Source organism: Theropithecus gelada, chromosome 7a (genome assembly GCF_003255815.1).
Source record: "Theropithecus gelada isolate Dixy chromosome 7a, Tgel_1.0, whole genome shotgun sequence".
In the NCBI taxonomy this organism is placed as follows: Eukaryota; Metazoa; Chordata; class Mammalia; order Primates; family Cercopithecidae; genus Theropithecus; species Theropithecus gelada.
This window is the reverse complement of record NC_037674.1, coordinates 3640521-3928878: the sequence shown is the minus strand read 5'-3', so window position 1 is coordinate 3928878 and position 288358 is coordinate 3640521. Positions and strand designations below refer to the sequence as shown.

The 288358-nt window shown below is 40.4% G+C and overlaps 4 protein-coding genes and 4 non-coding genes across 23 annotated transcripts; 7 read left to right on the top strand and 1 right to left on the bottom strand.

Annotated features, from left to right (window-relative positions):
• Positions 1-5611: 5611 nt before the first annotated feature.
• On the top strand, positions 5612-9216 carry NPAP1 (nuclear pore associated protein 1). Its single transcript, XM_025390831.1, has one exon. It carries the CDS (start codon positions 5770-5772, stop codon positions 9214-9216), a length of 3447 nt encoding a protein of 1148 aa, XP_025246616.1. The 5' UTR covers positions 5612-5769.
• Positions 9217-95911: 86695 nt separating this feature from the next.
• On the top strand, positions 95912-241634 carry SNRPN (small nuclear ribonucleoprotein polypeptide N). 13 transcript variants are annotated; one of them, XM_025389499.1, is made up of 13 exons: positions 95912-96128; positions 156076-156142; positions 181086-181199; positions 181533-181607; positions 224667-224762; positions 230400-230550; positions 237371-237516; positions 238377-238528; positions 239339-239450; positions 239912-240064; positions 240818-240956; positions 241244-241369; positions 241458-241634. In XM_025389499.1, exons 7-13 carry the CDS (start codon positions 237514-237516, stop codon positions 241493-241495), a joined length of 723 nt encoding a protein of 240 aa, XP_025245284.1. In that variant the 5' UTR covers positions 95912-96128; positions 156076-156142; positions 181086-181199; positions 181533-181607; positions 224667-224762; positions 230400-230550; positions 237371-237513; the 3' UTR covers positions 241496-241634. The 13 variants fall into 13 exon arrangements, with proteins under 13 accessions (XP_025245284.1, XP_025245281.1, XP_025245279.1 ...); XM_025389496.1 differs by lacking the exon at positions 181533-181607 and adding an exon at positions 102037-102144; XM_025389495.1 differs by lacking the exon at positions 95912-96128 and adding an exon at positions 128330-128534.
• Positions 162458-162564, top strand: LOC112628205. Its single transcript, XR_003120371.1, has one exon. It is a non-coding gene; the product is annotated as a small nucleolar RNA U13 (small nucleolar RNA).
• On the bottom strand, positions 175502-178985 carry LOC112628018 (40S ribosomal protein S27-like). The gene is made up of 2 exons (XM_025390796.1): positions 178950-178985; positions 175502-175826 (listed from the first exon to the last, which is right to left on the bottom strand). The coding sequence occupies exons 1-2, from the start codon at positions 178983-178985 to the stop codon at positions 175551-175553; spliced, it is 312 nt and encodes a 103-aa protein (XP_025246581.1). The 3' UTR covers positions 175502-175550.
• On the top strand, positions 217149-240048 carry SNURF (SNRPN upstream reading frame). 4 transcript variants are annotated; one of them, XR_003120164.1, is made up of 7 exons: positions 217149-217318; positions 224667-224762; positions 230400-230550; positions 237371-237516; positions 238377-238528; positions 239339-239450; positions 239912-240048. XR_003120164.1 is itself a non-coding variant. In XM_025389505.1 (4 exons), the coding sequence occupies exons 1-3, from the start codon at positions 217305-217307 to the stop codon at positions 230503-230505; spliced, it is 216 nt and encodes a 71-aa protein (XP_025245290.1). In that variant the 5' UTR covers positions 217180-217304; the 3' UTR covers positions 230506-230550; positions 237447-237515. The 4 variants fall into 4 exon arrangements, 3 of the variants coding, with proteins under 3 accessions (XP_025245290.1, XP_025245292.1, XP_025245291.1); XM_025389505.1 differs by lacking the exons at positions 238377-238528; positions 239339-239450; positions 239912-240048 and having other exon boundaries at positions 217180-217318; positions 237447-237515; XM_025389507.1 differs by lacking the exons at positions 238377-238528; positions 239339-239450; positions 239912-240048 and having other exon boundaries at positions 217180-217318; positions 237348-237373.
• A 3495-nt stretch (positions 241635-245129) lies between the features above and the next one.
• On the top strand, positions 245130-245204 carry LOC112628188. Its single transcript, XR_003120359.1, has one exon. It is a non-coding gene; the product is annotated as a small nucleolar RNA SNORD107 (small nucleolar RNA).
• Positions 245205-248170: 2966 nt separating this feature from the next.
• On the top strand, positions 248171-248237 carry LOC112628179. The gene has a single exon (XR_003120351.1). It is a non-coding gene; the product is annotated as a small nucleolar RNA SNORD64 (small nucleolar RNA).
• Positions 248238-249974: 1737 nt separating this feature from the next.
• LOC112628187 lies at positions 249975-250045 on the top strand. Its single transcript, XR_003120358.1, has one exon. It is a non-coding gene; the product is annotated as a small nucleolar RNA SNORD108 (small nucleolar RNA).
• The last annotated feature ends 38313 nt before the right edge of the window (positions 250046-288358 follow it).

Below are 288358 nucleotides of genomic sequence, written 5' to 3'. Positions count from 1 at the left end.
AAAAGAACCCTACAGAATCCACTACAAAAATTTTGTGATGTTTCTCCCTAAACTAGTTCCTAACTACCCTGTTAAAATTATTTAAATGAACAAAAATCTATGTATTAAGATACACATCAGGGAACTCTAAATACTGCTTCTCACAGTACCTTTTCCCAACCGTGCTGCCTTCCTCTTCACACAAATCTTCAGTTCAGAAACCCTAGGGATTAATTCACTAATCCACCCACACCTTTATTCATTCCAGAAAATTATTGATACCCTACCAAATGTCAAGTACTGGTTTACAGGTATATTCAAGGAATATTAGCAGCAAAAAAAAAAAAAAAAAAGGTAAATATTCCTACCTTCTATTTTGGTGGGGGATGGGGGCAAAAATAAACAGATGAATAAACAAATATATAAACATAAGTATACACATGTAAGTTAAATTTAAATAAATAGGTAAAAGGTGTGGGGGTTGCAATCTGAAATTATGTGGAAGGTAAAATTTAAGAAGAAGCATAATGGGATCCTAGGAAACAACAATGTGTATGTCTGGGAAATGAGTGTTAGAAAAGAAATGGTAAAGAAAACAGTCAGATGAGACGACCATGGGCAAAAGTGTTCATACAGTATTCTGGTAACAGAAAGGGTGATGTCACTGTGTAGGGGAGAGAGGGATCAGAGTGGAGAGAAAGAAATGAAGTCAGAAAGGAAATGGAGACCTCTGATTGCTAGGGTTTTGGAGGCATTTTAAGGACTTTGGCTTTTGCTTTGAGTAAGCCATTGAAGAGGCTTGGGTGATATTATCTGACTTACATTTCCACAGGATCTCTCTTGGATATCATTTTGATTAGAGACTGTAGGAAATTAAGGACAAGATTGGGGAGACTAGGCTGGGCGCATTGGCTCACGCCAGTAATCTCAGCACTTTGGGAGGCTGAGGCGGGTGGATCATGAGGTCAGGAGTTTGAACCAGCCTGGCCAAGATGGTGAAACCCCGTCTCTACTAAAAATACAAAAATTAGCCGGGCATGATGGCAGTTGCCTGTAATCCCAGCTACTCGGAAGGCTGAGGCAGGGGCATCTCTTGAACCCGGGAGGCGGAGGTTGCAGTGAGCCGAGATCGCACCACTGCACTCTAGCCTAGACGACAGAGCAAGACTCAGTCTCAAAAACAAACAAAAAAAAAAGTGGGGAGACGAATAATCGATTCAAACAAGTGATTTACTCAAAGATGTGCCTTCTGCTCAGTAAAGACATAGATCGGGGTTAGCAAAAATGACCCACAGATCATTTTGTATGTCCTATGAGTGAATAATGATGATTACATTTTAAAAGGGTTCTTGAAGAATAAAAGAGAGGAGGTAAAAGAGGAAGAGGAGCTACAGAAACTGCATTTGGCCCACAAAGACTTAAATATTTAAAACCTAGAAAATGTTTGCCAAAACCTGAAATAAAGCATCTGACTGGAAGTAGGTCCTCAATAACATTGGAAAGAGGAATACATGAGTAGGTTAGTTGCTGAAAATATTGTGAAGTAATAGATATCGAGAAACATCTATGACTTCATCCCCACCCTCACAAACAATGCCATTCATTTCCACTGAGCTAATGAAAAAATGTAGTTTGGTTTTCAAAACAGTTAACAAAAAAGCACTGTCTTACATTAAAAATGTCAAAAAAAATTATATAGTAACAAAAAATTAAAAGCATTTTCACAGTAATTAAAATTTTACAAAGCATTTCTATACTGATTATGTAATTTAATCTTCCAGTCAACTCCGTGGGATAGGTATTATTTCCCCATACAGAAATTACCATATCCTAAATCCTTAGTGACTGATTCCTCAGGAAAAGTTAGAGTCTGGAATGCTACATCTGTTAATACTAAGGGTAGTTTTCTCCTATGGGAAGTTTGGCTTCCAGAATGAACAGGAACTTTCAGTTCAAGGTGACAGACCAGGAACACATATTTACTTTGTGTTCCTCCTGAAATTGTACTTAAATAAAAGTATACAAGTACCAAAATTTAGTAGACCAATGAAAGCCAAGAGATTGTGGAAGTCATCAACCATAGAAAGGTCTTGATACATTTCTGAAAAAAAGTTAACTGGAAGGGAAATAGATGAAACAACCAAGGAAAGGCTATGCCAAGAAGGAGCGGCACAAAGTCAGTCTGTCCTTGCTGAGCCCTGGTTATAGTAAAGGGCAGAAGATTGTGGACAAATGTGAACCTGGAAGAGCCAATTCTTCTTAATGAATCCTGTGTGACTAACTGGTCCTAAATTTAAAATAGAGCCAAGAAGCCATTTGCTGACTAGAGTTTATAACTGCACTGGCCAATTGGAACTAAGCCAATGTCTTTCTTTCTTTCTTTCTCTCTCTCTCTTTTTTTTTTTTTCTTTTTTTGAGACTGAGTCTTACTCTGTCACCCAGGCTGGAATGCAGTGGCATGATCTCGGCTCACTGCAACCTCTGCCACCTCACCCAGCAAAGTAGCTGGAATTACAGGTGTGCGCCACCACACCCGGCTAATTTTTTTTTTTTTTTCTGGAGTTTTAGTAGAGACAGGGTTTCACCGTGTTGCCCAGGCTGGTCTCAAACTCCTGATCTCAAGTGATCCACCCACCTGGGCTTCCCAAACTGCTGGGATTACAGATGTAAGCCACTGTACTAGGCCAGAACTAAGCCAGTTTCAAACCTTCATTTGCCTAAAGAAACTTATGTGGGAACCTGGACAGGGAACTTTTGCTATAAAACCCAAGTCTTCCCTTTGTTTTCTGGAATGCACCTTTGTTTTGCACCAGAGGATGCAGTTTGCAAACCGTTCACTGGAACAAAGTCTCTTTCCTCCACATTCCACATTCTTTTTTCAGATAACTTTTCTTCACGAGAGAGGAGACCAAAATTATTTTAGGGAAAGAAGTTCATTTAATGAGGTTCGTGAGTCAGTAAAGTGCAGAAGATTCAGTGTGTCCTCACATTAACTCTGTATGACTTACAGTGGATTGTTGGCGAGGTAGTTCAACCACAGGGTGCTAGGTATGGTTTATTGTCACTACCACGATTCTATACAAAGCTGGCCACCCAGAGATTCATTTGATATGATTGGAGATTGGTGCTTTAAAAAATTATTAAATTACAAGTAATCTCAGCTGGCAATTATAAATTGTTGCTATTATCACAATATTTATGTAATTATTAAATTAAATTTTTGGAAAATATTTTGCCTTGACAGATTTCATCTCAACATGCTTGCTTCTGTCAAGTCAAATGATCTCAGAATAACCATTTGCCATCTAATGTTATTTTGCCTCACAAGGACAAGGAAGATTTTATATTCAAAAAAAAAATCTATTCCCATTTGACAAGAAAAATAAAGAGGTGGAATTTTCTGGAATACCCTTGTCCAAATTTCCTTTATTGTCCTGAAACCCCAATATTCATTATTTGTTTAATGAATTTTTCCCCTTTGGGGGAAAATGGCTGTAATTTATTGTTTTCAAATAAGCCTGACATTTCATCATCTTGTTTCAGAGTTCTTGTAGGAAATCTTTGTCCAAAATTTGTACCAGATTATTTTTGTTCAAGCAAATGAAATCAAGAGATTATTTTTTATTGAACTCTCCTCAAATGATATCAAGAGATTACAGTTAAATGCCATAACTTTAAACAATTTCTCTGTTCCCTAAGAGGTTAGGAAGGATTTATAATATGTCTCCTCTTTTGAAACAAAATTTGGGTCTGAGCAAAACTTTGTGTCCTAGAAACATAAGCTTTGTTGGATATGGAAGCCTACATTTACTCTGACATACTATAAAATACATGAGCAGAGGAATAAAATGGATTTTGTAGTATGTTAACTAGGCTTGATGTTATTTTAAATCAATTTTTTGAACTAAAAAATACATTAAAATATTTTTTCTGATCTCTGATTCTTGGTTCTGAACCTTCCACGTGTCCTATATCTGGCACACAACGTTAGCCCAAACAGAGCAAAGCAGTCCAGTTAAATGAACCAAAGAAACAAGATTAAAACTAGGTAAGGTCATATGTAGGATTTTCCAAATCTTTCTTGTGATGCTGAAACTTCCAGCTCTTAAGACAGTAACACGTATTTCCTTTGTCCTAACAACCAATATTAAGTCTCCTTCCTTGGGCATAAGAATATGTATAGTTATACTTAGGTGACAGTAATGTGTAGTAAAGAGTGGACCTCGCTGGCATGCTGACAATGACCAAATTGTGTTGATCATATTTTGATCGAATACATTGCTCCACTACTAACTTGCAAATTTCTAACATATTCCAAGAGGGCCAGAGAACTGGTTTATCCATTTGGATTAATCCACTGGTGAATTTCTTTCAGGATAGGCCAAAATGGATCTGGACTATAATCTTTACATATTTAGATCCTTCAAACTAGATCAAAAAGGAAATCTGGGCTGCAAGGCTCAATTAGAAGAACAGTATGGGATGCTGCTTTGCTGACTGTTGGTGGTCACTGCCCCCTGTCTTCAGAGGAGACTGGAGCCCAGCGCCTGCCATGATCAACTTATGAGGTGAAGTAAGGGCTTCCCCCTAGGCATGCATGTGCTTAGTACAGATGTGCTGTGTGCTAGGTACCCTAAGGACTACAGAAAATAATGAGAATACATGATGTGTCCATAACAAGGAGGCACACAGGCCAGAGCACAAGCTCTGGAATCACACAGCCCAGGTTCGAAGCCTGGCGAGGCCACTGCCATATCAGTGACCTGAGGAGCAGCCTAAGGCTTAAATGTTGTTGCTGCTGCTGTTTGGTGTGGGGGTGTGTGTGGTTTTGTTTTGTTTGAGACAGAGTTTTGCTCTGTCACCCAGGCTAGAGTGCAGTGAGGTGATCTCGATTCACTGCAACCTCCACCTCCCGTTTACAAACGATTTTCCCGCCTCAGCCTCCCTAGTAGCTGGGATTACAAGTGTGCACCACCACGCCCAGTTAATTTTTGTATTTTTAGTGGAGACGGAGTTTCACCATGTTAGTCAGGCTGGTCTCGAACTCCTGACCTCAGGTGATCCACCCGCCTTGGCCTCACAAAATGCTGGCATTAAAGGCATGAGCCACGGCGCCAAGCCTTAAATGTTTAAAACAAATTTATGAAAAGAAAAGCAGTGAAGAGGCACCGCCTGTCAGGAAGAGATGTGGTAGGGCGTAGCATCTACTCAGGACAAGGCACCATGTCCCCTCGTCGGAAACCCTCATGGCCTGGTTGGTGACCCTGGTGCCATAGAGAAGGCACACCTGGCTCCAGGCAGCACAGAGGCACTGCCAAGGTCCTGAAGGAGCCTGGGAGGATATGGGTTGTCCTGTGCTCAACTTCAAGCAGATGTACCCTCTGTGAACGGGGGAATGGGGACGGCCGACACAGGGCCACTGCGTGCGACAGCGCCGGGCCAGGGCTGAGGAACAAGCAGAGCCGGAGCCCAGGTGACGAGAGCTCTGGCGACGGAACCGCAGGCCCCAGCAGTTCCCTCACAGAGGCCACGCGGTGCAACACGTGCCACCAGCAGCGGGGCTTCCGGGGGTCCTGGGGCAGCTGGGGCCGACAGGGCGTCGCCCTTTGCCCTCTGACCCCTGCGTTTTGCGCCCCCGCTGGCGCGCCCTGGTTCTCTGAGGAACCTCGCGGAGGCGTCGCAGGCGCCCAGCCAGCCAGTTTGTGCTTGGTCGCCAGAGGAGGCGGTGGCTGAGGAGAGCCGAGTCCACCGCTGACCCTGTTGTACGGTAGGAGGCACGGCTAGCTCTAAATGGGCAATTTGTTTAGTAAATTTAGACCCGGGTGTCGCCGCCGGCCTGTACCAGGGCCAGGGCGTGGCGCCCCCGCTCCCCTGGCCCGGGACGCCTCCCAGCCCGGCCGGGTTCACCCCGCAGCCACCCCGCGCCCTTTCCGCGGCTTGTTCCGCCGGAATGCCCGTCGCAGGCCTTCGCCAGGCGGCATCTTCGTCGCCCCTAAGAGGCCGTGTCCTCTCCCGCGGGCTGCGGCCGCCCCTCTGGGGGTCCTGCCGGCTGTGGGCTGGGGGCTGGCCACGAGGAAGACACCCGTGCTGCCTACTCGGAACCCCCCGAGGTTCGGACACCCCAGCTCCGTGAGGATCCCTCCTCCCAGCCGCGCGTTCACCCTCCGGCTGCCTTCACCAAGTGAGCCGCCTGCGGTCACGGCCAGGAGGCCCATCCCAGCCACTCTCCCGGAGGAGACCGAGGTGCGGGCCCAAGAAGGGCCCAGAAGGGCAAAGACGGGTGAGGATCCGGTGCAGATCAAAGGGGAGGATGACGAGAAAAGGGCCCCCCTTAGCAGCGGAGAAGCATCGTCCACATCCAGGTCCCAGGGCACCCAGGAAGACCTCGCCTCCTTCATATGCAGCCCTGGGCCTCTGGAGGGAAATGTCCACCACAAGTTCTCAGAAAACAGCGTGAGTGAGAAGGCCCAGGCGTCTCCAGCGAGCTCCTGCTTGGAAGGCCCTGCCACGCCCAGCACACACAGCGAGGCCGGATGTGCCCGGCATCTTGGAAAGCCTGATCCGGATGCAGCAGCGCCCCCCGAGCCACTCGCGGGCTGCTCCCTGCTGCCACAGAAGTTGGCCAGGGAAGTGCCGAATGAAGAGCCACCGCCCAGCTCTCTAGGCTTGCCGAGTCCGCTGATGTCCGCAACGAGGATGCCTGATGGGAAGCCTTTCGGTATTCCTTCAAGGAGCGCTGCTCCTCCCAGAGCTGCCCGCAGCAGGCCCTGCAAAAGGAAAATGTCGATTCCACTGCTGCTGCCGCTGCCCCCTTCACTGCCATTGCTGTGGGATCGAGGTGAGCTTCCCCCACCTGCTAAGCTCCCCTGCCTGTCTGTCGAGGGAGCCCTACACACCTTGGAGAAGAGCCCTGAGTATAAAAGGAATAGCAGAATCTTGGAGGGTAAAACAGAGACCATGACAAACAGCAGCATCACCCAACCTGCACCTTCCTTCTCCCCATCTGTGGAGACTACAGACTCCCTGCCCCTTGCCACTTACACTGACACTTCACAGGTCCCAGCTCCTTTGCCCATCCCTGACTTGGCTGACCTGGCTACTGGACCCCTCATTCTGCCTGTCCCTCCACTTTCCACCACACCAAAAATGGATGAGAGAATAGCATTCACAATCCCTAACTCTCCTCTGGCTCTTCCTGCTGACCTTGTTTCCCTTTTGAGGGATCAATCTAATGAGAAAGGAGGCTCTTGTCATTCAGTCGTAGGAGCAGCGCCTCCCACTTCTGACCCCCCAACACCTCCTAGCCTCACACCCTTCTTCAAGCCTCCTGTCAGAAGGGAGTCCCCAATATCTATGCATGTGGATTCCCCTCCTCCTCTTTCCTTCCTGACTCTTCTTCCAGTCCCTTCCACCAGGACCTCAGTTATCACCAGCAAGCCTATGAATTCCACATCAGTCATTTCCACTATCACAACAAATACATCTGGCCACCTAACCTCACAGACTACGGTAGACCCTGAAGTAGTTAACATGGATACTACTGCCCCTTCTCAGGTTGTTATTTTCACATCTTCCGTAAGCTCCAGGGTGAGCTCACTCCCAAATTCCCAAATACATTGCAGTGCTGAGCAGAGGCACACAGGAAAGACATCAGTCTACACATCTCCACTTCCATTTATATTCCACAATACCACCCCAAATTTTAACCAATTCTTTGGAAAAGAAGCCACCCCTCAGCCCAAATCTGGGGCTCCTGATGGGCAGCAGCAGAAAGCTTCTCTCCCCAGTGCCTGTGTTTTTCTGAGCCTTCCCATCATTGCTCCTCCAGTCACCTCCACTTTAGTGAACAGTGCCTCTACAGCATCATCATCCAAGCCTCCCATTGAAACCAATGCTATGAATACCACTCCTCCCTCCAAGGCTGTCATCTTGCAGTCTGCCTCTGTCTCCAAGAAGAAGTACCTCCCATTTTACCTGGGGCTTCCTGGTTCTGGGAACACACGACCCAGTAGCAACATTGCCTCAGTCCAAGCTTCCACCAGTTTGCCTGCACAGTCAGTCAGGGAAACAACTCCAACTTCCAACTATGCTTTAAATCCAGGAGCCACCGCTCAGCCCAAATTTGGGGCCACTGATGGGCTACAGCAGAAAACCTCTCTCCCCAGTGCCCATGATTTTCTGAGCCTTCCTATCATGGTTCCCCCAGACACCTCCACTTTAGTGAGCAATGCCTCTGCAGCATCATTAGCCAAGCCTGCCATTGACGCCAGTGCTATGAATACCAGCCCTCCTTCCAAAACTGTCATCTTGCAGTCTACCTTTGTCTCCAGGAAGGAGTACGTCCGATTTTATGTGGGGCTTCCTGGTTCTGGGAACATACTACACAGTGACAACATTGCTTCAGCCCAAGTCTCCACCAGTTTTCCTGCACAGGCAGGCAGGAAACCAGTCACAACTTCCAGCCATCCTTTAAATACAGAATCTATCTCTCATTCCACACTTGGGGCCACTAATGGGCAGCAGAAGTCTGACAGTTCTTTTATTCTGGGGAATCCAGCAACCCCAGCACCAGCTATAGGCTTACCATCTCCCTCAGCCCAGCCACTGAGTGGCAGCATAATTCCACCAGGTTTTGCAGAGTTAACATCACCATATTCTGCATTGGGCACACCTATCAATGCCGAGCCTGCCACAGCAAAGACTTCTGGATTTAGAGTTGCCACTGGGATGCCTGGCACTGGAGACAGCACCTCACTGGTTGGAAATACTATTCTAGGCCCACAAGTGATTATGGGACCTGGAACGCCTATGGATGGTGGGAGCATTGGATTCACCATGTCTGCCCCAGGCCCCAGTTCCACATCAGGAGAACTCAGCACTGGACAAGAACAGAGTGGGACACCCAGCACCACTTCTGTTTTCCCATTTGGTCGAGTAGCCTGGGACCCAACTGGCCACAGCATGGCTGCTGCACCACAAGGGGCTAACAACATTCCTGTATTTGGATATACTTCTGCTGCCACCTACATTCCTGGTTTGGACACACCTACCCAGAATTCAGGCAGCGGTATGGGAGGGGATGGCACCAAACCCATGGTTGGAGGCCCTTGTGTTCCTGCTTTTCAACAGTGCATCCTGCAGCACACATGGACAGAGAAAAAATTCTACACTTCAAGCACCCACCACTATGAACAAGAAACATACGTTAGGAGACATGTCTGTTTCCAACTTCCATAAAAGCACCTGTGGTTCACCTGACCACACCACATCAGTTGTGGTTGTAAACACCAGCATTATCCCTTTGTATGGTCATCCTTCCAGTTTCACCTTCATGCCAAGCGCCTGCCACGTACCTCTCCAGAACTCAGGTTGTGCACCAGGAGGCGACGACAACATCCCTGTGGTTGGAGGCCCTTGTGCTCCCTTTCTCCATCAGTAAATGTGGGGCCCACCTGGACAAAACACAGGTGGTACATCTGCAGTGAATGCCAACATATCTTTAATTGGAGGTCCTTGTGTATCCACCTACCAACAAAGTACCTAGGGCCCATCTGGACAAAACACACAGATATACATCTTCCAGGAGTGCCAACATTCATTTAATGGGAGGCCCTCATGTGCGCATGTATCAAGAAATCACCTGGGGCCCACCTGGACAAAGCACAAACCATGCCATGAGGGGCAGCAACACAATGGCTGTGACTGGTTGTGCTTTTGGTCTCCCATTCACACAAAGCATCTGAGGCCCACCTTGCTAAATGCAGGTGGTGCAATAGGAGATAACCCCAGACATTCATAGGGAGAAACCTTTAGTCTCCCTTTCAGTAAAATACTATGCACCTGCCCAAGGTGCTCCTTTTGACTTTAGAGGAACCAGCATTGTTTTTGTTTTGTTGTTTGTTTGTTTGTTTGTTTGTTTGTTTTTGAGACAGAGGCTTCCCCCAGACTGGAGTGAGCACCTGAGGCCCACCTTGCTAAATGCAGGTAGTGCAATAGGAGATAACCCCAGACATTCATAGGGAGAAACCTTTAGTCTCCCTTTCAGTAAAATACTATGCACCTGCTCAAGGTGCTCCTTTTGACTTTAGAGGAACCAGCATTGTTTTTGTTTTGTTTGTTTGTTTGTTTGTTTGTGTGTTTGTTTGTTTGTTTTTGAGACAGAGGCTTCCCCCAGGCTGGAGTGCAGTGGCATGATCTTGCCTCACTGCAACCTCCACCTCCTGGGTTCAAGAAATTCTCCTTTCTTAGCCTCCCGAGTAGCTGGGAGTACAGGCACATGCCACCACACCTGGCTAATTTTTGTAATTGTGGCAGAGATGGGGTTCCACCTTATTGGTCAGGCTGGTCTCAAACTCCTCACCTCAGGTGATCCACCCGCCTCGGCCTCCCAAAGTGCTAGGATTACAGGCATGAGCCACTGTGCCCAGCCTAGAGGAGCCAGCATTGTTAGTTAAATACTTGTGTTTGGATGGCCCTGGTCAGAGCAACTGTGCCTGTGATGGAAAGCAGCCACTAGTGACACTTGTACCCGCCAAGGCCTTCATAGGAGCCACTAACTCATTTCTTACTTCTATCAGGGGTCTCAAGGAATAAGAAGCAATCTTCCTCCACATAAAGTTCTCATAAATTGACATTTTTTTCCAAGAGGAACAGGCTCAGTTCCCTCAAGTTAAACTCAGCCTGTTCTCTCCCTGCAGAAGCTGGAGGCCCAAAACTAGAGAGAGAGAGAGAGAAACAGAGAGATAGAGAGAGAGTTTGTTGGTGAGTGGAGCAGATGAGCCCAGTCAGAACCGCACTGTATTTTAGTGGTCTTCTACACTGTATAGAGGGTAGAGGAAATGTGTGTATCATCAGCTGTACCCTCTCTGACTTGACTGTTAACTTGGCTGACCCTACCTCTGGGACAGTTCTCTCTAGTCATGGACAGAAAGGCAAAATTCCCAATTTTGTGGACCCTACATTCTAGTTGAAAGGGAGAGAAGAAGCAACAAACATGGAAATTATCTGGTAAATTAGCCTGTAACAAATGCTATGGAAAATAAAGAAGTACATGGCGGATTGAGATGGTCGATAGAGAAGCAGGGGTTTCAGTTTACACTATGGACAAGCCTCACTGGGAAGGTAAATTTAAAGTCTAGAGAGAAGCAGTTGAGCCAGATACATGAGCAAAGACCATTCCAGATAATAGGAGTGGTCATTGCAAAGGCTCAGAGGAAGGATCCCTGGTGTCCTCATGGAGCAGTTAGTAAGGAAAAGTGGCTGGAATGAAGTCAGCAAGTGGGAGGGAGGGATAGAGAAAAGGAGGACAGAGAATATGTGAGTGGAATTCCTTCCTCCACTATTTACTAGTTGTGTAATTACAGTTGATTCAACCTTCAAGAGTCTCAGTGAAATCAGTACTTTTACTATGGCCTGTTTATTTCACAAGATTTTTGAAAGGATAAAATGAAATAATATGGAGAAATGACTTATAAGCCATTGTTGTAATTTGTTCTACACATAGGGATGGATAGATGGATGGATGGATAGATTAGATGCATAGACAGATAGAGGGAGAGAGAGAGAGAGAGTTGTGGACTGAATGTTTGTGTCCCTCCCCAAAATTCATATTTTAAAGCCCTAACTCCCAATGTGATGGTATTAGGAGGTGGGGCTTTGGGGAGGTGATTAGGTTTAGATGAAGTCATGAAGATGAAACCCCCATGATGGGATTTGTGCCTTTATAAGAAGAAGAAATACCAGTGCTTTCTCTAATTGCCATGTGAAGGTATACCAAGAAAGTAACTATCTGTAAGCCAGGAAAAGAGTTCTCACAAGAAACAGAATTTGCCTTTATCTTGGACTTCCCAACCTTTAGAATTGTAGAAAATAAATGTATATTGTTGAAGCTACCAGTCCATGGCATTTTTTGTAGCAATCAGAACTGACGAAAGAAAAGAAGAAAGAAAGCAAGAAAGCAAGCAAGGAAGCAAGCAAGCAAGAAAGGAAGGAAGGAAGGAAGGAAAGAAGGAAGGAAGGAGAGAGAGATGATAGATGATTGATAGATAACAGAGAACATATATATGTATGGTCAATGACTGAGTTCCTTAGGCAATGGTGCCTTGATTGCCTTTATTAGGCAATTCAAATAGAAGAATAGAAGAACCCCTTTTTATTAGCATAAAAGCATTTAGCATTTATGAAGCAAACACACATAAAAATATGATAACAGAGACTAAAACATCTGTGAGATTAGGCCTGAAAGAAAACAATCACAGAGAAATTACTGAATTCCTCCTATCACCCTGGGGCCTGATTCATTCACTCTGAGTTGTTTAGTACAGTTCCAGAGGATCAAAGCTCCTGTTTCCTGGCCAGATAATCACCTAACTTTTGTAATCAGAACTGCCTTTCAGAAGCAGAGTGGAAATCCAGTTTTCTTCTAATAGCCATATACCCTTGCAATATTACCAGGGACAAATTTTTAAAATTCATACTTCGTGACATTTTTTAGAAAGCCTCAAGCTAAATATTATGATCCTGGTAAGACAAACTTTAAATAAATGCGTGAGAGATATAAAGATAATTTTTGTTTTCATGTTTTGATGTGCTTACACAACTGAAACTATTTCTAAACAAATAGAAATATTGTTTGATTTTTTATTAAAATAAAAAGTGAACATAATATCAATTTGAATAATACTGAAATTCAACCTTCCTACTGCAGTTTCCTCCTCCAGAGATAGTTTTGCTACTTTCATGTTACTCCCATATTTCTGAGTTTGCTTTTTACTTCAACTGTTATGTTATCTTACAGATGACATTGTTTTTCCTAAAACTTGAAGTGCCTTCCTTTTTTTCTCCTTGAACTCTTTTCCCATTAGAAAAAAAATTGTTTTTGGTTTTCTAAAATTTTCAGATAGTATTGTTTACTTGACTGCATCCCTTCCTTTTCCAGAAACCTTGAGCCTCCTCCACTGGTTTGGGAGCAGTAAGACCAAAGTAAGTGTAAAAAGTAAAGTAGAGGTTCCTCTTCAAAGACTTTCCTCCCCATCTAATAAGAAATAAATAGTAACTTCTCTTAGAAGCAAAATTTATTCAAAGACCTGTGCTAACATTCTTAAATATCTTCTATCCATAATAAAGAAATCAATGTACTTTATGCTCTTAGCTCCACAGTTTAGCCTAAATATTTGCCCTGGCATGTGTATACTGGTCCAAGCATTAGGTCATAGCCTGTTCCTCTTCCCTATTTAAAAGTGTTTTTACCTTTCTCAGCATTCCACAAGTTACTTCCTCCTTCCTTTGTTCTCCTCTACCTTTGCCTCTTTTAAGAAGTTCTAAGTTGCTAGCCAATCGGGACAAATGCAGAATGTGAGGTCCCGTTCCAGCCAATGGAAACCGGACACAGCAGTAGGGTGAATGCGTCAGGTTATGAATGACCCTGTCTCCTTTGTTCTGTATACTGTCATGGAAAAACTGCTGGCGAGTGTACCCTTTCTGCAGGAAGTAAAAATGGCCTTACTAAATAAATTTATGTTCAAGTGCTATTTCTTTACGGCATCGAGGAACAAGCATTTCAAATATAAGGACATGGTCTCAGAAGAAAGAGGCCTAAAGGAGCCACCCAAACTTCTTTTAGTTTAGGCCAGAAATGCTCACTAATCACTAATTTTTCAAAAATGTCTAATTCTGGCTGCATCGTCCTAATTTCCTGAATCTATGGTAGAGCCAGGAATCTGGATTTCAGGCAGCACTCTAGGGAAGTGTGATTCACAGTCCATGTTTCCTATTCTTCCAAATACTGCTTCAGGCCTTACATGAGAGCTCACCAAAGTCCTCATTCATCTCATAAGATAAAAAAAATGTGTATAGGATGTGGTTCAAAGCCCTAATTAGTAATAAGTAGAGTATTTCCCTCATATCTGTGTCTCATGAACTAGAAAATGGCCTGTGGAAAATTTGAGAATTTCCAACTCATGGATGCATGTCTTTCTTGCTCTAAATATCTTCACATTAGAGGCCTAGAAACTGCACCCGACTGTGAGAAGCCTGTCCAGGACCTCCCTGAACCAGTCATTGCTGTGATCCCAGGGTTATGTGATACAATGAGGGCTTGCCAAACAGCAGTTCATTCTTTACCTGAGGCAGAGCTGGGAATGGCACTCTCAGAAGTCCCAGGACAGGAGTGTCATCGTCAGATGTGCCTTCCAGACAGGAAAATTGAGGCTCATAAAATCAAACAGCTGCTAAGTTTTACAGCCATGATCAAGATCCTGGATTTATCCAATGCGTGAAATGAGGTGTGGGAGGGACCAGAAAAAAAAGAAGCCAAACAAAATCTCTGCTAAAAAATTGTCTGTCTTAGGTAAATAGTACCTTTGCTTTAAATGCATACTAAGTTGTGAATGACTGATATCAGAGACTTTCTTGGAAGTAGGTTTTACAGGATGGAGGACAAATGAAAGTTTATGGCCAAAGAAAGAAGAGTCAGTGGGTTGGTGCATTGAAGTAAGTGGTTCCGAAAGCAAACTAGGTCAACTTTTTAACTGGCTAGTGAAAATGGGATTCGTTAGGCTGGGTTAAACAGAGGTTTCCTCAACTGAAACCACCAGGATACAAAAGCAAGGAGAAGACAGGAATAAATAGGACTCCAGCAGGCAGAATAGGATTTATTCAGGGCATGCAATGTGGAGGGCCCTAATGGGAACATGACAGTGTTGAGAGGATCCCATTCTCTTGGGAATGAAGCATTCCTACAGGGAGGGTGTCTGAGACTTCCTAGCATATGTCTGCTGTGCAAGTAATTACATTGTCAATTTAATGGTTTAAAAAATATTCTGGTGAGGGGAAGCATTAGTTCAAGACATGCTGAGATGTAACCAATCAACAGACCAGAAACATTGATACTTTATGGGTGCCTTAACTCCAAACTACTAAATGACCGTGTTTTGCCATCTTTAAGCTACAGGGGTTCTGGGCTTCAGTACTATATGCAGAGAATATTAACACCAGACATTGGTTGTTTAAAAATGATTATCAGGCTGGGCACAGCGTCTCATGCCTGTAATCCCAGCACTTTGGGAGGCTGAAGCGGGCAGATCACCTGAGGTCAGGTGTTCAAAACCAGCCTGGCCAACATGACGAAACCCCGTCTCTACTAAAAATACAAAAATTAGCTGGCCGTGGTGGTGTGCACCTGTAATCCCAGCTACTCCAGAGGCTGAGGCACAAAAATCACCGGAACCTGGGAGGTGGAGGTTGCAGTGAGCAGAGATCAAGCCACTGCACTCCAGCCTGGGCAACAACGAGACTCCATCTCAAAAAAATAAAAATAAAAATAAAAAACGAACTTGTCATCCTTACTTTATTATATTGCATCCTGGCACTATTAACCATCATTTTACTGCATACAGAGAGCAACTCTATACTTCATGCAAACTACATAGACTAGCATTTTCTTTGTAAAGGGAAAGGCAAGATGATTCTCAAAAGGAAACTGGAGGAATTCTGGGGAAAAAATAGAGGAGATAAGTGTTACTTGTTTCTCCTTCTTTGATGATAATTGTGTTCTGCTATTTTGTAAAGAAAGGTCTACATTAATTAGTTCATAATGTAATTAGCTTATTAACCACATGTAACAAGAAATAATAGAAAAGAAAGCTTAGGGTCCACATAGGGTGGTTCAACTTACTTAGAAAGGTAATTTACATCACCTATAAAGGGTACCTCTTCATCCTTGGGCTGTTGCAAGATAGTTGTGTCATGCAAAAGCGTCTGTTGTTTTTGCAGTCAGGAATCAGATGAAAGGGTTGAAGGCCAGGCTTATAAAAATGACTTCTCCTTGTGTCTTCACACTTTTCTCCTGTATTATTCCTATAGTTCTGTAACCCATGCCTCCGTAGAGTAATGACAGAATATAGCATCTCTGCCAGCATGAATGCTGCCATGATAACCCTGTCTCCTTCTTACCACTGGATATAAAGATTGGCTTGATGAAATTGGGATAAATTGTTCTCCAGAATACCAGGTCCATCTTCTCCATTCTCCTGCTTTCCCAGGTGCTTGCCATGGTACAGCCTGGGACTCTCTGAAAGCAGTAACCTGAGGCCTTAGTAGGTCTCAATCATTGTTTCACATCACTCAGGTATCATTCTGCCCTTCATTGTCTTGTGTACAGTTTTCTGCAAACCGTTATCTCATATCATCTTTCCATTTTTCATGTGTTTATATGAGATAAGGTTTGTCCCAATGCTATAGCTTTATCCACAACACCTTGGTTTCTTCCTTATACAATTACTCTATCATTACTGTACCGCTGGCTTGGCTATCTGCTTCCAGCTGGCAATATTAAGGTTAATAAAGAAGAAAGTGAATGAAATTTACAAAGACAGATAACTGTACTACCATTGTATTGCAAAGGGAAGGTCAGAATTAATCAATGCACTGAGTCTTAAGAGTCTCCATGGGGTTGTCTATGTCAATGAATGAATGTTTTAAGAAAAATCTAAAGGAAATAATAATATATTTGCCAATCAATTACACATACAATAGCATTCTTTTATAATTACAATAAAATCTTTTATATAATTATGAAGTTTTATTCACATAAAAATTAAAACAAAATGTAAATAATTCATAAATGAATCCATACATTTTTGGTAGCTGATTCTGATTGTTATGAATTGTATTTTCATCCAGAGTTACAGGTGGTATAACATCACCCACTGATATGAAGAATTATAGCAATGAAACATTACTTTATAAAGGAGGCTGCACCGTTACCTGTGATTTCTGCCTTTCTTATTAACACACATTCTTCAAGTTGTAATTCAGGTGAACTTTATTTATGCAGCTGAACTTTCCGGAAGATGACAGCATAAGATGTCAGGGAAAATTGTTCCATGTGCAGACACTAAAAACTATGCTATGGCTGCCACCAGAGTAATAATAATTATGATAAAATGTGAAAAAAAATACTAAAAGAGGTAAAATGTGGTGACTGATAAAGACACAAAAATATCTATCAAGAGAGCATATTGGTAAACTGAATCTTAGAGCACAAGAAGACTTTCCTTGATCTCAGAGGACAAACCTGTCCAAAAGGATAAGAAGTACAAATGGTTGAGAATTAGCATGGTCCATAGCAGGTCTCTATGGTGGTTTGAGAATGGTGAGGCTGGAGAAGAGGCTGGCTGAGGGAAAAGACAGGGCTCACAACCTGTCCTCATAACAGAAGAAAGTAAAATATATATATATATATATTAATCTTCAAGTTCAAAACCTCTTCAAATTGAAAGAATGTTGGAGTTTATTGGGAAAAATATAGATGAGGAATTTGACAGATTCATTCATTAGTAAAATCCAGTATGAAGGATAATTTTCTGTTGTTCTTTGTCCACTACCTGTGTGGGGTTCACAAGGGAGCCGCATCGAAAAAGTATTCATATTCTCTGGTATTTCACTTCAGTGGGTATTGACAAAACTTAACAGAAATGTGCACTATAGGTGAAAGAGCTGCCCCTGAGAACTCAGGGCAGAGGCATCAGACCTGGAATGGGACGAACAAAGGAGACCTCTAGGAGGAGGAACATTGGAGGTGATTCTGGAAAATGAGGAGCAGTGAGTCCAGCAAACGGGAGGCAAACAGAAGAGAAAGTGTGTCTGTGGCACAGGCCAAGCCATGAGAAGGGGCAGTGGATTGGAAGGACTGCTAGGATCAGTAATATATGAGGACAGGAGCAGGAAGGGCAGACCATGGAGGGACTGGGGATAGAGACAATGGATATGTTTCTTCATTAACATACACATGTTCACATATCTATTTCTCCATCTTCTCTTACATGTTCTTTGATATTCTCATGCAAACCTCATGATATTCTCATGTGTCTTAGCATAACATGTATTATATGACTTTACTGTTTCCGTCATAGGGCCTCTTTTAAATTACGTACATAGCAATAGCTACCGATCTAAATTTCTTTATATGTACAGTATTTGCCTACATAGTAAACAAACAAACAAACATCCCCCTGTGAACCCACAATATCTGAGATAGATCTCAACCAATTTAGAAAGATTATTTTGCCAAGGTTAAGGATGTGCTTGTGACACAGCCTCAGGAAGTCCTGACAACATGTGCCCAGAGTGGTCAGGGCACAGCTTGCTTTTATCTATTTTAGGGAGTCATGAGACATCGATTAATATGTGTAAGATGTACATTGTTTGGGTGGGGAAAGGCAGGACAACTCAAAGTAAGAGGCTTCCAGACCATAGGCAGATGAGAGACAAAAGGTTATATTTTTTGAGTCTTTGATCAGCCTTCGCTGAATACACAATTTAGTTTGGTTCGGTGAATCTGCATTTTTACATAAAAAATAGTGCAGTGGGAGCAATCAGATACGCATTTGTCTCAGGTGAGCAGAGGGATGACTTTCTGTCCCGCACCTGTGAAGACAAGCTGTCAGTTTACATGGCCGTGATGAAATTCAACAGAACTGTTTTAGGGTAAAAATCTCAAGGCCCACAAGGAATGTTCTTGTGGGCAAATTGTGAGGGGAATGTGTAGCTTTAGCTTTGTAGCTATCTTATTTAGGAATAAAATGAGAGACGGGTTTGCCTGACGTAATTCCCTGCTTGACTTTTCCCTTGACTTAGTGATTCTAGGGTCCCAATATTTATTTTCCTTTCACACCACTTTAGTACGCTTTTGGTTGATCGTTTCTGACAAGAAGTATCTCCTCATTTCATGGGGGAGTAATCTCTGTATGTTCTTGTCAGGTTCACGACTATGGCCATTGTCACACTTGGGGTCAGGTTCCAGCCCATGCTGAGGTCCTAAGGGAGTGGGTGGATGAGCAGAAAGAACACTTGGGGGGCCATAGGCAGGTGAAAGATGATTTTATTCAGTAGCAGCTCTCATTAACAGCTTTCTCACATTGTCCAGCCTGTCTCATCTGCTTCGTGCTGAGGCCCCCACACACAGATGTGCAGCCAGCTCTCCCTTGCCTTAAAGGTCAGCAGCTTAACTCTTTCTCTCTCTGGGCACAAGCAAGCCGAGCTGGGACCTGGCTCCCCTCTGTCTGTCTGCAAAGACGGACAGCTTTGGCTCTCTCTCTTTCTCTGGGTGCTAGTGCGTCTGCACAGTGTTAACAGGCCAATTACACCTTTTACAGACAATAGTGGCATAGAGCCAAGTAATGGCCTTCCCATGTTATGGCTACATGGCTGTGATAAGAAGTAGAATTACATGCCTGCACTCTAAACTCGCTGAGTCATGCAGAGTGTAAATATCTTAACTCGGCCTATCCTTGACCAAAGCACAGCCATGTTCCTTACAGCTCTTCCTTACAACTCTTAAGCAAGGGTTTTGTTTGGGATGTTGTGTTTTCCTTCTTAATTTTGGATACCTTTATGTTCTGCAAACTATTAAGCTATCAATATTTATTCCAAAATTCCAATTGCTTTATCTTTCATCTTGTTTTTACTTTCTTTATAATAAATGTATTTCCTTCTAAGTTCTGCTTTCATTGTATCTCACAAATTTCGGTAAGCTGTATTTTCACTTTTATTTATTTTATAAAAGTGTTTATTTCTCTTGAGATTTCTTCTTTGGGTCACATTGTATTTAAGAGTATAATGTTTAATCTCCATGTATTTTGGGATTTTCCAGTTGTCTTTCTGTTCTTGATCTCTAGTTTAATTTCATTGTTGTCAGAGAGTATATATTGTACAATTTTGATTCTCTTAAATATATTAAGATGAACTTTGTGTTCTAGAATATGTTTATTTTAGGCAAGATTCTGTGTGGGCTAGAGGAGAATGTATATTCTGCCTGTTGTGGAATTAAGTGGTCTATAGATATAAGTTATATGCAAATGAGTGATAGTGTTGAGTTCAAATATGCCCTTACTGATTTTGTGTCTGCCGAATGTTTCCATTTCTGATAGAGAGGTGTTGAATTTTCCAACAACAATAGTGAATTCATCTATTTTTCCTTACAGTTCTCTTACTTTCTGCCTCACATAGCTTGATACTCTATTGTTACCTGTATACATACTCAGGATTGTTAAATCTTCTTGGACAATAGATCCTTTTATTATTACCTAATGCCCTTGTTTATCCTTGATAATTTTACTTGCTTCAATGTCTGTACTGTCAAAAATTAACACAGATACACTTACTTTCTTTTAATGCTAGCATGATATATTTGTTTCATCCTTTTACTTCTAATTTGTATATGTCTTTATATTTTAAGTGAGTTTCTTGTAAACAACTTTAGTGTTTGTTTAATCCACTCTGACAATCTGTGTCTTTTAATTGGTGGTTTTTGTTTTTTGTTTTTTGTTTTTTTTTGAGATGGAGTCTCGCTCTGTCGCCCAGGCTGGAGTGCAGTGGCGCAATCTCAGGCACACTGCAAGCTCCGCCTCCCGGGTTCATGCCATTCTCCTGCCTCAGCCTCCCGAGTAGCTGGGACTACAGGCACCCGCCACCACGCCCGGCTAATTTTTTGTATTTTTAGTAGAGACGGGGTTTCACCGTGTTAGCCAGGATGGTCTCAATCTTCTCACCTCATGATCCGACCATCTCAGCCTCCCGAAGTGCTGGGATTATAGGCATGAGCCACCATGCCCAGCCTAATTGGCATATTTTGACAATTGACATTCAGTGACATTATTGATATAGTTGGCTTAATTTCTACCATCTTTTAGTTATTGCCCTTGTCTTTCTTCCAGTCGTTCTCTGCTTTTCATGGTTTAATTTGAGCATTTTATATGATTCAATTTTCTCTCTTTTCTTAGCATATCAGTAATCCTTCTTTGTATGTTTTTAGTGATTACCATAGGGACTATTTTTTATTTAGTAGATTTATTCTAAGAGATAACGCTTGGTAAAGTAACAATAGCAACAATGTATTTGATTAGGTATACTAATTTATGTTATATAAACACATGCATAAATATTTATAGAAGTATGCTTATATATAAGTGAAATTCATGAAAGAAATTATATCAAGAATGGAAGGAAAGAATTGAGGTATTCTGTCATAAAGTGTTGACACTACCTCTGAAGCAATATATTCTGATTTGAAAGGGAAATTGGATTAGCTTTAAATGTAATATTGCAAAGTATTGGTCAAGCTATTGGACCAGGAGCCTCAGTTCCTTGCTGGCTATTGGTCTGAGGCTGAATTCAGTTCCTTCCCATGCTGGTTTCTCCTAAATGGCAGAATGCCTCATCAAAGCCACTAAAGGAGAAAGTTTGCTAGCAAGACAGAAATCACAATCACATAATCATCCCAGTGACATCCCAGCACCTTTGCAATATTTTGCTGTTTACGAGCAACTCACAGTGTCTGTCCAAACACAGGATGAGACTATTAGAATACAAGGTTGTGTTTACCAATAAATTGGGATCATTGGATGCCATGCTAGAGTCTGCCTGCCATATGAGGTTTTCTCCAATCTGCAACATTTTTTCATACTTCACATATTTTAAATAATGTTGACGCTTTTGAAAAGAACTGGTCGAATGTATTGTAGAATGTCCTGCAATATAGATCTATCAGATCATGCTTGGGCTAAGGTTATGGCTTAATTTAGACACTTATATTTATCCAAGTTTGAAGACAAAATACCAAGCAATATACTATTTGGAAATATAAACTAAAAGATAAAAATAATTAAAGAGAAATAAGGAAATGACAAATAGACAATTCAAAATAATAGTAATCTTCACCAGGTGAGGAAACAAATGCACCTTGGGTATGCACACATGGGACATCAACAATATTGATAATCTTCTGTTTATTAAGTTTGGCAGTAACTGACAAAAAGGCAAACTTTTTTTATTTTAGAATAGTTTTAGATTTACAGAACAGTTGCAAAGACAGTACACAGTATTTACACATACCCTACATACAGTTTCCTTTATTATTTTCCTCATACATTAATGTGGCATATTTATCACAATTATTATCACATTAATGTGGCATAATTATCACAATTAATGAATCATTAGTACACATTATTATTCATTAACTTGCTAACTTTTTTCAGATTATCTTACTTTTTACTTAATGTCCTTCTTCTGTTTCAGTACCCTACCTAAGCTCCCACATCACATTTAGATATCATGTCTCCCTTAGACTCCAAAGGTTATGGTCAACTAATTTTACAAGGTTGTCAAGAAAATTCAGAAAGAAATATTTATATATATATACACACATATATTATATATGTTTTACATATTACATATACATATATATTATATGTTTTATATATTTATATATACACACATATATAAATTTGGATATCTCTGATATTTTTCTCATGATTTAACTATACTTACATTAATTTATCTATTTGTTGCTCACATTGTTCTAATGTTGGTCCTTGGAAATTGTTTTATATGATTCCTGTATCATTTTGAAATACCTAGATTATTATAGTTTGGTTCTTTGTTTGTTTCATTGGTTTGACATGTTGTTTAGCATTTTCTTATTTTTATTCATTACAAGGTACTTCTGGTTACTTTGCTTGGTTTCCTGCCCAATCCTAGTATACACCATTTCTGCATGAAGTCCTAATTCCTTTTGTTCATGAATGATATTAGAAGCAACCATTTGGCCAGTGAATGTACTCATTGCTACAAAAAAAGTATATTAATTTTAGATTTTGTCATCTGAAAGAGCAAAGGAAATAACCTTTTATCTATCTCTATAATTCCACCTTTCCAGAGTGTCTTATTAATGGATTTATACATTATGTAGTCTTTACAACTAGCTTTGTTCCACTGTAGCATATGCCTTTAATATTTGTGAAGTGTACCTCGTGATGATGTAGATTTGCATTTCACTAAGGACTAAAAATGATGAGCGTATTTTTATGTGTTTATTAGATATTTCTAAAGAGGTTTTGTAAAAATATATATTCACACAATCTACCCACTTTTAATTATAATATTTTATTTTTCACCAGGCATGGTGCCTCAAACCTATAATCCCAGCACTCTGGGAGGCCAAGGCAGGTGGATCACCTGAGGTCAGGAGTTGGAGACCGCCTGACCAACATGGTGAAACCCTGCCTCTATTAAAAATACAAAAAATTAGCCAGGCATGGTGGGGGACGCCTGTAATCCTAGCTACTCCAGAGGCTGAGGCAGGAGAATCGCTTGAATCTGGGAGGCGGAGATTGCAGTGAGCCGAGATTGTGCCATTGCACTCCAGCCTGGGCAACAAGAGTGAAACTCTGCCTCAAAAAAAAAAAAAAAAAAAGAAGAAGAAGAAGAAGAATATTTTATTTTTCATTTCTGAGTTGTAAGAATGTTTTATATCTTCTATTCAATAGACTTCTATCAGCTATATGTTTTGCAGATATTGCCTCTGATTGCTTGTGTACTCTTGATGGTGTGCTTTGAATTTGAATCCCAAAATTTAATTCTGATGAAGTTCACTTTACCATTTTTAACATGTGACATTTGTATTTTGTTGTGATGTATTACAAGCCATTGTTTTCCTAAGGCAACAAAATGTATTTCTACGTTCTCCTCTATGGGATTTGTACTTTCACCTCTTAAAACTGATTTTATATTTTTATGTATGGGTTAATTGTTGGACACTCAATTCTATTCCATTGACCTATTAGTCTATCCTTATGCCAGTAACACAATGCTGTAATTACCATCAGTTTATAGTAAGTTTTGAAATCAGGAATTATGAATCTAGGACTCCAAACTTTTTCTCCTATTCAAGATTGTGTTAGCTGTACCGGAGTACTTGCATTTCCATAGGAATTTTATAAACCGTTTGCCAAATACTACCAAAAAATTTTTACAAAGGAAGATAAGATTTCTTTTTTTTTTCTGGTAGGTATTATACTTTATTTTTTAAATAATTTTAATTTTAACTTAAATTCAAAGGGTACGTATACAGGTTTGTTACATGGGAATATTGTGTGATTGGGATACAAATGAGCCCGTCACCCAGGTTGTGAGCACAGTCCCTGGTAGTTTATGAACTCTACCCCCATCTCTCCTTACTCTACTGGACACCAGTATCTATTGTTGGCAATTTCATTTCAATGAATACTCAGTGTTTAGCTCCTGCTTACAAGTGACACCTGTAGTATTTGGTTTTCTGTTCCTGTGTTAATTCATTTAGGACAGTGGCCTCCAGCTGCAATCATGTTGCTTCAAAGGATTTGATTTTATTCTTTTTCATGGCTGTGTCCACGGTGTATATGGACCTTTTTTTTTTTTTAATCCAGTCCACCATTGATAGGCACCTAGGTTGACTGTACATCTTTGCTATTGTGAATTGAGTTGTAATGAACATACTAGGGCAGGTGTCTTTTTGGTAGAACAATTTATTTTCTTTTGGATATATACCCAGTAATGGGATTGCTGAGTCAAATAGTAGCTCCATCTTAAGTTCTTTAGGAAATTCCAAACTGTTTTCCAAAGTGGCTGAACTAATTTACATTTCCATCAACAGTCAGTAAGTGTTCCCTTTTCTCTGCAGCCTTGCCAGCATCTGGGGGTTTTGTTGTTGTTGCTTTTTTTTTTTTTTTTTTTTTTTTTTAGATGGGGTCTCCCTCTGTCACCCAGGTTGGAGTGCAGTGGCACAATCTCGGCTCACTGCAATCTCTGCCTCCCGAGTTCATGCCATTCTCCTGCCTCAGCCTCCCAGCTGGGACTATAGGCACCCACCACCACGCCTGGCTAATTTTTTTGTATTTTTATTAGAGGTGGGGTTTCACCGTGTTAGCCAGGATGGTCCCGATCTGCTGACCTTGTGATCCACCCGCCTTGGCCTCCCAAAGTGCTGGGATTACAGGCGTGAGCCACCGCGCCTGGCCTGTTTTTACCTTTTGGCAATAGCCATTCTGACTGCTGTGAGATGGTATTTCACTGTGGGTTTGATTTGCATTTCTCTGACGAATTGTGATGTTGAGCATCTTTTCATATGTTTATGGGCTGCTTATATGCTTTTTTGTGAGGTGTGTCTGCTGATGTCTTTTGCTCACTTTCTTAATGGGGCTATTTGCTTTTTGTTTGTTGAATTGTGTAAGTTCCTTATAGATTCTGAATATTAGACCTTTTTCAGATACATATTTTGTGAATATGTCTCCCATTCTGTAGGTTGTCTATTTACTCTGTTGATAATTTCTTTTGTTGTGCAGAAGCTCTTTAGTTTAATTAGGTCCCACTTGTCAATTTTTGTTTTTGTAGCAATTGCTTTAGAGGACTTAGTCATAAATTCTTTCTCAAGGTTGATATCCAAAATGGTGGTTTTGGACTGTTGACAGTGTGGTTGTTGTTTTTTATTAACATAATGCATTACACTAATTACTTTTGCATGTTGAACCAAAGTTCTTGGGATAAATACCCTTGATCACAATGTATAATCATTTATGTATCATATATGTTGTTGATTTGTTTATTAGTGTTTCCTTAAGGACTTTTGCCTCTATATTCTTTAGTATATTTGCCTATAATTTCCTTTTCTTCTAATGTGTGTCTAGTTGTGGTATCTGGGTAAAATAGCCTCAGAAAATGCATTGGAAGGGATTGCTTCTCTGTTCTTTTGTTTATTTGTTTGTTTTTGTTTTGGATTTCCAGGATTCTTGTAGTTTGAGGTTTTCCATATAAATATTTAACACATCTTGAGTCACTTTTTGCGTATGTTGAAAGACAGGGGTCCAGTTTCATTCTTCTGCATATGGCTAGTAGCATCATTTATTGAATAAGGAGTCCTTCCCACATTGCTTATTTTTATCAATTTTGTCAAAGATCAGATGGCTTTAGGTGTGTGGCTTTATTTATGGTTTCTCTATTCTGTTCCATTAGTCTACATGTCTGTTTTGGCACCAGTACCATGCTGTTTTGGTTACTGTAGCCTTGTAATATAGTTTGAAGTTGGGTAATGTGATGCCTAGAAGGCTAAGATTTCAATAGGGATTGTCTTGAATCTGTAGATCTATTTTGAATGTATTGCCATCCTAACACTATTAAACCTTCTGATCATTGACCATCAAATATTTTTTGACTTATTTAGTTTCTTTAAATGTTTTCAATGCCTTTTTGTTTTCAGTGCACATATCTTGTTATTTTGCTAAATTTATTCCTAAGTATATTTTGATGATATTTTAAATGGAATTTTTTTTTTAGTTTTACCTTTAGATTCTTAATTGCTACAGTATACAAATACAATTAATTTTTGTATATTGATCTTGTATGCTGCAACATTGCTGAAGATGATTTTTTAAGTTCTAATCATATTTTAGTATATCCTTAGATATTATATACAAAAGACCATGTTATTTTTGAAGAGAAATAATTTGAATTCTTTCTTTTCAATATGGGTGTTTTATATGTGTTTTTCTGGCCTAATTGCCCTCACTACAACCTCCAGTATAATGTTGAATATAAGTGGCAAGAATAGACATCATTGTCTTTTTTGCAATATTGGGGAAACTACTGAGCTATTCATAATAACACATGATGAGAATTTTTGTGGAGGCCCTTTTTAGGTTAAGAAAGTTCCCTTCTATCTCTGATTTGTTAAATGTTTATATGATAAATGGGTTTTAAATTTGTCAAATGCTTTTTCTGTAGCTTTTGAGATGACAGTGTGATTATTGTTCTTTATTAATATAGTGCATTACACTAATTATTTTTGTATGTTGAACCAAAGTTCTTGGGATAAATACCATTGATCACAATGTATAATCATTTATATATGTTTCTGATTTGTTTATTAGTGTTTCCTCGAGGACTTTTGCCTCTATATTCTTTAGGATATTTGCCTGTAATTTCCTTTTCTGATTTGTTCACTAAGAAAGTCCTTCCTTGAGGAATTTTGCCTCTATATTCAAAAGCTATAATTGTATATTTGTCTGTAATTTCCTTTTCTTCTAGTGTCTGTCTAGTTGTGATGTCTGGATAAAATGGTCTCAGAGAATGCATTAGAAGTGATCTCTGATTTTTGTTTATTTGCTTGCTTTTGTTTTGGTTGTTTTGAGAAGTTAATAAAGGATTGGTAGTAATCTTTAAAGTTTTAAAATAATTCAACACTGGAGTCATCTCAACCTAGGCAGGGAATTGAATCCTACCAACAATTACATGAGCTTGGAAAAGGAACCTTCCCATGTTAAGCCTTCAGTTGAGACCTTAGTTGAGACCTGAGTCTTGGACATTCTCTGTATCTGGATTCTTTACCTTGAAGAATTATAATAATAATTATTTTAGGAAGGTCTATACAGAGGTCTCTTGGTCTCAGCTTCTCATCTTGATGATAAGACTGTTGCTTTTCTTCCAGTGTGGGGAGGGCACCATTCACATCTCTTGCTCTTAAAACCAGATAATAGGTCAGAATGACCTTCTTGTACTTGCTGTTTTTCAAGTGCCTATAATTCAAAATACTCAATATACCAGAGTGGTATATGTTTAACTCCTTCATGTCTTCCATATGGAACTTCTTTAGAAGTTTCACATGTTAAATGCCTAATTTGGTGGCTTTGGAGAGAAAAATCAAGTTAACAGCTGAGTGGCAAGAGATTTACAAAGGTAGAAAATAACATAGATTAAAACAAGAATAAATAAGCAAGAAAAAAAAAAAAAATCTAAGCACACTGCACCATTTCCCATTAACCAAGTCTCTCATCCTTGGAAATAAGTCAGTCAAATAAAATTGTTGAGCCTCATTTATCTGACGGGGAGAGATTATCTTGTCTTTTAAAAGGGCAGGTTAGACACTATTTGTCTCATGTGCTTTACGTAGAAGCAACATTCTTCAACAATGATTGCACAAATTCCTCCTTGTTGGGCCTTCAGTGTGCATAGTGTGACAATTTTTTAAAGTATGACCAAATCTAAACTGTTAACTTCTGATTGGAGTGATTCCAATGATCGCATAGTGACATTAAATTCTTGTTATATGAAAACAGTGTTTTTCATATAAACTTGTCTATTCAAACAATGTTTCTTTCTTTCTTTCTTTCTTTTTTGAGATGGATTCTCGCTCTGTCGCCCAGGCTGGAGTTCAGTGGTGCGATCTCAGCTCACTGCAAGCTCCGCCTCCCAGGTTCACACCCTTCTCCTGCCTCAGCCTCCCGAATAGCTGGGACTACAGGCACCTGCCACCATGCCTGGCTAATTTTTTGTATTTTTAGTAGAGATGGGGTTTCACCGTGTTAGCCAGGATGGTCTTGATCTCATGACCTCATGATCCACCTGCCTCGGCCTCCCAAAGTGCTGGGATTACAGGTGTGAGCCACCGTGCCTGACCTGTTTCTATTTTTTTATTCAATTGTGTCTACTTGTTATGGATTAGATCTTGAAGATGAATTGCAGTTTACTCTGCAAAGAGGGAGAAACAACATGACCGAAAGCAAAAACAAAAATTGAAAAGAATAAAAATAATAGGGGACATTCATTGAAAATTTATTTCATGCTAGACATTTTTCCAATGGCATTACTTATTTTTTTTTCAACTTTTTAATTATACTTTAAGTTCTAGGATGCATGTGCAGAATTTACAGGTTTGTTACATAGGTATACATGTGCCATGATGGTTTGCTGCACCCATCAACCCATAATCTACATTAGATATTTCTCCTAATGCTCTCCTTCCCCTAACACCTCACCCCCTGACAGATGCTGGTGTTTGATGTTCCCCTCCCTATGTCCATGTATTCTCATTGTTCAACTCTCACTTATGAGCAAGAACATGCGGTGTTTGGTTTTTTGTTCCTGTGTTAGTTCACTGAGAATGATGGTTTCCAGCTTCATCCATGTCCCTGCAAAGGAAATGAACACATCCTTTTTTATGGCTGCATCATATTTCATGGTATATATGTGCCACATTTTCTTTATCCAGTCTATCATTGATGGGCATTTGGGTTGGTTCCAAGTCTGCTACTGTGAACAGTGCTGCAATAAACATACGTGTGCATGTGTCTTTACAGTGGAGTATTTTATAATCCTTTGAGTATATACCCAGTAATGGGATTGCCAGGTCAAATGGGATTTCTGATTCTAGATCTTGAGGAATTGCCACATTGTCTTCCACAGTGGTTGAACTAATTTACACTTCCACCAACAGTGTAAAATCATTCCTATTTCTCCACATCCTCTCCAGCATCTGTTGTTTCCTGGCTTTTTAACGATCACCGTTCTAATTGGTGTGAGATGGTATCTCATTGTGGTTGTGATTTGCATTTCTCTGATGACCAGTGATAATGAGCTTTCTTTCATATGTTTGTTGGTTGCATAAATGTCTTCTTTTGGGAAGTGTCTGTTCATATCCTTTGCCCACTTTTTGATCGGGTTGTTTGTTTTTTTCTTGTAAATTTGTTTAAGTTCCTTGTAGATTCTGGATATTAGCTCTTCGTCAGAGGGACAGATTGCGAAAATTTTCTCCTATTCTGTATGGTGTTTGTTCACTCTGATGATAGTTTCTTTTGCTGTGCAGAAGCTGTTTAGTTTAATTAGATCCCATTTGTCAATTTTGACACTTGTTGCCATTGCTTTTGGCATTTTTATTTGTGAAGTCTTTGCCCATGCATATGTCCTGAATGGTATTACCTAGGTTTTCTTCTAGGATTTTTATGGTTTTAGGTCTTATGTTTAAGACCTTAATATATCTTGAGTTAATTTTTGTATAAGGTGTAAGGAAGGGATCTAGTTTCAGCTTTCTGCATATGACTAGCCAGTTTCCCAACACTATTTATTAAATAAGGTATCCTTTCCCCATTGCTTGCTTTTGTCAGGTTTGTCAAAGATCAGATGGTTGTAGATGTGTGGCATTCTTTCTGAGGCCTCTGTTCTGTCCCATTGATCTAGATATCTGTTTTGGTACCAGTACCTTGTTGTTTTGGTTACTGTAGCCTTGTAGTATAGTTTGAAGTCAGGTAGTGTGATGCCTCCTGGTTTCTTCTTTTTGCTTAGGATTGTCTTGGCTATATGGGTTCTTTTTTGGTTCCATGTGAAATTTAAAGGAGTTTTTTTCTAATTCTGTGAAGAAAGTCAATTGTAGCTTGATGGGGATATCATTGGATATATAAATTACTTTGGACAGCATAGCCATTTTCATGATATTGATTCTTCCTTATCTATGAGCACGGAATGTTTTTCCATTTATTTGTGTCCTTTCTTATTTCCTTGAACTGTGGTTTGTAGTTTTCCTTGAAGAGGTCCTTCACATCCCTTGTAAGTTGTAGTCGTAGGCACTTTATTCTCTTTGTAACAGTTGTGAATGAGAGTTCACTTATCATTTGGCTCTCTGTCTATTGTTGGTGTATAAAAATGCTTGTCATTTTTGCACATTTGCACATTGGTTTTGTATCCTGAGACTTTGCTGATATTGCTTATCAGCTTAAGGAGATTTTGGGCTGAGATTATGGGGTTTTCTAAACATATAGTCATGTCATCTACAAACAAAGACAATTTGACTTCCTCTCTTCCTATTTGGATACACTTTATTGCTTTCTCTTGCCTGATTGCCCTGACCAGAACTTCCAATACTATGTTGAAAAGGAATGGTGAGAGAGGGCATCCTTGTCTTGTGCCGGTTTTCAAAGGGAATGCTTCTAGCTTTTGCCCATTCAGTATGATATTGGCTGTGGGTTTGTCATGAATAGCTCTTATTATTTTGAAATATGTTCCATCAATACCTAGTTTATTGAGTTTTTAGCATGAAGGGCTGTTGAATTTCATCAAAGATCTTTTCTGCATCTATTGAGATAATTGTGTGGTTTTTTCCATTGGCTCAGTTTATGTGATGGATTACGTTTATTGACTTGCATATGTTGAACCAGCCTTGCATCCCAGGGATGAAGCAGACTTGATTGTGGTGGATAAGCTTTTTGATGTTCTGCTGGATTTGGTTTGCCAGTGTTTTATGGAGGATTTTTGCATTCATGTTCATCAATGATATTGGCCTGAAATTTTCTTTTTTTGTTGTGTTTTGGTATCAGGATGATGCTGACCTCATAAAATGAGTTAGGGAGGAGTGCCTCTTTTGCTATTGTTTGGAATAGTTTCAGAAGCAATGGTACCAGCTCCTCTTTGTACGTCTGGTAGAATTCGGCTGTGAATCCATCTGGTCATGGGCTTTTTGTTGTTGTTGGTAGGCTATTAATTACTGCCTCAATTTCAGAACTTGTTATTGGTCTATTTGGGGATTTGAGTTCTTCCTGGCTTAGTCTTGGGAGGGTGTATGTGTCCAGGAATTTATCCATTTCTTCTAGATTTTCTAGTTTATTTATGTAGAGATGTTTATAGTATTCTCTGATGGCAGTTTGTATTTCTGTAGGATCAGTGGTGATATCCCCTTTATCATTTTTTATTGTGTCTGTTTGATTCTTCTCTCTTTTCTTCTTTGTTAGTCTGGCTAGCAGTCTATGTATTTTGTTAATTTTTTCAAAAAACCAACTCCTGGATTCCTGGATTTTTTGAAGGGTTTTTCGTGTCTCTGTCTCCTTCAGTTCTGCTCTGACCTTAGTTATTTATTGTCTTTTACTAGCTTTTGAATTTGTTTGTTCTTGCTTCTCTAGTTCTTTTTTTCTTTTTTTAGTTCTGCAACCTTAATTTATGTGTATAATATCTTTTTTCCATTATTAGGATTTAAAAATTTTACAGTTTTTGGTCTTTTTCCAGTGAATTTGTATAAATGTTGACTTTCCTAATATTGGAAGTTATATGATATTTTGACACTCAAAAACTCAGTGACAAAATACTACAGTCAAGCTAATTAATATATCCATCTCTTCACATAGTTATCATTTTGTTTTGTCTGTGGTGTGAATACTTTAGATCAACTTCCTTAGCAAATTTCAAGTATACAATACAGTATCACCAGCTCTAGTGCCCCTTCTGTACATTAGATCTTGAGAACTTATTCATCTTACATAACTAAAACTGTATGCCTTTTGACCAACATTTTCCCATTTCCCCCACCTCATTTCTAAATTCTAACGTCTTGCTCCCAGTGCTATTTCATTATTATTATTATTATTATTATTATTATTATACTTTAAGTTCTAGGGTACATGTGCACAACGTGCAGGTTTGTTACATATGTATACTTGTGCCATGTTGGTGTGCTGCACCCATCAACTCGTTAGCACCCATCAACTCATCATTTACATCAGGTATAACTCCCAATGCTAGCCCTACCCCCTCCCCATAATAGGCCCTGGTGTGTGATGTTCACCTTCCAGAGTTCAAGTGATCTCATTGTTCAATTCCCACCTATGAGTGGGAACATGTGGTATTTGGTTTTCTGTTCTTGTGACAGTTTGCTGAGAATGATGGTTTCCAGCTGCATCCACGTCCCTACAAAGGACACGAACTCATCATTTTTTATGGCTGCATAGTATTCCATGGTGTATATGTGCCACATTTTCTTAATCCAGTCTGTCACTGATGGACATTTGGGTTGATTCCAAGTCTTTGCTATTGTGAATAGTGCCGCAATAAGCATACGTGTGCATGTGTCTTTATAGCAGCATGATTTATAATCCTTTGGGTATATACCCAGTAATGGGATGGCTGAGTCATATGGTATTTCTAGTTCTAGATCCTTGAGGAATCGCCATACTGTTTTCCACAATGGTTGAACCAGTTTACAATCCCACTAACAGTGTAAAAGTGTTCCTATTTCTCCACATCCTCTCCAGCACCTGTTGTTTCCTACCCAGTACTCATTCAGGAGTAGGTTGTTCATTTCCATATAGTTGTATAGTTTTGAGTGAATTTCTTTATCCTGAGCTCTAATTTGATTGCACTGTGATCTGAGAGACTATTGTGATTTCTGTTGTTTTGCATTTGCTGAGGAGTGTTTTAACTTCCAATTATGTGGTCAATTTTAGAATAAGTGTGATGTGGTGCTGAGAGGAATGTATATTCTATTGATTTGGGGTAGAGAGTTCTGTAGATGTCTATTAGGTCCACCTGGTCCAGAGCTGAATTCAAGTCCTGAATATCCTTGTTAACTTTCTGTCTCATTGATCTGTCTAATATTGACAGTGGGATGTTAAAGTCTCCCACTATTATTGTATGGGAGTCTAAGTCTCTTTATAGGTCTCTAAGAACTTGCTTTATGAATCTGGGTGCTACTATATTGGGTGCATGTATATTTAGGATAGTTAGCTCTTCTTGTTGCATTGATCCCTTTACCATTGAGTAATGCCCTTCTTTGTCTTTTTTGATCTTTGTTGGTTTAAAGTCTGTTTTATCAGAGACTATGATTGCAACCCCTGCTTTTGTTTACTTTCCATTTGCTTGATAGATCTTCCTCCATCCCTTTATTTTGAGCCTACGTTTTTCTTTGCATGTGAGATGGGTCTCCTGAATACAGCAGAGCAGTGGGTCTTGATTCTTTAACCAATCTGCCAGTCTGTGTCTTTTAACTGGGGTATTTAGCCCATTTACATTTAAGGTTAATATTATTAGGTGAATTTGATCCTGTCATTATGTTAGCTGGTTATTTTTTCCCATTAATCGATGCAGTTTCTTCATAGCATCAATGGTCTTTACAATTTGACATGTTTTTCCATTGGCTGGTACCAGTGTTTCCTTTCCATATTTAGTTCTTCCTTCAGGAGCTCTTGTAAGGCAGGCCTGGTGGTGACAAAATCTCTCAGCATTTGCTTTTCTATAAAGGATGTTATGTCTCCTTCACTTATGAATGTTAATTTGGCTGGATATGAAATTCTGGGTTGAAAATGTTTTTCTTTAAGAAGGTTGAATATTGGCCCCCACTCTCTTCTGGCTTGTTGGGTTGCTGCAGGGGGAAAAGGTGGCTGTGGGCACAGCTTCAGCAGACTTAAACGTTCCTACCTGCTGGCTCTGAAGAGAGCAGTGAATCTGCTAGCAAGGTGCTCAAGCTGTGCTAAGGGACAGACTGCCTCCTCAAGTGGGTTCCTGATCCCTGTGCCTCCTGACTGGGAGACACCTCCCTGCAGCGGTCGACAGCAACCTCATGCAGGAGAGCTCTGGCTGGCATTTGGCAGGTGCCCCACTAGGATGAAGCTTCTAGAGGAAAGAACAGGCAGCAATCTTTGCTGTTCTGCAGCCCCCACTGGTGATGCCCAGGCAAACAGTGTCTGGAGTGGACCTCCAGCAAACTCCAGCAGTCTTGCAGCAGAGGGGCCTGACTGTTAGAAGGAAAACTAACAAACAGAAAGGAATAGCATCAACATCAACAAAAAGGATGTCCACACAAAAACCCTATCTGAAGGTCACCAACATCAAAGACCAAAGGTAGATAAATCCACAAAGATGAGGAAAAACCAGTACAAAAAGGCTGAAAATTTCAAAAACCAGAACACCTCTTCTCCTCCAAAGGATCACAACTCCTCACCAGTAAGGGAACAAAATTGGATGGAGAATCAGTTTGACGAATTGACAGAAGTAGGCTTCAGAAGGTGGTTAATAATGAACTCCTCTGAGCTAAAGGAGCATGTTCTAACCCAATGTGAGGAAGCTAAGAACCTTGAAAAAAGGTTAGAGGAATTGCTAACTAGAATAACCAGTTTAGAGAAGAACGTAAATGACCTGATGGAACTGAAAACCACAGCACGAGATCTTCGTGAAGCATACAGAAGTATTAATAGCTGAATCGATCAAGTGGAAGAAAGGATATCAGAAATTGAAGATCAACTTAATGAAATAAAGCGTGAAGACAAGATTAGAGAAAAAATAATGAAAAGGAATGAACAAAGCCTCCAAGAAATATGGGACTATGTGAAAAGACCAAACCTATGTTTGGTGTGCCTGAAAGTCACGGGGAGAATGAAACCAAGTTGGAAAACACTCTTCAGGATATTATCCAGGAGAACTTCCCCCTACCTAGCAAGACAGGGCAACATTCAAATTCAGGAAATACAGAGAAAACCACAAAGATACTCCTCAAGAAGAGCAACCCCAAGACACATAATCATCAGATTCACCAGCGTTGAAATGAAGGAAAAAAAGTTATGGGCAGCTGGAGAAAAAGATTGGGTTATCCACAAAGATAAGCCCATCAGACTAATTTTCTTATATTTTGATGGTTGCCATTCTGACTAAAGGGAAGAGATATCTCATTGTAGTTTTAATTTGTATTTCCCTGATAATTAGGGATGTTGAGAATTTTTTATATATCTGTTGACCTCTTGTATGTCTTCTTCTGAGAAATGTCTGTTAAGTTATTTTGCCCATTTTAAAATCGGCTTATTTTTTGTTGTTGAGCTCTTTGAGTTCCTTATACATTTTTTACATTAGCTCCTTATCAGATGTATAGTTAGCAAAAATATTCACTCATTCTATAGATTGTCTCTTTGCACTGTTGATTGTTTCCTTTGCTGTGCAGAGGCTTTTTACTGTGATATAATCTCATTTGTCTATATTGACTTTGTTGCCCATTCATTTGAGGTTTTATTTGAAAAACCCTTGCCTAGGGATTTTATAACTTATTTATGACCTATATGATGTTAGCTTACTAATGTCATTAAGTTTTCCACTCATGTTTTCTCTCAGTATTTCTATATTTTTGAGTCTTGTGTTATGTCTTCAATCTGTTTTATGACTTTTTTATTGCTTCTTTGTATTGTGAGTGATAAGGGTCTAATTTCTTTCTTCTGCATGTAGATATCCACCATGATTTATATGCAAAGGAAGCAAAGTCAGTATGTCAAAGCAATATTACACTCCTGTGTTTATTCATAATAGCAAAGAGATGGATCGGCCTAAATGTCTACAAACAGATGAATGGATAAAGAAAATGTGTTATATATACACAATTGAATACTACTGAGTCATAAAATGGAATGAAATCTTGTCATTTACAACACCATGAATGAAGCTGGAGGACATTATGGAAAGTGAAATAAGCTAGACACAGAAAGAAAAATATATCATGATCTCATTCATATGTGGTAATTCTAAAACATCATTCTCATGGAAGTAGAGAGTACAATGGTGGCTACTAGAGGATGGAAAGGGTAAAGGAAATTGGGGATGTTGAGACATTGGTCAGTGGGTACATAGCTTTGGTTAGATAGGAGGAATAATTTCCGGTGGTCTGTTGCGTAGTAGGATGACTAGAATTAAATGTAAATGTATTATATATTTTAAAATAGATAGACAAGAAGTTTTTGAATGTTCTCATCACAAAGAAACATACATATTTAAGATGATGGATATACTTACTCTAGGTTGATCATTACACAATTTATACATATATTTAAACATCACATTTTACTCCATAAGTATTTACAATTATTGTGTATCAAACATGAATTAATAAAAATGAGGCAGGTTACAATGCAGAAAAAAGGAAGTTAGAGTAGTGAAGCTACAAGTGGATTTTCTATGATGCCATGCCAAGAATGTTTCTGTGGCACTACTTTAAGAACAAAGGATCCCAAGTTTGTAACTTTGCTGACACTTAAGATGGAGCGCCTGGTTGCAGAATGTGTTGGGTATCAGCATCCATATGGTCCTGACCATCTATATGGGAATTCATAACATATCTTGTCACCACTTAATATAAAAAGACCATTGTTGTTAAAGGATGATGTCAGAGTGGAACTTGTACCCCACCTGGTTAAGGTTTACTGTATCTTCTCATCTGTCATGTTGGCATCTGCTCATCTCTATTTTTCATGTATTCAGGTCAGTTTGTAGGAGCAAAACACTTTACCACTTTACAAAATAACTAATATATGAGGCCTTCAGTTTGCCTTTGGCAGCAGTAAGGCTTAGTATTGTCTGCCAACCAATGAGCCCAGATTTTTGATATATATATAACATTTGGCGTTTGGCAGCTCAGTTACACCAGTTTTCCCAGGGCTGGTTTTTGTGCCAGCTGTAACATCTGGTGATTTGTCAAGTGCGTGTATCATAAGAGTAAGTACCAGGAACATATAAAACCTTCATGAGAGGTTTGAGGATAACACCTGTGGATCAAACCACAGGGATTATTTGCAATATTGCCTTTGTATGGCATCTAGAAAGAGTTCAGCATTATGTCTGTTTTCCATGTAAAGTGAAAACTTCTCTTCTAATAACTTTACCTGCACAAAGGACAGTGCTTAAGCTTCCATAGAGGTTTATCTGCACCTAACTAACTCACCACATGAAAAAGTAGAGTACAATGTTTCATTGGTTGTGGATGCCATATCCTGCTAAACATCCATTTTATGGAGTTGCTACTGATATTGGCAGGAATTAAAATTTCTTCAGGTTCTTTTTTATTATCTAGATGTTAACCAGTAATCAAACTGTTAACATGGCCAGGGTTTGGAAAACTGGTGCAAAAGGTCCCATATCAGCACTTGACCTATTGAGAAATTGCAGAAGATTAATAATAAGAGCTAGACACTGAAAGAAAGTCCATGTTTGAGGATCAGAGAGAGAATAAGATAAATTGAGACAAGAAATATTTAGTGAGCCACAGACTAAATGACCAAGAAATGGGAAAAAATAAATGGGTGAGAGAATATTGTTAACTGGGAGAGTTTTGCTGTATTGTTATTGCTGTTTTGAAAGTAGGAAGGCTAAGAAAGGGGGAGAAGTGAAAAATATACAAAGTTTCTTGATCTTTGATCTTGGGAAAATCTGCTTACTTTCTGTTGCTGCCTGGGCCAACTCTCTTAAACACTATGCTGTTCTATAATGAAGAATGTGGGAAAACTTGCATGCCTTTCACCTAACCAACATTCCCAGCTGTACCATGAATAAAGAGGGAGGGTTTAGAACCTTAGAACATCACTGTTGATGCTTATTTCTCTAAAGTCCTTGTGAATCATAGGCAATCCCCAACATGTCTCCCACTTTATTTTTTATATACATTCTCAGTGAAACTTATTTGATGTCACACTTCCTCTTTTTCTTTCCCTGTTTTCTGGAGACTTAGGGACCTTCCCCTCCATCCATAACATTCAGTGCTGCCAGAACTCTGTAAGACATATCTGGGTTTCTCTTGGGCAAACACAAATGACCCAGTGGCCATCGTCCTTCCCCTGTAGACCACAACCTCAAAGAGTGGGGCTACAGCTGGTCCTGTTGAGCTCGGAGCCTCTCTGAGGGTTCTGCAGGGGCAAGGACAGGAATACATGTACATAGATATATAACATGGACCATTTGAGCAGACATTTACAAAACTATGTTGAAGGAATCATAGATTCCAGCCAATGTCTATAACCTTTGGGTAAGGGAAAATCAGACAATATGCTGAAATTCATTATTGCATATTAATGAAGTTGTTGGTCTCAGCATTCAGAGTGAGAGTGTTAGTGTTCTGTCTATACAAATTAATGCCTTTTTAAACCTTTCACAATTAGGACAAACTAATCTACAACAGAAATATTCATAGCTCATTTTAAGCATGAGACTCTGAGCAATTTTATCTTGTTGGTTTTCAGAAGAGTCTCTGTTCTTCCACTTTTGAACCAGAGGTTTGTCAAGGATCAGATGGTTGTAGATGTGCAGTTTTATTTCCGAGTTCTCAGTTCTGTTCCATTAGTCTATGTGCCTGTTTTTGTACCGGTACTATGCTGTTTTGGTTACTGTAGACTTGTTGTATAGTTTGAAGCCTGGTAGTGTGATGCCTTTGGCTTTGTTTTCTTTGCTTTGGTTTGCCCTGGCTATATTGGTTCCATATGAATTTTAAAATAGTTTCTTCTAATTCTATGAAGAATGTCAATGGTAGTTTAATGGGAATAGAATTGAATCTGTAAATTACTTTGTGCAGTATGGCCATTTTATGATATTGATTCTTCCTATCTATGAGCATGAAATGTTTGCCCATATGTTTGTATCCTCTCTGATTTCCTTGAGCAGGGGTTTGTAGTTATCCTTGAAAATGTCCTTTACCTCCATTGTTAGCTATATTCATAGGTATTTTATTCTCTCTGTGGCAATTGTGAATGGTTCATTCATGATTTAGCTCTCTGCTTGTCTGTTGTTGGTGTATAGGAATGCTTGTGATTTCTGCACACTGATTTTGTGTCCTGAGACTGCTGAAGTTGCTTATCAGCTTGAGAAGCTTTTGGGCTGAGTTGATGGAATTTTCTAGATATACAATCACATCATCTGCAAACAAAGACAATTTGACTTCCTGTCTTCTTATTTGAATACCTTTATTTCTTTCTATTGCCTGATTGCCTTGGCCAGAACATCCAATACTATCTTGAATAAGAGTGGTGAGAGAGGGCCTCCCTGTCTTGTGCCAGTTTTCAAGGGGAATGCTTCCAGCTTTTGCCCATTTAGTATGATATTGGCTGTGGGTTTGTCATAACTGGCTCTTATTATTTTAAGATATGTTCCTTCAATACCTAGTTCATTGAGAGTTTTTAACATGAAGGAATGTTGAATTTTTTTGCATTGATGTTCATCAGGAATATTAGCCTAATGTTTTCTTTTTTTTTTTGTTTTGCCTCTTCCAGGTTTGGTATCAGGATGATGCTGGCCTCATATACTGAGTCAATTTTTTGGAATAGTATTAGAAGGAATTGTACCAGTTCTCCTTTGTACCTCTGGTAGTCTTCAGTTGTTAAACTATCTGGTCCTGGGCTTTTTTTGTTTTTATTTTATTTATTTATTTTACTTTATTACAGCCTCAATTTCAGAACTTGTTATTAGTCTATTTGGGGATTCAACTTCTTCCTGGTTCAGTCTTGGAAAGGTGTATGCATCCAGGAATTTATCCATTTCTTCTAGATTTTGCACTTTATTTGCACAGAGGTGTTTATAGTGTTCTCTGATAGTGGTTTCTATTTCTGTGGGGTCAGTGGCGGTATACCCCTTATCATTCTAATTGTGTTTGCTTGAATTTTCTCTCTTTTCTTCTTTATTTGTCTAGCCAGTGGTCTATCTGTTTTGCTGATTTTTCCCAAAAAACAGCTCCTGGATTCATTGATTTTTTGAAGGGTTTTTCATGTCTCTGTCTACTTCACTTCCTCTCTGAGCTTAGTTATTTCTTGTCTTCTGCTAGCTCTGGGGTGTGTTTGCTCTTGGTTCTCTTATTCTTTTAGTTGTTATGTTAGGGTGTCAATTTGAGGTCTTTCTAGCTTTCCGATGTGGACATTTTGTGCTATAAATTTCCTTCTTAACACTGCTTTAGCTGCATCCCGGAGATTCTGGTATATTGTCTCTTTGTTCTCATTCATTTTAAAGAACTTTTTGATTTCTGCCTTAATTTTGTTATTTACCCAGAAGTCGTACAGGAGCAGGTTGTTTGATTTCCATGTAGTTGTGTGGTTTTGAGGAGGTTTCTTAATCTTGAGTTCTAATTGTATTGCGCTGTGGTCTGAGAGACTGCCCTCAGTTATGTTGCATTTGCTGAATTATGTTTTACTTCCAATTATGTGATCAACTTTAGAGTAAGTGTCATGTGGCACAGAGAAAAATGTATATTATGCTCTTTTGGGGTGGAGAGTTCTGTAGACATCTATCAGGTCTGCTTAGTCTAGAGCTGAGTTCAAGTCCTAGATATTTTTGTAATTTTCTGTCTCAATGATCTGTCTAATACTGACAGCAGGGCATTAAAGTCTCCCATTATTATTGTGTGGAAGTCTAAGTCTTTTTGTAGGTCTCTAAGAACTTGCTTTATGAATCTGGATGCTCCTGTATTTGGTGCATATATATTTAGGACAGTTAGCTCTTCTTGTTGAATTGAACACTTCACCATGATGTAATGCACTTCTTTGTCTTTTTTGACCTTTGTTGGTTTGAAGTCTGTTTCGTCAGAAACTGGATTGTAAACCCTGCTTTTTTTTCTCCTTTCCATTTGCTTGGTAAATTTTCATACATCCCTTTATTCTGAGCCTATATTTTTCTTTGCAGGTGAGATGTGTCTGTCTCTTCAATACAGCACACTGATGGGTCTTGTCTTTTTATCCAGTTTGCCATTCTGTTTTTTGATTGTGGCATTTAGCCCATTTACATTTAAGGTTATTATTGTTATGTGTGAATTTCACCTTGTCATCCTGATGCTGGCTGGTTATTTTGCAGACTTGTTAATGTAGTTGCTGCTTAGTGTCATTGCTCTGTGTACTTCATTGTTTTCGTAGTGGCTCGTAATGGCTTTTTCATTCCATGTTTAGTATTTCCTTCAGAAACTCTTGCAAAGCAGGCCTGGTGTTAATGAAATCCCTCGGCATTTGCTTGCCTGAAAAGAATTTTATTTCCCCTTCACTTATGAAGCATATTTTAGCCAGATATGAAATTTTAGAATGTCTTTAAGAATGTTGAATATTGGCCCCAATCTATTCTGGCTCGTAAGGTTTCTGCTGAGAAGTCTACTGTTAGTCTGATGGGCTTCCCTTTGGAGGTGGCCTGGCCTTTCTCTCTGGTTGCCCTTAACATTTTTTCCTTCATTTTGTCCTTAGAAAATTAGATGATTATATGTCTTGGGGTTTGCCTTCTCATGGAGTAGCTTCTTGGGGTTCTCTGGATTTCCTGAATTTGAATGTTGCCCTGTCTTGCTAAGTTGGGGAAGTTCTCCTGGATGATATTCTGAATTGTGTTTTCCAGCTTGATTTTATTCTTCTCATCTCTTTCAGGTACTCCAATCAGTTGTAAATTCAGTCTCTTTATATAGTTCCGTAGTTCTTGGAGGCTTTGTTCATTCCTTTCCATTCCTTATTCTCTAATCTTGTCTGCCTCCTTGTTTCAGCAAGATAGTCTTCAAGCTCTGATATACTTTCTTCCATTTGATCGATTCAGCTATCGATACTTGTGTTTGCGTGACAAAGTTCTCATGCTGTGTTTTCAGCTTCATTAGGTCATTGACATTCCTCTGTAAATTGAGTATTCTAGTTAGCATCTCCTGTAACCTTATTATGGTTTCTAATTTCTTTGCATTGGGTTAGAACATAATCCTTTAGCTCAGCGAAGTTTGTTATCACTCACTTTCTGAAGCCTACTTCTGTCAGTTCATCCATCTCAGCTTCAGCCCAGTTCTGTGCCCTTGTTGGAGAGGTGTTGCAATCATTTGGAGGAGAAGAGGCACTCTGGATTTTGGAATTTTTAGTGTCTTTGCATTGATTTTTCTTCATCTTAGTGGATTTATCTATCTTTGATATTTGAGGCTGTTGACCTTTGGATGGGGTTTTTGTGGGATCTTTTTTGTTGATGATGTTGTTGTTGCTTTCTGTTTGTTTTTCTAACAGTCAGAGCCCTCTTCTGCGGGTCTGCTGCAGTTTGCTGGGTGTCTACTTCAGACCCTGTTCACCTGGGTTTCACCAGTGGAGGCTACAGAACAACAAAGATTAATGCCTGCTCCCTCCTCCAGAAGCTTTGTACCAGAAGGGCACTGATCTGATGCTAGCCAGAACTCTCCTGTATGAGGTGTCTGGCTACCCCTGTTGGGAGGTCTACCCAGTCAGGAGGCACGGGATCAGGGAGCAGTTTGGCTGCTCCTCAGCCAAACTGCTCTGTGCTGGGGGCATCCCCCTCTTCCAGATCACCCAGACTCTTCAGAGAGAGCAGGCAGGAAAGATTAAGTCCACTGAACATGAGACCGAGGCCACCCCTCCCCGTAGGTGTTCTGTCAAAGGGAGGGGAGAGTTCTGTCTGTAAACCCCTAGCTAGGGTTGCTGGAATTCCTGCATGGAGGCCCTACCCAGTGAGGAGGGATGAATCCATGTCCCACCAGAAGAAGCAGTCTGGCCATGATTGGCTACAGCTGCTGTGCTGTGCTGTGGGGAATACTGCCTAGTTCAAACCACCCAGCCTCCCTGGCACTGGTAGGGGAAAACCACAGACTAGAGCCACAGTCATGGTGCCCCTCCCCTTCCCATAACTCAGCCATCTTAGGCAGACCCCAGGCTGTTGTGCTGGCCAGCAGGGATTCCAAGCCATTGGGTCTTATCTTGCAGGGTTTCATGGGAGAGGGACCCAGTGAGTGAGGCCACTTGTTCATTCCTTTCAATTCTTTATTCTCTAATCTTGTCTGCCTGCCTTGTTTCAGCAAGATAGTCTTCAAGCTCTGATATACTTTCTTCCATTTGATCAATTCAGCTTTCCATGGGAATGGATGGCTCTCTGGCCACCCTGGAGTTCCAGGAGCCAACAGAGTATATAAAAACTCCTGCAACTCAGTGCCTGCCCCAATGGCTGCAGAATGGTGCAGCTGCCATGGGTCTGCCCCGTTTTGTGCTTGGGACCCAAGGCCCTGGTGGTGTAGGTACAAAAGGGAATTTTCTGATCCACAGATTGCAAAAATTCATGGGAAAAGTATAGAATCCCAGGCAGGTAGCACTGTCCCTCACTGCCTCCCTTGGCTGGGAGAGGAGGTCCCTGGTGAACCAGCTCCCTGGTGAATCATCGCCTCACCCTGCTTCTCCTTGCTTTTCATGGGTCATGTCAACTGCCTAGTCAGTCGCAATGAGAAAATCTGGGTACCTCAGTTGGATATGCAGAAATCACTCGCCTTTTGCATTTGTCTCAGTGGAAGCTGAAGACCAGAGCTGTTTCTACTTGGCCATCTTGGCCCAGCATCTTCTCGCTTTCTAGCACTACAAGATGCTCCAGGTTAATTGTGTTGGTTATCTGCCCAAACCTCATAGTCACAATTTCTTCAAGGAATCCTAATTCTTTTAATTAATTAATAGTATAGGGAACAAAGTTCTGGGCAATAGGTGCACTCGTTGCTATTGGGAGTCTGTTGTTTCTAGGCTTTGTCAGCTGACAGAGCAAAGGAATATGTGTGTATACTAACTCACACATATACACATGGATACATGTTACTGCATTTGCCCATATATGTTTATATAGACTTAAATTGAATCCCTACTAATGTCTCAGCACCACATTATCTAATCCAGAAAAACATGAATCAGTTTCCCCATTTCAACTACTTGTATGTAAGCACACACTCTAATAATGAGAAAGTTGGCTTCATTTATTTAGTTATACGATACCAAAATACATGCATAGTGGTTTCACAATAGTTAATCCATACCTCCATGGAAAACAACTTTACCAACTAAAGTACAGTGGTTATGGACAACTCCTTTGACAATTAGTATATTCAGTTATTTTCTAAGTCATGTACATCACTCTTCCTTTTCTCCACTCTTCTCAGTGAGGATATTCCATCCATTTATTTTACAGTTATAGAATTTTTTGTATTCCTCTCTAGGATCCTCATCTTCTGGATGGATGGATAGATAGATAGATAGATAGATAGATAGATAGATAGATAGATAGATTAGATAGATAGATAAATAGATAGATATTTAGTTTCCATGCATTTGTGTTTACTCTTTGTAATGTGAAGTTCAGTAGGATTTGAGAAATAGTATCAACATATCATTAGAGTATCATAAAGAATAATTTCATTGCCCAAAATAAATGTTTTCTATTTCATCTATTCCAACCTTGCTCTCTCCCAAGCCCCTACTTACCATTCATTTTTTATTTTCTGTAATTTCACCTTTTCCAGAGTGTCATATAAATGAAATTATACAATATGCCTTCTTTCATGTAAGAATGTGCCTTTAATATTTGTGAAGTATAGCTCTTGGTGGCTGAGATTTGCATTTATATTTCACTAACGGCTAAAGGTAGTGAGTATCTTTTCATGTGCTTATTAGGCATAACTATAGCTTTTTTGGAGAAATGTCTGTTCACACAATTTACCCACTTTTAATTAGAACATTTCCCTTTATATTTTCGAGTTGCAAGAATATTTTACATATTCTGGGCAATAGGCCCCTATCAACTATATGATTTGCAAACATTGTCTCCCATTCTTTCATTTATGTTGATGCTGTTCTTTGAGCTACAAAATATTAAAATATTAATGAAGTTCACTTATCATTTATATTTTTCTTCTTTCATTTATATTCTGATGTAATATCATAGAAACCATTCTTTTACCAAAGGCCATGAAGATTTATTCCTATAATACTCTTCCATGAGATTTGTAAATTTAGCTGTTCCATTTAAGTCTATGCTCAATTTGTATAGTGTGGGAGGAGTCCAACTTGGGTGTGAATATCCACTCATCCCAGCAACATTTATTGGAAAAAAATATTTTCCATTTAGAGTTGACTTGGCAACCTTGTAAAATCAATTGACCATATATGCCAGGGTTAATTTTTAGACACTAAACTCTATTTCACTGACCTATATATTTATCCTTACACCAGTACCACAATGTCTTGATTACTATCAGGTTGTAGGAAGTTTTGAAATTATTAAATATGAGTTGAGTAATCCAACTTTTTCTTTAAAGACTGTTTTGTAGCACTTGCACCTCCATATGAATTTTAGAATTGCGTTGCCAATTGCTTGAAATCATGAAAAGAAAAAGCTAGGATTTTCACAGGAAATATACTGAATCTGTAGCTTTCTTTGAAAAGTAGTGTCACCTTAACAATATTAAGCCTTCTGGTCAATAACCTTGGAAATTTTTTTATATTTATTTAGAACTTTTTTTATTACTTTTTATTGACACATAATATTTACACATATATTTGGTACATGTCATAAATTTTACTGCATAAGATGTGTAGTGATTAAGTCAGGGTATTTAGGGTATCCCTCAACTCAAGTATTTATCATTCCTATGTCCTGGGAACATTTCAAGTCCTCTGTTCTAGCTATTTTGAAATATACAATATATTGTAGTTAATTATAGTCACCCTAGTCTGCTAGCAAGCATTAGAACTTCAAGAAGACAAATATCACATGTTCTCACCCATATTTGGCAGCTAAAATAGTGGATCTCATGGAAGTAGAGAATAAAATAATAGATACAAGAGGCTGGGAAGTGTGTGCATGTGGGATAAAGATGTTGGTTAATATGCACAAAGTTCTTTAATTTCTTTCAATATGCTTTGTACTTTCCAATGTACATGTCTTGCTCATATTTTGTTAAATATATTCCTAAATTTATTCTTCTTTGATGCTACTCTAAATGAAATTCTATTCTGAGTTTCATTACTAAACTGTTAATTTCTAGTATATAGAAATGTCATTTACTGGTACCAAAAGAGATATATAAACCAATGGAACAAAACAGAGGCCTCAGAAAGAATGCCACACATCTACAACCATCTGATCTTTGACAAGCCTGACAAAAACAAGCAATGCGAAAAGGATTCCCTATTTTATAAATTGTGTTGGGGAAACTGGCTAGCCGTATGCAGAAAACTGAAACTGTATCCCTTCCTTACACCTTATACAAAACTTAACTCAAGATGGAATAAAGACTTAATCGTAAGACCTAAAACCATAAAACCCTAGAAGAAAACCTAGGTAATATCATTCAGGACATAGGAATGGGCAAAGACTTCATGACTAAAACACCAAAAGCAACAGCAACAAAAGCCAAAATTGACAAATGGTATCTGATTAAACTAAAGAGCTTATGCACAGTGAAAGAAAGTATCATCAGAGTGAACAGGCAACATACAGAATGGGAGAAAATTTTTGCAATCTATCCATCTGACAAATGGCTAATATCCAAAATCCACAAGGAACTTAAACAAATTTACAAGAAAAAAAAATCCCATCAAAAAGTGGGCGAAGGATATGAACAAACACTTCTCAAAAGAAGACATATGTGGCCAATAAACATGAAAAAAAGCTCATAATCACTGGTCATTAGAGAAATGCAAATCAAAACCACAGTGAGATACCATCTCACTCCAGTTAGAATGGCAATCACTAAAAAGTCAGGAAACAACTGATGCTGGAGAGGATGTAGAGAAACAGAAACGATTTTACACTGTTGTTGGGAGTGTAAATTAGTTCAACCATTGTGGAAGACAATGTGGTGATTCCCCAAGGATCTAGAACCAGTAGTAACACCATTTGACCCAGCAATCCCATTTCTGGGTATATACCCAAAGATTATAAATCATTCCACTATAAAGACACACACACACGTATGTTTATTGCAGCACTGTTCACAATAGCAAAGACTTGGAACCAATCCAAATGCCCATCAGTGATAGACTGGATAAAGAAAATGTGGCACATATACACCATGAAATACTATACAGCCATATAAATGACTGTATGAGTTCGTGTCCTTTGCAGGGACATGGATGGAGCTGGAAACCATCATTCTCAACGAACTAACACAGAAACAGAAAACCAAACACCACATGTTCTCATTCATAAGTGAGAGTTGAACAATGAGAACACATGGACACAGGGAGGGGAACATCACACACTGTGGCCTGTCAGGGGGTTGGGGGATAGAGAAGGGATAGCATTAGGAGAAATACCTAATGTAGATGACAGGTTGATGAGTGCAGCCAACCACCATGGCACGTGTATACATATGTAACAAACCTGCATGTTTTGCACATGTATCCCAGAAAATAAAGTATAATGAAAAAAAAGTACCATTGATTTTTTTATTGACCTTGTATACTGCAACATTACTGAACTTGTTTTCTGGTTCTAGTCTTATTTGAGTAGTTTCCTTAGGATTTTCTCCTACACAAGATCATAACATTTGCAAAAAAAAAAAAAAAAAAAAGATTGTCTGAATTTCTTTCCAATCTGGATAATTTCTATTTCTTTTTCTAAACTAATTTCCCTGAATATATCCTCCGGTACAATGTTGGATAGGCGTGACAAGAGTGGAAATCTTCATCTTTGTTCTAATCTTGTGGAAAATATTGAGCCTTTCATGGTAGCATATGTTGTTATATGAGTTTTTTGTGGATGTCCATTTGAATTAAGAAATTTTATGTCTCTCTCAAATTTGTTGAGGTTTTTTTTTCCATGAATGGATTTAAATTGTCAAATGTTACCTCCACATCCTTTCAGTTGATCACCTGGTTTTTGTTCTTTAGGCTATAATATAGCACATTACCTTAATTGTTTTTATGCTTGGAACCAAACTGTGTTCTTGGGATAAATGAACTTGGTTATAGTAACTAATCCTGTTTTTATATTGCTGTGTTTGGTTTTCTAGTATTTTGTTTAGGCTAATGCCACAATATTCATAAGGATATTTGCCTGTGATTTTCTATTCTTGTAACATATGTGTCTAGTGGTAGTAAACTGGCCTCATAGAATGCACTGGAAACTGTTCTGTTCGCCTCTTTGTTTGTTACAAGAACAAGCTTAGCACAACTGATATTAATGTGGGAGACAGCATGGCCAAGATGATTTCCAAGTTGATTCAGAAGACATTAATCTGAATGAGAAAAAACTAGGAATACTTTTGTCAATGTACTTTGCTTATATTTTCCATCTCCTGTAATTGTAGAACTCACAAAAGGCAAATATCCACTTACTGATTTCAGTTCCTTTGGACACACACCTAGACGTGTAACTGCTAGGTCCTATAGTAGTTCCATTTTTAGTTTTTGGAGGAACCTCCATGCTGTTTTTCATAATAGCGGCACTAATTTGCATGCTGTTATAATAATTTGCTTTCTTATAACAGTATAAGAAAGTTGCCTTTTGCACATTTATGAAGTTGAAATAATTCTTTTCAATAATAATAAGACAAAATTCTAAGTGATAAATATTTGTATTATACTTTGTCAATGGTTTTATTCTTTCATTGTGACATATAAAGTAATGGTGCATCTTACAACTAACGCAAATGATATATCTTGCAATTTACTTGGACAACACTGTCAGTAGTAACAAATATTGGCTTAATGGTTAGTATATAACTGCTATTAGTCTACATGTTTCATGTATTATAAGTTCATTGAAGCTTCACAGAGTCTCAAGTGGTAGGCACTATTACCACTCCTGTACTCCTATGGTCCAGTTCCAATCTGATGTAAAGTTCTATAACAAAGAAATAGAAGCTTGAGATTAACTCAGTCTATCTCCAGAGTCGGTGCTCACATCAACTAAGTTAGAATATCTTTTCTTGGCCGGGCGCGGTGGCTCAAGCCTGTAATCCCAGCACTTTGGGAGGCCGAGACGGACGGATCACGAGGTCAGCAGATCGAGACCATCCTGGCTAACACGGTGAAACCCCGTCGCTACTAAAAAATACAAAAAACTAGTCGGGCGCGGTGGCCGGCGCCTGTAGTTCCAACTACTCGGGAGGCTGAGGCAGGAGAATGGCGTGAACCCGGGAGGCGGAGCTTGCAGTGAGCTAAGATCCAGCCACTGCACTCCAGCCTGGGCGGCAGAGCGAGACTCCATCTCAAAAAAAAAAAAAAAAAAAGAAAGAAAAAAAAAAGAATATCTTTTCTTCTGTATGGTAATTACTCTCTAAGTCTAGTTCCAGAAATCTTACTCTACCTCATGGTCATGAAGTTACTTTGCTAAGTTAAATGCTAAAATCTGTAACAAATTACTTTTACATTTAGGTCAATGATCCACCTGGAATTGAATTTCTGTGAAATGTGACATCAAAAGTCAGATTTTAGTTTCACTCTAAGGATATTTAATTTCCTAGAACATTTGTTGAAAATGTTATTTTCCCCCATTGATCTTATGTATAATTCACTTGTTTGTTTATGCACATGCCTCTATTCAGTTCTCTTTTCTCTTTTTCACTGACTTATTTCTCTTTGTGCAAATGCCACTGTCTTAGTTAATGAAAGACTTCACTTAACACAAGTAATTTCCCTCCAGAGCCCTGTCTCTTAATCATTGTGCTGTTCTGTAATGAAGACAGAGAAGAGTGAAAACTGCATGCCTTGTAACTATACAAATATTCCGAGCTGTGCCTCCAATAAAGAGTAGGGTTTAGGATTTTAGAACATTGCTGTTGACACTTCTGTCTCTAACGCCCTTGTAAATCTTAGGCAATCCTTCCAACCCCACTCACCCTATTTTTTAGTACATTCTCAGTGAATTTTATTTGACGTCACCCTCACCCATCTTCATTTTCCTTTTCTGCTTTTCTGGAGCCCTAGGGAATTTCCTAAAAGCTCCCCAGTGACAGCCAGGGGTGGCAAGAACCAAGAAGGATACCCCTGAATCTCTCCTGGACAAGTAGGGACAACACAATGGCCAAGATCTTCCTTCTCCAAACAATGCCCGCCAAGGACAGGGCCACATCCTATGCAGCTAAGCCCAGATCCTCTATGTAGGGTCTGCATGTCCAGCTGCTTCCTTCTCTCCCTTTGGGTTCAGTTGGGGAAGTCAGCCCTCTGATATAAAGCAAAAGTGTGTTCCAAAACCATTCTGCTTACTGACCAAGGACACATTACTGCTTCACTCCTTGCCTTGTAATATTATATTGGTTCTTGTTTTTGTTTAATTTGAAAATATTTTTAACATTTGTTTATTAATATTTTTGGCCACACAAACTTTATCTACAGTTTTTTTATTTTTGTATTGTATATTAATGCCTTTTGTATTTAATAATGCTACCATAAATGTATTTAATAATGCTACCATACCAAAAGGCATATATTAATGCCTTTTTTATTTAATAATGCTACTATAAAACATATTTAATAATGCTACCATAACTTTTCAAAATCACTTTTTAATTATTTTCATCTTTTCAAGCATCAGTCTTTCCTAAATTGAATGGGAATATCACTTGTTTTAGGGAAGACAGATGGTACACATTCTCTGTATTAGCCATAAATATCCTCTGAAATACCTCTAGTTGTGAAGAAGAGAAGACACTTGTCTAGCAGTCACAAGGGAAAAATGTATCTACAGCCTGATGCTTTAAAAGAGCTCTGAATGTTTTCATTGTATGGCCTAGCTTGTTCTAATTTTAAGAGATTCACAAAGGCAATAATTTGTATAGACAGAACACTGAGATGTAGACACCACCTAAATGCAGGCACCAGTCACTTCTTTACTGTGCAAATATGAACTTCATCATACTGCTTGCAAGAAATGTAAACACCAGCCACTTCTTTACTGTGCAAATATGAACTTCATCATACTGCTTGCAAGAAAATGCAAGATGGCAGTGTCATATAAAGTTGCCTTTTTGCAGTCAAGAATAAGACAAAATTGTTGAAGGCTGAGTTCACTCAAATGGCTTCTTCTTGTGTCTGGATTGTTTCCATAGTTCCTTGATCCATGTGCCACATCAGTGATGATGGCACATAGCAACCTTATCTCATGGGAGCTGGCATGAACACTCTTTCCCCTTCCTAGCACTGGACATGGAGAATGGCTTGATGAAACTCAGCCACCTTGTTCTCCAGACTCTCAGTTCCACCTTCTCAACTTGAGTGTCCTCCAAGGTCCTTGCCACACCACAGCCTGGAAACTCAACCATAACCCAAGGCTACAGCAGGACTCACATCATTATTTCTCATCTCTCAGGGATAACTGTCCTTTTTTTTTTTTTAATGGTCACGCTTTTGCAAACCATGGATTCCTATACCTGTGAATTTTTTGTTTTCACAAGGCATAAGGAATATCCAGTCGCTATTAGTTTTTCGATAACATTTTTATTCATTTGTGCAATTAATCCATCATAAGCGTACTGCCAACTGTATGTTTCTACTTGGCAATATTAAGATGAGTAAAAAAAAGATGTGAGTCAAACCCACAGAGAGAGACAAGTTAACTGACCCATGTAACATTAAAAGGGAGGTGTAATAGGAACAACACAACAAAGTTTGCTGCCTGGGCATTAGAGGTAGAACACCGCACCCAAATGGCTCAAGCTAGTGGCCAGAGATATAAGAACTTAGAGGCATCTCTCTCACCTAGCAGGCTGAGTTCCCACCTTCCTGCTGCTTTCTTTAAACATGCCACTTAGCAAGATGTGCAAATTAAAATTATATTATAATAGGGAAGACAGAGAACCTAAGCTCGGTGTACGTTATTAATGCAGAGGAAAAGTATTTAAGAACAACCTGAGTGGTAGGGGGTCAGTTTCTAAAGTGAGATGATGAACAAACTGTGTTCACCCAGAGGTTCCTTCTCAACTCAAGATGTCACGTTCACTAGGAGGGGCAGGAACAAAGCCCAGGTTGGTCAGGACTGTCTCTCCCTATCTCAGGAGATTGCATTCTGGGCTTATTCTACAGTTATTCTTGAGAATTGCGAGTAAGAAAGGGGGAGAATCCATTTGATTTACCCCCTGATAACCAGAGAACTTCATTAAGAACTGAAAAAGTTCTATTGTTCCCCATTGTAGTAATCCTCCTCCCACTCATAGCCTTGGCAATTATCGATCATCTTGATCTCAATAGATTTGCCTTTTCTAGAATGTCATATAAATGAAATCATTCTGTATCTAATAATTTAGGTATGGTTTTCCTCAATTAGAATAACACTTTTGAGATTTATCATATTGTTTCATGTATCTGTAGTTTTTCTTTTATGTTGACTTGTACTCTTTCACTATTCTTTCTTGAATGAAAATACCACAATTTGCTCATTATTTTTATGTATATAAAATGTTATCAATATGGATAACTTCATGGATATTTGAAGAAACAGTCTAAATGGTTATTGTAATTTCAAGTCACATCTTTTTAATGACTTTGGTATTGAGCATAGTTTGGACTTATTTGCCATTCATATCTATTGATTAATGGTTATCATTTTATTTTACAATGTTTATTAATTTATTATTCTTAAATTTAATCTTATATGTATAATTCTCTATATAGATTGATCACAGTTACACACTGAAAATAATATTTCATGGTGAGCCTCTGGCATCTCTTGCCATTTTCTTAAGTGACATTCAAACACAACAATTATAATAATTTTAAATTGAATACATTACCTTTTCTGCTTTATAATATTTATTTCCTATATACAAATTATTTCTTAACCTAAGGTCACAAAGGTTAACCTCTATGTTTTCGTGTATGTGTGCGTGTGTTTGAGACAAGGTCTCACTCTGTCACCCAGACTGGAGTGTAGTGGCACTATCTTGGCTTACTGCAATGTCCACCTTCCAGGCTCAAGTGATCCTCCCACTTCAGCCTCCCAAGTAGCTGGGACTACAGCCACCACCATGCCCAGCTAATTTTTTTGTGTTTTCATAGAGCCAATATCTCACCATGTTGTCCAGGCTGCTCCCAGACTCCTGGGCTCAAGTTATCCACTCCACTGGGCTTCCCAAGTAATAGGATTACAGGCACGACCCATTGCACCTGGCTATGGTTTTCAGAAATTTTCTATCTTAAGGTTTTACATTTTAATCTATGATTAATTTTGAATTATTTTTAATATATACTATAAAATAAGGGTGAACATTTTGGTTTTGATTCTTGGTATATGAATACTCAATTGTTCAAGAACCATTTGTTGCAAACTGTCCTTTCTCCATTAAATTTCTTTGGAACATGAGTCAAAAATCTAGCAACCATAAATGTGTCGGTCTATTTCTGGGTGCCAAGCTGTTCCATTTATCTAAATATATATCCTTACACCAAAGCACACTATCTGTACTAATACTGCATTATATTAAATTTTGAAATAGGTAATGTGAGTACCTCAACATTGTTCCTCCTTTTCTTAATGTGTTTGGCTATTCTACTTTTACTTTCTAATATAAATTTTAGAATCTATTTGTTAATTTCAAAAAAAAATTCATAATGGGATGTTGATTGGGGATGTAGTGAATGCATAGATTAAAATGTAAGAATCGCTCTCTTAATATTGACCTTCCAATTTATGAAATTAGTGTATCGCTATATTTATTTAGATCTTTGAAAACTAATCTCATCAGTGTTTTCTAATTCCCAGAGTACAAATTTTGCCCGATTTATCTCTAAGAATATCATTTTATACTGCTGTAAATATATTTTAACTTCAATACTCAATTTTTCATTATTGCTACAAGGGAAGACAGTTGATTTTCACCTATGCATTTTTGCAAACTAAGAAAATCTAGTGACAACCATGTGGTATATATATTGCTACATGTGAGGCACGGATAAATAAACAACAAACATTCATTTCTCCTATATTTGAGACATCAGTCAAGCTGATATTCAAACATATAGGCAATAAAAATCAGATTAGAGAGGCTGCATAGTTATGTGGAAATCCACAAAACGCATGTGCATACAACCCTAATTTAAATGGTCACTGAAGGTATCCTGCAGGAAGTAATTTAAGATTGAACACATGAATAAGTAGCTGAAAAACGATGCAAATTTAAGCTGGGAAAGACAAAAGAATGATTAGTATTCACGTAGAAACCACGACATGTATACAAGTCAAAATATTTGCGGCATCACAAGGAGAATAGCAATTTCAGTACACATGAAAGAAGTTACAAATCTATGTCAGGGCTAGATTTTTAAGAAATTATGTGGGGTTGAGCCTCAGCCCCTGCATTGGCAAAGAAAAAGTTTAGGTGATGAAAATAGAAAACCTGAAGTCCAGGAAAAGTGTCCACACAAAATTTTAGTATTTTCAAGGTAGAAGCTTCTCTTGACTGAGTTGAACTTCCCTGTGAAAAATACGAAATCAGAAAACGAACTCTCCACCTAGAAAACATTTCAGTACCAAGCATAGGTTCCTTTCACACCTAAACCTCTACTAACTTGCATTGCAGAAGTACCTGCTACACTATAGTTTTGGGCATGAGGGACCCTTGTGCTCACAGCGCCATCTAGCATCAACAGAAAGAGGGGGCTGATGACAATAGAAAGGGGGGCTGATGGCAGTCTTAATATCAGGAGGGGGGAAAAAAAAACACAAAACAAAACAGATGGCGGTCCAGCATCCAGGAACTGCTGTGTTCATTTGAGTAGGATTTTTCTTATATTCGTTTAAAAACTGAAACATAATTCATAATTGCTGCAGGGGCTAGGGGTGAAATTTAATTGGTAACTATTCCCAATAAAGACTCAGGGAATCCTGGCCAAGACCACTTTTCCTGTCATTTAACGCAAGGGTTGAAAGGTCGAAATGAATCCCATTACGCTAATTGATTTCATTTACAAACATGGATGTATAGGAGTGTGTTACTATGCACGGAATCATACTTCAGATGTGACTGTAAAACGAATTCACCTGACTTTGCAGTGTCCCATTAAACCCGAAACTGTGTGTTTCCATACACATCACTCTATTCGGCAGCACTACAGTTCATAAGATGAATATAATTTCTTAAGACTAAAGCCTTAACGGGTTATTATTCTTTCAAATGTTTTCTAATGTGATATAGATGTCGGGCGTATCCGCTCAAGTATACGTGGCGGGGCCGGGGTCCCGATCCCCCGTCGGCGCGAGCGGCGCCGCAGACCCCAGCTCCTCGGTTTTCACAGGGATGCCGGCAGGAAGTGCGCCATTGTCCGGCGCAGCGAAAGAGCCCGCATTGCGCTGTGGGAAGGTCACATGACAGAGGGGGAAGACGGTGGCGCCAGGAGCCGATCCACTTCGCGCCTGCGCGGCTCCGGTGGCGTGGAGGACGCAGGTCTCCCCTCACTGTTTCCGTTTCCGGGCGAGTCTGTTCGGCTTATGGCGTTTGCCAGGAGTCTCTTATCCGCCGCTTGCGCCGCACAAAACCTTTAACCCGCGTTTTACCCGTAAAAATTTTCCTTTTCAGGCTTCTTATCATTGTTTTGGTTCTTGCTCCTGTATTAACTTTGTTTTTGTTTTTGTTTGTTTGTTTGTTTTTGTGATGGAGTCTCGCTGTGTCGCCCAGGCTGGAGTGCGGTGGCGCGATCTCGGCCCACTGCAAGCCCCGCCTCCCGGGTTCACGCCATTCTCCTGGCTCAGCCTCCCTAGTGGCTGGGACTACAGGCGCCCGACACCACGCCCGGCTTTTTTTTTTTTTTTTTTTTTTTTTTTAGTAGGGACGGCGTTTCACCATGTCAGGGTGGTCTCGATCTCCTGATCTCATGATCTGCCCGCCTCAGCCTCCCAAAGTGCTGGGATTACAGGCGTGAGCCACCGCGCCCGGCCGTATTATACTTTGTTTTAACCTAAGGTTTGTTTCTTTTTCCCAGAAAAACACCTTGGTGTTTCTGCAACACCCTCTTTTCATAAACTGCACAGACCATGATTTTATACCCTTTTTTTTTAAATGTTAGTAATTTTCTTTTTTTTTTTTTTTTTTTTTTTTTCTTTTTTAAATAAACTTTTTTTTTTATGATTTTTTACCTTTTTTTTTTATTTTTTAGTATTTTTTTTTTTTTTTTTTTTTTTTGCATTCGTCTGAAAAATTGAATTATTTTTCAGTAATCCTGAAATTACTGTCATTTTTTAAGGGATACTTCTTTAATCATGTTTGTATTTCCCCTGAGATTCTCGATTGACTCTCTTTTATCTTTTCCAACTAAGTACCTGTCATACGAGAGGTATTGTGGGGGCTTCAAGGTAAAACTTTCCCCCAATGCCTTTATATACATTTAAAAATACCATTTTTTATTTAAACAAAAAGTTGTACGAGGGTGAAAGAAGTTTCTCAGCTATATGCTTTTCTCTGTATCCTGACTTTCCTTACTTCATCACTCTATCCATCACTTTACAACTAATCATTCAATCCCAAAATTGTTTTACTAATCGATTTGTTAAATTTGTGCCTTCCATTTGAAGAACCAGGGTTTACCCAAGGCCTGGTTTTTCCTGGGACACTGGGAGAACACAAGATCTGATTCCCAGTGCCAGAGAGATGGTCACATAGGAAGAAACAGGTCATGGGTCAGACAAGAGCCACAAGGGTATCTGCCGATGTAAACACATTTCCTGTTAGACGGACACTTGGTTATGAGTCAGACACTTAATGGCTTAGGGCGTTGGCCTCGTAAAAGAAGTATCCCATGAAAGGCACGCTGTAAACACCCGTTTCCAGCTCCCCTTCATCTCCCATTACTGCAGAGTTGATAGCCATTCTGGTACCAGGACCCGGATATAGTTGGGAGTTCTCAGAACCGGAGATCAGAGTTGGCCTGTACAGTACCTCTAGGAGTCTAAATAAGGGCTACCTACTGGAAGTCAATGAAACAAAGATTTAAGGTGGATCTAGATGGAAATTATATATATATATATATCAATTAAACTGCTATACATTGATATATATCAAACTGCTATACATATAATAGTCTGATTTTATACATATGAACTTGAAAGCAAAAATGAAAGTAATTCATAAATGAACTCGCAATATCTTGAAACTCTAATTCTGATCTGAAATGGACTTTGATTCAGAGTCATGGATGTCTTCCACCATCTGTGCCATGAAGAGAGATGCCAATGAGGCATTCCTTAGTAAATGAGGCTGCACCAGTCTGTGATTTCAACCTGTCCTGCTGACACCTTTCTGCATGTTTTGCTGCAGGTGACAGGAAGTAGCAGAAGGTTTCAAAACAAGTTGATCCATGTGTAGACAATGAAAACTATGTCATGGCTGCAAGCAGGCTAACAGAATTGTAATAACGTTTGACAGAAAATAATACAAAAAAAAGTGAAATATAAGAAGGATATGGAAATATTTATCAAAGGAGCCATATTAGTAGAGCTGGATCTTAGAGAACAAGAACATCTTCCTTGATCAGAGGGGCAAAACTTTCCAGAAGGAGAGAAAAGGAGCATGTGAGGTAGAAGTAGCATGATCCATAAGGGGGTCTCTACAGTGGCTTGAGAATGGGGAGACAAGAAGAGTCTGAGGGGAACAGCAGGGTTTATGCCTGTTCTGAGAACAGAAAGGAGCAAAAAAAAGTTCATTTTCAAGTTCAAATCCTCTTCAGATTGAAAGATAGAGTTAATTGGGGAAAAGACAAAAATACAGGTAAAGACTTTGAGAGATTCATATGTAAGATTAAATATTTTTTTTAAAAAATCTGTGTTGCTCTTTGGCCACTGCATGTGTTGGACTCACAGGGGAAAATACTTTTAAAATTTATGTCCTCTGATTTCAGTCTAGTGGGAATTCAGAAAACTTAACAAAATCCAAACTATAATTGGAAGTGTGCCCTTGGGAACTGAGAGGACAGGCATGAGACCTGTAATGGGATGGACAAGGAAGGCCTCTAGGATGAGGAACATTGGAGGAGATTCTGAAGATTGAGGAACAGTTTTTGACCAAACAGAGGAGGGGAATTAGAAGAGGAAGAAGTGTGTCCATGGCACAGGCCAGGGCATAAGAATGGGGCAGTGGATTCGAAGGAATTCTGGGAGTTACTGTTTGTAGATAATAGGAGTAAAAAGGGAAGAGCACTGTGGGACTGGATGTTAATCCAGTGATGTTTCTCCATGAACATATACTTGTTCAGACATCTGAGCCTAGTCTACATGTCTCCTTATGCTGTTTGATATTCTCCTACAAGCCTCATGATTGTTTTTGGTGTCTGAGAGCATAACATACGTTACAATTCCAGAAAAATACGCAAGGGCTGGGAGGAAGAAATTTGTATTATTTCACTCAAGTAATGTCCCATCACCTTTGTAATAGTCTATTGTTTCAGGCACATCACATGTCCTGTTCACTGTCAGGCGTGGAGGATTATACTACAGGGCTTTGTAAAACAACAGGTAGGGCTCATTGAGCACCATCTTATGGGCTACGTGTCACATTGGGTCTTTTCCAATCTGCTGTAGTTTCTCAGTCTATTTTGCATGACTTTGACACTTTTGAAAAGAACTTATCAGGAATTTTGTGGGGTGTCCCACAATATTGATTTGTCTCATGTCTTCTCATGATTAGAGTGGGGACATGGGTAAATTAAACATGTCTGAGTTTGATGACAAGAAAAACTGTACAATATACTATTAAGTAAGCTAAGGCTAGGCACAGTGGTTCATGCCTGTGATCCCAATCCTTTGGTAGGCTGAGGCAGAATTGCTTAAGCCCAGGAGTTCAAAATCAGGCTGGGCAACATGGTGAGACCCCCATCTCTACAATAAATTTTTAAAATTAGCCAGGGTTCGTGGCACTTTCCTGTAGTCCCGGCTACCTAGGAGGCTGAGGCAGGAGGATTGCTTGAGCCTAGGAAGTCAAGGCTGCAGTGAACCATCTTCATGCCAATGCACTGCAGCCTGGAAAACAGAATGAGACCATATCTCTCATTTTGGGGACATGGGGGGACAGGGTCTCATTCTGTCACCCAGACTGGAGTGCAGTGGCGCGATCTTGACTAACCACAACCTCCGCTTCCTGGGTTCAAGTAATTTTCCTGCCTTAGCCTCCCAAGTAGCTATGATTACAGGAATGTGCCACTACTGCCCGACTAATTTTTGTATTTTTAGTAGAAATGGGGTCTCACCATGTTGGCCAGGCTGAGAGACTGTATCTCAAAAAAGAAAAAAGAAATGCAAACTTAGAAAAATAAGCAACAAAGGGAAATATCAATTAGTAAACTTAGAATACTGGTAAACTTCATGGGGTTAGGAAGTGGATTGAATTGGAGAATTGCACACATGGGGCACTTTTGGTAATGTTCTGTTTATTAAACTAGGAAGTGATTTTTAAAAAATATTAATTTTTCTATTAAATATTTTTAAATACGTTTATATTTACAGAGCACTTTCACAGACAGTGCAGATGATTTATATATACCCCAAGCACAGTTTTCTTAATCTCTTAAATTAGTGTTGCATATTTGTCAAAATTAACAAACCAGTATTACATATTATAATTCAATAACATCACACTTTTGTTCAGATTTCTTAGTTTTCTTTTATTGTCAGTTTTGTGTTCTAGGATTTCATCCAGGATATCATGTATTCCTAGACTCCTTTTGCTTTGACAGTTTCTTAGACCTTTCTTGCTTTTGAGGCCATTGACATCTCTCAAGTGGGATTTAACTATTTCACTGATGTTTTTCTAATGTTTTGACTGGAGTTGTTGGTTTTAGGGAAGATTACAGATGGAATATGCCATTCTCATCACATCATATCAAGGGTACACACTATCAACGTGCTTATTACTGTTGATATTAACTTGATAATTTCCATGAGATAATTTAGGTCAGGGATCTCCATTTCTTCAAAGAATATAAGTTCTCTATATTGGTGAATAGTAAGGTAATTTTTGTTCCCCTTTCCATGTTGACCTTTTTAAAAAGAAGTCACTGTGCCCTGCACATATTTAAGAATTGGAAAAACATGCTCCATCTCCTGCTAGGCAGAGCTTCTACAATGCCATTTGTATTTCTTTGCCGTGGAAATTTCTCTATTCTACTCCATGCATTATTTATATTCATCATTTAATATATCACATAAAATGTATGAAATCACAAATATTTACTTCACACTGTAATTACTAGTTTATTGATTTTGTTCTAGAATTTGCCATGTAAGGTCTTTCAGATGATTCCTATACCATTTTGATATATCCATGTTGTTGCAGTTTGATTTTTGTTTGTTTGTTTGATTGCTTTGTTGGTTGTGTTACTGTTTAGGATTTTATTACTTTCTGCACTATAAAGTGCTCAAGGTTAATTGTGTTGATTCCCTACCCAAGCCTAATGTTCATAATTTCTTCAAGGAATTTTTTTTTTTTTTTTTTTTTTGAGACGGAGTCTCGCTCTGTTGCCCAGGTTGAAGTGCAGTGGCACGATCTCGGCTCACTGCAAGCTCTGCCTCCCGGGTTCACACCATTCTCCTGCCTCAGCCTGCTGAGTAGCTGGGACTACAGGCGCCGACACCACGCCCAGCTAATTTTTTTGTTTTTAGCAGAGACGGGGTTTCACCGTGTTAGCCAGATGGTCTCGATCTCCTGACCTCGTGATCTGCCCACCTTGGCCTCCCAAAGTGCTGGGATTACAGGCCGCGCCTGGCTGGAATTTTTCTTTTTATTGGTGTCTAGTATTAGAAACAATGATCGGGACAGTGGGTGCACTCATTGCTACTGGGTGATCTGTTGATTCTGGACTTTGCCAGCTGACAGGAATATATCTGCATATTAACTCCACAAAAACACATACGTAAAAATATATCTACATTTGTCTATGTGTATCTATATAAATTTAAGCCTGTATTCCTACTAATGTCTCCAGCATTATGTATTCTAATCAAGTACCATATGAATGAATCTACTTATTTTTACTACTTGCATGTAACCTCTCATTCTAACAATGAGAAAATTGACCCCCTTTATGAAAACGTTGAGTCTCAAAATATATGCAGACTGGTATCAGAGTTGGTCATTCATACTCCCATAGGAAAGAACTTTATAAATTAAAATGTGCAATTATATTATTCTATCTGCATTTCTCAATGGAATACCCCCATTCGATAATGTTTTAATTTGTATACATTTTTATTCACTCTTTGTGATATAAAGTTCCGTAGAATTTTACAAATAGTAGCATTAACTGACCATTTTAGTAGCATAGAGAATAATTTCACTGCTGGTAGTAGCATAGAGAATAATTTCACTGCTGGTAGGATATCTGCAATTTTCCTTTCCAACCCTCCTCTCACAAGCTCCTAGCAGCCTCTAATCATTTTACTATAATTTCAACTTTCACAATGTCATATAAATTATACTGAACAGTACATAGTGATGCAAACTACCTTCATTTTCTTATAAATATGCCTTTAAGATTAGTGAAGCAGTGAAGTATATCTCACAATGAATTTGGTCTGCATTTTACTAAGGACTAAATTTGTTGAGCATTGTACATTTGTATAACTTCTTTGGGAAAATATCTAGTCACACAAAAATTTTGCCCATTATTAATTAGGATATTTTTCTTTTTATTTTTTAGTTGTAAGAACATTTTACATACTGTGGATAATAGACCCCTGTCAGGTATATGATTTGCAAACATTTTCTCCCATCGTTTGGGTTATCTTGATTGTGTACTTTGATTAGTACAATTTTAAGTTTTGATGATTTCTTTTTGGCTTCTGTTACTTGTATTTTGATGAAGTATCTTAGACTCTATTGTTTAAACTAAGGCTGTGAAGACTAATTCATACATTCACTTTCATAGATTTTGTCATTTTAACTCTTACGTTTAGGTCTATGATCCACTTCAAGCCAATTGTTTATATGATTTGAGGCAGGAATCCAACCTGCAAGTGGATATCCACTTCTGCCAGCAAAATTTGTTGGAAGAAACATTTTTCCATATCGATATGCTTTTGCAATCTTTAAAATCAATTAAACCATAAATATAAAGGTAATTTTGTGGACCCTCAATTCTATCCAATAACACATATGGCTGAACTTATAGCAGGACCACAATGTCTGGATTACTGTCAGTTTGTGATACGTTTCTAAGTCAAGAAATATGAGTCAAGTACTCCAACTGTATTCTTCTGGGTTAGTTTTGGCTATTTTGGAGCAATTGCATTTTCATATGAAATTTAGAAGTAGCTTGTCAATAACTGCATTTTTTTAAAGAAGCAGTATTTTACTATAGATTCTATTAAATCCATAAATTCATTTGGAAAGTATTGCCATCTTTACAATATTAAGTTTTCTAATCATTGATCGTGGGATTTTTGTTTTTACACTTTTTAGGACATCTTCAGTCTCTTTCAATACGTTTTGTAGTTTTCAATGTACATATTTTACACAGATTTCATTACATCATTCCTAAGTATATCTCCACTTTGAAGCTTTTTTCATAGGAATAGTTTTCTGAGTTTCTTTTTTGTTTTTGAGATAAAGTCTCACTCTTGTCACTCAGGCTGGAGTGCAATGGCACAATCTCGACTCACTGCAACCTCCACCTCTGCTCTTAGGATCAAGTGATTCCCCTGCCTCAGCCTCCTGAGTAGCTGGGATTACAGGTGCCCACCACCATGCCCAGCTAATTTTTGTATTTTTAGTACAGACGGGGTTTCACCATGTTGGCCAGGCTGATCTCAAACTCCTGACCTCAGGCGATCCAACTGCCTCGGCCTCCCAAAGTGCTGGGATTACAGGTGGCAGCCACCTTTGTATACTGCAAAGTTACTGAACTTGTTTTTAGATTCTAATCTTATTTTAGTGAATTCCTTAGGATTTTCTATACACAGGATTATGTCATTTTCAAATGAAGATGGTTTAACTTCTTCCTTTCCATTGTGGATGTCTTACATTTTTGTAGCCTAATTGTCCTGGCTACATCCTCCAAAATTCTGTTGAATAGAAGTGGCAAGAGTGGACCTCTGTGTCTTATTTCTAATCCTAGAGAAATTACTGAGGCTTTCATGACACTGTATGTTGTTATGTGAATTTTTAATTGATGCTCTTTTTAGGCAAAGTTCCCTTCTATGCTTCATTTGCTCAATGTTTTCATAAATGCTCAAATCATAAATGGGATTCGAATTAGTCAAATGCTTATTCTTCATCTTAAGAGGTGATCATGTGTTTTTACTCTTTATACTATTTAGATAGTATATTTTACTAATTGTTTTTGTGCGTTTATCCAAACTTGCAGTGCTGGAATAAATATCCTTGGTAATAGCATATGTCCTTTGTCTATGGTGCTTTTGTGTTTTCATAGTTTTTCCTTGAGGAGTCTCATATTTATAAGGCATGTTGGTCTCTAATTTTGCTCTCTTATAATGTCTTTTTCCAGTTGTAGTATCAGGTTAACTGACTTCATAAAATGCATTGGTAATTACTCTCTTTTTCCTTTTTGGTTTTTTTTCCTTTGTTTGTTTTCTTCTTCTCTTGGAAGAGTAGTTAGTGAAGGATTGTTATAAATTTTTTAAAGTTTTGGTATGATTTACTAGTGAAGTAATTTCACCCTGGGCATGTAATTGAATCCTAACAACAAACTGTGAGCTTGGAAGATGATTCCTCTCCAGCTGAACCTTCAGCTGAGACTTCAGCCTGGACATCATCTAAACCAGGATTCATGCCCCAAAGAAACAGTGAGTAATATGTGTGTGTGTGGTTTTGAGGCACTTTGCTGTATAAATGAGTTATAGCAATAAATAAGTAGTGAACCTGACAGTATAGTGTGGCATCCTGGATTGAATCATTGACAGAAAAAGTGACATTAATGTAAAATCAGGTAAAGTATAAAGACAATCTGTATTTCAGTCAATGGTTTTAACCACATTCAGTTTTATTTGTTTTCACAACTATGTTATGGCTATTTAAGATGTTAAGACTACCCTGATGTAAATGACGAGTTGATGGGTGCTGACGAGTTGATGGGTGCAGCACACCAACATGGCACAAGTATACATATGTAACAAACCTGCACGTTATGCACATGTACCCTAGAACTTAAAGTATAATAATAATAAATAAATTTTAAAAAAAAAAGATGTTAAGACTACGAGAAGCTGAATGGTATGTAAAACTATACTCTCCTTATACTTTTCAGTAAATCTAAAATTATTTATTATTTTTAATTGTCAGATAATAACTGTATGTACTCTTATTCATGGGGTTAATTGTGGCATTTTGATATATGTATACATTGTGGAATGGACAAATTAGGCTAATCATCATATCCATTACCTCAAATATTTATTATTTCTTTGTGGTGAGAACATTTGAAATTATCTCTGTTAGCTGTTTTGGGAAATATACAACCCATTCTTATTATCTATACTTACCGTGCTATGAAATAAATCACCAGACATTATTCCGCCTGTCTAATAGAAACTTCACACCCTTTGACCAACATCTCCCCTTCCCCAACCACCCCTTCATAACAACTTCTGGTAAACACCATATCATTCTCAACTTCTATGAGTTTGACTTCTAAGATTCCACATAGAATTGAGATCATATGGTATTTGTCCCTCTCTGCCTAGCCTATTTTACCTAGCATAATGTACTGTAGGTTCATCCAAGTTGTTGCAAATGACAGAATTTCCTATGTTTTTAAGGCTGAATGGTATCCCATTGTGTATATATACCACATTTTTGTTAATCCATTTATCCATTAATGAGTTCTTAAGTTGTTTTCAAATCTTGGCTAATGTAAATAATGCTGAAATGAACATGAGAATACAGACATCTCTTCAACATAATGATGTCAGTTGTTTTGGCATATACCCTGGAAAGAGATTGCTGTATCATACAGTAATTCTATTTTTAATTTCTTGTGACACTTCCATAGTGTTTTCTAAAATGTCTGTGCTAATTGACATTCCCACCAACAATGTACAAAGGTTGTCTTTCTTCATTTCCTCACCAACATTTGTTATATTTCATCATCCTGACAATAACCAATGTAGCAGGTGTGAGCCAATATCTCGTTATGATTTTAATTTACATTTATCTGATGATTACAGATGTTGAAGAATTTTTTGTATGTCTTTTGGCCATTTGTATGTCTTATTTTGAATTCCTTTGCCCATTTTTTATGTTGTTACTTATACTCTTGTAATTAAGTGGTGCCAAGACGAGCTCAGTCGTGGAGACCCTAACCCAGCAGCGCTAGAGGAATTAAAGACACACATACAGAAATATAGGGTGTGGAGTGGGAAATTAGGGGTCTCACAGCCTTCAGAGCTGAGAGCCCCAAACAGAGATTTACCCACATATTTGTTGACAGCAAACCAGTTATAAGCATTGTTTCTACAGATTATAGATTAACTAAAAGTACTCCTTACAGGAAACAAAGGGATGGGCCAAAACAAAGGGATGGATCTGGCTAGTTAACTGCAGCAGGAACATGTCCTTAAGGCACAAATCACTCATGCCATTGTTTGTGGTTTAGGAACCCCTTTAAGCAGTTTTCCCCCCTGGGTGGGCCAGGTGTTCCTTGCCCTCATTCCAGTAAACCCACAACCTTCAACGTGGGCATCATGGCCATCATGAACATGTCACAGTGCTGCAGAGATTTTGTTTATGGCTGGTTTTGGGGCCAGTTTATGGACAGATTTGGGGCCTGTTCCCAACAAAGTAGTTTGAGTCTTATATGTTTTTTAAGTATTTCACAATTAAAATCTTATTTTACAAGTGTTATTTTGGTACCAAAAAAAAAAAAAAAAAACAAAAACAAAAACAAAAAACCAACTACACAGACATAAACAAATAACTTTCACAAGGTGATGATGATTCATTGGTTGATGGTCATATATGTAGGGAGAGAGCAGGAAAGCAGCTTCCTTATCTATTCACAATTCTAAATTCAGGTGCATCTGCTTCAGAAAGACACCATCAAGCTCCAGGAACTTTTCTCCTCTTTCTTTTTTTCCACTGGCTTCCCATTACATAGTCACCACTTTGAGTGTCAGTAATCACTTCTTCAAAGAAAGGTTCCTGTGTCTCACGTATCACAGAAAATCCCATTTTTAGAAGATGCCAGATAGTTTATCTACAAGATCCCACTAAAGCTCTTTTGGAAGGCAGGGATTCAGGACATTAGAAGGAAAGATTGAGAGATACCAATGACAAGGAACACAAGTCATGTTTCCTTGTGCAGGGAATCCTTCTTTAAGTTTTAGATGACAACTATACCTTCAAGACTTTGAGAGAACCCTGTGATAATGAAGTTATTTTATTCTATAGACTCCATCATGAATTTATTGGGAGCATGTGTTCTGCTGGGATTTTGTTGTGGAATTATTGTTGTAACCAAGCGAGTTAGAGAGAAACGTCACACTTTGAGACGAATTCAGGAGTCCTTTCTTAGCCAGCGACTGAGAGACGGCTAATGCTCGAAATTCTCTCAGCCCGGAAGAAGGGGCTTGATTTTCTTTCATACTTTGGTTTAGAAAGGGGAGGGGGGAGCTTAACTGTAGCAATCTTACAGAAGTAAAACAGACAAAAAAGTTAAAAAGACAAATGGTTACAGAAAAGCAAACAGTTCCAGGTGCAGGGGCTTTAAATCCATCACATGGTGATAGACGCTGGGCTATCAACCGGACAGGAACGTGGGGACTTAGGGTACTATCACCCGGACAAATTCCTGGGAACTGCGGACCTAGCTTGCCATAGCATCTTATCCGTTATTTGCATTTTTTGATGTGCTAGGAGTCAGCTTGCACAAGTTAAGTCCTTGAGGAAGGTGGTGGGTAAAGAGCCCTTGTTGTCTTGCAAATGAAAGAGCCAGATGGAGTCCCTCCACTTTCTCAACTAAGAGGGAGTGATTCAGGTCAATACCAGTTTAGAGTATCACATTATAGTGCCGAATGACAAGTCCAACAGCCACAGAATAGATATCATCATGGTCATAGGTGGGCTATGAAAAAAATAATAACTTTGTATACCTGATAGATTAAGCCAATCTCTGCTGACACTGACCCAAAAAAGTCAGAATGCAGTCCATTGAGGATACACAGTAGATGCGCACAAGGGGTGACCCACGGAAAACTGGCAAGCATGTTGATGAGCTCTAATGCCTCACGGTGATAGACTCAAAATTGTGCTAACATGATATTACAGGCACAGAGGACATAGTGCTAAGCAGCAAAACCCCAAATATTACTACGAAAGCATCACAGATATTATTTCCCACAACCTTCTAAACAACTTGTAAGCTGGTTTCACTGAGGTTACACTGCCCACCAGATTTCTCAGAGAGATGTCAATGTAAACATTGAAACTTCCCAAATAAGAGTACCTTATGAGGCAAGAACCCAACACCCTGTTTCCACCCAACAGTCTGAATAGAAGTTAAGAGTTCAATGAATACATAGCTTATATGTATGACATCAGAACATGCTATTAACTTAAATGAACTTACAACCTGAAAGTCTAGTTGCAAACACAGTCAACATCCAAAATTATAAATTACGTTTCTTCTTCACTTAATATATTCATGAAGAAACACAAAAACCCATTCCATTTTTCAAGTAGCTAACAGGAAAGTTGACCATAGTAACAAGTAATCCAAAGAACACATTTTATGAAAGCCACAAAACATCTACTTCTGCAGCAACTGATCAAGAGTGATTTGTATGATCACTATCCATGGGATTAGAAAGAGGAATGGAGGAAAAAATGAATATTAAATTGTTCTGGATTAAAGAATTGGATGTGGAATGCAGCCTAGAGATACTATTGTTCATATATATAACATTAGGACAGAAATTCTCAACTACAGCTTCTTCTAAGTCTGTAGAAATTAGCCCAACTGACTGTGCAAACATTCAGCTACCTCTATGCCATACCTATCTTCCTTCTCAATCGTTTTTCTGAATTGTATCTTATAAAATTGTTTCTCCACATATTTTGTATTTTTGTTATTTCTAGTTTGACCTTAAGGTATTCCTCTGGACAGTGTCTATAAACTCTAGCCCTGCCCAAAGGAGACTTAACACAATTTGGTCATGGATGTCTACTATGTACTTTTCACAGGATACTCCTTTGTCCTCATAGATGGCCAAATGCGTAAGTATCTGACCTGTGACCAGGTGTCCCTATCACAGGAAACTTCATTGTATTAGAAGATTCTCTCATGTTTCTTGTGTGATTTGTGTATGGTTTACCCACACCAAGGCTGCCATGCTGTCAGGGAGCCCTGACTGGGAAAACACTTAGGTTCAAGTGTGTTGGTTGAGTAAGACCCAGAGGAGGCAGCTCAGTAAAACACATGAAATAGCACGAGCAGTGCATTCCTTACACATCCCAGAGAAAAAAGGTCAGCATGCATCACATGACCAATGAGAAGGGGGGAGCCTTCCTGGACACACACTCACAAGCCAGTAGGGAGCAAAGAGAGAGTCAGAGGTAGGCCCAGTTGCTGAAGCCTTTATTGGAATCCACTGCATTACACATGCAGGTTGCTCTTGGGGAGTTCTAATTTCTGGGTTTACAGGAAGCAAGCATAAGTTCCATAGAGTCACACTGTGATGGACAGGTGGCTACTGCGGCATATCTGCTCAGTTCACATGGAGTAGGTGTACTCTGTGGGACAAGTCAATGTAACTGTATCAACAACTTTCAGGAACTGGGAGGAATTGAGGAACTTGAAACTGTGTCAAGGATGACTGAGTCCTGCTTGTGGTATATGCAAGTTAAGTATTATACAAAATAGATGCTGAGGCAGAGTAAAATTATCAGAATTTGCAACATATGAAATAGGAATTTCAGTAATCCACTATTAACTGCCTAAGAGTCATGCAGAAGGTAAGAGGACTTGGTTAATTTATATGAAAATATGTTTGAACATGTTTCCTCAAAAAAAGAACAAACTACAGCAGATCAACAACCATAATATTCCCCTGAGAAATGAGCAGTCACAGAGAAAAATAGTGTATCCACTAATGCTAAAATGCACATTTTCACACCTTTCAAATAGAGATCCGTCTAAAAGTTGATAGTATCAAAACACTGCTGGTCACAACACAAACTTTATGTGGTTGTCTTTGTATGTGTCACCTGAATCTAGTCTAAAAAGCTTCCTTGACAGCTTCTACTAATATCATCAAAACTTGCAGAGTAGCAGTAGATTAGAAAGATAATCTCACAAAAAGTATCATAGGAATTCCACAAGGAATGCAGCATCACCAAATGCTTCTGATTAGCACAGATGATAAGGAAGGAAGTCAGGCAAGATGAGATTAAAAGTGACTCGGAAGAGTTTGATCCAAATGGAAGAAATTTAATAATACCTTTCTTAGTGTGTTTTGCATAATTTTTCATCTCCCTGAATAAGAGTGATATAACACAAATATCCACATTTGTAAAGTTGAAAAGAGATATCATCAATAATTATGAGGTAAAGATTCTAAGTCATAAGAAGTATTTGTGTTACCATTTGTCAATGGTTTTATTCTTTTGTTGTGACAAAAATAATGATGTATTTCACAATTGATGCAAATGATATGTCTTTCACTTACATAGAAAACACTGTCAGTATCAGCAATACTGACTTTGTGGTTGACGGATTGACCAGCCATTAGTCTACAAGTGTTATGTATCATTAGTTCATTCAATTCTCACAACATCTTAACAGTTAGGCCTATTACCCCTCCCATGATACTGAATCTGAGCTAAAGCCCTACAGGAAAATAAGAGAAGTACCTTGAGGTTGGCTGTGCTGTGTTTGTCTCCAGAGTCCAGACATTCATTCAGCTTGCTGCTGAAGGACACGTTTTACAACTTCAAGCTTTCCTGGTACTATTTAGTCTTGTTGTTGTTTTGGGCTTGTTTGTTTGTGTTGGCATAAAAATACCTTTAACATTTGTTTGCAGTTTTCTTTTTTTAATTTCACATAAACATCCTCTAAAAAGCAAATTAACATTTTTGCTTTCTCTATTCATGCCTTTCTTTCCTTTATTTAAAAATGTCTTCGTAATTTTTTAAATATACTTTCAATTATTTTCATCTTTTCAAGTATCATTTTACTAATTGAATGGAAATATCACTTTTATTAGGAAAGACAAATGTTACACGTTATTTGTTTTAGTGTTCCACAGAAATTTGCTCTGAAATACCTCTGGTTGAAAAGGAGAGGGATACTTTTCTGAAAATCACAAGTCAAAATTCACTCAGAATCACATGCTTAAAAAGAGCTGCGATCATTTTCATTATATGATTTAGTTTCTTCTAATTGTGAAAGGCACACAAGGAATTAATTTGTGTATACAGAACACTGAGATTATTATTCTGAATGCAGTGAAAACTACTTTGCTGCTCTGGAAGTTAGATTGTCCTCATATTATTTGCTTTTCGTCTTACACAAATGCTATAGACATTAGTTAAGTCTTTCTTTGATGCCTTCCAACTGGTTTTTGTGAATATCTGCATGACATGTCTTTATACAGATAACCCATACTATAGATATGTATCCTTTTCCTACCCTTTGATGAGAGATTACCAAAAATTATTTCTGATTTGCCTTAAAATAAAAATGCCACTCAGGTGGTGCTGTCATCCATCTCCAGCCTGCATATAGTTTAATACTATGGTCTTATAGGAAGAGAATTACAAACTTTATTGATTTTGTATTATCAACTAGCAAAATATTTTTAAAAGGTTTTCATGCTCAAAGTTTTTTACATTTTTGTTTTCCTTGATTCAATCAATATTTTACCCACCTTTCTATTTCACTTCTATGTTGTTGTTTATTGTTTTAAGGTGAACCTTTGATACTCCTCTGAGTGAAGCGATGGGTGAGGGTCCTGGGTAGTGGAATATGGGATTCCTCAACCTGCATTAAACAGAGATTTCCATCTGAAGAAACAATTCAGGGCTCCAGAAAGCAGTCTGGGATTTATTTAGCACCTGAAATGTGGACTGTGCAAATACCAACAGGATTGTACTAAGAGGAACACATTCTCTAGTGAAGGATGCATTCTTGCAGGATGAGTCTCCAAGACTCAATAGCAAATGGCTACTATACAGGTAACGAAAGACTCAATCTAATGATCTTAAAATGATTATGGTGGGCAATTGTTCAAGATTTATGAGATGTGAGAAACCAAGAGACCAAGACTATTGATACATTATGGATATTTGTATTCTGAATTAATAGATAGACATTTATTTGCCAGGCAGTGTTGCAGGGACTCTAGTTTCAGTCTTCTATACAGAGAATTTAAAGGGCAGACTTTAGTTTTATCTACAGTATGCTTCACCTTTACTCTATTTGATAACCTGGCACCCTAACCTTAATTTCCTTGCAAAGTAAGAGTAATCCAGTGTTCCATGCAAATTGTTTAGACTGTGGTCTTTATGCAGTGAAGGACAGGCACAAGATGATTCTTAAGTTGGAAAGAAACTGGAAGTTTTCTAGGGAAACAAAGAGAGGGGATGAGACATAACAGTTTTTCCTTGTTTGCATGAGAAATTTGTTCTGTTCTTATACATATAAAACTCGGTCAAGTGCAATGGCTGACCCATCTAATCCTAGCAGTTTAGGAGACCAAGGCAGGTGGATCAATTGAGGCCAGAAGTCCAAGACCAGCTTGGACAATATAGCAAGACCTTATCCCTACAGAAAAAAATTAAAAATTAGCTAGGCATCATGGCACAAACCTATAGTCCTGGCTACTCAGGAGGGTGAGGAAGGAGGCTGACTTAAGCCCATGATTTCAAGGCTATAGTGAGCTATGATCACACCACAGCACTGCAGCCTGGGTGACAGAGTGAGACCCCTATCCCCTACAAAAAAGAAAACTCCCTTTAAATTACAGACGTTCTCTGAACTTACTTTGGGATGACATTCGCATCAACCCATCAAAAGTTGAAAATATTGTAAGTCGAAAATGCATTTAAATCACCTCACTGACCTAACATCATGGCTTAGCCTAGCCTACCTTAATGTGTTCAGAACACTTACGTTAGCCTATAGTGGGTCAAAATTGTCTAATATGAAACCTATTATATAAGAAATCATTAAATAGTTCATGTAATTTATTGAATACTGCACTGCGAAAAATAGAATGCTTATGTGGGTGATTGAAATATGGTTTCTATAGAAGGTGTATTGGTTTTCTGCTGTCCTACAGTCAAAATATCTTAAATCAAACCATTGCAAGCCAGAGAGCATTCGTATTAAAAAAACGTTATCTTTGTCAGCCACAAATGACAACACATAGTAAGAAATGTAGATTTGGGTCAAGATGTGGTGGTTCAACCTATTTATACACATTTCCTTCAATGCTAATGTTTCACTTTTCATATGGGCTTGTTGCAAGATGGTTGTGTTATGTGAATGCCTCTTTTTGCAGACATTAATAAGATGAACAGGTGGAAGACCAAGTGTATTCAAACGTATTTTCAAGTGTCTTTGTTTTTTTCTTGTGGACTGCTACTGTAGTGAAATTAGGCAAAATTGTTTTTCCAGACCCTCAGTTTAATTGTATCAACAAAAAAAAGTCTCCAAACATCCTTGCCACATCACAGCAGGAAATTATCTTGAAGAAGTACCTTGAGGTGATAGTAGGTCTCATGTCACTATTTCGTATCCCACAGGTATCACCGTCCTTCATTGCTTCACGCACAGTGTCTCACAAACCATCGTTCGTATAATTTGTCCACTTTTTTTGCATTTGTTAAGGCATATTAAACCCAATGAATTTTCCTACACTATTTTGATTCCTGGCCGGGCGCGGTGGCTCACACCTATAATCCCAGCACTTTGGGAGGCTGAGGCAGGCAGATCACGAGGTCAGGATATCGAGACCATCCTGGCCAACATGGTGAAACTCTGTCTCTACTAAAAATACAAAAATTAGCTGGGCATGATGGCACATGCCTGTAATCACAGCTACTAAGGAGGCTGAGGCAGGAGAACTGCTTGAGCCCAGGAGGCAGAGGTTGCAGTGAGCCGAGATTGTGCCGCTGCACTCCAGCCTGGCAACAGTGTGAGACTCTGTCTCAAAAAAAAAAAAAAAAAAAAAATTGATTCTTACCTTCTGCAATTCCTCAGTGATTACTGTATCCCTGACTAGTTGCTTCACGTTGCCAAGGTGAAAAAAAATAATGCAAGTGAAATGCTCAGAGAAAGATAATTGAACTGGCGTTTGTGACACTAAAGGGGAGGTCAGATTGGTCTTGCACCTTATCAACAAGAGTCTCAGTGGGTGTTAGCCACTGTGTGTCAATGAATGGAATATTTAAGAGGCACCCAAAAGAAAGGATAATGTCCCTGTTGATTAAACTACAGTCATGCTTCACTTAATGAAGAGGATGCATTCTTATAAATGTTTGTTAGGCAGTTTTGTCATTTGGGACCATCATACAGTATACTTATGCAAACTGTAGTAGGCTGTGCCATCTACTATGTACTTAGGCTACATGGTATCGCCTATTGCTCCCAGACTACAAATGTATGTAGCATGTTGCTGTACTTAATACTGTATGCAGCGCTAACAAAATAAGTATTTGTATATCTAAACATACCTAGACATTCGAAAAGTCACAGCAAAAGATACAGTACAAAATATTTTTTAGGGCCGGGCCCAGTGGCTCATGCCTATAATTCCAGCACTTTGGGAGGCCAAGGAGGGGGTATTGCCTGAGGTCGGGAGTTTGAGACCAGTCTGACCAACATGGAGAAACCCCGTCTCTACTAAAAATACAAAATTAGCCGGGGATGGTGGTGCATGCCTGTAATCCCAGCTACTCAGGAGGATGAGGCAGGAAAATTGCTTGAACCTAAGAGATGGAGGTTGCGGTGAGCTGAGATCGTACCATTGCACCCCATCCTGGGCAACAAGAGTGAAACTCCGTCTCAAAAAAAGAAAAAATATATATATTTTAAATTGTACACCTGTATAGGGCACTTATCATGAATGAAGTTTGCAAGATTGGATGTTCCTCTGGGTCAGTCAGTGAGTATGAAAGTGAGGGCCTATGGCATGCTTTACACTACTGTAAACTATATAAACACTGTGCACTTAGGCTACATTAAATTTACTTTAAAAATAAAGTAATTGGCCAGTTGCAGTGGCTCATGCTTGTAATCCCAGCATTTTTGGGAGGCCCAGGTGGGCAGATCACTTGAGGCCAGGAATTTGAGACCAGCCTGGCCAACATGGTGAAAACCCATCTCTACCAAAAATACAAAAAAAAAAAAAAAAAATTAGCCAGGCATCGTAGCATGCAACTGTAATCCCAGCTACTCTGGAGGCCGAGGCATGAGAGTCGCTTGAACCCAGGAGGTGGAGGTTGCAATGAGCCGAGATTGCACCAGTGCCCTCCAGCCTGGGTAATACAGCGAGACTCTGTCTCCAAAAAAAAATTAAAAACAGTTATTTTACTACGCCATTACAATGCCTACAACATCATTAGGAGATAGTACTTTTTTTTAGCTCCATAATAATCTTGTGGAACTGCCATTGTATAAGCAGTCTGTCATTGAAAAGTGCATTATACTTTGCAGCAGAAAAGTGTATTATACACGTAAGGCCCTATTTTATACTAATGGAAAATGCCCTTCTAGAACTATAAAAGCTTGAATTTTATTTACATAAAAATGAAAGCAATATTGAAATTAATTTATAAATGGATTTGAAAATATCTTAAAATTCTGAGTATGATGGTTCTAAATCAGATTTTAATCCAGGGCCATGAATATTTTAACATCACCCTCTGTGGCCTAAAGAGTAAAGGCAGGCTGGGCACGGTGGCTCGCGCCTGTAAAAACAGCACTTGGGGAGGCCAAGGTGGGGGGATCACGAGGTCAGGAGTGTGAGACCACCCTGGCCAATACGGTGAAACCCAGTCTCTACTAAAAATGCAAAATTAACCAGGCATAGTGGTGCATGCCTGTAATCTCAGTTACTTGGGAGGCTGAGGCAGAATTACTTGAACCCTGGAGGCAGAGGTTGCAGTGAGCCAAGTCGCACCACTGCACTCCAACCTGGGCGACAGTGAGACTCTGTCTCAAAACAAGGCAATGAAACAATTCTTAATAAAAGAGGCTGTGTCATTGTGTGGTTTCCACTTTTCCCGTTGACACCCATTATGCAAATTCTGATGCACATGATCTTATAAGAAGATGACAGTATAAAAGTTCAGGATAAATTCATCTATGTACAATGAAAATGAGCAATGAAAATGAAAACCAAATAATGACTGCCACCAGGATAACAGCTACTGTGATAAAATTTGAAGGAAAAAAAATAGCAAAAATGGTGAAATACAGCAGCTAGCAAAAATTTGGAAATGTTTATCAAGGGAGTCATATTAATAGAAGTGAATCTTGGAGAGCAAGACGATTTTCCTTGGTTTCTAAGAAGGCAACACTGTCCAGACGAACAGAAGAGGGGCAGATGAGGAGGACAGAGCAAGCAGCCTGGCCCATGAGAGGGCCTCTGCAGTGGATTGAGGCTGGAGAGGCTGGAGAAGAGGCTGAGGGGAAGTCAGGGCTCACATCCTGACCTGAGAACAGAAAGGAGCACAGGAAACAGGTTCATCTTCAAGTTCAACTCATTTCAGGTTGAAAGAGAGTTGTACTTTATTGTTAATTAGGTAAGAGCGTAGTTAAGCATTTGGCTGATCCATTAATCCATTTGTGAGATTCAATGTAAAGGAGAATCTTCTGTGTTGCTTTTTGTTTATCACATGTGAGGGGCTCACAGAGGAACAACATAGACAAAAGTTTCCATTTTCTCTGACATTTCAGTCAAGTAGTGATTCAGAAAATGTAACAGAAACTAAACTGTAGATGATTGATCAGCTCCTCAGAACTCAGGGGACAGGCATCAGACCTGGCATGGGATGGACAAGGGAGGCCTCCAGGAGGAGGAGCATTGGAGGGGATTCTGGAGAGTGAGGGAGCAGTGAGGACAACAGACAGGGAAGGGAAAGGGAAAAGGAAACAGTGTGTCCATGGCACAGGCCAGAGCGGATTGGAAGGACCGCTGGGATGAGTAACACCTGAGGAGGCAGAAGGGCAGACCACGGAGGGACTGGACAGGGGAGGGAGGGCCGCTCCCTGAGGACTGTATTCTGTGGGGAGGGATTTGAATGACTCAGTTTTCTTCTTTTAAATATTCCCATGCCGGGCGCAGTGGCTCATGCCTGTAATCCCAACACTTTGGGAGGCTGAGGTGGGCGGATCACGAGGTCAGGAGATCGAGACCATCCTGGCTAACACAGTAAAACCCCGTCTCTACTAAAAATACAAAAAAATAGCCGGGTGTAGCAGAGGGCGCCTGTAGTCCCAGCTACTCGGGAGGCTCAGGCAGGAGAATGGCACGAACCTGGGAGGTGGAACTTGAAGTGAGCCAAGGTCGCGCCACTGCACTCCAGCCTGGGCAACAGAGCAAGACTCTGTCTCAAAAAAAAAAAAAAAAAAAGTAATATTCCCCAAGTCCATGAGGTCAGAAAGACAGAACAAGTGAGGATGGTCCCTGTCCTCTGTGGAGAGGGGACCAGAGGAGTTGGTGCTGAGGAGAAGTGAGGGTGGAAAGAACAGAGAGGTTCCTGTCTGCTCATTTTGCAGGTGTCGGTGGGATCCAAGGATCTGAAAATTCACTGTGGCTGGCTCACGGCCGCCTGGCATCAATGCAACCACAGGGTGAGAGCAACCTCACAGGCAGCTGGAAATAAGGGGGTCCACACCTGGCCCCAGAAGAAACCCAATGTAAGGAACACAAGCACTGCAGGAGGGGAAATGCAGAGAGGGTAGGGGTGGGTGGGGTGGGCAGGCCTTTATGGGACTTTCTCCAAAGACATGCACATGCTCGCCCATCGGTGCCTGCGTGTCCCCTCACGTGTTCTTTGATGTTTTCGTACAAATCTCATTATTTTTTTTTTATGTTTCTTGGAGGGTCGCATGTATTTTGACTCTCTTCTCATATCCTTTACTTTGTATACATAGCAATACTTGCTTCAACTTATTTTTGGTGGGTTATTCATAATTAGTGTATTTCCCAACTTTGGAACCAAATTAATTTGCCCCGCTTTGCATGCTTAGGTGGATCATAGATTCATGTCTCCTGATTTCAGAGTGGATCACCTCTTCATGCCCATAAGCAAGCATTCAGTTTGGGGTATTGCGTTTTCTTAGGTAACGTTTGACAGGTTTATCCTCCATAAACTATTGAGTTGTCACTAGTCACTTAAAAATTCCCGTGGGCTTTATTTTTACTTTTGTTTTCTCTATGTTGGCATATTATATTTTTCTTCCGTTTACTTTGGATTTAACTTGATACACTTTTAAGGTTTCTAAGGTGAAAATTTTGATGACTAATTTTTAGATTGCTTCTTTTTTCTTTCTGTTTTTTTTTTTTTTTTTTTTTTTTTGAGACGGAGTGAGCCCGGGTATAATCTGGGCTCACTGCAACCTCCAACTCCCGGGGTCAAGCGATTCTCCCGCCTCAGTCTCCTGAGTAGCTGGGATTACAGGTGCACACCACCATGCCTGGCTAATTTTTGTATTTTTAGTAGAGATGGGGTTTCACCATGTTGGTCACATTGGTCTCAAACTCCTGACCTCGTGATCCGCTGGCCTCGGCCTCCCAAAGTGCTGGGATTACAGGCATGAGCCACAGCACCTGGCCAGATTTCTTCTTTTCTAATATATATGTATTTGAGGCTATAATATCCCTCCAAGCTCCCTGATCGCACCCCATGAATTTTGATAAGTTGTGTTTTCCTTTACATTTAGTTCAAAATATATTTTTAAATTTCTCTTGAGATTCCTTCTTTGACCCATGTGATAGTTAGAACTGTGTTATTGAGTATCCATGTATTTTACCAGTTATCATCCCTTTATTAATTTCAATTTTAATTCTATTTTGACCTGAGTGCATATATTATATGATTCCTTTTCCTTTACATTTGTTAAGGTGTGTTTTATGGAGGAGAATGTGGTCTCTCTATTGATGAGCGGTTCATGTGGGCTCGAGAAGGTTGTGTGTTCTGCCATCGATATGGTTTGACTGTGTCCGCACCCAAATCTCAACTTGAATTGCATCTCCCAGAATCCCCACGTGTTGTGGGAGCAACCCAGTGAGAGGTAATTGAATCATGGGGGCTGATCTTTCCTGTGCTATTCTCATGATAGTGAATAAGTCTCACAAGATCTGATGGGTGTATCATGGGTTTCTGCTTTTGCTTCTTCCTTATTTTCTGTTGCTGCCACCATGTAAGAAGTGCCTTTTGCCTCCCACCATGATTCTGAGACTTCTTGAGCCATGTGGAACTGTAAGTCCAGTTAAACCCCTTTTTCTTCCCTGTCTGGGGTATGTCTTCAGCAGCAGCATGAAAATGAACGAATACACCCATCATTGGGTAAAGTAGTCTGTAGATGTCAACTGTACCTAGTCTGTTGATGGTGCTGCTGAGTTCAGCCAAATCCTACTGATTCTGCCTGCTGAATCTATTTCTGGTGGAGGAGTGTTGAAGTCTCCAACAACAATGGTGGATTCGTCTATTTCTTCCTGTAGTTTTAACAGTTTCTTCCTCACGTAGATTGATGCTGTTTTGTGACTTACATACTTGTTAGGGATTGTTATACCTTCTTGGATAATTAACCTCTTTATCATTATGTTCTTCTTTATGCCTGATAATTTTCCTGCCCTAATAGTCCACCCTTTCGGAAATTAATATAGCTATTCATGCTTTCTTTTGATTACTGGTAGCATGGCATATTTTGTGTCACTCATATACTTTTAATTTAGGTATGTCTTCACATTTTTAATTGACATACAATTGCATGTATTTACTGTATACAACATTATGTCTGAAGTATTATATACATTGTGGGATAATTCTAGCTAGTTAGCGTGTTCATTACCTCACTCTCACCTATTATCTCAGAGATGTGAGGTGATATCTCACTATGGCTTTAATTTGAATTTTCTTTTATTTGTCTTTATATTTAAATGGGTTTCCTATATAAAACATACAGCTGGGTCTTTTTTTATTCACTTTGACAATCTGTGTATTTCATTTTATTTTATTTTATTTTTGAGACAGTCTCGCTCTATCACAGAGGATGGAGTGGAATGGTAGGGTCTCAGCTCACCGAAGCCTCTGCTTCCTGCTTTCAAGCAATTCTCACATCTTAACCTCCCAAGTTACTGGGATTACAAGTGTGTGCCACCACATCTGTCTAACTTTTGTACTTTTAGGAGAGACAGTGTTTTACCATGCTGGCCAGGCTGGTCTCAAACTCCTGACCTCAGGTGACACACCTGCTTCAGTCTCCCAAAATACTGGGATCATAGGCACCAGCGACTGCTCCTGGCTGACAATCTGTGTATTTTAATTGTTTTATTTTTACCATTGGTATTCAAAGTGATTACTGATATAGTTAGATTGATATCTACCATATTTGTTACTGTTTTGCATTTGTTGCCCTTGTTCTTTGGTCCTATTTTTGTCTTCCACTCATTTGCTGCCTTTTGTGGTTTAAATTGAGAATTGGGTATGATTTCATTTTCTCTTCTTTAACATCTTTTTTTTTTTCTTTTTTAGTGGTTGCCCTATGGAAGAAAAACTTTTATATTCCTAGTAAAATCTAACTTAACAGTTCGATGAAAGAAATGACAGCAACAATGTATTTAATGATGTATTATTAGGTATATGTCATGTGTGTGTACATATGAATGCTTATATACAAGTGAAATGTCATGACACTGGTAGGTGTTGGATTTAGTATGTCTCATTAGGTCTAGGGTAGGGCATGGGTCAAACCCAGCATGATGTTGGACCCAGCCAGTCTCAGCGAACTTAGCCCATTAAAGTCTTATCAGCCCAGGCTTGTCCTTGTCCCTGTAGAACATTTTAACAGCTCCTTTCTTGATGTGATTTTCAAGCAGTGAAATTACTGCTTTATATTTTCTTCTTTTTCCTATGACCACTCAGCCTTCCTATTTTATGCCTGTTTCTTTAACTAGGGGTGGAATAATCATTCATATTCTGGAAAGGGAGGGGATTTCAGGGACCCCTGGTTACTGTACCCTTTATTGCTTACTTGAGTTTGCTGGGAAGGGTCATGGATATGTCACCATGACAAAGATTTTGGCCATTTTCTCTCCCTTATTTTGGGGTTTCCCTGTGGTTTATTTGCCCAGTTCATGTTTTAGCTGTAATTTGGATTTTTTGTCCTCTTGCCATGACCCAGTGCTATTCCTATATCAGCGGGACATCAACAGTATTGATAATATTTTGTTTATTAAGTTGGGCAAAGGCTTAGGAAATAAATAAACTTTTTTAGAACAGTTTATATTCACACAACACTTGCCAAGGTAGTACAGTTTCCCTTATTAACCTCTTAGTTAACTATTATTATTATTAGTGTGGGACAATAGCAATAATTAATGAATGAATATTATACATTATTCTTATCTAACATACACTATTTATTTATTTATTTATTTATTTATTTATTTATTTATTGAGGCGGAGTCTCACCCTGTCACCCAGCCTGGAGAGCAGTGTCACAATCTTGGTTCACTGCAACCTCCACCTCCCTAGGTTCAAGCAATTCTCCTGCCTCAGCTTCCCAAGTAGCTGGGACTACAAGCGTGTACCACCATGCCAGCTAATTTTTGTATTTTTAGTAGAGATGGGATTTCACCATGTTGGCCAGGCTGGTCTCGAACTACTGACCTCAGGTGATCCACCTGCCTTGGCCTCCAAAAGTGTTGGGATTACAGGCATGAGCCACCGCACCCAGCTCACATGCACATTTTATTTAGATGCCTTAGCTTTCACTTATGTCCATGTTCTGTTTAGAATCCCATCCAGGACCCCACATTACATTGAGATGTCATATGTCTCCTTGGGCTCCTGCCTGTGACAGTTTCCCCCACTTGCCTTGTTGTTAAGAACACTGACATCCCTAATTAGGGATTTCTCTGATGTTTTCCTCATGATTTTACTGGATTTCTGGGTGTAAGGGAGGAGGAACACGGAAAGTAAGTGTCATTCTCATCATATCATGTCGAGGGTACACACTATCGACATGCTTTATCACTGTTGATAGTAATTTTGTTCCCCTCGGAAAGGGATTGTAGTCATATTTTCCCACTGTAAAATTAATTTTTCTCTTTTACTTTTACATTTTTAAAAATAAGTCACTATACGTAGCACGTATTAACAACTGGGATTCATGTTCCACTTCCTTATGATGGAGTATCTTTAAAAATAGTTGAGAATTCTTCACCATGTACAATTTTTCAATTCCTCACCATTTATCACATATTAATTCAATAATGTGTCTATACCATATAGAATATTGTATGAAATTGTGAATATTTATTTTATACTTTACTTATACTCATGTATATTATTGCTCACATTGATCCATTCTTGAGCATTGGAAGGTCTTTCAGTGGGCTTCTGTATCATTTAAAATTGCCAACATCATTTTGGTTTTAGTTTGCTTGGTTGATTGTGCTGCAGTTTCACATTTTCTTACTTTCAGGCAGTAGAAGGTACTCCAGGCAAAATTTTGATCACTTCCTGCCAAAGCCTCGTATCCACCATTTCTTCAAGCCTAGTATCCACCATTTCTTCAAAGCTTCCTAGTTTATTTCATCAGAAAGTGGAATTAGAAATGAAGATCTGCCCACCAAGTGTACCTCTTGCTACTGGAATGTCTGTAGATTCAAGGCCTTGTCAGCTGACAAAAAAAAAAAGAAATGTACGTGTGTATACAAACCTGCCTATATAAACATCTGTGTAAATATTTCTACATTTTTCCATATATATCTACATAAAGTTAAGCATAAATTCCTACTGCTATCTCCAGTGCCACATGATTTCATCCTGCAATACATGAATCTCTCCACCCATCCCCACTACTTACATGTAATCTCCGACTCTAGAGAAAGCTGGCCTCCTTTATGTAATAATCGAGTCCCATAATACATGCATGGTGGCTTCAGGATTATTAATCCACACCCCCATAGGAAACAACATTACCAATTAAAGTACACTGCTCATAGACAACTCCTTTGGGCATTAGACTCAGAATCTCCACTTATTTCCTAAGTTGCTTAGATCAGCTCCTTTTTCCCCCATTCCGTCAATGGGATTATTTTTATACATTTGTAATGCAGTTTTCTTATTTTGCCTGCATTTCTTCATGGGATTCCCCCAACCAAAAAATAATAATTTTTAAAAAATTTTTCATATATTTAGGTTCACTCTTTGACTTTTAAAATGCTGTAGTGTTTGAAAAACAGTATGATGCATGCAGCATTGCAGGTCCATGCAGAACGTCTTCACTGCCCTAAAGATATTCCACGTACTTCACCTATTGAGCCTTCTTCCTGCTTAGAAAGTTCCTAGTAAGCACTAATCCGTTTTACTATTGCCATTGTTTTATCCTTTCCAGAGTATCATATTAATGGAGTTACATACTCTGCAGTCTTTTCAAAGTGGCTTCCTTCACTTTAAAATATGCTTTAATTTTCTAAAATGTATTTTTTCTTTTTTTTTTTTTTTTTGAGACAGAGTCTCACTCTGTTGCCCAGGCTGGAGTACAGTGGTGTGATCTCACCTCACTACAACCTCCGCCTCCCAGATTCAAGCAATTCTCCCACCTCAGCCTCTCGAGTAGCTGGGATTACAGGCACCCGCCATCATGCCCAGGTAATTCTTGAATTTTTGTAGAGATGGGGTTTCACCATGTTGGCCAAGCTGGTTTTGAACTCCTGACTTTAGGTGATCCACCCACCTTGGCCTCCCAAAGTGCTGGGATTACAGACGTGAGTGACCGCGCCCGGCCATAAAGTGTATCTTATGGTGATTTTTTCCCTAAGAACTAATGGCATTAATCAACTTTTCATGTGTTCATTGGGCATGTGTATTGCTTATTTAGAGAAATGCTTATCCAAACAGTATACCCATTTTTAATTTGGATATTTGACTCTTGTCTGGAATTGTGAGAATCATTTCTACATTCTGTACAATGGACACTGATCAGCTATATAACTTACAAATATTTTTTCCCATTCTTTGAGTTATCTTTTAACTTTTTGATATTGTTTGTTGAATCACAACATGTAATTGTGATGAAGATCAACTTACCTGCTTTTTCTGTCACTTTTATTTTTGATGGTAACATAAAAAATAGTATCGTAGAAACCACTGTTTAACCTTGGCCATAAAAACATATTTCCATGGCCGGGCGCGGTAGCTCACGCCTGTAATCCCAGCACTTTGGGAGGCCGAGGTGGGCGGATCACAAGGCCAGGACACCGAGACCATCCTGGCTAACACGGTGAAACCCCGTCTCTACTAAAAATAGAAAAAAATTAGCCGGGCGTGGTGGCAGGTGCCTGTAATTCCAGCTACTCAGGAGGCTGAGGCAGGAGAATGGCGTGAACCCGGGAGGCGGAGCTTGCAGTGAGCCGAGATTGCGCCACTGCACTCCAGCCTGGGTGACAGAGCCAGACTCCGTCTCAAACAACAACAACAACAACAACAACAACAAACATATTTCCATGTTATCTTCTACAGGTTTTGCAGTTTTAGATCCTGAGTTTAGGTGTATGATATATTTTTAGTAAGTCATGTATATGGCATGAGGGAGGAGTCCAATTTAAATGTGGATATTAGCTTGTCCCTGCAAAATTTGTTGAAAAAAATACTTTTCACCAATTAATTGCCTTGGCAACTTGTAAAATCATTGATGATAAATGTCAGGGTTAATTTTTGGACATTTCTGTTCTATTTCATTGATCTATATGGCATTCCTTATGTCACAGGATACTTGGGGTGTCACTTCACCAGCCAGAAACCTCTGTGGCCAGCAGCACCTTCTTCCTGAGCATTGCTTGCTCCTGCTGGACTCATTCCTCCCACTTGGCCCAACAGGCTGAGCTCAGCTCATGCCACCTGCCCAGATCCCAAACCTGACAAGGGTGAACCAGGCAAAGAGTGGTGAGGACTGTGTGCGTGAGCAAATGCAGAGTCTGGCCATTGTGCACAACCAGACATGCTGGCTGCTTCAGAGGGACAGGCAGCTCCAGGCACCACCACAGGTGCCAGCTCTGTGCAAGGCTGCGGCTGGACCAAATGTACTACATGAGGCTTCTGCTGTGAGCACCTGCATCTGGACTAGGGGAAAGTGGTGGCACCTGGAAACTTGGACACACTAGGAACAACAGAACCCCAATCTCTTTGGGGTTCTGTGAATGAATGAGGGACACAGACAATGTGAGGGTGAGCAAGGTGGAGAGGAGCTTCACTGAGCAGCAGAACCGTTCTCAGGAGACGACCTGCAGTGGGCGGCTGCTTTCCGCAGGCAGGTCATTCATCATTTGCTACAGTCTTGCTGAGTCCACAGTTTTCATGTACCCAGAGGGGTGAAAGTGCATGCTGACTGGTCCAGGAGTGGCCATGGGCTGGCTCAGAAAAAGCAGCATAAGTTCTCACACCTGGCTGCAGACTCCATCCAGAACTGGCAACCTGGCCGCCAGGCTTCAGGTGTCCCTGGCTTAAAAGTGGGGTTTCACAAGGGACCTACCCCTTTCTGCCCAGGAATCTGCCTCCCACCATCAACATGCAATCCACAGCGCCCACGCTGTTCATGCCAAGCTCCCTTCAGCACCCCCCAGCTTCCCTCCCTGAGCTCCATGGTGCCCAAAGTTTCAGAGGGGGCCAAGGCAGCAAGAGGGACTGGTGTGTCAGATCCACCCGGAGCATGCACACACACCCAGCCACTGGAAGGAATTGGTTCCTTCCAGTGGGTTCGTGGTCTCGCTGACTTCAAGAATGAAGCCCGGGAGAAACATTTGCATGAGTGTTACAGCTCTTAAAAGTGGTACAAACCCAAAGAGTGAACAGCAGCAAAATTTATTGTGAACAGCAAAAGAACACAACTTCCACAACCTGGCTCCAAGCGTTGCTGCTGTGGGGTAGGGGGTGGCCAGCTTTTATTCCCTTATTTGTCCCCTCCCATGTCCTGCTGATTGGTCCATTTTAAAGAGTGCTGATTGGTCCATTTTACAAACCTGTAGCTAGCCACAGAGCACTGATTCGTGCGTTTTTACAGAGCACTGATTGGCGCATTTTACAAACCTCTAGCTAGCTACAGAGTGCTGATTGGTGCGTTTTACAATCCTCTTGTAAGAAAAGGTCTCCAAGTCCTCACTGGACCTGGAAGTCCAGCTGGCTTCACCTCTCAGTGACAGCTCCTGGGCTTGGTTTCAACTTTGCTCAGAAATCAGAGATGGCGCCAGGAGTGGGGAGGAGCAGGAGCAGGCACTTCTGAGCTTGTCGGGGCAGGAAGCTTCCCAGGCTCTGGAGAGCACAGGGATACCCTTATTTAGAGAAATGCTTACCCAAACAATATACCCATTTTTAATTTGGATATTTGACCTTCTGTCAAGAAGTTCAGAGCTGCAGCAGCTGCGCCTGGGAGCACGGGGTTCCCACCCTGCCAACTTGGTAGGCTGTGGGGTTCCTGCGAGCTCCGTGGAGCATGCAGCCCCAGCGGCACCTCTCCACCGGCAGCTGGCTTCCCCACAGTGGCTGCTCCATATAGGCCACCACTGCCATCACCTATACTAGTACCAAAATGCCAAAATACCTTGATTAGTACCAGTTTGTCCCTTTGCATTAGGTTTGAAATCTGATAATCTAACTTTTTTTTTTCAAGATTATTTTGACTGTTCTGGATCTCATGGAGTTTTATTTAAATTTTAGAAACAGCTTGCCAGTTACTACAGACACACACACACACACACACACACACACACACACACACGGAAAGAGAGAGAGAGAGAGAGAGAGAGACTGAGTTCCATACCACAAGCACAGCGCTCTGCTGAGCAGCAGCAGAGGTTTCAGGAGCTGTGCCTACAGTGCCTACAGCACCTACAAAGCTGTGGGGCTGCAGACTGCTCTCTCATAGACGTCCACACGGCCAAGACTCTTCTTTTATGGTCTGTAATCATGGAGTATATTCTCTCTACCAGGTTCAAAGCTTCAGTGAGAGAACAGCTCCTGGGATCTTGAGACCTGGGGTGACAGATACAGCTGACCTGGACCATGTTTCTCACTTCTGTCATCAGAGTAGCATGTTCTTGGGTACTTTTTATTTTGACTTTCGTAAGCCAAGAAAGCTTCTCACTTCTCCAAGCTCACACTTCACTCCTTGAGGAAAAACAAACTCATTTAAATTCCTCATCATCCGGAAAACTAATAATAAAGGAAAGAGTAATTGTAATAAACAAGCCATAGATGAGGACAAGGAGGGACCCATCTCAAATGAGAAGAGAGTCGACGAGCTCCAAGTGCTCACTCTGGGAGAGGACTGTTGATACATAGAGGACTGTGCTAACATGATGTCACAGGCACAGAGGACACAGTGCTGAGCACCAAGTCCATAAACATTGCTCTCTAATAGCATGGAAGATACTATTTTCTACAACTTACTAAGCCATCAGATTTCACAAACACTTGGTCTTGCCATCAGAAGTCTTGAAAGATGACATTGCTAATATTCCAAAGTATTGAACCACATTAGGCAAGAATCCACCACCATGTCTCCACACTGTAGCTTAAACAGAAGATAAATTCCAGTGGATGAATGGCTCATACACTGAGATCAGGGCTTGTTGTCCATTTAATTGTGCTTTCCTGGAGACAGAAAATCTAGGTGTAAATTCATTCAGCATCCCTAATCATAAATTGTATGTGTTTTTCCCTCACCCAATATATACAAGAGGGAACACCAAAACCCATTTCAATATCAGTATCCAAAAGCAGAGTTGACAACAGTAGCAAGGAAGCAGAGCAAAATATTTTATGAAAACCATACCGAACCTACTTCTGCAGTAACTTATCATGAAGTGATTTGTATAATCACCATCCACATGATTAGAAAGATCAGTGGGGAAGAAGAAGATAGATAGATAGATAGATAAAGATTAAGGATTAAAGAATTGAGGGTGGAATGCATCTTACAGGGAGCATTGCTCATATTTCTATGACAGAAATTCTCAAGACACACGTTTTCCAAGTCTTTAGAGTGCTACTACTGCAGCGCAAACTTCAAGTAAATTTTGAATTTATATCTCCTCCTCAACTGATTTCTTTTCTTTTCTTTTCTTTTCTTTTCTTTTCTTTTCTTTTCTTTTCTTTTCTTTTCTTTTCTTTTCGAGACAGGGTCTCACTCTGTCACCCAGGCTGGAGTACAGTAGCACAATTACGGTTCACTGCAGCCTTGATTTCCCGAGCTCAGGTGACCTTACCGCCTCAGCCTCCCGAGTAGTTAGGACCACAGATGCATGCTACCGCACCCAGCCAGTTCCTCGATGGATTTCTTAAGCCACAGTTTACAAAATTATCTCTTCACACTTAAAATAAGAATTCCAGTAGTCCACTAGTAACTCTAATATCTATAATAGGTAGGTAGAAGAAAAATGGAGTTGGTCAACTTACATGAAAATATGCTTAAGCATATTTCATCAGTAACCAATCAGAATATAGCTGAAGAGTCACCCTGATTTAACACTGATAAATGGATGGTCACAGTGGGAAAAGGTATATTCCATTAATGTTAAAGTCCACATTTCCACATTTTTCAAAGGGTTGTTTTTTAATATGGATATTGTAAGAAAACGACTGGCCAGACAGCATGATATGGGTGCCATCTTGTGCGCAGGCATGAAGTTGGTCTAGAAACCTATTCTTGTCACCCTCTGGTAATATCATTATCATTAAAACTTTCAGAGTAGTTGTCAGTAGGTTAGAAATATAATCTCACAGAGAATAATGTAGAACTCTCTAAAGATATGAGGCAAAGCCAGAACTTATGATTAGCACAGGTGATGATAATTTGAGGAAAGTCATGAAAAAGATGAGTTGAGAAATAATTCAGAAGAGTTTAATCTCATGAGAGCTATTTTAGGATTATCTTCGTTAATGTATCCTGTTTTAATTTTTCATCTCATGTACTCATAAGAAAAATAGCATGTTGAATTCACTTCCTGTGTATATATTCCCAGAAGTGGAATAGCTGGATAATATGGTAGCTCTATTTTTAGTTTTTTGAAACCTTCATATTTTTTTCCACAATGGCTGTACTAATTTGCATTGCCACTCACAGGGATTCCCTTTTCCACGTTTATTTAAGTTCAGTAAAATTGTAATCAATAATAAGAATATAAAAATTCTAAGAGATGATAAATATTTGTGTCACAGTTTCTCAGAGGTTTTACTTTTTGTGGCAAAAAATAATGGTGCATTTTACCAATGATGCATCTTGTAATTAGGAAAAGCTGTCAGTATTAGCAAATTCTAATTTACTCATTAGTATAGACCTGCATTAGTCTATGCGCTCTGTGTATTACTAGCTCCTTTAAACCTCACAACATCCCAAGAGGTAGGCATTATTACCACTTCCATGCTCCAGTTCTGAATCTTAGCTAAAGTACTTCAGGAAAAAAATAGGAGATGCTGGAGCTTGACTGGGTCTGTCTCCAGAGTCCTTGCTCACATTGTCTGTGTTACAATATATTTTGTGATAAGTACCTTCTAGATCAGTTTCAGAAATCTTTTATAGACCATGGTCATGAAGCTATTCTCCTGAATTAGATCCTAAATACTGTATTAATTTTTTAAAAAAATATATCTAGGTCCGGCCAGGCATGGTGGCTCACGCCTATAATCCCAGCACTTTGGGAGGCCAAGGCAGGCGGATCAAAAGGTCAGGAGTTTGAGACCAGCCTGACTAACATGGTGAAACCCCATCTCTACTAAAAATACAAAAATTAGAAGGGCGTGGCGGTGTGCACCTGTAATCCCAGCTACTCAGGAGGCTGAGGCAGGAGAATTGCTTGAACCTGGGAGGCAGAGGTTGCAGTGAGCTGAGATTGTGTCACTGTATTCCAGTTGGGGTGACAGAGCAAAACTCTGTCTCAAAAATTTGTGTGTATATATATATCTCTAGGTCAGCGATGCATCTGGAATTGATTCATTTTGAAATGTGAGATCAAATGTCTATTTTATTTTCTCCTATGGGTATTTAATTTTTTGGAACATATATTGAAAAATCAGTATTTCCTATTTATCTTTCTTTGCATTATTTTTTTACATATTCTTTTGTCTGTTTTTGAGCTTTCTTTTTTCATTTGTTTATTTCTCTATTTTTATACAAATACCAAAGTAGCTCAGTTACTGAGAGACTTCATTTTATACAAGAATTTTCCCTCCAGAGCCCATTCTCTTCATCACTGTGCTGTTCTAGAATGAAGAAAGAGGAAAATCCTGCATTCCTTGCACCTCAACCAAAAATACCAGGTGTAGTTGTTTTCTTTTTAATAGAGTTTAAGACTTCAGCACATTACTGTTGACAATAATGTTTCTAATGTCTTTGTGACTCTCAGACAACCCCAACCAACTTCACTATCACTTTATTTTTTAATACAAAATCAGTGAATTTTATGTGATTTTGTGCTTTCTCTTCCACCATTCTGGGCTTTCTCTATCCTTAGAAACATTGGCAAGAACTTGGAGAGTCATCCCTGGGTGCGTCCCACTCATGCGGACGAGCCTCAGTGGACTTGGTCCTACTCCTTTGGACCATGACCCATCAAAGTCCTGGCTGTGGCAGGCAAAGCTGAGCTGAGGGCTCTCTGTGAGGCCTACATGGGCAAAACCAGCTGCTCCCAACACTCCCTAAGTGATCTGTTTGGGTATTCATTCTGTTTTTAATGAAGAATGAGTTTGTTCAACAATGGCTGAGCTTGCCAACCAAGGATAATTACCCTTCAGACTTTGTCTGATAATGTTTGTTCCTGCTTTTGCTTTGGCACACAGTTTTCAACACTTTGTATTAATTTTTATTTGTTTTGGTCACATAACAACTTGTGCAACTGAATTCATATTTTTGTCTTGTGTATTAATCTATTTCATTATTGTATTTAATAATGCACTTACACCTATTTTTCATAAAACCTTTTCAATTATTTTCATCTTTTCAGTCATGAAATTTTCCTAAATAGAATAGGAATATGACTTTTATTAGGAAAAGTAGGTGCTACACACCCTTTTTTAGTGTTTTCCAGGAATTTCCACTGAAGTACCTCTGAGAACAGAGACTTTTCTCACAGTCACAAGACAAAATTTGTTCAGAATTAAGTGCTGAAAAAGGAGCTATGATTGTTTTCATTGTATGGCTTAGTTTGTTTTAATTGTGAAAGATGCACAAGGCATTAGTTTATACAGGCAGAACACTGAGTCTTCCATTCTGAATGCAGAGAACAGCCACTTTGTCACTAAGCAAGCATAAATATCATACTGTTACTCCTTATCCAAAAGCTATAGACATGGCTGAAGTCTTTGATTCCTTCTAACTTGTTGTAAATGTATGCAAGTAATTTCCTTGTACATATGGACCATAATATAAATATCTATAGTTTTCTTGCAATTCAGTGAGTCATTACTAGAACTGTTTACAGTTTTTAGTAAAATAATAAATGCAACTCAGAAAATCTGTACATATATCTCCAGGAAGCACAAATACTTGTAGAAAGGGAATTGTCATCTTACTTATTTTTTTGTTATCTCCTACCAAAATATTTTTAAAGGTTTTCATGCTTATGAGTTTTTTAGAGTTTTGTTTGCCAAAGTGCTGGGATGACAGGCATGAGTCACTGCACCCTGTCAAATGGACACTCCTTAGAGATGAAGAAAATTATGCACATAAGTAGGCTTAACCACCACGTGTGGACCTACCCCTTTTTCCTATGGTATTTTGCATATGTGAGTGATAGATTTACTACATTATAGAATAATTCAAGTAGAAGGTTTTACTTTTAAGTGCAAATAACAATTATCATCAAGAGGAGAAATCAGTAAGGCTAATCACCTCTATTTGTTTCTCCAGAACACCTACGGTTTCCGTTAAATTTGGGAAAATCATCTTCTCTTTGCATTTCACAACATAATTCCACAGTCTATGTTGTTTGTATGGAGTATAGGGTTGCTCTTCATATACAGTGAAATTATGAATATGGTGTCAGGTTCTAATACAAAAATAGAGTGAAGATGAATGCTTGGTTTTTTTATTTAAGTTTTCTTTTTAACCAAAATCTGGCCTTGACATTATCTGGAAACAAACAACATTGACTCCCAGAGCTCCTGACTGTAGACTTACCTGGTGAAACAAATGTGCATCTATTAATCAGAACTAAAACTACCTATGAAGTGTCAGTGTTCTTGGTCTGTGGGTGGCTAACATTTTGGGAATCTTTTTTTTTTTTTTTTTTTTTTTTTGAGACGAAGTCTCGCTCTGTCGCCCAGGCAGGACTGCAGTGGCCAGATCTCAGCTCACTGCAAGCTCCGCCTCCCGGGTTCACGCCATTCTCCCGCCTCAGCCTCCCAAGTAGCTGGGACTACAGGCGCCCGCTACCTCGCCCGGCTAGTTTTTTGTATTTTTTTTTAGTAGAGACGGGGTTTCACCGTATTAGCCAGGATGGTCTCGATCTCCCGACCTCATGATCCGCCCGTCTCGGCCTCCCAAAGTGCTGGGATTACAGGCTTGAGCCACCGCGCCCGGCCACATTTCGGGAATCTTTAACAAATCCCCTCCCCAATAGTTTCTAGACCATTAGATTGAGGATTTTTAAAAACCTGTATTTTAATTTTAAGAGTGCATGTATACGTTTGTTCTATTGATAAACTGCCTGTCACAGGTGTTTTGTGTACAGACTATTTTGTCACTCAGGTAAGAAGCATGCTACACGATCGGTAGCGTTTTGATCATCACCATCCTCCCATCCTCCACACTCAGGTAAGAACTCATGTCTGTTGTTTCTTCCGTTGTGCCTGTCTTCACTCAGTATGTGGCTCCCACTTGTAAGTGAGAACGTGCAGCATTTGTTTCTCTGTTTCTGTATTTCTCTGCTTGGGATAATGGCCTCTGGCTCCATCCATGTTGCTGCAAAGGACATTATCTCTTCTTTTTTTATGGCTGCATAGGACAATGTAATGCTAACCTAGCCCAATGAGAATTGATAGAATTTGGTCATAGGTGTTTAAAATGCGCCTCTATTTATTCTGTTAGATGGCCAAATGCATAAGTGTGTGACCCATGACCAGGGGTTCCTCTCACAGAAAACATGTTTATATTGGAAAACAACCTTGTGGCTCTGAACTGCATCTGGTTTACTCTTACTAAAATAACCAGTCTCTAGGAAAGTCCTGACTTGAAAAGAAGTTCAGGTATATTATTCAGATGAGACATAGAGGAGTCAACTCAACAAAACACATGAAATAACAGATTTAGTGTATTACTTACAGATCCCAGAGAGAGCAGAGCAGAATGCCTCAGATGGCCAAAGGGGGAGCCATTCTGAACACGCACTCACACGGCTGAGGGAGGGGCCTATAGTTGAGGCCTTTATTGGCGTCCAGTGTGTTATTCAAGCAACCTTCTTACAGGGGGTTCTAACTGCTGGGTTTACAGGAAGCAAGCATGAATCCCATAGAGCCACACTGACAAAAAGGTGGTCACTGCGGCATATTTGCACAGCCCACATGAGGTATGGACGGTCAGGGGGCAAAGTCAGATGCTTCATCCAGCTATCTCATAAGGAGGGGTTGTTTAAAGTAGATATCTAGAACAACTGCATAGAGAAAGTGGGAGGGATTCGAGAACTGGAAAATGTGTCGAAGGTGTTAAGTCCTGCTTCTGATATGACCAAGATAAACATAATTCAAAATAGATGCTGAGGCAACATAAAACGATAACATTAAAAAATTAAAATCATATAAAGTAGAACTTACAATAGTACTCTAATAATTTCACATATATTATAGCTAGGCAGAAGATAATTGAAGTGGGCTAATTTATATAAAACTATGTTTGAAAAACTCTTCTTGAGCCAGGCGCGGTGGCTCACGCCTGTAATCCCAGCACTTTGGGAGGCCTAGGCAGTCAGATCAGACCAGCCTGACCAACATGGTGAAACCCTGTCTCTACTAAAAGTACAAAAATTAGCCAGACGTGGTGGTGTGCGCCTGTAATCCCAGCTACTAGTGAGGCTGAGGCAGGAGAATCACTTGAACCGGGAGGCAGAGGTTGCAATGAGCCTGAGCTGAGATCATGCCACTGCACTCCAGCCTGGGCAACAAGAATGAAATTTCATCTCAAAAAAAAAAAAAAAAAAAAAAAGAAGAAGAGAAAAGAAAAAGAAAAAGTCTTCTTGACTAGGCATGGTGACTCATGCCTATAATCGCAGCAATTTGGAAAGCTGAGGTGGGAGGATTGTCAGGAGTTCAAGACTAGCCTGGGCAACACAGCAAGACCCCAACTCTACAAAAACAAATTTTTTTTCAAAGTGACCGGGCATGGTAGCACATGCCTGTAGTCCCAGCTATTCAGGAGGCTAAAGCAAAAGGATCCCTTGAGACCAGGAATTGGAAGTTGCTATGAGATATGATCACACCACTACATTCCAGCCAAGGCAATACAGCAAGACCCTATCTCTTTAATAATAATAATAATAATAGACCAGAATTCAGCAGACAAGTCACTATGATATCACATTGGGAAATGAGCAATCACAGAAAAAATATAATGTGTTCCATTATTGCTAGAGGACATATTTTCACGTCTTTCAAACACATATGTACTATAGTTTAGATCTTTGGCCCCCCAAACTTCCTGTTACAAATTGATCCCCAGTGTTAGAAGTGGGGCTTGATAGGAGGTGCTTGAATTTTGGAGGAAATCCCTCAATAATGGCTTGGTGGTGTTCTCATGGTAATGAGTACTTACTCTGCTAATTTCGAGGAGAGCTGGTTGTTGAAAAGAGTCCAGCATTTGCCCCTCTCTTGCTTCCTCTCTCACCGTGTGATCTCTGCACACACAAGCTCCCCTTTTCTTTCTGTCATGAGTAGAATCAGCTTGAGAACCCAGTCAGAAGGAAGTGTTGATGCCCTGCTTCCTGTACAGTGCATAGAACTGTAAGCTAAACAAACTTCTTTTCATTATAAATTACCCAGACTCAAGTATTCCTTCCTAGTGATACAAAGGAACTAAGACAAAATGCATCTTAAAATTGATAGTGTCAAAAGGCTATTGGTCAAAATACAGACTTTTTGTGGTTGTCCTTATATGAATGCACATGAACCTGTCCTGGAAACCTTCCATTGACACCTTCTTTTAATATCATCAACACAAAACTTGCAGAGGAGCTGTCAGTCGGTTGGAAAGATAATCTCACAGAGTGTTGCATAGGAATCTCACAAGAAATGAAACATCACCAAAGCTTCTGGTTAACACAGAAGATGATAATGAGGGGAAAATTGTAAAGAAGATGAATAGTGACTCCGAAGAGGTGCACCTGAATGAGAGAAATTTAGCAATACCTTTCTTTTTCTTTTCTTTTTTCTTTTCTTTTTGAGACAGAGTCTTGCTCTGTCGCCCAAGCTGGAGTGCAGTGGCGTGATCTCGGCCCACTGCAACTTCTGCCTCTCGGGGTCAAGCAATTCTCCTGCCTTAACCTCCCAAGTAGCTGGGATTACAGGCACAGGCCATGACACTCAGCTAATTTTTGTATTTTTAGTAGAGATGGGGTTTCACCATGTTGGCCAAGCTGGTCTCAAACTCCTGACCTCAAGTAAACCTCCCAAAGTGCTGGGATTACAGGCATGAGCCACCACCCCGAGCAGCAATACCTTTCTTAATGTGATTTGCTTATATTTGCATCCCATTGAATAGGAGTGATATAAAACAAATATCCACATTTATATATATTGAAAAGAGTTATTGTCATTAATTGTGAGGTAAAAATTATAAGGCATAGGAAGTATTTGTACCATATCTTGTCAATTTTATTCCTTTACTGTGGCGTAAAATAATGATGTATTTTGCAATTGATACAAAAAATGCATTTAAATTACTTAGAAAACACTGTCAGTGTTGGCATACTGATGTTGTGATTACTATAGACCTGATATTTATCTACAGGCATTATGTATCATTAGTTCATTCATTCCTCCCAAAATATCAAAAGGTAGGTTCTGCTACCACTCCTATGTACAAGTTCTGAATTTGAGCTAAAGCCCTGCAAAAAAAGGAATAGAATATGCTCTAATCTGTCTCCACAGTCCTTGCTCCCATAAACTATGTTATAAAATGTTTTTCTGTTAAATTGTGACTACATTGTAGGTCTAATTTAGTAAATCTTATGCTAGCCCATAGTCATGAAGATATTTTCCTAACATAGGTTGTAAATACTATATTAAACTGTATTTGTATTTGGATCTATGATGCACCTGCAATTAATTTTATGTGTAATGTGAAGTTAAAGGTACATTTAACTTCCTTCAGTGAATATCAATTTCCTGGAATATTGATTGTAAAAGCCATCTTTCTACTAATAATTGCTCTTATTACTTATTTGCATTTATATTATTTTGTCTGTTTTGAGCTTTCCTTTATTTCATTGGTTCACCTTTCTATCTGTGCAAACATTACATTGTCTTAATTACTAAGAGTCTTCATTTAATCCAAGAATTTTCCATCCACAGCCCTTTAGCCTATCTGTTGTGGTGTTCTGAAAAGAAGAAAGAGGCGAGTAAATCCTGGATGCCTTGCTCCTACACCAATATTTCCAGCTGTACCTTGAAATAAAAGGTTTTAGAACTTGAGAACATTGCTGTTGTTGCTTATGTCTCTAATGTTCTCAAGAATCTTAGACAATCCCTGAACACTGCTCCCCACTTTATTTGTTTAGTACAGTCCCAGTGAAATAAATTAGATGTCAAGGCTTCTCATTATGTTTGCCTGGTTTTTGGAACCTGGGGGACTTTGTACTCCTCCAGCAACAGCCAGAGGTGGCAGAGACCTGTCAGTCATTCACTGGGTGCCTCCTGCGCAAGCGCAGTTGTCCTCCTGCTGCCGACCACGAATGCGGTGCTCCTGCTGCAGACCACGCCTACCAAGGGCCGGCCTCAGCCACTGCAGCTGAGCTCAGAGCCTTCTGTGGGGTTTGCGGGGGGCAAGGTCAGCTGCCCACTCCCCTCCCTCTGGGGCTATTTGAGGAATGCGGTCCTTTTGCATAAGAAAGGCTTTTCTCTGCAATAATTGTGTTCGCTGATCAATGACACCTTCCTGGTAACATTTTATATTGCTTCTTTGAAAGTGGGGTTGCAGATATCTTTAAAACTTGCATGCGGTTGTCTTTTTTTAATCACATAAACATCATTTAAAACCAATTCATATTTTGTATTGTGTATTAATGCCTTTCATTCCTGAATTTTAAAATTTTATCATAATCATTTTTTGAAATACACAATTGTTTTCATCTTTTCAATCATCTCTCTTTAGTAATTAAATGAAAATAGCACTTTTATTAGGAACGATAGATGTTACATATTCTCTGTTTTAGTGTTTTCCGGAAATTTGCTATGAAATACGACTGTTGAAAAAGAGAGGGACAGAGACTTTCCTGGGAGCCACAGTACAAACTGTAGTTACAATCGTAGGCTTAGAGAAGCTATGATAGTTTAAATTACGTGGCTTAGCTTGTTCTTATTGTGGAAGGTGCACAAGGAATTAATTTGTGTAGACAGAACACTGAGACTCCCATTTTGAATGCAGAGACAGCTACTTTGCTACTGTGCAAATGAGTGTCATCATATTGTTTGTTTTTCTCCTTACCCAAAAGCTATAGACATTGGCTTGCATATTTGAGTATTTTCACTTTGGTTTTGTAAATGGCTGCTTGACTTGCCTTCCTACAAAAAATCCATAATATCGAGATGTATTATTTTCTTACTCCTTGATGAGTGAGTGATTAGTTTGCACTGAAATAAAAAATGCCATTCAGGAAATGTCATACATCTTCAAGCAGCTTATATTTTAATAGTATCGTCTTATAGAAAGGGAATTACAATCTTTATTTCTTCGATATCAATGAACAAACTATTTTTTTAATTTTAATATGGTCATTTTTATTGACTCAGTCAATAGTTTGCCCACTTTTTAGTTTTTACCTCCTCCATTAATGTCCATTGTTTTAGGCTGAACCTTTGACACTCCTCATGTATCGTTTGTATGTGACTAGATGGCAAGTAAAGAGAGGATTCCTCACCCTAGGTTAAACACTGACTTCCTCTTGAAGAAACAACTGAGGGGTCCAAAAAGCAGGCTAGGAATTGTTTAGGTTCTGCAATATGAATTGTGCAAATGCCAACAGGATTGAATTGAGAGAAACACATTCTCTAATGAAGGACGCATTCCTGCAGGGTGGATCTATGAGACTCAATAGCAAATGGCTGTTATACAAGTAATGAAATCCTCAATTTTATGGTCTAAAAGCGATTCTGGAGGGCACTTATTTAAGACACATGAGATGTGAAAACGCAATGGACCAAGAGCATTGATAGTTTATGGATATTTTTATTCCAAATTATTGATAGAGCTTTGTGTGCCAGGCAGTGCTGCAGTCAGGCACTCGGGGTTTCAATACACTATACAGAACATTTTAAGGGCAGATCTTGGTTAATTTTTTTAAGTAACCCTCATCTTCATTCTTTTATTGTATTATGACCTCACGCCATTAACCTTAAATTTCACCACAGATTTAGAAGAACCTAATAGTCAATGAAACCAGATAGATAATGGTATTTATGTAATGAAGGACAAGGGAAAGATGATTCCCAAATCTGAAGGAAACTAGAAGTTTTCTGGGGAAACAAATAGAGGAGATAAGATTTACTAGTTTCTTCTTCATTGATAAGAGTTGTGTTCTGTTCTGATAACTGAAAAGCTCCATGGAAATTACAGATGCTCCTCAACTTAAGTTGGGGCTACTTCCCAATAAACCCAACATAAATTGAAAACATCACCAGTCAAAAATGTGGTTAACATGCCTACCTTACTGAGCATCATACCTTAGTCTAGCCTGTCTTAAGAGTGCTTAGAACGCTTATATTTGCCTACATTTGTACAAAATAATCTAACAGAAACCGTATTTTATAATAAAGTCTTAAATATCTCATGTAATTTATTGAATACTGCAATGAAAATGAAAAACTGAATGGTTGTATGGGTACTCGAAGTACAATTTCTACTGAATGTGTATTGCTTTCTCACAATTATAAAGTTGAGAAATCTTAAGTCATACCTCAGGGAGTGCCGTTATTGCACAATACAGGTTTATCGGACACATATACCAACAAATCATAGGAAATTCAGGTTTGGGTCAAGGGGGAGTGGTTCAACCTACTTATACACACTTCCTTCCTCTCTATTAGGCTGCCTTTATCCTTGGGATTGTTGCAAGATGGCTGTGTCATGTAAAGAGTCGTGTCTTTTAGCATCATGAATGAGATAAAAGAGTTGAAGGCCAACTTCATTCAAATGTCTTCTCCATGTATCTTTCCCTTTTTCTCCTGCACTGCTACTGTAGTTCTGTGATCCATGTTTCTGTAGAAAATGGCTGGCATAAGTCAAACCTTTCTGACTGGGCGCTGTCATGATTACTTTCTCCCGCTGTTAACACTGTACTTGGAGGTCTTGATGGAATTGGGCAAACTTGTTCTTTCAGACCCTCAGTTTCATCTCAACACAGAACGCTCCAAAAGTCCTTGCTACTCCACAGCAGGGAACTCTCTTGAAGCAATAACATGAGGAAATAGTGGGCTTGCATGGCTGCCTCACATGCCTCAGGTATCATTATGCTCATTGCCTGATGTACTGTGTCTTGCCAACCATTGTTCCACATAATTTACCCATTCTTGGTTTTTACGTTGGTTAAAGCATGTACAAACCCTATTCGTTTTTCTATAGCATTTGGATTCATACCTTCTGAAATTACTTGACGATTACTGTGCCTCTGGTTGTTTGCTTCTAGTTGGCAATACAAAGAAACAATGTGAATGAAACTCATAAAGAAAAACCTATGATTGAATGGGCGTGTGTAACACTAGAGGGAAGGTCAGAGCTGGTCTATGCATGGGTATAGGTAGGAGTCTCAGTGGGTGTCAGCCACTGCGTGTCAACAAATCAAATATTTAAGGTGGATCTAAAAGAAAGGTAATATCTCTGCCAATTAAACTACAGTCATGCATTGATTAATGACAGGTACAGTCTAAGAAGTGCATTTTTAGACGATTTTGTCATTATAAGAACAGTGTAGAGAGTACTTACACAAACTTAGATGGTAAGTTTAAGTGTATGCCTACTATATGACTAGGCTATATGGTAAAGCGTGTTGCTTCTAGGCTACAAAACTTTACTGAACATTAAGCAATGATAACACTATGGCAAATATATATGTATATGTATGCGTATATATAAATACTGTATGTGTATATATATGGTATGTCTATATATGTATATATATGGTATGTGTATATATACACACATGTACACACACATACATATATACATATACTACAATAAAAATATGATATAAAACATTTTTTTAACTGTTACTGCTGTTTAAAGCAGATATCATGAGTGGATTTTGCAGGACTGGAAGTTCCTCCAGGCGAGTGAGTGGGTGAGTTGTGAGTGAAGGTGAAGGTCTAGGACATTGCTGTACACTACTGTAGACTTAAGAAACACTGTAGGCTTAGGCTATACTAAATTTATTTTTAAAACCTGAAGTAGGCTAGGCACAGTAGCTCACATCTATAATCCCAGCACTTTGAGTGGTCGAGGCAGGCGGATCATGAGGTCAGGAGTTTGAGACCAACCTAACCAATATGGTGAAACGCTGTTTCTACTAAAAATACAAAAATTAGCTGGGCATGATGGTGCACACCTGTAATCTCAGCTACTCAGGAGGCTGAGGCAGGAGAATCACTTGAACCCAGGAGGCAGAAGTTGCAGTGAGCCGAGATTGCGCCACTGTACTCCAGCCTGGGCAACAAAGTGAGACTCCATCTCAAAAATAAAATAAAATAAATTAATAAATTAATTATTTTTTAAAACTTGAAGTAATAATGACATTATGATTGCTACAATGTCAAAAGATAAGAGAAAATTTCAACTCCATTGCAATCTTATGGGACCAGCAACATGTATATGGTCTGTTGTTGACCAAAACGGCCCTTATGTGGTACATGACTCTATACACATAACAGCTCATTTTATATTTATGGAAAAAGCCCTTCTAGAATTATAAAATCACAAGTTTTACTCACATAAAAACACAATACTCAGATTAACTCATAAATGAAATTACAAAAATCTTAAAATTTTGATTATAATAGTTCGAAACAAGATTTTAATCCAGAGAAATGGGTGTCTTCACATAACCCTCTGTGGCATAAAGGGTAATGGCAATGAAACATTTCTTAATAAAAGAGGCTGCATGATTGTCAGTGTGATTTGCACCTTCCTGTTGACATCCATTCTGTAAGTATTGAGTGCAGGTGATCTTACCTGAAGGTGACAACAGAAGATTTCACTACAAGATCATGCATGTGCCCTCAATAACACCATGTCATTGATGCCACCAGGGTAACAGCTATTGCGATAAAATTTGAAAAATAAACATACATTAAAAATTTAGAAAGAGGCCGGGCGCGGTGGCTCAAGCCTGTAATCCCAGCACTTTGGGAGGCCGAGACGGGCGGGTCACGAGGTCAGGAGATCGAGACCATCCTGGCTAACACGGTGAAACCCCGTCTCTACTAAAAAATACAAAAAACTAGCCGGGCGTGGTGACGGGCGCCTGTAGTCCCAGCTACTCGGGAGGCTGAGGCAGGAGAATGATGGAAACCCAGGAGGCGGAACTTGCAGTGAGCTGAGATCCGGCCACTGCACTCCAGCTTGGGTGACAGAGCGAGACTCTCTCTCAAAAAAAAAAAAAAAAAAAAATTAGAAAGATAGTAAGTAATAAGCATTTGATTTCTTGGGCCCAGGAATTGGAGGCTGCTATGCGCTGTGACCACAACTATGAATACCCATTGCACTGCAGCCTGAGAAATATAGCTAGGCTCCATCTCTAGAAAAGTAAATAACTATGTACGTGTTTGAAAATATTTATCAAGGGAGCCATACTAATGTAGCTGAATCTTGGAAATCAAGAAAAAAATTGTTGGTTTAAAAGGGCAAAACTGTCCAGATAGAAAGAACAGCTGCAGATGAGGATAGAGCAGTGTGGCCCGGGAGAGGGGCTAAGCAGTGGACTAAGGACGGGGAGGCTGGAGAAGAGGCTGAGGGGAGTCACATCTTGTCCTGAGATGAAAAGGGGAAAAAAAAAACATGTTCATCTTCAAGCGCATACTCTCTTCAGATTAAAAGAAAGTTTTTAGTTTCTTGGGAAGAAGACAAGAATATAGGTGAGGGGTTTGAGAGATTCATTAATTTCTTTGTGAAATTCAACATAAAGGAAGATATTCTGTGTTGCTCTTTGTTCACTATATGTGTGGGGCTCACAGGGAAGCAACATAGACAAGGTTTCCAAATTCTCAGATGTTAAAGGCCACTGGGGATTCAGAAAACTCAACAGAAACTAAACTGCAAGTGGAAGAGCTGCCCTTGGGAACTCAGGGGACAAGTTTCAGGCCTGGACTGGGATAGGCAAGGGAGGCCTCGAGGAGGAGGAGCATTGGAGGAGATGCTGGAGAGTGAGGACCAGTGAGTCCAGCAAACAGGGCAGGGAAAAGGAAGAGGAAACAGTGTGTCCGTGGCACAGGCCAGGGCATGAGAGGAGGGTGGTGGGTTGGAAGGACCACTGGGATAATACATGATGAGGCAGGAGCTGGAAGGGCAGACTATGGAGGGACTGGGCCTGGGGGTGAGGGTACCAGGCAGCTCAGAAAGTGATGCAGGGGCCCCTCTCTGAGGACTGCATTCTGTGGGGAGGGATTTGAATGCCTCAGTTCTTTTATGAAATGTTATCCCCAATCCATGAGATCTTTTGATTCAGGAACCAGTCAGAACAGGTGAGGGTGGCCCCAGTCCACTGTGCAGGACCATTAGCATTGCTAGGAGGGGTTGGTGCTGAGGACAAAAGAGAGTGAAACGGGGCAAAGAGCTGTCTTTCCCATTTGTCATTTTGCAGATGTAAGTGGGATCCGTGGATCTGAAAATTCACAGTGGCCCACTCACCACCACCTGATGAAGAATACACCACAGGGTGAGAGCATCCTAACAGCAAACTGCAAATGAAGTGGGTTTGCAGCTGCACAGAGAAGGGACCCCAGGTAAGCTACATGGGCAAGGTGGGCAGGGGACTCCAGAGGTGGTAGCAGTGGGTCTTTATGCAATTATTCTCTGAAGGCATACACATGTTTGTCAATGTATATGCATGACCCCTTACATGTTGATGTTCACATACAAACCTCACAATTTTCTCATGTTTCTCAGACCATAGCGTGTTGTCTTGACTTTATTCTTTCTACCACATGTAACCATGCCTTGTATACCTAGCAATACTTAACGTTTATTTTTGGTGGATTATTCATAGTTAATGCATTTCCTGACTTAGTAGCCAAATGAAATTGCCTTGCTTTGCAAGCCTTTGGTTGATCATTTCTGAAGATTTGTGTCCCTGAATTCATTGGGAGTCTCCTCTCCATGTTCTTAAGCGAGGGTCCTGTTGGGACTGTTACATTATCCTACTTAACTTTGGACTCGTATGTCCTGGAAAATATGAAACTATCAATATTCACTTGAAAATTCCAGGTGCTTTATCTTTTACTTTGTTTTTGCCATGTTTCCAATATTATATATTTTCTCCCACTTACTTTGGATTTAATTTCTCTGCTTCCTTTTACAGTATAAATTTAGATGTTTGAATTTTAGATTTCAACTTTTGTAATATCTACACACTCAATGCTGTAATTTTCCTCTAAGCTTCCTTGTTGTAGCCAGTAAATTTTGATAAGGTGTGTTTTCCTTTAAATTAAGTACAACATTTTTTTAAAATTTTTCTCGTGAGATTTCTTTGACCCATGTGTTATTTGGAAATGAATTATTTACTCTCCATGTATTTTGCAATTCACCGGTTTTTTAAAAATTGATTTCTAGCTTAATTCTGTTGTGGTTTGAGTGCATACATTGTATAATTTTGATTCTTTTAAATGGTTTCAGGTGTGTTTTATTGAGGATGATGTGGTGCATCTTGACGAGTGGTCTTTGTGGATTTGAGTTCAATGTGTGTTCTGCCCGTTGTTGGATAAAGAAGTCTGTAGATGTCAATTTTATCCAATTGATTGATGATATTGTTGAGTTCAACTATGTCTTTACTGATTTTTTCTTCTTGGTGGACCTGTCTATTTCTGACAGAGGAGTGTTGAAAGTCTCCAACTATAATAGTGGACTCATCTATTTCTTCTTGTGGTTTAAACAGTTTCTGCCTCACGTAGATTGATGCTCTCTTGCTCTGTTGTTACATGCATACATATTAAGGACCATTATATTTTCTTGGAAAATTGATCCCTTTATTATCAGATAAGGTCTTTATCCCTGACAATTTTCCTTTATTTACATTACATTCTTTCTGAAGCTAATAAAGCTATGCCTGCTTTCTTCTGGGTACTGTTAGCAAGGTACATTTCCTTTCATTCATTTACTTTTATATGTCTTTTATGAATTGACAAATAAAATTTGGGGTATTTACTATGTAAAATCTTCACATCACCTTCAAACATGATGTTTAAAGAATAATATATATTGTGAAGTGATAAATTCTTGCTAAGAACATATGTGTTACCTCACACAGTTATTTTTTGTGGCAAGAACACTTTACATCCACTCTTTCTTCATTTTTCATAATGCAATTTATTGTTAACTATACTTACCATGTTGTACGATACATCTCTTGGTCTTTTTCCTCCCATCTAACTGAAATTTTGTACCCATTCACAATCATCTACCCAACCTCATCCCCAACCACCCTTAGGCCCTAGTGCCCACTGTTCTACTTTGTCTTTATATAAATAAGCTTTTTTAGATTCCACTTACGCATGGGTTCATGTGGTATTTGTCTTTCTCTTCCTGGCTTATTTCACTGAATATATTGCCATGCAAATTTCATGCTGCCTCCAGTGACAGCATTTCTCCCTTTTTAAGGCTGATAATATCCTGTTTTGCATATACACTACATTCTTTTTATCCATTCATCTATTGATGGGCACTTAGGTGGATCCTACACTTGGCTATTGTGACTAATTCTGGAATGAATGTGGGAGTGCAGATACCTAGCCAACACACTGGATAGTCATGAAATCTCCCGAGGCAGATTTTATTACCCTTGGATATATACCCAGTAATAAGACTGCTGGATCAAAGGGTAATCCTATTGTTATTTTTTTAGGATCCTTCACACTTTTTTTCATAGTTACTATATTGTACTAATTTACATTCCCACCAACAGTATGCAAGTGTTCCCTTTTCTCCCCATCAACACTTACTAACTTTTGTCTTTTAAAATAGCCATTCTAACAAGTGTGAGATGATATCTCATTGATTTTAATTTGCAATTGTCTATGTATGTCTTCATATTTACAGAGATTTCCAATATACAAGATATAATTGGGTCTTTTTTTAGATCTACTCTGGCAATGTGTCTTTAATTGGTGCATTTCAACCATTGCTACTCAAAGTGATTACTGACATGGTTGTGAGAGGCGAGGCCAGCTGGACTTCCTGGGTCGAGTGGGGACTTGGGGAACTTTCCTGTCTTACAAGAGGATTTTAAAACACACGAATCAGTGCTCTGTAAAATGCACCAATCAGTGCTCTGTAAAATGCACCAATCAGTGCTCTGTAAAATGCACCAATCAGCGTTCTGTAAAACGCACCAATCAGCAGGGTTCTAAAAGTAGCCATTCGAGGGGAGGATTGAAAAAAGGGCACTCTGGTAGGACAGAAATGGAACATGGGTGGGGACAAAAGGAAATAAAAGCTGGGCACGCCAGACAGCAGTCGCAACCCACTGGGGTTCCTTCACAGGGCATGGAAGATTTGTCCTTTTGCTCTTCACAATAAGCCTTGCTACCGGCCACTCTTTGGGTCCATGCCATCTTGGACTAAGAGTCCAAGGTCAGTTCAACCTGGTGGAGAAAGCTGGCAGTTAGATGAAAAATATACGCAGACTTGCTGCAGGTGTACAGATAACAAACGTAGCAACTCAAAAGATGATGAAAACAGAGTAGAAATGATGAGAATGATGCCTGGAGCTTGGTTCCGGGCTTTGCTGTGGTGTTAGGTGGTCACAGAGCAGCTTATTGAGAGCTTATGTCCGTGCCTCCTGCTAACAGTAGATACTTGATTAGGATGTGAACAGAATGTTTACCTGGTTTTTACTTATAGCACTTGGATTACTAGTATTAGAATATAAGCCCTTTGGAGACAGAAAATTCTTCGATTCTGTGTTTTCAGAGGCGAGGATAATTCGTCCGACCTCACTGGTGAGAATACGTAGGTGTTGAACTAATGCACGGATTAAACTGTAAGGGCAAAGAAAAAAGTTCCCCTTTGTCCTCTGAAGGTTCAGTGAAAAATCAACTGGCAAAAGGAAGATTAATAGAAGGAAAGGTATGTAAAATTTTATTTTAAATCACGTAGGGAGGGAACCACAAAAGAATGATGACCCAATGAGGTACACAAGTTTATATATCTGCTTGCGTAGAGGAAGGAGGAGATGTGGAACGTAGACTTTTATTTTAAGAGGCAATAGACCGTCAAGGAGAATGAATAGACCCAGGAGGCAGGAAGCAGACGTTAGGGGAAGGTGAGGTGCAGAGCTACACAGGAAGAGAGGTTATTGTTTAATGCAAATTAAGTCCTCCAGATAATCTCTTGGAGCTGACCTCAAAAGAATAGATGGTAAGTTTGTCTGGGCTGGTGAGGACTTCCAGCCTCTTGATCTTTCCTGGTTACTTGATGAGATCCCTGGGGAGGGTGTTCAAGAGCATTGCATTTATTTATTTATTTATTTTTGCTGATGGAATCTCACTCTTGTCACCCAGGCTGGAGTGAAGCGGCGCGATGTCGGTTCACTGCAACCTCCACCTACCAGATTCAACCGATCCTCTTGCCTCAGTATCCTGAGTAGCTGGGATTACAGGCACCTGCCATCACGCCCGGCTAATTTTTGTATTTTTAGTAGAGACGGGGGTTTCACCATGTTGGTCAGACTGGTCTCCAACTCCAGACCTCAGGATTCACTCGCCTTGGCCTCCCAAAGTGCTGGGATTACAGGCATGAGCCACCGTGCCCTGCCTGTAAATGCCCGGCCCATTGTATTTCTTTTTTTTTTTTTTTTTTTTTTTAATTATTATTATACTTTAGGTTCTAGGGTACATGTGCATAATGTGCAGGTTTGTTACATATGTATACTGTGCCATGTTGGTGTGCTGCACCCATCAACTCGTCAGCACCCATCAACTCGTCATTTACATCAGGTATAACTCCCAATGCAATCCCTCCCCACTCCCCCCTCCCCGTGATAGGCCCCGGTGTGTGATGTTCCCCTTCCCGAATCCAAGTGATCTCATTGTTCAGTTCCCACCTATGAGTGAGAACTTGCGGTGTTTGGTTTTCTGTTCTTGCGATAATTTGCTGACAATGATGGTTTCCAGCTGCATCCATGTCCCTACAAAGGACACAAACTCATCCTTTTTTATGGCTGCATAGTATTCCATGGTGTATATGTGCCACATTTTCTTAATCCAGTCTGTCACTAATGGACATCTGGGTTGATTCCAAGTCTTTGCTATTGTGAATAGTGCCGCAATAAACATACGTGTGCATGTGTCTTTATAGCAGCATGATTTATAATCCTTTGGGTATATACCCAGTAATGGGATGACTGGGTCATATGGTACTTCTAGTTCTAGATCCTTGAGGAATCACCATACTGTTTTCCATAATGGTTGAACTAGTTTACAATCCCACCAACAGTGTAAAAGTGTTCCTATTTCTGCACATCCTCTCCAGCACCTGTTGTTTCCTGACTTTTTAATGTTTGCCATTCTAACTAGTGTGAGATGGTATCTCATTGTGGTTTTGATTTGCATTTCTCTGATGGCCAGTGATGATGAGCATTTTTTCATGTGTCTGTTGGCTGTATGAATGTCTTCTTTTGAGAAATGTCTGTTCATATCCTTTGCCCACTTTTTGATGGGGTTGTTTTTTTCTTGTAAATTTGTTTGAGTTCTTCGTAGGTTCTGGATATTAGCCCTTTGTCAGATGAGTAGATTGCAAAAATTTTCTCCCATTCTGTAGGTTGCCTGTTCACTCTGATGGTAGTTTCTTTTGCTGTGCAGAAGTTTGGTCAGATGAGGAAATTTCAGAAAGAGGCTCTTCCTGGGCTTGGGGGTGGGAGACAAAATTAGAGGGACCTTCATTCTGAGGCAAATTCTAAGACTTCTCAGCATGACAAAGCACCAGTCTTTGGTGTATCTGAGCCCCAACAAAATAAACTGATTTGTGTATGAAGAGTGGAGCTTACAGCTCACACAGAAAATCAATCCTTATTGACTCAATTTTCAACTTCATCTGGATTACCAGATGCACAGTGTGAAAATAAGTCATTTGCCAGTCTGAGCAACATAGCAAGAGCCCGTCTCTATAAAAAGTGTAAAAAATTAGCTGGGCATGGTAGTGAGCATCTGTTGTCCTAGCCACTCTACAGCCTGAGATGGGAGGATCACTTGAGGTTACAGTGAGCTGTGATCATGATCAGGTCACCACACTCCAATCTGGCTACAGAGTGAGACCTTGTCTCTAAATATATATATATATATATATAATATATAGCATATACGTATAAATATATATAATAGAGCATATATATAGCATATAAAATATATAGATATATATGAAATAAGTTATTTGTATTCAAAGCATCAAATAAAATTTTGTTTTAATTTTCTAAAAATTTACAAGTAACATATATAGGTATGCTGTTTTTCTTCTTATATGTGACTACATTACTTTAGGGGCTCCAAAATATCATTTACTAACGCTAGTAAATGTGCATTGTCACATTTTGTCCAATTTTGTCCAAACTTTAATCAAGTGCCTAAGAATTTAAAATTACCTCAATTACCTCAAATTTTCCAAACTTTAATCAAATGCCTAAGAATTTAATATTACCTCAATTTTGTAGAAGCAAATCACAGCTTATCATTTTAGATGTTTTACTTACTTATGAGTTTTCCCACCTTACTGTTGTTTCTGGCCTGCCTGTGGCAGCATTGCCATTCACTGGAACTTGCTTCCATAGGAGGAGCATCCTGATGTGTTCAGGAATACTATTCAGATCATTCCCCATCGGAGTTGTCTATTCTGTCTATCCCTCTCATCCCTATAATGAATGCATACATTCTTTCTGTTTGTTTGGTAATTATTGGGTCATTTAAAATGAAGACTATGAAATGAGAACAGAACCACTGACCGAAATGTACAATTTTTTAAACGTACTGTGAGGAAGAAAGTTCCAGAACCTAAGCACAGAGTATGTTACTAATCCAGAGAGAAAGTATATTTAAGAACAACCAGAGTGGTCAGGAAGTCAATTTCTTTTATCTTTTTAAAAAAAAATTTTTTTTTTAATAGAGACAGTGTCTTGCTTTGTTGCCCAGACTAGTCTCGAACTCCTGGGCTCAAGCAATCTTCCCTCTTCAGCCTCCCAAAGGGATCAGTTTCTGAAGTAAGATGATGAGTGTGTTGATTTCTTGAGCATTGTCTTAATACGCTACAGCTACCAGGCCAGGCGCGGTGGCTCACGCCTGTAATCCCAGCACTCTGGGAGGCTGAGGCAGGTGGATCACAAGGTCAGGAGATCGAGACCATCCTGGCTAATATGGTGAAACCCCGTCTCTACTAAAAATACAAACAAAAAAAATTAGCCAGGCGTGGTGGCGGGCACCTGTAGTCCCAACTACTCGGGAGGCTGAGGCAGGAGAATGGTGTGAACCCGGGAGGTGGAGCTTGCAGTGAGCCAAGACCACACCACTGCATGCCAGCCTGGGCAACAGAGTGAGACTCCGTCTCAAAACAAACACACAAACAAAAAAATATGCTACAGCTACCATAACAAAGTACCATAGATTGGGTGGCTTAAGCAACAGAAGTTGACGTTCTGGAGGCTGTAACTTCAAGGGAATGTTTAGCAGGGTTGTATTCTTTGTGACCTCTCTACACGGCTGGCAGATGGCCACCTTCTCTCTGTGCTCTCACCTGCTCCTCCCCCTGTGCTCACATATCCCCGGTTCTCTCATCCAAGCATTCTATTCTTATAGGGACACCAGGCAGACTGGATTTGGCCTGCCCTAATGACCTCATTTACCTTAATCACCTCCTTGAAGGCCCTATGTCCAAACAGTCACGTTCTGAGACACTGTGGGTTAGGGCTTTGCAGGCGAGAAAAATAATACCTTTCCTCCATCTGTTGCAAGGTTCATGGCTGAGTCCCCATAACAAAATCCAGATCAACAAAAGAACAGTATACAGATGCATTTTTTTTGAGATGGAGTCTTGCTGTGTTGCCCAGGCTGGAGTGCAGTGGTGGGATCTCTGCTAACCACAACCTCTGTGTCCCGGGTTCAAATGATTCTGTTGCCTCAGTCTCCCGAGTAGCTGGGACTATAGGCACCCACCACCACGCCCAGCTAATTTGTGTATTTTTAGTAGAGATGGGGTTTCGCCATGTTGGCCAGGCTGGTCTCATACTCCTGACTTCAGGTGATCCGCCCTCCTCACCTCCCAGAGTGCTGGGATTACAGGCATGAGCCACCGCACCCAGCCACAAATGCATTTAATGTAAGTTTTATGTGACACAGGAGACTGGAAATGAAAACTCTTAACATCTAGGGAGAACTGCATTTTTATGGACAGTCATGCAGAAGTATGATTGAAGGACAAAAGGGTATGATCTAATGGAAATACACTGGGAGGAACTTACCAAGGTCTGACTGTTCAGGTTCTTCTTGGCCTCCAGGTTTGACATTCCTTCCCTTTGGGCATAGGGCAGAATACCTGTCACATGAGGGTCTTCAGGAGAGAAGAGGTGGGAGCAGGTCATTCAAACCTTTCTCCTTCTGGAGTTTTCTGTCTCCTCCAGCTTAAAATCCTCAGTGTGCCAAGGTGCCATATATTGGGGAAGTATTTCCTGTACCCCAGTAGCTTCAATGTATAACTGTTAGCCACAACAAGCATGAATAGAGATTTCAAGCTACAGAAGGAAGCAAAGGACTACCGAGAGGTAGAGATGTCCAAAGGTAACTCTGGTGAAAAGAATGAACTCCTTGTACAGCTGTGAGTGGGAGTCTGGGCAAACGATCAGTCTGAGCCTACCTGTAGGCGGGACTCTTTAACCATTTTATATTTATGCAGAACGAGTAAATGGAAAACTCCCGTGGAAAAACACTAATCATATAACTTGGGAGCTACCGATTTTTTGTTTGTTTGTTTGTTTGTTTGTTTTGAGACTGAGTCTCGCTCTGTCGCCCAGGCTGGAGTGCAGTGGTTCGATCTCAATTCACTGCAAGCTCCGCCTCCCGGATTCAGGCCATTCTCCTGCCTCAGCCTCCCGAGTAGCTGGGACTACAGGCGCCCGCCACCACGCCCGGCTAGTTTTTGTGTAATTTTAGTAGAGATGGGGTTTCACCATGTTAGCCAGAATGGTCTCAATTTCCTGACCTCATGATCCGCCCGCCTCAACCTCCCACAGTGCTGGGATTACAGGCGTGAGCCACCGTGCCTGGCCCCAACTCTTTAATTTTTAAAATTGGATTTCTTGAGGTGATATCCATCCTTTTCCAGTACACGGTTTATAGAGTTTCAACAAATACATACTGTCATGAAATTACCACCATAAACAAGGTTTCCCATAGTGGCGACAGCTTGGGAAATCCTGACAAAGGCTTTAAGGCTTCCTGGCCTCTGCTGCCATGACCCTGTAGAAAGAATGGATTATGAGATTCTTTCCCACCTGCCCTCCCTGGGTCTCAGATCTTCCCTATCTATCAGATAAGGATTGGGCTGAGCTGGTGTAGCCGGTTTGTCTGTCCCTGTGTTGAGGTTACTACTTCTGCTGGCACTCAAAGCACTTCTTATAGACCTAAACATGTTGATTTCAGTCATCCAGTCCAGCAAGGGAGGTCATGTCCTATACAAACTGGATGTGCCTGGTAACATAACCCACCCCACTGGAACTATCAGATGTTTCCAGTACCACGAGAGGGTTCCTAGCACCCTGGGGCTCCCTGATCCTGTCCCCCCAGCACTGTGAGATCCCATAGAAATGGGGGGGGCACCTTGGGAAACACTGCCATAAAATTAGAGGTAGGGGGCCCTTTCTGGGGTTTTATGGTGGCCTGAACCATATGGTGGCAAACCACCCCCAAGAACATGCACTTTGAAGAGAAAAGGAAAAAGAATGGCAGGGAACATTGAGGTTGGAATTTCACAGGAACAGCCTAATTAGTCAGCTGCCTGGTCCACCTCCACCCACATCAAGCTCAGTGTTTCCCAACATGTGCTGCAGTGCCCCGTTTCCCATGCGTTGGAGTGTGGAGTTCAGTGTTCATACTGTAGATAGAAGTAACACTCATGAGCAGGCCTTCTTCATGTCCTATCTTCAGTTGCTTTGCAAGTTGACTGTTCCATTGTTCAGCAGCTCCATTGGCCTGCAGATGGCAGGGTGCATAAAAAGCCTATTGTATTCCATGAGAGCATGGCCATCGTTTTTATGGTCATGTAATGAAGGATGCTTCTTGGTGAGACTGAGGTTCTGTGGGATAGTCAAAATCGTGACATAAGTTCTCCTCAACAACAGCACTGGTAGTATCAGCATCCACAAGAGTGCGTATTTTCTGTCCTTTTAAGTAGCAAGCTGTTTTGATAGTCTTTGTCCCCACACAGCGGCTCTTTCAATGTTCTAGTCACTCAATTGCCATTCTCCTGACAAGGTAAGTAGGCTGTTAGCAAAGGCCCACACACTGGTGAAATGCAGGAAGACCTGGTGGCCTGCATGGCCATCACCAGTGCGTGTTGTTTGGTCCACTGGGCAAATCATCGATGTTTGTTCTGTGAAATGATGATGATAACCACAGCCTAACAGACCCCATCTGCTCCGTTGTCTCACTGAGCCATCAGTAAACCATGCCACACCATCAGCAGGCTTGTCTCAGAGCCTCAGGCTCCGGGCAGCCATGGGAGGAGCCAAAGCACACCCAATGAGTCTCTTGGTGTCTTCTAATTAGCTAGCCATTTGTTCATGGAGCCTGCTGGTCACATGTGGTCCTAGCTGGGCCTGAACTTGAATGCACCACTTCCATTTGATAATTGAAGTCTATCGAGCCTGTCTAATTTTATTGGTTAGGTTTGTGAGTCATCCAGAGAGAAACAGCAGTTCAGGTTGCAGAGTTCCATCTGGCATTCTGGCCACGAGGTGCCCAGTCCAAAACAGTGCCCAATATCAAGTAAGGATTGCCATTTGAAAGAGGGATATTTGGCGGCTGCCTGAGGCAACTTATGTGTCCAAGATCTCAGAGGCTGGTACACCCCAGTGTCGGTTTTCTGTTGCCAGAGACATCTATCACTGTGCGTCAGGTCGCACACAACTGTGATTTCATCAGGCTAGCAGATTTAAGGTTTAAAAGGCAGTGCCTGAGACATAAATTGTTGAAAACCTGCTGCTGTAAAGGGTTCCATTCAAAGTGTGTGGCTTTATTGGTTTCCTTGACTGTGGGTGCCAGAAGAACCCCCATGTGGGATGCATGTTGTCTCCAGTACCCAAAGAGACCTAACCAGCTGCCAGGCCTCCTTTATACCAGTGAGTGCAGCCAGGGGATTGCCTGTATCTGGGATACCGTTTTGGCTTCTTGCTCAAGTAGCTTTGGCATTCATTGTGCCCATGACCTTTTTGACAGCTAAACTGGGCTGTTACATTGTGACAGGTGGGTCGTCACTTTTTTCTTTTTCTCGAGATGGAGTCTTGCTCTGTCACCCAGGCAGAGTGCAGTGGTGCGATCTTGGCTCACTCTAACCTCTGCCTCCCAGGTTCAAGCACTTCTCCTGCCTCAGCCTCCTGAGTAGCTGGGATTACAGGTGCCCACCACTGCGCCCTGCTAATTTTTATATTTTTAGTAGAGACAGGGTTTCGCCATGTTGGCCAGGCTGAGCTTGAACTCCTGACCTCGTGATCTACCCACCTCAGTCTCCCAAAGTGCTGGGATTACAGGCGTGAGCCACCACGCCCAGCTGGTTGTCACATTTTTATCTGTAACAAGTAAATCCAGAATTGATAAAATCATGTCATTTTTCCATTTAGTATGCAGTACCACTTTTTTTAAATAACCCAGTGGGGCTTGGGTAGCTTAGGTAACAGACAGGAGTGGATATGGCCCACTATTGTGTCTTAGTTCTTAACTATGAGGGGGCATAATCTTCCAGGGCATCAATGCCTATAATGCACTCAAGGCAGGAAACACAGCTACCTGCATAAAAAATTGCTCACAGGGCCCTACCCACAAGTACATAAGCATTGTGTGCCGATAAGCATCAAGGGCCACCAGTTTGTTCCCAAACCTCCCAATGTTATCCGTTTAATTATTCTCCTAAAAGGACCCAGAAACATTGTCATGTGGGCTCCAGTATCCAAGAACCTGAGAAAAAACTGAAGTCCTCTGTTTTCTCCTCTTATCATAACAAGGATATAAGGCCAGAAGGCTACAGTGGGGACTAGAGGCCTTGACCCCATTCTTAACTGTGTCAATCAGGCCAAGACACTTAGGTGGCAATGTTCCTTTATCAAACACTCGTAACAGCCACACTGCATAAGATTTCCCTGGTCTTCCTCTTTACCCATTAGAGCCTGACTCTTCCCATCTTCTGAGGTGACATTTTACATGTTAGTTCCTCTCATGCCTCAGGGACCATACAAGGACCTCTCTCTGGTTCCTTCTCGGGTGCCTCAGGGTCTGTCTGAATACTCACCATCCAAGCTCTTGGGCCCTGACAATGTGGGACCACATAAGTGCCCAGCGCCTAGGGGATCTTAAACTATGGTCTTCTGTTCTACATTCCTTTCTCTCTGCCTCAGTCCATGCAGCCAGCTCATCTACATCTGTGGGGAGGAGAGTGACATATGTTCCATTTATCACCCGTCTTTATCCACAACTCATCCAGGTGCATGTCCAGCCCCTGTGCTCCTGGGCTGATGTCTCTGCCTTGGGCTGAGTAGTGGTTGATATTGCCCCTCCCACTTTGCCAGAAAGCCTTGTTTCTCTGACTGGACCTTACTCACTTCACCAGTTTTTGAAGCAGGTTCACCAATTACCAATCCCAAGGGAGGACTCTACCACAGAAAGGACAGCAAAGATCATCACTATACCGGCCATCAGGAAGAGGAGTCCAAACACTTCCACCCACTGTATCCTCCACTGCAGTTCCGCAACTGCCTGAGAGCAGTGAGCCAGAGCACATTCTCAGGCAATAAGTTATCGGATGCAGATTTACTACTTACAGATAGGGAGAAAGTCTTCTTTCAAAAGAAGCCTAGGCTCCATTGTGAGCTCATCCCCAAAGGCTCAAGAAGGGTTCCCCGGGCAGATGAAGTCTCAATTGCACATGTCCCCCTGCCACCACGGCTGAGGAAACCCAAAAGGAGCCCACCCTGGGTTATATACCTCTGGGCAGACATGGCTCACTGAACAAAGCGTTAAGGAAATGCTCCTTTCAGGGCAGAGAGGAATAAACCCCAGCTCTCCTAGACAGTCCCTCCCTAACTAAAGATGTGACATTCCTCAGGAAGGGCCAGAACATAGGCCAGGGGTGTTCCAGACAGTCCCTCCCTAGCTCAGAATATTGCATTCCAGGCTGATTCTACACTTATTCTTGACAAATTAAAACTGAGAAAATGGGAAGAATTGAATCCATCCAAGACCACCTGGAGGACTGTTTTGCATTTTCACCCCAAAAGTTCCATTGTAGTAATCTTCACACCACATTTAGTTTTGGAAATTATTGATCATATCTATCTCCATAACTTTGCCTTTTACAGAATGTCATATAAATGAAATCATTCTGTATGTAATCTTTCAATAACACTTTTGAGATATGTCATGTTTAATGTATCAGTAGTTTATTTCTTTTTGAAACTGACTTGCACTCTATTCAATGAATGTACCACAGTTTACTCAATTATTTATTTGTTTTTTGAGACGGAGTTTCGCTCCTGTTGCCCAGACTGGAGTGCAATCGTGCGACCTCGGCTCACTGCAACCTCTACCTCCTGGGCCCAAGAGATTCTCCTGCCTCAGTCTCCAGAGTACTCATCATTTTTATTAATATAAAATGTTACGAATATGGATAACTTGATGGTTATTTGTGTTGGGCTATTATATGGCTAGTACAAGCATATGGTTTCATTCATCTTGGGAAAATAGATCTTAGTGCTGAGTTGCTGGATCATGTAACAAGAGTATGATTCAGAAGGCTGGTTGTGGTGGCTTGCGCCTATAATCCTAACATTTTGGGAGGCCAAGATGGGAGGATCACTTGAGGCCAATAGTTTGAGAGCAGCTTCGCCAACATAGTGAAATCCCATCTCTACTAAAAATACAAAATTTGGCTGGGTGCAGTGGCTCATGCCTGTAATCCCAGCACTTTGGGAGGCTGAGGAGGGTGGATCACCTGAGATCAGGAGTTCAAGACCAGCCTGGCCAACATGGTGAAACCCCATCTCTACTAAAAATACAAAAGAAAATTCACGAGGTGTGGTGGTGCACGCCTGTAATCCCAGCTACTCGGGAAGCTGAGACAGGAGAAATGCTTGAACCCAGGAGGCAGAGGTTGCAGTGAGCCGAGATCCTACCACTGCACTCCAGCCTGGATGACAGAGTGAAACTCCATCTCAAACAAAAACATACATACACACACACACACACACACACACACCTTAGCTAGGCATGGTGGCGCACGCCTGTAATCCCAGCTCCTCATGTGGCTGGGGCATGCGAATCGCTTGAACCTGGGAGACAGAGGTTGCAGTGAGCTGAGATGGTGCCACTGCACTCTAGCTTGGGCGACAGAGCACAGCTCTGTCTTAAAAAAAAAAAAAAGTATTGATTCACTTCACAAGAAACTGCTAAAATTTTTTCCAAAGTGGCTATTATTTTGCATCCTAACAGAAAATATGGGAATCCCAGTTACTCCACATCCTTACCAGCACTTGGTTTGGACTCTGTGTGATTGTGTGTGTATGTGTGTGTTTGTGTGTGCACATGAGTAAATGTATGTATATATGTATATATATCGACTCTTAATAATTCCAGTAGATACATAGTGGCATCTTATCGTAGTTTCAATAATTTACATTTCCTAATGATAATGGCATTGAACAAAACTCATTAACTTGTTTTCCCTCCGTATCTACTATTTTTCACTTTTCTCATTTCAAAAAATGTTTTTTGTTATATTATTAAATGTAACTATGTATATGTATAATTTTTATATGACCTACATCTGTTAAGTATGGAAAATATTTTTTTCTGAGCCTGTGCCATCTCGTCATTCTCTTAACAGTGTCGGTCAAAGAGCAGCATTTATTTTTAATTTTGACTAAGAATAATTTGTTCTTTTTTTTGTTTTTTGAGACAGAGTCTGGCTCTGTCACCCAGGCTGGAGTATAGTGGCACAATCTTGGCTCACTACAACTTCTGCCTCCCGGGTTGAAGCGATTCTCCTGCCTCAGCCTCTTGAGTAGCTGGGATTACAGGCACCCGCCATCATGACCGGCTAATTTTTGTACTTTCATAGAGACGGGGTTTCATCATGTTGGCCAGGCTGGTCTTGAACTCCTGACCTCAGGTGATCCACCCGCCTCTGCTTCCCAAAGTGATGGGATTAGAGGCACAAGCCACCGTGCCCAGCCGATTTGTCCATTTTTAAATTTTGTGCTTGATATTTATTCCCTACCATTATATATTGCTTAACACAAGGTCATAAAACTTACCTACAATATTGTCCTTAGAAATTTTATGTGTTAAGGATTTACATTCATATCTATGGTATTTTGAATTAATTTTATATCTAGTGCAGAAAAGGGTGAAGACTTTTGTTTTGTATTTTGGCATATGTGAATGCTCAATTGTTTTAGGAGCATTAGCTACAAATACTCCGCTTTCTTCAATTCAAGAAAATTGAATTTCCTTGGCACATGAGTCAAAAACCTACCAACCATATATGTATATGCTATAATGTTCCATTTATCTAAATATTTATCCTTATACATATCAATATATGTATATGTATATGCTATACATACATACATATATTTGCTACTGTTCCATTTATTTATTTATCCTGACACCAATACCACATTATCTTGACTAATACCACATTATATTAAACTTAATAGCCAGGCATGGTGGCTCACACCTGTAATCAAAGTACTTTGGGAGGCCAAGGTGGCCAGATCACCTGAGGTTGAGAGTTTGAGACCAGCCTGACCAACACGGAGAAACCCCATCTCTACTAAAAATACAAAAATTAGCCAAGCGTGGTGGCACATGCCTGTAATCCATATTACTTGGGAGTCTGAGGCAGGAGAATACCTTGAAACTGTGAGATGGAAGTTGCAGTGAGCTGAGATCGCGCCATTGCACTCCAGCCTGGGCAACAAGAGCAAAACTCTGCCTCAAAAAAAAAAAAAAACAAAAACAAAAACAAACACCTTGAAATAAGTAGTGTGAGTCCCCCACTATTGTTCCTTTTCTTCTAAATTGGTTTGGCTGTACTATTTAGTTTATTACACAAATTTTGGAATCTACTTCTCAGTTTCTTAAAAAAAAAAAAAAAATTGGCTGAGGATTCTACTGAATGTATAGATAAATATGTAAGAATTTCCCCTTGGCCGGGTGCAGTGGCCCAAGACTGTAATCCCAGCACTTTGGGAGGCTGAGGTGGATGGACCACAAGGTCAGCAGTTCGAGACCAGCCTAACCAAGGCCTGGTGAAACTGTGTCTGCTAACAATACAAAAATTAGCTGGACATGGTGGCAGGTGCCTGTAATCCCAGCTACTCAGGAGGCTGAGGCGGAGAATCGCTTGAACCTGGGAGGCAGAGGTTGCAGTGAGCCAAGATCATGCCACTGCACTCCAGCCTGGGTGACAGAACGAGACTCCGTCTCAAAAAAAAAAAAAGAATTGACCCTTAATATTGAGCCTTCCAAACCATGAAATTGGTGTATCTTTATATTTGTTTAGATTTTTTGAATATCTGATCAGCGTTTTCTAATTCCCAGAGCACACATTTTGCACACATTTTGTCAGATTTATATCTAAGTATATCATGTTTTTATGCTATTGTAAAATACGTTTTAACTTCTACACTCAGTTTTTCATTATCAGTATAAAGGAAGTCAACTGATTTTCACTCACTCATTTTTACAAACTAAGCAAATCTAGTGGCAGCTATGTGGCACATACATTGCTACTTGTGAGGGATGGATAAATGAAAAACAGATATTTCTCCTTTATTTGAGGCATCTGTCAAGCAGAGGTATGAACAAATAGGCAGTGCAAATCAGAGGGGTTGTAGCAGGGAATGTGCATTATTCTGTGGAAATCCACAAAATGCATGGGCATACAAACCAAATTTAAATAGTCATAGAAGGAATCCTGCAGGAAGTAATTTATGATTGAATAAAGTAGCTGAAAACCATGCAAATTAGAATTAGACAAGACAAAAGAAGGATTAGTATTCAGGTAGAGACCAGGTGTGTCTACAAGTCAATATTTTTGAGACATCACAGGGAAAGTAGCAATTTCAGTACACCCGAAAGAAGTTAGAAATCTATGTCAGGACTAGATTTTTAAGAAATTTTGTTCTGTGTCAATGAGTTAGGATTTTTATAGTTTTCTGAAGTTCTATTCATCAGCTACTATGGGGTCAACTCAATTAAGAATACAGCTGTTGTAAAATGGGAATTTGGGAGTCTTGTGAATTTGAAAGGAAAAAAAAAAAAATGTGGGGTTGAGGCTCAAATCCTGTACAGGCAAAGAAAAAGTTGTAAGTGAGGAAAATGAGAGACAACATAAAGTCTGGGAAAAGCGTCCACAAACAATTTTAGTATTTTCAGGGTAGAAGCTCCTCTTGATTGAGTCATACCTTCCTGTCAAAGATAGGAAGTCAGAAAAATCTTCTGCCTAGAAAACTACATTTCAGCACCAAGCATAGGTTACTTTCATGCCTTAATCTCACCTTACCAGCATTTCACAATACCTGCTACACTGCGGTTTGAGGAATAAGACTGCTGTGCTCACAGCGCCATCTAGCATCAACAGAAAGGGAGGCCGATGGCAACCTTAATAACAGAGGCCCGGGAAAACAAAGGTGGGGCCCAGGAACTGGAAACTGTTAATTTCAGCAGGATTTTTCTTATATTTATTTAAAAACTAAAATATTGGCCGGGCACTGTGGCTCATGCCTGTAATTCCAACACTTTGGGAGGCCGCGGCGGCCAGATCACTGGAGGCCAGGAGTTCGAGACCAGCCTGGGTAACATGGTGAAACCCCGTCTCTACTAAAAATACAAAACTTGGTGGACATGGTGGAGGGCGCCTGTAATCCCAGCTGCTCGGGAGGCTGAGGCAGGAGGATTGCTTGAACCCAAGAGGTGGAAGTTGCAGTGAGCCGAGATTGCGCCACTGCACTCCAGCCTGGGTGACAGAGACTCCACCTCAAAATAATAAAATTGCTGCAGGAGTCAGGAGTGAAATGCAATCCATAACCATTCCCAGTAAAGACTCAGCGAGTTCTGACCCATGCCCACTTTTCCTGTCATTTAACGCAAGGGGTAAAGGTCAAAGTGAATCCCATTACGATAACTGATTTACAAATACGGATGTATAGTAGTGTGTTACCCTGAGCGCAATCATACTTCGGATGTAACTGTAAAATGACTTCAGCAGACTTTGCAGTGTTGCAGTGCAGTGTCACATTAAACCCCAAGCTGTGATTCCCTACACATCACTCTCCAGGAGCATTAGAGTTCAGAAGATTAATTTCTTAGACGAAAGCCTTGAAGGGTTATTATTCCATAAAACGTTTTCCAATCTGATTAAGAAGTTAGGTGCATTCGCTCAAGTTTCCGTGGCAGGGCCGGGACTCCCGGTCTCCCGCGATTCTGAGCGGTGCCTCACAGTCTAGCTCCTCCAACCTCACAGGGCGGCCCGCAGGATATGCGCCATTGTCCGGCGCGGCCAACCAGCTCGCGGTGCGCTTTGGGAAGGTTACAAGACGGAGGGGGAGGGCGGCTGCCTGCAGGGGGCAGATCCGCAGGATATGCGCCATTGTCCGGCGCGGCCAACAAGCTCGCGGTGCAGTGTGGGAAGATTACGTGAGGGAGGGGGAAGAAGGCTGCCTGCAGGCGCAGATCCTGTTTGCGCCTGCGCGGGACGGCAGGATTTGGTGGTGCCCTTTCCCCCTGCTATTTCCGTTTCCGCGCTTCCCGCGGATCTGTTCGGCTTATGGCGCCGGCTGGGAGTCTCTTATCAGCCGCGTATACCGCGGAAACTTTAACCTGAGTTTTACCCGTAGAAATGTTCCTCTCTAGGTTTCGTATCATTGTCTTGGTTCTTAATCCTGTATTAACTTTGTTTTAATCTAAGGTTTCTCTTGTTTCTCTTTCCCGAAAACTGGTGTTTCTTTACAACCTCTTTTTAAAGTTAAACGTTGCATGAACCATGATTTTATATTCTTCCTTTTTAGTATTAATAACTTCAGTGTCTTTTTTTGCATTTGCCTGAAAATCTGAAATATTTTTCAGTTGACTGAACTGATTATTGTTTTCTAAATATCGGAGACTACTTTAATCATTTGTGTATTGGCCTTAAGAGTCTCTATTTATTTTTAACTTTTCCACCAACATACCTTTAATATGAAAGGTCTTGTAGAGCTTCAAGGTCAGCCTTTCCCCCACAGTCTCTATTTTCACTATAAAATACCGTGTTTTTAAAAAAAAAAAAAAAAAAACCCAAAACGTACAAGGTTGAAAGAAATTTCTCTACTACTTTTTAAAACAGTGGCTAGGTCATGCTTTTCTGTGTATCCTGACTTCCCTTATTTCATCACCTCATCCATCACTTTACAACTGATCATGCAATCACAAAATTATTTTACTAATCAGATTATTAAATGTGTGCCTTACATTTGAAGAAACAAGGTCTACCCAAGGCTTAGTTTTCCCTAGGACACTGGGAGAATAGAAGATCTGGTTTACAGTGCCACAGTGGTGATCACACAGGAATAAACGGGACACAGGTCAAACAATCCAGAAAGACATCTGCCAGTGTATGTTTCCTGTGAGATGGACACCTGGTCCCAGGTCAGACACAGGTGTTAGAGCATCAGCTAGGTAAAAGAAGTAACCCGTAGGAGACACACTGTAAACACCTATGTCCAGCTCCCCTTCATTTCCCATTATTGGAGGGCTGCTAGCCGCTCTGTTACTAGGACCCAGATTTAGCTGGGGCCTCTCAGAACAGGTCAGAATTGATCTATGCACAGTACCTGTCGGAGTCTGGATGAGGGCCATCCACTGAAAGTTAGTGAATCAAAGATTTAAGATGGATCTAAATGGAAATAGATCTCTGTCAAATGACTATACACGTAATTACCTTATTTTATACTTATTGAAAAAATCCTATAATTATAAAGGCATAGGATTTACTTGTCATGAAAATGAAGGCAATAATGAAAGTAATTTATAAATGAATTTGCAGATATCTTGAAATTCCAATTCTGATTTTTCCAAATTAGATTTTGATTCAGAGTCATGGATGTCTTCACACCACCCTCTGTGGCATGAACAGAGATGGTAATGAAGTATTTCTTAGAAAACAAGGCTGGACCACTGTTTGTGTGATTTCCACCTTTCTTGCTGACACCGTTCTGCATGTTTTGATGTAGGTGATGTTACCAGAAGGAAACAGCAGAAGGTTGCAAAACAAGTTCATTCATGTGCAAACAATGAAAGCCATGTCGTGGCTGCCAACAGGCTAGTGATTGTAATAATACTTGACAAAATACTTTTTTAAAATTATTCAAATAAGGTAACTAATAAAGATATGGAATTATCAAGGGAGCTCTATTAATGGAGCTGAATCTTTGAAACAAGAACATCTTCCTTCATCAAGGGAGCAAAACTGTCCAGAAAAAAAGTACAGATGAGGTAGAAGCAGCCTGGCCATGAGTTGATCTTCACAGTGGATTGAGAATAGGGAGACTGGAGAAGAGGTTGAGGGGGAAGTCAGGGCTCACTCCTGTCCTAAGAGCAAAAGGGAGCAAAAGAACCGTGTTCATCTGCAGATTCACACACTCTTCACTTTGAAAGAAAATTTAAGTTTATTAGGAAACAATATCGATGAGGAGTTTTTATTTCTTTATTTTTTGTTTTCTTTTTTTGAGACAGGGTCTTATTTTGTTGCCCAGGCTGGAGTGCAGTGGCATATACACAGCTCACTGTAGCCTCTACCTCCTGGACCCTAGCAGTTATCCTGCCTCAGCCTCCCATGTAGCTGGGACCACAGGCATATGCCACCAAGCCCTATTTTTTTTTTTTTAATGTTTTGTAAAGACATGTCTCACTTTGTTGCCAAGGCTGGTGGGGGAAAAGTTTTAGAGATTCATTAAATCATTTGTGAAATTCAAAATAAAGGAAAATATTCTGATTTGGGTATTGCCCGGTACATGTTTGGGGCTTACAGGTAAACAATATAGACAAGATAACCTCTGATATTTCAGTCCAGTAGTGATTCAAAGACTGTAACCAAAATCTCAACTGTAGGAGTTAGAGCAGCTCTTGGGAGCTGAGAGCACAGGTGTCCGACCTGAAACAGAATAGACAAGGAAGGCCTCTAAGAGGAGGAACATTGGAGGAGATTCTGGAGAGTGTGGAGCAGTGAATCCGGCAAACAGGAGAAGGAGAAGAGGAAAAAATGTGTCCGTAGCACAGGCCAGGACATGAGAAGGGGACAGTGGATTGGAAGGACTGCTGGGATTAGCAACATGTAAGGAGGGCAGGAGCGGGAAGGGCAGACCATGGAGAGGCTGTGCAGTGGAGAGTAGGCAGGTCAGGAAGTGACACGGAGCTGGCCAGCCTACTAAGGAATGGATTGGTTGTGCTGGTGGTTCAAATACCTGAGTCTTGTTCCTTGCAATAGTACCTCCAGGTCAGGAAAAGTGAGGATAGCCTCTGTCTCTGGGGAGGTCCCTGTGCATTATGAGGATTTGGTTCTAGGAAGAAGGGAGAGTAAAGAGAAACAGAGAAGACCCTCCAGATCCAGTACCGGCCGACTAAGGGAACTGGGATGCTCCTGTTCATGTCCCTTTCTCCATCGCTCAGACCCATCCCATCCCACCCTGAGGGCAGGTTCCTTTCCCCTCAGTTATTTTGTGCATCTCAGATGATGACATATATTGTGAGTTTATTCTATCACACATGACTTCTACATTATACCATAGAAAGAGTTACTTACATAAATTACTTAATGGTAGATTATTCATAGTCAAAATGTTGTCAGCTTAGTAAACAAATGAAATTTTCACGCTTTAGTTTTTCTTCATTGATCATCTGTGAAGATTAGTGTCTCCTCATTTCATGGATGTCACAACTACCTGTTCTTAAGTAAGGTATATGCTTGGGGTGTTGTGTTTTGCCTGTTAATGTTGGATACTCCAGTGTTCAGCAAACTATAAACCTATCAACACGCATTTGAAAAATCCAGTTGCTTTGTGTTTTATTTTATGTTTCCTGTCTTTTCAATATTATATCTTTTCTTCTGCTTACTTTAAATTGAATTTGCTCTTCTTTTTCTATGTTCCTTAGACGGAAACTTAGGTGATCATCATTGGGCACCATCATAGGGTCTATGCATTCCAACCTGGGCAACAGAGTGAGACCATATCTCAACAAAAAAGAGAGAAAAGAAAAAATAACAGAGAAAATTAATTTTTAAAAATTAGGTAATGACAAATACGGAATTCCAAATATATTGCTAACAATATCGCTAATGGTCTGTTAAGCTTGACAGTGCTTTTAGAAAACTTGTTTTGTTTAGAATAGTGTTAGACTCACAGAACAATTGGTAATATAAAAAGTTTACATATACCACACATACACAGTTTTCCTTATGAATCTTATTATTAACATTAGTGTGCTGCTCTTGTTACAATTAAGAACCAGTGTTAAACATTATCATTCACTACTATCCTTGCTTTATTCACATTTCCTTAGTTTCACTTAATGACCATTTTTGACTCTGGAATCCCATCCAGAATGACACATCACATTTAGATGTCATTTCTACTTATGCTTCATAAACTGTTGACACTTCCTTTAACTTTCCTGGTCTTTCATGACATTGACATACTTCATTAGGAAGTTGTCTGATGTTTTTCTCCTGATTAGAGTTTTGGGGTTTTTTTGTTTGTTTTTGTTTTATAGACGGAGTCTCGCTCTATTGGCAGGCTGGAGTGCAGTGGTGCAATCTCGGCTCACTGCAACCTCTGCCTCCCAGATTCAAGCAATTCTTCTGCCTCAGCCTCCCAAGTAATTAGGACTACATGTGCGCACCACCACACCCAGCTAATTTTTGTATTTTTAGTAGAGACAGGATTTCACCATGTTGGCCAGGATCGTCTCAATTTCTGGACCTCGTGATCCACCCGCCTTGGCCTCCGACAGTGCTGGGATTACAGGCATGAGCCACCACGCCCGGCCTAGACTTATGGGTTTTCAAAAGGAGGACTACTAAGAATGATGGTTTCCAGCTGCATCCATGTCCCTACAAAGGACACAAACTCATCCTTTTTTATGGCTGCATAGTATTCCATGGTGTATATGTGCCACATTTTCTTAATCCAATCTGTCACTGATGGACATTTGGATCACTGGAAACCATCATTCTTGGCAAACTATCACAAGAACAGAAAACCAAACACCGCATGTTCTCACTCATAGGTGGGAACTGAACAATGAGATCACTTGGACTCAGGAAGGGGAACATCACACACTGGGGCCTATCATGGGGAGGGGGGAGGGGTGAGGGATTGCATTGGGAGTTATACCTGATGTAAATGACGAGTTGATGGGTGCAGCACACCAACATGGCACAAGTATACATATGTAACAAACCTGCACGTTATGCACATGTACCCTACAACTTAAAGTATAATAAATAAATAAATAAATAAATAAATAAATAAAAAGAAACTAACAAAGTAGTGGAAAACCAAATACCACATGTTCCCACTTATAGTTGGGAGCTAAATGATGAGAATTGATGAACACAAAGAAGGGAACAACAGACACAGGGGCCTACTTGAGGGTGGAGGGTGAGCGGAGAGAGGGGGGCAGAAAAAAACTATTGGGTACAGGCTTAGGACCGGTGTGATGAAATAAACTGTACAACAAACCCCTGTGATACAAGTTTACCCATATAACAAGCCTGCAATGTACCCACAAACTTTAAACAAAAGTAAAAAATATTTAAAAAAAACAAAAAAACAAAAGGAGGACTACACAGGGAAATTGCCATTCTTATCACATCATACCAATGTTGCATACTAATAGCATGCTGTATCATGTTGACCTTAATTTGATTACCTGTGTGAATTACTTCTTATCAGATTCCTCCACTGTTAAATTGCTATTTGTTACACTTTCTGTGTTGTACTTTTGAAAAGAAGTCACTAGGCTTAGCACGTAAGAAGTGGGAAGTCATTTTTCACCTCCTTATGGGAAGAGTATCTGCAAAAACAATTTGGAATCCTTCAACATGTGAAATGCATCAGTTTTCCTCCATTTGTTTTTTATATTTTTTCACTCATTTATTTATATCACTATGCAAACATGGATATTTATTTTACACTTAAATCTAACTAGTTTATTTTGTTGTTCAAAGTTTTCCACTCTTGGCCATTGGAAGGTCTTTTAACTAGCTCCTATATCATTTCCATATATGCACTCCTAGTATAATGGCATTAATCCATTTATGAGGCTAAAGCACTCAAGCCCTAATTACCTGATAACAGCCTCACCTCTTAATACTGCTACAGTGGCACTTAGTTCCCACATCAGTTTTGTAGGGGACAAAAATTCAAACCATAGCAGGAACATAGCAAAACCATTTTTAAAAACAATAATGCATTCATTTCTGCAAAGATTGGCCATAAAGGGCCACCTTTATATGTGATCATGTAGATCACCATCTACATGAAAAGAAAGACAAATGGAGAATGAATTGGATAGAGAACTGTTGTGAATTAAAGTATTAGGTTTGAAATATAGCTTTTTGGGTTCATTGCTCATATTTCTTAGAACAGAAATTCTCAATGTAGAGCTTTAACTCTGAAGAAAGATACCCATCCAATGAAGAAGTAGCAAAGTGACTGTTTGCCATTTCTATCTTCCTTCTCAATAGATTTATTGAAACATAGCACATATAGCACCTCTCCACATTTATTGTATTTTTGTTATTTCTAGTTCATTCTTGAGGTTTCTCTTTAACACAGCGACTATTAATTCTAGCCTACTTGGCTGGAAACAGTGGCTCACACCTGTAATCCCAGCACTTTGGGAGGTTGAGGTGGGTGGAACACTTGAGCTCAGGAGTTCAAGACCTTTGGGCAACATGGCGAAACCCCCCATCTCTACTAAAAATACATATTTAGCTGGGCGTGGTGGTGGGCACCTGTAGTCCCAGCTACTTGGGAGGCTGAGGCAGGAGAATCACTTGAACTTGGGAAGCAGAGGTTGCAGTGAACCGAGATTGTCCCACTGCACTCCAGCCTGGGTGACAGCGAGACTCTGTCTCAAGGAAAAAAAAAAAAAATTCTAGTGCTGCTCCAGAGGCCTCTAGAAGATTTGGTCATGGATGTTTACATTGTGCCTTTCAGGATAAACTTTTTTTAATCTTATTTTACAGCCAAATACATGATTATCTGACTTGTCAGCGGTTTTATTCTCCATTGTGAAATGTAAAGTAATGATGCAACTTATAATTGATGTATGTAATTTATTTTGCAAATACTGTTTATGTCAGTATTGGCAAATACTACATTCATTTGTATAGACTTGATATTAATCTACAGGTTTTATGGATTATTAGTTCATTTAATCCTCACAGCATCTCAAGAGCTCGGCACTAGTTTTACTCCCATGTTCCCCTAGTGAATTTGATCTAAAGCCCTACAAGAAAGGAATAGATGAAACTGGAGTTTGACTGAGTCTATCTTTGAAGTCTTTACTTACATCAAGTGTTTTAGAATATCATTTTTGTATGGAAAATACATTCTAGGACCAGATTAAGAAATGTTACTCTAGGGCCAGGCATGGTAGCTTATGCCTGTAATCCCAGCAATTTGGGAGGCCGAGGCAGGCAGATCACCTGAGGTCAGGAGTTTGAGACCAGCCTGGCCAATGTGGCAAAATCCCATCTCTACTAAAAATACAAAAAAATTATCCAGGCGTGCTGGCAGACACCTGTAATCTCAGCTACTCAGGAGGCTGAGGCAGGAGAATTGCTTGAACCCAGAGGGTGGAGGTTGCAGTGAGCCAAGATTGGACCACTGCACTACAGCCTGGGCAACAGAGTGAGACTCTGTCTCAAAAAAAAAAAGAAAAAAGAAATGTTACTCTACCCCATGAAGTCATGTTCCCAAACTAGATGTAAATCCTGTGTGAAATTGATTTAATATTTAGGTCTAAGATCCACCTAGGAATGATCTTATGTGTAATGTGAGGTTATAGATCAGATTTTATTTTTTCCTGTGAATGTATTTCTTGGAATATTTATTGAAAAATCCGCATTTCCCCAATTAATCTCATAAATTATTTGTGTATATATGCATGTATCTGATTTACTGACTCCCTTTTTTTTCCATTGGTTTATTTCTCTTTGTGAAAATATCACACTATTTTAGTAAGAAACTTCATTTAACACAAGAATTCTCTCTCTAGGGCCTTCTCTTAACCCAGTGTGCTATTATGTAAAGAAGAACGAACGAAAACCTGTAGGCCTTGCACCTACACCAATATGCTCAGTTGCCCCTTGAAAAAAGAGGAGGATTTAGAACTCACCATCACTGTTGACACTTATGTCTTTAATGTCCTTGTGAATCTTAGGCAACCTCCCCAACATTGTTCCCTGCTTTATTTGCTTAGTCCATTCTTGGTAGATTTTATGAGATGTCAACACTCATCATTAGGATTCCCTCCTTCTGAAGCCTTTGGGATTTTGTACCCACCCAGCAACCACCAGAGGTGGCAGAAACCCCTCCAGACATCCCTCTTGCGCAAGCGCAGTTGCCCCATGAATGCGGTCCTCCTGCTGCAGACCACGCCCACCAAGGGCGGGGCCACAGCCCCTGCAGCTGAGCTCAGAGCCTTCTGTGGGGTCTGCAGTGGCAAGGCCAGCTGCCCCCTGGCTTCCCTCTGGAGCTCTTTGAGGAATGCGGTTCTTTTGCATAAGAAAGGCTTTTCTCTCCAGTCATTCTGCTTGCTGATCAAGAACACTTAACAGCTTCAGGCTTTCCTGGTAATATTCATTCTTGCTTTTGTGTTTTCGTTTTAAGGTCCAAATATCTTTAATACTTGTATGCAGTTTTCTTTTTTATAATTTCACATAAACATCATCTAAAACCAACTTCGCATGTTCGTATTCTGTATTAACAACTTTCGTTTTTGTATTTAAAAATACATTCATAATCGTTTTTTCAAAGTATCTTGTCAGTTATTTTCCATTATCATTCTTTACCAGTGCAATGGAAATATTACTTTTATTAGGAAAAGCAGATGTTACACGCTTTTTAGTGTTGTCGAGAAATTTCCTGTGAAATACCTCTGGTTGAAAAGGAGAGGAACAAGATTTTCTGTGAGGCACAGGATCAAATATGCTCAGAATTTCATGCTTTAATAAAGGCTGGGATTATTTTCATTATATTGTTTAGCTTGTTCTAATTGTAAAAGGTGGACAAAGAATTAATTTGTGTAGACAGAACATTGCGACTCCCATTCTAAATGTAGAGACAGTCACTCCGCACTGCGCACATAGAAATGTCGTCATGTTGTTTGCTTTTCTCCTTACCCAAAAACTGTAGACATTGCCTGGAGTCTTTGATTTTTTTCCCAACTTGCTTTTGTAATTGTCTGCATGATGTTTGCACAGATAACCAATAATATAGATATATAGTTTTTCTTACTATTTGATGAATGATTACTGTATTTTTTTTTTTTTTTTTTTTTTTTTTTTAGTTTTCAGTGAACCAAAAATATCATTCAGAAAACGTTGTCATCCATATCCAGGTAGCATATAGTTTTATAATCTGATCTTGTAATAAGGAAATTACAGTCCTTATTGATTTTCTATTATTAGTTAGCATTTTTTAAGTTTTGACGCTTGTGAGTGTTTGGGGATTTTCTGTTCTTTTCTTTTCTTTTTTTCTTTTTTTTTACTCTGTCAATAATTTAACACCTTTGTATTGGTTATCTTCTGGGTTGATGTCTATCGTTTAGGCTGAACCTTTGACACTTCTCTGAGGTAGTTTTTATGTGAATTTGTAACCACCCAAGGGATTCACCTTGCCAGCTGTCTAGACAGAGCCGATTTCTCAAAACAGGGGAACTGTAATAGAGAAACAATAAATCAGCCAGAGCCGGCTGTGCGGGAGACCATAGTTTTATTATTACTCAAATCAGTCTCCCTCCCCATAGGGGGATCAGGGGTTTCTAAGAATAATTTGGTGGGTAGGGGGTCGGAAAGCGGGGAGTGCTGATTGGTCAGGTTGGAGATGAAATCATAGGGAGTGGAAGCTGTCCTCTTGCGCTGAGTCAGTTCCCGGGTTGGGGCCATGAGATCAGATGAGTCAGTTTATTGATCTGGGTGGTATCCGCTGATCCATCGAGTGCAGGGCCTGGAATATATCTCAAGTCCTGACTGAGCTTAGGTTTCACAATAGTGATGTTATCCCCAGGAGCAGTTTGAGGCGGTTTAGAGTCCTGCAGTCTCCAGCTGAATGAATCCTAAACCCTAATTTCTAATCTTGTAGCCGATTCGTTATTCCTGCAAAGGCATGATGGAGGGGTGTTGTTTTCGGAAAGGTCTGTTACGTCTTCGTTTAAAAGCTAAACTATACACTAAATTCCTCCTGAAGTTAGTGGGGAATGAACAAGGGCGGCTTGGAGGTCAGAAGCAAGATGGAGTCGTTTAGGTCAGATCTCTTTCATTGTAATAATTTTCTCAGTTATGATTTTTTGCAAAGGCGGTTTCAAATCGATGGCTTAGTGTCCTGGGTAGTGAAAATGGGATTCCTCAACCTGAGCTGAACATGGATTTCCTCCTGAAGAAACAATTTAGGGCTACGAAAAGTAGACTAGGGGCCGGGCGCAGTTGCTCACACCTGTAATCCCAGCACTTTGGTAGGCTGAGGCGGGTGGATCACAAGGCCAGGAGTTCGAGACTAACCTGGCCAACATGGTGAAACCCTGTCTACCACCAAAAAAAAAAAAATTAGCCGGGCATGGTGGCATGCACCTGTAATCCCAGCTACTCGGGAGGCTGAGGCAGGAGAATTGCTTGAACTCAGGAGGCTGAGGTTGCAGTGAGCCAAGATCAAGCCACTGCACTCCAGCCTGGGTGACAGAGAAAGACTCTGTGGGATATGATGAGGTTTCTCTTCAAATAGCCTGATCAATCCTTTATTATTTAATTCATAGTAACCCCCACCCCCCCGCCAGCCCCTTTTCCTTTTTTTCCTTTTTTCCTTTCTGCCTTTGTTACATGCCCAGACACGCCACAGTACCAGGCTTATCAGTACCAGCTCACATTCCTTTCCTTATTTGGAAAGGAGACTAGCTCTCTAGCTCATTGCAGACACCCCTTCCCCTCTCCTCTCTCTCCCTTACATGCCCACCTCATCTAAAGAAAGTTCAAATATCTAGTCAACCGGGATTAGTTCACATTGTGCGACCGGACTCCGGCCAATGGGGAAAGGGTAGAGGGGCAGGACTTGCGTCAGGAATAAAGGCTCTTGTGCCCCTTTGTTCAGGTGTGCTTTCATGGCGACTGGCCAAGGAGAAGCACCCCTCTGGGCAGTAGTAAAATTGCTTTGCTAAGAATCCTTCGTTTGAGTGTTCAGTCTCCTTAGGATTTTGAGCATTATTCCCAACAATTCAGTCTCAAAAAAAAAAAAAAAAAAAAAGACCAGGATTGATTTAGGGCCTGTATTGTAAATTGTACAAATGCCAACAGGATTGTATTGAGAGGAACACATTCTCTAGTGAAGGAAGCCTTTCTGCAGGATGAGTCCCTGAGACTCACTAGCAAATTTCATACAAGTGATGAAATCCTCAGTCTAATGGACTAAAACAATTCCGGGGCATTTGTTAAAGATGTTTAAGATGTGAGAAACCAACAGAGTAACAGCATCGATACTTTATGTATATTTTTATTCCAAATTAATAGATATGTTACAGGGAAAGGGTCCTGATCCAGACCCCAAGAGAGGGTCCTTGATATTCAGGGCCAGTCTGCAGAGTAAAGTTAAAGTAAGTTGATTAAGAAAGTAAAGGAAGAAAAGAATGGTTACGCCATAGACAGCAGCCCATGGCTGCTGGATTCCCATTTTTATCATTATTTATTGATTATATGCTAAACAAAGGGTGGATTATCCCTGCCTCCCCTTTTTAGACCACATAAGGTAACTTTCTGATGTTGCCATGGCATTTGTAAACTGTCATGGTGCTGGTGGGATATAGCACTGAGGACAACCAGAGGTCACTCTCGTCACCATCATGGTTTTCACAGGTTTTAGCTGGCCTCTTTACTGCATGCTGTTTTATCAGCAAGGTCTTTGCGACCTGTATCTTGTGCCAATCTCCTGATGTGACTTAAAATGACTTAACCATCTGGGAATGCAGCCCAGTAGGTCTCATCCTCATTTTACCCAGCCCCATTCAAGATGGAGTTGCTCTGGTTCACGTGCCTCTGGCAGGTGGACATTTGTTTGCCAAGCAATGCTGCAGTCAGGGGCTCTGGATTTCAGTCCTCCATACAGAGAATGTCAAGGGCAGACCTTAATAAAAATAAATAAATGAATAACCAAATTTTAAAAATTACTTCTCATTTTCATTCTTTTAGTGTATTATAATCTGACACCATTAACTTTAATTTCCTTGCATATGGAGAGCAACTTGATACAAACTGTGGTATTTATTTAGTGATGAAAGGAGACAAGATGATTCCCAAATGTAAAGAAAACTGGAAGTTTTGTGGGAAACAATAGAGGAGATAAGACTTAACAGTTTCTGCCGGGCGCGGTGGCTCACGCCTGTAATCCCAGCACTTTGGGAGGCCAAGGCAGGCAGATCATGAGGTCAGGAGATCAAGACCATCCTGGCTAACATGGTGAAACCCTGTCTCCACTAAAAATACAAAAAATTAGCCGGGCGTGGTGGCGGGCGCCTGTAGTCCCAGCTGCTCAGGAGGCTGAGGCAGGAGAATTGCTTGAACCCGGGAGGCGGAGGTTGCAGTGAGCTGAGATTGCACCACTGCACTCCAGTCTCAGTGACACAGCAAGACTCTGTCTCAAAAAAAAAAAAAAAAATTTACCAGTTTCTATTTATTTTAATGAGAATTGTGTTGCTCATTTATAAATAGAAAGCTCCATTTAAATTACAGATGCTTTTTGATTTATGATGAGGTTACTTCCAGATAAACCCATCACAAGTTAAAAATGTCATCAGTCACCGGGCGCGGTGGCTCAAGCCTGTAATCCCAGCACTTTGGGAGGCCGAGACGGGCAGATCACAAGGTCAGGAGATCGAGACCATCCTGGCTAACATGGTGAAACCCCGTCTCTACTAAAAATACAAAAAACTAGCCGGGCGAGGTGGCGGGCGCCTGTAGTCCCAGCTACTCGGGAGGCTGAGGCAGGAGAATGGCATAAACCCGGGAGGCGGAGCTTGCAGTGAGCTGAGATCCGGCCACTGTACTCCAGCCTGGGCAACAGAGCGAGACTCCGTCTCAAAAAAAAAACAAAAACAAAAACAAAAATGTCATCAGTCAAAAATGCATTGAAGACACCTAACTTACTTAAAATCGTAGCGTAGCCTATCCTCCTTAAGTGTGCTCAAAACAGTTATATTAGCCTAATGTTTTCGAAAATCATCCACACAAAACCTATTTTATCATAAAGTGTTGAATATCTCATGTAATTTATTGAATACTGTACTGAAACAGAAAAACAGAAAGACTGGACACTCAAAGTATAGTTTCCATTAATGTGTATTGCTTTTGTTTAATTTGAAAATTTTAATTTGAATCATAGCAAGTCAGGAAGCCCATATATTATAAAATGTAGTAAGTTTATCAGCCATAAATAACAACCAGTCACAGGAAATGCAGGGATTTGGTTGAGGTGAGGTGGTTCAACCTATTACACCCATTTCCTTCATCTCTAATGGGCTGCCCTTCATCCTTGGGGTTGTTGCAGGGTGGCTGTGCGGTACAAAGACCTGAGAATCACTTGAACCTGGAAGGTGGAGGTTGCACTGAGCTGAGATTGTGCCACTGCACTCTGGCCACTGCATTTTAGCATAATCCACCCTTTGTTTAGCATATAATCAATAAATAACAATAAAAATGGGAGTCCAGCAGCCCACAGGGCTGCTGTCTATGGCGTAACCATTCTGTTCTTCCTTTACTTTCTTAATAAACTTGCTTTCACTTCACTCTGCAGACTGGCCCTGAATATCAAGGACCCTCTCTTGGGGTCTGGATCAGGACCCTTCCCCTGTAACATATCTATTAATTTGGAATAAAAATATACATAAAGTATCAATGCTGTTATTTATTCATTTATTTATTTTTCTTAAGGTCTGCCCTTGACATTCTCTGTATGGAGGACTGAAATCCAGAGCCCCTGACTGCAGCATTGCTTGGCAAACAAATGTCCATCTGCCAGAGGCATGTGAACCAGAGCAACTCCATCTTGAATGGGGCTGGGTAAAATCTAGCAGATAGGGCAACAGAGTGAGACCCTATCTCAAAAACATAAATAAATAAAAGGATAATATATCTGTCAAAGTACAGTGATGCATTGCTTAATCATGGAAATACCATCTGAGAAATGCATTGTTTGGTTATTTCATCAGTGTGCAAACACGGAGAGCATGACACACACCTAGAGGGCATAGCCTACTACACATCCGGGATGTATGGTATTTACTATTGCTCCCAAGCCATAAGCTTATAAGCATGTGACTGTCCTGAATACTATAGGCAATTGTAACACAATGATAAGCATTTAAACATATAACCTATCTAAACACAGAAAACGTAAGAATATGGTATAAGACAAAAATTATTGTTCAGTTGTATAGGGCGGTTGCCATGCCTGGAGCTTGCAGGACTGGAAGTTCTGCTGGGTGAGTCAGTGATTGAGTGGTGAATGAAGACCTAGGACATTACTGTACACTACTGCAGACTTTAGAAACACTGTAAACTAAGGTTACACTTAATTTACTAAAAACTAAAGTAATTGTGCTATGACATTATGACAGCTTTGACATCTCTAGGTGATAGGAAGTTTTCAGGTCCATTATAATCTTATGAGAGTACTCTCCTATATGTTGTCTTTCCTTGACAGAATAAAATGTCATTTTGAGGGGCATGACTAATAAACATGTAAGAGTCTATCTGATATTTATGTTAAAAGCCCTTCCGTAGTTATAAAAGCATAAGTGTTAGTCACATAAAAATATAAACAATCTTGAAATTAATTCATAAGTAAATTAATAGATATCTTGAAATTGTGCTTATGATAGTTCTAAACCAGACTTTAATGCACAATCTTGGATATCTTAATCACACTGGCATGAAGACTGATGGCAATAAAACATTTCTTAACAAAAGAGACTGTAGCATTTTCTGTGCGATTTGCACCATTCCTCTTCACACCTGTTCTGTAAGTGTTGCTGCAGGCCATCCTACAAGAAATGACAGCAGGTTTCAGCACAAGTTCATGCAAATAATGAAAAGCATGTCATGGCTACCACTAGGCTAACAGCTATTGTAATAAAATTTGAAAAAAAAAAAGACTAGAAATGATGAAATATGACAATAACGTTGGAAATATTTATCAAGGGAGCCATATTAATATAGGTGAATTTTAGAGAACAAAATACTTTTCCTAGGTTTGCAAGGACAAAACTGTCCAGAAGAACAGAAGAGGGACAGATGAGGTAGAAGCAGCATAGCCCATGAGAGGGGCTCTGTGGTGGATTGAGGATGGAGAGGCTGGTGAAAGGGCTGGGCAGAGTCAGGGCTCACATCCTGACCTGAGAACAGAAGACAGCACAAGAAACAGGTTCATCTTCAGGTACAAACCCTCTTCAGATTGAAAGAGAGATGGGGTGTCTAGGGAAGTAGGCAAGCATTTGGGTAAAGAGAGTCACTAATTCATTAGTGAAACACAACAAAAACAAAATCTTCTGTGTTGCTGTTTGTCCACTCCAGGTGTGGGGCTCACAGGGGAGCAACATAGACAAAGTTTCCAAATTCTCAGGTGTTTAAGACCAGTGGGGATTCAGAAAACTCAACAGAAACTGAACTACAAGTGCAAGAGCTGCCCTTGGGCACTCAGGGGACAGGCATCAGGCCTGGGATGCGATGGACAAGGGGTCCTCCAGGAGGAGGAGCATTGGAGGAGATGCTGGAGCGTGAGGGGCCGGGGTCCACCAGACAGGGGAGGGAAAGGAAAGAGGAAACAGTGTATCTGGCACAGGTCAGGACGTGAGATAAGGACAGTGGGTTGGAAGGATCGCTGGAATGAGTAATATGTGAGGAGGCAGAAGCAGGAAGGACAGACCATGAAGGGACTGGGCAGGGGAGGGAGGGCAGCTCTGGAAGTGATGCAGAGGCTGCTCCCTAAGGACTGCATTCTGTGGGGAGAAGTTCGAATGCCTTTTCTTCTTTTAAGTGTTACCCACAGTCCATGAGATCTACTGACAAGGAAGACAGTTGGAACAAGTAAGGATAGTCCTTGTTTGATGGCAAAGAGCAGCAGCATTACCAGGAGGGGTTGGTGATGGGGAGGGGCAAGGTTGGGGAAGGGCAGAGAAGTTTCTGTCCCCTCAGCCATTTTGCAGATGTAGGTTGGATCACTGGATCACAAATTCACAGTGGCTGGCTCACGGCCACCTTGCATCACAGGGTGAGAGCGGCTTCACAGGAAACTGCAGATGAGGGGGGTTCGCAGCTGCACAGAAGGATCCCAGGTAACTTTCAGTCAAGGTTGGCAGGGGGCTGCAGAGGTGACAGCAATGATGGTGGTGGGCAATGTGCAGCCTTTTGGGGCATTGTCTTCATGGACACGCAGATGTGCACCCATCTGTGTCTGCACGTCCTCTTCGGTGTTCCGACGTTCTTATAAAATCCTCATGGGTTTCTCATTGTTCTGACACCATAACATGTATTTTGACTTTTTTCTGTCGTATGTACCTTTTCTTGTGTACCTAGCAAAATTTACCTAAATTCCTTGTTGCTGGATTATTCATAGCTACAGTATTTTCCAACTTAATAACTAAATGAATTGCCCTGCTTTGTGTGCTTTTGCTTAATCATTCCTGAAGATTCATGTCTCCTCATTTCAGGGGAGCCACCCCTGCATGTTGATAAGCAGGAGTTCAGTTTAGGGTGTTCTGTTTTCCTAGTTAACTGCGGACACATCTATGCTCTGGAAACTATGAAACTCTCAATACTCATTTGAAAATTCCAATTGCTTTATCTTTTACTTAGCTTTCACTTTATTTACAGTACTCTCTATTTTCTTCTGCTTTCTTTGGATTTAGTTTGCTCTACTTTTAAGTCTCCTATGGATGAAATTTAGATTATTGATTTTTATATGTTCTCTTTTTCTTTCTCTTTCTTTCTTTCTTTCTTTCTTTCTTTCTTTCTTTCTTTCTTTCTTTTCTTTCTTTTCTTTTCCTTTCTTTCTTTCTTTCTTTCTTTCTTTCTTTCTTTCTTTCTTTCTCTCTCTCTCTCTCTCTCTCTCTCTCTCTCTCTTTCTTTCTTTCTTTCTTTCTTTCTTTCTTTCTTTCTTTCTTTCTTCTCTTTCTTTCTTTCTTCTCTTTCTTCTCTTTCTTTCTTTCGACGGAGTCTCTCACTCTGTTGCCCAGACTGGAGCGCAGTGGCATGATCTCTGCTCACTGCAAGCTCTGTCTCCCAGGTTCACGCCATTCTCCTGCCTCAGCCTCCTGAGTAGCTGGGACCACAGGCACCCACCACCATGCCCAGATAATTTTTTTTGTATTTTTAGTAGAGACAGGGTTTCACCGTGTTAGCCAGGATGGTCTCGATCTCCTAACCTCGTGATCCACCCGCCTCAGCCTCCCAAAGTCCTGGGAAGTGAGCCACCACACGTGGCCCTTTTTTTTTTTTTTTTTTTTTTTGAGGTGGAATTTTGCTTTTGTCACGCAGGCTAGAGTACAATGGCCCAATCTCGGCTCACTGCAACCTCTCCCTCCTGGATTCAAGTGATTCTCTTGCCTCAGCCTCCCTAGTAGCTGGGATGAGTCCTTGTTTGATGGGAAGTTTCCGTTTCCAAAAATAAAAAAATAAAATAAATAAATAAATAAAAATTTTTAAAAAGAAAAGCAAAAGAGAGCAGGCGCCTGCCACCATGCCCAGCTCATTTTTGTATTTTTAGTAGAAATAGGGTCTCACCATGTTGGCCAGGCTGGTCTCCAACTCCTGACCTCAGGTGATCTGCCCACCTCAGCCTCCCAAAGTTCTGGGATTACAGGTGTGAGCCATTGTGCCCAGCCAATGTTTTTTGTTTGTTTGTTTGCTTTGTTTTCAATAGATATATTTCCCCCCTACGCTCCCTCACTGCATTCTACAAATTTTGATAAGATGCATTTTAATTTAAACTTAGTTCAAAATGCCGTTTAATTTTCTCTTGAGATTTCTTGCATCATGTGTTATTTTAAAGTGTGTTGGTTAATCTCTGTGTATTTTGAAGTTTACCAGTTATGTGCCTTTTATTGATTTTGATCTTAATTTTATTGGGGTTTTAGGGTATATACTTGTTAACATAAAAATCGTAAGATCTATAAATTTGGAAAGAAAAAAAGCTATAAATATTCTTGAAGGTAGCCCTATGGCATGTGTACTGAACAAACATGCGTGTAACCTATGACCCATGTTCACCTTGGTGTGGAGACTGAGGTTTTTTTTTTGTTTTTTGTTTTTTTTTTTAAGACAGAGTCTTACTGTGTCCCCAAGGCTGGAGTGCTGTGGCACCATCATGGCTCACTGCAACCTCTGCCTCCCGGGTTCAAGCGATTCACCTGCCTCAGCCTCCCAAATAACTGGGGTTACAGGCACTTGCCACCATGTCCAGCTAATTTTTGTATTTTTATTTTTTTTATTTATTTTTTTTTTTTTGAGACGGAGTCTCGCGCTGTGTCACCCAGGCTGGAGTGCGGTGGCGCGATCTCGGCTCACTGCAAGCTCCGCCTCCCAGGTTCAGGCCATTCTCCTGCCTCAGCCTCCGAGTAGCTGGGACTACAGGCGCCCGCCACCACGCCCGGCTAGTTTTTTGTATTTTTAGTAGAGACGGGGTTTCACCATGTTAGCCAGGATGGTCTCGATCTCCTGACCTCGTGATCCGCCCGCCTTGGCCTCCCAAAGTGCTGGGATTACAGGCTTGAGCCACCGCGCCCGGCCTCTGTATTTTTAGTTGAGACAGGATTTCACCATGTTGGCCAGGCTGGTCTTGAACTCCTGACCTCAGGTAATCCACCCGCCTTGGCCTCCCAAAGTGGTATGATTACAGGCACGAGCCACCGCGCCCGTCCGAGACTTAACATTTAAATGTATTACAGTTAGGCCCTACGCACAGAAGCCCCTTTCAGGACACAAAGGTAGACAAGTACACAATCTCTATAAACCAGTCAGACCCAGTACATGTTTGGTGGGCTCTTATCAGAAGAAAGTCACTGAAATCAGTCTCTTGTGCAATCAAAGCTGTAGCTATGACTGGAGGAACAGAGGGTGGAGTCAGCGTCTGGCGGTGGATGAGCTGCAAATTGTTTTAAGATAGTTGGCGTGGAAGTCAGTACTTGCTTATTGGCTAGAGAAAAAGATAAACCTCCTGTGAGTTAGAACATAGTTTATTCTTCAAGTATAGGGGTGAGTGACTTAACCCTTGCCTGGCATGGCCTTAGGTCTTGCTTATAATTTGATATCTTATTGCCACCAAGAAGAGTTCATTCCTTCATTCTTATGATCTCTATTTTAACATGAATGCTGGTCAGTTGCTGTGTCTAAACTGCAAAAGAGACAGATGATAAGGAGGCATGTCCCACTTCCTGTCCCATTGTGGCTGGAAACTCAGTCTTTACAGTTTCCCTGGGGTCCTGTCTGTTCAGTCAGTTGGGAGGCTTAGGATTTTATTTTTAATTCTCATAGAGTGTTGAAGTCACCGACTATAATAGTGGATTCATCTATTTTTCCTGTTTTAACAGTTTCTGCCTCATAGTTTTATGTTCTGTTGCTATATGTTAGAATTATTATGCCTTCTTGGAAAATTGACCCCACTATTATTATGTAATGCGTTTCTATTTCACTGATAATTTTTCTAACTCTATAGTCAGCTTTTTCTGAAATTAATATAACTACTCCTGCTGTTTCTATTTGCTTGCTATATTTTGTTCCATCTTTTACTTTCAGTTAATATGTGTCTCCATTTTTATTAAATAACAGATAAAACGAGATGTATGTACTATGTATAACATGAGGTTTGAATAATAATGTGCGTTGTGGAATAGCTAAATCCAGCTAATTAACATTAGTTATCACATAGTTATCATTTTTGTGGAGAGAACACTTTCTATCCACCTTTTTTTTTTTTTTTTTTTGAGACAGAGTCTCGCTCTGTCACCCAGGCTGGAGTGCAGTGGCACGATCTCAGCTCACTGCAAGCTCCACCTCCCGGGTTCACACCATTCTCCTGCCTCAGCCTCCCGAGTAGCTGAGACTACAGGCGCCGCCACCACGCCCGGCTAATGTTTTGTATTTTTAGTAGAGATGGGGTTTCACCGTGTTAGCCAGGATGGTCTCGATCTCCTGACCTCGTGATCCACTCGCCTTGGCCTCCCAAAGTGCTGGAATTACAGGCGTGAGCCATCGCGCCCGGCCGTTCTATCCACTTTTTTAGCATTTTTAAAAACAGACGCAGGCTCTCCCTCTGCACCTAGGCTGGAGTGCAGTGGTTTCACCATAGCTCACTGCAGGGTAGACCTCCTGAGCTCAAGCAATCCTCCTGCCTCAGCTTCCCGAGTGGCTGGGACTACCAGTGCACACCACCATGCCCAGCTAATTTTTATCATTTTAAAAATAAGACTGTATGTTTTTAACTATAGAGACCATGTTGTACAATAGATCTCTTGAAATTGTTCTTCCTTTCTGACTGAAATTTTCTATCCATCCACAAATATCTGCCCAAACCCACCCTCAACCCCAGGCTCTGGTAACTACCGTTCTATACCCCCACTTGTACGAAATCCCATTTTTTAGATTTCACATGAGTAAGATCTTGAGGTATTTATCTTTGCATGCTTAACATTTCAGTTAACATAATGTACTCCAGGTTCAACCATGTTGTTGCAAATGACAGGATTTCCTTTTTATATGCCTCAGTAATACTCCATTGGGGATAGATATATAATTTTCTTTATCTGTCAATGGACACATAGGTTGATTCCATATCTTGGCTATTGTGAACAATGCTAAACACTTCTCATTGAGGAGTGTTGAAGTCACCAACTATAATAGTGGATTCGTCTGTTTTTCCTGTTTTAACAGTTTCTGCCTCAGTGGTTTGAACGATGCTAAAATATACATGAGAGTGTGGATATCTCTTCAACATACTGATTTCATTTTCTTCGAATATGTAACGAGCGTTGGGATTGCTAGATCTTAGGGTAGTTCTATTTTTAATTTTTTGAGGGGCCTCTATACTTTTTTCCAAATGGCTGTACCGATTAATATTCTCATCAACAGTGTGCAGGGGTTTCCTTCACATTCTCACCAACACCTGTTATCTTCACTCTTTTTGATAATGGCTTTGTAACAGCTATAATGTGATATCTCATTTTGATTTTAATTTACGTTTCCCTATACCTGTCTTTATATTGAAATAAGTTTTCTTTAGAGAACATACAGTTAGGTCTTGTTTTTTGATCCACTCAATCTGTGTCTTTTCATTGGTGGTTTTGGACCATTGACAGTCAATGTGATTATTGATATAGCAGATTGATATCTACTGTATTTATTTCTGCTTTTCTTTTGCTGCCCTTGTTCTTTGTTCGTCCTCCTGTCTTCCATTTGTTTGCTTCCCTTTATGGTTTTAATTGAGAATTTTACATGATCCAATTTTCTCTTCTTAGCATATCATTTATTTTCTTTTTATTTTTAAATATTTTAGTATTTAAATAATTTTTACAAATAATTTTTATATTTTGTTTTTTGTTTGTTTGTTTTTTGAGATGGAGTCTCACTCTGTCGCCCACCCTGTAGTGCAGTGGTGTGATCATGGCTCACTGCAGCCTCTGACTCCCAGGTTCCAGCAATTCTCTTGCCTCAGCTTCCCAGGTAGCTGCGATTATAGGCATGCACCACCACACCCAGATAAGTTTTTAGTATTTTTAGCAGAGACGGAGTTGCACTATGTTGGCCAAGCTGGTCTCAAACTCCTGACCTCAGGTAATCCACCCACCTCGGTCTCCCAAGTGCTAGGATTACAGGCATGAGCCACCATGCCTGGCTAACAAATAATATTTTTAATTTCCATACATTTAGGTTCACTGTTTGTATTATAAAGTTATGCAGGGTTTCAAAAACAATATGATGTAGCCACCATGCAGGAAGGTTTTATTACCCTAAAGAAATTCCATCTACTTCACCTATTTCATTGTCCTCCTTGGAGAGTCCCTAGTTAACATTAATTTGTTTACTATCTCTATTGTTTTACCTTTCCCAGGGTGTCATATAAATGGAACTGCACAGTCTGTAGTCTTTTCAAACTGGCTTACTTAGCTTAAAACTATGCCTTTAATTTTATGAAGTATATCTTACAGTGATTTAGATTTGCATTGCCAAAGGACTAACGATGTTGATGGTCTTTTATGTGCCCTTTGGGGATACATACATATTCTTTGAAGAAATGTCTATTTATACAATTTACTCATTTATACAATTTACCCATACAATTTTTAGTTGGGATATTTGTCTTTTATTTTTTGAGATGTTACAATCTTTTATATATTCTGAACAGTAGACCCTCATTACCTATATGACTAGCAAATATTTTGTCTTTTTTTTTTTTTTTTTTTGAGACGGAGTCTTGCTCTGTTGCCCAGGCTGGAGTGCAGTGGCACAATCTCGGCTCACTGCAACCGCCACCTCATGGGTTCACACCATTCTCCTGCTTCAGCCTCCCGAGTAGCTGGGACTACAGGCACCCACCATCACGCCTGACTAATGTTTTGTATTTTTAGTAGAGATGGGGTTTAGTAGAGATGAGACTCAGTCTCCAAAAAATACAAAAATTAAAAATAAATAAAAATAAAATTATAAAAAAAGAGTGAAACTCCATCTCAAAAAAAAAAAAAAATTCCTCGTTGAATTGCCTTGGCAACTTTTGCAAATTCATAGACTATAAATGTCAGGGTGAATCTTTGGACAGTCATTTATATTCTATTGACCTATATTGCTGTCCTTATGCCAGTACCACAATGTCCTCATTACTATCACTTTATATTGTTTTGAAATCCCATAATCTAACTTTGTTCTGCTTCTCATTATCAATGTGGCTCTTTTAGATCTCATGAATTTCCATATGAATTTTAGAATCAGCTTACAAATTACTCTCCCCTTTCCCCCAAAAAGCAACAGGGATTTCCATAGCACAACATCACTCTGCTGGACAGCAAGAGGGTGTGTCCAGGAACCATACCTACTCTAGAAAGCCATGGGACTACATACCACATTTCCAGGGACATCTACAAAATCAAGACTCTTCTTTTTATGGTCCGAAATCACAGAGTATATTCTCCATATCTCATTCCTACCTTCAATGAGGAAATGAGTTCCTGGGATCTGAAGACCTGGAGTGAGAGATGCAGCTGACCTAGACCACATTTCTCACTTGTAAGATCAGAATAGCAAACATGTATGTACTAGTAATTTGGACATTTGCAATTCAAGAAATCTCACACCTCCCAGAGCATACTTCATTCACTCCATGAGAAAAAAACAAACTCACTTAAATCTTCATCTTCAGAAAAAAAAAAAAGGCAGAGTGGCAGACCAAAAACAAGCCATATGTCAATCTGGAGTAGGAGTGACCAGTGTCAAAGTGAAAAATGAGGGCTGATGAGCTTTGGTTCTCAGGCTTTAAAGATGGTAGATGCAAAACTGTCTATCCACGATGGGTTTATACTGATAATTTGGCAGTAAATGAAAGAATAGTGTAATCAACTGATGTCAGAGTGCACCTTTTAACAACGTTCAAGTACAGATGCATCTTAAAATTGACATTGTGAAAACAAAGTTTTCCAGAATCTAGTCATAATATGGCTGTCCTTGTCTGCACATGCAGCAACTTGATCTAAAAACCTTTGATTGATGTCTTCCGGTGATATGATCACCATCAAAACTTACAGAGGTGCTGTCGGTAGGTTGAATATATAATCTCACAAATAGGAGTCTAGGACTCTGTCAAGAAATGTGATGTCACCAAAGTTCCTGATTAGCAAAGATGATGATAACGTGGGGGAAATCATGGACAGGATGTGTAGAAGGTGATTCCGAAGAGTTTGATCTGAGTGACAGGAATTTTAGGAATGCTGTTGTTAGTGTATTCTGCTTATATTTTCCATCTTTGTCATTACAGAAGTGATGTAAGACTAATACCTACATTTATAGTAGTTGATTTTTCAGTAATAATATAAAATTCTAAGTGATAAGATGTATTTGTGCAATAGTCTACAAATTTATTCCTTTATTGTGACATAAAATAATGATGCATTTTACGATTGACTCAAATAATAACTATTTCAATTCCTTGGAAAACACTGTATTAGAAAATGTGGCTTAGTGTTTAGTATAGATGTGCTATTAGTCTACAGGTTTTAAGTATTATTAGTTCATTCAATTCTCACAACATTTCAAGAGGTAGGCAATATTACCACTCCCAAGTTCCAGTTATGAATCTGAGCTAAAGCCTTACAGGAAAGGAGCAGAAGAACCTGAGCTTGACTTGGTCTGTCTCCAGAATCTTTGTTTACATCAACTATGTTAGAATATCTTTTCTTCTATATGATAAATACATCCTAAGTCTTGTTTCAGAAATCATTCTTTACACAATAGACATGAAATTATTTTTCTCAATTGCAATCTAAATGCTACATAAAATTGTTTTTATGTTCAGGTCAATGAACCATCTGGTGATCATTTTGTATGTAATGTGGGGTCAAAGGTCAGATTTTTATTTCCCCTCCCCCTGCAGAAGGATATTCAATTTCCTAGAACATTGATAGAAAAATCAATTTTCCCCCCATTGAACTGTCTTAAATATGTATGTATAGGAGTTTTCCACCAGCCATGGTGGCTCACACCTGAAATCCCAGCAATTTAGGTGGCTGTGGTGTGAGGACTGCTTGAGCCCAGGAGTTTGAGAAAGGCCTAGGCAACATAGTGAAACACTGTCTCTACAGCAATAAAAATTTTAGGCTGGGTGCAGTAGCTCACACCTGTAATCCCAGCACTTTGCGAGGCCAAGGCGGGTGGATCACCTGAGGGCAGGTGTTCGAGACCAGCCCGGCCAACACACTGAAACCCCGTCTCTACCACAAATACAAAAACTAGCTTGGCATGGTGGCGCATGCTTGTAGTCCTAGCTACTCAGGAGGCTGAGGCAGGAGAATCGCTTGAACCCAGGAAGCAGAGGTTGCAGTGAGCCGAGATCATGCCACTGCACTCCAGCTTGGGCGATGGAGTGAGACTTTGTCTCAAAAAAAAAAAAAAATTGTAACAATAAGGAGTGTTCAATACTCATTCTACTTGCTAACACTATGCAGCTTCAAATCTTGCCTTTTTTTTTTTATTTTGAGACGGAGTCTCACTCTGTCACCCAGGCTGGAGTGCAGTGGCACAATCTCGGCTCACTGCAAGCTCCATCTCCCGGGTTCACGCCATTCTCCTGCCTCAGCCTCCCAAGTAGCTGGTACTACAGGTGCCCATCACCACGCCCAGCTAATTTTTTGTATTTTTAGTAGAGACGGGGTTTCACCATGTTAGTCAGGATGGTCTCCATCTCCTGACCTCGTGATTTGCCCGCCTCTGCCTCCCAAAGTGCTGGGATTACAGGCATGAGTCACCGCGCCCAGCAGAAATATTGCCTTTTAATGAATTTGTTTTTAATTTGTCTTTCTGACTAATATCTTTATCACTTGTGTACATTTTTTTTCTTTTAGCCACATAAATATCATCTACAACCCAAAATACATTTCTCCTTTATTTAAAGCACAAATCAAGCAGATGTTCAACAAATAGGCAATAAAAATCAGATTAAAGATACTGTAGGTCCAGTAGCTGTGGCTCACACCTGTAATCCCAACACTTTGGGAAGCTGAGGCAGCAGATCACCTGAGCTCAGGAGTTTGAGACCACCCTGGCCAACATGGTGAAACCTCTTCTCTGCTAAAAATATAAAAATTAGCCGGGTGTGGTGGTGCGCACCTGTAATCCGAGCTACTCAGGAGGCTGAGGCAGGAGAATCGCTTGAGCCCAGGAGGCAGAGGTTGCAGTGAGCTGAGACTGCACTACTGCACTCCAGCCTGGGCCACAGAGTGAGACTCTGTCTCAAAAAAAAAAAAAAAAAAAAAGACGCTGTAGTAGGAAATGTGCATTACTCTATTGAAATCCACAAAATGCATGAGCATACACCCTAAATGTAAATGGTAATTGAAGGTTTTCTGGAAGAGGCAATTTATGATTTAATAGATGAAGAATAAGTAGCTAAAAACCATGTAAATTAGAGCTAATAAATACAAAAGATCATTAGTATTGACGTAGAGAATAGGAGTGTAGAGAATGCAAAAAAAATTGAGACATCGCAAGGAGAGCAGCAATTTCAGTACACTTGAAGGAAGCTAGAAATAGATATACAAATTTCAGTACACTTGAAGGAAGCTAGAAGTATATACCAGGGCTAGATTTTTAAGATATTCAATGTCGTGTCAATGTGTTGGTATTTTATAATCTTCTGTAGTTCCAGATATTAGCTAGGGTGTGCTCACTTAGGAACACAGCTGTTGAAATTGTAAATTAGAATTTGGGTCTCATACATTTGAAGAAAAAATTATATGAGGCTTAGGTTCAGATTCTGTACAGACAAAGGAAAAGTAAGGGTGGGGAAAATAGCCTGAGGTCCAGGAAAAATGGCCACAGAAGATTTTCGTATTTTCAGATAAAATCTACTCTTCACGTTAGACCTCCCTATGAAAGATGCTGGTTCAATAATAAACTCTCCACCTGGAAAAGGACATTTAAGCTCCAAATCCAGGTTGCTTTCATGCCTTGAAGTCACCTTATTTGTACTTCAGAAGCACGTGCTAGCTAGCTTTAGGGAATGAGGAACCCTGTGCTGACAGTGCCATCTAGCATCAACAGAAACAGGAACCAATGGCAACCTTAATAAGTACAGGAAAAAAGGTGGGGCCCAGGAACCAAGAAAGACTGCTCGTTTGAGCAGGATTTTTACAATTTACTTAAAAACTTAAACGTAATGCATAAATGCTCTGGGATTAAATAATGTAACGTAGGCCAGGCGCAGTGGCTGACGCCTGTAATCCTAGCACTTTGGGAGACTCAGACGGGTGGCTCACCTGAGGTCAGGAGTTCAAGACCAGACTGGCCAACATGGTGAAACCTCATCTTTACAAAACACACACACAGAGACACACACACACACACACACACACAAACGCCGGGCGCGCTGGCACGCGCCTGTAATCCCAGCTACTCCGGAGGCTGGGGCAGGAGAATTGCTTGAACCCGGGAGGAGGATGTTGTGGTGAACCAAGATCGGGCCACTGCCTGGGCAACAGAGCGAAACTCCGTCTTAAAAAAAAAAAAAAATGCAATCTAATAATGCCCAGCAACGATGCAGGGAAGCCTGGCCCATACTCACTTTTCCAGTCACCTGCTGTTAAGTAGTGCACGTGTTAAAGGACTATGTGAGTCCTAGTAGCTGATTCTTTCACTTACAAACATGAATGGACACGATTGTGTTAACATGGGCAAACACGTAAAATTTGATTGTAAAACTAGTTGACGCTGAACTGTGACACATTAAATCCTTGAGTAATTGTGTGTTTCCATACATATATTCGGTGCCACTACAGTTCACAAGATGAACGGGACTTCTTAGGTTAAAGCCTTGAAAAGTTATTCTTTAAAACGTTTTCCAATCTGATAGAGAGATCCGGCGTATTCGCGCAAGTCTCCGTGGCGGGTCCGGGGCTCCTGAAGCCCCGCGGGTCTCGATGGTGCCACCATAGCTATTACGGCGACCACCGCGGATACGCAGCCCGCAGGAAACGCGCCATCGTTCCGAGCGGCTGACAAACCCGCAGTGCGCTATGGGAAGGTCACCTGACAGTTGGGGAGAACGGCAGCCCGCAGGGGCCGATCTTCTTCGCGCCTGCACAGCCCAGGCGGAATTGGGAGGCCTCCTCCCCTCCCGGTTTCCGTTTCCGCGCGCCCCAAGGGTCCGTTCCGCTTATGGCGGCCGCCAGGAGTCTCCCTTCCGTTGCAAGCGTTAAAAATTTCCTCTCTAGGCTTCGTATAATTTGTTCTGGTCTTGCACTTTATATTTGCATTAACCTTGGGTTTGTTTGTTGTTTTCCCATGAAAGTTTGTATCGTGGTTTTTCTATAACATCCCCTCCTCTTGTTATATAAACATTGACCTATAGTTGTATATCCTTCCCTCTCAATATTAACAATTTTCTCTTTTTTGCGTTCTTTGAAAAAAAGAAATCCTTTTCAAAAATACTGAACTTGTCATTTTTAAGAAATCAGATACTACTTTAATCATTTATGTACTGTCTTTAAGATTCTCTATATATTCTCTATTGTTTATCTTTTCCAGTAATATACCTTTAATATGAGAGGACTTGTGGAGGCTTCAAGGTCACACTTTCAAAACCCAGAGTTTTAGTATCTCATTATAGAGTATTTGTAATTTAAGAAAAATTATACAAGGTTGAAAGAATTTTCACAAATATATTTTTTAAATAGCTGCTATTCCTCCAGAATGCATAAGGACAATACTACTTTCAGCTAGTACTTTTTAAGTGATCATTTTCTGCCTCGTATTCTTTTGAAATTATGCATTTAGGCCTGGCGCGGTGGCTCACGCCTGTAATCCTAGTACTTTGGGCGGCGGAGGCGGGCAGATTGGGTGAGCTCAGGGGTTCGAGACCAGCCTGGGCAACACAGTGAAATCCCATCTCTACTAAAATACAAAATAAATTAGCCGGGCGTGAAGGTGTTCGCCTGTAGTCCCAGCTACTCAGGAGGCTGAGGCAGGAGAATTGCTTGAACCCGGGAGGCGAAGGTTGCAGTGAGCCCAGATCGTGCCACTGCACTCTAGCCTGGAGGACAGAGCGAGATTCCGGTCTCTACAAAAAATAAAAATAAAAAAAGGAAAAAAAAAAAGAAATTATGCATTTAATTGAAGCCCAGAAAATATATGTGTAATGTGTTCTATGAAATGAAACATTGTTTAGATGAGAAAATAAACGTAAAATGCATTTGCCTTTTCAAAGCAGCAATTAGTGGCGAAGTGTGAACACAAAACCAGTCTTTCTGCAGAGACCATGTCTGTCACCCTTGTGCTGGAATGAACAACGTCACATATTTTTTTGTTTGCATATGGCCTGAGGGTCAAATTCTGCCCAGCATGTTTGCTTTCTTTTTTAAATAAATATTTGTTGGAACACAGCTATGCTGTTCATTTTTGTATTGCTGATAGCTGCCTTAATGCTACAATGGCAGTAGTTGCAAAAGAGACAGAATGACCCATAAAACTAAAATTATATACTCTCTAGCCTTCCTACCACCCAGTGTTCTGTCTGGTGTTAGGGCAATTAAGTCTTTGGTATGTTAATTTGGGTGAGATTCACACTTGGGCTGTTGGAGAGGAGTGGGTGAACCTGTGAGTTAATCAGCAACTCCAAGAGGTCCATTTCCCAAGCATCTTTCCTTCCATAACTTCACGGTAATTTTGGTTTCCTTTTGTCTCCTCTGGCCATTATTTTTCTACTTCTGGGGTAGAGGAAAAAAGGAAAACGATGAGGTTGGACCCACTCTCTTGGACCTTTAATGACTCCTGGCAGAGAAAGGTTTTCCAACTTTTAGTTTTTGTTCTTGTGAACTCCCTGAGTGGCCACTGTCATCATGACAACAGGATGGCCTGAGAGGTGGAGTAGAAGAGATTGGAGAAAAAGGCAACAGAGTGAGACCCTGTCTCAAAATGAGGGGGATGGTGGTGGAGGGATGGGAGGAAAGGGGAATTCTTCACTCTGAGTTCCATTTTCATTCCTTGAGCTAGAAGACTTCCTGGAGCCCTCAGTCTGCACCACAGACTCACTTCTGAGTTTCTGCCTGTCTTAAGTTCAGGCCTGGGGATAAGTGAGAGGTAAAAGTTAAAATTCATCACCAATTTAGTAGTACTTCACAATCCAGTGTTATTCCTTCATTTCCCTGTTACTACTTAGTCCTCAAACAGCTCTTCCATATGTTTTATCCAAGTTTTATAGCTATATTCAGTAGGAGAGACAAGGCAGAATATACTTTATCTTTCCTGAAAATGGAACCCTAATGGGAGCCTGATGAATCTTTTTAATTGAAGCCAAAATAAAAAAAGGAAATTAATATGTGCTCACAAATTCATATTTATACTCATAAAATATGACATTCAACCCAAGTTATTCATTTTAATATTTATATCTTTTTTTGTGAGACAGAGTCTTGCTCTGCTGTCCAGGCTGGAGTGGAATGGCACAATCTCGGCTCACTGCAACCTCTGTCTTCAGGGTTCAAGCGATTCTTGTGCCTCACTACGGGGTCTTTCTACGTTGCCCAGGCTGGTCTCGAACTTCTTGACTCAAGTGATCCTCCCGCCATGGCCTCCCACAGTGCTGGGATTACAGGCATAAGCCACCACGCCTGGTCCCAAAGAATTTTAATCTTCAAAAAAACAAAATCATATTTGCTGTCCCCGTGTGACATTTGAATAATGACGGTTGATGCAACTTTACATTTCATTTTTATGAACTGAAAAAAATGGAGCCTCCACAGGAGAAGTTCTCTGCTCTGCCTGGAAGATAGGCAGGTGTTCAGAGCATAGAAAGATACTGCTGCCCCAGGTAATGCAGTCAAGAGGGAATTCAAACGTATGGAGGTGATTTTTATTGCTATCAAAAGGGTGTGGTTTAAAAAGTCACAGTAAGGGCCGAGTGTGGTGGCTCATGCCTGTAATCTCAGCACTTTGGGAGGCCAAGGCGGGCGGATCACCTGAGGTCAGGAGTTCCAGAACAGCCTGGCCAACATGGTGAAACCCGTCTCTACTAAAAATACCAAAAAAAAAAACAATTAGCTGGGCATGGTGGTGGGCGCCTGTAATCCCAGCTACTTGGGAGGCTGAGACAGGAGAATTGTTTGAACCTGGGAGGCAGAGGTTGCAGTGAGCCGAGATTGTACCACTGCACTCCAGCCTGCGCAACAAGAGCGGAACTCCGTCTCGAAAGAGAGAGAGAGAGATCACAGTAAGGCACCGTAGCTGACTCAAACAAAAATTTAAAAAGTCATTGTGTTCCAGCATAGGCCTGATAATTTAAAAATCGAAGAACCGTGGATATATTAACAATTACATAAAGCATATCTAGATTTTGAAGTCATTTCATGCCATATTCATGAGTTCTGGGTTTATTAACTATTCCTCTGCTTTATTTGGTGTATCAGTTTTAGGAACACTGTATGTATAATTGTCAAGTCTTTCGTCTGAAGGTGCCAAAACAAAGCCTGGCTTTAGGATCAGATCCTGGGCAGGCAAAAGAGAGATAGAGGCAGAACAAGATATCCTTCCTATCTGAAGTGGCCATGTGTTTTCAATTGACAACCTTCGCCTCATCCGCTTCTTATCTGAAGGGGCCACGTGTTTTCAATTGACAACCTTCGCCTCATCCGCTTCTTATCTGAAGGGGCCACGTGTTTTCAGTTGGCAGCCTTCTCGTCATCCACTTCTTATCTGAAGTAGCCATGTGTTTTCAATTAACAGCCTTGGCCTCATCCACTTCTTATCTGAAGGGGCCCTGTGTTTTCAATTAACAGCCTTCTTCTCATCCACTTCCACCTTGCCCTGATGCTCTCAGAGTAGGCTACGAAGGCCTCTCCCTAACCACATTCTAGCTGCCTCTTTATATCCTCCGTGGATCATTTCTCCAAGCTGTACGTGTCCTGGTAATTGGTTTTGAATTTTTATGTTCTTCTATGTGCAAATGATTAAATATTAAATACAAAAGTAGGTTCGTTTGTATTTTCCAGGCCCATAATCTCTAACTTTTGTTTTTGCTACAAAGCCTTTAAAAAAAATTCAGTCACCCTAGATTCAGATTTTAACTAAAATTTATTTTTGAAGGTAAATGTCTTACATAAAGTTTGGCTAAAAGGGAAGAAAAAAAATATTACCTAAAGTTTATGTGGTCATTGTATTTGCAGTATTTTAGCAAGCATGATTTTTAATGATATTCAAAAATTTTGACAATGAATACTGTTACAGAGACTAAGAGTGCATGATTTCTTCCACTTTCATAGCACAGATGCTCCTCAACTTACGATGGGGTTATGTCCCCAATAAACCTACCATAAATTGAAAATATTGTAAATTGGCGGGGTGCAGTGGCTCACGCCTGTCATTCCAGTACTTTGGGAGGCTGAGGCAGGCGGATCATAAGGTCAGGAGTTCGAGACCAGCCTGACCAACACGGTTAAACCCCATCTCTACTAAAAATACAAAAATTAGCTGGACATGGTGGTGTGCATCTGTAATCCTAGCTACTCAGGAGGCTGAGGAAGGAGAATCGCTTGAACCCAGGAGGCAGATGTTGCAGTGAGCCGAGATCATGCCACTGCACTCCAGCCTGGGTGACAGAGCAAGATTCCATCTCAAAAATAAAAATTAAAAATAAATATATATATATAGTAAGCTGAAATGCATTTAATATACCTAATCTATTGAATATCATTGCTTGGCCCAGCCTTGAGCACTTAAATGTGCTCAAACCACATTAGCCTATGGTTGGGCAAAATTATCAAACACAAAGTGTATTTTATAATAAAGTGTTGAATATCTCATGTAACTCATTGTGAAAAACTGAAAGTGAAAAACAGAATGGTTGTGTGACTTCTCAAAGTTCAGTTTCTACTGAACGCTTATCACTTTCATACCATCATAAAGTTGAAAAATTGTAAATTGAACCATCTTAAGTTGAGTACCATCTGTACTGTGAAATTCCAACTTCTGGATAGTCAAGAAGGAAGCCAGGGAAATTTGAAATCAGAGGCTTTGCGGCCAACTAAGCAGAGAGGCCAAGCATATTCCTTGGATGATCTGTGGTGGACGGTCTCTGCCAAGATATGCCCCATTAGCACGCACAGCCCTGTACATACACAAAGCCTGTAGGAAAGGCACCTTGGCCAGAGCCTTGGGCTCACCCTAGTGCAGTGTGGAAAGGTCATCTGGCTGTCTGGGAGGACAGTAGCCCACAGGGGCTGAAGCTGGGCACACCCACTGGGTATAGATGGCTCAGGGCCAGTTTTATAATCCCTACCTCCTCAAAAAAAACACTCCACTCTTGACCATTGCACTCCAACCTCTGTCCCTGCATCCTCTACCAGGCTGCACACCTGCAATTGCACTTTGAATAATAACAGGCATCATTGGCAATATCTTACGCTCTTATTTCAGATAAAGCCTTGAAAAATATATGTGCAATTATATCTGTGCTTCTTTGTGGATATATGTTTTATTATATTCACTATGTGATTATAATAATATTAGTTACTACTAGTATTTATCAAGAACGTAGGGCTGAAGCTGGGCTCAGTGGCTCATGCCTGTAATTCCAGCATTTTGGGAGGCTGAGGCAGGTGTATTACTTGAGGTCAGGAATTCAAGACCAGCCTGGCCAACATGGCGAAACCTAGTCTCTACTAAAAATACAAAAATTGGCCGGGCATGGTGGCTCATGCCTGTAGTCTCAGCTACTCGGGAGACCGAGGCACGAGAATTGCTTGAGCCTGGGAGGTGGAGGTTGCAGTGAGCTGAGATCATGTCACTGCACTCCAGCCGGGGCAACAGAGCATCACTCTGTCTTAAAAAAAAGAAGAAAAAGAAAAAAAGAATGTAGGGCTGGGCATGGTGGCTCACGCCTGTAATCCCAGCATTTTGGTAGGCCGAGGCAGCAAGATTGCTTGAGCTCAGGAGTTCAAGACCAGCCTGGGCAACATGGCAAAACCCTGCCTCTACAAAAAAAAAAAAAAAAAAAATTGTGTGTGTGTATGTATGTATATATGTGTGTGTGTGTGTATACATGTCAGGCATGGTGGCACATGCCTGTGGTCCCAGCTACTTTAGAGGCTGAGGTGGGAGGATTGCTTGAGCCCAGAAGGTTGAGGCTGCAGTGAGGCATGATGGATCCATTGCACTTCAGCTGGGGTGAAACAGCAAGACCCTGTCTCAAAACACAAACAAACAGAAAGGGTGTAGTATATTCCTGGTATTGATCGTGTTTTTCATAGTTTAAGTAAGACTTGGTGTAAAGGTATGCATTGTGTAGTATAAATGCACAGAGAGGAAAGGAGAGATTGGGTACAAATTCAGGAAGGCATGAAGTGTTGATGTCATGACACTTAGCCCATCCTTGCTTTGCACAGACCACGTTTCTCACCACTGTGCTGGTATATACACCAGCATGATCTTCTGAAGCCTCAGATAATTTGGTGTGGATGGCTTTGTTTTGGATTTTTTTAAATTTTGTTCTCTTAAAACTTTCCGAGGTATTTCATATTCATAGGTCACAGTTACTTTCCATTTACTATTATACTTTTATGTTTTTTTTTTCTTATTTTGGTATGAGAAACGTTGGAATAATCATGCCTAGACATAACTAAGCCAACGTCAAAATGTTTGTAGGGGAGACTCATAGTGTTGCCAGAAAAAGGGGCCCCGACCCAGACCCCGAAAGAGGGTTCTTGGATCTCTAGCAGGAAGGAAATCAAGATGAGACGCAGAGTGCACTGGAAAGAGAGAGTTTATTGAAAGCTACTCGACTATAGAGCACAGCATCCTCAGACAGCAAGAGGAGAAATGCCTTGTATTTAAGTTTTTCTCATGTAAGCCTCTTGTCTATGTAAAGACTAAACTAAGCTGTGTCTACGTGCAGGTGGGTTGACAGCATGACAAAATTTACTATTCTGTTGATTTAAAGAAAATGGTCCTTAACATTTTATTAAGTACATCAAAGCCATAACTGTAAGTAATTTGAAAGCACATATTGTTATGGGTATTGGGACATCTGGATTTTGTGTTGTAGGAGTGTGTCCTTACACCAGTAGCCTAGGTATTGTTAAGCTGTTTCCTCAATTATAAACATGGCTATGGGTTGTGACCAGCAAGGAATGTGCCTTAGTTAATCTCAAGATGGAGCTGAACTTAAAATGCTATTACTTTGACTCTAACCGGCTCCTGCTTCTCTAACAATAGGGTCAAAGGTGTTCTTTAAAATCTTCCTAGACATTGCCAAATTGCTTTTGGAAACTTCTCACCTGGTAAGATGGCATGATTATCTTTGGCTCATTTTTCTACATAGACTTGGAAACAGTTTTATGTTTATAAATGTGTATCACCTCATTTATAAATTTGTTTGAATAATTTAACCGTTTTGCTTTCATTCGCTGTTTTGCTACTCTCTATTTTCCTTGCCTGAGTCTTTCCCACATCTCTGCAACATTGTATGGTTTCCCACACCTAAAACCAAAGAGGGACAGGCAAGCCAGTGCAGAGAGCAGAGGCTGATGAGAAGGAAGGATTTTCAAGGAAGGAATCTGAGGCCATGTGTGTGTGCGTGTGTGTGTGTGTGTGCGCGCGCGCGCGTGTGTGTGTGTGTGTGTGTGAGAATGTGTGTGTGTGTCTGGGGTGTGAGTATTGTTATTAGAGTGTTGCCCACCTGTTGCATGGCCATATTTTTACTATCAGGATATAGAACACAATTACTACAACTGCATACAGATGAAATGAGTTTATTTTTCATATGTATTTAAAAATAATAGTGTGAACAGACCAGAACCCTTCTTCAAAGTTGAAGAATGTCCTCATGGACCCAACATCCATCTGGTTTCTGTTTCTGCATTCTCAGTGGATAGCCTCACTTCTCTTTCTCCAATTTTGGAGGATGCGTCAAAAATTCTCTTCTTAACCAAACATTAGTCAGGCTCCGGAACGTTCTCCTAACTCCATCCATGCACTTTCTCGTAAAATGTAGTTTTAGCAAGAACACTGCTACGTTAGTTTAGCAAGACCCCCACACCTTAGATAACTGATCACCTTCAATATCTTATCAGGTTCCTCATCCTCCACCATCCCTTAAGTGATCATCCCAGCTTGTCTTCAGCGAGAATCCTGTTAGATCAGTTTAGCCAGAATCCCTCTTGCCCCGATGTTAATTCTTAGTAATTTTCCAACCACTAGTCCCCACCCTATTCCTTGGGCATAAATTGCCACTTGCCCATGCTGTACTTAGAGTTACTTAAAGAGTTGAGTCTAACTCTCTCCCACACTGCACGGCCCCATTACGGCAGTCCCTAAATCTATTGCAGTGGTCCTGGATAAAGTTTTCCTTACTGTGCATTAACAAGTATCATTGAAAATTATTTTTCTTTAACAGATACTTTGACGAAGGTAATTGGGACTCCCATCAAATCTGCACGCAGCCACGTGGGGCACTTCTCCAGGTAAGGATTGTCCCTGTTCACTTACATTCCTGTCAGGAAAATGGTAGGTTCAGGGTCAGGCTTTACCATTTTCTTCAGGAGCGACCCGTCTGATGTTCAGTCAGCCATCAGATGGGTTCAGCCGTAGCACACATTAGCTGTGACGTGACATTGTTTATGACAATGACTTTGAGCAGAGTTGCACACCTGAAAAGGGACTCAATTAAAATTACCATTCATTTTAGTGATCTCTCACATGCATTTATGATTTCCATTTTCCAAAACCCCAATGTTACATTTCTTCTTCACATGTTAGATATGAACAAAGTAAGACTAACTGTAGCCGCATCCTCTTTACTTGGGACCCTACCCAAAGTGGCAGGCATGGGATGTAAAGTGACATAATCAGAGACCGTCAAACTGGCTTTTAATCGTTAAGTATCATTGTCATCTCAAAGCAATTGGCATAGTTGCTGACCCCTTAAATGTCCTTTCTCCATCTTATCGTCTCCTTTGTTCCCTGTATCATCTTGAGGTTTTTGTTTGTGTGTTTGTTTATTTTGAGATGGAGTCTTGCTCTGTTGCCAAGACTGGAGTGCAGTGGCATGATCTCAGCTCACCGCAACCTCTGCCTCTCGGGTTCAAGCAATTCTCCTGCCTCAAGCTCCCATGTAGTTGGGATTACAGGCATGTGCCACCATGCCCGGCTAATGTTGGTATTTTTAGTAGAGACAAGGTTTCACCATGTTGACCAGGCTTTTCTCGAACTCCTGACCTCAGGTTATGCTCCCACCTTGGCCTCCCAAAGTGCCGAGATTACCAGCGTGAGCCACCGCACCCCGGCCTCACTGAGTTTTAATGCTGACTTGAACTGTGTCTGTGGGCATGAGCATCAGTCCTTGTATTATAATAGGTCTGGGTTGGGTGTGGTGGCTCACACCTGTAATCTCAGCACTTTGGGAGGCTGAGGCAGGCTCATAGGTAAACAACTTAGACAAAGTTTTCACATTTTCCGAGATTTGTGTACGTTGGAGATTCAGAAAAATGTAACCTAGAATTAAATGATAGGTGGAATAGCTGCCTTTGGGGGCGGAGAGGACAGGCATCAGACCTGGGATAGACAAGGGAGGCCTCTTGTTCCTTGAAATGGTACCCCAGCCTATGAGGTCTGCATGCCAGGAAGCCGAATGAGTGAGGATGGTCTGTGTCCACTGGGGAGGTCCCTGGATGTTGCCAGGAGGGATAGGGTCTGGGAAAGAGGGAGGGTGGAGACAGGCAGAGAGGACCCCCCAGGCTCATGGATAGACTGACCCGAGGACTTATATTAAGTCATAGGACAGTAGAGAAAGTAAGAGCCAAGCATAATGTAATCCCAACAATGTACAAAATATTAATCATTTTATTAGTTAATGTCAATGAACTGTACACTTAAAATGGTTAAAAAAGGTAAATTTTAGGTTACATATATTTTACCGTAATATAAAATGAGAAATATATTAGAAATAACTTTTTTTAATTGTTTTTTTTGAGATGGAGTCTTGCTCTGTTGCCCAGGCTAGAATGCAGTGGCACAATCTCAACTCACTACAACCTCCGCCTCTCGGGTTCAAGTCATTCTCCTGCCTCAGCCTCTCAAGCAGCTGGGATTACAGGCACCCGCCACCATGTCCGGCTAATTTTTGTATTTTTAGTAGAGACGGGTTTCACCGTCTTGCCCAGGCTGGTCTCAAACTCCTGACCTCGTGATCCACCCGCCTCGGGCTCCTAAAGTGCTGAGATTATAGGTGTGAGCCACCATGCCATGCCTGGCCAGGAATGACTTTCAACTATATTTTCTTAACTATGTATTCCTACACAACATGAGTTTTGTAATAGTTTATTTTTGTTTTGTTTTGTAATTTTTTTCTTTTATTGTAAAGAAAGAAGTACATTGTTTCAGTGTGTAAGAATGCAAAAGTAATAATCAGACGTTTATCACACCTTAACAAAAAGGGACCTTATTTTCTAAGATGTTGCTGCATTCAGTCCCTTTCTTGGTGTGGTAAAAGCACCAATCAGCCAGGGAGGCACTATAAATACAGAAGAGAAGTTTCCTACAAAGAGTCAACCATGTTACCCCTCTTACTGACTTAATTATAATATATGGAGCCTGGCACAATTAACCTTAGTTTCCTTGTATACACAAGAACAACAATGTACTGCAATCAATATAGGCAGATACAGGCTTTTAAAGTTCTGAGAAGCAGCAAGTAAGTTCATCATTTACTAAGATCCTTGACATTTTTCTGTTTCTGTGAAATTTTATGTGTCTGTGAGAAGTTTCCTTTATTTATTTATTTTTTTTGAGACAGAGTCTTGCTCTGTCACCCAGGCTAAAGTACAGTGGCACAATCCTGACTCACTGGAACCTCAGCCTCTGGGGTTCAAGTGATTCTCCTGCCTCAGCCTCCTGAGTAGCTGGGAGTACAGGCGCCCGCCACCACGCCTGGATAATTTTTACATTTTTAATAGAGACAGGGTTTCACCATGCCAGGCTGATCTCGAACTCCTGTCCTCATGATCCACCCACCTCGGCTTTCCAAAGTGCTGGGATTACAGGTGTGAGCCACTGTGCCCAGCCGAGAAGTTTCTTATACTAGAAGAAAAAATAAAAAAGAAAATTTGATTTATTTTAAAATCGATAGCCACTAATATGAATTTTTTTTTTCTTTTTTTTTGAGATAGTGTCTCATTCTGTCACCCAGGCTGAGTTCAGTGGCACGTACTCGGCTCAATGCAAGCTCCGCCTCCCAGGTTCAGGCCATTCTCCTGTTTCAGCCTCCTGAGTAGCTGGGACTACAGGCACCCACCACCATGCCTGGCTAATTTTTTTGTATTTTTGGTAGAGACGGGGTTTCACCAGGTTAGCCAGGATGGTCTTGATCTCCTGACCTCGTGATCCACCTACCTCGGCCTCCCAAAGTGCTGGGATTACAGGTGTGAGCCACTGTGCCCGACCGTAACATGAATTCTTTAGAGAGGTGAACCAGGGATGGGATTGTGGATCAATCATGCAAAGACCCACTCCTCTGGGCTTCATTTCCTCCATACTGAATGTGCATCCCTACACGTTCATGTTGTTTTTTCGTAGGTAGTGCAGCGGATCAGAATAGGATATCCCCGGCCGGGCATGGTGGCTCACATCTGTAATCTCAGCACTTTGGGAGGCCGAGGCGGGTGGATCACCTGAGGTCAGGAGTTTGAAACCAGCCTGGCTAACATGCTGAAACCCCGTCTCTACTGAAAATACAAAAATTAGCTGGGTGTGGTGGTGCATGCCTGTAGTCCCAGCTACTTGGGAGACTGAGGCAGGAGAATCGCTTGAACCCGGGAGGCGGAGACTGCAGTGAGCTGACATTGCACCTCTGCACTCCAGCCTGGGTGAGACTGAGACTCCATTTCAAAAAAAAAAAAAAAAAAAAGGATATCCCCAACTGCAGTGCCCTCGCATACTGAGTATTTTAAGCTGAAGGAAATTGAGAAAACCACAGAAGCAGGAAGGCCACTCTCTGACTTGCTCCCCCTTTTCTCCCCGGAAACAGGTCATAAAAGAATTAACTGCCCTACCTATCCTGAAAGTAGGTCATAATGAGACCCTTATTTCAGAGGAGTTCTGCCCTATACCTGGATGCCAACAAAGATCTGAACAAACAGGTCTTATGAATTTCTCCCCAGATAATTACTATTAGATGATACCCTTTTTTCCCAAAGCTATTTCTTCAAAACTGTCCATAAAAGTACACCTATCCAGCCGGGCACAGTGGCTCGCGCCTGTAATCCCAGTACTTTGGGAGGCTGAGGCGGATGGATCACGAGGTCACGAGTTCAAGACCAGCCTGACCAACATGGTGAAACCCTGTCTCTACTAAAGATACAAAAAAACAATTACATGGGTGTGGTGGCACAAGCGTGCAATCACAGCTACTCAGAAGGCTGAGGCAGGAGAATCCCTTGAACCTGGGAGGTGGAGGTTGCAGTGAACCGAGATCGCGCCATTGCACTCCAGCCTAGGTGGCAGAGTGAGACTCTGTCTCAAAACAAAACAAAACAAACAAAAAAAACACCTATCCCTTGGCCTTTGCATCTTGATTTCTGAAGACTCACAGGTCATGTAAAACTTGCATTAAGTAAACATATTATGTTTTCTCTTGTTAATCTGTCTTTTATTATCAGGATCTTAGCCATGATGTATTTTGGGTTGTCAGGAATAATCACAACGTGTAAAGAAATAGATAAAATGCCGTTTTAAAATTTATTATTATTTTTTATTTTTTTTGATACAGAGTCTTGTTCTGTCACCCAGGCTGCAGTGCAGTGGCACGATCTTGGCTCACTGCAACCTCCACCTCCTGGGTTCAAACACTTCTTGTGACTCAGCCTCCCCAGTAGCTGGGATTACAGGCATGCACCATCATGCTTGGCTAATGTTTGTATTTTTAGTAGAGATGGGGTCTTGCTATGTTGGCCAGGCTAGCCTGGAACTCCTGGCCTCAAGTGATCTGCCCACCTTGGCCTCCTTAAATGCTGGGATTACAGGTGTGTAATGGCCTTTTTTTTGAGACAAAGTCTCAAAATGACTTTTTTTTTTTTTTTTTTTGAGACAGGGTCTTTGCTTTATTTACCAAAGACTATACAAGATTATGTGAACTTAAAATAATGTTTGGGTTAATTTCTATATTTCGAAGTTTTAGGAATACTTAGTTATATCAGCATTTACTTCCCTTTAAGTCAATTAAATCCTCTTTTAAGGAAATTTATAAATTAATTTGGTAGTATCATTGAGCCAAGTAGAGCCTTCCTTCCTTCCTTCCTTCCTTCCTTCCTTTTGCTTTCTTTCTTGCTTTCTTTCTTTCTTTCTTTTTTTTTTTTTTTTTGACGGATTCTTGCTCTGTTACCCAGGCTGGTATGCAATGGTGCAATCTCAGCTCACTGCAACGTCTACCTCCCAGGTTCAAGTGATTCTCCTGCTTCAGCCTCCCAAGTAGATGGGATTATAAGCACCCGCCACCACGCCCAGCTAATTTTTGTATTTTTAGTAGAGATGGGGTTTCACCATGTTGATCACGCTGGTTTCAAACTCCTGACCTAGGTTATCCACTCGCCTCAGCCTCCCAAAGTGTTGGGATTACAGGCATGAGCCCCCGTGCCAGGCAAATTTCTTTTAAGATATTTTATTAGGCTGGGCGCGGTGGCTCAAGCCTGTAATCCCAGCACTTTGGGAGGCCGAGACGGGCGGATCACGAGGTCAGGAGATCGAGGCCATCCTGGCTAACCCGGTGAAACCCCGTCTCTACTAAAAAATACAAAAAACTAGCGGGGCGAGGTGGCGGGCGCCTGTAGTCCCAGCTACTCGGGAGGCTGAGGCAGGAGAATGGCGTAAACCCGGGAGGCGGAGCTTGCAGTGAGCTGAGATCAGGCCACTGCACTCCAGCCTGGATGACAGAGCGAGACTCTGTCTCAAAAAAAAAAAAAAGAAAATTGTTCCTATTGGCTGGGTGTGGCGGCTCACGCCTGTAATCCCAGCACTTTGGGAGGCCAAGACAGGAGGATCACCGGAGGTCAGGAGTTCAAGACCAGCCTGACCAACATGGTGAAACCCCATCTCTACTAAAAATACAAAAGTTAGCCGGGCATAGAGGCGCACACCTGTAATCCCAGCTATTCAGGAGGCTGAGGCAGGAGAATTGCTTGAATCTGGGAGGCAGAGGTTTCTGTGAGCCGAAATCGAGCCACTGCACTCCAGCCTGGGCGACAGAGTGAGACTCTGTCTGAAAAAAAAAAAAAAAAACAGAAAGAAAAAAAGAAGGTTGTTCCTATAAGTCTGTAACTATCAGCTTCCCATTAGGACAACTATTGATCTTAGAGGTCTTAAAAAATCCTTTCAGGCTGGGTGCCGTGGCTCATGCCTGTAATCCCAGCACATTGGGAACCTAGGCAGTAGCATTGGTTGAGCCCAGGAGTGCCACATCAGCCTGGGCAACGTAGTGAGACCTCATCTTCACTAAAAATAGACAAAATTAGCTGGGTGTGGTGGCATACTCCTGTAGTCCCTGCTACTCAGGAGGCTGAGGTGAGAGGATCGCCTGAGCCCAGGAGGTCAAGGCTGCAGTGAGCTGTGATTGTACCACTGCACTCCAGCCTGGGTGACACAGCAAGACACCATCTCAAACATATATAAATTTTTTCAAATATCTTATCAGGTTTTGGTCAAGAGAAAAAGTAAATATTCCTGATAGCACAGTCGCATTAAAAAAAAAAAAGTACCCATTACAAGAGACTTGGAACCAAAATCCATAGATTCTTTCATGGTTCTTTATTGATATGGTGATAGGGTTTTCATATTCATGTGTGAGATGTGCCTCCCTCAGTCTTTGTTATGACATCATTATGTGTCTGGTATGACAAAAAGAAAAAGAGAAAAAAGGTGGAGAAAGGTAAAAAATAAGAAAAGAAAAAATGAAGGAAAAAGGAAAAAAACCAAATCCATAAGACTTTTATGAGTTACCCATAAATGCAGAGGCATCTTCAAAGAGGGTGAAAAAAATGTAGCCCTCTGAAGATGCCACACCATTCTCAAAGGTAGCCAAAAGAAAGGCAGGCCTAGATAATCCCCCTGAGAGCTGGCAGTAGATGTTAGCTGCAAATGGGTTGCAACCCACGTGTCTGTCCAGCTGTATTCCCACAGCCCCCCAGCCTGGTGGTTGGCTGCCTGCACACACAAGAACCAACAACTTGTATGTCCCGTCAAGTGGAAAACTTGACACAAATTCTTGACACAAAATGACAGAAACAGAAAAGCAGTAGCTGCTCCTGGGAGGAAAGGATCGATAACCAATAGGCACCGCGAAACCAAACTAGTCACAGTCTAGATAACGAATTTTGTAATTTCTTTCCTATCCATCTGCATTGGGGAAATAAGGGACAAGGAGGTTTCACTTTCTTCTCTTGACCAGGAACTTCTAACAGAGATCTGGGAGAGCTGACTTTGGTGAAAATTCTCACTTTGCACAGGCTTGTGTCTGTTTTCCAGAATCCCACCTCAGACTCCAGAGTGAAGTGTCCCACCTGTCCCCTTCTCATTGCCAGAAACTTCTACCCTTCTCATTCCTTTCTTGTACCCCTGTAACAAGGACAGATTAATGAGAGTAAAGCATGCAAGTTGATTTACTATATGTTTTATGTGACATGAATCTTCACAGGAAAACAAAGCCTAAAAGAAACAGTTAAACCTGAGTATTTTTTTGCTGGTTTGATGAAGAGTGAAGGGTCATGGAGAAATGTAATGGGACCAAAAGGTGTCAGCTAAGTGTAATAAACGGGGGAAAACAGCAAGGGCTATTCATTAAGTGTCCCTGTGTCTTCAGAGATGGAGATCTTTTCTTCCGGGTAAAGCGTGGCCGCTCCCATAGGAGGGTTTTGTTACTTGCTTCAGCAGAAGAAGGTCAAAAAGCCCTTTCCAGGTTTTATGACCTGTTTCAGGGAAAGGTGAGAAAGTCCTTCCTACACATTTGGTTTCTAAAATTCCTTCAGCTTAAAATGTTAATTATGCCAAGTTTCCATACTTTGGGGTAACATGTCCTGAACATATTGTCAGAGCATTACGGAAAAAATACACACACACACACACACACACACACACACACACACGAGGACAGCACATTCCCTATGACTATCTTAAAATTGATTAACCTCAAACATTTAATTTTGGATGATTGAGTCAAAAAGAGAATTAAAATTGCTATCACATATCTGGTCAAGCTGAAAGGTGGCATTTGGTATTGGAAATTGATGGCTGCTGGTCATTTAACACCCATTTCTCAGTTACATATCTGGCCCATGAGATAAGAATGCTAAGCTGTATAAACAAGACACCTCAATATGAAAACATTCTGCCAATACAAAGGTACTGTCTTTGTGTTACTCTGCGTTCTCTCCCAGCCCTGTAGCAATTTATCCTTTGTCCATACATTGAAGATTTGTTTACATCTACTCTTGGCCTTCCTGAATATCCTCTGCTCCAGCAGAGCCGTAAGCCAAGGGTAGGAATGACAAGACAGACTCTCTATTTGCAGAACACCACATAGTCACAGCGATGCACGTGGAAAGGAAGGTATGAGAACAAGGTCTTTCAAGCCAGATTTGGACTATGTTTGTATTAAAGGTGTTATTCCCATGTAAGACCTTAAGACATAATATTAATAATAATTCAGCTATGAAAGATTCATGTTGAGTTCTACTTGCATGGGCAAGCTGTTAGGTAGAAGTTAAAGACACACACACACATAAGTTCTTTCCAGGTATATCCTTAGCTGAGCAAAATTGCCACCCAAGTTAGAACAGGAAAAACTTGATGAAGCATGAAATTACCAGCTGGTCTGATGGGAGATAGGATGTGGCCCTAAAGTACAGTAGATGGTGACTGAAGCATGGTGACAGTAGTGGAAGCACCTTAGGGTGACCCACAATTAGTCACTCTCTTATGCAATCCCGTTTCCTTGGGTGTGGGAAGAACCTGCCAATAGCATGTGGCAAAGGATATCGTTACTGTGTTTATACTATGTTAAATGTCAAAAGTGAAGATATAATGCAGATGTAATTAAAGTAATCAGTTGACTTTGAGTTCATTAAAAGGCAGAGTAGCCTATGTGAACCTCCCCTTATCAGATGAGCCATTTAAAATGGCTCCTAGGCCTTCCCTGATGTCAGGCAAAATAGAAAAGACTCGGTCTCTTCATTGTTGCCTTTGAAGAAGCAAGCTGCCATGAATTCTATAGCCATTGGAAAATGAATTCTGCCAACAAGCAAATGAGCTTAAAAAGTAACACAGAGTCTGGGCACAGTGACTCATGCCTGTAATCCCATCACTTTGGGAGGCTGAGGTGGGTAGATTGCTTGAGCCCAGGAGTTTAAGACCAGCCTGGGCAACATGGTGAAACTTCATCTCTACAATAAAATACAAAAGGTATCCGGGCACAGTGGCATGCACCTGTAGTCCTAGCTATTCGGAAGGCTGAGGTGGAAGGATGGTTTGGGTCCAAGAGGCAGAGGTTGCAGTGAGTCAGAATCACCCCACTTCACTCCAGCTTGAGTGAGAGTCAGACTCTTACAAAAAAACAAACAAACAAGCAAACAAACAAAAAACGTAATACAGGCCACTGACACCTTGATTGCATCCCTGTGAAATATTTCACCTGAAAACCCAGCTAACTTGTGCCTACTGACCCACAGGAATGGAGACAATATATTTACATTGTTTTAAACTGCTAAATTGGCTGGATGTGGTGGCTTACACCTGTAATCCCAGCATCTTGGGAAACCAAGGTGGGGGGAATCACTTGAGGCCAGGAGTTTGAGACTAGCCTGAGAAACGTAGCAAGACTCTACAAAATTAAACAATTAGCCGAGTGTGGTGGTGTGTGCTTGTAGTCCTAGCTATTCTGGAGGCTGAATGGGAAGATCTCTTTAGCCCAGGAGTTCGTGGTTACAGTGAGCTATGATCACACCACTGCACTCCAGCATGGATGACAAAGTGAGACCTTGTGATATGGTTTAGCTGTGTCCCACCCGAATCTCACCTTGAATTATAATAATCCCATGTGTCAAGGGTGGGGCCAGGTGGAGATAATTGAATTATGGGGCGTGGTTTCCCCTATATTGTTCTCTTGGTAGTGAATAAGTCTCATGAGATCTGATGATTTTATAAATGGGAGTTCTCCTGCACAGGCGCCTGCCACCAGTAAAATGTGCCTTTGCTTCCCTCCATGATGGTGAGGCCTTCCCAGCCATGTGGAACTGTGAGTCCATTACACCTCTTTCTTGGCCGGGCGTGGTGGCTCACACCTGTAATCCCAGCACTTTGGGAGGCCAAGGTGGGTGGATCACAAGGTCAGGAGATAGAGACCATCCTGGCTAACACGGTGAAACCCCGTCTCTACTAAAAAATTCAAAAATTAGCCAGGCGTGGTGGCGGGCGCCTGTAGTCCCAGCTACTTGGGAGGCCGAGGCAGGAGAATGGTGTGAACCCGGGAAGTGGAGCTTACAGTGAGCTGAGATCTCATGACTGCACTCCAGCCTGGGCGACAGTCTCAAAAAAACAAAACAAAACAAAACAAAAAACTCTTTATCAATTACCCAGTCTCAGATATGTCTTTATTAGCAGCCTGGGAATCAACTACTACACCCTGTATTGATGTATTAATACACAAATTTAAAAAGTTGCTAAATATGTGGAACTACACTCTGTCTTCCCTTTAGTGTTAGGAAGATCAGATAGGCACTACAAGAGCATTTTCTTGCTGAATGGTATCTAAATTCCCTCTTATCAATGGCAATGACTCTGTTGGACCTGCTAACACTGCAGGGCAAAAACCCTAACATGTAGGAGTCTTGTAGCAGAAGCACCTGGGAAAAAAAAAAACCAGAGACAAACATTTCTGAGCAAAAATGCAAGCTTTTTAAACAAATAGTTTGTTTTCATCAGTTCACAGCATGTAGGTCATTTCATCCAACCTCATTAGCACATAAGTCATATGTATTGAGCTAGGTGTGGTGGCTTACGCCTGTAACCCTAGCACTTCGGGAGGCCGAGGCAGGAAGATCATGAGATCGAGACCATCCTGCCCAATATGGTGAAACCCCAGCTCTACTAAAAATACAAAAATTAGCTGGGTGTGGTGGCGGGCTCCTGAAGTCCCAGCTACTCGGGAGACTGAGGCAGGAAAATCACTTGAACCCGGGAGGCAGAGGTTGCAGTGAGTCAAGATCGCACCACTGCTCTCCATCCTGGCGACAGAGTGAGACTATTTCTTAAAAAAAAAAAAAAAAAAAAAACGGCCGGGCGCGGTGGCTCACGCCTGTAATCCCAGCACTTTGGGAGGCCGAGACGGGCAGATCACGAGGTCAGGAGATCGAGACCATCCTGGCTAACACGGTGAAACCCCGTCTCTACTAAAAAATACAAAAAACTAGCCGGGCGAGGTGGCGGGCGCCTGTAGTCCCAGCTACTCGGGAGGCTGAGGCAGGAGAATGGCATGAACCCGGGAAGCAGAGCTTGCAGTGAGCCGAGATCGTACCACTGCTCTCCAGCCTGGGCAACAGAGCGAGACTCCTTCTCAAACAAACAAACAAAAAAGTATATATTGAAAGTATAAAGCGATGAACCACTTTGAATTGTGTATGAGGAAAGAAGCTCAGAGTTCAGGTGGAAAATGCGTTATTACAAACTCAACTATCAATTTAATCTGTCTTTAATGTATGAATCAAAATTAAGTATTTCCTGTTGGGGTGATCGGAGCAGGCCGTGGGGTGACGAAGTCCAGCGGAGTCAAAGGAATAAGAAAAGACAAGGTAAGAGAGAAAGTGGGACCAGGGGCCAACGCTAGTGTGGAGGCTGCAAATGCCCTAAGCTCTGGAAGCCCACGCTGTTTATTGGTGATCAAACAAAGAAACAGGTGGTGAGGATGTGGGGGTTGAAAGGAAGCAGTGTATCAAGCAAATGAGCTACAGCTGTGACGGTTTAGCATTTTCTTTGAAACATATGGCCACTTGAGATAATGGGAGTGCTAGAAGCAAGGAGCCAGCAAGTCTAGACATGTTCCAAAGGCCACAAGGGGTTTTAGACCCTGGACCCTGGACATGTTCCAAGACACTTTTACTTTATGTCAGACATGCAAGCCCTGCCCCAGCTTCTCTCCCAACACTCAGCTTTTCTCCCAACATTTTCTATTACAAACGTCAATGGAAAAATCAATGATCTATTTAAAATATTGCAAATACCATCACTATGTTTGAAGATATGTTTTAATTTTTTATTATTCCTTTAATTAGAAGAACTGTATGCCAATTAATAAACTGTTGCCTTTTAGATCCAAATTAATTATTCATTGCCTGTTCTGTGAAAATTGAGTCAGATACCCTTAAGAATATATTATGTTGGCTGGGCGCGGTGGCTCACGCCTGTAATCCCAGCACTTTGGGAGGCCAAGGCGGGTGGATCACGAGGTCAGGAGATCGAGACGATCCTGGCTAACATGGTGAAACCCCGTCTCTACTAAAAATACACACAAAAAATTAGCCAGGCATGGTGGCGGGCGCCTGTAGTCCCAGCTACTTGGGAGGCTGAGGCAGCAGAACGGCATGAACCTGGGAGGCAGAGCTTGCAGTGAGCCGATTGTGCCACTGCACTCCAGCCTGGGTGACTGAGCAAGACTCCATTTCAAAAAAAGAAAAAAGAAAAAAAAAAAAAATATATATATATATACACATATATATATGGTGTTGCAACAGTAAGCTTTGTCAGTAGTCGAAGGTGGTTGGACATTGTAAAAAGAGATTTTCCTTTCTGATTCCACTGTGGTCTCTCAACAGTTTCCCATAGCATGCATGCCTTTCTCCAGCACTAGGTTTCTACAGTATGCATGGGCAATCCTGCGGCAACAATGGCTTTTCTAGCATCAGGCTCCCACAATGCATGACAGTCAGCAGCACTAGTTGTCAGTCACTTCCCATATCCCCTACCCTCAGGTGGTTTCTAGTGTAGTGCTTCCAATGAGACACCTACCTGTGAACACCTTTCCCTGGCATCTAAGCGGGAAGATTTCTGGAAAGTTCCACTGGTGCCACACACTGTGACCATTCTGTGTACCCTCTAACAAGCTCTGGATTGCAATCCACTTACAGTAAACAAATGTCCATTTCAAACACTCCCTCCTCAAATTCTTGTGCTTTGTCTGCCTGCTGATCGGACCCTCCCTGAAAGAATTAATACTGGCGTTGTTCCGAGACAGTTCCACAGAGATGAGTCTGGGAAGTTGTGTTGGTCATTCCCTTATGTTTGAGCACATTCTGCAGCTCCTTGCCAATTTAGGTGCAATGGGATACTAGCAACTATGACATGCAGTGGTATCACAATTAATCAAGCAATAGCCTGTGGTTGATTGTGACAAAGTGCCAACTGAAACACGTGCCTTGGGAGTCCAAGTGACTGCTGCACTGAATGTTATGGTAGTCAAGATAACTGTAAGGACTGTGGGGTGGAATGGGTTCAGTTGAGGGTCCTTGAATGATTATGAAGAGAAAATAACAAGCTTAGGTTCCTCAATTCTCAGTTCAAGCCACGGTTTGAAAACCTGAGAACTTCCATGGCGACTATGAAGGAAACTCATTTCTTGTAGCTGCAGGGCTGATATTGTTGAACATCAAAACCAAGAATGATATCCTGAAACTTGGAATGGGGGAATCTGTTTAGACTCGGTTGAAACTGACAATCTGGAAACAGAAAGTCAGGCTGAGCCTTTCTTACCAGTGGAAGTAGCTTCTCTCTATTGTGTGAAGAAAACATCTTTCCTCTGCACAAAAGCTGGGTTAGATACCATTAAAGGGGATGCCCATTTTTCTTAAAGTCCCCCACAAATCATTAATTTTTGCTAGTAGCATGACTAGACCCCATAACTAGGGCTGAATATCAACCTATTCCTAAGGGACAGGTACACACTATGACCCGTAGGAAACAGCTACATGCAAAGAAATTGTAACATGTGTTGGAAGAAACCTGGGGAAGGTTGGAAGAGCATTCTAAGGTCGTTATACTAAGGAGGACAAAATATAACAGTAGATTGGGTTAATTAACCTCAGTGCTATTACTGGTGATTCAAGATTTATTGTGCTGTGGGCATGTGGCTCACACCTATAATCCTAGCACTTTGGAGGCCAAGGAGGGAAGATAACATGAGTCCATAAATTTAAGACCGGTTTGGGCAACCTAATGAGACCTTGTATCTACAAAAAATAAATAAATTAGCCAGGGACAGTGGTGTGCACCTGTAGTCCCAGCTACTTGGGGGACTAGGCCAGAGAATCACTTGAGCCTTGGAGGTTGAGGCTGCAGTGAGCTCTGATCATGCAACTGCAGTCCAGCCTGGGCAATAGAGACAGACCCTATCTTAAAAAACAAAACGAAAAAATAAAGATTGATTGTGCTGTCTTATGTAGAGGAAAATGACTCAAACATCTTGCTCATGGGACAACTTTGCCAAAGACAGGATGTACAATTTGTTTTAAAGGCCAGAGGAGGATGTACCAGTCATCAGAACGTTTTGGCAAACAGAAGACTTTGGTGGTAGCTAACTAATCACAGGGTCCCTAGAATGAAATAGCCGAGACATGTACTTAAGAGTATCGTTTGATCTCTATATGAAGAAAAGTTCCGGGTCTGGTAGTCAAATGTTCAACAGATGCCTACCTAGCTTTCAATCCTAAGTCAATTCACAGATGCGGTGCGGTACTGCATGGACCATGAAAAGAACACTTGTTTGTATGACTGAGACAAAAAAGAAGAATGTCATCTTGTTCTAGCTTACCTGGGAATATGCTCAATTGGTGACAAAATTGTTGCCACTCTGTGCTTGACCACAAAGGTACCGCAGGTATTGATTTTGAAGTTACACATAAACTTTAGTGAGTGGGCATATTTGCGAATATGTAACTTGACAATAATGAAGATTGACTATCTTTAAACAACATAAGGAGTCAACATCAGTTTCTGAGGTAAAATAATGACTGAGTTAAATTTTCAAGGGCAAATTCAGATTTCAAGTGCACAGAACATAGGAAGGAAAGGACATGTAAATCAGAGAAATTCACAAGTGTAATGAGGTGAGAAGGGACATGGCACACTAATTACAAAGGAATCAGAATGATCTGTTCATAGAGTTGTAAATGGGGTTGTGGAGGAAGAAATGAGGAGGAACAGATAAGCAAGACTGAAGTTCTTTTACTTCTACGCAAATGAGGGAAACTGAGGAATTGTAAGACAAGATCTAATATTACTTTTGGACGTCAAGAATGGTATTCCATAAATGCTGAATTGTTCCTAATTTCGGGAGGAGAAAATGGAAATAGCATTTCCATTGCATTTTTGTGAACAAAATTTGAGTGATCACGTTCTTTCTTGCATGTAGTAGATGGATAGGAGAATGAAAGATTCAGCTTTCTTCCTGCACTTGGGGCATATGTGAATTCGGAATTCAGACAAACAAATAAGCAACTAATTCTGAATAGAAAATTTGTGATTTAGACTATGCACTCTACTGGGGAATTTCAGATGTATAGGAATGTCGTTGAAATTGAAGTGGTTAGGGAATGCTATCTGGAGGAAGAAAATTATAACTAGATACAAATAGTAGTTGTAGTAACTAAAGAAAAATATATCAGGGAGGCTGGGTGTGGTGGCTCACGCCTGTAATCCCAGCACATTGGGAGGCCAAGGCGGGCGGATCACAAGGTCAGGAAATCAAGACCATCCTGGCTAACACGGTGAAACCCCGTCTCTACTAAAAATACAAAAAATTAGCCAGGCATGGTGGCGGGCGCCTGTAGTCCCAGCTACTCAGGAGGCTGAGGTAGGAGAATGGCATTAACGCAGGAGGTGGAGCTTGCAGTGAGCCAAGATTGTGCCACTGCACTCCAGACTGGGCAACAGAGCAAGACTCCATCTCAAAAAAAAGAAAAAGAAAAATATATCAGGGAATAAAAAATGGATTTTTGTGCCAGGAAGGAAACTAAGTATGAACAGATGACAAGATATTTCAGGAACTGTGTCCGGAATTGGTTCCTTCCGGTGGGTTCTTGATCTCTCAGGCTTCAAGAATGAAGCCACGGACCCTTGCAGTGAGTGTTAACAGTTCTTAAAGATGGTGTGTCCGAAGTTTGTTCCTTCAGATGTTCAGATGTGTCCGGAGTTGGTCGTTCCTCCCGGTGGGTTCGTGGTCTCACTGACTTCAGTAGTGAAGCCACAGACCTTTGCAGTGAGTGTTACAGCTCTTACAGGTGGCAGGTCCAGAGTTGTTCATTCCTCCTGGTGAGTTCGTGGTCTTGCTGGCTTCAGGAGTGAAGCTGCAGACCTTCGTGGTGAGTGTTACAGTTCATAAAGGTAATGCGGACCCAAAGAGTGAGCAGCCGCAAGATTTATCGTGAAAAGCAGAAGAACAAAGCTTCCACAGGTTGGAAAGAAACCCCAGGGGGTGCTGCTGGCGCAGGTGGCCAGCTTTTATTCCCTTATTTGGCCCCACCCATGTCCTGCTCATTGGTCCAGTTTACAGAGCGCTGATTGGTCCGTTTTTACAGAGTGCTGATTGGTGCATTTACAAACCTTTAGCTAGATGCAGAGGGCTGATCCTTGTGTTTACAATCCTTTAGCTAGACAGAAAAGTTCTCCAAGTCCCCACAGACCCAGAAGCCCAGCTGGCTTCACCTCTCAGAACTACAGATAGAGATTATTTCATTTACCTGAATCAATCTGAAAGTATATGCTGGGGCTAGATGTTGAGGATACTTAATGGCACATTCATTCTTTGATTTTATATGTATTTAGATACATTCATTAGCTACAGTTGGCAACTTCCTAATAGGGATGCCACAGATATGACTGTAAATTGAGAATTTTTGTTTCCTAGTGTCTGAAAAGTGTTTAACCCAAAGTTTTGGCTTTAGAGAAAGAGTCTATACAGGCAAGTATCCAGGGAATAATCCCTACTGCTGTGGTTCGAATGATGGTGACCTCTCAAAAATTCATGTTGAGGCCGGGCGCGGTGGCTCACGCCTGTAATCCCAGCACTTTGGGAGGGTGAGGCAGGTGGATCACAAGGTCGGGATTTCAAGACCATCCTGGCTAACACGGTGAAACCCCATCTCTACTAAAAATACAAAAAAAATTAGCCAGGTGTGGTGGCGGGCGCCTGTAGGCCCAGCTACTCTGGAGGCTGAGGCAGGAGAATGGCGTGAACCCAGGAGGCGGAGCTTGCAGTGAGCTGAGATCGCGCCGCTGCACTCCAGCCTGGGCGACAGAGCGAGACTCTGTCTCAAAAAGAAATGAATAAAATAAAATAAAAATAAAAAATAAAATAAAATTCATGTTGAAATGTAATCTTCAGTGCAATTGTATGTTGCCCAGGCTGGTCTTAAGCTCCCGGGCTCAAGTGATCCTCCCACCTTGGCCTCCCAAAATGCTGGCCCTACAGGCGTGAGCCACCACGCCTGGCCAAGACACTACCTTGAAAGCACAGAGTAGGCCAGGCGTGGTGGCTCAGGCTTGTAATCCCAGCATTTTGGGAGGCCGAGGTGGGTGGATCACGATGTCAGGAGTTTGAGAGCAGCCTGGCCAACATAGTGAAGCCCTGTCTCTACTAAAAATACAAAAATTAACTGGGCATTGTGGTGGGCATCTATAATCCCAGCTATTTAGGAGGCTGAGGCAGGAGCATCACTTGATCACTTGAACCCCGGAGGTGGAGGTTGCAGTGAGCCAAGATTGCACCACTGCACTCCAGCCTGGGCAACAGAGTCAAACTCCATTTAAAAAAAAAAAAAGCAAGCACAGAGCGGCCCTTACCAGACACCAATTAACCAATTATGCCAGTGACTTGATGGCATAATAATTGGATTGACATAATTGGATTTCCAGAACTGTGAGAAACAAATTTCTGTTCTTTATAGATTTCCTAGTCTCAGATATTATGCTTAGCAGCACAATTGACTAAGATAGAAATTGGTACTGAGAAGTGGCGGTGTTGCTATAACAAATACCTAAAAATGTAGAGGCTGCTTTGGAGCTGGGTAATGGGTAGAGGCTGGAGGAGAGTTTGGAAGTGCATGCTAGAAGAAGCCTAGTTTGCCATGCATTAAGGCGATTCTGGTGAGGTTTCAGAAGAAGATGAAAAGCCATAGAGAAAGCCTCCATCTTTGAGATTATCTAGGTGGTTGTGAACAGAATGTTGGAAACAATATAGACAGTAAAGGCCATTCTGATGAAGTCTTAGATGGAAATGAGGAATATCTTATTGGAAACTAGAGGAAAAGCCATCCTTGTTACAAAACGGTGGAGGATTTGTTCCTGGAAAGAACAAGGTCTGGGAAAGAAGGGAGTTTATTTCTGCAGCTGGTTATAGGGAGAAGGCTGGAGTAATTCGCCATACCAATGCAAAGTTACAAGTGTTTTTCTAGTGCTTATATACATTCTAAGCTCCATGCTACGAATGGAATTGCATCTCCAAAGAGGAACGTTTCCTTCAATCTATGCCTTATCTTTAAGTAGGACCTAGGGTCTGGAAATCTTTCTCTAGAGTCTTGGAAAGCTTTCTAATCTTAAGTGGGTACCTGGAACAAGGTATATGTGTAAAATGCTTTTATTATTCAACCAGACTTTAGGCTATGAAAGCCCAGGCGAGGACTTAGTGGGTTTATTTTAATGTTCCAGCCCTTAGGCTCAGACAACAGTTTCTCCAGTTCTTTAATGTTTACATTATACATTGATTAGAATTATAATAGAAGGTCAGTGGAAACAGACTGTTCTGGTTGCTAATGGGAGCCTGCCTGCCACAAACTTGGTGGAGGTATTTCTGTGTCTTAGTAGTTTTTGGAGGGTAGAATGTATGAGCAATGAACTAGGATATTTGGCAGAAGAAATCTCTAAGCCAAGTTTTCAGGGTACTGCATGGCTTCTCTTAAATGCTTATAGTAAACTGTGAGAAGAGAAAGTCAAGTTAAAGATAGAATTTGTAGGCCGGGCATGGTGGTTCACGCCTGTAATCCTAGCACTTTGGGAGGCTGAGGTGGGCGGATCATGAGGTCAGAAGATAGAGACCATCCTGGCTAACAGGGTGAAACCCTGTCTCTACTAAAAATATAAAACCTTAGCTGGGCGTGGTGGCGGGCACCTGTAGTCCCAGCTACTTGGGAGGCTAAGGCAGGAGAATGGCGTGAACCCGGGAGATGGAGCTTGCAGTGAGCTGAGATCACACCACTGCACTCCAGCCTGGGCAACAGAGCAAAACTCCGTCTCAAAAAAAAAAAAAAAAAAAAAAAAAGATAGAACTTATAATCAGAAGGGAAACAGATTAGCCGGGATGGGTTGCTTGAGCACAGGAGGTCGAGGCTGCAATGAGCTATGATCATACTACAGTCTGGGCAACAGAGTGAGTCCCCATCTTAAAAAAAAAGATGATGATGATGATGATGATTATTATTATTATTGAGATGGAGTCTTGCTCTGTTGCCCAGGCAGGAGTGCGATGGCACGATCTTGGCTCACTGCAACCTCTGCCTCCTGGGCTCAAGTGATTCTCCTGACTCAGCCTCCCAAGCAGCTGAGATTACAGGTGCCTGCCACCACGCCCAGCTAATTTTTGTATTTTTAGTAGAGATGGGGTTTCATCATATTCGCCAGGCTGGTCTCAAACTCCTGACCTTGTGACTCACCAACCTCGGCCTCCCAAAGTGCTAGGACTACAGGTGTGAGCCACCTCGCCTGGCCAAAGATGATGATGATGATGATTATTATTTTATCCAAAATGTGTTTATTGAGATGGTTTCCCACTCATCTTGATTCAGCGTGCTTTCAGTGCTGCTTCCTCCTAAAGGAACATCCTTCTGTAAGCCTTGCTTTTCCTCCTGTAGGCTGGCAGAGGACAGTGCAGCAGCCAACACACAAAACTACTGTTTGTGCATGGCTAAGGACCGTGGTGATTTTATAGCATCCTGGGGATTTCACATCCATGAAGTAGAAATTGGGGCTCTGCGCCAGGTGTTTCTTCTTGTGTTTCTTCCTCTTCTCTTCTGGAGAGGGATGAAGGAGATCCTTTGCAAGAGACGTGTTCTCATGGGTAGGTCGTCCCTGCTGGAAAGGGCCAAAGAAAATTATTTTTAAAGGGAAGTTGAACATAAAGATTTGGAAAATTAACAGCCTGGCCTTGTGAAGAATTTTTAAAATGTGTTCAGGAGAGAAAACCAACTGTGTGGCCAACTGACCGTTTGATAAGGAGGTTAGTATGACTAGGACACCAGATACTATTCATTAACACAATGGGAGGCTGACCCTGAAGACATTTCAGAGAACACTGAGGATGCCACAACCATCACAGACTCAAGTGCCAGGTCCTTGAGGGAATAACAATTTTAAGGAAGGATCCCAGGGTCCCAGTGAAACCCAGGATGCCTGTGGGAACTTGGGGCTCAGTGACTATGCTGCTTCATGTATCTCCTCCCTGAAGTCAAGCGAAGTGTTCCCCAGCTTCCCCATCTGTGGTTCAAGTGGGCCCAGGTACAGCTCAGATCACTCCTCCGGAAAACACAAGGAGCCAAACATGGGGCAGCTCCCATGCGGTGCTAACTGCGGGCATGCTAAATCTATAGCTGTGAAGGCATGGCTTTCTCCACCTAATTTCCGAGGAAGCCTTGAAGAATGCCTCAGGGCCCAATCAGAGAACTGCTATAGGGGCAGGGCTGCCATAGAAAGTTCCCACCAGGGCAACGTCCAGCAGAACTGTTGGGTTGGGGCCACCACAGAGTACCCTCACTAGGGCAATACTCAGTTGAGCCATGTGGGCAGGGCCACCCCTGAGTTCCCAGACCCAGACCTATGATTCACTAGTGCATAATTCCAACCTGTGATAGACATGTGTACCTGACTACAACCTGCAGAACTGTGGCGTGGGCTGACTCCAGCAGTCATGGCAGCAGAGTCCCCTGGAGGCTTGGGAACCTAAGCCCTACCCCAGAGTCTCTGTAAGGCGAGAGGTATAATCAAAAAAGCTGATTCTCACACCTCAAGATTAAATTTTGTTGGCCTTGTTGGGTTTGAAGTTATGTGGGACATGTTACCCCTATCTTCTTGCCTATTTCCTCCACCAACCTTTTGTTTTTGCCATGGACCTCGTGATCTGCCCGCCTCAGCCTCCCAAGGTGCTGGGATTACAGGGGTGAGCCACCTTGCGTGGCCAAGAAGAGAGTTCTTGATAAACAGGCTTCCATGTTAAAACTAGATTTTATAATGAGGTCCACAGATGGGTGGAGGAGAAGCCTGAGTAAATTTTGGTTAAGCAGATAAACTTTGTCATCCCTCCTGTATACATTATGCTCCCTTTTCTCCAACGGAGCTCTCTTCCAACTTGACGTTATTTTCCAATCAATCTGTTTTCCTACTGTTGATGTTCTGATTTCATCTTACAAAAATATAGCATAAACTTTTATTTGTTGCATTATACAACATAAGCCTGACAATATAACAAATTGTTCCCAAAACTATACATTCCTCACCTTTTAATTTGTAATTTGACTTTTTAAAAATCTATGTAATTGTAGAAGAATGTTGCTGTTATAAAAATTTTAAGGGGTGGCAGGGAATAATTCCAAAATTATAAAACTCCTTGTGACAAATTTAGGAATGATATTCAGCTAGTTCTGTAGTTTTTTATTCCTTGAATAATCAGAGATATACATCGGATTATAAACACACATTGTGGGTTTTTTTGGCCAGGTTGACTTTTTTTTTTTTTTTTTTTTGAGATGGAGTCTCACTCTGCTGCCCAGGCTAGAGTGCAATGGCGCAATCTCGGCTCACTGCAACCTCTGCCTCCCGGATTCAAGTGATTCTCCTGCCTCAGCCTCCCGAGTACCTAGGATTACAGGCACCCGCCACCACGCACAGCTAATTTTTGTATTTTTAGTAGAGATGGGGTTTCACTACGTTGGCCAGGCTGGTCTCAAACTCCTGACCTTGTTTTCCACCCACCTTGGCCTCCCAAAGTGCTGGGATTACAGGCATGAGCCACTGCGTCTGGCCTTGGGTGACTTATTCTTTTAAGGAGCAATGTGGGTTAATGTTTCAAGGTGAAAAAATTTAAAAACTTGGGGGAAAGTTGGGGGAAGGGACAGAGAGATACTGAGAGAGATCAGATAGGTACATAGGCTTAGTGACTCAGCCTGTACTTCCAGTTACTTAGGAAGCTAAGGCAGGAGGATCACTTGAGCCCAAAAACTCAAGTTTTCAGTGAGCAGTCATTGTAACACTGCACTCCAGGCCATGCGATAGAACCAGACCTCATCTCTAGAAAAAAAGAAAAATATATATATACATATATACATTGGTATTTGTTTCTACATATGCTTCATAGTATATGTGTACATGGATTATAGGTAGATCATATAATGGTAATAGTATTAAATTAGGTGGCAGCATTTTTTCAGGAAGTAGTATGCACGTTTGAAATTTTAATTGAGAATTAAATTTTCTGGGTGGGTTTGTGGTCTCGCTGACTTCAGGAATGAGCTGAGAACCTTCTGAACCTTAGCAGTGAGTGTTACAACTCTTAAAGGTGGCACGGACCTGAAGAGTGAGCAGCAATGTGATTTATTCTGAAGATGGAAAGAACAAAACTTCCACAGCATGAAAGGGAACCGCAGCAGGTTTCCCCTGGTGGTTGGAGTGGAGTGGCCAGCTTTTATTCCCTTATTTGTCCCCACCCATATCCTGCTGATTGGTCCATTTTGCAGAGTGCTGACTGGTCCATTTTACAGAGTGCTGATTGGTCCATTTTACAGAGTGCTGACTGGTCTATTTTACAAACCTCTAGCTAGCTACAGAGCATCAGTTGGTGCGTTTTTACACAGCACTGATTCGTGCATTTTACAAACCTCTTGTAAGACAGAAAAGTTCTCCAAGTCCCCACCCGACCTAGGAAGTCCAGCTGGCTTCACCTCTCAGAATCAGCTTTTAAAGGCCATAAATTTCCAGGTAAGTAGGAATAGAAGAAACTAACATTTCCTTTGAGATCTATGATGTCATTTTTTTTCTCCATCAATGATTTAGTTCCTTCTGGATCAAATGCTTTTTACATGGATGTATGTTTTATAGTAGATGTTATGTTGTCTTAATTATTTTAAAACTCCTATTCCTAGACGCTCCTGAAGGAGGAATTTAGTAGTTTTGAAGTATTTTTTGAGGCTAGGGAAGAAAAACCAAGATGACTGCATAAGGTTTCAGGGGATGTTCCATGCCTACCACCTGGTGAAAATGAGGGAGCTTTCCTCCTACCCGCCACTATTGCAGCAGCCTGCAGGAAATACGCCATCATTTCAGCGCGGCCGGCTCGCCCCTGGGGGTTCTGGGAAGGTGACGTGTCGGGGCCAGTGGCCGCTCGCAGGGGCCAAACCCGCCCTGGTCTGCGCTGCGGTGCGCAGTGAGGATGTTGGTGCTGCTCCTCAGGGTTTTCTCTCCGCGGCCGCGGGAAGCCCGTGTTCGGTATTTGTTTTTTATGTTCTCTCATTTTTTTTTTTTTTTTTTTTTGAGATATGTTCTCTCATTTTTATGTTGTGGATTTAGTTTTTTAAAAAACATAAATGTTCCTCTACAGTCTTAACAATGGACCCTATAAAATAAGATTTTAAAGGATCCTACTTTCCCTATTACTTTTAGACTTTTTTCTTTTAGTTCTGGCATTACAAATGTGACCTAAAGAGAGCACTTGGTTTTATGTAGAACAATACAAACATCGTTTTACATGAATTTTATGGTTACAAAAATCATTTATGGGCAAATTTGTTCACGTGGCTTACTTTTAAAATATTGTGTTGTCTTTAATAGATTTTCAAAATACTTTAAATATTTTTCAGTAAGTTTGAGGGTAGAATTTATTTTAATGAGACTCCTCTTATAGAGTACATATCTGTGTGTGCATATGTGTATACTGAATTTGCTTTTGATTCTATCCTGTCACTTTTCTAGCAAAATGTTTCTAATGGACAGAGGCCAGAGAAGCACAGCAAATTTGCCACAGTACCACATATTTTATCTTAAAAGATGGTATGGATTTTGCATAACATACATGTGCAAACATATATATATATAACATATAACATAAAAAAATATAAATAAAACATATAGCTGTTTGGTTTATTTTATGTGTGTGCATTAAAAAATTATTCAGTTGCCGGGCGCGGTGGCTCATGCCTGTAATTCCAGCACTTTGGGAGGCCGAGGCAGGTGGATCACGAGGTCAGGAGATCGAGACCATCCTGGCTAACAAGGTGAAACCCCGTTTCTACTAAAAATACAACAAATTAGCCGGGCGTGGTGACGGGTGCCTGTGGTCCCAGCTACTCAGGAGGCTGAGGCAGGAGAACGGTGTGAACCCCGGAGGCGGAGCTTGCAGTGAGCCAAGATTGCACCACTGCACTCCAGCCTGGGCGACAGAGTGAGACTCCGTCTCAAAAAAAAAAAAAAAAAAAAAAAATTATTCAATTATGCTTGTTAAAGCAAGGTAAGGGTCACCATGGTGATAGATACAGGGACCTCTGCAGATAGAGATTGGGCTAACTCTGAATACAGCCTGGGCAAGTGGGAGTTTATAACCAAAGAGCAGGCTGGGAGGTCTGTGAATGGAAACTTACCGAGGAGAAACCTCAAAGGTTAGGGGGATTATGGCGAAACCAGCCTAAAAGGATTTTTGCTGAAGACAGGCCAGGGTGATCAAACAGCACTTGGGGGAATGGTGCAGGATGATGAACCTGGTAAGATATTTTTGTTTGTTTGTTTGGTTTTGTTTTTTTGAGACGGAGTCTCGCTCTATCCCCCAGGCTGGAGTGCGGTGGTGCCGGCTCGGCTCACTGCAAGCTCCGCCTCCCGGGTTCACGCCATTCTCCTGCCTCAGCCTCCGGAGTGGCTGGGATTACAGACACGCGCCAACACGCCCGGCTAATTTTTTGTAGTTTCAGTAGAGACGGGGCTTCACCGTGTTAGCCAGGATGGTCTCGGCCTCCCAAAGTGCTGGGACTACAGGCGTGAGCCACCTCGCCGGGCCCCTGAACCTGGTAAGATATTAAGGGAGATCAGATATCAAAAGTAAGGAGGTTCTTGCTAAAGCTGGATTTCACAAGGGAAGTGCACGGACCAGAGAAGGTTCAGGTGCCTGACTAAAGTTTGATCAAGCAAAGAATGTCAGTGTAGAGAAAACTACGTTTTTATAAAATATTCCTCTGGCGCATCTGTATCTCCCCTTTTCGTGGAACACAAAGCACGTTTTACATAACTTCTAGATACATGTACTTGTATTTTGAATGACCTGATGTATCTTCTCTTTACAATTCTCAGCCTCAGTATATATAAGTGGAACTTAGAAGGCAATATTCCCTGAACATACTCTTCCACCAGAATCTCCTCTACAGATTTTTGCTGCCTATTTTACCAGTGGCTGAAGCTACCTTCTCTTATGTAAGTAGAAATGTTACATATCTCCAGCCTCTTCCTCCTTACCTGCCAACCCTGTCTAGTCCATGACTCCTCTGTTATAAATGCTTATAAAACGTTTTTTCTGAATCAGAAATGTGTTGTATTGCTCAAGCCATGTTCATTTTAATTACAATTTAACTGCATAATTTAATTTCCCCATTTTTTGGATATAGTGTTTGCTTTTCTCCAGTGGTTCTACTTTGTTCTAGTATATCCCTCTGGCAAGGGCAATTGTTTCCTCACTTGAGTGGGCATTAGTATCACCTGGGGGCTTGTTAAACTGTGCAGGCTCCATCCCAGGTTTCTAATTGTCAGGGTTTGGTTTGCGGCGTAAGAATTTGCATTTCTAACAAGTGCCAGAATTGGTCTGAGGAATGCACGTTGAGAGAAGTGGGATTCGGGTTCACTAACCTGGGTTAGAGAAAATTACAGTAGTGTGCCAAATCTGAGGAGGGAGCAGAGTTGAAGCCCAGTTTCAATATGTGAATGAGTGTTTTATACACTCAAACCCCTTCAAGGTCTGGGGAGTAAGGGAGAACATGAGCGGGCGGGCAGGGGGTGTGTATAGAGGCATACACTCAATCCCAGACCTATGGATTGAGAATCACGTGTTAATAATACTTTCAGTGTTTTGTGTGTTTATTACAGTTTGAGAATGACTGGACCAAACTGCCTCCAAAATCTTAAGTCCCAGCAGCAAAACGAAGCTCAGACAGCATTTGGATGGCTATTGCTTTCTGTCTGTGTTTTAAGTCAGCTGTTGTTAAAGGTTGTTTCAGAGAGTTACCCAGGTGTAATACCCTTCCAAGTAGATAATGATTGAAAGAGTATGTCCTGCAGGTGTATGATATTTTCCATCCACTTCAGCACGTTTTTCTGATGGGTCAATGACGGTCCATGAATTGTCTGGTGTAATACTCAAAAATTCTGGAAGTGGCAAATATTCAAGGACAGCCATAATATTACACTTGGCCAAGGCTCTTCTGACAGGCTCATGTTCATGCAGGATCAGATCTGACCCAGAATCAACAGAACTGAAGCTGCAAATTCAGCTTTGTGAAGGCTTCAGATGTAGCCACGGTTAAAGAAGATTGACATTAAGCAGGTGAGCAGAGTTTGCTTGAGGTTCACCCAGGGAATTCATGAGGCTGCAGGTGCATTCCTTCATGGCCCGAAAAGCACAGTTTTTGAGGAGTTGTAGTCCCTCTCAGAAACTGTTCCTGCAGAGTAGTCCTGGAAACATGTTTGTCTGCATTCAAGAAAGATCTTCCTTTTGTTCATGTAAAGGAAGCCCAACTTATTTCCCAGGTAAGAGAGCGGAAGCAACTGTGATACAGAATCCTAAGGCATGGGGGCTAGTTGTAATCCAGGCAACATGTAGGGTCAGGTTCTCCAAGTCATCCTGTGGTTAAAGGGCTCCACCCTAGGGAAGTGAGCCACCCAGGGCTTGGTAAATGACCTTATGATCAGCCCTTGGCCTGTGAGCATGTTGTAACCGAGGCACGGGACCGGGTTCTTGGTTTGAATTTGCCAGTCAAATGGCCAGTGCAGAAAGGGAAGAGAGCACAGTCCTTCAGTCCAACTCACTCACTTGGCCTATTGAAACGTTTGCTCTTCTGAGCAGAGCCTAGTATTGTTGCGGATTAAATACGGCAGAGGATGTAAGTTACCAGTATTAGTCACCATCAATTGAGTACTTATTCTGTATCAGTCACTGTTCCTATTGCTTTCCATTTCCACCCGTTATATATTAGTGACGATAAAAATGCCATACAGGCTGGGTGCGGTGGCTCATGCCTGTAATCCCAGCACTTTGGGAGGCCAAGGCAGGTGGACCACCTGAGGTCAGGAGTTTGAGACCAGCCTGGCCAACATGGTGAAACCCCTCTGTCTCTACTAAAAAAAAACCAAAAAACAAAAAAAACCTAAACAAAAAGTAGCCCGGCACGGTGGCGGGCTTCTGTAATCCCAGCTACTCGGGAGGCTGAGGCAGCAGAATTGTTTGAACCTGGGAGGCGGAGGTTGCAGTGAGCCAAGATTGTGCCATTGCATTCTAGCATGGGCGACAAAAGCGAAACTCCATCTCAATAAAGAGAAAAAGCCATACAAAAAGGCTAAGAGCCTTGTTCAGCCTCACACAGGAAAGTGGCAGAGCTAGGGTATTAATTCAGGCATTCACAATCCAGATCCTCTACACATTTCACTGACATGAAACCCAGAAATTTCCGGTCTATTACCTTGAACCCAGAACTATCTTTTCTCAAACTTGTTTTCTTGTGAGGTATCTATAGGAAAAAAATTGCATACAGTACAGTACTGCTTTACAAATATGTAATCTAATACCCAAGTCGAGAAAAAAATGATCCTGAGCTCCTCAAAACTCGTGGGTATCCCTTCCCCATCTTGACCTTTTCTTCTGAGATGAGCCCTCCATGCTGCTGTTTGTAATTTTATTCCTCGTGATTACATATTTAAGCTACAGGAATACATCTTATATGGTTTTGCTTATGCTTACCTGTATGTATTTTTTTTTTAATTTTTTTTTTATTTTTATTTATTTATTTATTTATTTATTTATTTTTTTTTTTGAGACGGAGTCTCGCTCTGTCACCCAGGCTGGAGTGCTGTGGCCGGATCTCAGCTCACTGCAAGCTCCGCCTCCCGGGTTCCCGCCATTCTCCTGCCTCAGCCTCCCGAGTAGCCGGGACTACAGGCGCCCGCCACCTCGCCCGGCTAGTTTTTTTTTGTATTTTTTAGTAGAGACGGGGTTTCACCGTGTTAGCCAGGATGGTCTCGATCTCCTGACCTCGTGATCCGCCCGTCTCGGCCTCCCAAAGTGCTGGGATTACAGGCTTGAGCCACCGCGCCCGGCCTACCTGTATGTATTTTTTTTGTCTTTCCCATTTGATATTTCATTTTCTGTAGTTATCCATGTTGTGTGTAATTCTAACTTCTTAATTTTTATTGATAGTGTTATCTCATTATATATAATATATACTGCATGTAGTATGTATCTTTCTCACTATGTATGTATACAGAGTGTATGCGTTTCACTATATAGACGTATCATTATTTTAGTGTTTCCATATGCATGCCACAGTAAGCAGATCCCTTCCCCCACCCCCACCCGGTGAGATGGAGTCTTGTTCTGTCGCTCAAGCTGGATGGAGTGCAGTGGTGCAATCTCGGCTCACTTCAGCCTCTGTCTTCCAGGTTGAAGCGATTCTTCTGCTTTAGCCTCCCATGTAACTGGGACTGCAGGCACCCGTCACCACACCCAGCTAATTTTTGTATTTTTAGCAGAGACAGGCTTTTACCATGTTGTCCCGGCTGGTCTCTAACTCCTGACCTCAGGTGATCTGCCCACTTCAGCCTCCCAAAATGCTGGGATTGCAGGCATGAGCCACCATGCTGGGCTGCAGATGCCTTCTATACCTGATGATTGTTGGGTTGTGTCTAGTCTGCAGTTATCACCGACACTGCAATCGTAATCACTGAAGTATGTGTATCCTGATTTACATAGGTACACATCTCTCAGGGATCTGTTACTGGAAGTGGAATTGATGGATCTTCAATTCAAATGTTGCTCATGGCAGGGTTAATTATAACAAGCACTTTGGTAAACTATCTGCTATTACCTAGAAAACCATGTATACCTTAGACATGCACCAGCCATTCTACTGTGTGGAGTAGGCCACGGAAAAGTACATGCACAGTTGATGAAAAGACGTGTATTTAAATGTTTATAGCAGCATTATTTGTAATAGCCAAAAACTGGAAATAAAGCAAAGTGGGTAAGTAAATGGTGGTATATAAATTCAATGGAATTCAACTATAAATAATAAAAAATAATGACCTGTATCTACATGTAAAAACCTTGATGAATTTTATAAACACAAAGTTGAGCAAAATAATCTAGGCAAAAACTTACCTGTCTGAGTTCATCTCTATAACATTCAGAAGTCAGTGTGAAAAGTCAGGATGGTGGTTGCCTGTGAACAGGAGAGAGGCTGTTTTGGGAAGGGCTCACTTGGGTCTTCACAGTTGCTGGAGTTCACTGTGATGAATTTAGGGTTTGTTTCTTTTTACCACCATATATATATATATATACATTTTTTTTTTTTTTTGAGACAGAGTCTTACTCTGTTCCCCAGGCTGGATGCCTGGCTTTTTATATTTTAGTAGAAATGGGGTTTCAGCATGTAGCCCTGGCTGATCTCAAACTCCTGAGCTCAGGAGTCTTTCCTTCTGTACGGGAGGGAAGACCTTTCTTCTACTTCCTGTGAATTCAATAATTGAGTCCATGAAAGAAATTGACAGTAGTCAGATTAACGGGAGAAAAGGTATACAAATTAGATATGGACACAGGGACATCACATGAAAGAAAAGCAAATGTCCCAGAACCCAGTGAGATCCAGAAGCTTCTGTACCCTCTTCTTAGGACAGAGGGTATAGATGATTAGGTAACTTAGGGGAGAGTAAACAGTTTGGGGGAAAGATAAACGGACTGTCGGAAGAACAGGTAACAGCCGGTGACAAAGTCTGCGTGTGTTGTCAAGGTCTACTCTCCTCTCCTGTGATAGGAGCCAGTCTTCCCTGGTTGGTGAGTTTCCTGGGGAGGGAATTCATGACAATTAAGTTCCTTTTGGATAATCTCTTTAGATAAGGAAGCTCAGAGAAAACCTCTGCCTGTATGAGCTGCTCCCCACATACCCTCAGTTCAAAGTAATCAGCATACCGAAGCATCATATTTTGGGGTGGAGATCCTCCCACCTCAGTCTCTTGAGTAGCTGGGACCACAGGCATGCACCATCATGCCTGGCTAATTTTTAAAAAATTTTTTTCCAGAGACAGAGTCTCACCATATTGCCCAGGCTGGTCTCCAATTCCTGGCCTCGAGTGATCCTCCTACCTCTGTCTCCCAAACAGCTGGGATTACAGGCATGGGTCACCATGCCCAGGCTAGGGGTGGCATTTCCTGAACTCCTTCAGCCCTCTTGGGAAATGTGCAGGCAGGAAGAAAAAAAAATACCCCTGTCCACAGCCAAGTCTTGTTGAACTTATGGCAGAATAGAACCTTACAGCCAACCACGTGCAAACTGGGATGATAAATGTCTGCATGTCTGACAGAAGGTTTGGCTTCTGATTCAGCTGTGGTGATATTTCCATCTACTTAACTCCAAATTCTATTAGCTAGTTTAAACTCTTTATTGGACTATGAACACTGTAAGTACACAATCATATGATTATTTTATCTTTTGACTTAAATAGAATTGTGTATGAAGGCTGTACTGAAGTTATTCAGGGTTGAGTCAGGAAAAGCTAAATTTCAACCTCTTTTAAGAAAAATACTGATGCCTCCAAATCCATAGTATATATGTTGCTTACTAGTTTATAAAGGGCCCTGGAAGAAAGGACATTTCCAGTGTTTTATGTCAATCATAGGAAAATAAGCTGTAATTCTTTGATTACTAAAAGTAGGATTGTGGCCAGCATGGTGGCCCACACTTGTACAGCACTTTGGGAGGCTGAGATGGGCAGATTGCTCAAGGCCAGGAGTTTGAGACAAGCCTGGGTAACATAGCAAGACCCCATCTCTACATAAAGAAAAATGTATGATTGCCTTCCCCCCACCAATCCCCGACACTTCCCTGGCTCCAAACCCCAATTCCTCTGCTCTCATTTCTGCTGTGTCTTACTCTATGAAGCTTTCAAAAACTGCCTTTCTAGAGTCCTCCTTTTCCTTTTTATGAATTTATTATTGTTGTTTAATTAAAAGACAGGGTCTCACTCTGTTGCCCAGGCTGGGTGCAGTTGTGCGATCACTACAGCCTCCGTCTCCAAGCGATCCTCCCATCTCAGCCTCCCCAGTGGCTGGGACCATAGGTGCATGCCACCATGCCCAGCTAATTTTTTTTTTGAGATGGAGTCTTGCTCTGTTGCCCAGGCTGGAGTGCAGTGGCGCAATCTCGGCTTACTGCAAGCTCCGCCTCCCGGGTTCACGCCATTCTCCTGCCTCAGCCTCCTGAGTAGTGGTAGCGCCTGCCACCATGCCCAGCTAATTTTTTGAATTTTTAGTAGAGACAGGGTTTCACCATGTTAGCCAGGATGGTCTCGGTCTCCTGACCTCATGTTCCGCCCGCCTTGGCCTCCCAAAGTGCTGGTATTACAGGCGTGAGCCACCACGCCCGGCCCACTAATTTTTTAATCCTTTTGTCGAGATGGGGGTCTCACTATGTTAATCTAGTTTCTAACTCCTGGCATCAAGCAATCCTTCTGTCCAAAGAGCTGAGATTGCAGGCATAAGCCGCTGTGCCAGGCCCCTCATTCTTTAAATAGCTACTTTAGATTCTATTGTGATGCTATTTTAATAATTTTCCCATTTTCCAACTTTTATTATACTAATGAGTATTTAGGTGATTCCTTTTTAAATTATATATGTAAATTTTTATATATTTGAATAATATGTTTACATGGTTAAAAAATCAAAATATACAAAAGGCATATAGTGAGAAGTCATCTTTCCACCCGTAATGACAATATATCCCCTTTTGCCTGGCATAGATGCACACATAAATTATTGTCCTGACATGATTATGAATAATCCTACTTTCTGTCAGAAGTGTGCTAGTTTGGATGATAAATTATACAGACATTCTGCTTATATCCTTGCTTCTTCACCATGCTGTTATATTCCTTCCAATTCAGAGGCAAATGTGGTATCGTTGCCTATGTCTCTTCCAGAGGAATTTTATTTGTATTTTGTAAGTACATACATGAATTCTGTTTTTTTGCACTTTTAAACAAATGGATGTATCCATGCTGTTTTAATTTAAATTTTTACTTTGAAACAACCTTAAACTTACAGAAGTTAAAAGAATATTAGTAGCCAGGTATGCTGGCTCACAGGTATAATCCCAGCACTGTGGGAGGCTGAGATGGGTGGATAGCTTGAGGCCAGGAGTTCGAGACCAGCCTGGGCAGCATAATGAGACCTCCTCTCTACAAAAAAAAAAATGTAAAAGTTAGATGGTTGTGGTGTTACATGCCTATAGTCCCAGCCACTCAGGAGGCTGAGGCAGGAGGATTGCTTGAGTCCAGGAGTTAGAGGCTGCACTGAACCATGATCACACCCCTGCACTCCTGCCTGGATGATAGAGTGAGACCCTGTTGCTTAAAAGAATGTTAAAAAAAAAAAAAACCCTACCCTTTACCCAGATTCACAAATACTAATATATTTTCACATTAGTTTATCAATTTTTCTCCTTCCCTCCCTCTTTCGTTTCTCCCCCTTTTGTTGTTGTTGTTGTTTTTTTTTTTTTTTGGAGACAGGGTCTTGATTTGTCACCCAGGCTGGGGTGCAATGACACAATCATAACTCACTGACATTTCAAACTCCTGGGCTCAAAGAAACCTCCTGCCCGAGCCTCCAGAGTAGCTGGGACTACCATCATATGTCTCTGTACCTGGCTAATGTTAAAAATTTTTTATAGAGATAGGATCTTGCCATGTTGCCCAGGCTGGTCTCAAACTTCTGGGCTCAAGTGATCCTCCCACCTTGACATCCCAAAGTGTTTTGATTACAGGTATGAGCCACCAAGCCTGGCCTCCTTTCCCTCTTTTTCTTCTCCTTCTGTTTCCCCCTGCTTATAAACTTTTTAACTTTTCTTTTTTTTTTTTTTTTTTTACTTTTGACCACTTTGGGAATAGGTTGCAGACATCATGTCCCTAATGCATTTCCTGAGAACCGGGATATATATTTGGATAACCATAGTAAAGATATTAATTCAGGAAATGTAACAATACAATTATTTTGTCTAATCTACAGGCTATAACCCAATGTCTTCATTTGCCCCAATAATGTTATTTATGGCTTTTTCATGTTAAGTATCTTGTTTAACACTATGTATCTTATCAGTCTGCCATAATGTTTAATATCTTTACTCTGGAATGGTTCCTCTGCCTGCCTCTGCCTTTCATGTGTTTGTGACTTTTGAAGCGTGCATGCTAGGTATGTTACAGAATGCCCTCAGCTTGAGTCCATCTGAAGTGTTCTTAAGACTGGATTCTACTGATGCTGCTTTGGTTGGCACAACACAGTTTTTCCCAGTGTGGTCATCAAAATGATGTTTTATGGCTAAACCATTCTTTCCACATTTAATCATCAAGGAAATGTAAATCGAAACCACAATGAGACATCATCTCCTCCCAGTTACAATTGCTGTTATCACAAAGACATAAAAATAAATGCTGGCGAGGATGCAGACGAAAGGGAGCTCTCCCACACTTTCCATGAGAATGTGAATTAGTATAGTCAATATGGAAAACAGTATGCAGCGTCCTCAAAAAACTACAAATGGAACTACCCTATGAACCAGCAATTCCACTACTGAGTATTTGTCCAGTTAAATCAGCGTATTGAAGAGATAGCTACACTCTTGCGTTCATTGCAGCATTATTCATGATAGCCAAGATACGGAATCCACCGAAGTGTTCACCAGCAGATAAATGGATTAAAAGAATGTGGTGCATATACACAATTGAATACTACTTAGCCATAAAAAAGAATGAAATCCTGTCATTCATAGCAGCATGGATGGAACTGGAGGACATTATGTTAAGTGAAATAAGCCAGGCACAGAAAGATAAATGGCTTAAAAAGTTGACCTCATAGAAGTAGAGAGCAGAATTGTAATAATCACAATTATAAATAATGGTCAGTATCAAAAAATATTGTCATCCTACAGTGCTACAGAACATTAGAACTTGTTTTTCCTATCTAGCTGTAATTTTCCCTCTTTTATTTTTTTTGAAACAGGGTCTCGTTCTGTCACCCAGGCATGACACAATCACAGCTCACTGCAGCTTAAACGATCCTCCTGCCTCAGCTTCTGGAGTAGCTACAGACACATGCCATCATGCCTAGCTATTTTTTGAAAATTTTCCATAAAGATGGGGTCTTACCATGTTGCCCAGGCTAGTCTCAAACTCCTGGCCTAAAACAATCCTCCCGCTGTTGTCTCCCAAAGTGCTAGGATTACAGGTGTGAGCCATCACGCCCAGCTCCAATTTTTAGATACCCCAGAACACATTCCAAGCTTGTCTTGTACCTCTCCTGTCCCGATTTTTTAAAATTTTATTATTATTTTTTTTTGGGAGACGGAGTCTTGCTTTGTCTCCAGGCTGGAGTGCGGTGGCCTGATCTTGGCTCACTGCAAGCTCCGCCTCCCGGGTTCACGCCATTCTCCTGCCTCAGCCTCCCGAGTAGCTGGGACTACAGGCACCCGCCACCACGCCCAGCTAAATTTTTGTATTTTTTAGAAGAGACGGGGTTTCATTGTGTTAGGATGATCTCGATCTCCTGACCTCATGATCTGCCTGCCTCGGCCTCCCAAAGTGCTGGGATTACAGGCTTGAGCCACCACGCCCGGCCTGTCCCCACTTTTGAATCAGCTGTTTTTTTTCCAAGGAATCCTGATTTCTATTGTGGAGAAAGGTACTTAGAAACCAAGGTCTTGGTGCTACTGGTATGTTATTGCTTTTAGGACCTTTCAAATATACAGGATATGAAGATACAGCTGTATGCATGTAACTCTATTGTGTATATATGTATATAACTACGTGCGTGTATGTGTATATATATCTTCATGTACTTTCAGTGATATTTTCCATCCCAATCTACGCCGCAGGGTTTTTCCTTGCCTTTCCTATTTGTAGAGCTTCCTTCCACATTGAGAACCTTATCTCCCAGTGAGCGTCACCCCATTTCTGTCTCGTCTCTTTCCCTACTCTGCCCCTTGCCTCCTAGGGTCCCCTTTCCTCTCATCAGTTGTCAGACAAGAGGAGCATCATGCACACATCATAGATTTAATATTAAACTTTTAAAATTTTCAGGGAAATGTAAGCAGGCTTCTGCAGGGAAGGGGGCTAGGTCTGGGAAGATGGGGAGTACTTGCAGGCACCTGGGAAGCTCAGGGAAGCAGCAGGCACCCTGTCAATGGGGTGTCCCCTCATGAGGGTGGCAGACTGTCTCCCTGAGTTCTGGGTGGCAGCAGCAGCCCAGGGCCTTGGGCTGAGGCCCAACCAACCCTCTGTGGGGCTGCCACACCACTTCCTAAAAAGGCATAAACACATTTTCTTCCAAGTGGAGTCCAGCGTATTTTATTTTCCTGTAGAATGGTAGACAGAATGAGGGCAGGGTCCCTGTGGTGATTTTTCTGCCAGTAATAGTTTCTGCAAGAGCAACAGTTACATATTTTTCTAATAAAATCAATTAAGGCAGTAACAAGTTTGCTCAAAGAATCAACCTGAACATATGTATATATATTATGTATCAATAAAAAAATTTTTTCCAGATTAAAAATGTAAAACTTATACCACAGTCAAAACAAACAAAAAACTCTGTTTAAGATTGATCTTTCATCTTTCATAGTGATTTGGCCTATGAGTAAATGTTAAAGATGATTTATTGGGTTTCTTTTTATTTCAGTGATGAGATGGAGAAGTATATTTTACATAAAAAGGCAAAAAATATTTTATGCATAGATTTTTTTTTTGGCCTATGTCCTTAGTTTAAATCCTCAGAATGTACATTATTGTCTTCAGAAATCAATCTAGATTTACCTGTACCTTATTAGAACTCAGCTTTGCTGAGTGTGGTACACACACCTGTAGTGCCAGCACTTTGGGAGAACGAGGAGGAAGGATTGCTTGAGCTCAGGAATTTGAGACCGGCCTGGGAAACATGGTAAAACCCTGTCTCTACAAAAATACAAAAAAATAAAAAAAATTAAAAAAAAAAAAAGGCTGGGCACGTTGGTTCACGCTTGTAATCCCAGCACTTTGGGAGGCTGAGGTGGGTGGATCACGAGGTCAGGAGTTCAAGACCAGCCTAGCCAACAGGTAAAACCCCGTTTCTACTAAAAATATGAAAATTAACTGGATGTGGTGGTGAGTGCCTATAAATCCAGCTAATCGGGAGACTAAGGCAGGAGAATCGCTTCAACCCAGGAGGCAGAGGTTGCAGTGAGCCGAAATCACGCCACTGCACTCCAGCTTGGGCAACAGAGCAAGATTCTGTCTCGGGGAAAAAAAAAAAAATTAGCCGGGCATGGTGGTGCACACCTACAGTCCCAGCTACTCAAGAGGCTGAGGTGGGGAGCCCTAGTGGGTGTAGTGAGCCAAGATCACACCACTGCACTCCAGCCTGGGCGACAGAATGAGACCCTGTCTCAAAAAAATAAAACACTGAGCTTTAATTTTATAAAACTTTTTTCTAGTTGAGAGTACATTGCTACAAGCTGACTTTAAAGAAGTCATATTCCGGCTGGCATGGTGGCTCACACCTGTAATCCCATCACTTTGGGAGGCCGAGGCTGGTGGATCACGAGGTCAAGCGATCAAGACCATCTGGCCAACATGGTAAAACCCCATCTCTACAAAAATTAGCTGTCTGTGGTGACGCATGCCTGTAGTCCCAGCTACTTGGGAAGCTGAGACAGGAGAATTGCTTGAATCCGGCAGGTGGAGGTTGCAGTGAGCGGACATCGTGCCACTGCACCCCAGCCTGGTGACAAAGTGAGACTCTGGTTCCAAAAAAAAAAAAAAGCTCATATTCTTTGATTACTAGGAACTTTGCAATTTGTTTTGCTTCTTCTGATTTTTATTTTTGCCTGGCACATTTCCTTCCTTGGCCCCTGTCTATATTAATAATGCTGCCAGGATATACTGAATGATTTTATTCCAGTATTTTCTACCTTAATTATGTTAAAGAAAAACAAAAGCTGGATATAAGTTATAGTGATAAGGACACATTTTAATCACTAATAACTATTGTAATAGTGAAGAGAGTCCAGCATGATCTGAGCTCAACTTTGGTGTGTGCAGAGCTGACTGGGTGTTTTAAAGGAAGAATGAAGCTGGGTGTGTACTGGACACTGGGATGAAGCTACTGCAGAAGCTGAGGCAGAAGGATTGCTTGAGCCAGGGGTTTGAGACCAGCCTGGGCAATACATCAAGACAGGCTGGGTGGGGTGGCTCATGCCTGTAATCTACACTTTGGGAGGTGGAGGCGGATGAATGGCTTGAGTTCTGGAGTTCGAGACCAGCCTGGGCAACATCGTGAAACACTGTCTCTACAAAAAATACAAAAATTAGCAGGGAATGGTGGCATGTGGCTGTAGTCCCAGCTACTCAGGGGGCTTGGGTGGGAGGATCCCTTGAATTTGAGGAGGCAGAGTTTGCAGTGAGCCAAGATCTCACCACTTCACTGTAGCCTGGGCTACAGAGTGAGACCCTGTCTCAGGAAAAAAAAAAAAAAAAAAAGACTTTGCTTCACCCACAAATGGAAAATGAGGGACTAGGAGGGAGTTGAGTTGGGGGGCAGGGTATGCTTGACAGTCAGGGAAATACAAATTTACCAAAAGTGGCTGGTCCACGTAAAACCCAACTGGGATTGCTAACTAACTGGTGCTGTTTGAAGTTAGGCTCTGACCCTCGCACAGAGGCCAGGAGACGGGACCCTATCTTCTGGTGTTGACTGGAACAAACAGGAAATTCATTTGGGAGCCTTCACTTTTTTCAGGCAGGTTATCTAAGAGGGATAGGGTCAACCAGGGGATGTGGCCTTGAGCTGCTAGAATCTATGTTAGTATTTTGTTCAAATATTTACAGGCCTAGGTTAAGACCGACTTTGTTTCTTTGTTTTTTGAGATAGAGTTTTGCTCTTGTCGCCCAGGCTGAAGTGCAATGGCGTGATCTTGGCTCACTGCAACCTCTGCCTTCCGGGTTCAAGTGATTCTCCTGCCTCAGCATCCCGAGGAGCTGAGATTACAGGTGCTTGCCACCACGACTGGCCAATTTTTGTATTTTTCGTAGACACGGGGTTTCACCATGATGTCTAGGCTGGCTGACCCCATCTCTATTAAAAATAACAAAAATTAGCCAGGTGTGGTGGTGCACGCCTGTAATCCCAGCTACTCGGGAGGCTGAGGCAGGAGAATAATTTGAACCTGGGAGGCGGAGGTTGCAGTGAGCCGAGATCATGCCGTTGCACTCTAGCCTGGGCAACAGAGCGAGACTCAAAAAATAAATACTTGCAAAAACCAAAAGAATACCATTTAATAAAAATTACATAAGATTCAAATGGCACAGTCCATAAATGAAGTTTTATTGGAATACACTCATGCCCACTTGTTTACATATTGTCTGTGACTGCTTTCCCACTACGAAAGTTGAGTCGTTGTGAGCGATGGCCCTCAAAGCCTAAAATATTTACTGTCTTGCTCTCCTCTCTACAGAAGAAGGCTGCTGATCTCTGACTGATTCATCGATTGATTATTATTTGAAACGGGGTTTCACTCTGTCATCCAGGCTATAATGCAGTGGTGTCATCTCAGCTCACTGCAACCTCCACCTCCCAGGCTCAAGCAATCCTATCTCAGCCTCCTAAGTAGCTGGAACCACAGGCGTGTTCCACTGCTCGCAGCTAATCTTTTGTATTTTTGGTAGAGATGGGGTTTCACCATATTTCCCAGGCTGGTCTAAAACTCCTAAGCTCAAGTGATCTGCCCGCCTCAGCCTCCCAAAGTGCTGGGACTAGAGCCATGAGCCACCATGCCTGGCTGACCTCCGATTTATATGGCCAGGTGGGGACAGGTGCTCAGTTGCTTGTGCATATGTTGTTTGGAGATCACAAGTTAGCAAGATAAAAGCGCATTCATCACAGAGGTTTCAGTCTAGTAGAAGTTAAATTTTTGAACCAGGTGCAGTGGTTCACACCTGTAATCCCAGCACTTTGGGAGGCCGAGGCAGGCACATTGCCTGAGCTCAGGAGTTCGAGACCAGCCTGGGCAATACGGTGAAACCCCATCTCTACTAAAATACAAAAAATTAGCTGGGCATGGCAGCATGTGCCTGTAGTCCCAGCTGCTTGGGAGGCTGAGGCAGGGGAATTGCCTGAACCCGGGAGGTGGAGGTTGCAGTGAGCCAAGATCGGGCCACTATACTCCAGCATGGGTGACAGAGCGAGAGTTTGTCTCAAAAAAAAAACAAACAAAAAAAACCAAAAAAAACCCAAAAAAACCAAAGTTCGATTTTTGTTTAATAGGTGAGATCATTTGAAAGATAGATATAAATACTGATGTACGCATTGTGCTTTGTGAATGAATCTCTGCCTTCAAAACATTCCTGAGAAGCTTTCTGAAGGGTTCAAGCTGAAAACAGAAGAATGGAGAAAGAGATATTCTAAAAGCTAGGAGGCAAGAGTCTGCGCTAAGATTTGGATGTGACAGGACCATGAGTGGATAGAGAATGTTTTGTTTCTTGAGTGGGAGGTGGGAAACATTTTGGGAACAGGGTAAGGAAGAGAGAGGAGGCTCCAATGTTTCCAAGGAGTCCTGCCCACACCAAGAAGTCTGGACTGGAGGTTATTTGCTTCAAACATGTCATCTCAAGCGTGCGTGATCTATTTTGGAGCAAATAAAGTCAAGGGAAGTTTGAAAAGGAGAGTTTTCAGAGCAGTGGAGTCTGAAAAGTTGCCCTAAAATAAGGTTGAGCGTAAGAAAGTCCTTCCTGCTTCTGGAAAACGTGGACTGTGGGTGCTCGCTCTTTGGGGCCAGACAGAGAAGAGTTAAAAATTATGTGCTGGGTGCGGTAGCTCACGCCTGTAATCCTCGGAGGCCGAGGTGGGTGGATCATGAGGTCAGTTTGAGACCAGCCTGGCCAACATAGTGAAAACCACGTCTCTCCTAAAAATACAAAAATTAGCTGGGCATGGTGGCGCATGCCTGTAGTCCCAGCTACTTGAGAGGCTGTGGCAGGAGAATCACTTGAACCCAGGAGGCAGAGGTTGTGGTGAGCTGAGATTACACCACTGCACTCCAGCCTGGGGAACAGAGCTAGACTCCATCTCAAAAAAAAAAAAAAAAAAAAAAATTGTGTTATTTCTCCCTTTTGCACCTAATCTCCCACTGAAGATGACTGCAACTTTCCTGTGAATTCTGAACCTGCTGCCAAAAGATACTTCTTTATATTCCATGATTTTTGTGTAAAACTTTGTGGTGAGAATTGGAGAAAGCTGAATTTGCTGCTTTGCATCCAGAGTGAGGAGGCCAAGTTAGGCTCCCGTGTTAATTTGCAGAAAGCCCATATTCCCGATCTGGTAGGGATGGTGGCGCTGAAGGTGTTGGAAACCAGAATCTTGGCAGAAACGGAGTCAGCTTTGAATATGGTACAAATTTGGACCAAGGGACTAGTGATGATTCAGGTCAGGATGCTGGGAACTGTATTGGTCCGTTCTTGCACTACTATAAAGAACTACCTGAGACTGGGTCATTTATAAAGAAAAGAGGTTTACTTGGCTAATGATTCCACAGGCTCTAAAGGAATCACGGCTGAGGAGTCCCTAAGAAACTTGCATCATGGCAGAAGGCAAAGGGGAACAGACACATCTTTACATGGCAGGAGCAGGAGAGAGAGAGCAAGGGGGGTAGGTTCTGTATACTTTCAAACAACCAGATCTTGTGATCTATCACAAGAACAGCACCAAAGGGGAAGTCCACCCCCATGATCTAGTCACATTCCACCAGGCCCCACGTCCAACATTGGGGATTACAATTTGACATGAGATTTGGATGGGGACACAGACTCAAACCACATCAGACACCAAAGAAATATTTTACTTAGTTTCAGTTGTCAATGGAATTCTGCTGATGAGAAATAAATGTATCTTGCCAATAACTTACAAAGTAATAAAACCGGCCACGTGCGATGGCTTACGTCTGTTAATCCCAGCACTTTGGGAGGCTGAAGCGGGTGGATCACAAGGTCAGGAGATCAAGACCATCCTGGCCAACGTGTTGAAACTCTGTCTCTACTAAAAATACAAAAATTAACTGGACGTGGTGGCGCATGCCTCTAATCCCAGCTACTTGGGAGGCTGAGGCAGGATAATAGCTTGAACCAGGGAGCCAGAGCTTGCAGTGAGCCGAGATCGTGCCACAGCACTCCAGCCTGGTGACAGAGTGAGACTCTGTCTAAAGCAAAAAAACAAACCAAAACAATTCACCTGGAAATGTATAATATATTGACACTTTTTAGTATTTAAAAAATTTTCAGTGATACCCTGTATCTACAAAAAAAAAAAAACAAAAAAGCAAGACAAAAACGAACAGGCATGGTGATGTGCACCTGTAGTCCCAGCTACCCAGGAGGCTGCGGTGGGACGATTGCTTGAGCCTAAAAGTTCAAGCCATGATCTCACCACTGCTCTAGCCTGGATGACAGAGCAAGACTGTGTCTAAAAAAATTTTTTTAATTAAAAAAAAATTCATCTTGACTTGCTTTTCATGTGACTCTGGTATACTTGCTACTTTTTGATAATGCTTTGCACTTTTTAAATTGTGGTAAAAACATTACATAAAACTTCCATCTTCCCCATTTTAAGTGTCCAGCTCAGAGGCATTAAGTGCATTCACACTGATGTGCAACCATCACCACCATCTAGCTCTAGAACTTTTTGTCTTACATAAGTGAAAATTACCCATTAAATAATAACTCCGTTTCCTCCTCCGCCGACCCCATCCCCTGGCAACCACCATTCTACTTGCTGTCTCCATGACATTTGATTAGTCTAGATACCTCATATAAGTGGAATCATACAGTATTTGTCCTTTTGTGTCTGGCTTATTTAACTCGGTGTAATGTTTCCAAAATTCATCCATGTTGTAGCATACATCAGAATGTACTTTCTTTTTGAGGTTGAATGATACGCCATTGCATGTATACGTTATGTTTTATTTATTAATCCATCAATGGACATTGAGGTTGCTTCTGCCTTTTGGGTAATGCGAATAATGCTGCTATGAACATGGGTGTGCAAATATCTCTTTGAGTTTCTGCTCCTAATTCTTTTTTTTTTTTTTTGAGCTGGAGCCTTGCTCTTTTGCCCAGGCTGGACTGCAGTGCCACGCTGTGATCTCGGCTCACTGCAACCTCCGCCTCCCAGGTTCAAGCAATTTTCACTTGATTCTCCTGCCTCAGCCTCTCAAGTAGCTGGAATTAAAGGCTCAAACCAACACACCAGGCTAATTTTTTTATATTTTTGGTAGATTTGGGGTTTCACCATGTTGGCCAGGCTGGTCTTGAACTCTTGAACTCAAGCGATCCACCCGCCTTGGCCTCCCAGAGTGCTGGTATTACAGGTGTGAGCCACCATGCCTGGTCTTCTGCTTCTAATTCTTTTAGATATAACCCTGAAGTGACGATGCTAGATTATTGCAGTGTTCTGTGCCCAGGTCTTAATTTATGGAGATGACTGAGTGATGACATGGAGAGACCAGTGCCACTGAATTTTTTTTTTTTTTTTGAAATGGAGTTTCGCTCTTGTGCAGGCTAGAGTGCAACTGTGCGACCTCGGCTCACTGCAATCTCTGTCTCCTGGGTTCGAGCGATTCTCCTGCCTCAGCCTCCCAAGTAGTTGGGCTTGTAGACTCCCACCACCACGCGTGGCTAATATTTTGTATTTTTAGTAGAGACAGGGTTTCACCATGTTGGCCAGTCTGGTCTTGAACTCCTGATCTCACGTGATCCGCCTGCTTCGGCCTCCCAAAGTGCTGGGATTACATGGGGGAGCCACCACGCCCGGCCAATTGAAGATTTTTATTCCTTACATTTTTCCAGGAAGGGGGCCACACTACACCACAGCACGTGAGGAGCACTAGGTTTTGGTCTGGAGGCAGAAGATAGCAGTGAAGGGGAAAATCTAGGGTAAAGCCTTTACTGGGAACTCCAAGGGAAACAGGGCAAGTTTGAGCATAGGATTAAATAATTAGTTTAAATAATTTTGGTTGGCTTTGGGCTATAGGGATGGTCTCTAGTGGCTTGGTTTGTGCCCTGGGTATGTAGAGTATGGGAAATAGTGGCCAGCGAGAGTTAGCTAAGGAGTTGGCTGGGCTACAGACTGGGATTGGTCGTTTGGCATATGAAAGACATGCTTATAGACAAATCATTGTATTTGGGAATTAGGTAGCTTTGGGAGGGGCATTCTCTCCCATGATTTGCAAGGCCCTCAAAAGCCAGAGCAACAAAAATACAGAAAATAAGATATAGTTAATATAATTGGCTCGGTGATGAATGGATCCCAAATAGACAAACACAGAAGCTAAGAAAACCCAGAACACATGGTAATTCTTCTTTTGCATTTTTTGAGGAAACCACATAGTGTTTTGCATAGTGCCTGCAAAATCTTCCATTCCTACCAACATTCTACAAGGTTGTCAATTCATCTGGTCTTCAACATCACTTATGTTCTGTTTCTTCTTTGTTTTATAGTAGCCATCCAAATGGGTGTGAAGTGGTATCTCACTGTGATTTTGATTTTGATTTCCCTGACGATTAGTGATGCCGAGCATCTTTTCATGTGCTTCTTGGCCATTTGTATGTCTTTGGAGAATTCTCATTAAGACATTTGCCCATTTGTTTGTATGTATGTATGTATGTATGTATGTATGTACGTATTGAGATGGAGTCTCTTTCTGTTGCCCAGGCTGGAATGCAATGGCCTAGTCTCGGCTCACTGCAACCTCTGTCTCCTGGGATCAAGCAATTCTCCTGCCTCAACCTCATGAGTAGCTAGGATTACAGATGTGCACCACCATGCCTGGCCAATTTTTGTATCTTTAGTAGAGACGGGGTTTCACCGTGTTGACCAGGCTGGTCTTGAACTCCTGACCTCAAATGATCCACCCACCTTGGCCTTCCAAAGTGCTGGGATTACAGGCGTGAGCCGCTGCATGTGGCTTGGCCCATTTTAAAATCATGTGTTTTTTTGTTTTTTTTTTTTAATGTTGATTATAGAATTCTTTTTTTTTTTTTGATAGAGTCTGGCTGTGTCGCCCAGGCGTGATCTTGGCTCACTGCAACCTCCACCTTTCGGGTTCAAGCGATTCTCTTGCTTCAGCCTCACAAGTAGCTGGGATTACAGACGTGCACTACCACGCCCAGCTAATTTTTGTATTTTTAGTAGAGACGTGATTTCACCTTGTTGTCCAGGCTGATCTCAAACGGTTGGCCTCCTGTGATTCACCCACCTTGGCCTCCCAAAATGCTAGGCTTACAGGCATGAGCCACCGTGCCTGGCTGAGGAGTCTTATATCTATGTGTACTATTAACATCTTATCAAATATGTGATTTGCAAATATTTTCTCCCATTCTGTGTGTTGCCTTTTCACTCTGTTGATTGTGTCCTTTGATGCACAGAAGGTTTTGATTTTGATATACTCCAGTTTATCTATTTTTGTGTTTCCTTAGCTTTTGGTGTCATAGTCAAGAAATCATTGCCAAATCCGAAGTTGTGAAGCTTTTTTTCTAACACTTTTATAGCTTTAGGTCTTATATTTAGGTCTCTGATCCATTTCAAGTTCATTTTTGTATATGATGTAAGGAAAGGGTCCAACTTCATTCTTTTGCATGTGGATATCCAGTTTTCCCAGTACCACGTGTTGAAAAGGCTGTCCTTTCCCCATTGAAGGTCTTGGTACACTTGTTGAAAATCATTTGACCATATGGAAGAGCTTATTTCTGGGCTCTCTATTCTATTCCAGTTGCTATGTTTTGCATTCTTTTTAAAAAATATTTTTGGTCTTTACATTTCAGAATCAGCATTTCAAATGTGACTTGTAGGACTATGTGCAGTGAGGAAGATGGTTAATCATCCTATTCTGACCAGGAGTTCTGACAACTTTGCTGCTGTAGGCGAAGTGTCTAAGGCAGGTGTCAGCAAATTCTCCTCTAAAGGAGCTGTGTGTGTGTGTGTGTTTGTGTGTGTGAGTGAAAAAGAGGGTGAGATGTATTTTAAATTTATTTTAAGAAATTGGCTTACATGATGGTACAGTCTTGCAAGCCAAAAATCTGCAGAGTAGGCTGGTAGTCTGGAAACCCAGGGAAGAGTTGCGGTGTTAAGTGTTAAGTCTGAAACTAATCTGAAGGCAGAATTCCCTCTCTTCCTCTCTTCCTCAAGAGATCTTCATCTGTTTTATTTTCTTTTTGTTTGTGTTTTTTGTTTGTTTTTTTTGACACAGAGTCTCGCAGCCCAGGCTGGAGTGCGGTGGCACGATCTTGGCTCATTGCAACCTTTGCCTCCCAGGTTCAAGCGACTCTCCTACCTCAACCTCCTGAGTAGCTGAGACCACAGGTGCACACCACCATGCCTGGCTAATTTTTGTATTTTTAGTAGATACAGGGTTTTACCATGTTGGCCAGGCTGGTCTTGAACTCCTGACCTCAGGTGATCCATCTGCTTTGGCCTCCCAAAGTGCTGGGATTACAGGCATGAGCCGCCGTGCCCGGCCTTAATCTGTTTTCTCTTAAGGCTTTCAACTGATTGGTTGAGGTTCACCCACATCTTGGAGGGCATTCTGCTTTACTCAGAGTTTACTGACATAAATGTTAATGCCATCCAAAAAGTACCTTCACGGCAATATTCAGGGTGGTATTTAGCAATGTATCTGGGACCAACCAGGTAGACACAGAAAATTAAACATCGGCTGGGCGCGGTGGCTCACGCCTGTAATCCCAGCGCTTTGGGAGGCTGAGGCGAGCGGGTTATGAGGTCAGCAGATTGAGACCATCCTGGCTAACACGGTGAAACCCTATCTCTACTAAAAAAGAAAAATACAAAAAAATTAGCCGGGCGTGGTGGCGGGCGCCTGTAGTCCCAGCTACTCAGGAGGCTGAGGCAGGAGAATGGTGTGAACCCGGGAGGCAGAGCTTGCAGTGAGCCGAGATGGTACCACTGCACTCCAGCCTGGGTGATAGAGTGAGACTCCGCCTCAAAAAGAAAATTTTTTTTTCAAAAAAAAAAAAATAATTAGAAAATAAAATTAAATTTAAAAAAAAGAAAATTAAACATCAGGGGCTGGGCACAGTGGCTCACGCCTGTAATCCCAGCACTTTGGGAGGCCAAGGTGGGTGGATCACAAGGTCAGGAGTTCGAGAACAGCCTGACCAACATGGTGAAACCCCATCTGTACTAAAAATACGAAAATTAGCCAGGTGTGATGGCGAGCACCTGTAATCCTAGCTACTTGGGAGGCTGAGGTAGGAGAATCACTTGAACCCGGGAGGTGGAGTTTGCAGTGAGCCAAGATTATGCCACTGCACGCAAGCCTGGGTGACAGAGTGAGACTTCTTCTCAAAAAAAAAAAAAAAAAAATATATATATATATATTAAACATCACAAGTTTACCTATTATCAACACGGATGCCATAAGCATCTCCTGGAACCTTACTTACTCTGCAAATAAAGATATTAACAAGATCATACTCCTGCCTAACATGATACACCACCTTGTATACAACTAAAAAACACGCCAACGTTTTAGTGCAAACAGAAGAGGATACAAAGTCTGTGGTTGATAGTCACTTTTTTCCTTTTTATCCTGTAACATAAAAACTATAACATGAAGTTAATAACACTGAAATACTATAACATAAAGTCAATATATCTTATATGTTATGTGGTAAGGGGATAAGAGAGGAAAGAAAACTTAAAAAAATTTTTTTTTATTTTAAGACAGAGTCTCGTTCTGTCGCCCAGGCTGGAGTGCAGTGGTACGATCTCAGCTCACTGAAACCTCCACCTTTCCGGTTCAAGCAATTACCCTCCCTCAGCCTCCCGAGTAGCTGGGATTACAGGCTTACGCCACCACGCCCAGCTAATTTTTTCCTATTTTTAGTAGCGATGGAGTTTCACCATGTTGGCCAGGCTAGTCTTGAACTCCTGACCTCAGGCAGTTTGCCTGCCTCAGCCTCCCAAAGTGCTAGGATTACAGGCGTGAGCCACTGCACCCGGCCTAGCAATGACATTTTATATACACACATGCACATGCACAAACCTATTCATAAAAGATGAAATACTCAAGACGATTACAGTTCTGATTTCTGTAACTGGTCAGGTGGTCACAGCTCATATTTGTAATTACCTCTGTCTACTATTCATCATGTATTCCCATTGTCCTCAGCAAGTACTGCAGCTGGTTGTGATTATTTACCTGGTGGGGTGACCCAAACCTTCAATTTTTGAAGGGTCTAGGCCAGTCATAGTCCTGCCTGAATTTGGTTGTTAGCGTTTTCCATGGGCTTTAGTCACAGAGCTTGGTTAATCCTAAAATACCCTAAGGGACGCCGGGCGTGGTGACTCATGCCTGTAATCCCAGCACGTTGGGAGGCCGAGCTGGGCAGATCATGAGGTCAGGAGTTCGAGACCAGCCTGACCAACATGGTGAAACCTGTCTCTACTAAAAATACAAAAATTAGCTGGGTGTGGTGGCTCACGCCTGTAATCCCAGCTACTCGGGAGGCTGAGGCAGGAGAATTGCTTGAACCCCGGAGGCAGAGATTGCACTGAGCTGAGGTCACGCCACTGCACTCCAGCCTGGGCAACAGAGCAAGACTCCATCTCAAAAAAAAAATTAAAAAATACCCTAAGGGATCCCTTGTACTTCACATATATTCTTCCTTACTTCCCTTATGAAGCAGAAGTCCGGTTTCCCCTTGGTAATCAGGATGAGTAGCACTAGCCAGCACAACAGAGTTCCCTTCTTTGCTGATTCAAAGGCATGAGAAGCCTAAAAGAGTTAGATTAGATAACAGTCTTTTTTTTTTTTTTTTTTTTTCTGAGACAGAATCTCACTCTGTCACCCAGGCTGGAGTGCAGTGGCGCAATCTCGGCTCACTGCATCCTCTGCTGCCCCGGGGTTCAAGCAATTCTTCTGCCTTAGCCTCCCCAGTAGTTGGGATTACAGGTGCCTGTCGCCGTGCCTGGTTAATTTTTGTATTTTTAGTAGAGACGGGGTTTCACCATCTTGTCCAGGCCAGTCTTGAACTCCTGACCTCATGATCCACCTGCCTCGGCCTCCTGAAGTGCTGGGATTACAGGTGTGAACCACTGTGCCCAGCCTAGATGGCAGTCTTAACTTCTAGTTCAGTCCAATCACTGCTGTTTCTACTGATGGAAGTATTCCTGCTGTTGGAACTAAGACTGCCAGACCAGAAGAGTATGAAGTCATGGCGATAGGAAACACAAATTTTGCTAGATGGTCAACTAGGGATAATTGTGGAGGGCTGCCACTCCCATTTCTATCTTTTGGTTTCTAGCCTTGTCAATCCTGACTATGGGAGAAACAGCAATATATTGGATACTGACCCAGACAGTATACAGCCTCCTGAAAAGCCTTACCCCAGTCCTGTAAGGTATTACCAAATAGCTCGTACTGTAACTGAATCTTCAAAAGGCCTTTCCACCATTCTGTGAAATCATCTGCCTTAGGATGGTGGAGAACATGGTAAGACCACCGAATTCCATGAGCATGGGCCCATTGCTGCATTTCCTTTGCTATGAAGTGAGTTCCTTGGTCGGAAGCAATGTTGTCTGGAATACTATGACAGTGCATAAGGCATTTTGTGATTTTACAGAGGGAGCTTTTGACAGAAGCATTGCATGCAGCGTAAGCAAATCTGTATCCAGAGTAAGGGTCTGTTCTATTAAAGACAAAACACTGACCCTTCCATAATGGAGGGGATTCGATGTAATCAGCCTGCCACCAGGTAGCTAGCTGATCACCGTGGGGAATGGTACCATAGTGGAGACTCAGCGTTGGTCTCTGCTGAGGGTAGATTGGGCACTCAGTGGTGGCCATAGCTAGGTTGGCCTTGGTGAATGGGAGTTCATGTGGCCAAACCCATGCGTAACCTTCATCCCTGCCATCGTGGCCACTTTGTTCATAATCCCATTGGGCAATGACAGAAAAATGAGCCTGACTGTATGTATGAAACAGGTCATCCTGTCCACTTGGTCATACAATCCTCCTCTGCTGAGTGGCCATTCACATGGCCACAAATGTCTTTACCTTTTTTTTTTTTTTTTCCCGGTTGATTTAGAGAGGTCTATCTATAGGTCCATCTATCTCTTCCCAAGGCTTCCTTGTCACCAATTTTCCAATCATGCTCCTTCTACATTCCTGACCAGCCAAACCATTGGCCACAGCCTATAAATTGGTATATAATTGTGTGTCTGGCCATATGTCCTTCCAAACAAAATAAACAACCAGGAACACTGTCCCCAGCTCTACCCACTGGGAGGATTTGTCTTCGCTGCTGTTCTTCAGGGAGGGCTTCAGAAAGGCTCTGTAGTGCAGCAGTTGTCCACTTCTGGGTGATATGTGCATATTACGTAGAACCATCTGTAAACCAGGCCTGAGTCTTCTCTTTTTCCATTATCTGATTGAAGGGAACGCCCCATGAGCCACAGGGGCAGCTGGGATAGAGAAAGCAGTGTAGCAGGAGTGGGGGCCATGGACATTTGAGCCACTTCTTCGTGTAACTTAATTATGTCTTCAGATCATGTTCTGGCTGTGTGGGCTTAACTTTACAGCTGGGCGGGTAAGATAACACCCAGTTCATGAAGGGCAGCTCAGGTTACGTGGTAACTTGGTGTCCTGTGGTTAAGCTTTTAGTCTCCATTAATGCCCAGTAGCAGGCCAACAGCTGTTTCTCAAAAGGAGAGTAGTTAATTACAGAGGATGCCAGGGCTTTGCGCCAATATCCTAAAGGCCTATGCTGCAACTTACCAATGAGGGCCTGCAAAGAGCTCCTAAAAACATTACTGTCTGCTACTGACACTTCAAGCATTATTGCGTTTTTTTTTTTTTTGAGACAGGGTCTTTTTTTTTTTTTTTTTTGAGACGGAGTCTTGCTCTGTCGCCCAGGCTGGAGTGCAGTGGCGCAATCTCGGCTCACTGCAAGCTCCGCCTCCCGGGTTCACGCCATTCTCCTGCCTCAGCCTCCCGAGTAGCTGGGACTACAGGCGCCCGCCACTGCGCCCGGCTAATTTTTTCTATTTTTAGTAGAGACGGGGTTTCACCATGGTCTTGATCTCCTGACCTTGTGATCCGCCCGCCTCGGCCTCCCAAAGTGCTGGGATTACAGGCGTGAGCCACCGCGCCCGGCGAGACAGGGTCTTACTCTGTTTCCCAGGCTGTAGTGCAGTGGCATGATCCTGGCTCACTGCAGCCTCTGTCTCCCAGGTTCAAGCAATTCTCATGCCTCAGCCTCCTGAGTAGCTGGGATTACAGGGGTGTGCCACCATGCTCAGCTAATTTTTGTATTTTTAGTAGAGACAGGATTTTACCACATTGACTAGACTGGTCTTGAACTCCTGACCTCAAGTCATCTACCTGCCTCAGCCTCCCAGAGTGCTGGGATTATAGGCGTGAGCCACCACACCTGGCCGCATCATTGGTTCTTGCAGAATCATGTGACCATAGAGACAGAGAAATTTACGTTGCAGCCTGAACCTGTTGCAGAAGCTTTTCTTGTTTTGGGATCCACTCAAAACTACAGCTTTTCAGGTCATGAATGTAGCACATGAACTGGGTATTTGAATCCCTGAGCTAATTTTCCCCCTACTTTGTTCAGTGAAATTAGGAGCAACTAGACAGTCTCATTATACTTGTTAGTTTGACAAAATGTTTGAAGGTATCATACACGTTAATCCAGAACCTTGCCTTTTATATTTATTTAATTTAAAGTATCTGGGCCGGGAGTGGTGGCTCATGCCTGTGATCCCAGCACTTTGGAAGGCCAAGGCGGGCGGATAACCTCAGGTCAGGAGTTCGAGACTGGCCTGGCCAACATGGTGAAATCCCATCTGTACTAAAAATACAAAAAGCAATTAGCTAGTGTTCTTCTGATTACTTGTAATTAATGCCTTTAAATCTAGTTAATTTAGAGTACCAATTTCAGAAACCAACCCCAGAACTAACTCAGAAAATTTATTCTTAAGATCTGTTTCCTAAAGAAGTATTCTTGGTAACAAAATCTGTGTGTGTTAGGGTTCTCCAGAAAAACAAAGTGAACTAATAGGATGTATATAGTCTCAGTCTCTGTCTCTCTTTCTCAGAATTCATCATGTGGTTATGGAGGCTGGCTAGTCCAAAATCTTCAGAGCAGGCTATGGATTCAGGGAAGAGTTGATGTTGTAGCCCGAGACCAAGGGCAGTCTGGAGACAATTTCATCTTCTTTTTCTTTGGTTTGTTTTCTCTTATGGGTTTCAATTGAATGGATGAGGTCCACCCATATTAAAGAAGGAATCTGCTTTACTCAGAGTCTACTGATTTAAACATTAATCCCATCTCAAAACATGCCATCATGGCACCATCCAGGTTGATGTTTGACCAAATACCTGGGTACCATGGCCTAGCCCCATTGAAACATAAGATCACTATCACAGTCAGATAACAAATACTTTTAGCTTTGTGGGTCATATGGTTTATGTTACAACTACTCAACTGTGTGGTTGTAGTCATAGACAATACATAAACAAATGGCCATGGCTGTGTTCCAATAACACTTTATTTATAGATACTAAAATTTGAACTTCATATAATGTTTACATCACAAAATAAACTTTTACTTGGATCCTTTCCGCCTTCCCCCTACCCACCATGTTTAAAAAAAAAAAAAAAAGTACCGCAGCCGGTTGCAATGGTAGGTACCTGTGCATATCAGTATGCCTGTAATCCCAGCTACTTGAGAGGCTGAGGCAGGAGGATCACTTGAGCCCAGGACTGCAAGGTTATATCGTGCTATAATTAAGCCTGTGATTGTGTCACTGCACTCCAGCCTGTGCAACGTAGAGAGGCCCCATCTCTTTAAAAAAAATATGCAGGCAGCAGGCAGGATTTGGCATAGTTTGCTGACCGTCAAGGGCTCTCTTTTCTAAAACCTGGATGTGGTAACAATATGTGCAAAGGCCATGGGTGAAGAGCTTTTTATTTTGTTGCTTGTGTTCCAGTTGGTGCATTCTCGAGTAGGTACTTTCTTTTCTTGCTCATTCTCTTCCTGAGCCTATCTTGGGATTTTCTAAGAAGGTTGCTATTAGTCTAGTCTTTTTCCAGCTGCTCCCTAGATTGAGGCGGGAGAGGAGAAATTCAGCAAAGATTTCTCTCTCCTTATCAAGGCTGTCCCTCGCCTGCTTTCCTGTGGGACAGATGGTGCCTGTAGGCAAAAGTCTGGAAAATGTCAGCTGCCCCTGTTACTTGGTGCTTTGAGCAGAAAGGCATGTTGGGTTAGTTCCTGGGCTCCAGTGCTTAATGTACGTGTGTTCTGTTTTGTGTTTTTACCCATCTTTCTGCCTTGGCTTTAGGTTTTTGTATTTGCATTTATGTAAACTTTTTATGGAATAAAATTATAATGAAGAGGAGCAGCATAGAGTTGGGGTTGAGAGCTGGCAGTACTGAAACCAGAATGCTTGGCTTGAATCTGGGCTCAAATGCTTGAGAGCTGTGTGACTTTGAGTATAGTTCTTCCGTTTTCTGGGCATCAGTTTCCTAATCTGTAAAAGGGATGGAAATAGGGCCAGGCATGATTCCTCAGGCCTGTCATCCCAGGTACTTGGGAGGCTGAGGTGGGAGGATAGCTTCAGCCTAGGAGGTCGAGGCTGCAGTGAGCCATGATTGTGCCACTGCACTCTAGCCTGGGTAACATAGCGAGACCCTGTCTCTAAAAATAAAAATAAAAAGAAAAGATGGAAATGAAATAGTAAGTCACACGGTTTTTTGTTTTGTTTTTTTTTTTTGAGACAAAGTCTTGGAATCTCACTCTGTCACCCAGACTGGTGTGCAGTGATGTAATCATGGCTCACTGTAGCCTTGACCTCCTGGGTTCAAGCAATTCTCCTGTCCCAACTTCCTGAGTGGCTGGAGCTACAGGCACATGCTATCATGCCCGGCTAATTTTTGTATTGTTAATAGAGGTGGGGTCTCCCTATGTTATGCAGGCTGATCTGTAACACCAAGGCTCAGGTGATCCCCCTGCTCAGCCTCCCAAAGTATTGGGATTATAGGCATGAGCCTACAGTGGCCATCACATGGTTTTTATTTTTTGTTTTTTATTTCTTTTTAATCTTTTTATAGTAGTCCTGAATCCAGAACATGATTTTTAAATGAACTAATGTTAACATACTTAGAAGAGTAACTGCTGCATAGTAAGGATATGGGTTTGTACAATAAATAAATGAAAAATAAAGAGAGCTGCTCACATAGAGTGCAGATTTCAAACCATCTAGTCTTTCTAGTTTTATTACATTGAATTTCTGCTTCTGAATTTTTAATTTTGTTATAAGAAGGATGTTAGTCCCTCTAAAGTATCATTTCCAATATTGTATATGTTCCATAAATTTTAAGGTTATTTACTTCAAATTATTTTATAATGCATATGCCTTTTATATTTGTTTTAGTTCTAATATATCAAATGCAGCTTTCAAAAATATTTTAGTGTGTATAATTATCTCAGATTACAATTCGTAGAAGTGCTTTTTTAAAAGACAAATATTATATTTAAAAGACCCTGCCACAAAAGTACTCCTCATGGCAGGGAAGATGGACTGGGGATGATGTGGCAATTATGCAAAGAAAACTTCACATTATTTTGTATTTAAAACATAACCTGAGGCCGAGTGCAGTGGCTTATGCCTGTAATCCCAGCACTTTGGGAGGCCGAGGCGGGTGGATCATGAGGTCAGGAATTCGAGACCAGCCTGGCCAATATGGTGAGTCCCTGTCTCTACTACAAATACAAAAATTAGCTGGGCGTGGTGACATGCACCTGTAGTCCCAGCTGCTTGGGAGGCTGAGAGGAGAATCACCTGAACCCGGGAGGCAGAGGTTGCAGTGAGCTGAGATCACACCATTGTATTCCAGCCTGGGTGACAGAGTGAGACTCTGTCTCAAAAAGAAAAGAAAACAAAACAAAACAAAAAAAACCTGATTTTATATTTTGTCGTGTCATACAGTTGTATTTGTTTTAAAATATCCTTCCACCCCATCCAGAAGTATTTTATCCAAGTAGCAGCACATCTTATTTCCATGCCTGGCTGGACTTGACTTATACTTGTCTCAAACAAAGGAAAAAGAAAGTAATTTATAACAGTCAAAAGACCTCTACTTCTCAATAAGTTAGGGGGGAAAATGGTCTCAATCTACCACTCACTTTTCTACTAGAATTTCTTAATGTTGCATCAGTGTTTCACAATGTAATCGAAAACTGAAAATACAAATCTTATTTTATTTTATTTTATTTTATTTATGTTTTGAGATGGAGTCTTGCTCTGTTGCTCAGGCTGGACAGTGCAGTGGCGTGATCTTGGCTCACTGCAACCTCCACCTCCCAGGTTCAAATGATTCTCCTGCCTCAGCCTCCTGAGTAGCTGGGACTACAGACGCACGCCACCACGCCTGGCTAATTTTTGTATTTTTAGTATAGACGGGGTTTCACTGTGTTGGCCAGGATGGTCTCGATCTCCTGACCTTGTGATCTGCCCGCCTCAGCCTCCCAAAGTGCTGGGATTACAGGTGTGAGTCACCGCACCCAGCCTCAGAACAGTTTATATTTACAAAATTATTTCAAAGATAGTAGAGAGTTCCCATGTGTCTCATATGTTTCCCCTATTAACATGTTACACTTGTGTCATTGATGTACCAATATTGGTACATTTTAATTAACTTTTATAACATACTTTATCCAGATGTCTTCAGTTTTTCTAAAATACCCTTTTTCTGTTCCAGGATCTCATCCAGGAAATCACAGTACAGCTAGTACTCTTGCGTCTCAAGGTTGTTCTTGGTTGTGACATTTTCTCACTTTATTTTGATGACCTTGACAGTTTTGGGGATTACTGGTCAAATGTTTGTAGAATGTCCTTGAATTAGGGTTTTTAAAAACTGATTTATAATTCACATACTATAACATTTACCCCTTTAAAATATATAATTTAGTGCTTTTGAGTATACTCACAATGTTTCCCAACCATCCTATGGTTGGAAAATTAGATAAACTATTATCTAATTCCAGAAATTCCAGAATATTTTGATCATCCGGAAAGAAACCTCATAACCAACAGCAATTACTCTCCTTTCACTCCTCTCCCATCCCCTGAAAATCACTAATCTGGTTTCTGTCTATATGGATTTGCCTATTCTTTTTTTTTGAGACAGAGTCTTGCTCTCTTACCCAGGCTGGAGTGCATTGGCGCAGTCTCGGCTCACTGCAACCCCTACCTCCTGGGTTCAAGTGATTCTCCTGCCTCAGCCTCCTGAGTAGCTGGGATTACAGGCATGTGCCACCACACCCGGCTAATTTTTGTATTTTTAGTAGAGACAAGGTTTTGCCATGTTGGCCAGACTGGTCTTGAACTCCTGACCTCAGGTGATCCACCTGCCTTGGCCTCCCAAAGTGCTGGGATTACAGACGTGAGCCACCACACTCACTCTGGATTTGTCAATTCTTAACATACCATATAAAAGGAACCATAATAATGCCTGACATGTTGGCTCATGCCTGCAATCCCAGTACTTTGGGAGGCCAAAGTGGGACGATTTTTTTAGTGTAGGAGTTGGAGACCTCTCTGGGCAACATAGTTAGACCAGGTCTCTACAAAAAATAAAAAAATTAGCCGGCATGGTGGCACATGCCTGTAGTCCCAGCTACTAAGGAAGCTGAGGTGGGAGAATTACTTGAGCCCAGGAGGTCGAGGCTGCAGTAAGCCATGATTGTGCCAGTGCACTCCAGCCTGGGTGACAGAGTGAGACTGTTAAACAAACAAACAAAAAACAAAAAAAAATATGTAGCCTTTTCTGTCTAGCTGCTTTCACTCAGCATAATGTTGTCAGGGTTCATCCATGTTTTTTCATGAATCAACACGCCATTCCTTTTTATAGCAGTATAATATTCCATAGTACCATGCCATAGTTGTTTTCTTTTTTCTTTTCTTTTCTTTTCTTTTTTTTTGGGAGAAAGGGTCTCACTCTGTTGCCCAGGCTAAAGTGCAATGGTGTAATCATAGTTTACTGCAGCCTCGACCTCCCTGGCTCAAGCAATCCTCCCACCTCAGTTTGGGTAGCTGGGACTAGAGGCACGCACCACTATGCCTAACTAATTTTTAAAAAAATTTTTAGTAGAGATGGAGTCTTGCTGTCAGGGAGATCTCAGACTCCTGAGTTCAAGCAATCCTCTCACCTTGGCTTCTAAAAGTGTTGGGATAGCAGGCGTGAGCCACCGCAGCTGACCTCAGATTTTGTTTATTCATTCATCAGTTGAAGAGCATTTGAGTTGTTTCTAGTTTTTAACTTTTTTTTTTTTTTTTTTTTTTGAGGCGGAGTCTCACTCTGACCCAGGCTGGAGTGCAATGGCATGGTTTGGCTCACTGCAACCTCCGCCTCCTGGGTTCAAGTGATTCTCCCGCCACAGCCTCCCGAGTAGCTGGAACTACAGGTGTGTGCCCCCACACCCGGCTAATTTTTGTATTTTTAGTAGAGATGGGGTTTCACTATATTGGCCAGGCTGGTCTTGAACTCCTGACCTCGTGATCTGCCAGCCTCAGCCTCCTAAAGTGCTGGGATTACAGGCGTGAGCTGCTGCGCCCGACCCCCAGTTTTTAAGTATTATAAATAAGGCTGCTATGAAAATGCATAGACATGTTTTCGCATTAATTTATGTTTTCATTTCTTTTTTTTTTTTTTTTTAAAGACAGGTTTGGCTCTGTTCCCCAGACTGGAGTGCAGTGGTGCGACCACAGCTTACTGCAGTCTCCACCTCTCAGGCTCAAGTGATTCTCCTACCTCAGCCTCCTGAGTAGCTGGGACCAGAGGTGTTGCAACACCACATTTGGCTGTTTTTTGTTTTTGTTTTTTGTTTTTTTTCTGTAGAGACAGGTCTTGCTATGCTGCCCAGGCTGGTCTCGAACTCCTGGATTCAAGCGATCTGCCTGCCTCGGCCTCCCAAAGGGTTGGGATTATAGGCTTGAGCCCCTGTGCCCAGCCCCTCTGTTTTCATTTCATTTTTTTTTTTCTCTGAGACGGAGTCCTGCTCTGTCGCCCAGGCTGGAGTGCAATGGCGCCATCTCCCTCACCGCAGCCTCCAGCTCCCAGGCTCAAGGGAGGCTTCTGCCTCAGCCTCCCAGGCAGCTGGGACTACAGGCGCCCGCCACCATGCCTGGCTAATGTTTGTATTTTTTAGTAGAGATGGGGTTTTACCATGTTGGTCAGGCTGATCACAAACTCCTGATCTCAGGTGATCCACCCTTCTCGGCCTCCCAAAGTGCTGTATTACAGGCGTGAGCCACCGCGCCTGGCGTTTTCATTTCGTTCTGATCTGCTTGGGAGTAGAATTGTAGGTCACATGGTAACTTCAGGGTTAACATTTGTAAGCATTGCCAAACTCTTCCACTGCGGCTGTGCTGTTTTACATCCCAATCAGCAGTGTTAGAGGGTTCCAATTTCTCCACCTCCTCCACAACACTTGTCATTGTCTTTTTAATTATAGCCCCAAGTGGCATCTCATTGTGGTTTTCATTTGTATTTCTCTAATGACTTAATGATTGTATCTTTTCATGTGCTTATTGGCCGTTGGTATTTGAGAACCATTTTAATCCTTTGCCCATTTTAAAAAAAATGTTTTTGTCCTTTTGTTGTTGAATAGTAACACTTTTTTTTTTTTTTTTTTGAGACAGAGTGTCACTCTTATTACCCAGGCAAGAGTGCAGTGGCATGATCTGGGTTCACTGGAATCTCCGCCTCCTGGGTTAAAGGGATTCTCCTGGCCTCAGCCTCCCAAGTAGCTGGGACTACAGACATGTGCCACCATGCCCGGTTAATTTTCATATTTCTAAGACGGGGTTTCACCATGTTGGCCAGAATAGTCTCGAACTGCTGGCCTCAAATGATCCGCCTGCCTCGGTCTCCCAAAGTGCTGGGATTACACTTATGAGCCACTACGCCCAGCCAAGTAGTAACACTTCTTTACACATTCTGAATACTACACTCCTAGTAGCTTTATGATTTGCAAATATTTTCTCCCATTTTCTTGGCTGTCTTTTCACTTTCTTAATGTCCCTTGAAGCAAAAACTTTTATGTAACTGTGATGAAGTTCAGTTTATTTATTATTTTTGATTGCTTTTGTTTTAGGTGTCATATCTAAGAAACTGTTGCCTAATTCAAGGTTACGCAGATTTTTATATATACACACATATATTTATACATGTATATATGTATACATGGAATATATATGTAAAATATACACATACACAAATGTTATATATCACATTTATACATAGGTATATATGTGTATATATACATATATAACATGTATATATATGTTCTATAACAAGTGACTTATAGTTTATTGATGTATTTTGAGTTAATTTTTGTACATGGTATGATGCAAGGGTTCTGATTAGTTTTTCTAGTCTCCTTTGTCTATTCTGTACAGAACCGTTTTATTGCAAGTTTAGTGTGCTTTAAGTACATAACCTTAAGTGTTTGGCTTGGGGATAAATGTAGACTTTGGGAAAATTGAATTTTTGGGACACCTATCAGGGTCTACTAGCATATCATAGTGGAGTTTAGCGGCAATGTCTCCTTCTCTGTATCTTCACTCCCCAGTTGTAGAATATGCTGAATCAGACCTATTATTAACTAGTATAAAATATGAGTGAGCCTAATGGCAGTTCTCTTTGTATTTTCTGTAAAGCCCAGGACACACATTATGACTTCTCAGACTCCAAAGCGAATTTCCTAATGCAGTAGAACATACAGGAGATTATGAGGAAAGGCAGTCAGAGTTTGAAAAGAGAACATACCAGAAACAATGGAAGATAAGTCCAAGAAACTAGATAAGTGCAAGTTGAGAATTGAATGTAGTTTATTTCTTTTTAATAATACTTATATTTTAATTGTAAAAGTAATTCATAATCATTGCAAAAAGTACGAAACACTGTAAAAATTAAAAATACAAAACAATCTCAACTTGTGACAGCCAAGAGAAACCTGAGGAAACATGACTATAATGTTTGTGGCATGTAAGTTTGGTGTCTACAATGGAAAAAGGATATTAGGAAAAAAAAAGAGGAAATATAAGATACAGACATTAGTTAAAACAATGAGAATAAAAAATGAATACCCAATTTCTACTCCTAGAAGAAGTGGTACTGTAACATTTGGTGACGTTCTAAGAGCCAACATTTTTACCCAGCTTTTACTAGGACCTGTTCTAAATAGTATTTTAGCTCATTTAATTGTTAAGCCATTGTATAAAGTAAATAGAATCCCTTCTTTTGTTACAGATTAGGAATTTAATACACAGAGGGTTAAGTAACTTGCTCAAAGTAACATTGTTGTGGAGAGTCAAAGCTGGAATTTGAATCAAAAGAGCCTGAGTCCAAAGGCATGGTTTTTGTCACTGGACTATAATGGTATGTGTTCTTTCATACTTTTTTCAGTGTACGAATAAACATACAGTATGCCTTTATTTTACTTATTTTTTTTGAGACAGAGTCTTGCTCTGTCACCAGGCTGAACTGCAGTGGTGCGATCTCAGCTCACTGCAACCTCTGCCTCCTGGGTTCAAGCAGTTCTCCTGCCTCAGCCTCCCGAGTAGCTAGGACAACAGGCACGCACCATCACGCCCAGCTAATTTTTCTGGTTTTTTTGTAGAGATGGGGTTTCACCATGTTGGCCAGGATGGTCTCGATCTGACCTCGTGATCTGCCCACCTTGGCCTCCTGAAGTGCTGGGATTACAGGTGTGAGCCACTGTGCCCAGCCTACATTTTATTTTTCGATTCACTCCTGTGATCAGAGTCAACTTCCCATGTTATTTTATGTGAATATGTATCAATGAACTATTAGAAATTGCAATGTTTTTGTAGGTCAACAAAATTGAATATTGACAATTTTATATGGTTCAGCCTAATAGATCATTTTTTCCATCAGCGATATTGCATGTTATTGTTTATATATACGTTTATTTACTTAGCCTATCTGTTCTCTGTGAGGAACATTACACAGTTTCTGAGATTTTGTTATGATAAAAGTCAGCATTGATAAACCTCTGTGCACCTGTTTTAATGTAGGATCACTGGGAACTGAGCAGTAGCTTACAGGGCTTGAGAGGGGATTTAACCATTTAGTCAACCTCCACTCCTATCACCCTCCCTTCTTTGATAATGGGCAATTGAGAAAGGGCAAATGTGTATAAAAACTATGCAGATACAGTTTCAGGATTATTTCCTTCTTATTCCCAGCAGTGTCTTTTCCCAAGCTACATCAGTATCTAAATTTTGGAGTTACGGATGCTTCCGTTATTTCTGCAGATAGAATATTATTAGGTCAAAAATAATGTTTCCTTGTCCATTAGTAGTATATAAAAGTGTCGGTTTCTCCCCACTCCAGCTATCATTGATTATTGGCAAAGATTTTAATGTATCCAAGTCTAATAGGCAAAGAAAGGCTCTCTTACTTAGATCTTAGGTGGGGGGTCTAAGTTCGTATTTTTGTTTTACAAGAATTGAATAGCCAGTGTTTTTGAATTGAATGATCTATCCGTTCTGTATAGGACAGTTTAATTATATTGTGATTTTGGGGAAGATATTTTTCACAATTTACCCCCTCAAAATGTAGAAAGTAGAAAAAAGGAAGAACGATCCCACCAAATTTGAACAATGTAGCGTGTTTTTAGAGTTAGGGAGATTTTCTTCTGGAAGGATTTCAAGTCTGGCATATTTTCATTGATTGTGGTTATGGCGCATTTAACTTTTCCAAACCAGCTTTTCTGTACCGCACACAGCAAGACCTGAGGATGAGTGTAAATTAGGATTGTTTGGCCAGTGGTGTGTGCAAACATTTATTGTAGAACCAAGAATTATTTCTTTAGTATTTTACACATTTAAAAAAATAGGCATGTCCATTGATCCCAGGTTGCTTATGGCTTCTAGAGGCCCCCTCTCAATGCAACAGTGATGTGGGGCCCTAGGGGTCCAGTAGCCCCTATCCCCCAGGTCATTGCGGTCAGGGAGGGCACTGGGACCCCTGCACTGCGGCAAACAAGCGCGCCTGCGCGGCGGCAGAGGCGGGCTGGTGCGCATGCTCAGGCGGGGATGTGTGCGAAGCCTGACGCTGCTGCAGCGAGTCTGGCGCAGAGCGGAGCGGCCGCCGGAGATGCCTGACGCATCGGTCTGAGGAGCGGTCAGTGACGCGATGGAGCGAGCAAGGTCAGCTGCGCCGGTGTCTTCTCTCAAGAGACAGCCTGGGGAGCAGCCACTTTTATTCATCAGATATTCCAAGTTTTCAGGACTTGGAGTACTCAATAAACTGGGCATTTGGGTCCTAAAGTCCTTTGTTCTGGAGAACCAGATCCGGAACGTTCAGAGGCTTGTGGCTGTGCCGTTCGCCCCGATGGTACCCTGTCCGCTCGCTTTGGGGCGCGTCCTCCATCCGCCCCCAGCTGTGGTGTCGCCACAGGTCCTATTGCGGGTGCCTGCGGTGGGAAGGGCGGTGGTGACGGGGAGCGTGTGGGGTCACCGCAGCCAGCAAGGGACATGGGCGGAGGTGGGTACATCGGAGTGACTGCAGTTCCGTGGGGCCAGGGTACGTGGGGGGACCGGTGCATCGGGATTTGAGGCGGAGGTAGGTATACTGGAGTGATCGTGGTGGGGCGAAGGTACGTGGAGTGATGCGTATTTAGGGGGTGTCGAGCGCAGGTGGGTGTACTGAAGTGGCCACTGCGTGGTGGAGCGAGGTACGTGGGGCGACTGGGGGGGATTCGTCGCAGTGACCGAGGCGAGGAGGCTGTGGCAGTGGACCAGGGGGATGAGTCGGTGCGACCGTGGTGGGGTTTGTGTTGGTGATCGCGGCGCGGGAAGGGTCTGTAGGAAGCGGCTGGGAGGTGGGAGGTAGGAGGAAGGCGGCGGCGGTGGGCATTGGCGGCTTTGGTGGCAGTAGGCATGGCGGCGGTGGGCATGGCATGGAGGCGGTGGGCATGGCGGCCGCGGGGCCTGTTGCTGTCTGGAGTGACTAAGGGACGCTGAATGATCGCTGTGGCGGGGAGGGGGCCTCAGGAGGGGCAGTAGCACAGTCAGCAGCCTTTAATTTTCCTGTGACCTGCGGTGGTCATCTGGTTTGTCTGCTGTGGTGATGGTGCTTTTTTATTAAAACTGCGCAACGCCTACACTGCCGCAGGGGCTGCAGAAATGCGTGGAATCCTTGCCTGGTGTACCCTTTAGGAACCCTCGCTTTTGAGGCTACGGCATAAGAAGACAGGAATGATGTGCAGAACTTGCATTTACAGATCTTTTGACTGATAGGCCAGGCGATGCCTGAGGGTTACCTTTTTTTTCATTGTTTCTCTCTGGAACCGGCTCTTGGAAGGCTGTGTCGGCACAGCCTGGGGGTCTGTGTTGCGTCACTGCCATTGTGCGGCTCCTTCAAGATGGCCGCCGCTGCAGCGCCTTAGATCTGCGCAAGCGCCTCAGGGTGGGGGTGGCCGCTTCCTCTCTCTAGAGCCGCCAGTGGGGAGGGGGCGGCTGGTGTGTGTGTGCTCAGCTTCTGCTGTTTTGAAGTTTCACCCGTACCCTTTTTAGGGTGCAGTGGTAAGGAGAGGAGGCGGGCTAAGGTGGGCGGCTGCCTCCTCCCCAAAGCGCTGCCTGGGGAAGGATGCAGGTTGCGCAGACGCAGCAGAGGTGACAGTCGCCTCCGCTTGCAATGGGGCGAGACGGGGAGCAGGGGAGTGGGGGCTTACGCAGCTTTTGCCTGGAAGGGATGGCAGCCCTCCCCTTCACCTGACTGATACAGCAGCTGTTCCTTTCCGGTTGTGGTGCAGTAGAGGGGGGAGGAGGGAGATGGGTTGGCACAGGCCCCCCTAGCAAGCTTGGCAGCCACCCCTTACCCACCGTGCGGCTGTAGAGGATTGGAGGGGAATGTGGCTAGAGGCCAGGCATTTGTACCACCTCCGCCTGTGTGGGATGGCAGCTGCACTGGGCTGCTTTTCTGTTCTGCAATAAACTGGGGTGTTGGGGGTCTGGAGGCCATCAAAGGCGCAGCCACCCCAAGACCTGCTGTGCTGCTTCAGGAAGCCTCCATTAATGATAGAAATTTTAAATTGGTTTTCTGACTCCCTAGAAAATCCTGCCTTTTCATTTTTGCAGTTCTTCTCTTGGTTGTGTTGTGCGCTAATTCTGTATTCGAAGTGGACTTGTTAACCCCTTTTTTAACTCCCTGTAGTCTTTGATTTCCACTGGACACATTTGATAAATGCCAAATTTACTCTATTTAAGATTCACTTATCCTTCTTAATCTCTGGGTAGTCCATTCTGATGCACGGCATACTTCCCTTAAATGGGTTGGGGGAGAGGGTATCATGATGGCTCTTCCCAACCAAGTTTGAAAGGCGTTTCAAACACTGGACCCCTTCATCTTCTGGGAGTTGAAAGCTGCAAGTTGTGTTTGCACAAAGAGAATAAAAGAGAAGCAGAAAAGTGGAGACGATCTTATTGGGGTGGGGTTGTACTTGGGATCAGAGTTAATGTCTTTTTTTGGATTTTTAAATTAATGATGATCATTTTTGAAGTTGGAGCTACAAAAATTTGGTGAGAAAGGTTAATGAATAACTGCATTTTTATATTCCAGTACTTTAAAAAAAATCATTTTATACTAAGGATTTTGTCTTCCTTCGCAGGATTTTCAGTGCTTGCCTTTTTTGTATTTACATTTTCACTCTATCATAACTGGTATGTCTGGTTGCACTGAGTTGTAAGTAACAGAAAAGTTACATCTACGAAGCCCGAAAAGCCTTGTTCTGGAATAATCTGTTTTTGAACAGTTTTAAAAATAGCAGGAGTCTGGGATTTTATATGATACTTATAATTTACTTTTTTTTTTCTGCTTGCATGGAGATAGCACTTAACATACATATATTTCTTGGTTTAACTTCTGGTCATTTGGCTATTTGCAAGCTGAGTATTTAGTCTGGGCCGCCATTTTGTAGTCTTGCATTCAGGCCCGGGATCCCAATATGGCAGATCCCTTTGGAAAGGCCTCTTGAAGTTTCAAGGTCTGTGTGCTATTCAGTGAATTGGCTCTGTGCTGGGCTTTTTGGAGGCGGGGAGTGGCAGCCCTTCTTGTGATGCAGAGGAAGGAAGCTTGGTTGAGAGACCCTTATATTGTTGTCTCAGGCAGGGTAGTAGCTGGTTTGGGTTTATTCACAGACCTTGCCTTATCTTAATTTCGCTATTCTGTCTGACCAGTGTGTCATTGCTGAAATGTTTTCCCCATTTATAGTTACTCTGTATCTTTATGCTTCCCTTACCCTGTTTTTTTTCCTAATAAACATTTTTGTTTCCCAAAAAATTTAGTTTATAAGGTGTCAAGGATTTCAAGATAACCTCCTTTGCCACTGCCCTCTGTTACATAGCTATTTTTATAAAGAATCATTTAAGTAAGCAGGTTGTGAGTACTGCCCTCAGTGACTGGGACAATGAAGGTTTAAAAATCTTACTTCTTCCAGGCAAAGATTTGTCGCTGGTCTTGTCCCCCCCTTTTTTTTTTTTTTTTTTTTTTGTGGTCCAGAGCCAGAAAGCTTGAGTGAGAATTGTTACTGCCTAAGGCATCCTCTTTCCACTTCTGCATGCTAGCTGGCTCAGAGTTTTTTTGTTTTTGTTTTTTTTTTGATAGACCAGGGTCTCCCTATGTTGTCCAGGCTGAATTCAAACAGCTAGACTCAAGCTATATCCTCTCCCTCCTCAGTCTCTCTGTGGCCACTGTGGCTGGCCCAAATTCTCTTGTTGTTAATCCTCCCCAGGTTTTATTTTGGAGGCACTGAGGTTTCTTGGATACAGATTAGCAGGCTATCATTAACCTTATTTTTTTGTTTTTAGGAGACAGGGTCTGTCTATGTTGCCCAGGTTGGAGTGCAGTGGTGTAATTATAGGTCCCTGTAACCTCAAACTCCTGGATCGATCTAGACTCCTGCCTCAGCCTCCGAAGTACCTGTTACTACAGGCTTGAGGCACTATGCCCAGCTAACTTTTTTTTTTTTTTGTGGAGAGGGATCTCCTTATATTGCCCAGACTGGTCTCGAACTCCTGAAATCAAGCAGTGCTCCTGCCTAGGCCTCCCGAAATGCTGGCATTGCAGCCATGAGCCGCTGTACCTGGCCAACTTTGTTTGTTTGTTTGTTTATTTTTATTCTTGACATCGTAAATTTTATGGAAAATTTAGGCCATAATAAAATTGGGATCCCATTGCTTTTTGCTTTTCAGTGTATTTCCAGATTGTTATTTTCAGTGTAAGTGATTTGAGGGCAAATATTTAACATCATTTATATATGATGATTTTTTTCATGATATCCTCAGTTTCATAAAATGTTGGTTTCTGTGTTGGGGATGCAGTTAGATAAAGCATGTGTGTATGTATCTAGAACATTCAATAAACCAGTGTTTTCAAAATAAACCTCATAGATGACATTTTATATGTAGATTAAAAATAAGTAGATTTAAGCCAGGTGTGGTGGCTCACGTCTATAATCCCAGCACTTTGGGAGGCCAAGGCAGGAGGATCTTTGGAGCCTGGGAGTTCAAGCTTGGGTAGTGAGAACTCGTCTCTACATTTAAAAAAAGATAAATTTGGACTGGGTGTGGTGGCTCACACTTGTAATCCCAGTGCTTTGGGAGGCCGAGGTGGGCAGATCACGAGGTCAGGAGTTCAAGACCAGCCTGGCCAATATGGTAAAACCCCATCTCTAATAAAAATATAAAAATTAGCCAGGCATGGTGGCACACGCCTGTAGCCCCATCTACTTGGGAGGCTGAGGCAGAGGAATTGCTTGAACCTGGGAGACAGAGGTTGCAGTGAGCCAAGATCATGCCACTGCACTCCACTCGAGGTGACAGGGCAAGACTCTGTCTCACACACACACAAAAAGGGTAAATTCAGAAAGTTGAAGTAATAGGATAATAGAATATTTTGGTTTGATGGCTATTTCCTCAGTTGACCTCAGATCTTTCATACTGAGCAACTGCCGGTTTTTGTTTTTTGGTAAGACAGTGTTTGCAGTTGTATACTATTAGATTAATCATGGTTTAGTTGATAGTTTAATTATATTATATTAATGTACTACATTATTAGCTATATTTGGCCACTATAATGTAGCACTCATCAGTACTAAATTCCTTTTTATGGCTGAATGATATTCCTTTGGATATACCATATTTTCTTCATTCATAAGTTGATGGACATTTGAATTGTTTCCACTCTTTGGCTATTATGAATAATGCTACTAGGAACATGTATAATATGTTTAATACAAAGAATTAGTTTCACAAAGTTTTACGTAGCCCTAGTATATGCCAGGTTCTTGAAATTTTGTCTTTTTGGAAGTATGAGAGTGTAGTGGTAGCTGGGAAGGCTGCAGGTATAATAGAAAGAACATGAACTGGCCGGGCATAGTGGCTCATGCCTGTAATCCCAGCACTTTGGGAGGCTGAGGTGGGCAGATCACCTGAGGCCAGGAGATCGACATCAGCCTGGCCAACATGGTAAACCCTGTCTCTACCATAAATACAAAAATTAGCTGGGTGTGGTGGTACACGCCTGTAATCCCAGCTGCTTTGGAGGCTGAGTTTGGGTCTTGTAATATTATTCCATCTAGCAGTAGAGTTAGTGTCATATGTTACTTTCATGATTAACATTTTTAGGAAGTAGGCAAAGGCTATATATACCACTTTATGTTTCCACCAGCAATTTCCCCACATCCTTCACAAATATTGTGGTGTCAGATGGTGGTATTTCAGTGGTTTTTTTTTTGTTTTGAGGCAGGGTCTGGCTCTGTCACCCAGGCTGGTGTGCCAGTGGCATGATCTCAGGTCACTGCAGCCTCTGCCTCCTAGGCTGAAGTACCTTTTTACCTCAGCCTCCTGAGTAGCTGGCTCCACAGGCATGCACCACCACACTCAGCTAATTTTTGTATTTTTTCATACAGATGTTGCCCAGGCTTGTCTCCTGAGCTCAAGTGATCGTCTGGCCTCAGCCTTCCATGAGCCATTGTGCCCTTCCTCATGGGGGTTTTGATTTGCATTTTTTTAGTGACTAATGTTCAGCATCATTTCATATAGATTAGCCATTTGTATATGTTTGGAAGACTGTCTATTCAAGTGTTTTACCCATTGTAGCAGTAGAATTTGCCCTTTTATTGTTGAGTTGTATGTTGTTCCTTACATATTCCTGATACCAAACTTGAAAAAATACTTTTTTGAGGTGTGATTGACATACAAAAGCTGTAGATAGTTAATGTTAAAAGTTGGTATGCTAAGAGATAAGTACATGCCTTTGAAATCATTGTCTTATCAAAATTAGTGGCATAAATGTATCTATCACTTGAAAAAGTTTTCCTTTGCCTCTCCCTACCATCTTTTTTTTTCATTGTTTGTATTTTCTTTTTGTTTGTTTTGAATACTAGAAACAGCTGTATGTTTAGCAAATATTTTTTCTTATTCTGGTTATCCTTTCACTTTCTTTAGTGTTTTCGGAACTTTTTTTTTTTGATGAAGTCCTCTTTACTTCTTATACTGCTTGTAATTCAGGTGTTATATTTAATAGACCATTGTGTAATCAAAAGTAATAAACATTATCAGTGTATAAAAGTTTACCATTTAGAAATCAAATCTGTGTATATGGCTTGATTAGAACATTTAAACTCTCGAAGGAATAAAACAGCTCTGTGTTATTGGTAAGCTATTTTACCAATCTAAAAGTCTAACATGACTTAACATCAGGGTTCAGAGAATTATTAATAGCTTTTGGCATTTATCTTTTGAATTTTGCTTTTGAGTTGTTACTTGTGTTACTTTGCTGACTTTTCTGATTTATCATCTTTAAGGGTTCATAGGTGGTTTCTGCAGTCCTTAATATGGCTAGTCTGAGTGTTTGTTTCTGATTTCATGTTCTGTTCCCTTGAGCAGCCATTTTGTGAGGGGTTCTGCAGACATAACATGGCAGGGTTTTTTTTTGTTTGTTTTTGCTATGTGAATAGTTTTTAGCCTGGGCAACTCTTCTGTTGCTTTGCAAATCCTAAAGAAAGCGCTATTTGCATGTTTTTTTTAAGTAGATATTTTATAATTTAAACTATGTTCTATTCTACTCTACAAAAGTATGTCTATTGTATCCTAAAAATATTTTTGAAACCATTTTTGAAATCAGGTTTACAGCTTTTGGAGGGAAGGTAAGTAGGGCAGTGGTGTAATGTGTGTATATATCTCTGCATAAGTGGGAATATTATATGTACATGACTACAAATAGAGGTAGATACATTATTTTAATTTCCTGATTTTTTTTAAAACCAGGTTTTCTGATGTCATGGGCTTCTAAAAGGAGAAAAGAAGTGGTTATATCATAGATTCTGACTGTTTGAAGGTTAAAGATCTTGTAATAATGTTAACTTGTTTTAATTAGATTTAAAAATCCATTATATTAAATGTAGTTCTAAATGTTCTAAATATAACCTTGACAAATAGTTATTTCATAGATTGATGCAGTCTACCAAACAAATCCCTCTCTTTTCTGTTTCAGGGATCGCTTACACCTGAGACGAACTACAGAACAGCACGTACCAGAGGTGGAAGTCCAAGTCAAACGCAGAAGGACTGCCTCACTGAGCAACCAAGAGTGAGTACAAATGCAAGTCAGAATCCCATTTCAGATTAGAACAAAATAGCATGCAATGAGGGGATTAAAATGAACATAATTGAAGAAGCAGACACATATAATACAGAACATGTAGTAAAAAAGCAATGAAATTCTTAACCATATTGTCCTAAAATAATTCACACTCTTAAAGATTTTAGTATAATTTTCTTTTTTCCTATACATGTGTAAGTGCATTTATCTTTATACAATTTTGTAATTACCCTTCAACATAAGCATATTTAAATTTTTCTGCATTTTTATATTATTAAATCACTTTGTATGTTTGCAAAATGTGTACTGTGCACTGAAGTGATTAATTTACATATTCATTCTTGCTCTGTGATATTTAGGTGTTTGTTTTTGGTTAGTGCATTTATTCTGTTAAAATTTAAAATACATTTGTGTTTTTTATCCTGTTTTTAGTATGTATGTGTGGAATGTATATATAGGATGTATACACAGATGCACTCAGACACATTTTAATTTAGATTTCTAGAAGGGAAATTTTAATTAAAAATATGTGAACATTTTAAATGACCTAATACATATTTAGTCCACATTGAAACTTTGGCATTTAGTCATTGCCATTAAAATTTTGACAGTCAGTAGATAGCATTTTTTTTCTTAGCTACAATTGTTTTATTTTCTTAATTATAAGTATTAATAATTAAGATGATTCTTTTTGTAAAACAGTTTTGCATAAAAAGTCTCATTTTAAAGCAACTACGAATTAACTGGCCTTTTCCTCCCCATAGATAATCCTTAAGTAAGTAGCCATCTGTCCTTTCAGACCTTGTCGTAGGCATTGTGTGTATAGTGGAGAGAGAGGAAGGGAGGACATGGGACACATTTGAAGTTTGTGTGCATATGACACCATGCTGTATGTATTTTGACAATATGTCTTGGTGATCTTTTCATATCAGTACACATAAATCTACTTTGTTTTACAAAGTGTGGGTGGTGTGATAACATTATTATTTTAATCATTAGCTTGCTGCTGGATATTTAGTTTGTTTGCATTGTTTGACTATTAACAATCAAAAGAACAATCACTTTGAAAATGCAGTGTAGTCCAGGCATGGCCCCAGCACTTTGGGAGGCCAAGCCAGGCAGATCACAGGGTCAGGAGTTTGAGACCAGCCTGGCCAACATGGTGAAACCCCATCTCTCCTAAAAATACAAAAATTAGCCGAGTGTGGTGGCACGTGCCTGTAATCCCAGCTACTTGGGAGGCTGAGGCAGGAGAATTGTTTGAGCCCAGGAGGCGGAGGTTGCAGGGAGCCAATATGGTGCCACTGCACTCTAGCCTGGGTGACAGAGCCAGACTCCGTCTCAGGAAAAAAAAAAAAGAAACAAAATGCAGTGTATGAATACTCACTTGGTTTTTTTTTCAAATTAAATATTTTTCCTCATAGTAAAAACTGGGTAGTAGTTTGTGTGTCTTTTGTTATTTCTTCATTTTATATGTGAAAAGTTGAGCTGGACGTGGTGACTCATGCCTCTAATCCCAGCACGTTGGGAGGCTGAGGTGGGTCACCTGAACCCAGCAGGTAGAGGCCAGCCTAGGCAACATAGGGAGACCTCCTCTCTACAGAAAAATAAATTAGCCAGGCGTGGTGATGTCTACCTGTAGTCTCAGCTACCTGGGAGGCTGAGGTGGAAGGGTCACTTGATCCTAGGAGGGTGAGGCTGCAGTGAGCCATGTTTGTGCCACTGCACTCCAGTGGGTGATAGATAGTATGAGATCATGTCTCAGAAAGAAAAAAAAGTTGTAAAACATCTGTTAGCAAGTTTTAAATTACGGTGAGGGTAAAGATTTTTTTTATTTTTTCTGATTTATTTTGCTGTTTTTTATTTTTGTGAGTATATACTTTTCATTTTTAAAATTGCTTTGGAAGATATTTTATGTATGTTTTGTTTGTATATTGGTAAGTATTTTGTAAGTATTTAGTGTAGTATAATTTGTCCTTTATAATAGGTTATTCGATCATTCATTTTATTGGATATGGTAATCTCTTTTTTCCTCTTTTCATTCCCTTTTTTTTGAGACAGAGTTTTGCTCTCATTGCCCAGGATGGAGTGCAACCTCTGCCTCCCGGATTCAAGTGATTCTCCTGCCTCAGCCTCCCAAGTAGCTGGGATTACAGATGTGTGCCACCACTCCTGGCTAATTTTGTATTTTTTAGTAGAGATGGGGTTTCTCCATGTTGGTCAGGCTGGGTTCGAACTCCTGACCTCAGATGATCCACCTGCCTTGGTCTCCCAAAGTGCTCGGATTACAGGCGTGAGCCACTGCGCCCAGCTTCTCTCTTCATTATTTTGTAACTCTGACATTTTTTTTGAAGTGCCGTTACTATTCCCTGAGTTTCTAGAGGTAGTTCAGAGATTGTGGTGGAGGTAGGGCTGAGGGTTAGGACTCTTAGTTATTAGGACCGTTAAGTGGGTGAAGGTTCTAGCTTGCTATATTTTTGTTGTAGTTTTTTTCCTATATAGCCTCAGTGTGGACTCAATAACAGGTATTCTCATCCTCATCTTGTTGTGGGATGAGGTAAGCCTTCTAGGCATCTTGTCCATATTTATGGAAACATTTTGATGGTTTTGAAGAAGAAATAACTTGACTTTTTCTGATCTGCACTGCATACATATGTACAAATACTGCAGGGTCTTGAGGGGGACCTGCAGGGGGAATGATCTGAGGAAAGTGCAGAGTTAGGGAAATAGTATAATTTTCCCAGTTGTGCCTTTTCATTTTGAGAGTGACTGGGTTATGGAATGGGTAAGCAGGATTGATTAGCGCTGCCTCGTTATCCATGTGTTTAGGATTCTCAGGATTGGTATACTTAGATTATTACACTAGAAGTGTTCAATATTTACCCATTCATCTCCTACGTCCTCCCAAACCATAAGTAATATTGGGAGGCAGTGTTCCTGGAGGAGTTGTGTGGTTATTAGCATTAAAGATCAATGAAGGAGGCTGGGCATGGTGGCTCACGCCTGTATTCCCAGTACTTGGGGAGGCCAAGGTGGGCGGATCACCTGAGGTCAGGAGTTCAAGACCAGCCTCACCAACATGGTGAAACCGCATCTCCAGAAAAATACAAAAATCAGCCATATGTGGTGGCATGCACCTGTAATCCCAGCTACTCAGGAGGTTGAGGTGGAAGAATCGCTTGAACCCGGGAGGCAAAGGTTGCAGTGAGCTGAGATCGTGCCGTTGGCTGTGCCTAGGTGACAGAGTGAGGCTCCATCTCAAAAATAAATAAATAAATAAAAAGTTCACTGATTTATTTTAAGTTTCTTATTTATTCTGTCTGTGTATGTGTCATTAAATCAGTTCTTATTCTTTGGGGCTGGATGATGCATCGTGAGTTCGAAGGGAAATTAGAAATTGGAGCTGGAGGACTGTCTCAATCTATTTTATGCAAAGCTTCAAATGTCTTTTCAAATTAATATTCTGCAGTTTATGAATTAAATACTGTATAGGCTGCCTCATATTTTCTCAGTCTTTAGTCTTCTGTTGGGTTACAGGTTAAATCTGAGGGGGACACTGCAATAGAGAATTCTCTTAAGTTTCAAGATAACAGATTTTTTTTTACTGAAACACTTTTTAAACCTTTATTAAATCAGAGACTTAGTTGTCATTTGTAAACAAAGAGGTTAGAATGGAGAATGCCCAAATTAAGATTTATTCAGTAATTAGACTATGAATTAGAGTATAAAGTAGACTATGAATTAGAGTGTGAAGATTTAAAGGTATGTGCAGTGCAATTCTGACTACCTGGAGTTAGTGCAAATTTCACAATTGTGCAGATGCCTTCCAGAACATTCTCCTCAATGCAGACACCAAGTCTAACCTCCAGGTTTGGCAGGTCACCCATACCTCTGACTAACTCTATAGATTCTGAGGTCCTACTATTCTCTCAGATTTTATAATTGACTAAGGTTTTTTAAATGACTGGTAGAACTCAAGAAAGTGCTATACATATTAGTTTTATTATCAAGGATACAAATGAACAGATGCATAGAGCAAAATCCTGGCAGGTCCCACACAAAGCTTCCCTGTCCTCAGGATGCATTATCTGCCCACTAGTGTATATCACCAACCAGGAAGCTCACCAGAACTCCTGATGTCCAGGACTTTTGTTGGACATTCATTATGTTGCCAAGATTGAATCATTGGACGTGTCATTGAATTCAGTCAGCAACTCTCCTGCCTTCCGAGGAGGGCTTGCTCAAAGCCCCAACTCTTTAATCTTTGTTTGATCTTTTGTGGCCTGGTTAGTCACCATCTTGAGACATCTCATTACCATGAACTCAGGTGTGATCCTAGGGACCCACCTGGAATAACAAGCACATTTCTTTCACTTGGTAAATTCCCAGGATGTATAGGTTATTTCCCAGGAACCAGGAGCAAAGACCAGCTAAATTCTGTATTATACAGAAACATGTTTAAAATGTGAATGAAAAACTATAGAAAAAAGTCCAATTTCCAACTCCTTACATACCAACAAGGGCAGCATTGTTGGTGATTCTCCACCTCCTCACCTGAAGGCAAGCTGTCATTTCCTGTATCTCTTCCTTCTCATGATCAGATTTCACAGCCAGGTTACCCATTCATAGGGGTATGTTGAGGGCTTTTCTCTGGAATTCCCTGATTACCAGTAGATGATGGGTTTACATATTTTAAGAGCCCTTAAATAGCCCCGGAAGTTTTATATTCAGGTAGTGATTTGTCAGGAGGATCAGTATGAAGGACAGCTTGAACATCTCCCTGCAAATGCTTTAGCAGCATATCCCTCCTCACCCCTGGGGAGAAAGGATTGTTCACATAGGATAATTTGAAAATTAGTGACTATATATGGTACTGATGGTGTTTCTTCAGGGCTACCAGCTCTTGTGTTTTTAATTCTTTTGGAAATATTTCTAGACTTGGTAAGTAAGTATCCACTAATCCCCTTGCACAATCTCTGTGTAGAGATTCCTGTTTTGTTTTATAATTTCTCATAAGATAGTGTCATGCTCTGACCCTAAAGAAAGGTCTTGCCTTGGTGTGGTGGCTCATGCATGTAATCCCAGCACTTTGGGAGACTAAGGTGGGTGGATCACCTGAGGTCAGGAGTTGGAGACCAGCCTGGCCAACACGGTGAAACCTCATCTCTACTAAAAATACAAAAAAATTAGCCAGGTGTGGTGGCGGGCACCTGTAGTCCCAGCTACTTGGGAGGCTGAGGCAGGAGAATGGCATGATTCTGTGAGGCGGAGCTTGCAGTTAGCCCAGATTGCACCACTGCACTCCAGCCTGGGTGACACAGCGAGACTCCGTCTCCAATTAAAAAAAAAAAAAAAAAAAAGGCCAGGTGTGGTGGCGGGCACCTGTAATCCTAGCTACTTGGAGGCTGAGACAGGAGAATCACTTGAACCCAGAAGGTGGGGTTTACAGTGAGCCAAAGTTACATCATTGTACTCCAGCCTGGGCAACAGCAGGAGACCCTGTCTCAAAAAAAAAAAAAAAAGGAATATCTTCTTAAATGTAAGGGTCCCTAGTTTTCTTTCACATGGTTTCTTATAAAGACAAATGTCCTTCTATCATTTATATATATTGTGCTCTTGTTGTAGGTGTCAGTTGTACCCGAGGCGTTCCCAGCAGCAGCAAGTACCTGTGGTGGATTTCCAGGCTGAACTGAGGCAGGCATTCTTAGCTGAGACACCAAGAGGTGGTTAAAGCCATATTGGAATAGCGAGGAATCTGATTCCAAGCAAAAACCAGGTTAGAACTAATGCAGCAATGATCAAGAATAAAGAATCGTTAAAGAATGGGTGTTGGGGGTTCTCTTAATTATCAGTCACACATTACTTTTTTTCCTTAGAGCTTCATACAATAAGCACATTGCAGAAAGTTTTAAAAAGTAAAAGCAGGACCTTAAATTTTCTGCTCTGACACTTTTGTCATGTTTCTATATTCCAGTTATTGTAGTGCATGTTTTTCAGGTAGTTTTCTTTTTTAATGATATAAAAGTATTTCACTATAAATGGCTCTTGAATACCCTGTTACTGAATGTTTTATAATTTCCTTTTGTGGGAGGTGTCATTTTTTTCTGCCAGTAGTTTGAACAAAGCTTTAGTGGATAGCTTTGTATAAAAGTTAAGGTAGAATAATTTTTTCAGATACGCAGATGTAAAACTAAATTGAATCAAGGAATATGAACTTAAGGTACATTTTTCTAAAGTTATTGCAAAGTATTACATTAGTATTCATTGCTTTCAAAAAAGAAAAGGCCAGTTACAACATACTTTCACAGCATTATTTTAGTTCGAAGTTAGTTTATGTCTAGTGAATTATAAATATACAACACATAATTAACAATGAGTATTAGAGAACCTAAATACTTTCTCATGCTTATTTACTAATTCTTTTTGTTTTGTCTTTTTCTCACTTTTCTGTTTTAACCAATGTATTTCCTATTTGAATCAGCAATGTAATAAAAATATGATAAATTTTCAACGTGATATAGATTTATTTGGTTTCTTTTTATGTTGTTGCTTTCATTTTTTAGGAAAAAGCTATTACAAAGTTGATTTTGATTTATTTTCTTGTTTTTCCTTTGTGATTTTTCTTTTTTTCTACTTTAAGTTTAGAATGCCCTTATTTCTGAGAGTTTACTGTTTACTTTTTACAAAGTAAGAGCAGAGAGGAATTGGGTTTACTGATAAATTTCTTCTAGCCTTTTTTTAAAGTCTGTTTTTGAAATATTATTCTTCAACTTGAATCAATGAGGCTTGTTTATGGCCACCATTTTGAGTTACTTATTTATTTATTTAGAGATGAAGTCTCACTCTGTCGCCCAGGCTGGAATGCAGTGGTGTAGTTTCGGCTCATTGCAACCTCTACCTCCCAGGTTCAAGTGATTTTCCTGCCTCAGCCTCCGAGTAGCTGGGATTACAGGCACCCCCGACCGCACCTGGCTAACTTTTGTAGTTTTAGTAGAGACGGAGTTTTACCATGTTCTTCAGGCTGGTGTCAAACTCCTGAGCTCAGGTGATCCACCCGCCTTGGCCTCTCAAAGTGCCGGGATTACATGCGTGACCCGCTGTGCCTGGCCAATTTTGAGTTTAAATCAAAGGAGACAGAAATTTTCTGAGATCCTCCTTTCTTGAATCCTTTATACTCAACATTTTCTAGTAATTGCGTAAACAGATTGGAATCTGATCATTGTCCCAAGCTGCTCCCTGGAGTAAGGGAAGTTTTCATTGAATAGGTGCACAACTGACTTTTTTCTTCTTAGGAATTTTCAGCTCAGTTCAGTTCACAGATTTTTGTAAATTTTTAAATACAACATTTAAGTCATACATTATAGTCTGCAAGTAGGACCATGTAATTTTATGGTATTTATTTATATCTTATTCTAGTCTCAACTGCTAGTTCTACCTAGATATTTACCCGTTACTAGTATTCCTGTAGAACACAGGTTGGTAATATATCTGGACCACTACCTGTGTCTATAAATGAAATTTTATTGGAACACAGCTAAGTTCATTTATTATGTTATCCTTGGCCACATTGGTGCTACAGTGGTGCAGCTTTGAGTAGTTGTGGCAGACTGAAGGACAGGCAAAGCGTAAAATACTTAGTATCTTGCTATTTAAAAGAAAAAAATTGACTGAGTTTTGTTTTAGAGGAGCAGGTTCAAAGAAGAAAACACCAAAGTGGGGGCCAGTGAATATAGTCATAATGTCATAGAAGGTGGTGAAGAATGGATTATAGAAGTATGTATGAAGTATACATTACAGGGTAGACAATCAGATGAATTTCTTGGGGAAGGGATCAGTCTAAGTCATGTTAAAGCCTGCTGTGGAGGAAGATGGGTAGTCTTAATGACATTTTTTTTTTTTTTTTTTTTGAGACGGAGTCTCGCTGTGTCACCCAGGCTGGAGTGCAGTGGCGCGATCTCGGCTCACTGCAAGCTCCGCCTCCCGGGTTTACGCCATTCTCCTGCCTCAGCCTCCGAGTAGCTGGGACTACAGGCGCCCGCCACCACGCCCGGCTAGTTTTTTGTATTTTTAGTAGAGACGGGGTTTCACCATGTTAGCCAGGATGGTCTCGATCTCCTGACCTCGTGATCCACCCGCCTCGGCCTCCCAAAGTGCTGGGATTACAGGGTTGAGCCACCGCGCCCGGCCCTTAATGACATTTAAACACTTGGTACCCTTTTTCGTTAAAAATGTAAGGCACATTATGACCAGGAAAAATAGGAAAATAAACTCTTATGTGGCTGGGTGTGGTGGCTCACGCCTGTAATCCTAGCACTTTGGGAGGCCGAGGCAGGTGGATCACGTGAGGTCAGGAGTTTGAGACCAACCTGGCCAACATGGCGAAACCCTGTCTGTACTAAAAATGCAAATGTTAGCTGGATATAGTGGCAGACACCTGTAATCCCAGCTACTTGGGAGGCTCAGGCAGGAGAATTGCTTGAACCCAGGGGACAGAGGTTGCAATGAGCAGAGATTGTGTCATTGTGCTCCAGCCTGGACAACAGAGCAAGACTCTATCTCAAAAAACAAAAACAAAAACATTGTGTTATGAATGTTAGTTCTATTTTTGTTTGGTACCTAAATATTTACTAGGGTACATATCCAATTGGATACTTACCTAGTAGTTGGGATGCAGGGTGTACTATTAGTATGACTTTTAAACGTTTTTGTTACATTGTTTTCTAAACACATCATGAGAAGTATTGATTGCCACTAAAAATTAGTAGACCATTAGTTTCTCAGTAACACCCTTTGTATTCTGGTGTTCTTCTGTTTTTGTTAAACCTTTCCAATAAAGGAAATTTGTTTTCTTGTGTTTTTAATTGGAATTATTGCATATTAATATTTTGTATTTAGTTTTCTTTTGTTACTTGTTTTGCATACTCTTCGATGGAGGATCTCTACGGAGACCCTCTATAATTTTAAATTTTAACAGATGAATATCGATGGTGAACTCTGTGGTGTCTCTCATTTGCTATGTGTACCTTGGCCAACCCTAGTCATCTTAGTTTACTTTTTGCTCTATGTGCTTTGTCCAACCCTAGTCATCTTATTTTACTTTTGAATTAAAGTAGATTTATATTTTTATGCAGTTTAATCATTTGAATGTCTACAGTTTCCTAAAGTTTGAGAACTTGTGCTTCTGTGAGGGATACCAGTTGGTTTATTTGCTTATGTGTCCTTTGATCTCCGAAGATACACTATGGACTGCTGATCCATCCTTGCAGTGTTGCTACTGTTGTCTCCTTTCTCTTGAAGTTTTGTTCTCTTGTGCTGTAAAGATAAATTTGACCACCCAGCAGTGATTTATTTTGTTTCACTTACAAGGTCATGACTACATTGTATCACATTTAGGGATGAGAGAGAACTGTTTGTAAATTTCAAATCTGTCTCCTAAAGGAATCCTTGTAACTGCTCCTGTTGTGAGTGAAACATGTATCTCTTCTATCTATACAGGTTCTCATTTTATTACATTGTTTATGACATATATACACACACATATATGCAAAATATATATAATATATAAAATATATTTAAAATAATCTATCCCTAAATCTCTAGGTCTTCAGTTCTTTGGGCCATAACTCGCATCCCTAGATGTCTTTCGTATATATGGACTGCTAAACTTGTGGGAGTTATTTATATCCTATTGCTCAAAGTCATCGCCAAGGTCTGATTTTTCACAAAAAAATTCCAACCTCTGGCATAAATGGGTTAAAAACAGCCTTAGTGATGTAGAGCTGATAAACATAAAATCCACCCAATTCAAGTGCATGAAACAATGATTTAAGTAAATTTATAGAACTGTGCAATCATTGACATGAACTACTCAGGAAACATTTTCATCAGCACAGTAAGATCTGTCATGCTCATTCACAGTCATGATCCTTGTTGTCTCTTTGGGTGGCTGAAGGTCCCAAGTGTTGCAATGCTATAAAAATGGATATTGCTGGGCCTGGCGCGGTGGCTCAAGCCTGTAATCCCAGCACTTTGGGAGGCCGAGACGGGCGGATCACGAGGTCAGGAGATCGAGACCATCCTGGCTAACACGGTGAAACCCCGTCTCTATTAAGAAATACAAAAAACTAGCCGGGCGAGGTGGCGGGCGCCTGTAGTCCCAGCTACTCGGGAGGCTGAGGCCGGAGAATGGTGTGAACCCGGGAGGCGGAGCTTGCAGTGAGCTGAGATCCTGCCACTGCACTCCAGCCTGGGCGACAGAGTGAGACTCCGTCTCCAAAAAAAAAAAAAAAAAAATGGATATTGCTGGCCGGGCGTGGTGGCTCACTGTAATCCCAGGACTTTGGGAGGCCGAGTCCGGCAGATCACCTGAGGTCAGGAGTTCGAGACTAGCCTGGCCAACATGGCGAAACCTCATCTCTATTAAAAATACAAAAGTTACCCGGGCATGGTGGCAGGTGCCTGTATTCCCAGCTACTCAGGAGGCTGAGGCAGGAGAACCACTTGAACCCGGGAAGTGGAGGCTGCAGTGAGCCGAGATTGTGCCATTACACTCCTGCCTGGGTGACAGCATGAGACTCCATCTCAAAACAAACAAAAGGATATTACTGTTGAGTCTCACATACCATGTTTTCTTGGATTTAGACTGCTTTATAAAGAATCGTAATATTCAAAACTTCTGTTTATGGGCCTTAAACTCTCTTACTCGTTATATATAGGTCAGAAACTACATTTAATTTTTGTGGGGGTCTTTGTTTGCTTATTTGAAAAGTTCTTTTAAGATCTTTATAAGTTTTATTTAATACTTTTTTAAATGTACAGACATCAGATTCATGGCCACTGAATGACAGCCAGGCATTAGAGTATTCCTTTTTTTTGAGATGGAGTTTCACTCTTGCTGCCCAGACTGGAATGCAGTGGTGTGATCTCGGCTCAAAGGAATACTTTTGAATCCTTTCAAAAGTAATTTGTGTTCCATTTTTAAATTAGTATGATAAGCACTTTGAGACCTTTTACAATTCGGGCTAGATTTGGCTGCCATATTTAATAGCATTTTTTAAATTATGGAGAAAAGGGAAACAGTATGCATGTTTGATTACGGTCATGAGCTGCATAACAATTCCAGTCACCAACAGACTGCATGTGTGATGGCAGTCCCTTAAGATTACAAAACCATGTTTTTATTGTACCTTTTCTCTTTTTTTCCCCGCTGAGATGGAGTCTTGCTCTGTTGCCCAGGCTGGAGTGCAGTGGCACCATCTCAGCTCACTGCAAACTCTGCCTCCTGGGTTCAAATGATGCTCCTGCCTCAGCCACCTGAGTAGCTGGGATTACAGGCACCCGCCACCACACCCAGCTAATTTTTGTATTTTTAGTAGAGACACCATGTTGGCCAGGCTGGTCTTGAATTCCTGACCTCAGGTGATCCGCCCACCTCGGTCTCCCAAAGTGTTGGGATTACCGGCATGAGCCCCCACACCCAGCCTCTTCTCTGTTTAACATTGTATTGTGAGTGTTCATGGTATTCAGGATAGTAACATGATGTACAGGTTTGTAGTGTAGGATCTATCATACAGCCTAAGAGTATAGTAGACTCTCTGTGTATCCTCTAGGTTTGTGTAAGTACACTGTTCATACCATGATAAAATCACCCAGTGCATTTCTCCTCATGTATCCCCATTGTTACGTGACTTATTTATGTATTTTGAGATGGAGTTTTGTTCTTGTTGCCCCCTCTTGTTGCCCAGGCTGGAGTGCAGTGACACGATCTCGGCTCACTGCCACCTCTGCCCCCCAGGTTCAAGAGATTCTCCTACCTCAGGCTCTCGAGTAGCTGGGATTACAGGCGCCCACCACCATGCCTGGCTAATTTTTTGTGTTTTTAGCAGAGATGGGGTTTCACCATGTTGGCCAGGCTGGTCTCGAACTCTTGACCTCAGGTGATTCACCCGCTTTGGCCTCCCAGAGTGCTGGGATTACAGGCATGAGCTACTGAACCCAGTCGTTAACGTGATTTATAACTTTGTCCTTCGTTACATGATGTATGAAAGTTGTTTATGTGAGTCTATATATATATATTCCATAGTTGTGTATCCTCTTTTGACATGGGAAGTCTTAGCCAGGTTTATAACACATTTGGCTCTCAGTGGGGAAAGATTACTTGCCATCATCTTGAAGTGAATTTAGGGGAAGAAAGAATGTTGCAAATGACACCATAAGATATTTCAGAAAAAAGGAAAAATCTGAATGAAAGAGTAATTGAGATGTTGATATAGAGATGACTTGATGTGAATTCTGAACTAGAGAGGGACACACTACCTTAAATGAGGATGGAAAGAAAAATACTAAATTTTGGAAAATGAAGCTTAAATTTTGAAACATGTAGGAATTACTAGGTAAAATAAAATTCAATGAGTTTCATCAGTCCTAAGTGTGTCAAATATGACAGTTAAGAATGGGACTAGTGAAATTTGGCAGTCCCTTGGTGAGGAAGCTAGTATGAGAGAAAGGATGTTTTTGAATGTCTGTCATAGTGATTTTCATGCCTGTTTTAAAATATGGTAGATTGCAGTGCAGCTTTAACATGCTTTTCTCTGCAGGCTCCGTCTACTCTTTGAAGCTTCTGCCCAGCTTGCGTTGTTTCTAGGAGAACCTGCATCATACCTTTATCTATAGCCTTCCCCTAGGTCTTCAGAAGCACCAAGTTTTAACTGTGGACATTGGATTTGGTGGAACAGCAACCATGGTAAGCTGTACAATAAGGCTGAGGGTTGAAAACGTGATGTAAGGGCTGAAAGAAAGAGTTTGCCAGCATGTGCAGTGATTTTGGGTTCTGAATGTTAGTATACATCCATGGATATAGATTCTCATTGCACTGAGTATCAGCTGGAGATGAGCTGATTTTTTTTGTTTTTTTCAGACGGAGTCTTGCTCTGTCTCCCAGGCTCACTACAACCCTGGGTCCAAGAGATTCTTGTGCCTCAGCCTCTTTATTAGAGACAGGGTTTCACTGTGTTGGCCAGGCTGGTCTCAAACTCCTGACCTCAAGTGATCCACCCACCTCGGCCTCCCAAAGTGCTGGGATTATAGGCGTGAGCCACTGTACCTGGCCGTGAGAAATGTTTTATGATGTGAGAAAATACAGGAGTATTTGGTCATGATTCCACCAGTGGTGAAGGACTATCCTGCAGATGATGGACTCTCAGGTCAGATTACAATAGAAATAAAGAGGACTTTGAAAATGGAAGGGTTTTGGCATTAATAGTACAGAGAAAAGCAGTCTGGAGAGAGAGAACACCCTAATCATTGTGGTTTGGTTTAGTTAGGGGAGTGGACAGTTTACAGCATGCATTGTCTAAGAGAAGAATAATCACCCCTAAGGAGGTGAAAATTGGTTCTTGAGATGTGAAAAAATACTTCATAATCCTTCGTGGTCCTCCAGAGACTCATACTAAATATGGAAGAATGTTGGTGAAAAAGTAGGAGAGAATATTTGTTTAGTTAAGGGAAACCAGGCTTGGATTATATAAGGGCGGAGAAGAAACAGAAGATTAGAAGACTAGGGTGTTGGCAACCTGAACATGACTCTTGTCTTACTGCTTCCAGACTGTGGGCAAGAGTAGCAAGATGCTGCAGCACATTGACTATAGAATGAGATGTATCCTACAAGATGGCCGAATCTTCATTGGCACCTTTAAGGCTTTTGACAAGCATATGAATTTGATCCTCTGTGATTGTGATGAGTTCAGAAAGATCAAGTAAGGCTGATTTGGGTAAATGGGGGTTGGACGCAGAGGCAGTGGGAAGGGAAGGCCAGAGCTGGAGTAAGGGATTTCCAAGGGTAACTGAGGTAGGTAGGGAAGCTAAGGTAGAGCCAGTCTATTGTTTCACCTCTTGACCTGATCTCTGAATTAGGTCAGAGTCTGCATATAAACTCTGTTAAGTTTGTGAGACAATCATGGATTTATTACTGGGAATAAAAGTGTATGTTGTGCTCAAAATATTAAGTTATATTTATTTTTAAAATTGAGAAAAATGCTATTGTTAATTAATTGGTTGGCTTCTGCAGCAGTCTTAGACCGAATAAATCTGGGTTGAAATAGAGAATAATAATTGCTCTTCATGGTTGAGGAGTTGGGATATGGTTGCTATTTGTTATCCTCTCTTTGCCTATTACTGTTCGCATTATTTCGGTTGTGTCACCCTGTCATTATGATTTAATTATTTAAGTAATTTTTTAAAGAAATTTCCATTTTAATATGGAAAGCGAAGTTTCAACTTTGTTTTCCTTAAAAGGCATTTTACAAAAGAAATTAGTCTTGTTGTAGTGTTAACATCAAAGAAACATTCTGTAAAAGACTAAAGTTAGATCAGAAAACAGCTTTACTATTTACCCTTTTATATTAACTGTTTACAGATTATTTTTGGTTTGTTTTTCAGTGATAACTTAATATCTGTTTAGCATTGGTTGCCTTAATTGATACTTGAGGTTGTATAAATATTTTGATGAGTGAGTGATCTAGGGGTCACTAAAATTTATCTCACTAAAATTTAATTCTGATTTGTAGGCCAAAGAATGCGAAGCAACCAGAGCGTGAAGAAAAGCGGGTTTTGGGTCTGGTGTTGCTGCGTGGGGAGAACTTGGTATCCATGACTGTGGAGGGGCCACCCCCCAAAGATGTAAGGAAGATGTAGGGCAGGACAGAACTTTAATTTGCAAGGACATCATATTATGTGAGATGTCTGAAATCACGGTACAGCACAGACACAGTTTAACATGGATTGTCAAATAAAATGTGCCAAGCACTTAGTATCAATTGTTGGTTGCCTATGCTATTTGGGATTAAGGGTTTTTTGGTGAATTATTCTGTGTGCTGGGCATTACCTAGGTGAGGGTAGGAGTTGCTGATTCATGTTTGCTTGGTGTGTTTATAAAAGAGCTGTTTTCACAATTTGACAAATAATGCGCATTTTATCCACAAGATACCTCAATGGTGTACTTGCTTGCTTGTTCATTTGGATACAGAACTAATACGAGATAGGTGTCTGGGAAAATGGTGGAGAGAAGTGATCTCTGATGCATAAAAATACTAAGAACTTGTAAATTGTTTGATTTTAGGCTATACATTTTCTTGTTTCAGACTGGCATTGCTCGGGTACCACTTGCTGGAGCTGCTGGAGGCCCTGGGGTTGGTAGGGCAGCTGGTAGAGGAGTACCAGCTGGTGTGCCAATTCCCCAGGCCCCTGCTGGATTGGCAGGCCCTGTCCGAGGAGTTGGGGGACCGTCCCAGCAGGTGAGGAACCAGCGGAGGGTTTTATATTATTGGGAGAATGTGACTAAGCCAGAGGCCGAGGAGATTTAAAAACCTGAGTGTACATGTCATACTATGTAAAGGGCATATGGTCTAGGAGGAACCAACGGACAGATATACAGGAGGAAGGGAATAAAACTAGCTACTTAAAATGGTCATTGGGTGATTAAAATTACCCGAGTTACTCTTGGTAAGAGTAACTTGCCACTAGTGGTGAGTGAACAGAATGCATGGATATACCTCAGTTGAAAAGATCAAAAGGCTTTGTGGGTGTCAGTGTACTAAGATTAGTTTTTAAAATACGGGAATAGGCCAGGTGCGGTGGCTTATGCCTGTAGTCCAGCACTTTGGGAGGCCAAAGTGGGCAGATCACTTGAGGTCAGGAGTTGGAGACCAGCCTGGCCCACATGGTGAAAACCCCATCTCTACTAAAGATACAAAAAACTGCTGGGCCTGGTTGGGGGTACCTGTAATCCCAGCTACCCAGCAGGCTGAGACAGGAGAATTGCTTGAACCCGGGAGTGGGAGGCTGCAGTGAGCTGAGATTGCACCATTGCATTGCAGCCTGGGTGACAAGAGTGAAACTGTCTCAAAAAAAAACATGGGAATAATGAGAGAAGTACAACATTGCAACAGTTGTTTGTATCTAATTGGTCATTTTTCTCATTTATTTTCTGTGTTTGAATAACGTGAAGGTATGTATCACTTTGTTTCTTTCTCGCCTTGCCTTCTCAGGTAATGACTCCACAGGGAAGAGGCACTGTAGCAGCTGCTGCTGTTGCTGCCACTGCCAGCATTGCTGGAGCCCCAACACAGTACCCACCAGGACGGGGGACTCCGCCCCCACCTGTTGGCAGAGCAACCCCACCTCCAGGTAAGGGATTGGTGAGCATTAAGACGAATTTGAATTTCTGACGAGAGAGAGCTTACTGATTTAAGACACAGCCTGAGAGCCTAACTCAGAATCTGGGGCATATGCTTCCTCCCTCTTCTAGGTACTGGTGTTTAATGAAAGACGTAGAAGAGTAATTGTCATTTAGAAATCATTTGACTCTTATCACTGTTGTCTGGCCCATTTCTTTAGGGATTATTTGGGCTAAATTCTAACAGCTTTTTTAAGCCGGTTTATGAGGACTTTATTTCTACCATTTTTCATTGCAGGCATTATGGCTCCTCCACCTGGTATGAGACCACCCATGGGCCCACCAATTGGGCTTCCCCCTGCTCGAGGGACGCCAATAGGCATGCCCCCTCCGGGAATGAGACCCCCTCCACCAGGAATTAGAGGTGAGTGGGAGCATAGGGGCTTGATGGTTCAGCCAGGCCCCTGAATATGTGTATCCTCTTTTTCTCAATGTTTCTATTTCCTTTCCAGGTCCACCTCCCCCAGGAATGCGTCCACCAAGACCCTAGCATACTGTTGATCCATCTCAGTCACTTTTCCCCCTGCAATGCGTCTTGTGAAATTGTGTAGAGTGTTTGTGAGCTTTTTGTCCCCTCATTCTGCATTAATAATAGCTAATAATAAATGCATAGAGCAATTAAACTGTGAGGTACTGTTGTATATATTTTTTTGCCTGTTGATTTTGATGAGATCTTAAGTTACTGTGGATGAGGTGATGCCTATTAAGCAGTAGATTCAAATCATATTCTCTTTCATTCTTAGGATAAAAAGGTTTTCTGCTTTCTAACTTTCACTTTGTGCATTGACTGGTGTTGGTTAATGTTTTCATGACCTCGGGGGTTTTAAGTGGTTGTGCTGCTTCCCACGTGGCCTCCTGCTTCTCCTGTTACTAAGTCATGTTATCTGAAGGGAAGTGGGGATGGGATGAAAGCCCTTGTAAGGCCACCTATATACTGAAGGAAATTGTAATGAATCACGATCATGCTCGTTACGTATCAAGGCTTTTGAAATAGAAGTTACTCTTTTTCTTGGGATGTTGACCTCAGTTGATCAGGTTTTACAGTGCCCTATGATCACAATAGAGGATGTGATACTGGAATAATCATTTTCTACCATTGAGTAAGTATTTATTTATAAATTACTAAATGAGTGGAAGGTCCTGGGTGCTGGGAGGCAGGAGGTTGCATATTTGAGCGAATAAGTTGTATCACTGATAATAGAGATTAACTGACACACTAAACCATGCTTGGAGCACTGAAATACAAATTACAGTTAGGTTCAGTGGTGTCACTAAGTGACAAATTGGGAGTAAATAGTTCAGGAATTCCCGAGTCTCTAGGTCCAGTTCAAGTTGGTTACGGGACAGAGAAGCCATTTATAAAAGGGAAGAGATTTTTAGGTTTTGCAGCTAAAGTTTATAGTAGGCAGCAAGGGAATGATTCATAGTGATTGTAACAGTTGATTACCAGGTACTATAGAGATTGGTGTTAGCTCCATGATAATACTGATAGACTGATTGGAGTTACATTTTTTCTCTTGAATTTACCAGGAGTGGTTGTGAATGTCACCTTTTCCATCTTTTAAATCACATCCTTGCAGGCGGTAATTACTCAAGGAAAAGGAACTATCAGAGTAACAGCAGTTCCTGTTACTGACTTGATATGGTCTCTGCCGGAATAGCTTCTTGGATTAATGGCCACTCTCAGGTAAGGAAAATAAAGAGGCCAAGCCTAGTTGCTTTAGGAGTTATATAATACAGGTGTGACATCAGTGTTCTCAGAATTTGTAAATGTTAAACTTCTTGATTTACCAAAGCCACAACCAAAGTACTTTATCTGGATCTTTGAAGACAGAGCTCCTCAGTTCACACAAATTGACTGATGAAAAGACAAACACTTTTCCTCTACAAACCGTGGGGTAGTATGTAGAGCAACCTGTGATTTCTTCCCGTACTGCTCTGGAGCTACTTCTAATTATACTTTTTTGTTTGTTTTTGGAGGGGAAGCATTTCTCCTTGCATTGGTTTGCTGGTGTGGATGGCCCTTAGATTTTGGCATGAGTGATTATGCAGCATATTTGAAGAAAACCTGTTTTCAGGACCTTTTTAATTAAATATGGCCTGTTGCATGAGTTAAAGGTAAGTTATAAGAACTCTAGATTCCACAAGATGCTTGCTTCTTGTAGTTATTTTGCTTGGTGATAATACATTTCTTTTGTCTGGTGCTTCCTGGACTTTTTGAGAATCCTGATTGTGATGATATAATAGAAGAAAACTTGGGATATAGATAGTATAATTGAGTATGGTGAATCTTTTGTTATGGAATGCTAGTCTAAGCTTTTGCGTGTTTCCACTAGGGACACACATCAACGTACCCGTCTTAAAACATTCTTGGTAGTTAATCCTTGGTGTTACTTAAAAATCATCCTACATTCTTGCATTAAAATACATACATGTGGCTGGGCGTGGTGGCTGACGCCTGTAATCCCAGCACTTTGGGAGGCCAAGGCGGGCGGATCACGAGGTCAGGAGATCGAGACCATCCTGGCTAACACAGTTAAACCCCATCTCTACTAAAAAATACAAAAAATTAGCTGGCGTGGTGGTGGGCACCTGTAGTCCCAGCTACTCGGGAGGCCGAGGCAGGAGAATGGTGTGAACGTGGGAGGTGGAGCTTGCAGTGAGCCGAGATAGAGCCGCTGCACTCCAGCCTGGAGCGTGGAGCCTGGAGCACCGCTGCAGTCCAGCCTCTGCACTCCAGAGTGAGACTCCGTCTCAAAAACAAACGAACGAACGACAACAACAACAACAAAAAATATATATATACACACACACTTCTCATCCAAAACGTGGTTGTTCAACAACTTTCTGATTTCCTGATACACATTTCATTAAGTGACTCCATAAATATATTCATGTTGCATATCATGTTTGACATATGCTTTCATTGTAGGTTATAGAATAATTTCAAATAGAATTTTGGGATAAAAATTTTGCTACCTTAAAATAGGTAATGAAGTATTTGAGGTATTCTCTTTTTATATGATAGGTAATCTTGGCTTAGAATTAAAAAGATTCTGAAAGTTGCTTAGGGAGCTCCCTGCTTTCGTGAACTCATTCCTTAATTATGATGTCAGATTTCAGAAGTTTGTTATTAACATACGGTATTTTGCTTTTTATAGGTTCTTGTAATAGAGTATTGCAAGTGGAAACTGATTTACATTGATAGTTATGTGAAATAGTGTTGCTTGACTAGAATTTTCATGATCTCATTTCAAAGCTTAGCAAAAACACCCTTTACCTGATATGTTTACCTCTGATACTACCTTCACTGATTTCAGCAGATAGTCAGTTATAATCCATGGGTTGAAGTTTTTATTTATTTATTTATTTATTTATTTTATTTTATTTTATTTTATTTTTTGAGACAGAGTCTCGCTCTGTTGTGCAAGCTGGAGTACAGTGGTTGGTGTGATCTTGGCTCACTGCAGCCTCCGCCTTCTGGTCTGAAGCTATTCTCCTGCCTCAGCCTCCTGAGTAGCTGGGGTTACAGGTGTGGGCCACCACACTTGGCTAAATTTTGTATTTTTAGTAGAGACAGTTTCACCATGTTGGCCAGGTTGGTCTCAAACTCCTGACCTCAGGTGATCTGCCTGACTCAGCTTCCCAAAGTCCTGGGATTACGGGCGTGAGCCACTGTGCCCGGCCATGGGTTGAAGTTTTAAATGCATGTTTTCTGGTCGATAATACATTGCTTGATTCTGTCTTATATTTGCATTTCAATTATCTTCATCTTGTCCATACACGTAATAATGCTTAGTACATGAATTTTATGTAATAAAGCAAGGTATATTTTCATGGGACTTTTGTAGTGGGAGAATGACATCTGAGCCTGAAATAAGATATTTGTGTTGTAACTTTTTCAGCGTCATGTGATACCATTTTTTGACCACTTAGTTGATGCCTCTGAAAGGAAGAGAGAATCTGATCGCCAAAATTTGATGTGTCGTCAGTGTGGATCCTACTCAGTAGTGTCACAACGAGGCTGAAAATAATATTAAGTGCTTTTAGCACAGAAACGTAAACTGCTCAGGTAAAATAACCTTGTAAAGAAAAATAAGAATATATTGCGGAGGCCTTGGCTAGGTTCATGATGACACAGGACCTTGTCTGAACATAATGATTTCAAAATTTGAGCTTAAAAATGACACTCTGAAATCCAGTCAGTGTGCCTCATTAGACTTTTCAATTTCAAGATTTTCTGCAGAAAGTGTTGTGAAAACTTTGAATACTTAAAAATGGCAGGTGTAGTATTGCACTTTGCCAGTTGCTCAGATACTCTTTTTTATTTGTATAGATGTTCTGAGTTCCTTTTTTTTCCTACATGTTGTACGTTGTTGAAAGCTAAAAGGAAACTTACCCTTGGACCACAGAAGGCACAGGCACTTGTTGAGATGGAAACAAGGATGTGTGAAAATGAGACTACCACCTCTTGGATAAAAAAAAAAAGTGCCAGAGTTCTAGGGTTCTAAGTGATGTCCAGGAAAGAGGAGGAATTATATTTATGGAGCATATATTGTGGAACACAGTGAGTATAGTACATGCCTTTAAATGAATACTGTTGGTATTTTAGAACAGTTGATTTTGTTTATGTGTTTTTTTCTTCAGCTGTGTGCAGTTGATCGACTTGCACAGAGCCCATCACACAACAGATGTTGAAGAAATATTAAGTGAATGAATGAGGCAGCATTGCTAATTTTTGTAAAGTGAGACAGTATCTCACAGCCCAGGCTGGAGTTCAGTGGCATTAACATAAGTCACTGCAGCCTTGAACACCTGAGCTCAAACGATCCTTTCACCTTACCCTCCAGAGTAGCTGGGACTACAGTCACGTGTCAACATGCCTGGCTAATTTTAATTTTGTAATGTTTTTAGAGCTGGGATCTCACTATGTTGCTTAGGCTGGTCTTGAACTCCTGGCCTCATGCCATCCTCTTGCCTCAGCTGGTATTGTAGGTGTGAACCATTGTGCCAGGTACTAATTTTTTTCTTACGTTAGAAAACAAGTTTTTAGCTATTTCCTAGTTACTTCCTTATGACAGAATATCTGATCAGAATCTTGGCCCATCTGATATCTGACTCCATACATTTACACCCATGAAGTAGTCAACCATTCCCAGATAGAGGTCATTTGAGTTATATAGTGTTTACCAGCACTTGTTTAGTACCTTGCGATGATATTTACAGTGTATTTTTGGGTATGGTTTTGGGGTTATTTGGTGGTGGTTGTTAAAACGCCTGTAATCCCAGCACTTTGGGAGGTTGAGGCAGGTGGATCACCTGAGGTCAGGGGTTCGAGCCCAGTCTGGCCAACATGGCAAAACACTCTACTAAAAATACGAAAATTAGTCTAGCATGGTGGCAGGTGCCTATAATCCCAGCTACTCCAGAGGCTAAGGCAGGAGAACTGCTTGAACCCAGGAGGCGGAGGTTGCAGTGAGCCAAGATCACGCCACTGGCACTCCAGCTTAGGTGACAGAGGTGAGACTCCATCTCAAGGAAAAAAAAGAATAGAAATCAGCAAGTGCTATTTGAGTTTACAGGAGTGAGAAGTCCTCTCTTGCATGGTGAGATGGGGAACACTTAATTCTATTTAAATATTTGAGACCAGGTGTGGTGGCTCAAGCCTGTAATCCCAGCATTTTGGGAGGCTGAGGTGGGCGGATCACCTGACATCAGGAGTTTGAGACCAGCCTGGCCAACAAAGCAATACCCTGTCTCAAAAATACAAAAAGTACCTGAGCTTGGTGGTGTGTGCTCATAATCCCAGCTACTCAGGAGGCTGAGGCAGGAGAATCACTTGAACTCAGGTGGCAGAGGTTGCAGTGAGCCAAGACCGTGCCACTGCGCTCCAGCCTGGGTGACAGAGTGAGACTCCGTCTGGGAAAAAAAAATAAGATATCAAGTTCAAAGGATGTATTTATTAAGCCAATAGAAAGTAAAGAGGTGGGGAATAGTGTAGAAGTATATGTTGATAAAGGGATGAGGTGGTTGTACAATCGAAAGGGGGTTGCAGACATGGAGAAATAGTTCTTCTAGCTCTTCCACTTTCAGCGTCATCTATGTGAGTCATTGGAATCCTTTTTTATAAGGCCTACTTGCCCATGAGTTTTAAGAACTAATGCAGCGTAGAAATGATTGGTAGGAAAAGCTTGACTGGGTTAATTTGCTTTGCTGAGCTGATTCAACTTAAAAAGCAAGGTCCACACTAAGTGCCCAAGGTTCAAGAAGGAGCCTCATGTTTGAACTTGATGTTTAGTTCATGTGAATCATTTTCTGTTGAACTAATGAGAATATAGTGACTTTGAGAGTTAGGTTGTACATCTGAATTTTTTGGACTGTTTCTCATCTTTTGGATGTCTTGTTTGTATAGATGTGTTCATTTTATGTTATATCATTTGTTCTTCGGTAGCAAAAATTGAGTTGAAATGATACAGTTCCTGAAATCTAATGATTTCATGTTTAGGAAATATGTATCAGGAATACTGTGGGTTGTCATGAGAAAATTTGGATTGTGTTGTGTGCTACTTTGATTTCTTGTCAGAGAAGTTATAGTTAGTTTAGACCTCCTTCAGAATCCTTTCGTTGGACTTTGTATTTCATATGTTGTGCCAGCCTTGATTTTATTTGTCTGTCTTTCTATACCATTTGTTTACACTTAACTCTGAAATATTTTGATGCATATTTTCAGTGTACTCTAGTCCTAAAATTGGTTTACATTTAATTATTGGGGAGAATAGCAAGTTGTTGATAGTTATTTGTGGTGGCATTAGGATATTTCCGTTTCAGTTCTTTGGACAATTTGCTAGTGGAAATAATTACTATATTTAGCTCTATGAGACCCTACTGGCAGATTGCTCTGTGTGTGTGTGTGTGTGTGTGTTTCCTTCATGTAGATTGCTGTGTGTGTCTTTTTCTTCATAATTCCCCTTATTTCTGTGGGCTTTGAATGATACTGTTGTTGTTACTGTTGTTTTATATCCATTGTCACATAAAACTCTTACTTATTCTTCCAGGCCAGGGACTGTCCTTATGGGTAGAGATACACTGTCTGCAGGGAATTTTTTTTTTTTTTTAAACATATTTTTACTAGTTGATAGGAAAGATGTTGGGAAAGACCTGGGCTGGATTTGTGATGAGCTGTGTTTACTGAGCATGATGAAGTAAAGCTCAATGTGATTACTCTGAAGTCCAGCCTTAGTATCAGTCTAAGGACTCAGGACACAAATACTCAAAACATAAATTCTTAGACTCTAAATTTCACATGTTTTTTCCTATCAATATAGGTTAAGGAGAGTGGCGTGTCATAGGTTTTTCCAGTGCAATAGAGGGAAGTTGGTTCTAGATCCTTTAGTACAGTTAATCTTTTGTAGAGTGTGTTCTATGTTCACTGCATTGGTATGTCTCATCTTTGGCATGATCTTGGCTCACTGCAACCTCCGCCTCTTGCGTTCAGGCACTTCTTGTCTCAGGCCTCCAGAGTAGCTGCGATTACAAGCATGTGCCAACATGCCCAGCTAATTTTTGTATGTTTTTGTGGAGACAGGCTTTGCCATGTTTACCAGGCTGGTCTCTAAGTGATCCACCCGCCTCAGCCTCCCAAAGTGCTGGGATTGCATGCGCAAGCCATGCATGCAGCCACACCTTTGCTTATTTCTACTATGCATTTCAAGTGATCACTTCAAGAGAATAAGTACCTGGGAGCTCCTGTGCTCTTTTTTTTTTTCTTTTTTTTTTTTTTAACCCTATTGCTTGCATCACCTGGTTCCAACCTTGTATGAAAGTTTCATGAGTATGTTTCTGTCACTGAGGCAGCTTCTCCATTTAGCATGTAATTGAGAAATTGCTAGTTTGTGGCTGAGACATTGCTTTGGTTTGAGAGGAGACTTAATTTATATATTTAGCAGAATGTTTGAGTTACATTTACAGGGATTAATTTAATTCTACTTTTAATTAAGTTGACCATTTGCTGTGTCTTTACAAGACATAGATGGAGATTTAGTTTTGACTCTTAGATTCAGTTAAGGGGATGAAATTGGCATTATATAGTTTTTGATGCTGAGCCCCATGGAGATTAAATGATTGCTAAATACCATGCCATTTTTGAATCACATCTCTAATTTCACATTATTCTATCCTCTACTTTTGCTTGTATGATTGATGGGTCTTTTGCTATCTGTGATTGACATTCTATGAGTAGGTGCTTTTGTTTTGCCTGTAATATTATGAAGGAAGAATGGTGAATAAAAAGGTAATTTAGAGAAGCCTGTATTAAATATACCATGAACATTGAATATAGCAAGATCTTATTCTCTAGTTTTTTTCTTAGTTGATAAATTCTGTATGTGTTATGTGTTTGTGTATACATATGTACATATTAATGATGTGAGTGTTGATACTGTCATTTGTCACATGACAAATGACTGGTTTATAGTGAAAAGCTGTTGGGGTTCAGAGAAATGAACATTCTTTTGAAAGTGAGGTAGGTTATTTTCTAGTTCTTGCCTTTGAATCTTTGTTCTTCTGGTAGAAATGTTAGTGTATTTATAACCTCTCAGATTTGTTTGGTTCTGTTAGTGTTCCTGATCCAGGCAGTTAGGGATATGTTGGTTGAATTGAGAAAAATGAGTTTTTCCCTTCCTACTAACTGAATTAGATTAGAAATAAGCAGTTAAGTGAGAAAAATAGGGAATTAGTGCCAGGTCTATTGAGGTATAGTGTTGACAGCAGTCTTTTACCTTTAGATGTTTGCTGCAACCTGGAGAATGCAGTGGTAGTTGCTGGCCTAGCCCATCCAAACGACCTCATTTGTGGGGTGATACTTCACAGATGGCTTAAAATAAATCTCCTGAAAATAATCTCTGGAAGAGATGACACGTGTGTGTGTGTGTGTGTGTGTGTGTGTTGGTGTAGTAGTAGGAGGAGGGTTGGCTTAATGATGAGAATCATTATTTCTTAAATTGGATGACACTTTCCATTCCTGCAAAGAGAGCCTGGGGTCCAGCCATGCTAATTCATAATCAAAGTAATTTGCTGAGAGTAGTGGAAGGAATGAGTTAGCAATAGATGGCAAATCGCATTAATGAGTACTAGGAGAAAAACAAATAAGCAAACAAAAATTTTTTTTTTGAGATGGAGTCTCACTGTGTCACCCCGGCTGGAGTGCAGTGGCTCAGTCTCGGCTCACTGCAACTTCCGACTCCCAAGTTCAAGCAATTCTCTTGCCTCGGCCTCCCGAGGAGCTGGGATTACAGGCGATCGCCACCACGCCTGGCTAGTTTTTTTGTTTGTTTGTTTTTAATTAATAGAGACAGTGTTTCACTACATTGGCCAGGCTGGTCTTGGAACTCCTGACCTCAGGTGATCTGCCTGCCTTGGCCTCACAAAGTGCTGGGATTACAGGCGTGAGCCACCACGCCTGGCCAGTAAGCAAATTTTAATGTGGTTGGAACATGTTCTTGAGTTGTATGAAGGGAGACGGGTAAATTGAGAGTAATGTTACGATTGTTTCATTTGTTGGAAATAATGAAAACTTGCACAGGTTGAATTGTGGGACAAGAGGTGGTGTCTGTCAGGAGTCAGAATTATCATTTACATGGAAGTTTCTGTTTTACTTCAGAGAAAGAATGTCGGCTACCTTTCCCATGTTAGCTTCTATACCTTTTCTTGAGATTACCATAAATAGGTAATATTGTCTTTTACTGAGATTGTTTTAAGTAGCGAAGTGTGCTGATTAAATGTCTGTTCTTGCTAAATTATTAGAATCAATAAAGGACTATATTTCTAGATAGCTTTGGTTAGTCAGTGATTTGTTTAAATTTAGTGTGGATAAGAATCACCTGAGGGCTTTTTAAACCCAGTTTTCTGGGTCCTGACCTTAGTGTTTCTGGCTTATTAGGTATAAGTATGAAAAGTTGATTTTTATCAAGTTCCTAGATGCTGGAGATCTAGGAACCACACTTACAGTGCTATTATATGTTTCTTAATGTACACTGATAATGGGAAAAAAATGATATATCTTGTTACCACATATTTTTAAATGTGATCATGACCAGGGAATCTTGAAAGTTGTCTTATGTAATAATGTAAATCAATGTAGAATGCTATATTTTTTTTCTTGCAAGGTTGTTACTAGTAGGCATGACTGTTAGTAGCCAATGTGTTCAAATGCATGGGAGGATATAAACACTTAATTTCCTGGGAATATAGAGATAGATCACTTACAGTAATACATTTCTAACATAAATTTAAATTACCTACCTCATAGGAGGAAACAAGCTTATTTGATAATTTTCCTAGCAGTGTATCAACTATACCCTTTCAAATCTAAATTAAATTTGAGTAAATTCAGTCCATATAAATTCCCTTTGGATAAAAGAAAACAAGAACTCCAGAAAACAGTAGTTTAAAAAAATAACATTTTAAGAGCAGTTATAATCTCAGTGAATATAGTGTGGTAATTTCTGCCTAATACCTACCCTTTTGGAGGAAGGAAAGGTAGTTCTGTTTGCGCTTAATGTTAATTACTGAACTCTTCATAACTTGTTTTATTAATTGTTTATTTGATTTTAAGCATCTACTTCTGGTGGATTTACATATGTTGGGTTTGGAAATTTCAACATACAGGTTGGCATTCCAGTGGCTATAGTTGTTTTTTGATATTTAGTACTGTTTTCCAGTGATGGTTCTCTTTGGGAATAGACTGTTCTCTTCTACTTTAAAACGGTAAAATTAGCCACTTTAGTTGAGACTCCTCCAGGTTTGGAAGTGGTGAAGAATATGGATATATTCAGGTGAAATCAGAGTCATTTTCTGTGATACAGCAACTGAACAAGAAACCCAGACTTCAAACAAGCAGATTTCTTTGGGTTGGACTGAACAAAATGAGAAGAAATTACAGAGGATTTAAAAATATATATGGCCTAGGAATTATTGAAATTATTTTGGAGGGTGGCAACAAATTTGGGACATTGTATTTTCTGTTTTAATGTCAATTGTATAATGTGTAACTCCAGTGAGCGTGGCTGGACACGGTGGTTTCACATTTTAGGTAGACTGGGTGTTTTATCTACTGAGTGGATTACAGCCGTAGGCAATGATGTCAAGTAGCAACAAAAACAAAAAAATCCATCTCTTAGAAATTGTTAAAGTCACAATGATGATACCTTCTGTAAAAGCTTTGACTTAAAGAATGCTTTTCATTTGTCTAAGATGAGTATGTAGCAGAATTTGAAAATATGGTTCCAAAAGGCTAAATAGACTGACTTTTTGGATATTTTTCCTGTTTAAGGAGAAAGAAGCATTAATGGTTTATCAGATGCCTTGACTATACTTTTTACTGCTTTGTCTTCAAGGCCTAGCATAATAATTAGCATCTAGTATGTGTTTGATGGATAGTCAATTTTTATTTCATTGGTATGTTGTTACCACAGTCATTGGTAGAGTTAATACATGAATGAAGAAGGTATAACAAACTTGCCCTCTAGTAGAGTACAGGCAAAGTATGGCTGTCAGTTTCCCCTTGATTTTTTTTTCTCCATTCTTTGTTAGGGTTTAGATCAAGAACAAGGGCATTTCATTGTACCACATAGTAGCTGAGAGTAGGGAATTGGGACATACTGTCTTGCTTTAAATTAAAGTTGTCTCTTTCATCAGGTAGAGAGGTTACTAAGACATTGCCAGATGTCTGGTTGGGGGTTTATTAAAAATGGAAAAGGTGGTTCCTTAAGATTGTATTTTATTGGATGCCTCCACCTGCTTCAGGCTAGCTCACTGGAGAATGAATATTCCAGGTTAAAAAAAGAAGCATGTGTTCACATGAACTTGTCCTTTGAGCAAACCTGTTGGAAATCAAGAGGAGATTGCTGTTGGAGAGGATAAGAGGGTGTACTTGTTAGCGTGTTAAGATTAGTTGACGACATAAAAATAAATGAAAATGCATCTATTGTATTTGGGTTGGCAAAATATATTGGTTATTTACTCTGTTGATTCCTGTAGTGTACATAAATACGATCTACAGCTCAAAGTAAACAAAAAGTCTTGGAAAATTGTTTTGAAAATGGACAAATCATGAACAGATCATTGAACAAGAAAATAAGGAGAAAGTAAATTTGTGAAATACTTCAAACTCATTTACATTCAGAAACATCTTTTTAAGATCTCTGTGATACATTTGACTGTCAATTCTGAAGAGTCGAATAAAGGAGATGCCAGCTAAGGGGCAAGGAAACAGCTTTCATTCATGGGCTAAATTGCAGCTTAAAAAAGATGGACCAGGATTATTTCCTTTAGAAACTTACTGTACAAAAGATACTGTTCACCCCATTAGATAACTGACCTGGAGTTACTCTTCCATCTGAGAGCTTTGTCATCTTAACTGTATTCACATACTTTCAACTGCTCCCCTTGCTTCTAACCTCAGATTCTTTAATTCATCTATCTGGCAGAGCTGATGTGGGGAAAAAAGACAAACCTCATCAGATTTTCTTGATAAATAAGCAGTTGTCATGTTTCAAGACTTTTGGAAATGAGCAATAATCAAGGAAGAGGACAAAGATTGCATACGTTTATAATATGTAGAACATCTTTTGCCACAGAAAACACTGGAAACCGCCCACTTGTGGACACCAAACATTTGGATTAGTATATTTTGTGGCATTCCCTCACTAATCCTCTCATCCTTAAAAATTTTCAGAAATTTTTTGCAGCAAGAAACACGGATTACAACGTATGATTTAGCGTAGATTTGTGAACCATTTTTTCATTGAAATGTATAAGCAGGAGTGAGTAGTCTGAGTGACTACCCCAGCATTGAGAAAATTGTAGTTCACAGATCTTTTTGGAACTTCTGGAGAACTTTTATTTCTAGACTGCAGTGGAAGTCTAAAGCCCCTTGGAGACGTCTGCTTTAAAGGGTCTTTGACCAGAGTCCACTGTAGAGCCGTGGTCCAGATCTCCTCTATTTGCCTGCTCCTTACAGCATCAGAACAACTCCCACTGCAGATTCTTGGCTTGGCAGGTGCATAAAGAATCGTCTACTGAATTGAAAACATTTCAGATACATAAAACTTGAACTATATTGTCTAGTCTGTACAAACTCAAGTTGACAAGCCAGCTCTGCAGCTGGATATATGGATAGAAGGGAAAGGATAACATTTGTTGAATTCAGCTAGATGCCTCATCAGCTGGAAAACCTTGGAAGAAAGAAATATAGATTGATACTTGCCTGAACTTCATCAACTGAGAATATTTTTTTTTTTTTTTTTTGGTGTGGAGAGTCTGCTTGCCTTTGGAAGGTTTACCAGTAAAAGCCCTGCACATGATATACTTGCGTGCACATGCAATAAGGACGTCATTCCCCATCTCCTGCTAGCATTGTGAAAGAGCTGCAAATATTCAAATTATATAAACTTTTTTTCCTGGACATATTTACCTTATGAGTTTGTTTAAATATGTGAGAAAATTCTGTTTGGATAATAGTATTGAAATGAAAATATAAGATACACATTGATAAATGTGTATGAATTGTTCATTGTGCCTTAGGTAAGCCAGACAATGAAATTAAATGCATAATAGTTGTATTTTTTTGCATAATCTTGGAATGTAACTAGTTAAAAGCAAACACTTAGATTTTGAACATGAATCTATTAAGCTTGTTAATGTAGTTGCTGTGGCTAAATAGCTCGTTTCCTAGGGAAGCTTCTAAAAATGCATTTGGTAGAATTTTATTCTAGAACAGTTGTTAGAAAGGAATTCTCAGGTCACCTTTTGAAGATAAATACAATTCTGTATTCACTTTTTGAGTGCATAAGGGTAATAGAAAATGACATGGGAAGTGTTAATTTTAAAAAAAGGCATTTTGTTTCTGTGCATTTGAGGATACAGTGTATGAAGTTTCTAAATAATTGTTTAATGACATTTTCTTGGTATATAGATATTGCTAACAATTAGTTTGCTCAAGTATATAGAAACATTTTAAGAAATGATTGTAGAGATATAATTGTTAAGAGTACCTCTGAGTGATGTACATTAAAATTCCTTTTATTTTGGTTTATTCTATGGATGTTTTTCTGGGTGAACTTAATGTATACAACTTCTAACTAAGAAGTTTTATTAATGCTGCTCTATGTATGAAAGTCATGGATGTAGATGTTATTTTGTCAGTGGTCTTTCTGTTAAAATTTGCATGGTATAAGATTTTCTTTTCATGATGGAATTGAAGAAAAGGCCAGCCTCTAGAACACTTATATTTTAAGGGTTGGGTGGGTTTTGTATTACTTTGTTTATATAACCAACAGGATTGTATTACTGAAACTTTACCAGCACAGAGATGGCTGATATTTTGCATTTTGGGGGACATTAAATTGTTATACAGTGATGTCATTGGTTACTGACAGGAGTGTCTAGACTCTTAGATGGCTTTGTTAGTATTAGGCAAATGTTAGATGTGGATTTAGGAGATAAGAGGGTGGGATGTTGGAGCCCTGTGCGCATATGAGCATATGTTGCAGGGCCTCCAGACTTAAATCCACGTGAAGATGGTGGTGGTCTTATGTATGTGTTAACATTACATTGTGGACAGGTAGACTACTTTCCTTTTGCTAGTGGGAGTGTTAAATCACCTCTCGGAACATTAGTTCATTGCTGGTGGATATGCTAAATATTTCTAACATCTAATTTTCTAAGTGTATAGACGTCATTTTTAATTCATATGGGATAGAACCAGTTTTGCTTGCAAAAAGCAAACTGTTCATTGGATCATTGGGCTTAAGTTTTAGGTTGTGGTAGGTATAATAAGAATTATATCTTATAATTTCTAGTATATATCTCAATATAAATATATATGTGACAGTGTTTTTCTGACAGATGCAACATGGTGGAAATGTCATAAGTGTTGGTCTGCCTTTGTTTATAGTTTTCAGATGTGTATATGCAGTTTCTTATATAACAGAAAAATTGCCACATGAGTCAAATAGCATAGGTTAGAAAAGTTCTCATTTGCCAAAAAAATGTGACTTTCATCAATAGTGAGTTGTTTTTGATTTAAAATGTTTCTATCTGTAGAGGCATTTTATAAGTTTTTATGGGGATACTAGCAATGGGATGTGAAACCTGAGTTCATTAGGTCATGAGGTGATCAGTGGAACACTTATGTGTATACAATATACATGGTTATATGTTTTGGAAAGCATAGAGGCTATTATGTCTGCATGTTTCTAAATGCATATACACACACGTAAACACACACAAATCTATATACACACACACACACACACACACATATACAGTGAAAGCTTTTGTTCCCTCCCTCACATAGGCAGATCACTTATGTGTGTAAATAATTGAGCAGCTGGAGGGGAATTTTGTTAAATGTGTATAAAACAGTCAAAATATATGATTGTTTTGCTTTAATTGTTTAGTCTTTGATTTGTAGGAATTACTGACACGTGTATTTGTGTGTATGCAGGTCTATATATACGCATACATATCACTGTATAAACAACATCTTTTGTCATAGGGTAGAAATATTCTTAAGTTGCCAGAGCTATTGTATGGCTGCTAAATATGTAGTAGACAAATGTTACCTTTTGCTTTTTAGCATCTGCATACAGATTACTAATAGGCATATATTGTGACCAGTAAACCACTAGACAAGGGCAAAACACTTTAGTTTGATCAGTAGAATTGCTATGCCATGTTTATGTGGGATTTATTTGATTGATGCAGAATATATAATTGTATATAGAAGATAAAACAACATTTTTGAATATTCAAGTTCTGCCATATTTTTGGAAATATATTTTTATTCAAAAGTAGAATCATCGTTTGCCAATAGAGTTAGCATCTTTGTGTGCTTGTGAGGTTTGATTTTGAGGGTTTTCTTGGTTTTGTTTTGGGTTCTGGAGTTTTAAAAAATGAGACTGTCTTTGTCTAAAAAAATGTTGATATAAAAATGTACATTTTTATATTATTTTTTCTTATTCCAACCTAATTGGTGGCTTGTCCCTTCCTGTGTTTATTGGACTGTTGGGTGCCTGAATAGAGCTGGAGACCATTTGACTGCTGTGTGAATAATAGATAAGCGTCTTGAGTAACATCGAATTTCCTAGGTATATAGAAACACCCACCATGCACATATATGAACATACAGAATATATGAATGTTAAAATATGGTGAAAACAATCTTTTGCCAATAGAAGTGTTAACCTTTATGTTTTTTTTAAATTGGTGTGTATGTGGAGGTTGATTCAATTGTTAGTTGTGTCCATGTTTAATATGTGCAGAATTTATACATGTACAGAAGTTTGTTATATTTGGTGGATGTATTTTACTTAAAACTATAGGGCAGAAGTTGTTTATGTTTGTTGAAGTGAAATGGCATACCAAACCTGTATGGTAGAGTGGGATGTTTAGATTGCTGTGTGTACAGTCAGGTTATATCTTTAAAATACCTATTCTTTCCATGTTAATATATAGACATTGCTGGTATATATTAAAAAGTCAGAGGTCTTTTTATGAATATAGGCATTAGCTTCCTGATTCGCGTGGAGAGGTGTGTTGGGTACTTTGTCATTTCATCTCATCTCTGTGATATGCAGTTGTCACGTCAGCCCTCCCGTGAGTCTGCGGGTTTTGTTTCTGCAAGGAAATGCAACTGGAAAGTACAGCATTGGCAGAATCTGAAACCCGAGTAAACAGAGCGCCTCCTTTTCATAACCATGGGTTCTGAAGAGCTGAGGGAGTTGAGTATGCGCTGATTTTGGTATGGGGGCAAGGTACAGGTACAAATCCTCCATGGATATTGCTAGACAACTGTAAAATCTTTAGTTTTTTTTGTTTTATAGACAGTGTGGATGTGCATATATTGCAGGCATCAGTTTTTTAAACTATGCTTAACCCTGCAAATGATTTTAAGAGCTCTGTGTGGGTGGCTCTCTTGGGTTTACTATTAAATAGCTGTGTTTATCATAGTTGTTCTATAACATTTCAACTTTGTAAATATATAGTTGGTTGATAAAAAGGATAGAGACATTTTTCTTTTGATGATAGATTGTTCTTTCCCCTTTGTGTAGTCTTCATTGTGTTGCTGGGATTGTTACTTGCACATATTTAAGCTTATATATTAAATGTATATATGCTGTCGTGTTAGAGAGGGAGACTGGTTCCCTCCACCACATTTTTATTAAATTGTTTGGGTCAGTTTCATGTAAAAATAACCTCTGTATTGAAAGGTATCTCTTGACGGGGTGCGGAGGCTCACGCCTGTAATCCCAGAACTTTGGGAGGCCAAGGAGGGTGGAACACCAGGTCAGGAGTTCGAAACCAGCCTGGCCAATATGGTGAAACCCCATCTCTACTAAAAATACAAAAATTAGCTGGGCGTGGTGGTGCACACCTGTAATCCCAGCTACTCGGGAGGCCGAGGCAGAAGAATAGCTTGAACCCAGGAGGCAGATGTTGCAGTGAGCCAAGATCGTGCCACTGCACACTCCAGCCTGGGCAACAGAGCGAGACTCCCTCTCAAAGAAAAAAAAAAAAGGGAAAGGTATATCTTACTATCCTTGATGTACTGAGGTTCATGATGCAATTCATTTTTCTTAAGCACATACTATAGAATCTTTAAATTATATGATTCTGTGTTCATTAGTGGCATGGCAATAACCAATACAATTTATTAAATAATCAGTAAATGAAATATTTAATTTTAAACATCTAGTATTTCTAGATGTTTAGAGAGTCTCACGAAGTATGATTTTTTAAAGTATCTTGTTGTAAATTTGTTAGTACTGTTGTCTTTTGCAGTTAACTTGGCAATGAAATTGATTATTGATACACAGGGTCTTGGAGCTAAACAAAATTTATCATGTTTTAATTTGGATATTAGAAGGAGGAAATGACACGAGACTCTGCATTTTACCTGTTATTATATAGCTTACCATTATATCAGATACGAATTGCATATTTTTAAAAAACTTAGATTAAATGTCATGTAAATGCATTTGATCTTTCTAGATATACTTCCTGATATCATAATTTTTATTTCCTGTTAATATTCAAGATATAAATGACTTCATTAAAGAGATTTTCTACTACCTCTAGGAACTATACAAAATTCTGTATGTGTTCCCTTGGTTGCATGACAATATTCAAGACAACTTTGTAAATAATAGATAAAATTTTAAAATTTTTAACATCTAGTCTTTCTAGATGTATAGAGTCTCATAAAGTATAATTTTGTAAATAAGTCATTGTAAAATTTCATGGTTTCATTGTGTTTTGCAAATGTCTTGGCAGTGAACTTGATAGAATTTTGGGCTTCTTGACCTATACATATTTTGGTATCTAACCTTTATTGGGTTGTTAGTGTAAGGAATAAGTTAAAAGAATGTGTATTTTCAACTTTAAATTATAATCAGAAAGAAAATACATTTAACCATTGTTTAGTGCTTCTATTATATATTAAAAACTTCAGTCTCAATTTTGTAGTTACATTGTTGATAGGGCATTATATAAATATACTTTTATAGTCATTGTAGGAAATGTCTTTTATAAGGAAAAATTTCTTCTACCTCTTTGAATTACACAGTTTTGTATTTACTTGGACTGCATGACAACATTCAAAAAACACTTTAACAGATAAAAATGACATTTTCTAAAGCTAGGTTTGCTAGATGCATGGAGTCTCAACAAAGTATAAATGTGTAAATATTTCATTGTAAAATATCATAAATTGACTCCTTTAAGTTTTCAGTAGTACAATAGGTAATCAATAATTGGCCTCTTGGGACTGTGTAACATTTTGATGTTTGTGTGTTCTGAGACAGAGCAATAGATTGCCTCCGTATCTTTTAAACATTAAGGTCTCTTGTATAAGAAAAATAACCATTGTGGGTTTTTTGTGCATCGTATACTGATACGAAACAAAGAAACAAATCCCCCTGGATATTTTATCTTTAGAAAGATAGAGGAAGATATGAGAAGGGAATGGTCATTGTAAATTAGATAGATATATTGAGTGTTAGAAGATTATTTAAGTAATTGTTCTTTTGTTATTTGTACTCTTTGCAAATTTATTTAAATGCATATCCATGTATATCGTAAGTATTCACATGCATGTCTAAATTTAATTTAGTGGCATAGATCTATTTCAAGGGTATTAATCTTTCACTCATGTACTGCTTTGTGTTTTATTTTCATTTAAAAAATTGTGGAACTAGTGACTGGGCATGGTGGCTCATGCCTGTAACCCCAGCACTTTGGGAGGCCGAGGCGGTCGATCACCTGAGATCAGGAGTTTGAGACCAGCCTGGCCAACATGGTGAACCCCCGTCTCTACTAAAACTACAAATATTAGGTGGGCATGGTGGCGGGTCCCTGTAATCCCAGCTACTTGGGAGGCTGAGACAGGAGAATTGCTTGAACCCTGGAGGTTGCAGTGAGCCGAGATTGCACCATTGCACTCCAGCCTTGACAACAAGAGCAAAACTCTGTATCAAAAAAAAAAAAAAAATTAAAAAAAATTGTGGAACTAGTGTTTTATTTCTAAGCTTGCAGATATTTCTACAATTCCACTTAGTGTTACATCTAAATGTATGGTGATTATTCGTTAAATAATAAGCAGGTCTGTAAACATTTTATTCTGTAACCTCTTTCCACATTTGTATGAGTATAGAAAAACTGTGGTTGTGAATATTTTTTACTTTTTGATAGCTTTTAAAAACTCAGATATGTGATAATCAGAGATTTCAAGTTTACTTACAGTGTAAATTAGGAAAATTTTTATAAAGATTCCATCCAGTATTGATCAAAAGTTTAAATTGTATGTCTTTTTAAGCAGCAGTTTGGCAATGACAATCAAATTGATACTATGTAAAAGTTTTGAAATGTTATAGCTGGCTACTGGGGTTTTATCTATTCCAATTCTTGAAAATTTACCAAATACAGGTTGGCTATAAAATCATAACTGAGGTATCTGTCAGTAAATCAAAGATTGCAATGATTATAGCTTCTTTAACATGAATGTAATTCTAACACTAAAAAATTTCTATATGGAATATGTTTTGTAGTCCTAAATTGATATTTTATATCATTTTTCAGTGAACAACTAGCTGTTTACAGAGGTCTGTGCATATGTCTCTAGTTTTTCTAACTGAAATATTAATGGTTAATTATAAAAATATGAATTATATGTGGGGCTTGTCGTTCTGACATTTAATACTTCAGTGTTGTGGTAATGGTGATTATTTAAATATACTGTTTGAAATTGTAACACATGAGTTAAAATCAAAAGATTGTATATGTACATATTTGTATATTACTACATGACAAAAATCTAGAAAGAATATGATTCACATGAAAATTGTTTGGAGGGACATGACAACATTGTAACAGTCCTGTGTAGTGAATGGAGAATAGAAGGGCTACTTCTACTTCCTGTATCTGAAATCTTCAAAAGCTATTTCAAAATGAACATTGAAAGAAAAGGAAATTTTAGAGACAACCACCTTGTGCCTGTCTTCATCCGTGACATTCAGCATCCTAGGAACAATGGGCTGCTGTATTCAACTTCTTGTTCTCAGCAGCATTATGAATGATTTTTGATTGATCTCACAAAGAGCATGTGATTTAGACATTAATGCAGCAACTACCATGAAACGGAGTATTGGATTACCTAAGGAAAGAAGCAGAAGATGGAATTTGAGGTAGGTGTCAAACAGTGAAATTTCTGTTGAGAAACAGATGAGTGAAAGGAAATAGTAACTGAAACATTCTATAAGGAAAGTACATTTTAATAGTGGTGACAATGCTATATTTTTGGGTACCAACTAGATCAAGATGTTGGAGGAGGTGTCTCTTGGGATATGTTGGAAGTTATCCTTCATTAATTTGGTATAAACTGAAAACAGATTGCTTCCTTCCTTTTAAAGTGGTTGAGTCTTTGATGGATTTAAAGTAGGCCTTTGGGGATTTATAGATCATTCAGAATTAGCAGGGGAAAATTTTAAATATTCTCTGCATCTTTCTAAAAGGTGTGGTTTAAAGTTGGTGAGAAAGTGAAATGGTTGCCGGTTGAACTTGATTTTCTCTATTCACTATGCCAGGCTAGCCTAAAATTATCCTAATGGGTGTGTTCTGGTGCCTGATTTGTATCTAAATGTTTCTGTATTGGTTACTGTTTTTCTTAGGCAATCAGGATGAGTGCAAAACTTATTTGCAGCTAACCTGCAAATGGAATTATCAGGAACATCCCTTTCTTACGGAGTCCCTTAATTTACAACTTAACTGCAAACATAGGTAAGAAGGTTCTGGTGCTATTTGAGGGTGAGGTTTTGGTGAGGTTTTGCCTAAGCTCAGGAAAATAATACTGGTACAAGTGTATTTCCTGGCCACCTTGGAATTATCAAATGAGTTAGTCGTTAAAATATATTTTATCAAAGTGAAGGTATAGTTTGGTTCCCAGACCAAACTGAGGGTCGGGCTGCTATTTCTCATGGTCCAATAATGAGATGCAGATGAACAGGGGAGGAAGAGTTAGAGCTAGTTACCGGAAGAAGGCCTGGAAATTGTCACCACACCAATTCAAAATTACAAACTTTTTCAGAGCTTAAATACCTTCTAAGCTATACGTGCATGTGTAAGTGTGTATCTAAAGACATAAGTGATCTATAACTAAGGTTTGAGTCTTAGAGACCTTCCTCTGGAGCCTCAGTAAATTTATGTAATCTAAATGGGTCCAGGTGCTGAGGTGATTACCCTTATCTTGTCTCCTACTAAATCATGAAGGTTTGGGGAGTTCCTTCATAACCCCAGTAAACTTACTCGTGGAGGCCTAGAGAGTTTCTTCAGACCCCCAATAAAACTTGTTTAATCATGCTTTAAGGTTCAAGAGAGGCCTAGGCAAAATTTGGTGGGCTTTTGTGACATTCCAGCCTTTGGATAACGAAATGGCTCTTTCAACTTGTAATATTTAACTTAATCATTCCGTCAGTACTGAAACAGCTGTCAATGGAGGCCGGTTTAGTGGAACCTGGTCTGCCACAGGTGCACAGGCACACACAGTACCTTTAATTAGTTTGCTTATTTATGGTCCAACACGAAAATATAACTAATAAAAGAAATGACCAGGCATCTAATTATTAGAAATTATAAAATTGGCAATATGTGTATTTTCATAAATGTACAGTTTTCACAAAATGTTTTCACATACAGTTCTTTGATATGATAAAGGGTGAAGTTCATGGAAACCACAAAAAGATACTGATACTGAAAACTATTAAAGTCATTACTGAGGTTGTAAGTTGACTTTTACTATAGGATTGACAATGGGAAGTGTTTCTAAATGGTAACATAACCTGGAATAAAGTTCAGCATCCTTAGCTGTTTCATTAGAGTGGTATATATCTCACTTTACAGTGTTTCTTCTTTTTCCTTGTCAGGAGATGGTAGTTCCAAGAAGGAACATTTTATCGTCTTTGTTTTTAATCTCAAGAATGGTACGTGCCATCAGTGAATGACTTGTTGCACTGCTTTCATTGAAGTGTTCTTCATTCCCTCGGCAATATGATTGTAAGGGCAGTTGAGTGCTAACTTGATTGGGAGAGGGGCGGTTTGGTTAGATAGGACTTGATATATTCTGTTTTTCATAAGTTTGATATTTTTTTCTGGCAGCTAGTTGACATTCAGATCTGGTTGGTTACATACTGCTATGTAATAAATTATCCTGAAACAGGGGCATAGAACAATATTGTTATGTCCATGGATTCCGTTGGTCTGACCATGCCCAGGACAGTTTAGGAATTGTATCTTCTCCAAAGTTTCATTGTAGCTTCTGTGTTTTTAGTATAGTTACTATTTCTTTCTCATCAGATAGGCTGAGCTCTTTTTGTTATTATCATTTAAATATTTAGGCATTGTTGTCATGTATATTGTGCAGAAATGCATGTATACTGCAGGTAATAATTCTGTATGTGAACAAGTGACCTAGAGGTAAAGGAATCCGAATACAAAGACATTGTGTGGATAATGTTGGAGAGGTCCGTTTTTCACAAGACATAGGAAGGAAAGAGGCTGGGCGTGGTGGCTCCTGCCTGTAATCCCAGCATGAGGTCGAGGTGGGTGGGTCGGTCACTTGAGGTCAGGAGTTCAAGAACAGTCTGACCAACATGGTGAAACCCCGTCTCTACTAAAAATACAAAATTAGCTGGGCGCGGTTGCATAATCTCAGCTGCTTGGGAGGCTGAGGCAGGAGAATCGCTTGAACCCAGGAGGCGAAGATTGCAGTGAGCCATTGCACCCCAGCCTGGGCAACAAGAGCGAAACTCCATCTCAAGAAAAACAAATAACAACAACAAAAAAAAAAAAAAAGGAAAGAGAGCTAACATCTGACCTCCTTTATTATTAAAATACCCCAAAAGGAATTTTGATCCACATGCTCTTTCTCCATAATAGAATGAATGTTGCATATCATTTTACAGACAAATTTTATTAGTTCTTGCCAATGATATAAACTTTGCTTCTAACCTTTTCCCATTTTTCCAACTGTGTTCTCTCAGGTGATGACTGAAAAAGGGAACCTGTGCTACTATTTGTACCATCATCTTCACGAAAATCAAAAAATGCTTTTTATGATGTATGGAGACACTCTTCATGTGTGTTTCAGTGGACATTCCTTGCAGATACAAAAAACTGAGAAAGCTCACTTTTGGAAAGTGACCTAAAAAGTGTCATTGAAGTGAATTTTCAGTAGGCACGACGATTGTTTTCATGGTTGCTGTTGGATCATGTCTCAGGAGCTGGAATGACAGACATTACTGAACAAAGAAATCAGGATAGTGAAACTTAAAGAGTTTCATCTCAGTGCTTTCATAAGTATGAAGTGCATATATTTATAATTTTCACTAATCACAGGGTAAATATAAAATTGATTCATTAAAAATGTTTCATAAGAATTCAAAGGACATAGAATTTTGTGAAATGTAGTAGTTTTACTTAAATGCCTTTCTCTATTTCTACCCCCGAGCCAATTTTTTAGAAACTAGTTGATACATAAGTAGTTTTGGGGGGATGATATACATTTTCTATATAGTAAACATGTACTTGGATGTGTGTGGATGTGTATCTAATTAGTTTGTTGGAGTGATTCCTATGGTTTGGAACTGCTGGGGCCATGTTTAGGCAAAAATCTATATTTTTGAGTAAACTCCCCATGACTAGAGCAAATTTCCCCAGTATTTGAGAATTCTTCATTTCCTAAAGCTGTACAAACATCAGATAATCAATATTCGTAAGGATCGATAATGTAATTTATAATGAAATTGCTTTCTGAGCTATTAATGTTAACTATATCATCTTAATAGTGCCTTAAAACTCATTTGTGCTATTCCATTTTCCTCTGTTCCTTTTATGTTCACTTCCTTTCTAATGTTAGTCTCCTCGTACTGATTTCTGAAGAGTTCATTTGTGATTACAGATGTTAACATTTTGTCTAGAATAGCAAATATGTTTTTTCTCATTCGTTTTACTATGGTGTTTTATTTTTTGGTTATATAGAAGTTGTATATTGAAATATAATCTTGTTCTGTTTTATGACTTTGGAGTTTCGTGTTTTTTTTTAAACATGTTTACATTAATATCATTTATTTGTATTGCCTTCTATTTCAGCAGTTATTTTGTCATTTCTTTTTCCATTAACCATCATTCTGGTGTTAATGAATGCATTACATATTTAGTTATCTCTTAAATTCTACCATAAAGAAAATTTCCAGGTAAAATTGACTACACTTCTGTTAACTTGCCTTACCATCTTATTGACACTAATAATTACTAATGATTTATACTGTCTTATCTATTCCATTGAGTTCTATCTCATTTCTCTTCTTTTTCAGAATATTCCCTGTCTGTACTTGCATTTTTTTCTATCAATTGACACTTACAATTATTTTTGCAAGTTGGAAAAAAATGCAGTATTAATTTCATTTGCAACAAACTTAATAGATTAATTAGGAGAGAATAGATATCTTTAAAATTGAGTCTTCTATCCAACTGCAAGGTAGGTCTTTCTATTTTTAATTGAATAATAATTTGGGGATATTGCTAGTGCAGTTTTTAAAAGTATTTTTTAATACTAGGCATTTTTTAGTTATTAATTTAGTGATTTGAATTAGTCAACTTATCTAATTGATATGTGAAAACTTTTTGTATGCCTTTTCTAGTAGTCTTTACTGAATTTCTAAAATTATGACTTTCTTGAACAATTTGTCATTTTAATTATCTTGATAAAGTACATTCGTAAGTATTTCTAGGATATATGGAAATACTTGGCAATTGGACTGTTAATTGCAGTCCGCTTAGGTCATGGTTGTTTTTGTTCTTACTGGCATTTCAGTAGTCTTTTAGAAGAAGATGTTTTACCAAATTTGGTGACAAGTTTAATAAAATTTCTTTTTGTATAGTTGAAAAACCTGTCCTTATAATTATTAAGGTTAAAATTAACGTATTCCAAAATTGAACATTATTCCATCCCATGAATGAAGTAAATTATATTTTAGTATATACTCCTTGATTGTAGTTGTTATAATTTCTTTTTTTTTTTTTTTTTTGAGACGGAGTCTCGCTCTGTCGCCCAGGCTGGAGTGCAGTGGCCGGATCTCAGCTCACTGCAAGCTCCGCCTCCCGGGTTCACGCCATTCTCCGGCCTCAGCCTCCCGAGTAGCTGGGACTACAGGCGCCTGCCACCTCGCCCGGCTAGTTTTTTGTATTTCTTAATAGAGACGGGGTTTCACCGTGTTAGCCAGGATGGTCTCGATCTCCTGACCTCGTGATCCGCCCGTCTCGGCCTCCCAAAGTGCTGGGATTACAGGCTTGAGCCACCGCGCCCGGCAGTTGTTATAATTTCATTTGGAATTTCTGAAATGATTCCTAAACAAACAGCTTTTTACTTGTTCTGTTGTCAGAGGTTTTTGATGTTTTACTGAGTCTTTGAAACCATTTTGAGTATTTCTGGCACAGGCTAGAAACAAGTAATGTTTTTCTTTAATTATGTAGAAATGTTGGCTTAAAAAGGTGTTGAAATAATAGTGTGTTTTTTTTTAAAAAAAGTTATTTATCTTTTGTCCAAAATCAACTAAGCATTTATGTAAACTTGTGTTTTTTGGAACCCTTTATTCTATTTCCTTGTTCTTTGTGTTTGTCTTTATGCCAGTATCACACTGTTACGATTATTGTAGCTTTGTAGTTAACATTTTGAAATTGGGAACTGTGACTCTTACAGCTTTGTTCTTTTTCAGGTTTGTTTTGCTCATTTCAGCCCTTTGAAACGCTATATGAGTTTTAGGATTTTGTTTTTTAATTTTTGCCAAAAATATGGGAAGTTTACTGGGGATTAAATCTGTACATTGCTATGAGTAATATTGACATAAACAATACTAACTCTTCCAGTCCATGAACATGGGATGTCTTTTTATTTATGTCGTTTATTTCTTTCAGAAATGATTTGTAAATTTCATTGTACAGAAAATTTTCTTTGATCTTACTGGTTAAGTCGCTAAGTATTGTATTTTTAAAATGCTATTGCAAGTGGAATTGTTCTTTGAATTTCCTTTGTGAATTATTCATTGCTATTTTTGCTTGCTGAATTTGTTGCCTGGTATTTTGTGGAATTTATTAGTTCTAAGATTTTTTTTATACTCCTAAGGGAAATTTTCAGCCTGTAAATTTTTTTTTTGAGACATAGTCTCACTGTCGCCCAGACTGGAGTGCAGTGGCGCTATCTCCCAGGTTCGAACAATTCTCCTGCCTCAGCCTTCCGAGTAGCTGGGATTACAGGTGACTGCCACCATGCCTGGCTAATTTTTGTATTTTTAGGAGAGATGGGGTTTCACCGTGTTGGCCAGGCTGGTCTCGAACTCCTGAGCTCAAGTGATCTCCTCCCTTAGCCTCCGCAAGTGCTGCTATTACAGGTGTGAGTCCCCATGCCCGACCAGCCTATAAAATTTTAGTGGATGCCAAGAGAGATACTTTTACTTCTTTTCCGACTTGGGTGTCATTTCTTTCTTTTTGTTACTTGATTGCTCTGGCAAGGATTTGTAATACCATGTTGAAAAGAAGTGGCGAAAGCAGGCATCCTTGCTTTGTAACTGATACCAGAGGAAATCCTTTTAGTATTTAACCATTGAGATGAATGTTGTTTTGAGTTTCATTTATAGCTTTTACTATGGTTGTGTGATTTCATTCTATTCCTAATTTGTTGAATGTTGAATTTTTTATTCCTTCTTTGTCTTGCTTTGGTAAGATGGTAATGCTGGCCCCATAAAATGTGTTGGGGAGTGTTTCCTCCTTGAATTTCTTAGAAAAGTTTGAAAACACTTGTTGTTTAAGTATTTCTTTGATGGAAGATTTTTCATTAATAATTCAATACTGTTAATAGTTTCGTGTGTGTGGTTTTGATTTGGTGGCCTTTAGTCTCCTAGGTTTCTAGGAATTTGTACGTTTCATCTAGGTTATCTAATTTGTTAACATTCACTTGCTTATAGTACTCTTAGAAAATCTCTTAGTTCTGTAGACTTTGCATTATGTTTCTGATGGTAGCAACTTGAGTCTTCCCTCTTTTTTCTGGTCCACTTAGCTAAAGGTTTGTCAGTTTTCTTGATTTTTGTTTATGAAGAACCAAGTGGTTATTTTGTGTTCATTTTCTGTTTTATTCATCTCTGTATCATTATGTCCTTTTCCTCTTTGTGTTTAGTTTGCTTTTATAGTTCTTTAATTTGTACAGTTTGTTGATTTGAAATTTTTTATGTTACATTAATAGGTGTAAGATTCATAAAACGTTTTATTTTCATTTTCATTCATTCCCTCATACTTTCTAATGTTCCTTTTAACCTCTTTGTTGTACTAGTTGTTTGTGTTTTCTCATGTCCACAAATTTGACTTTTCCAAGGCTTTCCTTCTGTTAATTGATTTCTAAATTCATGGCCTTGCTGTGGTCAGAGAAGAGGCTTTTTCTGTCTGCCTTTTCAAAATTTATTGAGACTGAATTTGTGACTTAACTACATTTGTTGTGAAAAATGTCTCATGCACTTAAAGGGGAATATGCATTTTGTTGTTCAGAGATTGTTGTGTGCATATCTGTTAAATATAATTGATTGATTGTGATGTTACACACTTCATTTTTCTCTTTTTTTGGGGGGAGGGGTGGGGGATGAGACAGAGTCTGGCTGTATTCCCCAGGCTGGAGCGCAGTTGTGTGATCTTGGCTCACTGCAACCTCTGCCTCCCAGGTTCAAACGATTCTCCTGCCTCAGCCTCCAAAGTAGCTAGGATTACAAGCGCCTGCCACCACACCCGGTTAATTTTTGTGTTTTTAGTAGAGATAGGGTTTTGCCATGTTGGCCAGGCTGGTCTCAAACTCCTGACCTTGTGATCCACCTGCCGTGGCCTCCCAAAGTGCTGGGATTACAGGCGTGAGCCACCACACCTGGCTCACACCTCTGTTTTCTTACTTGTTTCTGGTTTTTCTTCCCATCATTGAGAGTAGGTTCTTGGAAGTCTGCATCTCTTAGTAAGGAAATGTCTATTTCTCCCTTCTTTTATGTCAATTTTTGTTTCATATATTTTGGTGGTTTATTAGGATCATAAACATTGATCATCTTTATCTTGTAATAATGTACATTTTTGTTTGTTGTAACATCTTGGAATTAACAGTCTGTTTTGTCTGACTTTAACAGTCTACAAAATATCTGCTTCTCTAACACCTTCACTCCTACCCCTTTCAGTTGTTGTTTTAAAAATATATCTTTTAACATATTGTGGATCAAAAAATATTATTTGAAATTCATTTTTTTGTTAAATTGTTTAGAAGATAAATTGTAGAGTTATAATCAAAGTTACAGTAATATTTACTGGTTTTTAGCCTAATGTGTGGTTTTATAATTTATCAATTTCAAGTCATGTAGAATCTAAAAAAGGCAAGAGGCTGGACATAGTAGCTCACGCCTGTAATACCCGGCACTTTGGGAGGCTAAGGGGGGAGGATTGCTAGAGACCAGGAATTTGAGACCAGCCTGTGCAACATAGCAAGAGGCTGTCTCTACAAAACAAATTTTAACAACAACAAATAGCTGGGTGTGGTGGCGTATGCCTGTGGTCCCAGATACTCAGGAAGCTGAGATGCAAGGGTCTCTTGATCCCTGGAGGTTGAGGCTACAATGAGCCATGGTGATGCCACTGCATTTCAGCCTGTGCAACAGAATCAGAGCCTGTTTCTTAATGAAAAGCAAGTGGAGGGACACCATTGTTAACCTCTCATAATTGCTCAAATACTTACCTTTAACCACATCTTTATTTCTTCATAGGGCTTCCATTTACTGTTTATTTCAACCTTCAGGAGTCTTTTCAGTGTTTTTGTTTGGTGGGGGAGCAGATCTAATGTTAACAAACTCCTGTTGTTTGTACATCTGGGAATGTATCAATTTCTCCCTTTTTAAAAAAAATTAACAGTTTTGTTGGATATTAGATTCTTAGTTGAATGGTTTTTTTTGGTTTTTTTGTTTTTTTTTAGCACATTGAATGTGTCCACTACCTTCTGGCCTCGTGAGAAATTAACTGATAATCCTTGTTATGTGATGCCAGTTTTCTATTGTTGCTTTTCAGAATTCTTTCTCTTTTGCTCTTCATAGTTGAAAGATAGTGTGTCTCATTGTGGGTCTTTGAGTTAATCTTGCTTGGAGTTTGTTCAGGTTCTTACATGTTAATATTCATATCTTTCATCAGATTTGAGAAGTTTCCGTCTAGAATTTCTTCAGATATTCCTTCTTTTGCATGCTTTGTCTTTTCTGGAAATCCTGCAGTGTGTGTATTCGTTAGCTTGAGTGGTAGACCAGAAGTTTAGACTCTGTGTACCTTTCTTCAATATTTTTTCTTTTTGTTCCTCAGAACTGATAAATTTCTGAAGTTTGCTGATCCTTTTTGTTGCCTGCTGAGATAATGCATTGGAATCCCTCTAGAAAATTTTTCATTTCAGTTAATTGAACGTTTCATGTTCCAGAATTTCATTTTGCGTTCCTTTGTGAAATTTTTTTTGTCTCATTATTCCATTTTGCTCGTGCATCATTTTCTTAACCTTCTCCATCACTTCCTTTAGTTCTTTGAGCAACTTTAAGATAGTTGTTTTAAAAGCTGCTTACCTGTCTTAACATCTTTGAGATTAGAAGTGGTAAACTGATGAGGGCACAGCCTCTCAGTGTTTGTGTCTCAGAGTGGTGTGTTTTGTTTTTTGTTGTTCCTACCCTCACTCCTTCTGCAAGCTGTATGTAAGTTGTTCCAGAAATGTGCACAGCTACCTTGTGTGAGGCTGTAGGAGTTAGGGCTAGGTAATTTGTACTTTGCTAAGAGTTGATGTTGAGTGAAATTAACCTGAATAAACCTGAATTTAGAGGTTAATACAATCCTCCAGAGTTCCATACCAGTTATACTGATTATTCTGGTGTATTTGTCATCTCAGGGGGAGAAAGAGTTCTGGTGCATCTTGCTCTGCCATCCTCCCAGAACCCTCAGCTCACCAGTTTTTTTTGTTTGGATACAATTTCTCATTCTGTCCCCAGGCTGTAGTGCAGTGGCACTATCATAGCTCACTGCAGCCTCGACTTTTTGGGCCCAAGGGACCCTCCTGCCTCAGCCTTCTGAGTAGCTGGGACTACAGACATGCCTGGATAATTTTTCTTTTCTGAAGAAATGGGGGTCTCACTATATTGCCTAGCCTCATCTTGGACTCCTGGACTCAAGGAGTCCCCTAGTCTCAGCCTCACAAAGTCCTGGGATTCTAGGCGTGAGCCACTCTGCCCAGCTTGTTTTACAGTAGTCAAATGAATCTGCCCACTTTCTGATTATCAATAAAAGTTGTGTTCTATAATTTTGTTACTTTTCAATTGTGATGGATTATGCATGACATAAATTTTGCCATATTAACCAGATTTAATTATATTACTCGTTAGCATTAAATGCGCTCACAGTGTTGTGTAACTATCACCATTTTCAGAACTTTTGTCATCTTAATTGGAAACTGTATACCTGTTACTCTAATCCCTAGTCCCTTGTCTCCCCAATCATGTTTTCTGCATTTGATTTTGCCTATTGTAGGTATTTCATGTTTTTTGGTTCCTGGCATATTTCACCTAATGCTTTCAAGTTTCATGTAATACATGAGAACTTCATTTCTTATTATGACTGAGTAAATTCATTTTGTGTATGTATATGTGTATGTATATATGAGTGTATGTGTGTGTATACACATATAACACCACATTTTTTATCCATCTGCTAATGGACACAATTTTGAATCTATTCCTCTGCTAATGGCCATTTTATATGCCCGTGCTCACCAAAACATTCACAGTGTCCATTAAGAGATGAATACATTTAAAAATACGTCCATTAATATTTGAACGTTGGCATACAAATATCTGGGTTCATGTCTTCATATCTGAGTATGTATATAGGGGAATGAAATTGCTGAGTTATTTGGTAATTTCATGAACTTGCTTTTTGAGGAAATATTTGTTATTTATTATGAGAAATTGAAGTCACCAAAAATGAGAACTGAATAATGTACCTTCCATTATCTAGCAACTAGAATTAATAACTATCAACATTTTTCCCTATTTTGAAAGTTACAGTTACCATGGTGATTTAATCCTGAATAGGTTTATATTTTTATGTATCAATTTTCAAAATAATTGCAATATCCTATCTCTACCTAGTAAAATTTACTAAAATCCCTATGTGCCTTCTAAACACACAAAGAAAACAATCCTCATTTAAATTTCTCAAGGTTGTGCATGGTGTCTCAAGCCTGCAATCATAGCATTTTTGGAGGCCAAGGCATTTTGCTTGAGCCCAGGAGTTCCAGATGAGCATTGACAACTAGTGAAACCTGTCTTCACAGAAAAAAGAAAAAAAAATTAGGTGTGGTGGCATGCACTTGTGAACCCAATTATTTCGGAAGCTCAAGCAGGAGGATCACTTAAGCATTGAGCTACAATCATAACACTGAACTCCAGGCTGGGTATTCTAGTGGATTTCTTATTTCTTATTTGCTGGTTTTTTTGAGGAGGGGGGGATTGATTCAGCCCTTTACTTTTAGTATACTGAAGGAATTGGTGAGCTACTGTGGTCCAAAATATATATTGTGTATACACCGTATGTAGTCTGAATTCTTGTATGACAAAGTACAGTCCATATTTGTAAGGGGTGCTTGGAAAGGTATATTAGGTATATTACCTTACATGCGTAGATCTTCATTAAGTAATAGTTGGCAAGATCTACTATAAGCTTGTTACATATTTCTATATTTGTCATATTAGAGACCTTTTTAGTCTTTGATGTTATTTTTCCCATTAATTTGATGTCCTGGCCTGGTCATGCTTTCAGTTTTTCATGAGATCATGCTAATGAGATTTCTTAAAAGTTTTGCAAATATAATCTGATAACATACTTTGATTTTTTGAAAAAAAGTCATCTCTTACCCAGTAAATATAAACTAATTGCTGGTTTTCTTTTGTAATTTCTTCTCAATGTATTTTATGTTAAGGTTTGGAGATACCAATCCTTTTAAGCGTAATCATCATGCTATCTGGTAAAAATTACATTGTACACATGGTAGGATGCCACCGTCATGTTTAATATTTTTTTCTCAGTGTTTCAGTGTTTTTTTCAAAAAATACTAAACATTGAGATGAAAGGGAAGGTTATCAGAGTATCCCACTTTAGTGATTATAGTGCTCAGATACTAGCTCCCTACCTGTTAGAACACATTCCCAAATGTCGGCTTGAATTTTTATGTATTGTTTGTCTGCTTTGTATTAAAGACAAAAGCTCATTATCAATTAGTTGTATGTTTTAAAGAGTTGACCACAACTTTCATCATAAGACCTATCTAAAGAGGAATGCATGATGTGTTAGTACCAAGGAGTAGAAATACAATGAGTGTATTTGTTTTCATGTTCCTTAAGAGGGAATGCACTAGCAATTGAAGGTAAAATAGATACAAATCAAGTAAACCATTATGTTTTCAGTCATTATGTCACTTTGAACAACAGTTTGTTTAATCATTTTGCGATAGCTTGTGGCTTGGAACTGTCTTATTTTTAGTGTTCAGTGTATTTATTTATGGGAGTGTATACATATTCCAGGGTGTTCTAGTTCCTCAGGGAAAATCTGGGTGGTATAGAAGCATTTTGTTCTTTATTGTGAGTCCATTTATAATTTCATCTTTTTTTTAAAAAAGGCGTTTTTCCTACAGTAAGACATTTTGACTGTGACTTTTGTTGTGAGAAAAAAAATTGTGAAGACGTTGTAAAGATTGGTAATGAGGAAGGTGACTTGACTGGGCATCACAGACTTACAAAATCTTATATGTGTTTAGAGTTATGTTAATGGCACATTTATAAGCAAAGTAATGCCATGGAATAGAAGACCTGTAAGTTGACATGAGAAACAGAAAGTGTATTAAAGTTATCTGCAATCATGGGGGTAGATTGTTAGCCAAATGAGTAAGAAATTAGATTCATCTCTCATGGTATGTAGCATGAAGAATGTAAAATGAATCAGAGGTTTAAATTAAAAACTGCAGAAATTACACAGTTTCAGAAAGCAAATGAATGTCTCTCCAATTTTGAGGAAATTACTGACGATACACATTGTAGAAGCAACAAGAAACACAAAGATTGATAGTAAAAATGAAATGACAAAGTTGAAAAAGTTAGTTGTGACATCACATAAGAATACCTTTGGTATATGTAAGATATAATATAATTGGGGAAAAATACCAGCTCAAAGGAAAAGTGACTTGAGCACGTAGTTCACTAAAAAAATACAAAGTGCTATTAACCATATAAAAGGTTTCTTGGATTTGCTCATAATAAGGATAATGACAATTGAAAATACAGCTAAGATATAATTAGTTTCTCTACTATCAGATTAGCAAAAGTCCAAAGTTTGACAACATTTTTTTTTTGGCAACATGTTGGGAATTATGGAAAATCATACGTTGCTGCTAGTGATGTAAAATGTAAAACATATGGGTAGGAATTTAATATTTTGTAAATTTATATCATCTGTGGCAAAAAACGTAATTCGTCTTCTAGTAATATGTAGCAGTAAGAATGATTGATGGATGTTTGTATACCACTATGTGATAATGTCTTGGATATAATGTAGAAATAGGGGAGATGTAGGCTACAGAAAGTAAAAATGGTAATATGGTGCTTAGGGTGCTTTCATCATCATAATAGATAACCATGTTTATTAATGGTGCCCTGGGTAGTAACTGCAATTGTACTGGGCTTTCAACAGAATTTTGTCAAAATGGGATGCTGCATGAGCTAATGAGTTGTGGAATAAATAGGTTTTTATTGTGGAATAATAAGTAAAACAAAGAAGGGGGTTTTGCAGTATCTTAGGAAGAAGAACAGACATTCCGGATAAAGTTCCTTTAATACGAAGATAGCATTTTTAAATACTTGGAGTAGTGAGTGATGCAGCTTTCTCTATGAGAGCAGGGTCAGTTCCCAAATAAATCCCAGCCTCCTCTCTTCTGTTAATTTCTTCGGAAGAACTTGAGGTAGCTTTTGAAGTATTTGTCGAAGGTTGCAAACTCCTCAGGAGGAGGCCAGGCATGGTGCCTCACACCTGTAATCCCAGCACTTTGGGAAGCCGAGGCGGGAGGATCACCTGAGGTTAGCAGGTCAAGATGAGCCTGGCCAACATGGCGAAGCCCCATCTCTATCAAAAATATAAAATTTAGCTGGGTGTGGTGATGCGTGCCTGTAATCCTGGCTACTTGGGAGGCTTGAAGGAGGAGAATCACTTGAACCCAGAAGGCAGAGGTTGCAGTGAGACAAGATCATGCCACTGCACTCCAGCCTGGGTGATAAAATGAGACTCCTTCTGGAAAAGAAAAAAAAAAAAAAAAGAGGAAACCCGAGATTCTGCTTAACAGTTATAAAGTCAGAAGGTATGAAGATTATTTGAAGTTAGGCCTGTGGACTGGCTGATTGGATCTTCAGTAGTATGAGAAAGTTTAGTTAAGCCAAGGCACTATGTAAAACTCCAAGCTGTACGGAGCTCTGCCTGGCCAGCTGGTTGGCACTTGGGTAATGGGGAATGATAAGTGGTTAATTGCTTCATTGAATGACTGGATTAATGGTAGGATTAATGGATAAATTAACAGATGGGAATGGGTATATAAATGGGTATAAGATGAGGAATAATAATGGAATCACAAGTAGATGATGTGCAAATGGGACTGTATGTGTGGATTGATGGATGGATGGATCTTGAATGCATTTTTGATGAAATTAAGGAACAAGAATAAATATATGAAGTATGGTATACATGTAAGCATGTTTGTATATGTGTGTGTGTGTGTATAGATTGATGCAAGAGTGGAAGAGGAGTAAGGATAAAAGCTTTGGACAGCTATATTGACAACGCAAAATAAACTGAAGGTGGATGTGTGAATGTATGAATTTGATGGATATGTGCCTGAAAGAATGTATGGATAGGTCAGTTTAGGAAAGGATCAGTAATGATTGTAATCATGTAATTCTCACATAACTGTTCAACAGTGACTGTTAAGGATGCTGCGTGCTCATGGCAGTAACTCATGGGCCAACGTCACTAAGACTAATGCTTCTTACTGCTTTTATGGCAGCATAAGGTTTTATTTTTCACTCTGGCTTTGGTAGAGTTATGGAAAATCATCCATTGTCTCTTAAATACGTAATGATAAATTGGGTAAAGGAATTGGGTAAATCCCATGGCTTTCCAAAACTTCAGGAGATTTAGGAGCTGTATTTATGCTTTCTCAAGGAAGGGATAAAAAGGACACATTAAACACTGATAATGCTTACTGTAGGATACTTTTCTGGTCTCACAAACTAGGTGTACTTTCTACTTAAATGAAAACTTTATCCCCTTCACAGGGGGAACCAACAAAAACCTCATCCGGGTAAAAATCCAACGTCTCAGTGATGCTATCTCCCTATCATGAGGTAATTCGCAGTAATCTGTACCTCATGTCTCAGTGTACCTACTATTGGCCCAGAGATAGGTGAAACTTAAAGATAATTGTATCTTGGCTGGGCGCAATGGCTCATGCCTGTAATCCCAGCACTTTGGGAGGCCGAGGCTGGTAGATCATGAGGTCAGGAGTTCAAGACCAGCCTGGCCAACATGGTGAAACCCGTCTCTACTAAAAATACAAAAAACAGCCCGATGTGGTGTTGCGCGACTGTAATCCCAGCTACCCAGGAAGCTGAGGCAGGAGAATTGTTTGAACCCAGGAGGCAGAGGTTACAGTAAACTGAGATTGTGTGCCATTGCACTTCTGCCTGGGCAATAGAGTGAGACTCCATCTCAAAAAAAAAAAAAAAAAAAAGATAATTGAATCTCATTTCCCTTTGTACAATGTACAATGAGCAGAGTCAGGGAAACCATAATACACCTCCAAACTCTTAAGCTGTCAAATGTGAGAGTAATCACTTTTCCATAGAAATTTTGAAATTCCTCTGGAAATACATTGTGAAGGCTCCCTATACTGGGCTAGAGAGTGTTTTATTAGGTCCTGGAAGATGCTCACTTTTTCCTTGTTTTCCCTGGCTGTAGCTTTTACCTCTGGCACACTTTCCCAATCCCCTTATCCTACTTAATTATTTTTGAGATAGGCATTGTGGAAGATGTTTGACTGTTCATAGAGATGATTACTTTAAGTCTTAAAACAATCAGGGGCTTTTCGTTTCTTTGGAAGTAAAAGTGACCCATTAAAAATGTAAAATGTATCATGGGCACAGGAATTTCATGGCCTATATGTGATTCTACCTTACATCTTACCCATGGTGATTGTAGAACCATGTGTTGATGTGTTATTTCCAAAAGAGGTGAATGCCCTTGAAACAGTGATCTATCATATGGAGCAAAGCTTCCTGGAGAGCCATCATAACAGACCCACAGGAATATTTTCATTAGTGAGAAGTAAATGTGTTAAGCCAGTAAGATTTTGAAGTGGCCACAACTTCAATCTGAGTACAGAGGGAAAATCACACACAATAATTCAGTGATTGGTGGATAGGTGCATTCAAGGAGGCAGGGTTGGATTGGTGGTTTCGAGCATGGTTGTTGTAGTAGACAGGCAGACATGTGAATTGATGGAAGGATGCAAGACTGGTTAGTGAAATTTTCTTCGTATTATATGGTTATGTGGATTTAATAACTAGTCATTGAAATTATGTGGGATTGGATATTTAAAGCCCTGAAAGATGAATACATTAATCTTCTAATATAATTTGAGATATAATAACAGATGGATGCATGCAAAATTTGGTATATTGAATAATGTAAGAAATGGATGGAAAGTAGAATATGAGCAGATGACTGGATGCGAGGATGGAGAGTGCAAGTTTTAAAAACCTGTTGGGGCCGGGTGCGGTGGCCCACGCCTGTAATCCCAGCACTTTGGGAGGCTGAGGCGGGCGGATCACGAGGTCAGGAGATTGAGACCATCCTGGTGAACATGGTGAGACCCTGTCTCTACTAAAAATACAAAAAAATTAGCTGGGCGTGGTGGCGGGCACCTGTAGTCCCAGCTTCTAGAGAGGCTGAGGCAGGAGAATGGCATGAACCCGGGAGGCAGCGGAGCTTGCAGTGAGCAGAGATTGTGCCACTGTACTCTGGCCTGGGCGACAGAGCAAGACTCCGTCCAAAAACAAAACAAAAACCAATAACCTGTTGGGTGTATGTTTGGTTATATGCACAGTGGAATTATCTAGTGAAGGTGCAGATGGTTATATGCCTAGGTGTTAGCATTGGAGTGGATCAAAAATGGAATGCTATATGCATGGATCTTTAGATTGATGAATACAAGTACGGCTATCTAAAATCTTGGATAAATGTAGGGATCAGGGTACGGATACATTGGTTGCATGGGTGATAGCTGTGTATTTGATAGCTTTGGAGTGGCTTAATGGACAGTGGGTTGATTCACACGGTGATGGTACAGGAATTTGATGACTATGAGAATGGGCTGATGGAATAATAAAGTCATATGTAAAGTTGACGGGAAAGATGGACGTTTGAAAGACAATGGTATATTTTCATGGACAAATTCATTATGAAATTATGAAAGTTTTGTTTTTGCATTCTCAACATGTGTTAGTAAATAAGCAAAAACAAACTAACCACAGTGGGTTCACAAATTAATCAAAATGATCTTTCAATATTTTAATAATTTGCAGACTCTAGGAGGTTGAGGAATGAGAGAACTTCACCTTCTGTATATTAACCGGTCATATGTCACAATTTTCCCATATTTTTCACAGTTATAGCTGAGGTGGTACCAGTTTAAGAAGTGAGAACTTCTTCACTGACTGATATTTGCATATAAATCCAAATCATTGTGCTTGTTTACTATTTTTGTAGACGTCATTCTTCAAAAGTGCTGGTAAGAATCAGAAACCCTGGTGTACTGTTTATATTTGACCAATTTGATATTGAATCTAATTTGTGATATTTTACAATCCAAAACCATACATGAATTCTATAAAACACAAGATTGTGAATTTGTGGAGTGATTATCAGTTAGGTGAAATGAAAGAGATAAAAGGGCTCCCTAAATTGTGACACGGTTTTGATAAGTAGTTTATGCAGGTTTTGATTTACCACTCTTACCTACTCTCACCATAGTATATGATGTTATCTGGACTGAGACTGTAACTTTTTATCTGTATACTCAGTAAATTTTATATTATTTCAGTAAATTTTACTGAATGAATGCTTTGGAATAAATTCATCAGCTAGAGGGAGAGAAGAAAGAAATCTGGCAGCCTGTGGAAAATAAACAAAATGGATAGGATATTAAAAGTCATCAGAGAGTAAAGTCATTAGGAATTAGAATTTACCGTAAATAGTATGGGTTATAATGAGAGCAGCAGGTTCAATTTTAGTTCCAATTGCATGATTTAGGATATCATCAGTAAGTAGGTAAGGTGAGCAGATAGAAGATGAGGAATATTTCAACACTGAAGTGGTAAAAGTAGGGTCTTAACACCCTTTCATTTGATGAGTGAATGAAAAAAATCTTCAAATATTTTCCAACATTCCTGTTTTTTTTTTTTTTTTTTTTTTCCACAAGCATCTTTCATAGTCAAGGAGGACAAAGACATCTTTCCTGCAGGTAAAATCATTAAGGACTATATTCTGATTTTGAAGCTGTTCCATTTGCTATGTTGATGATACATTAGATTCTTATTTGAGTTATTTGAAATCAAATTTCTCATACATCCTATTTTGTGGTTATGTGATTATTTTGAGTTGATATTTTAATCAAGGACTTTATAGTTAACGTTTGTTAATAACCAACATTTAAGCAAATCGGACATTTTATTGACTTTAGTACTACTAGAAGTTGCGCAAGAAGCATACGGGGTAGCAAGGAGAATTGATGGGTGGATACTGGGTTTTAGTTTGTGGAAAGATCTTAATGGAGTACTGTGGAATACACAGAGTATCTTATTAGTATTTCCTTATATTGTGTCTTTTAAAAAAATTCCTAACCCCTGAACTGGTGTATAATAAGTTAGAATGAAGAAACTACGCAAGAAATGCTGGTTCAAAGAATAAATAAGTGGTTGGTTGGCATGAAATAATTTGGAATAGAAGACAGGTATTCAAATCACAGAAAAAAAATGTGTAGAGAAAGGAAGGAAAATGGCAGCTTTATCATTTGCATACAGTACGTACACCTGGTTTTTTTAGGTTTTGGGTTATTCCACATCAGATTGTAGGAGTCTGGTTTTATGGAGTGTTACTTGACTTGAAGATGATGTATTTCTGTCACCAGGCATGGCTGTGTCAACCTGTTGTTTATTTCCATTTGCAATCTCTTCTTCTGTACTCTCAGGTGGTGACCATGTGGATAATGGGATTATAGCCAAATGGTGGTTTCATCTACAGCATCACCAAAATGCTGTTGTTATTGCTTCTTTCTGGGATCTTCTTGCATCTTTGCTTCTCAAGGGGCACAACTTTTATAGAAGTATGTCCAGGAATAGAAGTGACCTGCTTTTTGGCAAGTAATTGCCTGGAATGTTTTTATGTACTTCTCTGCACTCTCAATACATTTCATGCTTCTCTCTATTTTTGTGTATTAACTCATTGTATTTCTTAAATTTATATTTTACTTTTCGAATGGAAGTGAGATTTGTGTATGGTAAATATAATTAATTCAACCCCATGGACACACTAGTCACTCTCCAGATTATGGCAAGTCTTTCTCAGAAGCAGAGGCCCTTGGTGTGCCAGTGATTTTTTTTTCCCCCATGTGTAAGATACTTTTTTTCCTCATTTGAATCAGGAGCCCACAGTTTTTGGACAAGTCTCAAATGAAATCTTAAGCATTTGTGTTGTCTGGACTAGACCTTCTGTAGTGTCCTTTTTGTTAGACCTAGTATATTTCATTCCAGATCAGGATCTGAGCGTGACTATAATTCACCTCTTTCCAAGTACACAAACTTGGATGACATGACAACTGAATGTGTAAGGGAGAGCGAGACCCTTGCACCGCCATTTTGAGCCATTGTGATCTCATCTTGTAGAACATGTTGTATAACCATTTTCTTGGTATCACTAGTGTTCTTTGGGGCTGGAATAAAAATCTTAGTGTACCAAAGAGATTTCCCCTTTATCTACGTTACCTTGGTTTTCCTTTATTTTCTGTTTAACCTAAGTGGGCTTAATATAAAATAGTGTTTACTTGGTGTTTTAATTGTCTACTTCTGTAACATAAGCTGCACTGTCCACTGGGGAACTGCTTACCGTAGTGCCCAACCTGTCTAGATAGGTTTATACAGGGGAGGCATTCAGTAATATTAACTCTCTAGACCAGTGTTAGCAATAACAAACAATTGCTGGAATTTTAAGACTATATTATCAATCCCTTTGATGTCAGTTAATCCTACCAACACAAGATTTAATGGTTTAAAAATCTTACGAATGTGTACAGCCATTAGTGTCTCCTTATATTATTTTGTTCATTGGCAGCTAGATTTTGAGGTAGAACTTGTGTTCCCTTTTGCAATACTCATTTATTTTACCTGGACAGAAGATGCTCTTGTACTTCCAAAGTTAATTTATCTCATACTATTTCTTGTGTTAATATTTTCCAAGTTCAGGATGCTGTCTGGATATAAGAAGATGAGTGTCCTAATCACACACCTTTACATTATATGAAACATACAGAGTTTTGTAGTCTGTATAACAATATACAGAGGTCAGCAAAATTTGTAAAAGAACAGACTGTATAGGCCATACTGTTGTAACTGCTCAACATTGCCATTATATGTGAAATCAGCTATAACCAATTCATAAACGAATGAATATGGCCGTGTTCTAGTAAAACTTATTGACAAAAACGTGTTAGGCCAGATTTGGACCACAGGCTGTAGTTTTCTGACCTCTGGCTTACAGCAGAAGTTTATTTCGGTACACGGAAAGCAGAAGCGAGAAAATGTATTCCATCCCATGTCATTTTTCTGAATCCTTAACATGGGAATTTAAAGTAAAACATGGGGCAGAATCTGCTTTAAGCCTTTGAATTCTTGGCTCTTAAAACCAGGTTGAGGGTTGTGTGTTTTTATTCTTTTGTATCTCCTTTTCAGTTAGGCTTGGCACCTAGTTCATTGAAAGAGAGCCAACAAGAATGAGTGAGTCACTCAGTGATAAGAAGCAACCTGTGGCCATTTATCTACTATCTTCCATTCCTACTTCCTAGGCTTGATAAGTAGTATTTGTAGTATAGTTGTCAGTAACTTTTTGAGCTTATATAAGTTTATGTGGAATTCATTTACAAATGTGTGATTATTATGATAGATGTTATTTTGTAAATTTCAAGGTTCTTTAATGTGGCATGGACATGTTTCCAAATCAATAAATATAGCTTACCCACAGACTTTCTATGGGATGTAAAGTATGTGTTACAACGGGTGAATCCATTTCTCTGTTTTGGGAAAGCAAGTTAATTTTTTTTTGTTTTGTTGCTACATATAATGTTGACTATATGTATACTCTAATGCAGTTGGTCTCCTAATTCTACAGGATAGATGTCTAGCTGTTGCATTGTTGGATCATCAGTTTCGTTTTAGTTAGATGCTATGAAATTGCTCTTGAAAATGGTGTCTTCTGCCACCACAGAACGGTGTTGTTATGAAAGTGCCAATTTTCATAAAAACTTGTGCACAATGGGTATTAAGAATTTTTTAGATCAGGCGCAGTAGCTCATGCCTGTAATCTCAGCACTTTGGGAGGCCTAGGCAGGTGGATCACCTGAGAACAGGAGTTCCAGACCAGCCTGACCAACGTGGTGAAATCCCATCTCTACTAAATACAAAAACTTAGCTGGGTGTGGTGGCATACACCTGTAATCCCAGCTACTTGGGAGGCTGAGACAGGAGAATCGCTTGAACCCAGGAGGCGGAGGTTGCAGTGAGCCGAGATTGCACTACTGCACTCCAGCCTGGGTGACAAGAGCGAAACTCCATCTCAAAAAAAAAAAAAAAAAAAATTCTTTAAATTTGTAACCAATCTAATAGGTGAAAATGGCATTTTTAACATAAGTCTAACTTAAACAATTAATGGCCATGGGTAAAAGAAGAATCAAATAATGATGCATGATTTATCAGATAAGGCAGTACTCAATTTTTCCTCTACTCCCCCCAAAAATCCTGTTTATCTGAGTTAGAAATGATTAATATTTTCTAAATTTAGTGCCCCCTGGAAGTTTATAAACTCCCTAAGTATACCTCATACCAGCATTTTTCTGACTTTCTATTTTTGAAATAATTTTAGATTCAGAATCACAGGAATCACACAGAGCAACCTGATTTACGCTTCACCCAGATTGACTTTTTATTCTGCATCGTTGTGTTCTCTCCTCACTTCCTCTTCTTGCTGTCTCCTCCCTTCATGTGTTTATACATAGTGTTATCATTTTATGTATTATTGGTGAATGATTTACCGACATTATCTTCCTGTAAACCAAAACACTTCAACATTTACTTTCTAAGAGCCTGAGCATGTTATATTGACTTTAGTACAAATTTCAAAATCATGAAATGTGTCAGTAGTATAAAAGTATAACAGCATACAGTCCATATTCACATTTTACCCATTTTTCCAGAGGTGTTCTTTATAGCAGTTTCTTCACTTCTGCAACATCCAGAAAAGGATCTTCAGTTGCATTCAGTTGTCATGTCTCTTTAGTCTTGTTTAATCTGAAACAGTTTCCTGGAGTTTGATCACATCAGTATTTTTAAAAAGTAATAGCTAACAGTTTTTAAGGAGATACCTCAGATTTTCAATTTTTTGTTTCCTCATGAAAAGGCTTAAGATACTCATTTTGAGCAGAAATACTTCAGTATTCTCAGTCTTCCTCAGTGAATCATATCAGGTGACAATGTCACTTTTTCTCACTTTGAACTACTTTGGTCTCTTGGTTCAATTGGTGTCCACTGAACTTTTCCACTTTAGTTAACATTCCTTTGTAATTAATTTGGAACTATACAGGTTTTCTGTTTTTCATCAAACTTTCACCTAGTAGGTTTAACATGCATAGGTGACTTTTACCTGAGTCAGTGATGGTTAGAAAAAAGTCTGTGTTGGCCGGGCCTGGTGGCTCACACCTGTAATCCCAACACTTTGGGAGGCCGAGGCAGGCGGATCATGAGGTCAGGAGATCGAGACCATCCTGGCTAACACGGTGAAACCCCGTCTCTACTAAAAATACAAAAAATTAGCCGGGTGTGGTGGCGGTGCCTGTAGTCCCAGCTACTCGGAAGGCTGAGGCAGGAGAATGGCGTGAACCTGGGAGGCGGAGCTTGCAGTGAGCCGAGATGGTGCCACTGCACTCCAGCCTGGGCGACAGAGCAAGACTCCGTCTCAAAAAGAAAAAAAAAAAAGAAAAATCTGTGTTATTGCTTATATGCATTATTTAGTGTCTTGTACTGTAAGGAAGAGTTTGTATATCATGGCCTGTCAGAACAGTCCAGCAATGTCTTTTATCAACTGGAAATTCTGAAAGAATGAATAAGGGGTGATTTATATGAGAATAGAGGGAAAGGGTTACCCAAAGAGTCTAATTAATTTATGTCTAAACCATGGAGTGGAATGTGAGGGGCACGTGGAACCCCAGAGTTGTGATTCTAATACATTGCATGGTGGAAGGAGAAGAGGAAGTTTTTGGTAAGTGTTTCATGTAACGTATCTGTGTAATGTATGTGTGCCTTCGTTATTGGGAGAGTGTTCAACAGTTCACAGTGAAATAGACTGTGAAGCATTATGCTGGAATCTGGGTTCAGATTCTAGATCTGTATCCTACATATCACCAGTGTTTGTTTATCAATTTTTGCTTGTCATTACTTTAAGTTTATTTAACCCATTAGAGTATCCAAGGTTGACAGTGAAGGGACTGCATTTGGGAGCTATCTGAAGACAAAAACTCAGCTTTTTGAAGTTTCTTTCATGTGTCACCTTACATGGCCCCTCCCATTCTCTGTGGAGAAGTTTGTGTACATTATTCAGACTACTGTGCAGTGACTGTGTTGTTTAAAACCTATACATAGCCAAACTCTGTTCTGTGTTCTCTGTAACTAGGGCATTAGTCTCCCAGTAGTAATCCTGCATCTTATGCTAGTTAAAGAAGGTTCCCAGAATAAAGACATTCTTACTTTTGAACAATGACTTGGATAGATTGAGGAAGTGGTTTTAATAATCACTTTGATATATTTCAAAATCTGGTTCATTATTGGTGAGGTGCAGGCCACCTGGTATTAATGGAAATGTGTAATTTGAAACCAGTGCAGTGGAATCAGAGGCTTGAACATGACTTAAATCTTGGTCAAAAGTGGTCGTCTGAATGTTCCCTGCTTTCTGTATGTAACTTTGTACTTAGTCTTCAGTGGCAGGATTGCAGCAGAGGCCCAGTAAATATTGTTCATTCGATGTATGGAGAAAATGGAAGTAAGGCCAAAAATTACTGATTGTAAACAAATGAAGCACCAAGTGAATAAATGTACAAATAGACAAGTAGCCAGCAGGAAAAACAACAACAACAACAACTTGTTACCTAAAGAATGGAAACCAAGTGGAAAAGGCTGCCAGGGACCTAAGATACTGTTACCGTTTTAATATGCATATTGTTGCTTTCACATATAATACGGTAAGGGAGTATCAGAAAACCTGAATCTGCCTGACTAAAACATACCTTGTTCCACAAAGCTATATATATGAGAATATTTCAGGTGGTTTAATACCGAATTCATAAATTCAGCCTCAGTGTAGCAAACTTCTAAAGCTTCCATGATGTGAGGGAAGTTTTAACAAACAATGGAAATCACAGCACTAACGTACATTACTATTATGTGATTCTCTGATGGTAATAGAAACTGTGCTGCAGGACACGTTTTGATTCGGGGAGAAATGCAGAGTAACTCCACAGAGGAATTCATCCTCTCTAATTTTAACTCTGAATGGAACCCACATGGCCATACCCTGGAGATGCATGTAAGCGAACAACATAGCTTACTCTGTTAAAAATAGAAAAGAACCTTCAATTAATCATCCTGTGAACTTGATAAGAGGATGCAGAGGAACGTAAATGCCTCTCTGTATATCTGTGATTGACCTGGGAACACAGTGAGTGCCCTCTAAAGAGTAGCCCAGTAAGTACTGTATCATTCCACCAATCAAATTAGATCCTCTTGCTTCCAGTGGGAGGAGAGTGACACAGACCAAGGAAAGCCGAGGAGAAGATTGTAGCCGTTTATTTCTCCTTGCATTTGTTGAGGTTCACTGCTCACTGATAAACGATTTGCACAAAAAAATTCAGACCTCTGACTCTTCTGGTATTTGATTTATCTAGTAAAGTTAATTCCAAGACAAAAGTGTACAGTTGGTTAAAAATACCAGTCTCATGTTTATTTGATGGTTTGAAATATTCTCTGCTACATTGTTGTACCTCGTTTGTCACCTTGGAATAAATGACAATCGTGTTGATTTTTCCACAAGATAATTTGATTCTAAAATTCATTTATCTTCAGGAATTAGAGATTCTAAAAATGTCATCTCTCGTGTCTCATTTAGTCATTTCCAAGATTTAGTGGATGTTCTCCCTAAGTGCCTTGAACAAGAATGCCTTGTTCAATGGCTGTATTTTACTCATAATTAACATGCCAACTGCTTTGGGGTTTTTTTAGGTTTACGAATTTCTTTTCTGCAGTACTTAACTTTCTATATTTTTATATATTAAAACAAGTTAGGTAGGATAAAGATCACTGTGGATGGTATAAATACTAATAGCAAAACTAGAAGTAAGTTGTATTTACATAAGTTGTACATAGGTGTTACATTAGGTTGTCTTACATGAAAGTATTATGAAGTACTAGGATTTGGGGTGTATTTTGAAATCCTTGCCAGTCCTACTTGATAAAGCATTGAATGGTACCATATGAGAGGAGAAGAGGACTGAAACAGGACTCCTTATGATTTAGACCTCAACAACTACTAGGGAGGGTTGGTTTTTCTTTGAGTGCATGATTTTTAAAAAGACTATTTTGCCAGTTTTAGTTCCATATTAAACCCACAGATTAAGATTTTGGTTTTGAAAGTGTAAATAGGAAGCTTGAGTTGGGGGGTATTTGGAGATAGAGATAATACGTAATGGCTGTGGGAAAGGATGAGATCTAGAGATAGAGTGTATGTGGGAGTAGGAACATATGTGCCTGAGACCATGCTTTGGATGCTCTGGCATTTAGATATTGACAAAATGAGGAAGACCCATTAAAGGAGATTGTGGCTAGAGTTACTAGGTGAAAACCAAAGGGTTGTAGTGTTCCTGAAGATACATGAAGAGTGAGATTAAAAATTAATGAGGCGGCAGTGACTTTTGCATGGCAGTGAAAGACAGTTCAATTTGAAAATTGAGTATCATTGATCTTAGAGCTCTTATTATTGAAAAGGTCAAATTAAAGAATACCTTTGAGTTGATGGTCTGTACTATAATTAGGTTACCATTGTTAGCCCAGCATAGACACATGCTGATACCTGTGAGTTGCTCTCATCAATTACTATGTGAAGATGCATCCCAGTTGTCCAATTTTAGATCCTCTTCATTCCACGTTATATGTATACAAGATAAAACTTGATGTTTTCATTATATCCTTTCAATCTTCTAACAGCAATCCTTATGTAGCTTTATCATTAGAGTTCCCACTTGCAG

Bases quoted from the DNA above. Each gene is read 5' to 3' on its own strand.
- NPAP1 (XM_025390831.1), top strand. From the start codon at position 5,770: ATGGGCAATTTGTTTAGTAAATTTAGACCCGGGTGTCGCCGCCGGCCT.
- LOC112628018 (XM_025390796.1), bottom strand. From the start codon at position 178,985: ATGGAACATCCCCTGAAACCTTATGCAGTCATCTTG. The intron at 175,827-178,949 runs GTTTTTCTTCCC...CCTTTCCAGCAG, and splicing joins AACCTTATGCAGTCATCTTG to GGACGACCTACCCATGAGAA.
- SNURF (XM_025389505.1), top strand. The intron at 224,763-230,399 runs GTGAGTACAAAT...CTCTTGTTGTAG, and splicing joins GCCTCACTGAGCAACCAAGA to GTGTCAGTTGTACCCGAGGC.
- SNRPN (XM_025389490.1), top strand. The intron at 240,065-240,817 runs GTGAGGAACCAG...TTGCCTTCTCAG, and splicing joins TTGGGGGACCGTCCCAGCAG to GTAATGACTCCACAGGGAAG. The intron at 240,957-241,243 runs GTAAGGGATTGG...TTTTCATTGCAG, and splicing joins CAGAGCAACCCCACCTCCAG to GCATTATGGCTCCTCCACCT.